Source organism: Corythoichthys intestinalis, chromosome 21 (assembly GCF_030265065.1).
Source record: "Corythoichthys intestinalis isolate RoL2023-P3 chromosome 21, ASM3026506v1, whole genome shotgun sequence".
Lineage (NCBI taxonomy): Eukaryota > Metazoa > Chordata > Actinopteri > Syngnathiformes > Syngnathidae > Corythoichthys > Corythoichthys intestinalis.
In genome coordinates, this window is record NC_080415.1 from 26153305 (window position 1) to 26397097 (window position 243793).

The 243793-nt window shown below is 41.9% G+C and overlaps 7 protein-coding genes and 1 long non-coding RNA gene across 11 annotated transcripts; 4 read left to right on the top strand and 4 right to left on the bottom strand.

Moving 5' to 3' along the window:
• Positions 1 to 128840: 128840 nt before the first annotated feature.
• LOC130909291 (DNA topoisomerase 2-alpha-like) lies at positions 128841 to 176275 on the top strand. Its single transcript, XM_057825555.1, has 34 exons — positions 128841 to 129056; positions 130933 to 131082; positions 131145 to 131235; positions 131328 to 131391; positions 131510 to 131655; positions 131732 to 131829; positions 147855 to 148067; positions 148204 to 148377; positions 148448 to 148549; positions 148625 to 148762; positions 148822 to 148960; positions 150168 to 150325; positions 150406 to 150531; positions 150611 to 150721; positions 157922 to 158027; positions 158164 to 158273; positions 158349 to 158441; positions 158533 to 158647; positions 158731 to 158852; positions 158926 to 159074; positions 159147 to 159378; positions 159448 to 159582; positions 168727 to 168927; positions 168993 to 169188; positions 169258 to 169349; positions 169419 to 169562; positions 169644 to 169727; positions 172089 to 172292; positions 172355 to 172466; positions 175011 to 175172; positions 175408 to 175534; positions 175604 to 175773; positions 175835 to 176064; positions 176128 to 176275. Exons 1-34 carry the CDS (start codon positions 129039 to 129041, stop codon positions 176263 to 176265), a joined length of 4650 nt encoding a protein of 1549 aa, XP_057681538.1. The 5' UTR covers positions 128841 to 129038; the 3' UTR covers positions 176266 to 176275.
• Positions 150048 to 156090, bottom strand: LOC130909297 (uncharacterized). Its single transcript, XR_009061726.1, has 4 exons — positions 155373 to 156090; positions 154892 to 155063; positions 152951 to 154731; positions 150048 to 152751 (listed from the first exon to the last, which is right to left on the bottom strand). It is a non-coding gene; the product is annotated as an uncharacterized LOC130909297 (long non-coding RNA).
• Positions 176276 to 177653: 1378 nt separating the features above from the next.
• Positions 177654 to 188778, top strand: LOC130909295 (gap junction delta-3 protein-like). Its single transcript, XM_057825559.1, is given in 6 exon segments — positions 177654 to 179534; positions 179620 to 180286; positions 187671 to 187776; positions 187849 to 188020; positions 188139 to 188250; positions 188338 to 188778. A coding segment is annotated over 1 exon segment (759 nt). The 5' UTR covers positions 177654 to 177662; the 3' UTR covers positions 178422 to 179534; positions 179620 to 180286; positions 187671 to 187776; positions 187849 to 188020; positions 188139 to 188250; positions 188338 to 188778.
• Positions 179041 to 192955, bottom strand: LOC130909296 (NIF3-like protein 1). The gene is made up of 7 exons (XM_057825560.1): positions 192812 to 192955; positions 181675 to 182141; positions 181452 to 181599; positions 180093 to 180216; positions 179640 to 179769; positions 179467 to 179550; positions 179041 to 179394 (listed from the first exon to the last, which is right to left on the bottom strand). Exons 1-7 carry the CDS (start codon positions 192841 to 192843, stop codon positions 179210 to 179212), a joined length of 1170 nt encoding a protein of 389 aa, XP_057681543.1. The 5' UTR covers positions 192844 to 192955; the 3' UTR covers positions 179041 to 179209.
• top2a (DNA topoisomerase II alpha) lies at positions 192033 to 217964 on the top strand. The gene is made up of 34 exons (XM_057825554.1): positions 192033 to 192216; positions 193128 to 193277; positions 193340 to 193430; positions 193511 to 193574; positions 193693 to 193838; positions 193915 to 194012; positions 201310 to 201522; positions 201662 to 201835; positions 201906 to 202007; positions 202083 to 202220; positions 202280 to 202418; positions 203615 to 203772; positions 203856 to 203981; positions 204061 to 204171; positions 205422 to 205527; positions 205664 to 205773; positions 205849 to 205941; positions 206033 to 206147; positions 206231 to 206352; positions 206426 to 206574; positions 206647 to 206878; positions 206948 to 207082; positions 209704 to 209904; positions 209970 to 210165; positions 210235 to 210326; positions 210396 to 210539; positions 210621 to 210704; positions 211960 to 212163; positions 212226 to 212337; positions 216568 to 216729; positions 216965 to 217112; positions 217182 to 217351; positions 217413 to 217642; positions 217706 to 217964. Exons 1-34 carry the CDS (start codon positions 192199 to 192201, stop codon positions 217841 to 217843), a joined length of 4671 nt encoding a protein of 1556 aa, XP_057681537.1. The 5' UTR covers positions 192033 to 192198; the 3' UTR covers positions 217844 to 217964.
• On the top strand, positions 217901 to 223497 carry LOC130909293 (gap junction delta-3 protein-like). Of its 3 annotated transcripts, XR_009061725.1 has the most exons (4): positions 217901 to 218683; positions 218773 to 218947; positions 219194 to 221119; positions 221205 to 223497. XR_009061725.1 is itself a non-coding variant. In XM_057825558.1 (2 exons), the coding sequence occupies exon 2, from the start codon at positions 219242 to 219244 to the stop codon at positions 220046 to 220048; it is 807 nt and encodes a 268-aa protein (XP_057681541.1). In that variant the 5' UTR covers positions 218021 to 218683; positions 218773 to 219241; the 3' UTR covers positions 220049 to 221132. The 3 variants fall into 3 exon arrangements, 1 of the variants encoding a protein (XP_057681541.1); XR_009061724.1 differs by having other exon boundaries at positions 218021 to 218683; positions 218773 to 221119; XM_057825558.1 differs by lacking the exon at positions 221205 to 223497 and having other exon boundaries at positions 218021 to 218683; positions 218773 to 221132.
• On the bottom strand, positions 220552 to 224732 carry nif3l1 (NIF3 NGG1 interacting factor 3-like 1 (S. cerevisiae)). Of its 2 annotated transcripts, none has more exons than XM_057825556.1 (7): positions 224580 to 224732; positions 223612 to 224078; positions 223389 to 223536; positions 221712 to 221838; positions 221225 to 221363; positions 221052 to 221135; positions 220552 to 220979 (listed from the first exon to the last, which is right to left on the bottom strand). In XM_057825556.1, coding segments are annotated over exons 1-7 (1152 nt in total). In that variant the 5' UTR covers positions 224582 to 224732; the 3' UTR covers positions 220552 to 220794. The 2 variants fall into 2 exon arrangements, with proteins under 2 accessions (XP_057681539.1, XP_057681540.1); XM_057825557.1 differs by having other exon boundaries at positions 224447 to 224580.
• Positions 224733 to 231355: 6623 nt separating this feature from the next.
• LOC130909102 (calcium-binding protein 5-like) lies at positions 231356 to 243309 on the bottom strand. Its single transcript, XM_057825181.1, has 7 exons — positions 243216 to 243309; positions 243097 to 243146; positions 238613 to 238643; positions 238391 to 238534; positions 236234 to 236343; positions 236010 to 236157; positions 231356 to 232804 (listed from the first exon to the last, which is right to left on the bottom strand). The coding sequence occupies exons 2-7, from the start codon at positions 243142 to 243144 to the stop codon at positions 232776 to 232778; spliced, it is 510 nt and encodes a 169-aa protein (XP_057681164.1). The 5' UTR covers positions 243145 to 243146; positions 243216 to 243309; the 3' UTR covers positions 231356 to 232775.
• Between the last annotated feature and the right edge of the window lie 484 nt (positions 243310 to 243793).

Consider the following 243793-nt stretch of genomic DNA (forward strand, 5'->3'; position numbering starts at 1 on the left):
AAGTCCACTTTTTTTGCATATTTGGGCAGTGCCGAGAGTCCTGACGGGTTTATGGAACGTTTCCCGGCGCTCCTTGGCCTAAAAGTGTTTTTTTACCGATTTTGAAATTTTGAAAAAATGCGTAACCACCCCCCCTTACGAAAAAGTCAAAAATTGACTTTCCACAAAAGTCCACTTTTTTTGCATATTTGGGCAGTGCCGAGAGTCCTGACGGGTTTTTGGAACGTTTCCCGGCGCTCCATGGTCCAAAAGTGTTCTTTGGCCGTTTTTGAAGTTTTGAAAAAACGCGTAACCACCCCCCCTTACGAAAAAGTCAAAAATTGACTTTCCCCAAAAGTCCACTTTTTTTGCATATTTGGGGAGTGCCGAGAGTCCTGATGGGTTTATGGAACGTTTCCCGGCGGTCCCTGGCCCAAAAGTGTTTTTTTACCGATTTTGAAATTTTGAAAAAATGCGTAACCACCCCCCCTTACGAAAAAGTCAAAAATTGACTTTCCCCAGAAGTCCACTTCTTTTGCATATTTGGGCAGTGCTGAGAGTCCTGACGGGTTTTTGGAACGTTTCCCGGCGCTCTCTGGCCCAAAAGTGTTCTTTGGCCGTTTTTGAAATTTTGAAAAATTGCGTAACCACCCCCCCTTACGAAAAAGTCAAAAATTGACTTTCCCCAAAAGTACACTTTTTTTGCATATTTGGGCAGTGCCGAGAGTCCTGACGGGTTTTTGGAACGTTTCCCGGCGCTCTCTGGCCCAAAAGTGTTCTTTGGCCGTTTTTGAAATTTTGAAAAATTGCGTAACCACCCCCCCTTACGAAAAAGTCAAAAATTGACTTTCCCCAAAAGTCCACTTTTTTTGCATATTTGGGCAGTGCCGAGAGTCCTGACGGGTTTTTGGAACGTTTCCCGGCGCTCCCTGGCCCAAAAGTGTTCTTTGGCCGTTTTTTAAATTTTGAAAAATTGCGTAACCACCCCCCCTTACGAAAAAGTCAAAAATTGACTTTCCCCAAAAGTCCACTTTTTTTGCATATTTGAGCTCTGCAGAGAGTCCTGACGGGTTTTTGGAACGTTTCCCGGCGCTCCCTGGCCCAAAAGTGTTCTTTGGCCGTTTTTGAAATTTTGAAAAATTGCGTAACCACCCCCCCTTACGAAAAAGTCAAAAATTGACTTTCCCCAAAAGTCCACTTTTTTTGCATATTTGAGCTCTGCCGAGAGTCCTGACGGGTTTATGGAACGTTTCCCGGCGCTCCCTGGCCCAAAAGTGTTCTTTGGCTGTTTTTGAAATTTTGAAAAAATGCGTAACCACCCCCCCTTACGAAAAAGTCAAAAATTGACTTTCCCCAAAAGTCCACTTTTTTTGCATATTTGGGCAGTGCCGAGAGTCCTGACGGGTTTTTTGAACGTTTCCCGGCGCTCCCTGGCCCAAAAGTGTTCTTTGGCTGTTTTTGAAATTTTGAAAAATTGCGTAACCACCCCCCCTTACGAAAAAGTCAAAAATTGACTTTCTCCAAAAGTCCACTTTTTTTGCATATTTGGGCAGTGCCGAGAGTCCTGACGGGTTTATGGAACGTTTCCCGGCGCTCCCTGGCCTAAAAGTGTTTTTTGACCGATTTTGAAATTTTGAAAAATTGCGTAACCACCCCCCCTTACGAAAAAGTCAAAAATTGACTTTCTCCAAAAGTCCACTTTTTTTGCATATTTGGGCAGTGCCGAGAGTCCTGACGGGTTTATGGAACGTTTCCCGGCGCTCCTTGGCCTAAAAGTGTTTTTTTACCGATTTTGAAATTTTGAAAAAATGCGTAACCACCCCCCCTTACGAAAAAGTCAAAAATTGACTTTCCACAAAAGTCCACTTTTTTTGCATATTTGGGCAGTGCCGAGAGTCCTGACGGGTTTTTGGAACGTTTCCCGGCGCTCCATGGTCCAAAAGTGTTCTTTGGCCGTTTTTGAAGTTTTGAAAAAACGCGTAACCACCCCCCCTTACGAAAAAGTCAAAAATTGACTTTCCCCAAAAGTCCACTTTTTTTGCATATTTGGGGAGTGCCGAGAGTCCTGATGGGTTTATGGAACGTTTCCCGGCGGTCCCTGTCCCAAAAGTGTTTTTTTACCGATTTTGAAATTTTGAAAAAATGCGTAACCACCCCCCCTTACGAAAAAGTCAAAAATTGACTTTCCCCAGAAGTCCACTTTTTTTTGCATATTTGGGCAGTGCCGAGAGTCCTGACGGGTTTTTGGAACGTTTCCCGGCGCTCCCTGGCCCAAAAGTGTTCTTTGGCCGTTTTTGAAGTTTTGAAAAAACGCATAACCACCCCCCCTTACGAAAAAGTCAAAAATTGACTTTCCCCAAAAGTCCACTTTTTTTGCATATTTGGGGAGTGCCGAGAGTCCTGAGGGGTTTATGGAACGTTTCCCGGCGCTCCCTGGCCCAAAAGTGTTTTTTTACCGATTTTGAAATTTTGAAAAAATGCGTAACCACCCCCCCTTACGAAAAAGTCAAAAATTGACTTTCCCCAGAAGTCCACTTCTTTTGCATATTTGGGCAGTGCTGAGAGTCCTGACGGGTTTTTGGAACGTTTCCCGGCGCTCTCTGGCCCAAAAGTGTTCTTTGGCCGTTTTTGAAATTTTGAAAAATTGCGTAACCACCCCCCCTTACGAAAAAGTCAAAAATTGACTTTCCCCAAAAGTACACTTTTTTTGCATATTTGGGCAGTGCCGAGAGTCCTGACGGGTTTTTGGAACGTTTCCCGGCGCTCTCTGGCCCAAAAGTGTTCTTTGGCCGTTTTTGAAATTTTGAAAAATTGCGTAACCACCCCCCCTTACGAAAAAGTCAAAAATTGACTTTCCCCAAAAGTCCACTTTTTTTGCATATTTGGGCAGTGCCGAGAGTCCTGACGGGTTTTTGGAACGTTTCCCGGCGCTCCCTGGCCCAAAAGTGTTCTTTGGCCGTTTTTTAAATTTTGAAAAATTGCGTAACCACCCCCCCTTACGAAAAAGTCAAAAATGGACTTTCCCCAAAAGTCCACTTTTTTTGCATATTTGAGCTCTGCAGAGAGTCCTGACGGGTTTTTGGAACGTTTCCCGGCGCTCCCTGGCCCAAAAGTGTTCTTTGGCCGTTTTTGAAATTTTGAAAAATTGCGTAACCACCCCCCCTTACGAAAAAGTCAAAAATTGACTTTCCCCAAAAGTCCACTTTTTTTGCATATTTGAGCTCTGCCGAGAGTCCTGACGGGTTTTTGGAACGTTTCCCGGCGCTCCCTGGCCCAAAAGTGTTCTTTGGCTGTTTTTGAAATTTTGAAAAAATGCGTAACCACCCCCCCTTACGAAAAAGTCAAAAATTGACTTTCCCCAAAAGTCCACTTTTTTTGCATATTTGGGCAGTGCCGAGAGTCCTGACGGGTTTTTGGAACGTTTCCCGGCGCTCCCTGGCCCAAAAGTGTTCTTTGGCTGTTTTTGAAATTTTGAAAAATTGCGTAACCACCCCCCCTTACGAAAAAGTCAAAAATTGACTTTTTCCAAAAGTCCACTTTTTTTGCATATTTGGGCAGTGCCGAGAGTCCTGACGGGTTTATGGAACGTTTCCCGGCGCTCCCTGGCCTAAAAGTGTTTTTTGACCGATTTTGAAATTTTGAAAAATTGCGTAACCACCCCCCCCTTACGAAAAAGTCAAAAATTGACTTTCTCCAAAAGTCCACTTTTTTTGCATATTTGGGCAGTGCCGAGAGTCCTGACGGGTTTATGGAACGTTTCCCGGCGCTCCTTGGCCTAAAAGTGTTTTTTTACCGATTTTGAAATTTTGAAAAAATGCGTAACCACCCCCCCTTACGAAAAAGTCAAAAATTGACTTTCCACAAAAGTCCACTTTTTTTGCATATTTGGGCAGTGCCGAGAGTCCTGACGGGTTTTTGGAACGTTTCCCGGCGCTCCATGGTCCAAAAGTGTTCTTTGGCCGTTTTTGAAGTTTTGAAAAAACGCGTAACCACCCCCCCTTACGAAAAAGTCAAAAATTGACTTTCCCCAAAAGTCCACTTTTTTTGCATATTTGGGGAGTGCCGAGAGTCCTGATGGGTTTATGGAACGTTTCCCGGCGGTCCCTGGCCCAAAAGTGTTTTTTTACCGATTTTGAAATTTTGAAAAAATGCGTAACCACCCCCCCTTACGAAAAAGTCAAAAATTGACTTTCCCCAGAAGTCCACTTCTTTTGCATATTTGGGCAGTGCTGAGAGTCCTGACGGGTTTTTGGAACGTTTCCCGGCGCTCTCTGGCCCAAAAGTGTTCTTTGGCCGTTTTTGAAATTTTGAAAAATTGCGTAACCACCCCCCCTTACGAAAAAGTCAAAAATTGACTTTCCCCAAAAGTACACTTTTTTTGCATATTTGGGCAGTGCCGAGAGTCCTGACGGGTTTTTGGAACGTTTCCCGGCGCTCTCTGGCCCAAAAGTGTTCTTTGGCCGTTTTTGAAATTTTGAAAAATTGCGTAACCACCCCCCCTTACGAAAAAGTCAAAAATTGACTTTCCCCAAAAGTCCACTTTTTTTGCATATTTGGGCAGTGCCGAGAGTCCTGACGGGTTTTTGGAACGTTTCCCGGCGCTCCCTGGCCCAAAAGTGTTCTTTGGCCGTTTTTTAAATTTTGAAAAATTGCGTAACCACCCCCCCTTACGAAAAAGTCAAAAATTGACTTTCCCCAAAAGTCCACTTTTTTTGCATATTTGAGCTCTGCAGAGAGTCCTGACGGGTTTTTGGAACGTTTCCCGGCGCTCCCTGGCCCAAAAGTGTTCTTTGGCCGTTTTTGAAATTTTGAAAAATTGCGTAACCACCCCCCCTTACGAAAAAGTCAAAAATTGACTTTCCCCAAAAGTCCACTTTTTTTGCATATTTGAGCTCTGCCGAGAGTCCTGACGGGTTTATGGAACGTTTCCCGGCGCTCCCTGGCCCAAAAGTGTTCTTTGGCTGTTTTTGAAATTTTGAAAAAATGCGTAACCACCCCCCCTTACGAAAAAGTCAAAAATTGACTTTCCCCAAAAGTCCACTTTTTTTGCATATTTGGGCAGTGCCGAGAGTCCTGACGGGTTTTTGGAACGTTTCCCGGCGCTCCCTGGCCCAAAAGTGTTCTTTGGCTGTTTTTGAAATTTTGAAAAATTGCGTAACCACCCCCCCTTACGAAAAAGTCAAAAATTGACTTTCTCCAAAAGTCCACTTTTTTTGCATATTTGGGCAGTGCCGAGAGTCCTGACGGGTTTATGGAACGTTTCCCGGCGCTCCCTGGCCTAAAAGTGTTTTTTGACCGATTTTGAAATTTTGAAAAATTGCGTAACCACCCCCCCTTACGAAAAAGTCAAAAATTGACTTTCTCCAAAAGTCCACTTTTTTTGCATATTTGGGCAGTGCCGAGAGTCCTGACGGGTTTATGGAACGTTTCCCGGCGCTCCTTGGCCTAAAAGTGTTTTTTTACCGATTTTGAAATTTTGAAAAAATGCGTAACCACCCCCCCTTACGAAAAAGTCAAAAATTGACTTTCCACAAAAGTCCACTTTTTTTGCATATTTGGGCAGTGCCGAGAGTCCTGACGGGTTTTTGGAACGTTTCCCGGCGCTCCATGGTCCAAAAGTGTTCTTTGGCCGTTTTTGAAGTTTTGAAAAAACGCGTAACCACCCCCCCTTACGAAAAAGTCAAAAATTGACTTTCCCCAAAAGTCCACTTTTTTTGCATATTTGGGGAGTGCCGAGAGTCCTGATGGGTTTATGGAACGTTTCCCGGCGGTCCCTGGCCCAAAAGTGTTTTTTTACCGATTTTGAAATTTTGAAAAAATGCGTAACCACCCCCCCTTACGAAAAAGTCAAAAATTGACTTTCCCCAGAAGTCCACTTTTTTTTGCATATTTGGGCAGTGCCGAGAGTCCTGACGGGTTTTTGGAACGTTTCCCGGCGCTCCCTGGCCCAAAAGTGTTCTTTGGCCGTTTTTGAAGTTTTGAAAAAACGCATAACCACCCCCCCTTACGAAAAAGTCAAAAATTGACTTTCCCCAAAAGTCCACTTTTTTTGCATATTTGGGGAGTGCCGAGAGTCCTGAGGGGTTTATGGAACGTTTCCCGGCGCTCCCTGGCCCAAAAGTGTTTTTTTACCGATTTTGAAATTTTGAAAAAATGCGTAACCACCCCCCCTTACGAAAAAGTCAAAAATTGACTTTCCCCAGAAGTCCACTTCTTTTGCATATTTGGGCAGTGCTGAGAGTCCTGACGGGTTTTTGGAACGTTTCCCGGCGCTCTCTGGCCCAAAAGTGTTCTTTGGCCGTTTTTGAAATTTTGAAAAATTGCGTAACCACCCCCCCTTACGAAAAAGTCAAAAATTGACTTTCCCCAAAAGTACACTTTTTTTGCATATTTGGGCAGTGCCGAGAGTCCTGACGGGTTTTTGGAACGTTTCCCGGCGCTCTCTGGCCCAAAAGTGTTCTTTGGCCGTTTTTGAAATTTTGAAAAATTGCGTAACCACCCCCCCTTACGAAAAAGTCAAAAATTGACTTTCCCCAAAAGTCCACTTTTTTTGCATATTTGGGCAGTGCCGAGAGTCCTGACGGGTTTTTGGAACGTTTCCCGGCGCTCCCTGGCCCAAAAGTGTTCTTTGGCCGTTTTTTAAATTTTGAAAAATTGCGTAACCACCCCCCCTTACGAAAAAGTCAAAAATGGACTTTCCCCAAAAGTCCACTTTTTTTGCATATTTGAGCTCTGCAGAGAGTCCTGACGGGTTTTTGGAACGTTTCCCGGCGCTCCCTGGCCCAAAAGTGTTCTTTGGCCGTTTTTGAAATTTTGAAAAATTGCGTAACCACCCCCCCTTACGAAAAAGTCAAAAATTGACTTTCCCCAAAAGTCCACTTTTTTTGCATATTTGAGCTCTGCCGAGAGTCCTGACGGGTTTTTGGAACGTTTCCCGGCGCTCCCTGGCCCAAAAGTGTTCTTTGGCTGTTTTTGAAATTTTGAAAAATGCGTAACCACCCCCCCTTACGAAAAAGTCAAAAATTGACTTTCCCCAAAAGTCCACTTTTTTTGCATATTTGGGCAGTGCCGAGAGTCCTGACGGGTTTTTGGAACGTTTCCCGGCGCTCCCTGGCCCAAAAGTGTTCTTTGGCTGTTTTTGAAATTTTGAAAAATTGCGTAACCACCCCCCCTTACGAAAAAGTCAAAAATTGACTTTCTCCAAAAGTCCACTTTTTTTGCATATTTGGGCAGTGCCGAGAGTCCTGACGGGTTTATGGAACGTTTCCCGGCGCTCCCTGGCCTAAAAGTGTTTTTTGACCGATTTTGAAATTTTGAAAAATTGCGTAACCACCCCCCCTTACGAAAAAGTCAAAAATTGACTTTCTCCAAAAGTCCACTTTTTTTGCATATTTGGGCAGTGCCGAGAGTCCTGACGGGTTTATGGAACGTTTCCCGGCGCTCCTTGGCCTAAAAGTGTTTTTTTACCGATTTTGAAATTTTGAAAAAATGCGTAACCACCCCCCCTTACGAAAAAGTCAAAAATTGACTTTCCACAAAAGTCCACTTTTTTTGCATATTTGGGCAGTGCCGAGAGTCCTGACGGGTTTTTGGAACGTTTCCCGGCGCTCCATGGTCCAAAAGTGTTCTTTGGCCGTTTTTGAAGTTTTGAAAAAACGCGTAACCACCCCCCCTTACGAAAAAGTCAAAAATTGACTTTCCCCAAAAGTCCACTTTTTTTGCATATTTGGGGAGTGCCGAGAGTCCTGATGGGTTTATGGAACGTTTCCCGGCGGTCCCTGGCCCAAAAGTGTTTTTTTACCGATTTTGAAATTTTGAAAAAATGCGTAACCACCCCCCCTTACGAAAAAGTCAAAAATTGACTTTCCCCAGAAGTCCACTTTTTTTTGCATATTTGGGCAGTGCCGAGAGTCCTGACGGGTTTTTGGAACGTTTCCCGGCGCTCCCTGGCCCAAAAGTGTTCTTTGGCCGTTTTTGAAATTTTGAAAAAATGCGTAACCACCCCTCCTTACGAATAAGTCAAAAATTGACTTTCTCCAAAAGTCCACTTTTTTTGCATATTTGGGCAGTGCCGAGAGTCCTGACGGGTTTATGGAACGTTTCCCGGCGCTCCCTGGCCTAAAAGTGTTTTTTGACCGATTTTGAAATTTTGAAAAAATGCGTAACCACCCCCCCTTACGAAAAAGTCAAAAATTGACTTTCCCCAAAAGTCCACTTTTTTTGCATATTTGGGGAGTGCTGAGAGTCCTGACGGGTTTATGGAACGTTTCCCGGCGCTCCCTGGCCCAAAAGTGTTCTTTGGCCGTTTTTGAAATTTTGAAAAATTGCGTAACCACCCCCCCTTACGAAAAAGTCAAAAATTGACTTTCCCCGAAAGTCCACTTTTTTTGCATATTTGAGCTCTGCCGAGAGTCCTGACGGGTTTTTGGAACGTTTCCCGGCGCTCCCTGGCCCAAAAGTGTTCTTTGGCCGATTTTGAAATTTTGAAAAATTGCGTAACCACCCCCCCTTACGAAAAAGTCAAAAATTGACTTTCCACAAAAGTCCACTTTTTTTGCATATTTGGGCAGTGCCGAGAGTCCTGACGGGTTTTTGGAACGTTTCCCGGCGCTCCCTGGCCCAAAAGTGTTCTTTGGCCGTTTTTGAAATTTTGAAAAAATGCGTAACCACCCCCCCTTACAAAAAAGTCAAAAATTGACTTTCCCCAAAAGTCCACTTTTTTTGCATATTTGGGCAGTGCTGAGAGTCCTGACGGGTTTATGGAACGTTTCCCGGCGCTCCCTGGCCCAAAAGTGTTCTTTGGCCGTTTTTGAAATTTTGAAAAATTGCGTAACCACCCCCCCTTACGAAAAAGTCAAAAATTGACTTTCCCCGAAAGTCCACTTTTTTTGCATATTTGAGCTCTGCCGAGAGTCCTGACGGGTTTTTGGAACGTTTCCCGGCGCTCCCTGGCCCAAAAGTGTTCTTTGGCCGATTTTGAAATTTTGAAAAATTGCGTAACCACCCCCCCTTACGAAAAAGTCAAAAATTGACTTTCCACAAAAGTCCACTTTTTTTGCATATTTGGGCAGTGCCGAGAGTCCTGACGGGTTTTTGGAACGTTTCCCGGCGCTCCCTGGCCCAAAAGTGTTCTTTGGCCGTTTTTGAAATTTTGAAAAAATGCGTAACCACCCCCCCTTACAAAAAAGTCAAAAATTGACTTTCCACAAAAGTCCATTTTTTTTCCATATTTGGGCAGTGCCGAGAGTCCTGACGGGTTTTTGGAACGTTTCCCGGCGCTCCCTGGCCCAAAAGTGTTTTTTGACCGATTTTGAAATTTTGAAAAAATGCGTAACCACCCCCCCTTACGAAAAAGTCAAAAATTGACTTTCCCCAAAAGTCCACTTTTTTTGCATATTTGGGCAGTGCCGAGAGTCCTGACGGGTTTTTGGAACGTTTCCCGGCGCTCCCTGGCCCAAAAGTGTTCTTTGGCCGTTTTTGAAGTTTTGAAAAAACGCGTAACCACCCCCCCTTACGAAAAAGTCAAAAACTGACTTTCCCCAAAAGTCCACTTTTTTTGCATATTTGGGCAGTGCCGAGAGTCCTGGCGGGTTTATGGAACGTTTCCCGGCGCTCCCTGGCCTAAAAGTGTTTTTTGACCGATTTTGAAATTTTGAAAAATTGCGTAACCACCCCCCCTTACGAAAAAGTCAAAAATTGACTTTCTCCAAAAGTCCATTTTTTTTGCTTATTTGGGCAGTGCCGAGAGTCCTGACGGTTTTATGGAACGTTTCCCGGCGCTCCTTGGCCTAAAAGTGTTTTTTTACCGATTTTGAAATTTTGAAAAAATGCGTAACCACCCCCCCTTACGAAAAAGTCAAAAATTGACTTTCCACAAAAGTCCACTTTTTTTGCATATTTGGGCAGTGCCGAGAGTCCTGACGGGTTTTTGGAACGTTTCCCGGCGCTCCCTGGCCCAAAAGTGTTCTTTGGCCGTTTTTGAAATTTTGAAAAAATGCGTAACCACCCCCCCTTACGAAAAAGTCAAAAATTGACTTTCCCCAAAATTCCACTTTTTATGCATATTTGGGCAGTGCCGAGAGTCCTGACGGGTTTTTGGAACGTTTCCCGGCGCTCCCTGGCCCAAAAGTGTTCTTTGGCCGTTTTTGAAGTTTTGAAAAAACGCATAACCACCCCCCCTTACGAAAAAGTCAAAAATTGACTTTCCCCAAAAGTCCACTTTTTTTGCATATTTGGGGAGTGCCGAGAGTCCTGAGGGGTTTATGGAACGTTTCCCGGCGCTCCCTGGCCCAAAAGTGTTTTTTTACCGATTTTGAAATTTTGAAAAAATGCGTAACCACCCCCCCTTACGAAAAAGTCAAAAATTGACTTTCCCCAAAAGTCCACTTTTTTTGCATATTTGGGCAGTGCCGAGAGTCCTGACGGGTTTTTGGCACGTTTCCCGGCGCTCCCTGGCCCAAAAGTGTTCTTTGGCCGTTTTTGAAATTTTGAAAAATTGCGTAACCACCCCCCCTTACGAAAAAGTCAAAAATTGACTTTCCCCAAAAGTCCACTTTTTTTGCATATTTGAGCTCTGCAGAGAGTCCTGACGGGTTTTTGGAACGTTTCCCGGCGCTCCCTGGCCCAAAAGTGTTCTTTGGCCGTTTTTGAAATTTTGAAAAAATGCGTAACCACCCCCCCTTACGAAAAAGTCAAAAATTGACTTTCCCCAAAAGTCCACTTTTTTTGCATATTTGGGCAGTGCCGAGAGTCCTGACGGGTTTTTGGAACGTTTCCCGGCGCTCCCTGGCCCAAAAGTGTTTTTTGACCGATTTTGAAATTTTGAAAAAATGCGTAACCACCCCCCCTTACGAAAAAGTCAAAAATTGACTTTCTCCAAAAGTCCACTTTTTTTGCATATTTGGGCAGTGCCGAGAGTCCTGATGGGTTTATGGAACGTTTCCCGGCGCTCCCTGGCCTAAAAGTGTTTTTTGACCGATTTTGAAATTTTGAAAAAATGCGTAACCACCCCCCCTTACGAAAAAGTCAAAAATTGACTTTCCACAAAAGTCCAATTTTTTTGCATATTTGGGCAGTGCCGAGAGTCCTGACGGGTTTTTGGAACGTTTCCCGGCGCTCCCTGGCCCAAAAGTGTTTTTTGACCGATTTTGAAATTTTGAAAAAATGCGTAACCACCCCCCCTTACGAAAAAGTCAAAAATTGACTTTCCCCAAAAGTCCACTTTTTTTGCATATTTGGGCAGTGCCGAGAGTCCTGACGGGTTTTTGGAACGTTTCCCGGCGCTCCCTGGCCCAAAATTGTTCTTTGGCCGATTTTGAAATTTTGAAAAATTGCGTAACCACCCCCCCTTACGAAAAAGTCAAAAATTGACTTTCTCCAAAAGTCCACTTTTTTTGCATATTTGGGCAGTGCCGAGAGTCCTGACGGGTTTATGGAACGTTTCCCGGCGCTCCCTGGCCTAAAAGTGTTTTTTGACCGATTTTGAAATTTTGAAAAATTGCGTAACCACCCCCCCTTACGAAAAAGTCAAAAATTGACTTTCTCGAAAAGTCCACTTTTTTTGCATATTTGGGCAGTGCCGAGAGTCCTGACGGGTTTATGGAACGTTTCCCGGCGCTCCTTGGCCTAAAAGTGTTTTTTTACCGATTTTGAAATTTTGAAAAAATGCGTAACCACCCCCCCTTACGAAAAAGTCAAAATTACTTTCCACAAAAGTCCACTTTTTTTGCATATTTGGGCAGTGCCGAGAGTCCTGACGGGTTTTTGGAACGTTTCCCGGCGCTCCCTGGCCCAAAAGTGTTCTTTGGCCGGTTTTGAAATTTTGAAAAAATGCGTAACCACCCCCCCTTACGAAAAAGTCAAAAATTGACTTTCCCCAAAATTCCACTTTTTTTGCATATTTGGGCAGTGCCGAGAGTCCTGACGGGTTTTTGGAACGTTTCCCGGCGCTCTCTGGCCCAAAAGTGTTCTTTGGCCGTTTTTGAAATTTTGAAAAATTGCGTAACCACCCCCCCTTACGAAAAAGTCAAAAATTGACTTTCCCCAAAAGTCCACTTTTTTTGCATATTTGGGCAGTGCCGAGAGTCCTGACGGGTTTTTGGAACGTTTCCCGGCGCTCCCTGGCCCAAAAGTGTTTTTTGACCGATTTTGAAATTTTGAAAAAATGCGTAACCACCCCCCCTTACGAAAAAGTCAAAAATTGACTTTCCCCAAAAGTCCACTTTTTTTGCATATTTGGGCAGTGCCGAGAGTCCTGACGGGTTTTTGGAACGTTTCCCGGCGCTCCCTGGCCCAAAAGTGTTTTTTTACCGATTTTGAAATTTTGAAAAAATGCGTAACCACCCCCCCTTACGAAAAAGTCAAAAATTGACTTTCCACAAAAGTCCACTTTTTTTGCATATTTGGGCAGTGCCGAGAGTCCTGACGGGTTTTTGGAACGTTTCCCGGCGCTCCCTGGCCCAAAAGTGTTCTTTGGCCGTTTTTGAAATTTTGAAAAAATGCGTAACCACCCCCCCTTACGAAAAAGTCAAAAATTGACTTTCCCCAGAAGTCCACTTCTTTTGCATATTTGGGCAGTGCTGAGAGTCCTGACGGGTTTTTGGAACGTTTCCCGGCGCTCTCTGGCCCAAAAGTGTTCTTTGGCCGTTTTTGAAATTTTGAAAAATTGCGTAACCACCCCCCCTTACGAAAAAGTCAAAAATTGACTTTCCCCAAAAGTCCACTTTTTTTGCATATTTGGGCAGTGCCGAGAGTCCTGACGGGTTTTTGGAACGTTTCCTGGCGCTCTCTGGCCCAAAAGTGTTCTTTGGCCGTTTTTGAAATTTTGAAAAATTGCGTAACCACCCCCCCTTACGAAAAAGTCAAAAATTGACTTTCCCCAAAAGTCCACTTTTTTTGCATATTTGAGCTCTGCCGAGAGTCCTGACGGGTTTTTGGAACGTTTCCCGGCGCTCCCTGGCCCAAAAGTGTTCTTTGGCCGTTTTTGAAATTTTGAAAAAATGCGTAACCACCCCCCCTTACGAAAAAGTCAAAAATTGACTTTCCCCAAAAGTCCACTTTTTTTGCATATTTGGGCAGTGCCGAGAGTCCTGACGGGTTTTTGGAACGTTTCCCGGCGCTCCCTGGCCCAAAAGTGTTTTTTGACCGATTTTGAAATTTTGAAAAAATGCGTAACCACCCCCCCTTACGAAAAAGTCAAAAATTGACTTTCTCCAAAAGTCCACTTTTTTTGCATATTTGGGCAGTGCCGAGAGTCCTGATGGGTTTATGGAACGTTTCCCGGCGCTCCCTGGCCTAAAAGTGTTTTTTGACCGATTTTGAAATTTTGAAAAAATGCGTAACCACCCCCCCTTACGAAAAAGTCAAAAATTGACTTTCCACAAAAGTCCAATTTTTTTGCATATTTGGGCAGTGCCGAGAGTCCTGACGGGTTTTTGGAACGTTTCCCGGCGCTCCCTGGCCCAAAAGTGTTTTTTGACCGATTTTGAAATTTTGAAAAAATGCGTAACCACCCCCCCTTACGAAAAAGTCAAAAATTGACTTTGTCCAAAAGTCCACTTTTTTTGCATATTTGGGCAGTGCAGAGAGTCCTGACGGGTTTATGGAACGTTTCCCGGCGCTCCTTGGCCTAAAAGTGTTTTTTTACCGATTTTGAAATTTTGAAAAAATGCGTAACCACCCCCCCTTACGAAAAAGTCAAAAATTGACTTTCCACAAAAGTCCACTTTTTTTGCATATTTGGGCAGTGCCGAGAGTCTCGACGGGTTTTTGGAACGTTTCCCGGCGCTCCCTGGCCCAAAAGTGTTCTTTGGCCTTTTTTGAAATTTTGAAAAAATGCGTAACCACCCCCCCTTACGAAAAAGTCAAAAATTGACTTTCCCCAAAATTCCACTTTTTTTGCATATTTGGGCAGTGCCGAGAGTCCTGACGGGTTTTTGGAACGTTTCCCGGCGCTCTCTGGCCCAAAAGTGTTCTTTGGCCGTTTTTGAAATTTTGAAAAATTGCGTAACCACCCCCCCTTACGAAAAAGTCAAAAATTGACTTTCCCCAAAAGTCCACTTTTTTTGCATATTTGGGCTCTGCCGAGAGTCCTGACGGGTTTTTGGAACGTTTCCCGGCGCTCCCTGGCCCAAAAGTGTTTTTTGACCGATTTTGAAATTTTGAAAAAATGCGTAACCACCCCCCCTTACGAAAAAGTCAAAAATTGACTTTCCCCAAAAGTCCACTTTTTTTGCATATTTGGGCAGTGCCGAGAGTCCTGACGGGTTTTTGGAACGTTTCCTGGCGCTCCCTGGCCCAAAAGTGTTTTTTTACCGATTTTGAAATTTTGAAAAAATGCGTAACCACCCCCCCTTACGAAAAAGTCAAAAATTGACTTTCCCCAGAAGACCACTTTTTTTTGCATATTTGGGCAGTGCCGAGAGTCCTGACGGGTTTTTGGAACGTTTCCCGGCGCTCCCTGGCCCAAAAGTGTTCTTTGGCCGTTTTTGAAATTTTGAAAAATTGCGTAACCACCCCCCCCCTTACGAAAAAGTCAAAAATTGACTTTCCCCAAAAGTCCACTTTTTTTGCATATTTGAGCTCTGCCGAGAGTCCTGACGGGTTTTTGGAACGTTTCCCGGCGCTCCCTGGCCCAAAAGTGTTCTTTGGCTGTTTTTGAAATTTTGAAAAAATGCGTAACCACCCCCCCTTACGAAAAAGTCAAAAATTGACTTTCCCCAAAAGTCCACTTTTTTTGCATATTTGGGCAGTGCCGAGAGTCCTGACGGGTTTTTTGAACGTTTCCCGGCGCTCCCTGGCCCAAAATTGTTCTTTGGCCGATTTTGAAATTTTGAAAAATTGCGTAACCACCCCCCCTTACGAAAAAGTCAAAAATTGACTTTCTCCAAAAGTCCACTTTTTTTGCATATTTGGGCAGTGCCGAGAGTCCTGACGGGTTTATGGAACGTTTCCCGGCGCTCCCTGGCCTAAAAGTGTTTTTTGACCGATTTTGAAATTTTGAAAAAATGCGTAACCACCCCCCCTTACGAAAAAGTCAAAAATCGACTTTCCACAAAAGTCCACTTTTTTTGCATATTTGGGCAGTGCCGAGAGTCCTGACGGGTTTTTGGAACGTTTCCCGGCGCTCCCTGGCCCAAAAGTGTTCTTTGGCCGATTTTGAAATTTTGAAAAATTGCGTAACCACCCCCCCTTACGAAAAAGTCAAAAATTGACTTTCCACAAAAGTCCACTTTTTTTGCATATTTGGGCAGTGCCGAGAGTCCTGACGGGTTTTTGGAACGTTTCCCGGCGCTCCCTGGCCCAAAAGTGTTCTTTGGCTGTTTTTGAAATTTTGAAAAATTGCGTAACCACCCCCCCTTACGAAAAAGTCAAAAATTGACTTTCCCCAAAAGTCCACTTTTTTTGCATATTTGAGCTCTGCCGAGAGTCCTGACGGGTTTTTGGAACGTTTCCCGGCGCTCCCTGGCCCAAAATTGTTCTTTGGCCGATTTTGAAATTTTGAAAAATTGCGTAACCACCCCCCCTTACGAAAAAGTCAAAAATTGACTTACTCCAAAAGTCCACTTTTTTTGCATATTTGGGCAGTGCCGAGAGTCCTGACGGGTTTATGGAACGTTTCCCGGCGCTCCCTGGCCTAAAAGTGTTTTTTGACCGATTTTGAAATTTTGAAAAATTGCGTAACCACCCCCCCTTACGAAAAAGTCAAAAATTGACTTTCTCGAAAAGTCCACTTTTTTTGCATATTTGGGCAGTGCCGAGAGTCCTGACGGGTTTATGGAACGTTTCCCGGCGCTCCTTGGCCTAAAAGTGTTTTTTTACCGATTTTGAAATTTTGAAAAAATGCGTAACCACCCCCCCTTACGAAAAAGTCAAAATTACTTTCCACAAAAGTCCACTTTTTTTGCATATTTGGGCAGTGCCGAGAGTCCTGACGGGTTTTTGGAACGTTTCCCGGCGCTCCCTGGCCCAAAAGTGTTCTTTGGCCGTTTTTGAAATTTTGAAAAAATGCGTAATCACCCCCCCTTACGAAAAAGTCAAAAATTGACTTTCCCCAAAATTCCACTTTTTTTGCATATTTGGGCAGTGCCGAGAGTCCTGACGGGTTTTTGGAACGTTTCCCGGCGCTCTCTGGCCCAAAAGTGTTCTTTGGCCGTTTTTGAAATTTTGAAAAATTGCGTAACCACCCCCCCTTACGAAAAAGTCAAAAATTGACTTTCCCCAAAAGTCCACTTTTTTTGCATATTTGGGCAGTGCCGAGAGTCCTGACGGGTTTTTGGAACGTTTCCCGGCGCTCCCTGGCCCAAAAGTGTTCTTTGGCCGATTTTGAAATTTTGAAAAATTGCGTAACCACCCCCCCTTACGAAAAAGTCAAAAATTGACTTTCTCCAAAAGTAAACTTTTTTTGCATATTTGGGCAGTACCGAGAGTCCTGACGGGTTTATGGAACGTTTCCCGGCGCTCCCTGGCCTAAAAGTGTTTTTTGACCGATTTTGAAATTTTGAAAAAATGCGTAACCACCCCCCCTTACGAAAAAGTCAAAAATTGACTTTCCCCAGAAGTCCACTTTTTTTTGCATATTTGGGCAGTGCCGAGAGTCCTGACGGGTTTTTGGAATGTTTCCCGGCGCTCCCTGGCCCAAAAGTGTTCTTTGGCCGTTTTTGAAATTTTGAAAAATTGCGTAACCACCCCCCCTTACGAAAAAGTCAAAAATTGACTTTCCCCAAAAGTCCACTTTTTTTGCATATTTGAGCTCTGCCGAGAGTCCTGACGGGTTTTTGGAACGTTTCCCGGCGCTCCCTGGCCCAAAAGTGTTCTTTGGCCGTTTTTGAAGTTTTGAAAAAACGCATAACCACCCCCCCTTACGAAAAAGTCAAAAATTAACTTTCCCCAAAAGTCCACTTTTTTTGCATATTTGGGGAGTGCCGAGAGTCCTGACGGGTTTATGGAACGTTTCCCGGCGCTCCCTGGCCCAAAAGTGTTTTTTTACCGATTTTGAAATTTTGAAAAAATGCGTAACCACCCCCCCTTACGAAAAAGTCAAAAATTGACTTTCCCCAGAAGTCCACTTCTTTTGCATATTTGGGCAGTGCTGAGAGTCCTGACGGGTTTTTGGAACGTTTCCCGGCGCTCTCTGGCCCAAAAGTGTTCTTTGGCCGTTTTTGAAATTTTGAAAAATTGCGTAACCACCCCCCCTTACGAAAAAGTCAAAAATTGACTTTCCCCAAAAGTCCACTTTTTTTGCATATTTGGGCAGTGCCGAGAGTCCTGACGGGTTTATGGAACGTTTCCCGGCGCTCCCTGGCCTAAAAGTGTTTTTTGACCGATTTTGAAATTTTGAAAATTGCGTAACCACCCCCCCTTACGAAAAAGTCAAAAATTGACTTTGTCCAAAAGTCCACTTTTTTTGCATATTTGGGCAGTGCCGAGAGTCCTGACGGGTTTTTGGAACGTTTCCTGGCGCTCCCTGGCCCAAAAGTGTTTTTTTACCGATTTTGAAATTTTGAAAAAATGCGTAACCACCCCCCCTTACGAAAAAGTCAAAAATTGACTTTCCCCAGAAGACCACTTTTTTTTGCATATTTGGGCAGTGCCGAGAGTCCTGACGGGTTTTTGGAACGTTTCCCGGCGCTCCCTGGCCCAAAAGTGTTCTTTGGCCGTTTTTGAAATTTTGAAAAATTGCGTAACCACCCCCCCTTACGAAAAAGTCAAAAATTGACTTTCCCCAAAAGTCCACTTTTTTTGCATATTTGAGCTCTGCCGAGAGTCCTGACGGGTTTTTGGAACGTTTCCCGGCGCTCCCTGGCCCAAAAGTGTTCTTTGGCTGTTTTTGAAATTTTGAAAAAATGCGTAACCACCCCCCCTTACGAAAAAGTCAAAAATTGACTTTCCCCAAAAGTCCACTTTTTTTGCATATTTGGGCAGTGCCGAGAGTCCTGACGGGTTTTTTGAACGTTTCCCGGCGCTCCCTGGCCCAAAATTGTTCTTTGGCCGATTTTGAAATTTTGAAAAATTGCGTAACCACCCCCCCTTACGAAAAAGTCAAAAATTGACTTTCCCCAAAAGTCCACTTTTTTTGCATATTTGAGCTCTGCCGAGAGTCCTGACGGGTTTTTGGAACGTTTCCCGGCGCTCCCTGGCCCAAAAGTGTTCTTTGGCCGTTTTTGAAGTTTTGAAAAAACGCATAACCACCCCCCCTTACGAAAAAGTCAAAAATTAACTTTCCCCAAAAGTCCACTTTTTTTGCATATTTGGGGAGTGCCGAGAGTCCTGACGGGTTTATGGAACGTTTCCCGGCGCTCCCTGGCCCAAAAGTGTTTTTTTACCGATTTTGAAATTTTGAAAAAATGCGTAACCACCCCCCCTTACGGAAAAGTCAAAAATTGACTTTCCCCAGAAGTCCACTTCTTTTGCATATTTGGGCAGTGCTGAGAGTCCTGACGGGTTTTTGGAACGTTTCCCGGCGCTCTCTGGCCCAAAAGTGTTCTTTGGCCGTTTTTGAAATTTTGAAAAATTGCGTAACCACCCCCCCTTACGAAAAAGTCAAAAATTGACTTTCCCCAAAAGTCCACTTTTTTTGCATATTTGGGCAGTGCCGAGAGTCCTGACGGGTTTATGGAACGTTTCCCGGCGCTCCCTGGCCTAAAAGTGTTTTTTGACCGATTTTGAAATTTTGAAAATTGCGTAACCACCCCCCCTTACGAAAAAGTCAAAAATTGACTTTGTCCAAAAGTCCACTTTTTTTGCATATTTGGGCAGTGCCGAGAGTCCTGACGGGTTTTTGGAACGTTTCCTGGCGCTCCCTGGCCCAAAAGTGTTTTTTTACCGATTTTGAAATTTTGAAAAAATGCGTAACCACCCCCCCTTACGAAAAAGTCAAAAATTGACTTTCCCCAGAAGACCACTTTTTTTTGCATATTTGGGCAGTGCCGAGAGTCCTGACGGGTTTTTGGAACGTTTCCCGGCGCTCCCTGGCCCAAAAGTGTTCTTTGGCCGTTTTTGAAATTTTGAAAAATTGCGTAACCACCCCCCCTTACGAAAAAGTCAAAAATTGACTTTCCCCAAAAGTCCACTTTTTTTGCATATTTGAGCTCTGCCGAGAGTCCTGACGGGTTTTTGGAACGTTTCCCGGCGCTCCCTGGCCCAAAAGTGTTCTTTGGCTGTTTTTGAAATTTTGAAAAAATGCGTAACCACCCCCCCTTACGAAAAAGTCAAAAATTGACTTTCCCCAAAAGTCCACTTTTTTTGCATATTTGGGCAGTGCCGAGAGTCCTGACGGGTTTTTTGAACGTTTCCCGGCGCTCCCTGGCCCAAAATTGTTCTTTGGCCGATTTTGAAATTTTGAAAAATTGCGTAACCACCCCCCCTTACGAAAAAGTCAAAAATTGACTTTCTCCAAAAGTCCACTTTTTTTGCATATTTGGGCAGTGCCGAGAGTCCTGACGGGTTTATGGAACGTTTCCCGGCGCTCCCTGGCCTAAAAGTGTTTTTTGACCGATTTTGAAATTTTGAAAAAATGCGTAACCACCCCCCCTTACGAAAAAGTCAAAAATTAACTTTCCCCAAAAGTCCACTTTTTTTGCATATTTGGGGAGTGCCGAGAGTCCTGACGGGTTTATGGAACGTTTCCCGGCGCTCCCTGGCCCAAAAGTGTTTTTTTACCGATTTTGAAATTTTGAAAAAATGCGTAACCACCCCCCCTTACGAAAAAGTCAAAAATTGACTTTCCCCAGAAGTCCACTTCTTTTGCATATTTGGGCAGTGCTGAGAGTCCTGACGGGTTTTTGGAACGTTTCCCGGCGCTCTCTGGCCCAAAAGTGTTCTTTGGCCGTTTTTGAAATTTTGAAAAATTGCGTAACCACCCCCCCTTACGAAAAAGTCAAAAATTGACTTTCCCCAAAAGTCCACTTTTTTTGCATATTTGGGCAGTGCCGAGAGTCCTGACGGGTTTATGGAACGTTTCCCGGCGCTCCCTGGCCTAAAAGTGTTTTTTGACCGATTTTGAAATTTTGAAAATTGCGTAACCACCCCCCCTTACGAAAAAGTCAAAAATTGACTTTGTCCAAAAGTCCACTTTTTTTGCATATTTGGGCAGTGCCGAGAGTCCTGACGGGTTTTTGGAACGTTTCCTGGCGCTCCCTGGCCCAAAAGTGTTTTTTTACCGATTTTGAAATTTTGAAAAAATGCGTAACCACCCCCCCTTACGAAAAAGTCAAAAATTGACTTTCCCCAGAAGACCACTTTTTTTTGCATATTTGGGCAGTGCCGAGAGTCCTGACGGGTTTTTGGAACGTTTCCCGGCGCTCCCTGGCCCAAAAGTGTTCTTTGGCCGTTTTTGAAATTTTGAAAAATTGCGTAACCACCCCCCCTTACGAAAAAGTCAAAAATTGACTTTCCCCAAAAGTCCACTTTTTTTGCATATTTGAGCTCTGCCGAGAGTCCTGACGGGTTTTTGGAACGTTTCCCGGCGCTCCCTGGCCCAAAAGTGTTCTTTGGCTGTTTTTGAAATTTTGAAAAAATGCGTAACCACCCCCCCTTACGAAAAAGTCAAAAATTGACTTTCCCCAAAAGTCCACTTTTTTTGCATATTTGGGCAGTGCCGAGAGTCCTGACGGGTTTTTTGAACGTTTCCCGGCGCTCCCTGGCCCAAAATTGTTCTTTGGCCGATTTTGAAATTTTGAAAAATTGCGTAACCACCCCCCCTTACGAAAAAGTCAAAAATTGACTTTCTCCAAAAGTCCACTTTTTTTGCATATTTGGGCAGTGCCGAGAGTCCTGACGGGTTTATGGAACGTTTCCCGGCGCTCCCTGGCCTAAAAGTGTTTTTTGACCGATTTTGAAATTTTGAAAAAATGCGTAACCACCCCCCCTTACGAAAAAGTCAAAAATCGACTTTCCACAAAAGTCCACTTTTTTTGCATATTTGGGCAGTGCCGAGAGTCCTGACGGGTTTTTGGAACGTTTCCCGGCGCTCCCTGGCCCAAAAGTGTTCTTTGGCCGATTTTGAAATTTTGAAAAATTGCGTAACCACCCCCCCTTACGAAAAAGTCAAAAATTGACTTTCCACAAAAGTCCACTTTTTTTGCATATTTGGGCAGTGCCGAGAGTCCTGACGGGTTTTTGGAACGTTTCCCGGCGCTCCCTGGCCCAAAAGTGTTCTTTGGCCGTTTTTGAAATTTTGAAAAATTGCGTAACCACCCCCCCTTACGAAAAAGTCAAAAATTGACTTTCCCCAAAAGTCCACTTTTTTTGCATATTTGAGCTCTGCCGAGAGTCCTGACGGGTTTTTGGAACGTTTCCCGGCGCTCCCTGGCCCAAAATTGTTCTTTGGCCGATTTTGAAATTTTGAAAAATTGCGTAACCACCCCCCCTTACGAAAAAGTCAAAAATTGACTTTCTCCAAAAGTCCACTTTTTTTGCATATTTGGGCAGTGCCGAGAGTCCTGACGGGTTTATGGAACGTTTCCCGGCGCTCCCTGGCCTAAAAGTGTTTTTTGACCGATTTTGAAATTTTGAAAAATTGCGTAACCACCCCCCCTTACGAAAAAGTCAAAAATTGTCTTTCTCGAAAAGTCCACTTTTTTTGCATATTTGGGCAGTGCCGAGAGTCCTGACGGGTTTATGGAACGTTTCCCGGCGCTCCTTGGCCTAAAACTGTTTTTTTACCGATTTTGAAATTTTGAAAAAATGCGTAACCACCCCCCCTTACGAAAAAGTCAAAATTACTTTCCACAAAAGTCCACTTTTTTTGCATATTTGGGCAGTGCCGAGAGTCCTGACGGGTTTTTGGAACGTTTCCCGGCGCTCCCTGGCCCAAAAGTGTTCTTTGGCCGTTTTTGAAATTTTGAAAAAATGCGTAACCACCCCCCCTTACGAAAAAGACAAAAATTGACTTTCCCCAAAATTCCACTTTTTTTGCAAATTTGGGCAGTGCCGAGAGTCCTGACGGGTTTTTGGAATGTTTCCCGGCGCTCTCTGGCCCAAAAGTGTTCTTTGGCCGTTTTTGAAATTTTGAAAAATTGCGTAACCACCCCCCCTTACGAAAAAGTCAAAAATTGACTTTCCCCAAAAGTCCACTTTTTTTGCATATTTGGGCAGTGCCGAGAGTCCTGACGGGTTTTTGGAACGTTTCCCGGCGCTCCCTGGCCCAAAAGTGTTTTTTGACCGATTTTGAAATTTTGAAAAAATGCGTAACCACCCCCCCTTACGAAAAAGTCAAAAATTGACTTTCCCCAAAAGTCCACTTTTTTTGAATATTTGGGCAGTGCCGAGAGTCCTGACGGGTTTTTGGAACGTTTCCCGGCGCTCCCTGGCCCAAAAGTGTTTTTTTACCGATTTTGAAATTTTGAAAAAATGCGTAACCACCCCCCCTTACGAAAAAGTCAAAAATTGACTTTCCACAAAAGTCCACTTTTTTTGCATATTTGGGCAGTGCCGAGAGTCCTGACGGGTTTTTGGAACGTTTCCCGGCGCTCCCTGGCCCAAAAGTGTTCTTTGGCCGTTTTTGAAATTTTGAAAAAATGCGTAACCACCCCCCCTTACGAAAAAGTCAAAAATTGACTTTCCCCAGAAGTCCACTTCTTTTGCATATTTGGGCAGTGCTGAGAGTCCTGACGGGTTTTTGGAACGTTTCCCGGCGCTCTCTGGCCCAAAAGTGTTCTTTGGCCGTTTTTGAAATTTTGAAAAATTGCGTAACCACCCCCCCTTACGAAAAAGTCAAAAATTGACTTTCCCCAAAAGTCCACTTTTTTTGCATATTTGGGCAGTGCCGAGAGTCCTGACGGGTTTTTGGAACGTTTCCCGGCGCTCTCTGGCCCAAAAGTGTTCTTTGGCCGTTTTTGAAATTTTGAAAAATTGCGTAACCACCCCCCCTTACGAAAAAGTCAAAAATTGACTTTCCCCAAAAGTCCACTTTTTTTTGCATATTTGGGCAGTGCCGAGAGTCCTGACGGGTTTTTGGAACGTTTCCCGGCGCTCCCTGGCCCAAAAGTGTTCTTTGGCCGTTTTTGAAATTTTGAAAAATTGCGTAACCACCCCCCCTTACGAAAAAGTCAAAAATTGACTTTCCCCAAAAGTCCACTTTTTTTGCATATTTGAGCTCTGCCGAGAGTCCTGACGGGTTTTTGGAACGTTTCCCGGCGCTCCCTGGCCCAAAAGTGTTCTTTGGCCGTTTTTGAAATTTTGAAAAAATGCGTAACCACCCCCCCTTACGAAAAAGTCAAAAATTGACTTTCCCCAAAAGTCCACTTTTTTTGCATATTTGGGCAGTGCCGAGAGTCCTGACGGGTTTTTGGAACGTTTCCCGGCGCTCCCTGGCCCAAAAGTGTTTTTTGACCGATTTTGAAATTTTGAAAAAATGCGTAACCACCCCCCCTTACGAAAAAGTCAAAAATTGACTTTCTCCAAAAGTCCACTTTTTTTGCATATTTGGGCAGTGCCGAGAGTCCTGACGGGTTTTTGGAACGTTTCCCGGCGCTCCCTGGCCCAAAAGTGTTTTTTGACCGATTTTGAAATTTTGAAAAAATGCGTAACCACCCCCCCTTACGAAAAAGTCAAAAATTGACTTTCCCCAAAAGTCCACTTTTTTTGCATATTTGGGCAGTGCCGAGAGTCCTGACGGGTTTTTGGAACGTTTCCCGGCGATCCCTGGCCCAAAATTGTTCTTTGGCCGATTTTGAAATTTTGAAAAATTGCGTAACCACCCCCCCTTACGAAAAAGTCAAAAATTGACTTTCTCCAAAAGTCCACTTTTTTTGCATATTTGGGCAGTGCCGAGAGTCCTGACGGGTTTATGGAACGTTTCCCGGCGCTCCCTGGCCTAAAAGTGTTTTTTGACCGATTTTGAAATTTTGAAAAATTGCGTAACCACCCCCCCTTACGAAAAAGTCAAAAATTGACTTTGTCCAAAAGTCCACTTTTTTTGCATATTTGGGCAGTGCAGAGAGTCCTGACGGGTTTATGGAACGTTTCCCGGCGCTCCTTGGCCTAAAAGTTTTTTTTTACCGATTTTGAAATTTTGAAAAAATGCGTAACCACCCCCCCTTACGAAAAAGTCAAAAATTGACTTTCCACAAAAGTACACTTTTTTTGCATATTTGGGCAGTGCCGAGAGTCCTGACGGGTTTTTGGAACGTTTCCCGGCGCTCCCTGGCCCAAAAGTGTTCTTTGGCCATTTTTGAAATTTTGAAAAAATGCGTAACCACCCCCCCTTACGAAAAAGTCAAAAATTGACTTTCCACAAAAGTACACTTTTTTTGCATATTTGGGCAGTGCCGAGAGTCCTGACGGGTTTTTGGAACGTTTCCCGGCGCTCCCTGGCCCAAAAGTGTTCTTTGGCCATTTTTGAAATTTTGAAAAATTGCGTAACCACCCCCCCTTACGAAAAAGTCAAAAATTGACTTTCCCCAAAAGTCCACTTTTTTTGCATATTTGGGCAGTGCCGAGAGTCCTGACGGGTTTTTGGAACGTTTCCCGGCGCTCCCTGGCCCAAAAGTGTTTTTTGACCGATTTTGAAATTTTGAAAAAATGCGTAACCACCCCCCCTTACGAAAAAGTCAAAAATTGACTTTCCCCAAAAGTCCACTTTTTTTGCATATTTGGGCAGTGCCGCGAGTCCTGACGGGTTTTTGGAACGTTTCCCGGCGCTCCCTGGCCCAAAAGTGTTCTTTGGCCGATTTTGAAATTTTGAAAAATTGCGTAACCACCCCCCCTTACGAAAAAGTCAAAAATTGACTTTCCACAAAAGTCCACTTTTTTTGCATATTTGGGCAGTGCCGAGAGTCCTGACGGGTTTTTGGAACGTTTCCCGGCGCTCCCTGGCCCAAAAGTGTTTTTTGACCGATTTTGAAATTTTGAAAATTTGCGTAACCACCCCCCCTTACGAAAAAGTCAAAAATTGACTTTCTCCAAAAGTCCACTTTTTTTGCATATTTGGGCAGTGCCGAGAGTCCTGACGGGTTTATGGAACGTTTCCCGGTGCTCCTTGGCCTAAAAGTGTTTTTTGACCGATTTTGAAATTTTGAAAAAATGCGTAACCACCCCCCCTTACGAAAAAGTCAAAAATTGACTTTCCACAAAAGTCCACTTTTTTTGCATATTTGGGCAGTGCCGTGAGTCCTGACGGGTTTTTGGAACGTTTCCCGGCGCTCCCTGGCCCAAAAGTGTTCTTTGGCTGTTTTTGAAATTTTGAAAAAATGCGTAACCACCCCCCCTTACGAAAAAGTCAAAAATTGACTTTCCCCAAAAGTCCACTTTTTTTGCATATTTGGGCAGTGCCGAGAGTCCTGACGGGTTTTTGGAACGTTTCCCGGCGCTCCCTGGCCCAAAAGTGTTTTTTGACCGATTTTGAAATTTTGAAAAAATGCGTAACCACCCCCCCTTACGAAAAAGTCAAAAATTGACTTTCTCCAAAAGTCCACTTTTTTTGCATATTTGGGCAGTGCCGAGAGTCCTGATGGGTTTATGGAACGTTTCCCGGCGCTCCCTGGCCTAAAAGTGTTTTTTGACCGATTTTGAAATTTTGAAAAAATGCGTAACCACCCCCCCTTACGAAAAAGTCAAAAATTGACTTTCCACAAAAGTCCAATTTTTTTGCATATTTGGGCAGTGCCGAGAGTCCTGACGGGTTTTTGGAACGTTTCCCGGCGCTCCCTGGCCCAAAAGTGTTTTTTGACCGATTTTGAAATTTTGAAAAAATGCGTAACCACCCCCCCTTACGAAAAAGTCAAAAATTGACTTTCCCCAAAAGTCCACTTTTTTTGCATTTTTGGGCAGTGCCGAGAGTCCTGACGGGTTTTTGGAACGTTTCCCGGCGCTCCCTGGCCCAAAATTGTTCTTTGGCCGATTTTGAAATTTTGAAAAATTGCGTAACCACCCCCCCTTAAGAAAAAGTCAAAAATTGACTTTCTCCAAAAGTCCACTTTTTTTGCATATTTGGGCAGTGCCGAGAGTCCTGACGGGTTTATGGAACGTTTCCCGGCGCTCCCTGGCCTAAAAGTGTTTTTTGACCGATTTTGAAATTTTGAAAATTGCGTAACCACCCCCCCTTACGAAAAAGTCAAAAATTGACTTTGTCCAAAAGTCCACTTTTTTTGCATATTTGGGCAGTGCCGAGAGTCCTGACGGGTTTATGGAACGTTTCCCGGCGCTCCTTGGCCTAAAAGTGTTTTTTTACCGATTTTGAAATTTTGAAAAAATGCGTAACCACCCCCCCTTACGAAAAAGTCAAAAATTGACTTTCCACAAAAGTCCACTTTTTTTGCATATTTGGGCAGTGCCGAGAGTCCTGACGGGTTTTTGGAACGTTTCCCGGCGCTCCCTGGCCCAAAAGTGTTCTTTGTCCGTTTTTGAAATTTTGAAAAAATGCGTAACCACCCCCCCTTACGAAAAAGTCAAAAATTGACTTTCCCCAAAATTCCACTTTTTTTGCATATTTGGGCAGTGCCTAGAGTCCTGACGGGTTTTTGGAACGTTTCCCGGCGCTCTCTGGCCCAAAAGTGTTCTTTGGCCGTTTTTGAAATTTTGAAAAATTGCGTAACCACCCCCCCTTACGAAAAAGTCAAAAATTGACTTTCCCCAAAAGTCCAATTTTTTTGCATATTTGGGCAGTGCCGAGAGTCCTGACGGGTTTTTGGAACGTTTCCCGGCGCTCCCTGGCCCAAAAGTGTTTTTTGACCGATTTTGAAATTTTGAAAAAATGCGTAACCACCCCCCCTTACGAAAAAGTCAAAAATTGACTTTCCCCAAAAGTCCACTTTTTTTGCATATTTGGGCAGTGCCGAGAGTCCTGACGGGTTTTTGGAACGTTTCCCGGCGCTCCCTGGCCCAAAAGTGTTCTTTGGCCGATTTTGAAATTTTGAAAAATTGCGTAACCACCCCCCCTTACGAAAAAGTCAAAAATTGACTTTCCACAGAAGTCCACTTTTTTTGCATATTTGGGCAGTGCCGAGAGTCCTGACGGGTTTTTGGAACGTTTCCCGGCGCTCCCTGGCCCAAAAGTGTTTTTTGACCGATTTTGAAATTTTGAAAAAATGCGTAACCACCCCCCCTTACGAAAAAGTCAAAAATTGACTTTCCCCAAAAGTCCACTTTTTTTGCATATTTGGGCAGTGCCGAGAGTCCTGACGGGTTTTTGGAACGTTTCCCGGCGCTCCCTGGCCCAAAAGTGTTCTTTGGCCGATTTTGAAATTTTGAAAAATTGCGTAACCACCCCCCCTTACGAAAAAGTCAAAAATTGACTTTCTCCAAAAGTCCACTTTTTTTGCATATTTGGGCAGTGCCGAGAGTCCTGACGGGTTTATGGAACGTTTCCCGGTGCTCCTTGGCCTAAAAGTGTTTTTTGACCGATTTTGAAATTTTGAAAAAATGCGTAACCACCCCCCCTTACGAAAAAGTCAAAAATTGACTTTCCACAAAAGTCCACTTTTTTTGCATATTTGGGCAGTGCCGTGAGTCCTGACGGGTTTTTGGAACGTTTCCCGGCGCTCCCTGGCCCAAAAGTGTTCTTTGGCCGTTTTTGAAATTTTGAAAAAATGCGTAACCACCCCCCCTTACGAAAAAGTCAAAAATTGACTTTCCCCAAAAGTCCACTTTTTTTGCATATTTGGGCAGTGCAGAGAGTCCTGACGGGTTTTTGGAACGTTTCCCGGCGCTCCCTGGCCCAAAAGTGTTCTTTGGCCGTTTTTGAAATTTTGAAAAATTGCGTAACCACCCCCCCCTTACGAAAAAGTCAAAAATTGACTTTCCCCAAAAGTCCACTTTTTTTGCATATTTGAGCTCTGCCGAGAGTCCTGACGGGTTTTTGGAACGTTTCCCGGCGCTCCCCGGCCTAAAAGTGTTTTTTGACCGATTTTGAAATTTTGAAAAAATGCGTAACCACCCCCCCTTACGAAAAAGTCAAAAATTGACTTTCCACAAAAGTCCACTTTTTTTGCATATTTGGGCAGTGCCGAGAGTCCTGACGGGTTTTTGGAACGTTTCCCGGCGTTCCCTGGCCCAAAAGTGTTTTTTGACCGATTTTGAAATTTTGAAAAAATGCGTAACCACCCCCCCTTACGAAAAAGTCAAAAATTGACTTTCTCCAAAAGTCCACTTTTTTTGCATATTTGGGCAGTGCCGAGAGTCCTGACGGGTTTTTGGAACGTTTCCCGGCGCTCCCTGGCCCAAAAGTGTTTTTTGACCGATTTTGAAATTTTGAAAAAATGCGTAACCACCCCCCCTTACGAAAAAGTCAAAAATTGACTTTCTCCAAAAGTCCACTTTTTTTGCATATTTGGGCAGTGCCGAGAGTCCTGACGGGTTTATGGAACGTTTCCCGGCGCTCCCTGGCCTAAAAGTGTTTTTTGACCGATTTTGAAATTTTGAAAAATTGCGTAACCACCCCCCCTTACGAAAAAGTCAAAAATTGACTTTGTCCAAAAGTCCACTTTTTTTGCATATTTGGGCAGTGCAGAGAGTCCTGACGGGTTTATGGAACGTTTCCCGGCGCTCCTTGGCCTAAAAGTTTTTTTTTACCGATTTTGAAATTTTGAAAAAATGCGTAACCACCCCCCCTTACGAAAAAGTCAAAAATTGACTTTCCACAAAAGTACACTTTTTTTGCATATTTGGGCAGTGCCGAGAGTCCTGACGGGTTTTTGGAACGTTTCCCGGCGCTCCCTGGCCCAAAAGTGTTCTTTGGCCATTTTTGAAATTTTGAAAAAATGCGTAACCACCCCCCCTTACGAAAAAGTCAAAAATTGACTTTCCACAAAAGTACACTTTTTTTGCATATTTGGGCAGTGCCGAGAGTCCTGACGGGTTTTTGGAACGTTTCCCGGCGCTCCCTGGCCCAAAAGTGTTCTTTGGCCATTTTTGAAATTTTGAAAAATTGCGTAACCACCCCCCCTTACGAAAAAGTCAAAAATTGACTTTCCCCAAAAGTCCACTTTTTTTGCATATTTGGGCAGTGCCGAGAGTCCTGACGGGTTTTTGGAACGTTTCCCGGCGCTCCCTGGCCCAAAAGTGTTTTTTGACCGATTTTGAAATTTTGAAAAAATGCGTAACCACCCCCCCTTACGAAAAAGTCAAAAATTGACTTTCCCCAAAAGTCCACTTTTTTTGCATATTTGGGCAGTGCCGCGAGTCCTGACGGGTTTTTGGAACGTTTCCCGGCGCTCCCTGGCCCAAAAGTGTTCTTTGGCCGATTTTGAAATTTTGAAAAATTGCGTAACCACCCCCCCTTACGAAAAAGTCAAAAATTGACTTTCCACAAAAGTCCACTTTTTTTGCATATTTGGGCAGTGCCGAGAGTCCTGACGGGTTTTTGGAACGTTTCCCGGCGCTCCCTGGCCCAAAAGTGTTTTTTGACCGATTTTGAAATTTTGAAAAAATGCGTAACCACCCCCCCTTACGAAAAAGTCAAAAATTGACTTTCCCCAAAAGTCCACTTTTTTTGCATATTTGGGCAGTGCCGAGAGTCCTGACGGGTTTTTGGAACGTTTCCCGGCGCTCCCTGGCCCAAAAGTGTTCTTTGGCCGATTTTGAAATTTTGAAAATTTGCGTAACCACCCCCCCTTACGAAAAAGTCAAAAATTGACTTTCTCCAAAAGTCCACTTTTTTTGCATATTTGGGCAGTGCCGAGAGTCCTGACGGGTTTATGGAACGTTTCCCGGTGCTCCTTGGCCTAAAAGTGTTTTTTGACCGATTTTGAAATTTTGAAAAAATGCGTAACCACCCCCCCTTACGAAAAAGTCAAAAATTGACTTTCCACAAAAGTCCACTTTTTTTGCATATTTGGGCAGTGCCGTGAGTCCTGACGGGTTTTTGGAACGTTTCCCGGCGCTCCCTGGCCCAAAAGTGTTCTTTGGCCGTTTTTGAAATTTTGAAAAAATGCGTAACCACCCCCCCTTACGAAAAAGTCAAAAATTGACTTTCCACAAAAGTCCACTTTTTTTGCATATTTGGGCAGTGCCGAGAGTCCTGACGGGTTTTTGGAACGTTTCCCGGCGCTCCCTGGCCCAAAAGTGTTTTTTGACCGATTTTGAAATTTTGAAAAAATGCGTAACCACCCCCCCTTACGAAAAAGTCAAAAATTGACTTTCTCCAAAAGTCCACTTTTTTTGCATATTTGGGCAGTGCCGAGAGTCCTGATGGGTTTATGGAACGTTTCCCGGCGCTCCCTGGCCTAAAAGTGTTTTTTGACCGATTTTGAAATTTTGAAAAAATGCGTAACCACCCCCCCTTACGAAAAAGTCAAAAATTGACTTTCCACAAAAGTCCAATTTTTTTGCATATTTGGGCAGTGCCGAGAGTCCTGACGGGTTTTTGGAACGTTTCCCGGCGCTCCCTGGCCCAAAAGTGTTTTTTGACCGATTATGAAATTTTGAAAAAATGCGTAACCACCCCCCCTTACGAAAAAGTCAAAAATTGACTTTCCCCAAAAGTCCACTTTTTTTGCATATTTGGGCAGTGCCGATAGTCCTGACGGGTTTTTGGAACGTTTCCCGGCGCTCCCTGGCCCAAAATTGTTCTTTGGCCGATTTTGAAATTTTGAAAAATTGCGTAACCACCCCCCCTTACGAAAAAGTCAAAAATTGACTTTCTCCAAAAGTCCACTTTTTTTGCATATTTGGGCAGTGCCGAGAGTCCTGACGGGTTTATGGAACGTTTCCCGGCGCTCCCTGGCCTAAAAGTGTTTTTTGACCGATTTTGAAATTTTGAAAATTGCGTAACCACCCCCCCTTACGAAAAAGTCAAAAATTGACTTTGTCCAAAAGTCCACTTTTTTTGCATATTTGGGCAGTGCCGAGAGTCCTGACGGGTTTATGGAACGTTTCCCGGCGCTCCTTGGCCTAAAAGTGTTTTTTTACCGATTTTGAAATTTTGAAAAAATGCGTAACCACCCCCCCTTACGAAAAAGTCAAAAATTGACTTTCCACAAAAGTCCACTTTTTTTGCATATTTGGGCAGTGCCGAGAGTCCTGACGGGTTTTTGGAACGTTTCCCGGCGCTCCCTGGCCCAAAAGTGTTCTTTGTCCGTTTTTGAAATTTTGAAAAAATGCGTAACCACCCCCCCTTACGAAAAAGTCAAAAATTGACTTTCCCCAAAATTCCACTTTTTTTGCATATTTGGGCAGTGCCTAGAGTCCTGACGGGTTTTTGGAACGTTTCCCGGCGCTCTCTGGCCCAAAAGTGTTCTTTGGCCGTTTTTGAAATTTTGAAAAATTGCGTAACCACCCCCCCTTACGAAAAAGTCAAAAATTGACTTTCCCCAAAAGTCCACTTTTTTTGCATATTTGGGCAGTGCCGAGAGTCCTGACGGGTTTTTGGAACGTTTCCCGGCGCTCCCTGGCCCAAAAGTGTTTTTTGACCGATTTTGAAATTTTGAAAAAATGCGTAACCACCCCCCCTTACGAAAAAGTCAAAAATTGACTTTCCCCAAAAGTCCACTTTTTTTGCATATTTGGGCAGTGCCGAGAGTCCTGACGGGTTTTTGGAACGTTTCCCGGCGCTCCCTGGCCCAAAAGTGTTCTTTGGCCGATTTTGAAATTTTGAAAAATTGCGTAACCACCCCCCCTTACGAAAAAGTCAAAAATTGACTTTCCACAGAAGTCCACTTTTTTTGCATATTTGGGCAGTGCCGAGAGTCCTGACGGGTTTTTGGAACGTTTCCCGGCGCTCCCTGGCCCAAAAGTGTTTTTTGACCGATTTTGAAATTTTGAAAAAATGCGTAACCACCCCCCCTTACGAAAAAGTCAAAAATTGACTTTCCCCAAAAGTCCACTTTTTTTGCATATTTGGGCAGTGCCGAGAGTCCTGACGGGTTTTTGGAACGTTTCCCGGCGCTCCCTGGCCCAAAAGTGTTCTTTGGCCGATTTTGAAATTTTGAAAAATTGCGTAACCACCCCCCCTTACGAAAAAGTCAAAAATTGACTTTCTCCAAAAGTCCACTTTTTTTGCATATTTGGGCAGTGCCGAGAGTCCTGACGGGTTTATGGAACGTTTCCCGGTGCTCCTTGGCCTAAAAGTGTTTTTTGACCGATTTTGAAATTTTGAAAAAATGCGTAACCACCCCCCCTTACGAAAAAGTCAAAAATTGACTTTCCCCAAAAGTCCACTTTTTTTGCATATTTGGGCAGTGCCGTGAGTCCTGACGGGTTTTTGGAACGTTTCCCGGCGCTCCCTGGCCCAAAAGTGTTCTTTGTCCGTTTTTGAAATTTTGAAAAAATGCGTAACCACCCCCCCTTACGAAAAAGTCAAAAATTGACTTTCCCCAAAATTCCACTTTTTTTGCATATTTGGGCAGTGCCTAGAGTCCTGACGGGTTTTTGGAACGTTTCCCGGCGCTCTCTGGCCCAAAAGTGTTCTTTGGCCGTTTTTGAAATTTTGAAAAATTGCGTAACCACCCCCCCTTACGAAAAAGTCAAAAATTGACTTTCCCCAAAAGTCCACTTTTTTTGCATATTTGGGCAGTGCCGAGAGTCCTGACGGGTTTTTGGAACGTTTCCCGGCGCTCCCTGGCCCAAAAGTGTTTTTTGACCGATTTTGAAATTTTGAAAAAATGCGTAACCACCCCCCCTTACGAAAAAGTCAAAAATTGACTTTCCCCAAAAGTCCACTTTTTTTGCATATTTGGGCAGTGCCGAGAGTCCTGACGGGTTTTTGGAACGTTTCCCGGCGCTCCCTGGCCCAAAAGTGTTCTTTGGCCGATTTTGAAATTTTGAAAAATTGCGTAACCACCCCCCCTTACGAAAAAGTCAAAAATTGACTTTCCACAGAAGTCCACTTTTTTTGCATATTTGGGCAGTGCCGAGAGTCCTGACGGGTTTTTGGAACGTTTCCCGGCGCTCCCTGGCCCAAAAGTGTTTTTTGACCGATTTTGAAATTTTGAAAAAATGCGTAACCACCCCCCCTTACGAAAAAGTCAAAAATTGACTTTCCCCAAAAGTCCACTTTTTTTGCATATTTGGGCAGTGCCGAGAGTCCTGACGGGTTTTTGGAACGTTTCCCGGCGCTCCCTGGCCCAAAAGTGTTCTTTGGCCGATTTTGAAATTTTGAAAAATTGCGTAACCACCCCCCCTTACGAAAAAGTCAAAAATTGACTTTCTCCAAAAGTCCACTTTTTTTGCATATTTGGGCAGTGCCGAGAGTCCTGACGGGTTTATGGAACGTTTCCCGGTGCTCCTTGGCCTAAAAGTGTTTTTTGACCGATTTTGAAATTTTGAAAAAATGCGTAACCACCCCCCCTTACGAAAAAGTCAAAAATTGACTTTCCACAAAAGTCCACTTTTTTTGCATATTTGGGCAGTGCCGTGAGTCCTGACGGGTTTTTGGAACGTTTCCCGGCGCTCCCTGGCCCAAAAGTGTTCTTTGGCCGTTTTTGAAATTTTGAAAAAATGCGTAACCACCCCCCCTTACGAAAAAGTCAAAAATTGACTTTCCCCAAAAGTCCACTTTTTTTGCATATTTGGGCAGTGCAGAGAGTCCTGACGGGTTTTTGGAACGTTTCCCGGCGCTCCCTGGCCCAAAAGTGTTCTTTGGCCGTTTTTGAAATTTTGAAAAATTGCGTAACCACCCCCCCCCTTACGAAAAAGTCAAAAATTGACTTTCCCCAAAAGTCCACTTTTTTTGCATATTTGAGCTCTGCCGAGAGTCCTGACGGGTTTTTGGAACGTTTCCCGGCGCTCCCCGGCCTAAAAGTGTTTTTTGACCGATTTTGAAATTTTGAAAAAATGCGTAACCACCCCCCCTTACGAAAAAGTCAAAAATTGACTTTCCACAAAAGTCCACTTTTTTTGCATATTTGGGCAGTGCCGAGAGTCCTGACGGGTTTTTGGAACGTTTCCCGGCGTTCCCTGGCCCAAAAGTGTTTTTTGACCGATTTTGAAATTTTGAAAAAATGCGTAACCACCCCCCCTTACGAAAAAGTCAAAAATTGACTTTCCCCAAAAGTCCACTTTTTTTGCATATTTGGGCAGTGCCGAGAGTCCTGACGGGTTTTTGGAACGTTTCCCGGCGCTCCCTGGCCCAAAAGTGTTCTTTGGCCGTTTTTGAAATTTTGAAAAATTGCGTAACCACCCCCCCTTACGAAAAAGTCAAAAATTGACTTTCCCCAAAAGTCCACTTTTTTTGCATATTTGAGCTCTGCCGAGAGTCCTGATGGGTTTATGGAACGTTTCCCGGCGCTCCCTGGCCTAAAAGGGTTTTTTGACCGATTTTGAAATTTTGAAAAAATGCGTAACCACCCCCCCTTACGAAAAAGTCAAAAATTGACTTTCCCCAAAAGTCCACTTTTTTTGCATATTTGGGCAGTGCCGAGAGTCCTGACGGGTTTTTGGAACGTTTCCCGGCGCTCCCTGGCCCAAAAGTGTTCTTTGGCCGATTTTGAAATTTTGAAAAATTGCGTAACCACCCCCCCTTACGAAAAAGTCAAAAATTGACTTTCCCCAAAAGTCCACTTTTTTTGCATATTTGAGCTCTGCCGAGAGTCCTGACGGGTTTTTGGAACGTTTCCCGGCGCTCCCTGGCCCAAAAGTGTTCTTTGGCCGATTTTGAAATTTTGAAAAATTGCGTAACCACCCCCCCTTACGAAAAAGTCAAAAATTGACTTTCCACAAAAGTCCACTTTTTTTGCATATTTGGGCAGTGCCGAGAGTCCTGACGGGTTTTTGGAACGTTTCCCGGCGCTCCCTGGCCCAAAAGTGTTCTTTGGCCGTTTTTGAAATTTTGAAAAAATGCGTAACCACCCCCCCTTACGAAAAAGTCAAAAATTGACTTTCCCCAAAAGTCCACTTTTTTTGCATATTTGGGGAGTGCCGAGAGTCCTGACGGGTTTATGGAACGTTTCCCGGCGCTCCCTGGCCCAAAAGTGTTTTTTTACCGATTTTGAAATTTTGAAAAAATGCGTAACCACCCCCCCTTACGAAAAAGTCAAAAATTGACTTTCCCCAGAAGTCCACTTCTTTTGCATATTTGGGCAGTGCTGAGAGTCCTGACGGGTTTTTGGAACGTTTCCCGGCGCTCTCTGGCCCAAAAGTGTTCTTTGGCCGTTTTTGAAATTTTGAAAAATTGCGTAACCACCCCCCCTTACGAAAAAGTCAAAAATTGACTTTCCCCAAAAGTCCACTTTTTTTGCATATTTGGGCAGTGCCGAGAGTCCTGACGGGTTTTTGGAACGTTTCCTGGCGCTCCCTGGCCCAAAAGTGTTTTTTTACCGATTTTGAAATTTTGAAAAAATGCGTAACCACCCCCCCTTACGAAAAAATCAAAAATTGACTTTCCCCAAAAGTCCACTTTTTTTGCATATTTGAGCTCTGCCGAGAGTCCTGACGGGTTTTTGGAACGTTTCCCGGCGCTCCCTGGCCCAAAAGTGTTCTTTGGCCGATTTTGAAATTTTGAAAAATTGCGTAACCACCCCCCCTTACGAAAAAGTCAAAAATTGACTTTCCACAAAAGTCCACTTTTTTTGCATATTTGGGCAGTGCCGAGAGTCCTGACGGGTTTTTGGAACGTTTCCCGGCGCTCCCTGGCCCAAAAGTGTTCTTTGGCCGATTTTGAAATTTTGAAAAATTGTGTAACCACCCCCCCTTACGAAAAAGTCAAAAATTGACTTTCTCCAAAAGTCCACTTTTTTTGCATATTTGGGCAGTGCCGAGAGTCCTGACGGGTTTTTGGAACGTTTCCCGGCGCTCCCTGGCCCAAAAGTGTTCTTTGGCCGATTTTGAAATTTTGAAAAATTGCGTAACCACCCCCCCTTACGAAAAAGTCAAAAATTGACTTTCCCCAAAAGTCCACTTTTTTTGCATATTTGAGCTCTGCCGAGAGTCCTGACGGGTTTTTGGAACGTTTCCCGGCGCTCCCTGGCCCAAAAGTGTTCTTTGGCCGATTTTGAAATTTTGAAAAATTGCGTAACCACCCCCCCTTACGAAAAAGTGAAAAATTGACTTTCCACAAAAGTCCACTTTTTTTGCATATTTGGGCAGTGCCGAGAGTCCTGACGGGTTTTTGGAACGTTTCCCGGCGCTCCCTGGCCCAAAAGTGTTCTTTGGCCGTTTTTGAAATTTTGAAAAAATGCGTAACCACCCCCCCTTACGAAAAAGTCAAAAATTGACTTTCCCCAAAAGTCCACTTTTTTTGCATATTTGGGCAGTGCCGAGAGTCCTGACGGGTTTTTGAAACGTTTCCCGGCGCTCCCTGGCCCAAAAGTGTTCTTTGGCCGATTTTGAAATTTTGAAAAATTGCGTAACCACCCCCCCTTACGAAAAAGTCAAAAATTGACTTTCTCCAAAAGTAAACTTTTTTTGCATATTTGGGCAGTACCGAGAGTCCTGACGGGTTTATGGAACGTTTCCCGGCGCTCCCTGGCCTAAAAGTGTTTTTTGACCGATTTTGAAATTTTGAAAAAATGCGTAACCACCCCCCCTTACGAAAAAGTCAAAAATTGACTTTCCCCAGAAGTCCACTTTTTTTTGCATATTTGGGCAGTGCCGAGAGTCCTGACGGGTTTTTGGAATGTTTCCCGGCGCTCCCTGGCCCAAAAGTGTTTTTTTACCGATTTTGAAATTTTGAAAAATTGCGTAACCACCCCCCCTTACGAAAAAGTCAAAAATTGACTTTCCCCAAAAGTCCACTTTTTTTGCATATTTGAGCTCTGCCGAGAGTCCTGACGGGTTTTTGGAACGTTTCCCGGCGCTCCCTGGCCCAAAAGTGTTCTTTGGCCGATTTTGAAATTTTGAAAAATTGCGTAACCACCCCCCCTTACGAAAAAGTCAAAAATTGACTTTCCACAAAAGTCCACTTTTTTTGCATATTTGGGCAGTGCCGAGAGTCCTGACGGGTTTTTGGAACGTTTCCCGGCGCTCCCTGGCCCAAAAGTGTTCTTTGGCCGATTTTGAAATTTTGAAAAATTGCGTAACCACCCCCCCTTACGAAAAAGTCAAAAATTGACTTTCTCCAAAAGTCCACTTTTTTTGCATATTTGGGCAGTGCCGAGAGTCCTGACGGGTTTTTGGAACGTTTCCCGGCGCTCCCTGGCCCAAAAGTGTTCTTTGGCCGATTTTGAAATTTTGAAAAATTGCGTAACCACCCCCCCTTACGAAAAAGTCAAAAATTGACTTTCCCCAAAAGTCCACTTTTTTTGCATATTTGAGCTCTGCCGAGAGTCCTGACGGGTTTTTGGAACGTTTCCCGGCGCTCCCTGGCCCAAAAGTGTTCTTTGGCCGATTTTGAAATTTTGAAAAATTGCGTAACCACCCCCCCTTACGAAAAAGTCAAAAATTGACTTTCCACAAAAGTCCACTTTTTTTGCATATTTGGGCAGTGCCGAGAGTCCTGACGGGTTTTTGGAACGTTTCCCGGCGCTCCCTGGCCCAAAAGTGTTCTTTGGCCGTTTTTGAAATTTTGAAAAAATGCGTAACCACCCCCCCTTACGAAAAAGTCAAAAATTGACTTTCCCCAAAAGTCCACTTTTTTTGCATATTTGGGCAGTGCCGAGAGTCCTGACGGGTTTTTGAAACGTTTCCCGGCGCTCCCTGGCCCAAAAGTGTTCTTTGGCCGATTTTGAAATTTTGAAAAATTGCGTAACCACCCCCCCTTACGAAAAAGTCAAAAATTGACTTTCTCCAAAAGTAAACTTTTTTTGCATATTTGAGCTCTGCCGAGAGTCCTGACGGGTTTTTGGAACGTTTCCCGGCGCTCCCTGGCCCAAAAGTGTTCTTTGGCCGATTTTGAAATTTTGAAAAATTGCGTAACCACCCCCCCTTACGAAAAAGTCAAAAATTGACTTTCCACAAAAGTCCACTTTTTTTGCATATTTGGGCAGTGCCGAGAGTCCTGACGGGTTTTTGGAACGTTTCCCGGCGCTCCCTGGCCCAAAAGTGTTCTTTGGCCGTTTTTGAAATTTTGAAAAAGTGCGTAACCACCCCCCCTTACGAAAAAGTCAAAAATTGACTTTCCCCAAAAGTCCACTTTTTTTGCATATTTGGGCAGTGCCGAGAGTCCTGACGGGTTTTTGAAACGTTTCCCGGCGCTCCCTGGCCCAAAAGTGTTCTTTGGCCGATTTTGAAATTTTGAAAAATTGCGTAACCACCCCCCCTTACGAAAAAGTCAAAAATTGACTTTCTCCAAAAGTAAACTTTTTTTGCATATTTGGGCAGTACCGAGAGTCCTGACGGGTTTATGGAACGTTTCCCGGCGCTCCCTGGCCTAAAAGTGTTTTTTGAGCGATTTTGAAATTTTGAAAAAATGCGTAACCACCCCCCCTTACGAAAAAGTCAAAAATTGACTTTCCCCAGAAGTCCACTTTTTTTTGCATATTTGGGCAGTGCCGAGAGTCCTGACGGGTTTTTGGAATGTTTCCCGGCGCTCCCTGGCCCAAAAGTGTTCTTTGGCCGTTTTTGAAATTTTGAAAAATTGCGTAACCACCCCCCCTTACGAAAAAGTCAAAAATTGACTTTCCCCAAAAGTCCACTTTTTTTGCATATTTGAGCTCTGCCGAGAGTCCTGACGGGTTTTTGGAACGTTTCCCGGCGCTCCCTGGCCCAAAAGTGTTCTTTGGCCGTTTTTGAAGTTTTGAAAAAACGCATAACCACCCCCCCTTACGAAAAAGTCAAAAATTAACTTTCCCCAAAAGTCCACTTTTTTTGCATATTTGGGGAGTGCCGAGAGTCCTGACGGGTTTATGGAACGTTTCCCGGCGCTCCCTGGCCCAAAAGTGTTTTTTTACCGATTTTGAAATTTTGAAAAAATGCGTAACCACCCCCCCTTACGAAAAAGTCAAAAATTGACTTTCCCCAGAAGTCCACTTCTTTTGCATATTTGGGCAGTGCTGAGAGTCCTGACGGGTTTTTGGAACGTTTCCCGGCGCTCTCTGGCCCAAAAGTGTTCTTTGGCCGTTTTTGAAATTTTGAAAAATTGCGTAACCACCCCCCCTTACGAAAAAGTCAAAAATTGACTTTCCCCAAAAGTCCACTTTTTTTGCATATTTGGGCAGTGCCGAGAGTCCTGACGGGTTTTTGGAACGTTTCCTGGCGCTCCCTGGCCCAAAAGTGTTTTTTTACCGATTTTGAAATTTTGAAAAAATGCGTAACCACCCCCCCTTACGAAAAAGTCAAAAATTGACTTTCCCCAGAAGACCACTTTTTTTTGCATATTTGGGCAGTGCCGAGAGTCCTGACGGGTTTTTGGAACGTTTCCCGGCGCTCCCTGGCCCAAAAGTGTTCTTTGGCCGTTTTTGAAATTTTGAAAAATTGCGTAACCACCCCCCCTTACGAAAAAGTCAAAAATTGACTTTCCCCAAAAGTCCACTTTTTTTGCATATTTGAGCTCTGCCGAGAGTCCTGACGGGTTTTTGGAACGTTTCCCGGCGCTCCCTGGCCCAAAAGTGTTCTTTGGCTGTTTTTGAAATTTTGAAAAAATGCGTAACCACCCCCCCTTACGAAAAAGTCAAAAATTGACTTTCCCCAAAAGTCCACTTTTTTTGCATATTTGGGCAGTGCCGAGAGTCCTGACGGGTTTTTTGAACGTTTCCCGGCGCTCCCTGGCCCAAAATTGTTCTTTGGCCGATTTTGAAATTTTGAAAAATTGCGTAACCACCCCCCCTTACGAAAAAGTCAAAAAATTGACTTTCTCCAAAAGTCCACTTTTTTTGCATATTTGGGCAGTGCCGAGAGTCCTGACGGGTTTATGGAACGTTTCCCGGCGCTCCCTGGCCTAAAAGTGTTTTTTGACCGATTTTGAAATTTTGAAAAAATGCGTAACCACCCCCCCTTACGAAAAAGTCAAAAATCGACTTTCCACAAAAGTCCACTTTTTTTGCATATTTGGGCAGTGCCGAGAGTCCTGACGGGTTTTTGGAACGTTTCCCGGCGCTCCCTGGCCCAAAAGTGTTCTTTGGCCGATTTTGAAATTTTGAAAAATTGCGTAACCACCCCCCCTTACGAAAAAGTCAAAAATTGACTTTCCACAAAAGTCCACTTTTTTTGCATATTTGGGCAGTGCCGAGAGTCCTGACGGGTTTTTGGAACGTTTCCCGGCGCTCCCTGGCCCAAAAGTGTTCTTTGGCCGTTTTTGAAATTTTGAAAAAATGCGTAACCACCCCCCCTTACGAAAAAGTCAAAAATTGACTTTCCCCAAAAGTCCACTTTTTTTGCATATTTGGGCAGTGCCGAGAGTCCTGACGGGTTTTTGGAACGTTTCCCGGCGCTCCCTGGCCCAAAAGTGTTCTTTGGCCGATTTTGAAATTTTGAAAAATTGCGTAACCACCCCCCCTTACGAAAAAGTCAAAAATGGACTTTCTCCAAAAGTCCACTTTTTTTGCATATTTGGGCAGTGCCGAGAGTCCTGACGGGTTTATGGAACGTTTCCCGGCGCTCCTTGGCCTAAAAGTGTTTTTTGACCGATTTTGAAATTTTGAAAAAATGCGTAACCACCCCCCCTTACGAAAAAGTCAAAAATTGACTTTCCACAAAAGTCCACTTTTTTTGCATATTTGGGCAGTGCCGAGAGTCCTGACGGGTTTTTGAAACGTTTCCCGGCGCTCCCTGGCCCAAAAGTGTTCTTTGGCCGTTTTTGAAATTTTGAAAAAATGCGTAACCACCCCCCCTTACGAAAAAGTCAAAAATTGACGTTCCCCAAAAGTCCACTTTTTTTGCATATTTGGGCAGTGCCGAGAGTCCTGACGGGTTTTTGGAACGTTTCCCGGCGCTCCCTGGCCCAAAAGTGTTCTTTGGCCGTTTTTGAAATTTTGAAAAATTGCGTAACCACCCCCCCCCTTACGAAAAAGTCAAAAATTGACTTTCCCCAAAAGTCCACTTTTTTTGCATATTTGAGCTCTGCCGAGAGTCCTGACGGGTTTTTGGAACGTTTCCCGGCGCTCCCCGGCCTAAAAGTGTTTTTTGACCGATTTTGAAATTTTGAAAAAATGCGTAACCACCCCCCCTTACGAAAAAGTCAAAAATTGACTTTCCACAAAAGTCCACTTTTTTTGCATATTTGGGCAGTGCCGAGAGTCCTGACGGGTTTTTGAAACGTTTCCCGGCGCTCCCTGGCCCAAAAGTGTTCTTTGGCCGATTTTGAAATTTTGAAAAATTGCGTAACCACCCCCCCTTACGAAAAAGTCAAAAATTGACTTTCTCCAAAAGTAAACTTTTTTTGCATATTTGGGCAGTACCGAGAGTCCTGACGGGTTTATGGAACGTTTCCCGGCGCTCCCTGGCCTAAAAGTGTTTTTTGACCGATTTTGAAATTTTGAAAAAATGCGTAACCACCCCCCCTTACGAAAAAGTCAAAAATTGACTTTCCCCAGAAGTCCACTTTTTTTTGCATATTTGGGCAGTGCCAAGAGTCCTGACGGGTTTTTGGAATGTTTCCCGGCGCTCCCTGGCCCAAAAGTGTTCTTTGGCCGTTTTTGAAATTTTGAAAAATTGCGTAACCACCCCCCCTTACGAAAAAGTCAAAAATTGACTTTCCCCAAAAGTCCACTTTTTTTGCATATTTGAGCTCTGCCGAGAGTCCTGACGGGTTTTTGGAACGTTTCCCGGCGCTCCCTGGCCCAAAAGTGTTCTTTGGCCGTTTTTGAAGTTTTGAAAAAACGCATAACCACCCCCCCTTACGAAAAAGTCAAAAATTAACTTTCCCCAAAAGTCCACTTTTTTTGCATATTTGGGGAGTGCCGAGAGTCCTGACGGGTTTATGGAACGTTTCCCGGCGCTCCCTGGCCCAAAAGTGTTTTTTTACCGATTTTGAAATTTTGAAAAAATGCGTAACCACCCCCCCTTACGAAAAAGTCAAAAATTGACTTTCCCCAGAAGTCCACTTCTTTTGCATATTTGGGCAGTGCTGAGAGTCCTGACGGGTTTTTGGAACGTTTCCCGGCGCTCTCTGGCCCAAAAGTGTTCTTTGGCCGTTTTTGAAATTTTGAAAAATTGCGTAACCACCCCCCCTTACGAAAAAGTCAAAAATTGACTTTCCCCAAAAGTCCACTTTTTTTGCATATTTGGGCAGTGCCGAGAGTCCTGACGGGTTTTTGGAACGTTTCCTGGCGCTCCCTGGCCCAAAAGTGTTTTTTTACCGATTTTGAAATTTTGAAAAAATGCGTAACCACCCCCCCTTACGAAAAAGTCAAAAATTGACTTTCCCCAGAAGACCACTTTTTTTTGCATATTTGGGCAGTGCCGAGAGTCCTGACGGGTTTTTGGAACGTTTCCCGGCGCTCCCTGGCCCAAAAGTGTTCTTTGGCCGTTTTTGAAATTTTGAAAAATTGCGTAACCACCCCCCCTTACGAAAAAGTCAAAAATTGACTTTCCCCAAAAGTCCACTTTTTTTGCATATTTGAGCTCTGCCGAGAGTCCTGACGGGTTTTTGGAACGTTTCCCGGCGCTCCCTGGCCCAAAAGTGTTCTTTGGCTGTTTTTGAAATTTTGAAAAAATGCGTAACCACCCCCCCTTACGAAAAAGTCAAAAATTGACTTTCCCCAAAAGTCCACTTTTTTTGCATATTTGGGCAGTGCCGAGAGTCCTGACGGGTTTTTTGAACGTTTCCCGGCGCTCCCTGGCCCAAAATTGTTCTTTGGCCGATTTTGAAATTTTGAAAAATTGCGTAACCACCCCCCCTTACGAAAAAGTCAAAAATTGACTTTCTCCAAAAGTCCACTTTTTTTGCATATTTGGGCAGTGCCGAGAGTCCTGACGGGTTTATGGAACGTTTCCCGGCGCTCCCTGGCCTAAAAGTGTTTTTTGACCGATTTTGAAATTTTGAAAAAATGCGTAACCACCCCCCCTTACGAAAAAGTCAAAAATCGACTTTCCACAAAAGTCCACTTTTTTTGCATATTTGGGCAGTGCCGAGAGTCCTGACGGGTTTTTGGAACGTTTCCCGGCGCTCCCTGGCCCAAAAGTGTTCTTTGGCCGATTTTGAAATTTTGAAAAATTGCGTAACCACCCCCCCTTACGAAAAAGTCAAAAATTGACTTTCCACAAAAGTCCACTTTTTTTGCATATTTGGGCAGTGCCGAGAGTCCTGACGGGTTTTTGGAACGTTTCCCGGCGCTCCCTGGCCCAAAAGTGTTCTTTGGCCGTTTTTGAAATTTTGAAAAATTGCGTAACCACCCCCCCTTACGAAAAAGTCAAAAATTGACTTTCCCCAAAAGTCCACTTTTTTTGCATATTTGAGCTCTGCCGAGAGTCCTGACGGGTTTTTGGAACGTTTCCCGGCGCTCCCTGGCCCAAAAGTGTTCTTTGGCCGTTTTTGAAATTTTGAAAAATTGCGTAACCACCCCCCCTTACGAAAAAGTCAAAAATTGACTTTCCCCAAAAGTCCACTTTTTTTGCATATTTGAGCTCTGCCGAGAGTCCTGACGGGTTTTTGGAACGTTTCCCGGCGCTCCTTGGCCTAAAAGTGTTTTTTTACCGATTTTGAAATTTTGAAAAAATGCGTAACCACCTCCCCTTACGAAAAAGTCAAAAATTGACTTTCCACAAAAGTCCACTTTTTTTGCATATTTGGGCAGTGCCGAGAGTCCTGACGGGTTTTTGGAACGTTTCCCGGCGCTCCCTGGCCCAAAAGTGTTCTTTGGCCGTTTTTGAAATTTTGAAAAATTGCGTAACCACCCCCCCTTACGAAAAAGTCAAAAATTGACTTTCCCCAAAAGTCCACTTTTTTTGCATATTTGAGCTCTGCCGAGAGTCCTGATGGGTTTTTGGAACGTTTCCCGGCGCTCCCTGGCCCAAAAGTGTTCTTTGGCCGATTTTGAAATTTTGAAAAATTGCGTAACCACCCCCCCTTACGAAAAAGTCAAAAATTGACTTTCCCCAAAAGTCCACTTTTTTTGCATATTTGAGCTCTGCCGAGAGTCCTGACGGGTTTTTGGAACGTTTCCCGGCGCTCCCTGGCCCAAAAGTGTTCTTTGGCCGTTTTTGAAATTTTGAAAAATTGCGTAACCACCCCCCCTTACGAAAAAGTCAAAAATTGACTTTCCCCAAAAGTCCACTTTTTTTGCATATTTGGGCAGTGCCGAGAGTCCTGACGGGTTTATGGAACGTTTCCCGGCGCTCCTTGGCCTAAAAGTGTTTTTTTACCGATTTTGAAATTTTGAAAAAATGCGTAACCACCTCCCCTTACGAAAAAGTCAAAAATTGACTTTCCACAAAAGTCCACTTTTTTTGCATATTTGGGCAGTGCCGAGAGTCCTGACGGGTTTTTGGAACGTTTCCTGGCGCTCCCTGGCCCAAAAGTGTTTTTTTACCGATTTTGAAATTTTGAAAAAATGCGTAACCACCCCCCCTTACGAAAAAGTCAAAAATTGACTTTCCCCAGAAGACCACTTTTTTTTGCATATTTGGGCAGTGCCGAGAGTCCTGACGAGTTTTTGGAACGTTTCCCGGCGCTCCCTGGCCCAAAAGTGTTCTTTGGCCGTTTTTGAAATTTTGAAAAATTGCGTAACCACCCCCCCTTACGAAAAAGTCAAAAATTGACTTTCCCCAAAAGTCCACTTTTTTTGCATATTTGAGCTCTGCCGAGAGTCCTGACGGGTTTTTGGAACGTTTCCCGGCGCTCCCTGGCCCAAAAGTGTTCTTTGGCTGTTTTTGAAATTTTGAAAAAATGCGTAACCACCCCCCCTTACGAAAAAGTCAAAAATTGACTTTCCCCAAAAGTCCACTTTTTTTGCATATTTGGGCAGTGCCGAGAGTCCTGACGGGTTTTTTGAACGTTTCCCGGCGCTCCCTGGCCCAAAATTGTTCTTTGGCCGATTTTGAAATTTTGAAAAATTGCGTAACCACCCCCCCTTACGAAAAAGTCAAAAATTGACTTTCTCCAAAAGTCCACTTTTTTTGCATATTTGGGCAGTGCCGAGAGTCCTGACGGGTTTATGGAACGTTTCCCGGCGCTCCCTGGCCTAAAAGTGTTTTTTGACCGATTTTGAAATTTTGAAAAAATGCGTAACCACCCCCCCTTACGAAAAAGTCAAAAATCGACTTTCCACAAAAGTCCACTTTTTTTGCATATTTGGGCAGTGCCGAGAGTCCTGACGGGTTTTTGGAACGTTTCCCGGCGCTCCCTGGCCCAAAAGTGTTCTTTGGCCGATTTTGAAAAATTGCGTAACCACCCCCCCTTACGAAAAAGTCAAAAATTGACTTTCCACAAAAGTCCACTTTTTTTGCATATTTGGGCAGTGCCGAGAGTCCTGACGGGTTTTTGGAACGTTTCCCGGCGCTCCCTGGCCCAAAAGTGTTCTTTGGCCGTTTTTGAAATTTTGAAAAATTGCGTAACCACCCCCCCTTACGAAAAAGTCAAAAATTGACTTTCCCCAAAAGTCCACTTTTTTTGCATATTTGAGCTCTGCCGAGAGTCCTGACGGGTTTTTGGAACGTTTCCCGGCGCTCCCTGGCCCAAAAGTGTTCTTTGGCCGATTTTGAAATTTTGAAAAATTGCGTAACCACCCCCCTTACGAAAAAGTCAAAAATTGACTTTCTCCAAAAGTCCACTTTTTTTGCATATTTGGGCAGTGCCGAGAGTCCTGACGGGTTTATGGAACGTTTCCCGGCGCTCCTTGGCCTAAAAGTGTTTTTTTACCGATTTTGAAATTTTGAAAAAATGCGTAACCACCTCCCCTTACGAAAAAGTCAAAAATTGACTTTCCACAAAAGTCCACTTTTTTTGCATATTTGGGCAGTGCCGAGAGTCCTGACGGGTTTTTGGAACGTTTCCCGGCGCTCCCTGGCCCAAAAGTGTTCTTTGGCCGTTTTTGAAATTTTGAAAAATTGCGTAACCACCCCCCCTTACGAAAAAGTCAAAAATTGACTTTCCCCAAAAGTCCACTTTTTTTGCATATTTGAGCTCTGCCGAGAGTCCTGATGGGTTTTTGGAACGTTTCCCGGCGCTCCCTGGCCCAAAAGTGTTCTTTGGCCGATTTTGAAATTTTGAAAAATTGCGTAACCACCCCCCCTTACGAAAAAGTCAAAAATTGACTTTCTCCAAAAGTCCACTTTTTTTGCATATTTGGGCAGTGCCGAGAGTCCTGACGGGTTTATGGAACGTTTCCCGGCGCTCCTTGGCCTAAAAGTGTTTTTTGACCGATTTTGAAATTTTGAAAAAATGCGTAACCACCCCCCCTTACAAAAAGTCAAAAATTGACTTTCCACAAAAGTCCACTTTTTTTGCATATTTGGGCAGTGCCGAGAGTCCTGACGGGTTTTTGGAACGTTTCCCGGCGCTCCCTGGCCCAAAAGTGTTCTTTGGCCGTTTTTGAAATTTTGAAAAAATGCGTAACCACCCCCCCTTACGAAAAAGTCAAAAATTGACTTTCCCCAAAAGTCCACTTTTTTTGCATATTTGGGCAGTGCCGAGAGTCCTGACGGGTTTTAGGAACGTTTCCCGGCGCTCCCTGGCCCAAAAGTGTTCTTTGGCCGATTTTGAAATTTTGAAAAATTGCGTAACCACCCCCCCTTACGAAAAAGTCAAAAATTGACTTTCCACAAAAGTCCACTTTTTTTGCATATTTGGGCAGTGCCGAGAGTCCTGACGGGTTTTTGGAACGTTTCCCGGCGCTCCCTGGCCCAAAAGTGTTCTTTGGCCGTTTTTGAAATTTTGAAAAAATGCGTAACCACCCCCCCTTACGAAAAAGTCAAAAATTGACTTTCCCCAAAAGTCCACTTTTTTTGCATATTTGGGCAGTGCCGAGAGTCCTGACGGGTTTTTGGAACGTTTCCCGGCGCTCCCTGGCCCAAAAGTGTTCTTTGGCCGATTTTGAAATTTTGAAAAATTGCGTAACCACCCCCCCTTACGAAAAAGTCAAAAATGGACTTTCTCCAAAAGTCCACTTTTTTTACATATTTGGGCAGTGCCGAGAGTCCTGACGGGTTTATGGAACGTTTCCCGGCGCTCCTTGGCCTAAAAGTGTTTTTTGACCGATTTTGAAATTTTGAAAAAATGCGTAACCACCCCCCCTTACGAAAAAGTCAAAAATTGACTTTCCACAAAAGTCCACTTTTTTTGCATATTTGGGCAGTGCCGAGAGTCCTGACGGGTTTTTGGAACGTTTCCCGGCGCTCCCTGGCCCAAAAGTGTTCTTTGGCCGTTTTTGAAATTTTGAAAAAATGCGTAACCACCCCCCCTTACGAAAAAGTCAAAAATTGACTTTCCCCAAAAGTCCACTTTTTTTGCATATTTGGGCAGTGCCGAGAGTCCTGACGGGTTTTTGGAACGTTTCCCGGCGCTCCCTGGCCCAAAAGTGTTCTTTGGCCGTTTTTGAAATTTTGAAAAATTGCGTAACCACCCCCCCCCTTACGAAAAAGTCAAAAATTGACTTTCCCCAAAAGTCCACTTTTTTTGCATATTTGAGCTCTGCCGAGAGTCCTGACGGGTTTTTGGAACGTTTCCCGGCGCTCCCCGGCCTAAAAGTGTTTTTTGACCGATTTTGAAATTTTGAAAAAATGCGTAACCACCCCCCCTTACGAAAAAGTCAAAAATTGACTTTCCACAAAAGTCCACTTTTTTTGCATATTTGGGCAGTGCCGAGAGTCCTGACGGGTTTTTGGAACGTTTCCCGGCGTTCCCTGGCCCAAAAGTGTTTTTTGACCGATTTTGAAATTTTGAAAAAATGCGTAACCACCCCCCCTTACGAAAAAGTCAAAAATTGACTTTCCCCAAAAGTCCACTTTTTTTGTATATTTGGGCAGTGCCGAGAGTCCTGACGGGATTTTGGAACGTTTCCCGGCGCTCCCTGGCCCAAAAGTGTTCTTTGGCCGTTTTTGAAATTTTGAAAAATTGCGTAACCACCCCCCCTTACGAAAAAGTCAAAAATTGACTTTCCCCAAAAGTCCACTTTTTTTGCATATTTGAGCTCTGCCGAGAGTCCTGACGGGTTTTTGGAACGTTTCCCGGCGCTCCCTGGCCCAAAAGTGTTCTTTGGCCGTTTTTGAAGTTTTGAAAAAACGCATAACCACCCCCCCATACGAAAAAGTCAAAAATTTACTTTCCCCAAAAGTCCACTTTTTTTGCATATTTGGGGAGTGCCGAGAGTCCTGACGGGTTTATGGAACGTTTCCCGGCGCTCCCTGGCCCAAAAGTGTTTTTTTACCGATTTTGAAATTTTGAAAAAATGCGTAACCACCCCCCCTTACGAAAAAGTCAAAAATTGACTTTCCCCAAAAGTCCACTTTTTTTTCATATTTGGGCAGTGCCGAGAGTCCTGACGGGTTTATGGAACGTTTCCCGGCGCTCCTTGGCCTAAAAGTGTTTTTTTACCGATTTTGAAATTTTGAAAAAATGCGTAACCACCTCCCCTTACGAAAAAGTCAAAAATTGACTTTCCACAAAAGTCCACTTTTTTTGCATATTTGGGCAGTGCCGAGAGTCCTGACGGGTTTTTGGAACGTTTCCCGGCGCTCCCTGGCCCAAAAGTGTTCTTTGGCCGTTTTTGAAATTTTGAAAAATTGCGTAACCACCCCCCCTTACGAAAAAGTCAAAAATTGACTTTCCCCAAAAGTCCACTTTTTTTGCATATTTGGGCAGTGCCGAGAGTCCTGACGGGTTTTTGGAACGTTTCCTGGCGCTCCCTGGACCAAAAGTGTTTTTTTACCGATTTTGAAATTTTGAAAAAATGCGTAACCACCCCCCCTTACGAAAAAGTCAAAAATTGACTTTCCCCAGAAGACCACTTTTTTTTGCATATTTGGGCAGTGCCGAGAGTCCTGACGGGTTTTTGGAACGTTTCCCGGCGCTCCCTGGCCCAAAAGTGTTCTTTGGCCGATTTTGAAATTTTGAAAAATTGCGTAACCACCCCCCCTTACGAAAAAGTCAAAAATTGACTTTCTCCAAAAGTCCACTTTTTTTGCATATTTGGGCAGTGCCGAGAGTCCTGACGGGTTTATGGAACGTTTCCCGGCGCTCCCTGGCCTAAAAGTGTTTTTTGACCGATTTTGAAATTTTGAAAAAATGCGTAACCACCCCCCCTTACGAAAAAGTCAAAAATCGACTTTCCACAAAAGTCCACTTTTTTTGCATATTTGGGCAGTGCCGAGAGTCCTGACGGGTTTTTGGAACGTTTCCCGGCGCTCCCTGGCCCAAAAGTGTTCTTTGGCCGTTTTTGAAATTTTGAAAAAATGCGTAACCACCCCCCCTTACGAAAAAGTCAAAAATTGACTTTCCACAAAAGTCCACTTTTTTTGCATATTTGGGCAGTGCCGAGAGTCCTGACGGGTTTTTGGAACGTTTCCCGGCGCTCCCTGGCCCAAAAGTGTTCTTTGGCCGTTTTTGAAATTTTGAAAAAATGCTTAACCACCCCCCCTTACGAAAAAGTCAAAAATTGACTTTCCCCAAAAGTCCACTTTTTTTGCATATTTGGGCAGTGCCGAGAGTCCTGACGGGTTTTTGGAACGTTTCCCGGCGCTCCCTGGCCCAAAAGTGTTCTTTGGCCGTTTTTGAAATTTTGAAAAATTGCGTAACCACCCCCCCCCTTACGAAAAAGTCAAAAATTGACTTTCCCCAAAAGTCCACTTTTTTTGCATATTTGAGCTCTGCCGAGAGTCCTGACGGGTTTTTGGAACGTTTCCCGGCGCTCCCCGGCCTAAAAGTGTTTTTTGACCGATTTTGAAATTTTGAAAAAATGCGTAACCACCCCCCCTTACGAAAAAGTCAAAAATTGACTTTCCACAAAAGTCCACTTTTTTTGCATATTTGGGCAGTGCCGAGAGTCCTGACGGGTTTTTGGAATGTTTCCCGGCGTTCCCTGGCCCAAAAGTGTTTTTTGACCGATTTTGAAATTTTGAAAAAATGCGTAACCACCCCCCCTTACGAAAAAGTCAAAAATTGACTTTCCCCAAAAGTCCACTTTTTTTGCATATTTGGGGAGTGCCGAGAGTCCTGACGGGTTTATGGAACGTTTCCCGGCGCTCCCTGGCCCAAAAGTGTTTTTTTACCGATTTTGAAATTTTGAAAAAATGCGTAACCACCCCCCCTTACGAAAAAGTCAAAAATTGACTTTCCCCAAAAGTCCACTTTTTTTTCATATTTGGGCAGTGCCGAGAGTCCTGACGGGTTTATGGAACGTTTCCCGGCGCTCCTTGGCCTAAAAGTGTTTTTTTACCGATTTTGAAATTTTGAAAAAATGCGTAACCACCTCCCCTTACGAAAAAGTCAAAAATTGACTTTCCACAAAAGTCCACTTTTTTTGCATATTTGGGCAGTGCCGAGAGTCCTGACGGGTTTTTGGAACGTTTCCCGGCGCTCCCTGGCCCAAAAGTGTTCTTTGGCCGATTTTGAAATTTTGAAAAATTGCGTAACCACCCCCCCTTACGAAAAAGTCAAAAATTGACTTTCTCCAAAAGTCCACTTTTTTTGCATATTTGGGCAGTGCCGAGAGTCCTGACGGGTTTATGGAACGTTTCCCGGCGCTCCCTGGCCTAAAAGTGTTTTTTGACCGATTTTGAAATTTTGAAAAAATGCGTAACCACCCCCCCTTACGAAAAAGTCAAAAATCGACTTTCCACAAAAGTCCACTTTTTTTGCATATTTGGGCAGTGCCGAGAGTCCTGACGGGTTTTTGGAACGTTTCCCGGCGCTCCCTGGCCCAAAAGTGTTCTTTGGCCGATTTTGAAATTTTGAAAAATTGCGTAACCACCCCCCCTTACGAAAAAGTCAAAAATTGACTTTCCACAAAAGTCCACTTTTTTTGCATATTTGGGCAGTGCCGAGAGTCCTGACGGGTTTTTGGAACGTTTCCCGGCGCTCCCTGGCCCAAAAGTGTTCTTTGGCCGTTTTTGAAATTTTGAAAAATTGCGTAACCACCCCCCCTTACGAAAAAGTCAAAAATTGACTTTCCCCAAAAGTCCACTTTTTTTGCATATTTGAGCTCTGCCGAGAGTCCTGACGGGTTTTTGGAACGTTTCCCGGCGCTCCCTGGCCCAAAAGTGTTCTTTGGCCAATTTTGAAATTTTGAAAAATTACGTAACCACCCCCCCTTACGAAAAAGTCAAAAATTGACTTTCTCCAAAAGTCCACTTTTTTTGCATATTTGGGCAGTGCCGAGAGTCCTGACGGGTTTATGGAACGTTTCCCGGCGCTCCTTGGCCTAAAAGTGTTTTTTGACCGATTTTGAAATTTTGAAAAAATGCGTAACCACCCCCCCTTACGAAAAAGTCAAAAATTGACTTTCCACAAAAGTCCACTTTTTTTGCATATTTGGGCAGTGCCGAGAGTCCTGACGGGTTTTTGGAACGTTTCCCGGCGCTCCCTGGCCCAAAAGTGTTCTTTGGCCGTTTTTGAAATTTTGAAAAAATGCGTAACCACCCCCCCTTACGAAAAAGTCAAAAATTGACTTTCCCCAAAAGTCCACTTTTTTTGCATATTTGGGCAGTGCCGAGAGTCCTGACGGGTTTTTGGAACGTTTCCCGGCGCTCCCTGGCCCAAAAGTGTTCTTTGGCCGATTTTGAAATTTTGAAAAATTGCGTAACCACCCCCCCTTACGAAAAAGTCAAAAATGGACTTTCTCCAAAAGTCCACTTTTTTTGCATATTTGGGCAGTGCCGAGAGTCCTGACGGGTTTTTGGAACGTTTCCCGGCGTTCCCTGGCCCAAAAGTGTTTTTTGACCGATTTTGAAATTTTGAAAAAATGCGTAACCACCCCCCCTTACGAAAAAGTCAAAAATTGACTTTCCCCAAAAGTCCACTTTTTTTGCATATTTGAGCTCTGCCGAGAGTCCTGACGGGTTTTTGGAACGTTTCCCGGCGCTCCCTGGCCCAAAAGTGTTCTTTGGCCGTTTTTGAAGTTTTGAAAAAACGCATAACCACCCCCCCTTACGAAAAAGTCAAAAATTAACTTTCCCCAAAAGTCCACTTTTTTTGCATATTTGGGGAGTGCCGAGAGTCCTGACGGGTTTATGGGACGTTTCCCGGCGCTCCCTGGCCCAAAAGTGTTTTTTTACCGATTTTGAAATTTTGAAAAAATGCGTAACTACCCCCCCTTACGAAAAAGTCAAAAATTGACTTTCCCCAGAAGTCCACTTCTTTTGCATATTTGGGCAGTGCTGAGAGTCCTGACGGGTTTTTGGAACGTTTCCCGGCGCTCTCTGGCCCAAAAGTGTTCTTTGGCCGTTTTTGAAATTTTGAAAAATTGCGTAACCACCCCCCCTTATGAAAAAGTCAAAAATTGACTTTCCCCAAAAGTCCACTTTTTTTGCATATTTGGGCAGTGCCGAGAGTCCTGACGGGTTTTTGGAACGTTTCCTGGCGCTCCCTGGCCCAAAAGTGTTTTTTTACCGATTTTGAAATTTAGAAAAAATGCGTAACCACCCCCCCTTACGAAAAAGTCAAAAATTGACTTTCCCCAGAAGACCACTTTTTTTTGCATATTTGGGCAGTGCCGAGAGTCCTGACGGGTTTTTGGAACGTTTCCCGGCGCTCCCTGGCCCAAAAGTGTTCTTTGGCTGTTTTTGAAATTTTGAAAAAATGCGTAACCACCCCCCCTTACGAAAAAGTCAAAAATTGACTTTCCCCAAAAGTCCACTTTTTTTGCATATTTGGGCAGTGCCGAGAGTCCTGACGGGTTTTTTGAACGTTTCCCGGCGCTCCCTGGCCCAAAAGTGTTCTTTGGCCGTTTTTGAAATTTTGAAAAATTGCGTAACCACCCCCCCTTACGAAAAAGTCAAAAATTGACTTTCTCCAAAAGTCCACTTTTTTTGCATATTTGGGCAGTGCCGAGAGTCCTGACGGGTTTATGGAACGTTTCCCGGCGCTCCCTGGCCTAAAAGTGTTTTTTGACCGATTTTGAAATTTTGAAAAAATGCGTAACCACCCCCCCTTACGAAAAAGTCAAAAATCGACTTTCCACAAAAGTCCACATTTTTTGCATATTTGGGCAGTGCCGAGAGTCCTGACGGGTTTTTGGAACGTTTCCCGGCGCTCCCTGGCCCAAAAGTGTTCTTTGGCCGATTTTGAAATTTTGAAAAATTGCGTAACCACCCCCCTTACGAAAAAGTCAAAAATTGACTTTCTCCAAAAGTCCACTTTTTTTGCATATTTGGGCAGTGCCGAGAGTCCTGACGGGTTTATGGAACGTTTCCCGGCGCTCCTTGGCCTAAAAGTGTTTTTTTACCGATTTTGAAATTTTGAAAAAATGCGTAACCACCTCCCCTTACGAAAAAGTCAAAAATTGACTTTCCACAAAAGTCCACTTTTTTTGCATATTTGGGCAGTGCCGAGAGTCCTGACGGGTTTTTGGAACGTTTCCCGGCGCTCCCTGGCCCAAAAGTGTTCTTTGGCCGTTTTTGAAATTTTGAAAAATTGCGTAACCACCCCCCCTTACGAAAAAGTCAAAAATTGACTTTCCCCAAAAGTCCACTTTTTTTGCATATTTGAGCTCTGCCGAGAGTCCTGACGGGTTTTTGGAACGTTTCCCGGCGCTCCTTGGCCTAAAAGAGTTTTTTGACCGATTTTGAAATTTTGAAAAAATGCGTAACCACCCCCCCTTACGAAAAAGTCAAAAATTGACTTTCCACAAAAGTCCACTTTTTTTGCATATTTGGGCAGTGCCGAGAGTCCTGACGGGTTTTTGGAACGTTTCCCGGCGCTCCCTGGCCCAAAAGTGTTCTTTGGCCGTTTTTGAAATTTTGAAAAAATGCGTAACCACCCCCCCTTACGAAAAAGTCAAAAATTGACTTTCCCCAAAAGTCCACTTTTTTTGCATATTTGGGCAGTGCCGAGAGTCCTGACGGGTTTTAGGAACGTTTCCCGGCGCTCCCTGGCCCAAAAGTGTTCTTTGGCCGATTTTGAAATTTTGAAAAATTGCGTAACCACCCCCCCCTTACGAAAAAGTCAAAAATTGACTTTCCACAAAAGTCCACTTTTTTTGCATATTTGGGCAGTGCCGAGAGTCCTGACGGGTTTTTGGAACGTTTCCCGGCGCTCCCTGGCCCAAAAGTGTTCTTTGGCCGTTTTTGAAATTTTGAAAAAATGCGTAACCACCCCCCCTTACGAAAAAGTCAAAAATTGACTTTCCCCAAAAGTCCACTTTTTTTGCATATTTGGGCAGTGCCGAGAGTCCTGACGGGTTTTTGGAACGTTTCCCGGCGCTCCCTGGCCCAAAAGTGTTCTTTGGCCGATTTTGAAATTTTGAAAAATTGCGTAACCACCCCCCCTTACAAAAAAGTCAAAAATGGACTTTCTCCAAAAGTCCACTTTTTTTACATATTTGGGCAGTGCCGAGAGTCCTGACGGGTTTATGGAACGTTTCCCGGCGCTCCTTGGCCTAAAAGTGTTTTTTGACCGATTTTGAAATTTTGAAAAAATGCGTAACCACCCCCCCTTACGAAAAAGTCAAAAATTGACTTTCCACAAAAGTCCACTTTTTTTGCATATTTGGGCAGTGCCGAGAGTCCTGACGGGTTTTTGGAACGTTTCCCGGCGCTCCCTGGCCCAAAAGTGTTCTTTGGCCGTTTTTGAAATTTTGAAAAAATGCGTAACCACCCCCCCTTACGAAAAAGTCAAAAATTGACTTTCCCCAAAAGTCCACTTTTTTTGCATATTTGGGCAGTGCCGAGAGTCCTGACGGGTTTTTGGAACGTTTCCCGGCGCTCCCTGGCCCAAAAGTGTTCTTTGGCCGTTTTTGAAATTTTGAAAAATTGCGTAACCACCCCCCCCCCCTTACGAAAAAGTCAAAAATTGACTTTCCCCAAAAGTCCACTTTTTTTGCATATTTGAGCTCTGCCGAGAGTCCTGACGGGTTTTTGGAACGTTTCCCGGCGCTCCCCGGCCTAAAAGTGTTTTTTGACCGATTTTGAAATTTTGAAAAAATGCGTAACCACCCCCCCTTACGAAAAAGTCAAAAATTGACTTTCCACAAAAGTCCACTTTTTTTGCATATTTGGGCAGTGCCGAGAGTCCTGACGGGTTTTTGGAACGTTTCCCGGCGTTCCCTGGCCCAAAAGTGTTTTTTGACCGATTTTGAAATTTTGAAAAAATGCGTAACCACCCCCCCTTACGAAAAAGTCAAAAATTGACTTTCCCCAAAAGTCCACTTTTTTTGCATATTTGGGCAGTGCCGAGAGTCCTGACGGGTTTATGGAACGTTTCCCGGCGCTCCCTGGCCCAAAAGTGTTCTTTGGCCGTTTTTGAAATTTTGAAAAAATGCGTAACCACCCCCCCTTACGAAAAAGTCAAAAATTGACTTTCCACAAAAGTCCAATTTTTTTGCATATTTGGGCAGTGCCGAGAGTCCTGACGGGTTTTTGGAACGTTTCCCGGCGCTCCCTGGCCCAAAAGTGTTTTTTGACCGATTTTGAAATTTTGAAAAAATGTGTAACCACCCCCCCTTACGAAAAAGTCAAAAATTGACTTTCCACAAAAGTCCACTTTTTTTGCATATTTGGGCAGTGCCGAGAGTCCTGACGGGTTTTTGGAACGTTTCCCGGCGCTCCCTGGCCCAAAAGTGTTCTTTGGCCGATTTTGAAATTTTGAAAAATTGCGTAACCACCCCCCCTTACGAAAAAGTCAAAAATTGACTTTCTCCAAAAGTCCACTTTTTTTGCATATTTGGGCAGTGCCGAGAGTCCTGACGGGTTTATGGAACGTTTCCCTGCGCTCCCTGGCCTAAAAGTGTTTTTTGACCGATTTTGAAATTTTGAAAAAATGCGTAACCACCCCCCCTTACGAAAAAGTCAAAAATTGACTTTCCACAAAAGTCCACTTTTTTTGCATATTTGGGCAGTGCCGAGAGTCCTGACGGGTTTTTGGAACGTTTCCCGGCGCTCCCTGGCCCAAAAGTGTTCTTTGGCCGTTTTTGAAATTTTGAAAAAATGCGTAACCACCCCCCCTTACGAAAAAGTCAAAAATTGACTTTCTCCAAAAGTCCACTTTTTTTGCATATTTGGGCAGTGCCGAGAGTCCTGACGGGTTTATGGAACGTTTCCCGGCGCTCCTTGGCCTAAAAGTGTTTTTTTACCGATTTTGAAATTTTGAAAAAATGCGTAACCACCTCCCCTTACGAAAAAGTCAAAAATTGACTTTCCACAAAAGTCCACTTTTTTTGCATATTTGGGCAGTGCCGAGAGTCCTGACGGGTTTTTGGAACGTTTCCCGGCGCTCCCTGGCCCAAAAGTGTTCTTTGGCCGTTTTTGAAATTTTGAAAAATTGCGTAACCACCCCCCCTTACGAAAAAGTCAAAAATTGACTTTCCCCAAAAATCCACTTTTTTTGCATATTTGAGCTCTGCCGAGAGTCCTGACGGGTTTTTGGAACGTTTCCCGGCGCTCCCTGGCCCAAAAGTGTTCTTTGGCCGTTTTTGAAATTTTGAAAAAATGCGTAACCACCCCCCCTTACGAAAAAGTCAAAAATTGACTTTCCCCGAAAGTCCACTTTTTTTGCATATTTGGGCAGTGCCGAGAGTCCTGATGGGTTTATGGAACGTTTCCCGGCGCTCCCTGGCCTAAAAGTGTTTTTTGACCGATTTTGAAATTTTGAAAAAATGCGTAACCACCCCCCCTTACGAAAAAGTCAAAAATTGACTTTCCACAAAAGTCCAATTTTTTTGCATATTTGGGCAGTGCCGAGAGTCCTGACGGGTTTTTGGAACGTTTCCCGGCGCTCCCTGGCCCAAAAGTGTTTTTTGACCGATTTTGAAATTTTGAAAAAATGCGTAACCACCCCCCCTTACGAAAAAGTCAAAAATTGACTTTCCCCAAAAGTCCACTTTTTTTGCATATTTGGGCAGTGCCGAGAGTCCTGACGGGTTTTTGGAACGTTTCCCGGCGCTCCCTGGCCCAAAAGTGTTCTTTGGCCGTTTTTGAAATTTTGAAAAATTGCGTAACCACCCCCCCTTACGAAAAAGTCAAAAATTGACTTTCCCCAAAAGTCCACTTTTTTTGCATATTTGGGCAGTGCCGAGAGTCCTGACGGGTTTTTGGAACGTTTCCCGGCGCTCCCTGGCCCAAAAGTGTTCTTTGGCCGATTTTGAAATTTTGAAAAATTGCGTAACCACCCCTCCTTACGAAAAAGTCAAAAATTGACTTTCTCCAAAAGTCCACTTTTTATGCATATTTGGGCAGTGCCGAGAGTCCTGACGGGTTTATGGAACGTTTCCCGGCGCTCCCTGGCCTAAAAGTGTTTTTTGACCGATTTTGAAATTTTGAAAAAATGCGTAACCACCCCCCCTTACGAAAAAGTCAAAAATTGACTTTCCACAAAAGTCCACTTTTTTTGCATATTTGGGCAGTGCCGAGAGTCCTGACGGGTTTTTGGAACGTTTCCCGGCGCTCCCTGGCCCAAAAGTGTTCTTTGGCCGTTTTTGAAATTTTGAAAAAATGCGTAACCACCCCCCCTTACGAAAAAGTCAAAAATTGACTTTCCCCAAAAGTCCACCTTTTTTGCATATTTGGGCAGTGCCGAGAGTCCTGACGGGTTTTTGGAACGTTTCCCGGCGCTCCCTGGCCCAAAAGTGTTCTTTGGCCGATTTTGAAATTTTGAAAAATTGCGTAACCACCCCCCCTTACGAAAAAGTCAAAAATTGACTTTCCACAAAAGTCCACTTTTTTTGCATATTTGGGCAGTGCCGAGAGTCCTGACGGGTTTTTGGAACGTTTCCCGGCGCTCCCTGGCCCAAAAGTGTTCTTTGGCCGTTTTTGAAATTTTGAAAAATTGCGTAACCACCCCCCCTTATGAAAAAGTCAAAAATTGACTTTCCCCATAAGTCCACTTTTTTTGCATATTTGAGCTCTGCCGAGAGTCCTGACGGGTTTTTGGAACGTTTCCCGGCGCTCCCTGGCCCAAAAGTGTTCTTTGGCCGTTTTTGAAATTTTGAAAAAATGCGTAACCACCCCCCCTTACGAAAAAGTCAAAAATTGACTTTCCCTAAAAGTCCACTTTTTTTGCATATTTGGGCAGTGCCGAGAGTCCTGATGGGTTTATGGAACGTTTCCCGGCGCTCCCTGGCCTAAAAGTGTTTTTTGACCGAGTTTGAAATTTTGAAAAAATGCGTAACCACCCCCCCTTACGAAAAAGTCAAAAATTGACTTTCCACAAAAGTCCAATTTTTTTGCATATTTGGGCAGTGCCGAGAGTCCTGACGGGTTTTTGGAACGTTTCCCGGCGCTCCCTGGCCCAAAAGTGTTTTTTGACCGATTTTGAAATTTTGAAAAAATGCGTAACCACCCCCCCTTACGAAAAAGTCAAAAATTGACTTTCCCCAAAAGTCCACTTTTTTTGCATATTTGGGCAGTGCCGAGAGTCCTGACGGGTTTTTGGAACGTTTCCCGGCGCTCCCTGGCCCAAAAGTGTTCTTTGGCCGATTTTGAAATTTTTGAAAAATTGCGTAACCACCCCCCCTTACGAAAAAGTCAAAAATTGACTTTCTCCAAAAGTCCACTTTTTTTGCATATTTGGGCAGTGCCGAGAGTCCTGACGGGTTTATGGAACGTTTCCCGGCGCTCCTTGGCCTAAAAGTGTTTTTTTACCGATTTTGAAATTTTGAAAAAATGCGTAACCACCTCCCCTTACGAAAAAGTCAAAAATTGACTTTCCACAAAAGTCCACTTTTTTTGCATATTTGGGCAGTGCCGAGAGTCCTGACGGGTTTTTGGAACGTTTCCCGGCGCTCCCTGGCCCAAAAGTGTTCTTTGGCCGTTTTTGAAATTTTGAAAAATTGCGTAACCACCCCCCCTTACGAAAAAGTCAAAAATTGACTTTCCCCAAAAATCCACTTTTTTTGCATATTTGAGCTCTGCCGAGAGTCCTGACGGGTTTTTGGAACGTTTCCCGGCGCTCCCTGGCCCAAAAGTGTTCTTTGGCCGTTTTTGAAATTTTGAAAAAATGCGTAACCACCCCCCCTTACGAAAAAGTCAAAAATTGACTTTCCCCGAAAGTCCACTTTTTTTGCATATTTGGGCAGTGCCGAGAGTCCTGATGGGTTTATGGAACGTTTCCCGGCGCTCCTTGGCCTAAAAGTGTTTTTTGACCGATTTTTAAAATTTTGAAAAAATGCGTAACCACCCCCCCTTACGAAAAAGTCAAAAATTGACTTTCCACAAAAGTCCAATTTTTTTGCATATTTGGGCAGTGCCGAGAGTCCTGACGGGTTTTTGGAACGTTTCCCGGCGCTCCCTGGCCCAAAAGTGTTTTTTGACCGATTTTGAAATTTTGAAAAAATGCGTAACCACCCCCCCTTACGAAAAAGTCAAAAATTGACTTTCCCCAAAAGTCCACTTTTTTTGCATATTTGGGCAGTGCCGAGAGTCCTGACGGGTTTTTGGAACGTTTCCCGGCGCTCCCTGGCCCAAAAGTGTTCTTTGGCCGATTTTGAAATTTTGAAAAATTGCGTAACCACCCCCCCCTTACGAAAAAGTCAAAAATTGACTTTCCACAAAAGTCCACTTTTTTTGCATATTTGGGCAGTGCCGAGAGTCCTGACGGGTTTTTGGAACGTTTCCCGGCGCTCCCTGGCCCAAAAGTGTTTTTTGACCGATTTTGAAATTTTGAAAAAATGCGTAACCACCCCCCCTTACGAAAAAGTCAAAAATTGACTTTCCCCAAAAGTCCACTTTTTTTGCATATTATGCAGTGCCGAGAGTCCTGACGGGTTTTTGGAACGTTTCCCGGCGCTCCCTGGCCCAAAAGTGTTCTTTGGCCGATTTTGAAATTTTGAAAAATTGCGTAACCACCCCCCCTTACGAAAAAGTCAAAAATTGACTTTCTCCAAAAGTCCACTTTTTTTGCATATTTGGGCAGTGCCGAGAGTCCTGACGGGTTTATGGAACGTTTCCCGGTGCTCCCTGTCCTAAAAGTGTTTTTTGACCGATTTTGAAATTTTGAAAAAATGCGTAACCACCCCCCCTTACGAAAAAGTCAAAAATTGACTTTCCCCAAAAGTCCACTTTTTTTGCATATTTGGGCAGTGCCGAGAGTCCTGACGGGTTTTTGGAACGTTTCCCGGCGCTCCCTGGCCCAAAAGTGTTCTTTGGCCGTTTTTGAAATTTTGAAAAAATGCGTAACCACCCCCCCTTACGAAAAAGTCAAAAATTGACTTTCCCCAAAAGTCCACTTTTTTTGCATATTTGGGCAGTGCCGAGAGTCCTGACGGGTTTTTGGAACGTTTCCCGGCGCTCCCTGGCCCAAAAGTGTTTTTTGACCGATTTTGAAATTTTGAAAAAATGCGTAACCACCCCCCCTTACGAAAAAGTCAAAAATTGACTTTCCCCAAAAGTCCACTTTTTTTGCATATTTGGGCAGTGCCGAGAGTCCTGACGGGTTTTTGGAACGTTTCCCGGCGCTCCTTGGCCCAAAAGTGTTCTTTGGCCGATTTTGAAATTTTGAAAAATTGCGTAACCACCCCCCCTTACGAAAAAGTCAAAAATTGACTTTCTCCAAAAGTCCACTTTTTTTGCATATTTGGGCAGTGCCGAGAGTCCTGACGGGTTTATGGAACGTTTCCCGGCGCTCCCTGGCCTAAAAGTGTTTTTTGACCGATTTTGAAATTTTGAAAAAATGCGTAACCACCCCCCCTTACGAAAAAGTCAAAAATTGACTTTCCACAAAAGTCCACTTTTTTTGCATATTTGGGCAGTGCCGAGAGTCCTGACGGGTTTTTGGAACGTTTCCCGGCGCTCCCTGGCCCAAAAGTGTTCTTTGGCCGTTTTTGAAATTTTGAAAAAATGCGTAACCACCCCCCCTTACGAAAAAGTCAAAAATTGACTTTCCCCAAAAGTCCACTTTTTTAACATATTTGGGCAGTGCCGAGAGTCCTGATGGGTTTTTGGAACGTTTCCCGGCGCTCCCTGGCCCAAAAGTGTTCTTTGGCCGTTTTTGAAATTTTGAAAAATTGCGTAACCACCCCCCCTTACGAAAAAGTCAAAAATTGACTTTCCACAAAAGTCCACTTTTTTTGCATATTTGGGCAGTGCCGAGAGTCCTGACGGGTTTTTGGAACGTTTCCCGGCGCTCCCTGGCCCAAAAGTGTTCTTTGGCCGTTTTTGAAATTTTGAAAAAATGCGTAACCACCCCCCCTTACGAAAAAGTCAAAAATTGACTTTCCCCAAAAGTCCACTTTTTTTGCATATTTGGGCAGTGCCGAGAGTCCTGACGGGTTTTTGGAACGTTTCCCGGCGCTCCCTGGCCCAAAAGTGTTCTTTGGCCGATTTTGAAATTTTGAAAAATTGCGTAACCACCCCCCCTTACGAAAAAGTCAAAAATTGACTTTCTCCAAAAGTCCACTTTTTTTGCATATTTGGGCAGTGCCGAGAGTCCTGACGGGTTTATGGAACGTTTCCCGGCGCTCCTTGGCCTAAAAGTGTTTTTTTACCGATTTTGAAATTTTGAAAAAATGCGTAACCACCTCCCCTTACGAAAAAGTCAAAAATTGACTTTCCACAAAAGTCCACTTTTTTTGCATATTTGGGCAGTGCCGAGAGTCCTGACGGGTTTTTGGAACGTTTCCCGGCGCTCCCTGGCCCAAAAGTGTTCTTTGGCCGTTTTTGAAATTTTGAAAAAATGCGTAACCACCCCCCCTTACGAAAAAGTCAAAAATTGACTTTCCCCAAAAGTCCACTTTTTTTGCATATTTGGGCAGTGCCGAGAGTCCTGACGGGTTTTTGGAACGTTTCCCGGCGCTCCCTGGCCCAAAAGTGTTCTTTGGCCGTTTTTGAAATTTTGAAAAATTGCGTAACCACCCCCCCTTACGAAAAAGTCAAAAATTGACTTTCCCCAAAAGTCCACTTTTTTTGCATATTTGAGCTCTGCCGAGAGTCCTGACGGGTTTTTGGAACGTTTCCCGGCGCTCCCTGGCCCAAAAGTGTTCTTTGGCTGTTTTTGAAATTTTGAAAAAATGCGTAACCACCCCCCCTTACGAAAAAGTCAAAAATTGACTTTCCCCAAAAGTCCACCTTTTTTGCATATTTGGGCAGTGCCCAGAGTCCTGACGGGTTTTTTGAACGTTTCCCGGCGCTCCCTGGCCCAAAAGTGTTCTTTGGCCGATTTTGAAATTTTGAAAAATTGCGTAACCACCCCCCCTTACGAAAAAGTCAAAAATTGACTTTCTCCAAAAGTCCACTTTTTTTGCATATTTGGGCAGTGCCGAGAGTCCTGACGGGTTTATGGAACGTTTCCCGGCGCTCCCTGGCCTAAAAGTGTTTTTTGACCGATTTTGAAATTTTGAAAAAATGCGTAACCACCCCCCCTTACGAAAAAGTCAAAAATCGATTTTCCACAAAAGTCCACTTTTTTTGCATATTTGGGCAGTGCCGAGAGTCCTGACGGGTTTTTTGAACGTTTCCCGGCGCTCCCTGGCCCAAAAATGTTCTTTGGCCGTTTTTGAAATTTTGAAAAAATGCGTAACCACCCCCCCTTACGAAAAAGTCAAAAATTGACTTTCCCCAAAAGTCCACTTTTTTTGCATATTTGGGCAGTGCCGAGAGTCCTGACGGGTTTTTGGAACGTTTCCCGGCGCTCCCTGGCCCAAAAGTGTTCTTTGGCCGATTTTGAAATTTTGAAAAATTGCGTAACCACCCCCCCTTACGAAAAAGTCAAAAATTGACTTTCTCCAAAAGTCCACTTTTTTTGCATATTTGGGCAGTGCCGAGAGTCCTGACGGGTTTATGGAACGTTTCCCGGCGCTCCTTGGCCTAAAAGTGTTTTTTTACCGATTTTGAAATTTTGAAAAAATGCGTAACCACCTCCCCTTACGAAAAAGTCAAAAATTGACTTTCCACAAAAGTCCACTTTTTTTGCATATTTGGGCAGTGCCGAGAGTCCTGACGGGTTTTTGGAACGTTTCCCGGCGCTCCCTGGCCCAAAAGTGTTCTTTGGCCGTTTTTGAAATTTTGAAAAATTGCGTAACCACCCCCCCTTACGAAAAAGTCAAAAATTGACTTTCCCCAAAAATCCACTTTTTTTGCATATTTGAGCTCTGCCGAGAGTCCTGACGGGTTTTTGGAACGTTTCCCGGCGCTCCCTGGCCCAAAATTGTTCTTTGGCCGATTTTGAAATTTTGAAAAATTGCGTAACCACCCCCCCTTACGAAAAAGTCAAAAATTGACTTTCTCCAAAAGTCCACTTTTTTTGCATATTTGGGCAGTGCCGAGAGTCCTGACGGGTTTATGGAACGTTTCCCGGCGCTCCCTGGCCTAAAAGTGTTTTTTGACCGATTTTGAAATTTTGAAAAAATGCGTAACCACCCCCCCTTACGAAAAAGTCAAAAATCGATTTTCCACAAAAGTCCACTTTTTTTGCATATTTGGGCAGTGCCGAGAGTCCTGACGGGTTTTTTGAACGTTTCCCGGCGCTCCCTGGCCCAAAAGTGTTCTTTGGCCGTTTTTGAAATTTTGAAAAAATGCGTAACCACCCCCCCTTACGAAAAAGTCAAAAATTGACTTTCCCCAAAAGTCCACTTTTTTTGCATATTTGGGCAGTGCCGAGAGTCCTGACGGGTTTTTGGAACGTTTCCCGGCGCTCCCTGGCCCAAAAGTGTTCTTTGGCCGATTTTGAAATTTTGAAAAATTGCGTAACCACCCCCCCTTACGAAAAAGTCAAAAATTGACTTTCTCCAAAAGTCCACTTTTTTTGCATATTTGGGCAGTGCCGAGAGTCCTGACGGGTTTATGGAACGTTTCCCGGCGCTCCTTGGCCTAAAAGTGTTTTTTTACCGATTTTGAAATTTTGAAAAAATGCGTAACCACCTCCCCTTACGAAAAAGTCAAAAATTGACTTTCCACAAAAGTCCACTTTTTTTGCATATTTGGGCAGTGCCGAGAGTCCTGACGGGTTTTTGGAACGTTTCCCGGCGCTCCCTGGCCCAAAAGTGTTCTTTGGCCGTTTTTGAAATTTTGAAAAATTGCGTAACCACCCCCCCTTACGAAAAAGTCAAAAATTGACTTTCCCCAAAAATCCACTTTTTTTGCATATTTGAGCTCTGCCGAGAGTCCTGACGGGTTTTTGGAACGTTTCCCGGCGCTCCCTGGCCCAAAAGTGTTCTTTGGCCGATTTTGAAATTTTGAAAAATTGCGTAACCACCCCCCCTTACGAAAAAGTCAAAAATTGACTTTCTCCAAAAGTCCACTTTTTTTGCATATTTGGGCAGTGCCGAGAGTCCTGACGGGTTTATGGAACGTTTCCCGGCGCTCCTTGGCCTAAAAGTGTTTTTTTACCGATTTTGAAATTTTGAAAAAATGCGTAACCACCTCCCCTTACGAAAAAGTCAAAAATTGACTTTCCACAAAAGTCCACTTTTTTTGCATATTTGGGCAGTGCCGAGAGTCCTGACGGGTTTTTGGAACGTTTCCCGGCGCTCCCTGGCCCAAAAGTGTTCTTTGGCCGTTTTTGAAATTTTGAAAAAATGCGTAACCACCCCCCCTTACGAAAAAGTCAAAAATTGACTTTCCCCAAAAGTCCACTTTTTTTGCATATTTGGGCAGTGCCGAGAGTCCTGACGGGTTTTTGGAACGTTTCCCGGCGCTCCCTGGCCCAAAAGTGTTCTTTGGCCGTTTTTGAAATTTTGAAAAATTGCGTAACCACCCCCCCTTACGAAAAAGTCAAAAATTGACTTTCCCCAAAAGTCCACTTTTTTTGCATATTTGAGCTCTGCCGAGAGTCCTGACGGGTTTTTGGAACGTTTCCCGGCGCTCCCTGGCCCAAAAGTGTTCTTTGGCTGTTTTTGAAATTTTGAAAAAATGCGTAACCACCCCCCCTTACGAAAAAGTCAAAAATTGACTTTCCCCAAAAGTCCACCTTTTTTGCATATTTGGGCAGTGCCCAGAGTCCTGACGGGTTTTTTGAACGTTTCCCGGCGCTCCCTGGCCCAAAAGTGTTCTTTGGCCGATTTTGAAATTTTGAAAAATTGCGTAACCACCCCCCCTTACGAAAAAGTCAAAAATTGACTTTCTCCAAAAGTCCACTTTTTTTGCATATTTGGGCAGTGCCGAGAGTCCTGACGGGTTTATGGAACGTTTCCCGGCGCTCCCTGGCCTAAAAGTGTTTTTTGACCGATTTTGAAATTTTGAAAAAATGCGTAACCACCCCCCCTTACGAAAAAGTCAAAAATCGATTTTCCACAAAAGTCCACTTTTTTTGCATATTTGGGCAGTGCCGAGAGTCCTGACGGGTTTTTTGAACGTTTCCCGGCGCTCCCTGGCCCAAAAATGTTCTTTGGCCGTTTTTGAAATTTTGAAAAAATGCGTAACCACCCCCCCTTACGAAAAAGTCAAAAATTGACTTTCCCCAAAAGTCCACTTTTTTTGCATATTTGGGCAGTGCCGAGAGTCCTGACGGGTTTTTGGAACGTTTCCCGGCGCTCCCTGGCCCAAAAGTGTTCTTTGGCCGATTTTGAAATTTTGAAAAATTGCGTAACCACCCCCCCTTACGAAAAAGTCAAAAATTGACTTTCTCCAAAAGTCCACTTTTTTTGCATATTTGGGCAGTGCCGAGAGTCCTGACGGGTTTATGGAACGTTTCCCGGCGCTCCTTGGCCTAAAAGTGTTTTTTTACCGATTTTGAAATTTTGAAAAAATGCGTAACCACCTCCCCTTACGAAAAAGTCAAAAATTGACTTTCCACAAAAGTCCACTTTTTTTGCATATTTGGGCAGTGCCGAGAGTCCTGACGGGTTTTTGGAACGTTTCCCGGCGCTCCCTGGCCCAAAAGTGTTCTTTGGCCGTTTTTGAAATTTTGAAAAATTGCGTAACCACCCCCCCTTACGAAAAAGTCAAAAATTGACTTTCCCCAAAAATCCACTTTTTTTGCATATTTGAGCTCTGCCGAGAGTCCTGACGGGTTTTTGGAACGTTTCCCGGCGCTCCCTGGCCCAAAAGTGTTCTTTGGCCGATTTTGAAATTTTGAAAAATTGCGTAACCACCCCCCCTTACGAAAAAGTCAAAAATTGACTTTCTCCAAAAGTCCACTTTTTTTGCATATTTGGGCAGTGCCGAGAGTCCTGACGGGTTTATGGAACGTTTCCCGGCGCTCCTTGGCCTAAAAGTGTTTTTTTACCGATTTTGAAATTTTGAAAAAATGCGTAACCACCTCCCCTTACGAAAAAGTCAAAAATTGACTTTCCACAAAAGTCCACTTTTTTTGCATATTTGGGCAGTGCCGAGAGTCCTGACGGGTTTTTGGAACGTTTCCCGGCGCTCCCTGGCCCAAAAGTGTTCTTTGGCCGTTTTTGAAATTTTGAAAAATTGCGTAACCACCCCCCCTTACGAAAAAGTCAAAAATTGACTTTCCCCAAAAATCCACTTTTTTTGCATATTTGAGCTCTGCCGAGAGTCCTGACGGGTTTTTGGAACGTTTCCCGGCGCTCCCTGGCCCAAAAGTGTTCTTTGGCCGTTTTTGAAATTTTGAAAAAATGCGTAACCACCCCCCCTTACGAAAAAGTCAAAAATTGACTTTCCCCGAAAGTCCACTTTTTTTGCATATTTGGGCAGTGCCGAGAGTCCTGATGGGTTTATGGAACGTTTCCCGGCGCTCCCTGGCCTAAAAGTGTTTTTTGACCGATTTTGAAATTTTGAAAAAATGCGTAACCACCCCCCCTTACGAAAAAGTCAAAAATTGACTTTCCACAAAAGTCCAATTTTTTTGCATATTTGGGCAGTGCCGAGAGTCCTGACGGGTTTTTGGAACGTTTCCCGGCGCTCCCTGGGCCAAAAGTGTTTTTTGACCGATTTTGAAATTTTGAAAAAATGCGTAACCACCCCCCCTTACGAAAAAGTCAAAAATTGACTTTCCCCAAAAGTCCACTTTTTTTGCATATTTGGGCAGTGCCGAGAGTCCTGACGGGTTTTTGGAACGTTTCCCGGCGCTCCCTGGCCCAAAAGTGTTCTTTGGCCGATTTTGAAATTTTGAAAAATTGCGTAACCACCCCCCCTTACGAAAAAGTCAAAAATTGACTTTCCACAAAAGTCCACTTTTTTTGCATATTTGGGCAGTGCCGAGAGTCCTGACGGGTTTTTGGAACGTTTCCCGGCGCTCCCTGGCCCAAAAGTGTTTTTTGACCGATTTTGAAATTTTGAAAAAATGCGTAACCACCCCCCCTTACGAAAAAGTCAAAAATTGACTTTCCACAAAAGTCCAATTTTTTTGCATATTTGGGCAGTGCCGAGAGTCCTGACGGGTTTTTGGAACGTTTCCCGGCGCTCCCTGGCCCAAAAGTGTTTTTTGACCGATTTTGAAATTTTGAAAAAATGCGTAACCACCCCCCCTTACGAAAAAGTCAAAAATTGACTTTCCCCAAAAGTCCACTTTTTTTGCATATTTGGGCAGTGCCGAGAGTCCTGACGGGTTTTTGGAACGTTTCCCGGCGCTCCCTGGCCCAAAAGTGTTCTTTGGCCGATTTTGAAATTTTGAAAAATTGCGTAACCACCCCCCCTTACGAAAAAGTCAAAAATTGACTTTCCCCAAAAATCCACTTTTTTTGCATATTTGAGCTCTGCCGAGAGTCGTGACGGGTTTTTGGAACGTTTCCCGGCGCTCCCTGGCCCAAAAGTGTTCTTTGGCCGTTTTTGAAATTTTGAAAAAATGCGTAACCACCCCCCCTTACGAAAAAGTCAAAAATTGACTTTCCCCGAAAGTCCACTTTTTTTGCATATTTGGGCAGTGCCGAGAGTCCTGATGGGTTTATGGAACGTTTCCCGGCGCTCCCTGGCCTAAAAGTGTTTTTTGACCGATTTTGAAATTTTGAAAAAATGCGTAACCACCCCCCCTTACGAAAAAGTCAAAAATTGACTTTCCACAAAAGTCCAATTTTTTTGCATATTTGGGCAGTGCCGAGAGTCCTGACGGGTTTTTGGAACGTTTCCCGGCGCTCCCTGGGCCAAAAGTGTTTTTTGACCGATTTTGAAATTTTGAAAAAATGCGTAACCACCCCCCCTTACGAAAAAGTCAAAAATTGACTTTCCCCAAAAGTCCACTTTTTTTGCATATTTGGGCAGTGCCGAGAGTCCTGACGGGTTTTTGGAACGTTTCCCGGCGCTCCCTGGCCCAAAAGTGTTCTTTGGCCGAATTTGAAATTTTGAAAAATTGCGTAACCACCCCCCCTTACGAAAAAGTCAAAAATTGACTTTCCACAAAAGTCCACTTTTTTTGCATATTTGGGCAGTGCCGAGAGTCCTGACGGGTTTTTGGAACGTTTCCCGGCGCTCCCTGGCCCAAAAGTGTTTTTTGACCGATTTTGATTTTTTGAAAAAATGCGTAACCACCCCCCCTTACGAAAAAGTCAAAAATTGACTTTCCCCAAAAGTCCACTTTTTTTGCATATTTGGGCAGTGCCGAGAGTCCTGACGGGTTTTTGGAACGTTTCCCGGCGCTCCCTGGCCCAAAAGTGTTCTTTGGCCGATTTTGAAATTTTGAAAAATTGCGTAACCACCCCCCCTTACGAAAAAGTCAAAAATTGACTTTCTCCAAAAGTCCACTTTTTTTGCATATTTGGGCAGTGCCGAGAGTCCTGACGGGTTTATGGAACATTTCCCGGCGCTCCCTGGCCTAAAAGTGTTTTTTGACCGATTTTGAAATTTTGAAAAAATGCGTAACCACCCCCCCTTACGAAAAAGTCAAAAATTGACTTTCCACAAAAGTCCACTTTTTTTGCATATTTGGGCAGTGCCGAGAGTCCTGACAGGTTTTTGGAACGTTTCCCGGCGCTCCCTGGCCCAAAAGTGTTCTTTGGCCGTTTTTGAAATTTTGAAAAATTGCGTAACCACCCCCCCCTTACGAAAAAGTCAAAAATTGACTTTCCCCATAAGTCCACTTTTTTTGCATATTTGAGCTCTGCCGAGAGTCCTGACGGGTTTTTGGAACGTTTCCCGGCGCTCCCTGGCCCAAAAGTGTTCTTTGGCCGTTTTTGAAATTTTGAAAAAATGCGTAACCACCCCCCCTTACGAAAAAGTCAAAAATTGACTTTCCCCAAAAGTCCACTTTTTTTGCATATTTGGGCAGTGCCGAGAGTCCTGATGGGTTTATGGAACGTTTCCCGGCGCTCCCTGGCCTAAAAGTGTTTTTTGACCGAGTTTGAAATTTTGAAAAAATGCGTAACCACCCCCCCTTACGAAAAAGTCAAAAATTGACTTTCCACAAAAGTCCAATTTTTTTGCATATTTGGGCAGTGCCGAGAGTCCTGACGGGTTTTTGGAACGTTTCCCGGCGCTCCCTGGCCCAAAAGTGTTTTTTGACCGATTTAGAAATTTTGAAAAAATGCGTAACCACCCCCCCTTACGAAAAAGTCAAAAATTGACTTTCCCCATAAGTCCACTTTTTTTGCATATTTGAGCTCTGCCGAGAGTCCTGACGGGTTTTTGGAACGTTTCCCGGCGCTCCCTGGCCCAAAAGTGTTCTTTGGCCGTTTTTGAAATTTTGAAAAAATGCGTAACCACCCCCCCTTACGAAAAAGTCAAAAATTGACTTTCCCCAAAAGTCCACTTTTTTTGCATATTTGGGCAGTGCCGAGAGTCCTGATGGGTTTATGGAACGTTTCCCGGCGCTCCCTGGCCTAAAAGTGTTTTTTTACCGATTTTGAAATTTTGAAAAAATGCGTAACCACCTCCCCTTACGAAAAAGTCAAAAATTGACTTTCCCCAAAAGTCCAATTTTTTTGCATATTTGGGCAGTGCCGAGAGTCCTGACGGGTTTTTGGAACGTTTCCCGGCGCTCCCTGGCCCAAAAGTGTTTTTTGACCGATTTTGAAATTTTGAAAAAATGCGTAACCACCCCCCCTTACGAAAAAGTCAAAAATTGACTTTCCCCAAAAGTCCACTTTTTTTGCATATTTGGGCAGTGCCGAGAGTCCTGACGGGTTTTTGGAACGTTTCCCGGCGCTCCCTGGCCCAAAAGTGTTCTTTGGCCGTTTTTGAAATTTTGAAAAATTGCGTAACCACCCCCCCTTACGAAAAAGTCAAAAATTGACTTTCCCCAAAAGTCCACTTTTTTTGCATATTTGGGCACTGCCGAGAGTCCTGACGGGTTTTTGGAACGTTTCCCGGCGCTCCCTGGCCCAAAAGTGTTCTTTGGCCGTTTTTGAAATTTTGAAAAATTGCGTAACCACCCCCCCTTACGAAAAAGTCAAAAATTGACTTTCTCCAAAAGTCCACTTTTTTTGCATATTTGGGCAGTGCCGAGAGTCCTGACGGGTTTATGGAACGTTTCCCGGCGCTCCTTGGCCTAAAAGTGTTTTTTTACCGATTTTGAAATTTTGAAAAAATGCGTAACCACCCCCCCTTACGAAAAAGTCAAAAATTGACTTTCCCCAAAAGTCCACTTTTTTTGCATATTTGGGCAGTGCCGAGAGTCCTGACGGGTTTTTGGAACGTTTCCCGGCGCTCCCTGGCCCAAAAGTGTTCTTTGGCCGATTTTGAAATTTTGAAAAATTGCGTAACCACCCCCCCTTACGAAAAAGTCAAAAATTGACTTTCCACAAAAGTCCACTTTTTTTGCATATTTGGGCAGTGCCGAGAGTCCTGACGGGTTTTTGGAACGTTTCCCGGCGCTCCCTGGCCCAAAAGTGTTTTTTGACCGATTTTGAAATTTTGAAAAAATGCGTAACCACCCCCCCTTACGAAAAAGTCAAAAATTGACTTTCCCCAAAAGTCCACTTTTTTTGCATATTTGGGCAGTGCCGAGAGTCCTGACGGGTTTTTGGAACGTTTCCCGGCGCTCCCTGGCCCAAAAGTGTTCTTTGGCCGTTTTTGAAATTTTGAAAAAATGCGTAACCACCCCCCCTTACGAAAAAGTCAAAAATTGACTTTCCCCAAAAGTCCACTTTTTTTGCATATTTGGGCAGTGCCGAGAGTCCTGACGGGTTTTTGGAACGTTTCCCGGCGCTCCCTGGCCCAAAAGTGTTCTTTGGCCGTTTTTGAAATTTTGAAAAATTGCGTAACCACCCCCCCTTACGAAAAAGTCAAAAATTGACTTTCTCCAAAAGTCCACTTTTTTTGCATATTTGGGCAGTGCCGAGAGTCCTGACGGGTTTATGGAACGTTTCCCGGCGCTCCTTGGCCTAAAAGTGTTTTTTTACCGATTTTGAAATTTTGAAAAAATGCGTAACCACCTCCCCTTACGAAAAAGTCAAAAATTGACTTTCCACAAAAGTCCACTTTTTTTGCATATTTGGGCAGTGCCGAGAGTCCTGACGGGTTTTTGGAACGTTTCCCGGCGCTCCCTGGCCCAAAAGTGTTCTTTGGCCGTTTTTGAAATTTTGAAAAATTGCGTAACCACCCCCCCTTACGAAAAAGTCAAAAATTGACTTTCCCCATAAGTCCACTTTTTTTGCATATTTCAGCTCTGCCGAGAGTCCTGACGGGTTTTTGGAACGTTTCCCGGCGCTCCCTGGCCCAAAAGTGTTCTTTGGCCGTTTTTGAAATTTTGAAAAAATGCGTAACCACCCCCCCTTACGAAAAGGTCAAAAATTGACTTTCCCCAAAAGTCCACTTTTTTTGCATATTTGGGCAGTGCCGAGAGTCCTGATGGGTTTATGGAACGTTTCCCGGCGCTCCCTGGCCTAAAAGTGTTTTTTGACCGAGTTTGAAATTTTGAAAAAATGCGTAACCACCCCCCCTTACGAAAAAGTCAAAAATTGACTTTCCACAAAAGTCCAATTTTTTTGCATATTTGGGCAGTGCCGAGAGTCCTGACGGGTTTTTGGAACGTTTCCCGGCGCTCCCTGGCCCAAAAGTGTTTTTTGACCGATTTTGAAATTTTGAAAAAATACGTAACCACCCCCCCTTACGAAAAAGTCAAAAATTGACTTTCCCCAAAAGTCCACTTTTTTTGCATATTTGGGCAGTGCCGAGAGTCCTGACGGGTTTTTGGAACGTTTCCCGGCGCTCCCTGGCCCAAAAGTGTTCTTTGGCCGATTTTGAAATTTTGAAAAATTGCGTAACCACCCCCCCTTACGAAAAAGTCAAAAATTGACTTTCCACAAAAGTCCACTTTTTTTGCATATTTGGGCAGTGCCGAGAGTCCTGACGGGTTTTTGGAACGTTTCCCGGCGCTCCCTGGCCCAAAAGTGTTTTTTGACCGATTTTGAAATTTTGAAAAAATGCGTAACCACCCCCCCTTACGAAAAAGTCAAAAATTGACTTTCCCCAAAAGTCCACTTTTTTTGCATATTTGGGCAGTGCCGAGAGTCCTGACGGGTTTTTGGAACGTTTCCCGGCGCTCCCTGGCCCAAAAGTGTTCTTTGGCCGTTTTTGAAATTTTGAAAAAATGCGTAACCACCCCCCCTTACGAAAAAGTCAAAAATTGACTTTCCCCAAAAGTCCACTTTTTTTGCATATTTGGGCAGTGCCGAGAGTCCTGACGGGTTTTTGGAACGTTTCCCGGCGCTCCCTGGCCCAAAAGTGTTCTTTGGCCGTTTTTGAAATTTTGAAAAATTGCGTAACCACCCCCCCTTACGAAAAAGTCAAAAATTGACTTTCCCCAAAAGTCCACTTTTTTTGCATATTTGAGCTCTGCCGAGAGTCCTGACGGGTTTTTGGAACGTTTCCCGGCGCTCCCTGGCCCAAAAGTGTTCTTTGGCTGTTTTTGAAATTTTGAAAAAATGCGTAACCACCCCCCCTTACGAAAAAGTCAAAAATTGACTTTCCCCAAAAGTCCACTTTTTTTGCATATTTGGGCAGTGCCGAGAGTCCTGACGGGTTTTTTGAACGTTTCCCGGCGCTCCCTGGCCCAAAATTGTTCTTTGGCCGATTTTGAAATTTTGAAAAATTGCGTAACCACCCCCCCTTACGAAAAAGTCAAAAATTGACTTTCTCCAAAAGTCCACTTTTTTTGCATATTTGGGCAGTGCCGAGAGTCCTGACGGGTTTATGGAACGTTTCCCGGCGCTCCCTGGCCTAAAAGTGTTTTTTGACCGATTTTGAAATTTTGAAAAAATGCGTAACCACCCCCCCTTACGAAAAAGTCAAAAATCGATTTTCCACAAAAGTCCACTTTTTTTGCATATTTGGGCAGTGAGAGAGTCCTGACGGGTTTTTTGAACGTTTCCCGGCGCTCCCTGGCCCAAAAGTGTTCTTTGGCCGTTTTTGAAATTTTGAAAAAATGCGTAACCACCCCCCCTTACGAAAAAGTCAAAAATTGACTTTCCCCAAAAGTCCACTTTTTTTGCATATTTGGGCAGTGCCGAGAGTCCTGACGGGTTTTTGGAACGTTTCCCGGCGCTCCCTGGCCCAAAAGTGTTCTTTGGCCGTTTTTGAAATTTTGAAAAAATGCGTAACCACCCCCCCTTACGAAAAAGTCAAAAATTGACTTTCCCCAAAAGTCCACTTTTTTTGCATATTTGGGCAGTGCCGAGAGTCCTGACGGGTTTTTGGAACGTTTCCCGGCGCTCCCTGGCCCAAAAGTGTTCTTTGGCCGTTTTTGAAATTTTGAAAAATTGCGTAACCACCCCCCCTTACGAAAAAGTCAAAAATTGACTTTCTCCAAAAGTCCACTTTTTTTGCATATTTGGGCAGTGCCGAGAGTCCTGACGGGTTTATGGAACGTTTCCCGGCGCTCCTTGGCCTAAAAGTGTTTTTTTACCGATTTTGAAATTTTGAAAAAATGCGTAACCACCTACCCTTACGAAAAAGTCAAAAATTGACTTTCCACAAAAGTCCACTTTTTTTGCATATTTGGGCAGTGCCGAGAGTCCTGACGGGTTTTTGGAACGTTTCCCGGCGCTCCCTGGCCCAAAATTGTTCTTTGGCCGTTTTTGAAATTTTGAAAAAATGCGTAACCACCCCCCCTTACGAAAAAGTCAAAAATTGACTTTCCCCAAAAGTCCACTTTTTTTGCATATTTGGGCAGTGCCGAGAGTCCTGACGGGTTTTTGGAACGTTTCCCGGCGCTCCCTGGCCCAAAAGTGTTCTTTGGCCGTTTTTGAAATTTTGAAAAATTGCGTAACCACCCCCCCTTACGAAAAAGTCAAAAATTGACTTTCTCCAAAAGTCCACTTTTTTTGCATATTTGGGCAGTGCCGAGAGTCCTGACGGGTTTATGGAACGTTTCCCGGCGCTCCTTGGCCTAAAAGTGTTTTTTTACCGATTTTGAAATTTTGAAAAAATGCGTAACCACCTCCCCTTACGAAAAAGTCAAAATTGACTTTCCACAAAAGTCCACTTTTTTTGCATATTTGGGCAGTGCCGAGAGTCCTGACGGGTTTTTGGAACGTTTCCCGGCGCTCCCTGGCCCAAAAGTGTTCTTTGGCCGTTTTTGAAATTTTGAAAAATTGCGTAACCACCCCCCCTTACGAAAAAGTCAAAAATTGACTTTCCCCATAAGTCCACTTTTTTTGCATATTTGAGCTCTGCCGAGAGTCCTGACGGGTTTTTGGAACGTTTCCCGGCGCTCCCTGGCCCAAAAGTGTTCTTTGGCCGTTTTTGAAATTTTGAAAAAATGCGTAACCACCCCCCCTTACGAAAAGGTCAAAAATTGACTTTCCCCAAAAGTCCACTTTTTTTGCATATTTGGGCAGTGCCGAGAGTCCTGATGGGTTTATGGAACGTTTCCCGGCGCTCCCTGGCCTAAAAGTGTTTTTTGACCGAGTTTGAAATTTTGAAAAAATGCGTAACCACCCCCCCTTACGAAAAAGTCAAAAATTGACTTTCCACAAAAGTCCAATTTTTTTGCATATTTGGGCAGTGCCGAGAGTCCTGACGGGTTTTTGGAACGTTTCCCGGCGCTCCCTGGCCCAAAAGTGTTTTTTGACCGATTTTGAAATTTTGAAAAAATACGTAACCACCCCCCCTTACGAAAAAGTCAAAAATTGACTTTCCCCAAAAGTCCACTTTTTTTGCATATTTGGGCAGTGCCGAGAGTCCTGACGGGTTTTTGGAACGTTTCCCGGCGCTCCCTGGCCCAAAAGTGTTCTTTGGCCGATTTTGAAATTTTGAAAAATTGCGTAACCACCCCCCCTTACGAAAAAGTCAAAAATTGACTTTCCACAAAAGTCCACTTTTTTTGCATATTTGGGCAGTGCCGAGAGTCCTGACGGGTTTTTGGAACGTTTCCCGGCGCTCCCTGGCCCAAAAGTGTTTTTTGACCGATTTTGAAATTTTGAAAAAATGCGTAACCACCCCCCCTTACGAAAAAGTCAAAAATTGACTTTCCCCAAAAGTCCACTTTTTTTGCATATTTGGGCAGTGCCGAGAGTCCTGACGGGTTTTTGGAACGTTTCCCGGCGCTCCCTGGCCCAAAAGTGTTCTTTGGCCGTTTTTGAAATTTTGAAAAAATGCGTAACCACCCCCCCTTACGAAAAAGTCAAAAATTGACTTTCCCCAAAAGTCCACTTTTTTTGCATATTTGGGCAGTGCCGAGAGTCCTGACGGGTTTTTGGAACGTTTCCCGGCGCTCCCTGGCCCAAAAGTGTTCTTTGGCCGTTTTTGAAATTTTGAAAAATTGCGTAACCACCCCCCCTTACGAAAAAGTCAAAAATTGACTTTCCCCAAAAGTCCACTTTTTTTGCATATTTGAGCTCTGCCGAGAGTCCTGACGGGTTTTTGGAACGTTTCCCGGCGCTCCCTGGCCCAAAAGTGTTCTTTGGCTGTTTTTGAAATTTTGAAAAAATGCGTAACCACCCCCCCTTACGAAAAAGTCAAAAATTGACTTTCCCCAAAAGTCCACTTTTTTTGCATATTTGGGCAGTGCCGAGAGTCCTGACGGGTTTTTTGAACGTTTCCCGGCGCTCCCTGGCCCAAAATTGTTCTTTGGCCGATTTTGAAATTTTGAAAAATTGCGTAACCACCCCCCCTTACGAAAAAGTCAAAAATTGACTTTCTCCAAAAGTCCACTTTTTTTGCATATTTGGGCAGTGCCGAGAGTCCTGACGGGTTTATGGAACGTTTCCCGGCGCTCCCTGGCCTAAAAGTGTTTTTTGACCGATTTTGAAATTTTGAAAAAATGCGTAACCACCCCCCCTTACGAAAAAGTCAAAAATCGATTTTCCACAAAAGTCCACTTTTTTTGCATATTTGGGCAGTGAGAGAGTCCTGACGGGTTTTTTGAACGTTTCCCGGCGCTCCCTGGCCCAAAAGTGTTCTTTGGCCGTTTTTGAAATTTTGAAAAAATGCGTAACCACCCCCCCTTACGAAAAAGTCAAAAATTGACTTTCCCCAAAAGTCCACTTTTTTTGCATATTTGGGCAGTGCCGAGAGTCCTGACGGGTTTTTGGAACGTTTCCCGGCGCTCCCTGGCCCAAAAGTGTTCTTTGGCCGTTTTTGAAATTTTGAAAAAATGCGTAACCACCCCCCCTTACGAAAAAGTCAAAAATTGACTTTCCCCAAAAGTCCACTTTTTTTGCATATTTGGGCAGTGCCGAGAGTCCTGACGGGTTTTTGGAACGTTTCCCGGCGCTCCCTGGCCCAAAAGTGTTCTTTGGCCGTTTTTGAAATTTTGAAAAATTGCGTAACCACCCCCCCTTACGAAAAAGTCAAAAATTGACTTTCTCCAAAAGTCCACTTTTTTTGCATATTTGGGCAGTGCCGAGAGTCCTGACGGGTTTATGGAACGTTTCCCGGCGCTCCTTGGCCTAAAAGTGTTTTTTTACCGATTTTGAAATTTTGAAAAAATGCGTAACCACCTACCCTTACGAAAAAGTCAAAAATTGACTTTCCACAAAAGTCCACTTTTTTTGCATATTTGGGCAGTGCCGAGAGTCCTGACGGGTTTTTGGAACGTTTCCCGGCGCTCCCTGGCCCAAAAGTGTTCTTTGGCCGTTTTTGAAATTTTGAAAAATTGCGTAACCACCCCCCCTTACGAAAAAGTCAAAAATTGACTTTCCCCAAAAGTCCACTTTTTTTGCATATTTGAGCTCTGCCGAGAGTCCTGACGGGTTTTTGGAACGTTTCCCGGCGCTCCCTGGCCCAAAAGTGTTTTTTGACCGATTTTGAAATTTTGAAAAAATGCGTAACCACCCCCCCTTACGAAAAAGTCAGAAATTGACTTTCCCCAAAATTCCACTTTTTTTGCATATGTGGGCAGTGCCGAGAGTCCTGACGGGTTTTTGGAACGTTTCCCGGCGCTCTCTGGCCCAAAAGTGTTCTTTGGCCGTTTTTGAAATTTTAAAAAATTGCGTAACCACCCCCCCTTACGAAAAAGTCAAAAATTGACTTTCCCCAAAAGTCCACTTTTTTTGCATATTTGGGCAGTGCCGAGAGTCCTGACGGGTTTTTGGAACGTTTCCCGGCGCTCCCTGGCCCAAAAGTGTTCTTTGGCCGTTTTTGAAATTTTGAAAAATTGCGTAACCACCCCCCCTTACGAAAAAGTCAAAAATTGACTTTCCCCAAAAGTCCACTTTTTTTGCATATTTGAGCTCTGCCGAGAGTCCTGATGGGTTTATGGAACGTTTCCCGGCGCTCCCTGGCCTAAAAGTGTTTTTTGACCGATTTTGAAATTTTGAAAAAATGCGTAACCACCCCCCCTTACGAAAAAGTCAAAAATTGAGTTTCCACAAAAGTCCAATTTTTTTGCATATTTGGGCAGTGCCGAGAGTCCTGGCGGGTTTTTGGAACGTTTCCCGGCGCTCCCTGGCCCAAAAGTGTTTTTTGACCGATTTTGAAATTTTGAAAAAATGCGTAACCACCCCCCCTTACGAAAAAGTCAAAAATTGACTTTCCCCAAAAGTCCATTTTTTTTTGCATATTTGGGCAGTGCCGAGAGTCCTGACGGGTTTTTGGAACGTTTCCCGGCGCTCCCTGGCCCAAAAGTGTTCTTTGGCCGATTTTGAAATTTTGAAAAATTGCGTAACCACCCCCCCTTACGAAAAAGTCAAAAATTGACTTTCTCCAAAAGTCCACTTTTTTTGCATATTTGGGCAGTGCCGAGAGTCCTGACGGGTTTATGGAACGTTTCCCGGCGCTCCTTGGCCTAAAAGTGTTTTTTGACCGATTTTGAAATTTTGAAAAAATGCGTAACCACCCCCCCTTACGAAAAAGTCAAAAATTGACTTTCCCCAAAAGTCCACTTTTTTTGCATATTTGGGCAGTGCCGAGAGTCCTGACGGGTTTTTGGAACGTTTCCCGGCGCTCCCTGGCCCAAAAGTGTTCTTTGGCCGATTTTGAAATTTTGAAAAATTGCGTAACCACCCCCCCTTACGAAAAAGTCAAAAATTGACTTTCCCCAAAAGTCCACTTTTTTTGCACATTTGAGCTCTGCCGAGAGTCCTGACGGGTTTTTGGAACGTTTCCCGGCGCTCCCTGGCCCAAAAGTGTTCTTTGGCCGTTTTTGAAATTTTGAAAAAATGCGTAACCACCCCCCCTTACGAAAAAGTCAAAAATTGACTTTCTCCAAAAGTCCACTTTTTTTGCACATTTGGGGAGTGCCGAGAGTCCTGACGGGTTTTTGGAACGTTTCCCGGCGCTCCCTGGCCCAAAAGTGTTTTTTGACCGATTTTGAAATTTTGAAAAAATGCGTAACCACCCCCCTTACGAAAAAGTCAAAAATTGACTTTCTCCAAAAGTCCACTTTTTTTGCATATTTGGGCAGTGCCGAGAGTCCTGATGGGTTTATGGAACGTTTCCCGGCGCTCCCTGGCCTAAAAGTGTTTTTTGACCGATTTTGAAATTTTGAAAAAATGCGTAACCACCCCCCCTTACGAAAAAGTCAAAAATTGAGTTTCCACAAAAGTCCACTTTTTTTGCATATTTGGGCAGTGCCGAGAGTCCTGACGGGTTTTTGGAACGTTTCCCGGCGCTCCCTGGCCCAAAAGTGTTATTTGGCCGTTTTTGAAATTTTGAAAAATTGCGTAACCACCCCCCCTTACGAAAAAGTCAAAAATGGACTTTCCACAAAAGTCCACTTTTTTTGCATATTTGGGCAGTGCCGAGAGTCCTGACGGGTTTTTGGAACGTTTCCCGGCGCTCCCTGGCCCAAAAGTGTTCTTTGGCCGATTTTGAAATTTTGAAAAATTGCGTAACCACCCCCCCTTACGAAAAAGTCAAAAATTGACTTTTTCCAAAAGTCCACTTTTTTTGCATATTTGGGCAGTGCCGAGAGTCCTGACGGGTTTATGGAACGTTTCCCGGCGCTCTCTGGCCCAAAAGTGTTCTTTGGCCGATTTTGAAATTTTGAAAAAATGCGTAACCACCCCCCCTTACGAAAAAGTCAAAAATTGACTTTCCCCAAAAGTCCACTTTTTTTGCATATTTGGGCAGTGCCGAGAGTCCTGACGGGTTTTTGGAACGTTTCCCGGCGCTCCCTGGCCCAAAAGTGTTCTTTGGCCGTTTTTGAAATTTTGAAAAATTGCGTAACCACCCCCCCCTTACGAAAAAGTCAAAAATTGACTTTCCCCAAAAGTCCACTTTTTTTGCATATTTGGGCAGTGCCGAGAGTCCTGACGGGTTTTTGGAACGTTTCCCGGCGCTCCCTGGCCCAAAAGTGTTCTTTGGCCGATTTTGAAATTTTGAAAAATTGCGTAACCACCCCCCCTTACGAAAAAGTCAAAAATTGACTTTTTCCAAAAGTCCACTTTTTTTGCATATTTGGGCAGTGCCGAGAGTCCTGACGGGTTTATGGAACGTTTCCCGGCGCTCTCTGGCCCAAAAGTGTTCTTTGGCCGATTTTGAAATTTTGAAAAAATGCGTAACCACCCCCCCTTACGAAAAAGTCAAAAATTGACTTTCCCCAAAAGTCCACTTTTTTTGCATATTTGGGCAGTGCCGAGAGTCCTGACGGGTTTTTGGAACGTTTCCCGGCGCTCCCTGGCCCAAAAGTGTTCTTTGGCCGTTTTTGAAATTTTGAAAAATTGCGTAACCACCCCCCCCTTACGAAAAAGTCAAAAATTGACTTTCCCCAAAAGTCCACTTTTTTTGCATATTTGAGCTCTGCCGAGAGTCCTGACGGGTTTTTGGAACGTTTCCCGGCGCTCCCTGGCCCAAAAGTGTTCTTTGGCCGTTTTTGAAATTTTGAAAAAATGCGTAACCACCCCCCCTTACGAAAAAGTCAAAAATTGACTTTCCCCTAAAGTCCACTTTTTTTGCATATTTGGGGAGTGCCGAGAGTCCTGACGGGTTTTTGGAACGTTTCCCGGCGCTCCCTGGCCCAAAAGTGTTTTTTGACCGATTTTGAAATTTTGAAAAAATGCGTAACCACCCCCCCTCACGAAAAAGTCAAAAATTGACTTTCTCCAAAAGTCCACTTTTTTTGCATATTTGGGCAGTGCCGAGAGTCCTGATGGGTTTATGGAACGTTTCCCGGCGCTCCCTGGCCTAAAAGTGTTTTTTGACCGATTTTGAAATTTTGAAAAAATGCGTAACCACCCCCCCTTACGAAAAAGTCAAAAATTGAGTTTCCACAAAAGTCCACTTTTTTTGCATATTTGGGCAGTGCCGAGAGTCCTGACGGGTTTTTGGAACGTTTCCCGGCGCTCCCTGGCCCAAAAGTGTTCTTTGGCCGTTTTTGAAATTTTGAAAAATTGCGTAACCACCCCCCCTTACGAAAAAGTCAAAAATGGACTTTCCACAAAAGTCCACTTTTTTTGCATATTTGGGCAGTGCCGAGAGTCCTGACGGGTTTTTGGAACGTTTCCCGGCGCTCCCTGGCCCAAAAGTGTTCTTTGGCCGATTTTGAAATTTTGAAAAATTGCGTAACCACCCCCCCTTACGAAAAAGTCAAAAATTGACTTTTTCCAAAAGTCCACTTTTTTTGCATATTTGGGCAGTGCCGAGAGTCCTGATGGGTTTATGGAACGTTTCCCGGCGCTCCCTGGCCTAAAAGTGTTTTTTGACCGATTTTGAAATTTTGAAAAAATGCGTAACCACCCCCCCTTACGAAAAAGTCAAAAATTGACTTTCCCCAAAAGTCCACTTTTTTTGCATATTTGGGGAGTGCCGAGAGTCCTGACGGGTTTTTGGAACGTTTCCCGGCGCTCCCTGGCCCAAAAGTGTTCTTTGGCCGTTTTTGAAATTTTGAAAAAATGCGTAACCACCCCCCCTTACGAAAAAGTCAAAAATGGACTTTCCACAAAAGTCCACTTTTTTTGCATATTTGGGCAGTGCCGAGAGTCCTGACGGGTTTTTGGAACGTTTCCCGGCGCTCCCTGGCCCAAAAGTGTTCTTTGGCCGATTTTGAAATTTTGAAAAATTGCGTAACCACCCCCCCTTACGAAAAAGTCAAAAATTGACTTTTTCCAAAAGTCCACTTTTTTTGCATATTTGGGCAGTGCCGAGAGTCCTGACGGGTTTATGGAACGTTTCCCGGCGCTCCTTGGCCTAAAAGTGTTTTTTGACCGATTTTGAAATTTTGAAAAAATGCGTAACCACCCCCCCTTACGAAAAAGTCAAAAATTGACTTTCCCCAGAAGTCCACTTTTTTTGCATATTTGAGCTCTGCCGAGAGTCCTGACGGGTTTTTGGAACGTTTCCCGGCGCTCCCTGGCCCAAAAGTGTTCTTTGGCCGTTTTTGAAATTTTGAAAAAATGCGTAACCACCCCCCCTTACGAAAAAGTCAAAAATTGACTTTCCCCGAAAGTCCACTTTTTTTGCATATTTGGGCAGTGCCGAGAGTCCTGACGGGTTTTTGGAACGTTTCCCGGCGCTCCCTGGCCCAAAAGTGTTCTTTGGCCGATTTTGAAATTTTGAAAAATTGCGTAACCACCCCCCCTTACGAAAAAGTCAAAAATTGACTTTCTCCAAAAGTCCACTTTTTTTGCATATTTGGGCAGTGCCGAGAGTCCTGACGGGTTTATGGAACGTTTCCCGGCGCTCCCTGGCCTAAAAGTGTTTTTTGACCGATTTTGAAATTTTGAACAAATGCGTAACCACCCCCCCTTACGAAAAAGTCAAAATTTGACTTTCCACAAAAGTCCACTTTTTTTGCATATTTGGGCAGTGCCGAGAGTCCTGACGGGTTTTTGGAACGTTTCCCGGCGCTCCCTGGCCTAAAAGTGTTTTTTGACCGATTTTGAAATTTTGAAAAAATGCGTAACCACCCCCCCTTACGAAAAAGTCAAAAATTGAGTTTCCACAAAAGTCCAATTTTTTTGCATATTTGGGCAGTGCCGAGAGTCCTGGCGGGTTTTTGGAACGTTTCCCGGCGCTCCCTGGCCCAAAAGTGTTTTTTGACCGATTTTGAAATTTTGAAAAAATGCGTAACCACCCCCCCTTACGAAAAAGTCAAAAATTGACTTTCCCCAAAAGTCCATTTTTTTTTGCATATTTGGGCAGTGCCGAGAGTCCTGACGGGTTTTTGGAACGTTTCCCGGCGCTCCCTGGCCCAAAAGTGTTCTTTGGCCGATTTTGAAATTTTGAAAAATTGCGTAACCACCCCCCCTTACGAAAAAGTCAAAAATTGACTTTCTCCAAAAGTCCACTTTTTTTGCATATTTGGGCAGTGCCGAGAGTCCTGACGGGTTTATGGAACGTTTCCCGGCGCTCCTTGGCCTAAAAGTGTTTTTTGACCGATTTTGAAATTTTGAAAAAATGCGTAACCACCCCCCCTTACGAAAAAGTCAAAAATTGACTTTCCCCAAAAGTCCACTTTTTTTGCATATTTGGGCAGTGCCGAGAGTCCTGACGGGTTTTTGGAACGTTTCCCGGCGCTCCCTGGCCCAAAAGTGTTCTTTGGCCGATTTTGAAATTTTGAAAAATTGCGTAACCACCCCCCCTTACGAAAAAGTCAAAAATTGACTTTCCCCAAAAGTCCACTTTTTTTGCACATTTGAGCTCTGCCGAGAGTCCTGACGGGTTTTTGGAACGTTTCCCGGCGCTCCCTGGCCCAAAAGTGTTCTTTGGCCGTTTTTGAAATTTTGAAAAAATGCGTAACCACCCCCCCTTACGAAAAAGTCAAAAATTGACTTTCTCCAAAAGTCCACTTTTTTTGCACATTTGGGGAGTGCCGAGAGTCCTGACGGGTTTTTGGAACGTTTCCCGGCGCTCCCTGGCCCAAAAGTGTTTTTTGACCGATTTTGAAATTTTGAAAAAATGCGTAACCACCCCCCTTACGAAAAAGTCAAAAATTGACTTTCTCCAAAAGTCCACTTTTTTTGCATATTTGGGCAGTGCCGAGAGTCCTGATGGGTTTATGGAACGTTTCCCGGCGCTCCCTGGCCTAAAAGTGTTTTTTGACCGATTTTGAAATTTTGAAAAAATGCGTAACCACCCCCCCTTACGAAAAAGTCAAAAATTGAGTTTCCACAAAAGTCCACTTTTTTTGCATATTTGGGCAGTGCCGAGAGTCCTGACGGGTTTTTGGAACGTTTCCCGGCGCTCCCTGGCCCAAAAGTGTTATTTGGCCGTTTTTGAAATTTTGAAAAATTGCGTAACCACCCCCCCTTACGAAAAAGTCAAAAATGGACTTTCCACAAAAGTCCACTTTTTTTGCATATTTGGGCAGTGCCGAGAGTCCTGACGGGTTTTTGGAACGTTTCCCGGCGCTCCCTGGCCCAAAAGTGTTCTTTGGCCGATTTTGAAATTTTGAAAAATTGCGTAACCACCCCCCCTTACGAAAAAGTCAAAAATTGACTTTTTCCAAAAGTCCACTTTTTTTGCATATTTGGGCAGTGCCGAGAGTCCTGACGGGTTTATGGAACGTTTCCCGGCGCTCTCTGGCCCAAAAGTGTTCTTTGGCCGATTTTGAAATTTTGAAAAAATGCGTAACCACCCCCCCTTACGAAAAAGTCAAAAATTGACTTTCCCCAAAAGTCCACTTTTTTTGCATATTTGGGCAGTGCCGAGAGTCCTGACGGGTTTTTGGAACGTTTCCCGGCGCTCCCTGGCCCAAAAGTGTTCTTTGGCCGTTTTTGAAATTTTGAAAAATTGCGTAACCACCCCCCCCTTACGAAAAAGTCAAAAATTGACTTTCCCCAAAAGTCCACTTTTTTTGCATATTTGGGCAGTGCCGAGAGTCCTGACGGGTTTTTGGAACGTTTCCCGGCGCTCCCTGGCCCAAAAGTGTTCTTTGGCCGATTTTGAAATTTTGAAAAATTGCGTAACCACCCCCCCTTACGAAAAAGTCAAAAATTGACTTTTTCCAAAAGTCCACTTTTTTTGCATATTTGGGCAGTGCCGAGAGTCCTGACGGGTTTATGGAACGTTTCCCGGCGCTCTCTGGCCCAAAAGTGTTCTTTGGCCGATTTTGAAATTTTGAAAAAATGCGTAACCACCCCCCCTTACGAAAAAGTCAAAAATTGACTTTCCCCAAAAGTCCACTTTTTTTGCATATTTGGGCAGTGCCGAGAGTCCTGACGGGTTTTTGGAACGTTTCCCGGCGCTCCCTGGCCCAAAAGTGTTCTTTGGCCGTTTTTGAAATTTTGAAAAATTGCGTAACCACCCCCCCCTTACGAAAAAGTCAAAAATTGACTTTCCCCAAAAGTCCACTTTTTTTGCATATTTGAGCTCTGCCGAGAGTCCTGACGGGTTTTTGGAACGTTTCCCGGCGCTCCCTGGCCCAAAAGTGTTCTTTGGCCGTTTTTGAAATTTTGAAAAAATGCGTAACCACCCCCCCTTACGAAAAAGTCAAAAATTGACTTTCCCCTAAAGTCCACTTTTTTTGCATATTTGGGGAGTGCCGAGAGTCCTGACGGGTTTTTGGAACGTTTCCCGGCGCTCCCTGGCCCAAAAGTGTTTTTTGACCGATTTTGAAATTTTGAAAAAATGCGTAACCACCCCCCCTCACGAAAAAGTCAAAAATTGACTTTCTCCAAAAGTCCACTTTTTTTGCATATTTGGGCAGTGCCGAGAGTCCTGATGGGTTTATGGAACGTTTCCCGGCGCTCCCTGGCCTAAAAGTGTTTTTTGACCGATTTTGAAATTTTGAAAAAATGCGTAACCACCCCCCCTTACGAAAAAGTCAAAAATTGAGTTTCCACAAAAGTCCACTTTTTTTGCATATTTGGGCAGTGCCGAGAGTCCTGACGGGTTTTTGGAACGTTTCCCGGCGCTCCCTGGCCCAAAAGTGTTCTTTGGCCGTTTTTGAAATTTTGAAAAATTGCGTAACCACCCCCCCTTACGAAAAAGTCAAAAATGGACTTTCCACAAAAGTCCACTTTTTTTGCATATTTGGGCAGTGCCGAGAGTCCTGACGGGTTTTTGGAACGTTTCCCGGCGCTCCCTGGCCCAAAAGTGTTCTTTGGCCGATTTTGAAATTTTGAAAAATTGCGTAACCACCCCCCCTTACGAAAAAGTCAAAAATTGACTTTTTCCAAAAGTCCACTTTTTTTGCATATTTGGGCAGTGCCGAGAGTCCTGATGGGTTTATGGAACGTTTCCCGGCGCTCCCTGGCCTAAAAGTGTTTTTTGACCGATTTTGAAATTTTGAAAAAATGCGTAACCACCCCCCCTTACGAAAAAGTCAAAAATTGACTTTCCCCAAAAGTCCACTTTTTTTGCATATTTGGGGAGTGCCGAGAGTCCTGACGGGTTTTTGGAACGTTTCCCGGCGCTCCCTGGCCCAAAAGTGTTCTTTGGCCGTTTTTGAAATTTTGAAAAAATGCGTAACCACCCCCCCTTACGAAAAAGTCAAAAATGGACTTTCCACAAAAGTCCACTTTTTTTGCATATTTGGGCAGTGCCGAGAGTCCTGACGGGTTTTTGGAACGTTTCCCGGCGCTCCCTGGCCCAAAAGTGTTCTTTGGCCGATTTTGAAATTTTGAAAAATTGCGTAACCACCCCCCCTTACGAAAAAGTCAAAAATTGACTTTTTCCAAAAGTCCACTTTTTTTGCATATTTGGGCAGTGCCGAGAGTCCTGACGGGTTTATGGAACGTTTCCCGGCGCTCCTTGGCCTAAAAGTGTTTTTTGACCGATTTTGAAATTTTGAAAAAATGCGTAACCACCCCCCCTTACGAAAAAGTCAAAAATTGACTTTCCCCAGAAGTCCACTTTTTTTGCATATTTGAGCTCTGCCGAGAGTCCTGACGGGTTTTTGGAACGTTTCCCGGCGCTCCCTGGCCCAAAAGTGTTCTTTGGCCGTTTTTGAAATTTTGAAAAAATGCGTAACCACCCCCCCTTACGAAAAAGTCAAAAATTGACTTTCCCCGAAAGTCCACTTTTTTTGCATATTTGGGCAGTGCCGAGAGTCCTGACGGGTTTTTGGAACGTTTCCCGGCGCTCCCTGGCCCAAAAGTGTTCTTTGGCCGATTTTGAAATTTTGAAAAATTGCGTAACCACCCCCCCTTACGAAAAAGTCAAAAATTGACTTTCTCCAAAAGTCCACTTTTTTTGCATATTTGGGCAGTGCCGAGAGTCCTGACGGGTTTATGGAACGTTTCCCGGCGCTCCCTGGCCTAAAAGTGTTTTTTGACCGATTTTGAAATTTTGAACAAATGCGTAACCACCCCCCCTTACGAAAAAGTCAAAATTTGACTTTCCACAAAAGTCCACTTTTTTTGCATATTTGGGCAGTGCCGAGAGTCCTGACGGGTTTTTGGAACGTTTCCCGGCGCTCCCTGGCCCAAAAGTGTTCTTTGGCCGTTTTTGAAATTTTGAAAAATTGCGTAACCACCCCCCCTTACGAAAAAGTCAAAAATTGACTTTCCCCAAAAGTCCACTTTTTTTGCATATTTGAGCTCTGCCGAGAGTCCTGACGGGTTTTTGGAACGTTTCCCGGCGCTCCCTGGCCCAAAAGTGTTTTTTGACCGATTTTGAAATTTTGAAAAAATGCGTAACCACCCCCCCTTACGAAAAAGTCAGAAATTGACTTTCCCCAAAATTCCACTTTTTTTGCATATGTGGGCAGTGCCGAGAGTCCTGACGGGTTTTTGGAACGTTTCCCGGCGCTCTCTGGCCCAAAAGTGTTCTTTGGCCGTTTTTGAAATTTTAAAAAATTGCGTAACCACCCCCCCTTACGAAAAAGTCAAAAATTGACTTTCCCCAAAAGTCCACTTTTTTTGCATATTTGGGCAGTGCCGAGAGTCCTGACGGGTTTTTGGAACGTTTCCCGGCGCTCCCTGGCCCAAAAGTGTTCTTTGGCCGTTTTTGAAATTTTGAAAAATTGCGTAACCACCCCCCCTTACGAAAAAGTCAAAAATTGACTTTCCCCAAAAGTCCACTTTTTTTGCATATTTGAGCTCTGCCGAGAGTCCTGATGGGTTTATGGAACGTTTCCCGGCGCTCCCTGGCCTAAAAGTGTTTTTTGACCGATTTTGAAATTTTGAAAAAATGCGTAACCACCCCCCCTTACGAAAAAGTCAAAAATTGAGTTTCCACAAAAGTCCAATTTTTTTGCATATTTGGGCAGTGCCGAGAGTCCTGACGGGTTTTTGGAACGTTTCCCGGCGCTCCCTGGCCCAAAAGTGTTTTTTGACCGATTTTGAAATTTTGAAAAAATGCGTAACCACCCCCCCTTACGAAAAAGTCAAAAATTGACTTTCCCCAAAAGTCCATTTTTTTTTGCATATTTGGGCAGTGCCGAGAGTCCTGACGGGTTTTTGGAACGTTTCCCGGCGCTCCCTGGCCCAAAAGTGTTCTTTGGCCGATTTTGAAATTTTGAAAAATTGCGTAACCACCCCCCCTTACGAAAAAGTCAAAAATTGACTTTCTCCAAAAGTCCACTTTTTTTGCATATTTGGGCAGTGCCGAGAGTCCTGACGGGTTTATGGAACGTTTCCCGGCGCTCCTTGGCCTAAAAGTGTTTTTTGACCGATTTTGAAATTTTGAAAAAATGCGTAACCACCCCCCCTTACGAAAAAGTCAAAAATTGACTTTCCCCAAAAGTCCACTTTTTTTGCATATTTGGGCAGTGCCGAGAGTCCTGACGGGTTTTTGGAACGTTTCCCGGCGCTCCCTGGCCCAAAAGTGTTCTTTGGCCGATTTTGAAATTTTGAAAAATTGCGTAACCACCCCCCCTTACGAAAAAGTCAAAAATTGACTTTCTCCAAAAGTCCACTTTTTTTGCATATTTGGGCAGTGCCGAGAGTCCTGACGGGTTTATGGAACGTTTCCCGGCGCTCCTTGGCCTAAAAGTGTTTTTTGACCGATTTTGAAATTTTGAAAAAATGCGTAACCACCCCCCCTTACGAAAAAGTCAAAAATTGACTTTCCCCAAAAGTCCACTTTTTTTGCATATTTGGGCAGTGCCGAGAGTCCTGACGGGTTTTTGGAACGTTTCCCGGCGCTCCCTGGCCCAAAAGTGTTTTTTGACCGATTTTGAAATTTTGAAAAAATGCGTAACCACCCCCCCTTACGAAAAAGTCAAAAATTGACTTTCTCCAAAAGTCCACTTTTTTTGCATATTTGGGCAGTGCCGAGAGTCCTGACGGGTTTATGGAACGTTTCCCGGCGCTCCTTGGCCTAAAAGTGTTTTTTGACCGATTTTGAAATTTTGAAAAAATGCGTAACCACCCCCCCTTACGAAAAAGTCAAAAATTGACTTTCCCCAAAAGTCCACTTTTTTTGCATATTTGGGCAGTGCCGAGAGTCCTGACGGGTTTTTGGAACGTTTCCCGGCGCTCCCTGGCCCAAAAGTGTTCTTTGGCCGATTTTGAAATTTTGAAAAATTGCGTAACCACCCCCCCTTACGAAAAAGTCAAATATTGACTTTCTCCAAAAGTCCACTTTTTTTGCATATTTGGGCAGTGCCGAGAGTCCTGACGGGTTTATGGAACGTTTCCCGGCGCTCCTTGGCCTAAAAGTGTTTTTTGACCGATTTTGAAATTTTGAAAAAATGCGTAACCACCCCCCCTTACGAAAAAGTCAAAAATTGACTTTCCCCAAAAGTCCACTTTTTTTGCATATTTGGGCAGTGCCGAGAGTCCTGACGGGTTTTTGGAACGTTTCCCGGCGCTCCCTGGCCCAAAAGTGTTCTTTGGCCGATTTTGAAATTTTGAAAAATTGCGTAACCACCCCCCCTTACGAAAAAGTCAAAAATTGACTTTCTCCAAAAGTCCACTTTTTTTGCATATTTGGGCAGTGCCGAGAGTCCTGACGGGTTTATGGAACGTTTCCCGGCGCTCCTAGGCCTAAAAGTGTTTTTTGACCGATTTTGATATTTTTAAAAAATGCGTAACCACCCCCCCTTACGAAAGAGTCAAAATTTGACTTTCCACAAAAGTCCACTTTTTTTGTATATTTGGGCAGTGCCGAGAGTCCTGACGGGTTTTTGGAACGTTTCCCGGCGCTCCCTGGCCCAAAAGTGTTCTTTGGCCGTTTTTGAAATTTTGAAAAATTGCGTAACCACCCCCCCTTACGAAAAAGTCAAAAATTGACTTTCCCCAAAAGTCCACTTTTTTTGCATATTTGAGCTCTGCCGAGAGTCCTGACGGGTTTTTGGAACGTTTCCCGGCGCTCCCTGGCCCAAAAGTGTTTTTTGACCGATTTTGAAATTTTGAAAAAATGCGTAACCACCCCCCCTTACGAAAAAGTCAGAAATTGACTAAGCCCCAAAATTCCACTTTTTTTGCATATTTGGGCAGTGCCGAGAGTCCTGACGGGTTTTTGGAACGTTTCCCGCGCTCTCTGGCCCAAAAGTGTTCTTTGGCCGTTTTTGAAATTTTGAAAAATTGCGTAACCACCCCCCCTTACGAAAAAGTCAAAAATTGACTTTCCCCAAAAGTCCACTTTTTTTGCATATTTGGGCAGTGCCGAGAGTCCTGACGGGTTTTTGGAACGTTTCCCGGCGCTCCCTGGCCCAAAAGTGTTCTTTGGCCGTTTTTGAAATTTTGAAAAATTGCGTAACCACCCCCCCTTACGAAAAAGTCAAAAATTGACTTTCCCCAAAAGTCCACTTTTTTTGCATATTTGAGCTCTGCCGAGAGTCCTGACGGATTTTTGGAACGTTTCCCGGCGCTCCCTGGCCCAAAAGTGTTTTTTGACCGATTTTGAAATTTTGAAAAAATGCGTAACCACCCCCCCTTACGAAAAAGTCAAAAATTGACTTTCTCCAAAAGTCCACTTTTTTTGCATATTTGGGCAGTGCCGAGAGTCCTGATGGGTTTATGGAACGTTTCCCGGCGCTCCCTGGCCTAAAAGTGTTTTTTGACCGATTTTGAAATTTTGAAAAAATGCGTAACCACCCCCCCTTACGAAAAAGTCAAAAATTGAGTTTCCACAAAAGTCCAATTTTTTTGCATATTTGGGCAGTGCCGAGAGTCCTGACGGGTTTTTGGAACGTTTCCCGGCGCTCCCTGGCCCAAAAGTGTTCTTTGGCCGTTTTTGAAATTTTGAAAAAATGCGTAACCACCCCCCCTTACGAAAAAGTCAAAAATTGAATTTCCCCAGAAGTCCACTTTTTTTGCATATTTGAGCTGTGCCGAGAGTCGTGACGGGGTTTTGGAACATTTCCTCGCGCTCTCTGGCCCAAAAGTGTTTTTTGACCGATTTTGAAATTTTGAAAAAATGCGTAACCACCCCCCCTTACGAAAAAGTCAAAAATTGACTTTCCCCAGAAGTCCACTTTTTTTGCATATTTGAGCTGTATCGAGAGTCGTGACGGGGTTTTGGAACGTTTCCCGGCGCTCCGTGGCCCAAAAGTGTTCTTTGGCCGTTTTTGAAATTTTGAAAAAATGCGTAACCACCCCCCCTTACGAAAAAGTCAAAAATTGACTTTCCCCAGAAGTCCACTTTTTTTGCATATTTGGGCAGTGCCGAGAGTCCTGACGGGTTTTTGGAACGTTTCCCGGCGCTCCCTGGCCCAAAAGTGTTCTTTGGCCGATTTTGAAATTTTGAAAAATTGCGTAACCACCCCCCCTTACGAAAAAGTCAAAAATTGACTTTCCACAAAAGTCCACTTTTTTTGCATATTTGGGCAGTGCCAAGAGTCCTGACAGGTTTTTGGAACGTTTCCCGGCGCTTCCTGGCCCAAAAGTGTTCTTTGGCCGTTTTTGAAATTTTGAAAAAATGCGTAACCACCCCCCCTGACGAAAAGGTCAAAAATGGACTTTCCCCAAAAGTCCATTTTTTTTCCATATTTGGGCAGTGCCGATAGTCCTGACGGGTTTTTGGAACGTTTGCCGGCGCTCCCTGGCCCAAACGTGTTTTGAAAAAATGCGTAACCACCCCCCCTTACGAAAAAGTCAAAAATTGACTTTCCCCAAAAGTCCACTTTTTTTGCATATTTGGGCTGCGCCGAGAGTCCTGACGGGTTTTTGGAACGTTTCCCGGTGCTCCCTAGCCCAAAAGTGTTTTTTGGCCGTTTTTGAAATTTTGAAAAAATGCGTAACCACCCCCCCTTACGAAAAAGTCAAAAACTGACTTTCCCCAAAAGTCCACTTTTTTTGCATTTTTGGGCAGTGCCGAGAGTCCTGACGGGTTATTGGAACGTTTCCCGGTGCTCCCTGGCCCAAAAGTGTTTTTTGGCCGTTTTTGAAATTTTTTTAACCGACATGAAAGAGCTCATACAGTCATGTCGGCACTGCAACATACACCGACCCAGTCAGAGCAAAGAACCCTTAATCACCACACCACTGCCGGAGCTACCTTGGCAGAAGATTGCGGCGGACCTTTGTGAGTACAGAGGCCGACACTACCTTGTAATCATCGACTACTTCTCCAGATGGCTGGAAATCCTCAGCTTGCCGAAGACAAACTGCAAAATAGTTATTGAAAAAATGAAGAGCACCTTCAGCCGCTGGGGAATAGCTTCTGAGGTCAGAACAGACAATGGTCCACAGTTCTCCTCAGAGCTGTTCAAGAAGTTTGCAGCAGAGTTCGACTTCCAACATGTAACATCCAGTCCTTATTCTCCTCCGTCAAACGGTATGGTGGAACGCGCAGTACAGACAGCCAAAGCCATCATCAAGCAGGATGACCCTCACTTGGCACTTTTGTGCTACCGCTCAACACCGACAGAGCCAACAGGAGAAAGCCCTGCTAAACTCACGATGGTCCAAAACCTGCGTACAACTCTGCCGACCCTCGTAGAGAACCTGAAACCTGCATGGCCTGATTTGTAAAAGGTCAGGAAAAATGACAATCGGCCAAAACAAGCCTACGAGAAGTTCTACAACCGCAGGTATTCAGCGAAGCCACTACCGCCACTCAACTGTGGTCAACAAGTACGTCTCAAGATCGACGGAGAAAAGACGTGGGCGACAACAGCGGTGGTGCAACGCAAGGAGACAACACCACGATCGTTCACAATGCAGACAGGCCGAGGTGACACACCTAGGAGGAACCGAAGACACATCCAGCTGGTCAACAGAGAGACTCCAGCAGAGCCACCAGCTGAACCAGAACTACTAAAACACCCTGATCCAGTACCGCCAGTATTGAACACCACTCAACCTGTGAGCACCGACTCAGCAGCAGGTCCTGGAGGTCCTGTGGTCACCAGGAGTGGAAGAGTGGTGAAACCGAACAATCGTTATGTTAGTTAGTTACAGTGAGCAGAGATGGATGGCGATAGGGCAGAATAATCCCTGCCTCATCTCTAGGGGTTGTGGTAGTCTACCCACTCCCCTAAGGTTAGTAATGCCTTGAAATGTTGTTTACAGCTAATGTGCCTTTCTGATGTTATTTGCACACTATTTTCTATTTGAAAAAGAAGTTGTGCACGTGTTTTCAATATTGTTATATTATACCTGACAAAAAAAAAAAAAAACTTTGGGATTTAAAAGGGGAGGTGTCACGTAAAGTGAAATGTTACGTACATGACTATTCACATACGTACTTACGTGTATACACCTGAGCTACAGCGCGCACGCGCACGAGCATGCAGTTATTGTTGTGTTGGAATGAATGGCGCACGCATAATAAAGACGTGTGAAGTTATACCCCTCATAAGAGCCTCACAGCATCCTTTGTTGTAATCGGAAATAAGATTACGAGCGTACAAAAACGCCACACAGTTATATTAGTCTCGTCAGTGGTTTACCTTTGTCAAAAGTAGTCTCACTGGTCTTCAACCCAACCTTTCGGACTTTGCCGTCTGGACTTTCAAGTGTCTCTGTCACTCGAGCTAGTTTCCATGTACATCTTGGAGCGTTATCATCCTGTAGTATCACAATATCGTTTACTTGCAGGTTTTGTGAAACTTTCTGCCATTTCTGTCGTTGTTGGAGATTCAACAAATATTCTCGCCTCCATCTTTGCCTTCATTTGCCAGAAACTGGACCCTTTTCCATCCTTTGTTCAAGTACAAGTCTTCTTTGCAAAACTGTCCTGGAGGTGGTAGAATAACTGAAGACTTCATGGTCAATATGTTATTAGGAGTTAGTGGTTCCAGACTTGTGGGATCGTTAAGATGTTCAACAGTTAATGGGCGACTGTTGATGATTGCCATTGTTTCATAAAAAAGTGTTCTTAGGCTACTTGTGTCAAGCCTGGTTACGGACTTGTCTAACATTGTCGCTAGGATACTTCGCACTGTTCGAATTTGGCGTTCCCAGATGCCTCCCATGTGGCAAGCTGTCGGAACATTCAGCACAAATTTGCAACCAATGGCTCTTTGTGGTTCTTGATCCATGTTCTTCATTAACTCCATAAATTCTCTTCTAGCGCCCATAAAGTTTGTCCCTTGGTCGCATCTCAGTTGTTGGACAGGACCTCTTATGGCGATCAGAGTTCGAAGGGCATTCATGAAAGCGTCTGTTGATAAGTCATCGAGTGTTTCAATGTGCACAGCTCGTGAACACAAACGTGAACAATAGTCAATATCTTTTTTTTCTTTTCTTCCTTCGTTCACTATGAATGGGCTGAAACAATCAACACCACTATAGGTGAAAGGAGGTGCCGTTTCTGTTCTCGCTTCTGGCAAATCCGCCATCTATTGGACGTTTGTAGCCTTTCTGTGTTAGGTTTTGTGTTGGTTTCTCCTAGTGTGACTTGTCCCTGTGATTGCCCATTGCTCTCACCTGTGTGTGTTCTCCAAGTGTATCCTGCAATCTGCATCCACCTGTGTTACCCAGCTGTTCCTCGTCTCGTTACCCCTTGTCTGCGTGTGTATATAATGACCCAGTTTCTTGTCACTCCTTGTTGCGTCATTGTCTATGTCAATGTCAGCGTCTACGTCCGTGTCAAAGCCAAGATCTTCCAAGCCCTCGTGTTCCGTGTAAGTTTTTGAAAAGCAGTCTTTTGTTAGTGATACTTTTGTTTGCCTCAGTGCTATCTTTTGATTACCACAGCCTTTGTTTTGTACTTTGTTTTTAGGTGGCTTTAATTAAATCCTTTTTGCACCGTTATCTGCTTCGCCTTTGTTTTCCCTGCAATTGGGTCCCCACAACCTGCCTGCCCCACACTACCTGACACAATGACGCAACCACTCCTGGACCCAGCGGGAAAGATTCATTTTCGGCCAGCGCGCCGACACCCTCAACCCACCCACAGACCACAACACATTTTTTTGGATTCTGATTTTTCAGACTTTGAGGAGGATCACAATTTATATGACCCTCCTCTATTCTGATTCTGACTCCGACCCAGATTTTTTTTCCATGCCCTTTTCTTCACCCTCTCGGTTTTTTTCAGGCCTCCCTCATTCCATGCCACCCAGTCTGTCCATGAACCCTGTCCAAAAGCCTCGGCGATCTCGTCCATGCCGACGTCCTGGGCCCGTTTTGACGGCTCGGCTTCCCGAGGCTCCCGCGCCAGCTCCCCGCAGTCAAGTTCCTCCCGCGCCGGCTCCCCGCAGTCAAGTGCCCGCAGACTCCTGCGACTCCGCTGCGGTCCCGCCAGCAGACTCCTGCGACTCCGCTGCTGTCCCGCCAGCAGACTCCTGCGCTGCTGTCCCGCCAGCAGACTCTGAAGTTCCTGGCCCTCGCCCCGACGATGCTGCTCCCCGCTTCTTGCCACGGCTTGGCGGCATGAAAGACCGAGCACTGCCTCGTCTGGGACGCCCGCCTGATCGGCCCGTGCGGTCGCCCAACGTCTGGCGCCCTGGACGCCCTCCAGATCGACCCTTGCGGTCAGCCCATGTCTGGCGTCCTGGACGCCCGCATGACTGGCCCTGACGGGCTGGTGTTGCTCCCTCCTCCGAGCAACCTTATGACTTTTCGTTTCTTCGGGACGTCTGGGATCCGTCCCTTGACGGGGGGGTACTGTTAGGTTTTGTGTTGGTTTCTCCTAGTGTGACTTGTCCCTGTGATTGCCCATTGCTCTCACCTGTGTGTGTTCTCTCAATGTATCCTGCAATCTGCATCCACCTGTGTTACCCAGCTGTTCCTCGTCTCGTTACCCCTTGTCTGCGTGTGTATATAATGACCCAGTTTCTTGTCACTCCTTGTTGCGTCATTGTCTATGTCAATGTCAGCGTCTACGTCCGTGTCAAAGCCAAGATCTTCCAAGCCCTCGTGTTCCGTGTAAGTTTTTGAAAAGCAGTCTTTTGTTAGTGATACTTTTGTTTGCCTCAGTGCTATCTTTTGATTACCACAGCCTTTGTTTTGTACTTTGTTTTTAGTTGGCTTTAATTAAATCCTTTTTGCACCGTTATCTGCTTCGCCTTTGTTTTCCCAGCAATTGGGTCCACACAACCTGCCTGCCCCGCACTACCTGACATTCTGTATCTTCTACACTTAACACAGCAGTAGATGTGCGAAGAAACAACAATTCCACATCCTAGAATCCATATTCCATTTGCTTCCTTGGTGATGTACACGCTCATGATGGTGTTTGACGAGTAGGGCTGACATGTGTGACTCTTTGGGGAAAAATTGCAGGATGCTTGACATTGTAGTGTAAGGCTGATTGAGATAATCTTCCTCCAACCCTGAGAACTTCTGACTTGTCCAAGAAAGCGTTCAACTGCTTTTGTCTGTTGTGCTTGGGCAGAGAATTTTCTTTATGAGATCTGATGTTCTTTATTTCTTCAGCGAAAGCTTCTCTTTGCACCAATTTGATGATGAAAACTTCAGTGTCTTTTCTCTCTTCAAGAGCTGTGACTTTGTTCTTTGTTGAATGCCTTTGTACTCTTTGATGAATCTGTTCAGTCTGGTCAAGAGCAGTGAAGGCCATTACTAATCGGAAAATTTCTTTAAACATTCTAGCAGTGGGTTAGCTTCTGTTGACTCTATCATGAATGTATGACATTTACGAACTTCTGGATCAGTCTCATCAACTTCTCCCACCATTTCCTGCTGGACTGGAAGATCTTGTTTCCAAAGGAAATCAGGTCTTTTCAGCCAGTTTGAATCTTTCAGCTGGATTGCGCTTAAACCTCTTGAGGCGTGATTAGCTGGGTTGTTCTCTGAGCTGACATGTTACCAGAGTTCAGGACTTGTGCTTTGTTTTATCCTTTGAATCCGGTTTGCCACGAATGTGTGGAATCTTTTTGCATCGTTGTTTATGTATGCCAATACCGCTTGTGAGTCTGTCCAATAGAATTCTTTCAGATTTTCAATTTCCAGTTCTCCTTTGATTAAATCTGCATTTCGAACTGAAATCACGTCTGATGACAATTCGAGCCTTGGGATAGTTGTCTGTTTAGTGGGCGTAACTCTCGCTTTACCCATTACGAGTGAACAACTGATTTTTCCTTCTTTGCTTATTGCTCTGAGGTACTAACATGAACCATAACCTTCGAGACTCGCGTCTGAGAAGTTATGCAACTCGTACTGCGCTTTGTGAGTGGCTTTGTGATATCTTTAGAGCCGCTAGTTTGGGCAGATCTCTTAACCATGCTTCCCATTGTGGTCGAATGTAGTCCGGGAGATCATCGTCCCAATTAGCCTTGTCTTTGCACAATTTTTGGAGTATTTTCTTTCCTATCAGTATGAACGGCGCAACAAACCCCAGGGGGTCATAGACTGAAGCGACTGTCGAGAGCACCCCTCTCATTGTCAATGGGTTGTCTTTGACGTGGACTTTGAATTGGAATTCATCTACTTCGACGCATCATTGTACATTGTGCATGTTCGATGTGTGGTTCTCCAAGAGCAATGTCTTGATCCTTTGCTTGAGCTTGTTCTACTTAGGGAATTGCCGCAAGTGCTTCTTTGTTGTTAGACACAAACTTATGCAAATGGAGATTGCCTGTTTTACAGAGAGCTCTTGACTCTTCAACTAGTTGGATGGCCTCGGCTGTTGACTTGACACTAGCAGGTCCGTCGTCAACATAAAGCCTCTTTGAATGAACTTGATTGTCTCTTTGCAGAACTTGCCTCTGCCTTGTGCTGCGAGATGTTTGAGTCCGAAGTTACAGCATCCTGGAGATGAGGCTGCCCCAAAAAGGTGCACAGTCATCCTGTATGCTGAAGGCTTGAAGTTTAAATCGCCTTTGTTCCACCAGAGAAACGTAAGGTAGTCTTGGTGTTCTTTGACAACGTGAAATTGGTGAAACATTCTCTCCACGTCACACATGATGGCGAAGGGACCCTTTCTGAATCGGCACAACACTCCGACCACTGTGTTGGTGAGGTCTGGTCCTGTGAGAAGGTGATCGTTGAGGGAAGTTTCCTGAAAGCGTGCTGAACAATCAAAAACCACGCGGATCCTTTCGGGCTTGTGGTGGTGGTAAACCCCGTGGTGTGGGATGTACCACGCTGCCTTGTTGGTCAGTTCTTGTTCTGGGACTCTTTCTGCATCTCCGCGAGTTATGATGTCCTCCATAAACTTGACGTAGTCTTTATAGTATTTCTCATCTTTTCTGAGTCGACGTTCCAATGAAGACAATCTGTGTTCTGCATATTGTTTGTTGTTAGGAAGGTTCGGATTGTCCGTCTTGAATGGTAGTGGTAGTTCATAATGACCATTTTCCTTTTGTCTTATGCCTTTAGTCACTTTTGACATGAACAAAATGTCTTTTTGTGAGACTAGATTGTCATCTGTTGCATGTTCAGAAAAATCTGATTAAAGAGCCTTTATGACATCGACTGCACTGACTTCTTTAACCTGAGTTCTACATACAAAATGTACTTCTTGAGTTCAATTGCTGATTGTGACACAGGAATTACTTCACGAACAATGACTCTATGACTTATACCTATGGCACGATTTGATTTTGGACTTGGAATGAGCAACCAACTATGCTCCAACCTAGATCAGTTAGCTGTTCACAAGGTTGGTTATCCTTGCCTGCAAGAACCTCTCTTGGTAGAAGTGCTTGTTGACAGTTGTAGCCGATAAGCAGACCAACTTCACATTCGAGAATTGGAGGTAACCTATCTGCCAAACCTTTGAGATGGGGCCACTTTAAGGCAGTTTCGGATGTCGGGATATGTGTTCTATTAACAGGAATGAACTCTTTTGTAAAGACTGGTGGTAATGGGATTTTCTTGTCATGCTTGTACCCTCTAACTTGAAGATTTACCAGCTTCTCACATGGTATAAGAGTTGACTGGTTTTACAAAACGAGACAGGTACCTCCTACAGATACTGTATTGCAAGCTGCAAGCAAGAAAACGATAACTCGAAAGTGGTTAAAAGAAACACCACCTACTGTCACGGAATGGATGGGCATAATAAACGACATTTACATTATGGAGCGAATGACTTTTTCCTTAAGAAACTCAGCTGAAAAATGTGAAAGATACTGGGAGAAATGGAAACTTTTTCTAACTTAAGGATGTGATTCCTGTTTCGTATACTCCTACAGCCAGGCCCTGGATAGCTCTTTCTCTTTTTTTTTTTCCTCCGTTTTTATTTAGTTTGTGTCGGTCACTTTGTTATGTTTGATACTCTACACTGGTACAGCTGAAAACAAAAAACGCAATAAAAACAAAGTTTAAAAAAAAAAAAAAAAAAAAAAGACTATATGAAACAAATGAACGCCATCGGATAACAGTTCCAACCTGGATGGATGCAGCGCGTCAGACGGAATTTCCCTCTATGTGAGTCATTGGGCACTCACAACAATGACACTTTTTCAGACAAATCATTTTATTATCAAACTCATCAGGCACTAAAATGTTCACATTCACAAAATGGAGTGGCTTAGGGGTTAAGGTTGCCTTCCAGAATGTTTTTTCTTGTATCAACACATGTCAGTACAGCGCTTTGGCTCATTTTGTTTAACATCTAGGTTAAAGCACGTAACTCTGCTTTATGTGTGGAATAATAAACAAGAATCAACGGGCACGCCCCCAAAAAATGAAAGCCAGAATGAACATATTTGGAAAAGCAAATTCACCGCAAAAGTGCTCAATTCACAATTATTAACGGTTTGCCCCACGAGTCGATTAGTACAATTTGCATTTAAAGAAACGACAGCCTCCAAATAAAAAATAATACTTGTCATAGCAATAGAGTACACTGGAGAGACTGGAAGATGTTATCCAAAAAGACACCAGTAATTGTTACAGGTTCTGAAATATATGACATAATTGGATTGACAACAGGAAGAGAAACAAAAATCAACGGGCACGCCCCCAAAAAATGAAAGCCACAATGAACATATTTGGAAAAGAAAATTCACCGCAAAAGTGCTCAATTCACAATTATTACCGGTTTGCCTGTGTCGATTAGTACAATTTGCATTTAAAGAAACGACAGCCTCCAAATAAAAAATAAGACTTGTCTTAGCAATAGAGTACACTGGAGAGACTGGATGACGTTATCCAAAAAGACACCAGTAATGGTTACAAAGTTAAAAGAGAAAAGTCGTGCCGAAGTCAAAATGGTGTAAAGTGGTACTAAATCATTGTAATGTTACATGAAAAACGTTGAACAGTGGAACTAAACATTTGTTAAATGTGGAAAAAGTTGAAACATAAGATATGTATCCTTGTATTGACTTGTAACAGGTCCCAGGTGTGGAAACCCGTTACGGTTTAAATTGTGTCTCTGAAATATATGACACAAATGGATTGACAACAGGACGCGTCTTGCCGCTGCAGGAAACATCCGAAAATTGAGTTTTTTCGGACGTAACGGCTTCCTCATATGGTGGCCGAGAGGTGTCAGGCGAAGTGCAAAGTCCAAACACTTGACCCGGAAGTTAAAAAAAAAAAAAAAAAAAAGGACGACACTTTATATATGCTTTGTGACCATCTATACGGACCTCCATGAAGTTGCCCCCCCCCCCCCCATCAGACGCAAATTTATACAAAAATGATGTCAATCGTTTGTGCTGCAACGGTTATGTTGATACAGTATTATGCTTTTAGAGAGATATTAATTTCGAGTGGTGACGTCACTCGTAGCTTTTCCTCAGTTTAGCTCCCGCGGCTAATGGAGCGTACCAACTCACAATAACGGGGGTGTCATAAAAACTAACTAGCACGAACGTAGCACAAACGAATGGCACCACTTCGGAACCATTTTGCTGTAAATGAGGGATTTAGAGGGATGTCAGCACTCGAAATTAGTATCTCAAGCCCCCAATTTACTGCAAAATGGACCCGAATTTGTGTTATGATCGTTCTAGTTATTATGACACCCCTCTGTTTTTGAGAGAGTTGGTACGCTCCATTAGCCGCGGGAGCTAAACTGAGGAAAAGCTACGAGTGACGTCACCACTCGAAATTAATATCTTAATAAAAGCATAATACTGTAGCTACAAAACCGTTGCAGCACAAACGATTAACATCATTTTTATATAAATTTGCGGGGTGGGGGAACTTCATGGCGGTCCATATAGATGGTCACAAAACACATTTTAAGTGTATAAAGTGTCGTCCATTTTTTTTTTTTTTTTTAAACTTCCGGGTCATCCTCTTGCCGTTGTGTTGCGTGATTTTGCTGCTGTACTGTGAGCCGTTTGCTGTTGTGCTACGAGCTATTTGCTGTCGTGTTGTGGCAGTTGGAATTTGTGCTTTTGCCAATTTGTAATCGCGCTTTAGGAATTTGGGATCGTGTTGTGGCAGTTTGCATTCGTGCGTTTTCTTTTGCAAAGCGTTTGCAATTTGGGTTCGTGCTTTTTTCTATTTGCAAAGTGTTTGGACTTTGCATTTCGCCTGACACCTCTCGGCCACCGTATCCTCAGGCCCTAGTGCTCGTTACAATGAAAGCAACAGGCTTAATACTGCCCTCCACTGTCATGACTAAGCATTGCAGCCAGCATTCATGTCACATTATTGTCCCATTTAAAGTGCCTGTGACACGAAAAAGCATGTTTATTTCATAATACACGCGGTATTTTATGTCCCTGAATGATATGGACCGCTTGGATGTGTGTGGAAGCTCACGGCGTCCCAGTTCGTCCCCTCACTTTCGTTGAGTGCGGACGTGGTTTGTGTTTGATAGAGATTTTGGACCATATTGAGTGTACTTTTGCTATTATGGGACCGAAAAAGAGTTACCTACAGTCCTTATGGAAGGTGACTCGTGTTACCAAGTCGCCCTCGACTGGTAATTGGCGGTGCTTTCAGCTTCCCACCGTAGTGAGAAGTGGAACGGCGAGTCACGTTGGCTCGTTGTCTTCGGTTCGCCCGATTTCCTCTCCAGAAAGGTTGCGGCGTGCATACAAACACCCAGAGGCGTCGGATGGCTTTTATTAACAACCAAAAGCATGTGGGGGGCACAGCAGTGGAGTCTACGCTAACTGCGCACTTTGCCGGTAACACTCTCCTTCCAAACAGTAACTCCCTCCCTCCCTCCTCCTCCCACTCCATTCCATCCACTACCATCACAAAGGTAAATAAAACGACTTTATTATACAGTACAGTTTATTTCTTTAATTATAATACAATAGCACATTTATTATACATAAAATAAGGTATATTTTTGTGTAGTTTTAAGGCTTATTTAGTAGAAAATTATGTTTTATGGGGACCTGGGAACGGATTATTCTCATTTTAATGGTTTCTTATGGGAAATAAATGTTCGGAAGACGAACTTTTCGCCTTACACACACTTTCTGGGAACCAATTATGTTCGTGAGCTGAGGTATCACTGTACTGGGGAAAAATACTTGGATAAAAAGAATATCCTGTAAAAATATTGGGAGTAGAGAGAATGAAACAATGACATTTTGCGGCTCTCTTCGTCGCGTTTTCCTCGTTCTGAACAATTCCCCCTCAATGGGCTGAATAGTAAAACCGATGAGCCCAGTCTACCGCTGACGTCATCCACCTGTTGGGGACGCTAAAGCCCTATAATGGTAGGCGTGGCTAACCGGCAGATTAAAAGACTAATTTCTCGTCATCTGCGCTTTGCTAAATTGTTGTATATAGTCGAATCGTCTCAAAATATGATTCTAATTCACATAATAATGCCATTTAAGACTTTTTTTCTGGTGTCATATGCTCTTTAAGTACATTTCTGTCTTCATATATAAAACACTGGAATTAACACATTTATCGCGTTTTCTTTTGTGGGTGTCACAGACTCACCGATTTGCAGATTTCTTTTCAAGCGTTCACACACACAAAAACTGCTGCTTGTGTCAGTTTCTTGCTTTAGTTTTTTTTTGTACCCAAAAATTATTGTAGATGCCGATTCAAAAAAGAAACAGATTGACATTAAGGGTGTTATTTTCCCAATTAAATCTTGGGAGCCGCACAGTGTCAGAAAGTGTATTTACCGCCAAATAAACAGGCACCTTTAATTATGATGCAGCAATCTGTGCACGGCCAATGTAACAACAGTAAACATCAATTAAGCTGGTGGTAAATCAAGTTAACACATTGTTTGAATGCTTATCGTAAGTGCTGTAATCATGACATAATATCTGTCATGAGTATGAGTAAATGCATTTGACAGATGTCATCAAGTAACGTAAATGTCCAGTTACAAAAAAGGAATTTCATTCATATTCACGAAAGATCACGTCACGTCACAGAAGCATTCAAGTGAAGTGTTGCCAAAATCAAGACACGCCGACCTCAATGTGCCGGTGGAACGTGTAAACAGGACAAAAGGCACTGTGTGAAAGTCAAGCAAGGAAAACATCTCTACATAAAAGCAGTAATGAATAATGTGTAAAAAGGTCAAAATTCTTCATTGACTTTCAATCTCAACAATGTTATCTATACGGCCGGACAATCCCCGAGATGAAGCTTGAGCACCCCCTGGTTGTGCAAATAAAGCAGTAGTTAAAACTCCACGGACATCTTGTGAACCTTGCCGTTTCGGCTGTTGTGTCTGCTTGTTGTTAGCTTTAATTTGCTGTTGTTCAACCCAATTTGCAATTTCAGTGAGGACCTTGTCATGCCTCCACCTGTAGCGCCCCACGGACATCATGTGAACCTTGGCGTTGACCTTCACGTCACCGTAGTAGTGATTGGTCAGCCTGTGGCGTCTGTACGGGTGAGTGCTGACCGTCTGACCTCCATTTCTGGGGGTAGGTGCTCATCGTGTACTGTTGCTTCTGTGAATCTTTGGTTTTCTCTTGCAGGTGATGGAACTCGATCGGATAAGCATTTCCCCGATTAAATCTTGGTAGCTGCACATTGTCAGAAAGTGTATTTACCGCCAAATAAACAGGCACCTTTAATTATGATACAGCAATCTGTGCATGGCCAGTGTAACAACAATAAACAACATCGGTGAAATAAACTTCGAAGATGCTTTGCCACAAGCTTCAACTGCTGGAACTACACTGAAACTGGACACACGGATTGCTGTCTGTGGTGGTAATTGTTATGAGCTTCCATTCCCTTCCGCATCATTGGCAGGCGTCTCAGGGTCTTAGGTGTTTCGCCCCTTAAACTGAACACCTCGCCTGAGTGGGGCAGCAAAGACTATTTGGGCTTCACCTGCGGAAGGGTTCCAGGTGTGGGCTTTCCTAAGCCACAGCCATCTTGAACTGGACTCAGCTGCTGCTGCAATGTCTCCACTTGCTTTCTTCAGTTGCTTGGCAAATAAAGCAGTAGTTCAAACTCCACGGACATCTTGTGAACCTTGGCGTTGACCTTCACGTCATCGTAGTAGTGATTGGTCAGCCTGTGGCGTCCGTACGGGTGAGTGCTGAACGGCCAAAAGCCGAGGAGGTGCACTTCAGAGCACACCTCTAGAGCCAGGCTGACTATCATGAGGCCCGGGATGGGACGAAAGGACTCGAGTCCCTTGCCTCTCAACAATTTGAACAGGTCGCGCTGGTACTCCGGATTGAGGAAGACGGCGCGAGTGGGGCTGCGTAATTCATCCATCGTCTCGGCGGCCAGCATGGAAAGTTGCGTGGCGGACAGGAGGACCAGCGCCTTCCCGTAACTCAGGAGTTTTATCGCCAAGGGGTCCCGTGGACTCTTCAAAGAGTTGTACCTGCAGGGGATTTGATAAATTGGCTCAACTGATACAATGAACTGACTGAAGCGTCGATGTTCTGACGAATCGGTATCCCTTGTTGAAGCTGGTGATAGCAGCTTATTGTTGAACAAATCTACTTTACGTTTTGACACGTCTATTTGAGATATACAACCCCTAGTAAAAAGTATGGAATCAGCAGTCTCGGACGAGCACTCACTCAGACATGTTATCATGTAGAGCAAACTCAGATAAAAAGCTTGAAAAAAATAATGCATTAGTTCAAAAGTGCAACTCTATCATTCAGAAACACTAAATTAATTAAAAACATTGTGGTGGTCAGTGAATGATACTTTTATAGAGCAAGTGCAGGGAAATATATATGGAATTGTAGCGTGGTGCAGACAAAGACGAAATGCTTAGATCTGTCGCTACACATTTATTTTATTTTCCTTTTTCTTGCACACTGTAACACAAGAAAATACTTTTTAACACAACGTTCGTCTGGCGTGGCTGTACAAGTGCTCAGACGGCTATTTCTTATTCTTCACACTGAAATAAGAACTCTTGTATAATTATATTAATAAACAAACACAAATATTTGTGACAGAACATATTTAACTTTTTCATTGTAAACACTACTCGCATTCACTCGTCTTCCGCTCGTCCCCGCGAGCACCTCTGCATTCATTCACTAACACGCTAAACAATCGGTCTTTGTCAGTCACATGCCCAAACTAGCAGACACGCCCCCATGCGCCATTTTGAGTGTATCACAGATGGAAACAAACCAGAACAGGAGTAGCTCCAACGCCACATTACTGCCTCTAACTTCATCGCTGGATATAAAAAAAAAAGTCCCTCGTTTACGGTATCAGCGCTTACATTTTAAAAACTATAAATCTCTCGAAGCTCACGGACATTTAACGAATGGCTCGGTGCAGGATCTTCGCATTTCGACCGCAGGACTGCGACAACACAGTCGTCACTCGTTGCTACTCTCAGAAACATGATACAGCTCTTACTTGAACATCCTTGAACCTGAATTGTACCTTGAATATCATCTTAAACATCACATGACTAAAACAGGTGAAGGAACTGTCATAATGACATGCAAATTCATGTATATTGCACAATATATTGTTTCAGTGTTGACATTGCCATGCAAAGATGTGCAATTCTCTCAATGCAAGACTTATCATGTGAAGTGGGACAAATTTACTTGAACACGTTATTCTACAACTAGTGTTATTTTACTTCATATGCACATGTTTTATATTTCCTTGTATTGCTATTTTCTGTTTAGCATTGTGCTGCTGCTGTGTTTTGATTGAGAATTTTAGTAAAAATTATAAAACCAAAAAAAGTAAACCTGTCAAACATCTCGTTTTGTTAGCAAACATTGTATTTCCTATTCAGTGTTTATCTCCACAAAATTGTTTGAATGTAATTATTTACAAAAAAAAAAAAAAAAAAAAGTACTTTTCATTATCAAAACCAACACTAGTGTTTTACGTACCTAAGAGAGGCAAGGAGTCAAGACTTCAAAATTGTCACTGACATACTTTATTAAACAGGTTTAAGTCATCTACAAACGTATTAAAAAAACTGCTTGTACAAACACTTCGAAAAGAAAATTGTACTATACTACTGTTGGGAAATGGCTTATCAGGGCACAGCAGAAAGTGACCTTATCCAACATTGTGGCTTCTTCACCTTCACATGGAAGAATCATGTTTATGGGTATGGTTCCTGTTAAGATCTTATACTTCTGACAAACGTTTCCGATGACCCTTTCAACATGGATTCTCAAATGTGCTGACAGCGGCCTTTTGTAAATGCTGGGAGTTTGACATCTGAACACTACATGCCCACACATTCTTGTATGTCAAAACCTCTGTCAGCCAAGACAATGTCCCCAGGTAACAAATTATCCACCAAAAAAAAATCACTGTTCAGGGTTATATGTTTGTCACTTGTACGCCCTTCCCAGCCTTTTGATAAGAAACAAATGGCTCCCTTGGGTGTAATACATATTAAATACTTCATAGTCTGGTGGTGCTTGTAGCTGGAAAACATTTGGGCACGTGCTTTCAGATTTGATGGGTTTTCTGTGAAAATTTCAAAACGGTCAATAATCACCTGATTGGTGTTGTGCGTGTCATCCTCTGTGATTAGCTGATCACCTTCTTCTCCAGCTTCATGTGTCCCCTCTTCAGTCTGTAGCTGACCACTTTCTTCTCCAGCGTCAGGTGTCCCTTCCTCATTCTGTTGGTGACTGTTTATTTCACCAGGCTCAGATGGTCCCTCCTTGGTCTGCAGCTCTTCAATGTTTGCATCCTGCTGGACCCCCATCTCTGGTGCTTGCAGTGTCTCTTTCCGTAGCTGCTCACGTTCGTCTTGCAGAGCGTGCAGTGTTTGTCGTTGTAACAGATGTGTGTCCCAGATGTAGGGATGGTGCCCAGTCTGGGTCAGTCTCCATCATTTCATAAGCTGGTTCACTTGCAATCACAGGTTTTATTTAGAAAGCTAGGTAAGATTGGATATTTCCATGGCATTTCACTTTCGTAAACACTGAATCAGACATGCTACCATCCCATCAGATCTCTCAGATCACAAAAGGAAATCTCGCGCATTGATAAATATTTCTGTGCATTTTTGCTGTTTACCTTTGTCTTTTAAATCATTCACTCTATAATGTTTTTATAAACGATGACTGAATAAATTAAACACTGATTTATCACGTACAGATTAACCCATTTCAACTGCCCTCCCTCTTTGCCTGTAGTTTACAAGTGAGGCTAGCTAGCTAAGGTTAGCCAATGAGAAAATAGCGACTTTAGACAGCAAAAAAACAGCATATTCAGTATCAATACTTTGAAAAAAACTGACTTGCCTTTATGAAAATGCCGAGAGCAAACACGCCGGAAGGGAGATATGGTGTAGAAAGTCGTTTCACCGCTGCGACCCAGGCCATCCGACGCCGTTTCGTTAGTTCCTCAACCTGCTGTCTATAACCTCTTTTCCAAGAGGGAAAACGAAAAAATCTTACGTCGCGTTCAACTTTGCTGCCATTTTTGTCGTGTGATTTAGTATGGCAGCCTTTCAAACAACACGAGTGTCCCATTTATCAAAGACAATGATGAAAGCAAAGACGATTCTTCTTCTTCTTCTTTTTGTTTATTGGCAGTTTACCCCTCGGTGCCGTGGGGCATTACCGCCACCTACTGGACCGACGGTTTAGCACGAGATCAGGCAGTTACAGACTAAAAGTAATCCCTCCTGACAACCAGTGAAACACACCCAGAGTGTAGATAAAACCCGAGCCAAAAAATTGGACAAATGAAATACTAACAACCGAATTTAAATACTAATGAATTACCCTCTTCCTATATCCTGTCCAACAGCCCTGTGTCCCTGAGAAACTTCATTAGCCCTTTTTGAATATTGGCCCTTTTCATCTGCAGAACATTTCCCATCCCAAATGTCTCTTCTGCCTGGTGCAGCACCATTCTGAACCGATCCCTCTGTTCTCCATACTTCCCGCATACCATTAGAATGTGTTCAACCGTTTCACGCTCCCCACAGTGTTTACATTTCCCATCTTTGTGTTTTCCTATCCTATGCAACGAATCATTTAGCCCCGTGTGCCCTATCCTCATTCGACTCAACACCACCTCCTCCCTTCTGCTTCTCCCCAATCTCCTTCCCACACCCACTTGTGACTGTATTGAGAATAAATGTCTCCCCGTTTCTTGTGCTTCCCAATACTCTTGCCACCTCTTTTGTATGTAGCCCCCAATAATGGATTTCCCTTCCGCTCTACTCAGGACGCCCCGCCTTTCTATCCCCGGTGCTCTCAGCGATTGCTTGGCCAGGATGTCCACTACCTCATTTCCCTCAATCCCCACGTGCGCCGGGACCCACACAAACTCCACCCTGAGCCCACCTTTCTGTGCTTCATACAGTAGCCTGTGCAATTCAAATACTAAGTCAAGTCTACTGGACTTCATGGTTAAAATACTCGTGAGCGCCGACCAACTGTCCGAAGCAATCACTGCCAATTTTATCCTATTTGTTTGAACCCAACCAAGTGCCATTATAATTGCTGTTACTTCTACTGCATATACAGACAAGTGATCCGTACACCTCGTTTTAATGTCCACATTGTAACTCGGCACATGTACCGCCGCCCCAGTACGTCCAGTTTCCGGATCCTTCGACCCGTCCGTAAATACCAGAATGCTTTGCCCATACCTCTGTCCCAGATACTCCTCAGCCACCATACCCTGGTTTCCCCTCTCCCGGATCACTTCCTTAATCCCAGAATTTACCACTGGCATTGTGAATAGCCAGGGCGCAACACTGGACACTGGTACTGTTTTGCCGAACTCCAACTGGCTAAGCCCTGCCAGTTCTGCCACTGCATTCCCCACCCCGCTGAAGGTCATCTTCTGTTGATTTATGTCCTCCCACCTGTCCATCAGCACTTTCTTTACTGGATGTGTGTCTCCATGGCCCCTTACACTCACCCAATACGCAAGCATAATTTTCAGTCTTCTAAGTCTTAAAGGGAGCTCCCCCAATTCCACCTGTACTGCTGCGACTGGTGATGTTCTGAAAGCTCCACTGCATATTCTCAGACCGTGCGCTTGTTGCACCTCCAGCTTTCTGAGGTGGGAGTTCGCTGCCGAGGCATAAGCCATACACCCATAATCAATTGAAGACCTCATGATCGCCCGATATATATTGAGTAAGGCAGCTCTCGCTGCTCCCCAATCCCTCCCTGACAGGCACCTCAATATGTTATTGACCTTTTTACATTTTTCCACCAATCTATCTATATGCTGTGCCCATGTAAGCTTTTCATCAAACCACATCCCTAAAAACCTCACGCTTTTTACCTGTTCAATTACTCGTCCATACAATTTTAACTCCACCTCCCTATGTCTCCCATAGAAGCATATTGCCTGCGTCTTCACAATCGAGAACCTAAAACCCCACCTGTCCGCCCACTCCTCAACCTTATTAATAGCCATTTGCATCTTCTTTTGAAGAAAGTCGCCATTTCGCCCTCTCACCCACAACACCCCATCATCGGCATACAATGCCCTCCCTACTCCTGGTCCAACATCATCAAATATATCATTAATCATAATATTAAATAAGGTTGGACTACAGACACTCCCTTGGGGAGTCCCATAGTCCACCTGGTACATCCCAGACAAGTCTACACCCACCCGCACTTCTATTTTTCTATTCAACATAAAACTCAATATCCAATTATACAATCTCCCCTTCACCCCCAATCTAGTCAATTTAATAAGAAGCCCCTCTATCCACAACATATCATATGCTTTTTCAATATCGAATAATACAGCTATCACCATTTCCTTATTTACTCGGGCCCTACTAATCTCGGATTCTAGACATATTACATTATCCATCGTTCCTCTCCCTTTTCGGAACCCACTTTGACACTGAGTTAAACAGTTGTCCCACTCCAGAGCGTGATTCAACCTATGCACCACCATTCTCTCCATAGTTTTCCCCAGATGGGAGGTCAGCGCTATAGGCCTGTAATTTTCCGGCCTCGTTGAATCCTTCCCTGGTTTTAGAATTGGAATCACCACTGCCTCCTTCCACTGCACTGGCACCTCACCCGTTTCCCAGATTCAGTTAAAAAGTTTTAGGACCACTCCCAACCCTTTGTCACTCATATGTGCCAACATACTATAACACACCGCATCCTTCCCCGGTGCTGTGTATTTGCGCTTCACGTTCGCTAATGTTTTCTTCAATTCATATAAGCCGAATGGCACATCGAAGTCCCCGTCTGTCACCGGCCTCCTGTTTTTAGTTCCCGGATACCGACTGAGAGTCTCCTCCCTACTCGCTTTGGCTCCATGTGTCAAATTCCCCATGCTGTGAATCCCAACACACGTCTTAGCCAGCAATTCTGCCCTTTCAGCTCCCACCACCGCTTTGTCTCCCTCATGTAGTACTGTTGAAACGGTGCCCCCTTTAAGTCCATTCATACGCCGTATCATGCCCCACACATCCGACAACTGAGTTTCCCTACCAATTTTATCACAATAACCTCCCCAAAATGCACATTTTGCCGACCTTATGCGCCTTCGTACCACTGCTTGTTTCTGCTTATACTGACATAATGTCCCCATTGTGTGGTGCCGTTTGAGGAGCCTGAACGCTCTGTTCCTTTCCCTAATTGCTTGCCTACACTCATTATTCCACCACGGAACCCTCTTATTGTAAGTACTTCCTCGTGACCTAGGGATGGTATCCTGCGCCGCCTGCACTATGGCCCCCACCACTGCTTCATTAAATACCTCCGTGTTTTCCATCCTCTCTTCTGAAATTTCTCTACACCTGACACCACTCTTAAGCCTGAACCCATCCCAGTCCGCCTTGGCGAAGTTCCATTTCATTGGTCGTACCTCACCAATCCCACACGGGTCAGTTCCTATCTTGCACATAACTGGGTAGTGATCACTCCCCACAGTTGTCCCTTTGAGTACTTCCCATTCACAAAATCCAGCCAATTCGGCTGATAAAAGTGTCAAATCCAGTGTACGTTCAGTGTTCGATGCACTATTATATCTAGTCCCAACACCATCATTTACGCACACCAGATTATTTTCCTCCAAATAGTCTTCTAACGCTGCCCCATTCGTGTCCGTATGTTTGCTCCCCCATAACGTGCTATGTGCATTAAAGTCACCACACCATACCACTCTTCCCTAGCCTGGTACACCAGACTCAACGCTGTTCCAGCTATTGAGTCTGGCCACCATTCCCACGGAAACAATTTCCAGGGCGGAGCAAGCCACAGCAAACAGACAGCGGAGTGGACCAATCAGCGACGGGCAGACGTGACGTTAGTAAAATGGCGACCGCAGGACGATGGACTTGCGCGCGGAAGTAAACATACGAAGAGAGCGGAGTTTATTCGACATGGCTAGCGCGAGACAGACTGTTGTCAATGACTCGTGTCGATGTGTTTTTGGTCATTTAAAACTGATTTTACCGTGGATTGGAACATATTCTCGGCTCTGCCGTTCACCATCTGTGCTGCTGAAGAGACGACTTTCGACGCGCAAGAGTGACGTTGCTCGTGAAGAACACGTCACGCAAATAAACGAATCTGATTTGTCGATTGATTTTGTACCTGCTCGAAAAGGCCGTTAATGGGATGGTTTCCAGACTATACTATCAGTGTTTGAAAAATACAGGGAGAATAGTCTGGCAGAGCCAGGCTAACTCTTCCCCCCTTCTGTCCCCTCACTATATCAAGATCCCCCTTATCTATTCTATTGCCCGGATTGTAATAATTTATTATATCCACGACACCCAGCCCACTCCACAGCTTTATTCTTATCGACTCAAACCCCGCACCCTTTTCCTCCACCTTATAGTTTAAACCCCTTTTAATAAAGGTCGCCACCCCGCCCCCTCTCCTATCCCCCCTATCGTTCCTCACTGCTTCATATCCACCTATTCTGAAATCCCATTGCGGCTTTAACCACGTTTCCTGGATGCAAATAATATGTGGTTCCACCCTCAATTCCATCACAAACCTCTTCATCTCCTGGCCATTGGCTATAAGGCTTCGAGCATTCCATTGCATCAAAACTAAGCACATGACGGCCCACCATTCCACACTTGTGAGCTCAGAGTCTCCCCCGCCAGTTTTTCTGTTACAACTTCCCAACGTAGATCCTTAATATTCAGATATTTCTCAGCCGCTTTAACAATAATCTTGATTTTCTCAGTTTTGCTACTTGTCTGCGCAGTACAATTTATCGCCTGAACCATAAACAAAACAAAGTCCCTCTTACTCACTATCAGAGAATCTTCATTCATTTTGACACAGCCCACGCACGCTCCATTATCCCTTAACGCCGCTATGTCAGTACCGTCCAGTCGCCTCGTCCCCACTTCCTTTGCCGCATCAGCGTACGAGATCCCCTGCGTAACCCGTATCCTTTGTATTTCCGCTGCTCTCTGACTAACCTCACAACCCCGATACGCTGAGGCATGCTCCCCACCACAATTACAGCACTTCAGTCGAGCCTTATCCCCACACTTCCCATACTCATGCTCACCCGCACACCTTCCGCACCTGAGCTTCCCCTTACACACTGCCGCAATATGACCAAACCTTTGACACTTATAGCACCGCAGTGGAGGGGGAACAAATGGTCGCACTTCATAACTAAAATACCCCAAGAACACTTTAGTAGGCAACGATCCCCCCTCAAACTTAAGCATAACCGATAAACTATCAACTTTATTCCCATTCCTATTAGCTTTCAATCGGACGACCTCGGCCCCCACAGCCCCCTTCACATTTTCTTTAATCTGGTCCACAGTCACACTCGTAGGGATTCCAGTAATCACTCCCCTGTTCAGGCGTCTCTCATCCGGCAATGAACAAATCACCTCTTTCCCGTCAATTCTATTCAGCCGCAGTGTCTTCCCCTGTTGCACTCCGTTCTGGCACAATATTAACAGTGATCCATTCCGCAGTATTTTTACCGACTTCGATTCCCCTATAGCCCTATGGATTGCTTTAGACAGTTTAATCGGGTTCCACTCACCAAACGACGCCCCTTCCTGCGCCAGCTTCACAAATACCTTGTATTTGTCGTTTTGTCTTTCTCGATCACCGCGTTCACTGTCACTACTCGACTCCAGACACTCCGATCCCCTTCTCCTCGTCTCCTTTTCCGATTTCTTGCGCTTTTTCCGGTTTAACTGCCGTTCACCCACCTTACTCCACCCGGCATTTTCCCGGTTCGCCGTTTGACATCCCATTCCCTCCATCTCACTTCCGACTTCGTCACTTCCCTCTGCCATCATTCCCGCCAAACCGTGAGCCAATCAGAGAGAGCGACCTCTCCAACACGGATAATTGTCGCTAGAGCCGCATTGTGTTCCAAAGACGATTCTCACTGCTCAGTTGTTTACAATAAGTGTACACTCAAAATGGCGATTCAACCCACAATGCACTGCGGCTTTTGACAGCGTTACGTCACCTGACAAAGCCCGATTAAGACATTTCTAAACTATATCAAGACACAATCTACATTATAATCAGTCCAAAACAAAGTAATTTGCTAATATACACAGTCAAATTCTAGCATTTTTCTCACCTGTAACACAAGAAAATACTTTTTAGCACAACGTTCGTCTGGCGTGGCTGTACAAGTGCTCAGACGGCCATTTCTTATTCGCTCCCAAAATGCGACTTCCCATAGCCCATTCACGCCAAACGGCGAACGCTGACACCTGCTGGCTAAAACCCGTCAGTACAATTTTCTTTTCAGGCAGAAACGTCTGTGTATATTTTCCAAAACCCAATAAAATAATATGAAACGTTTTAAACATATGGTGAATCATGTTGTGGACACAACAAAATATTTTTAAAACTATTTTGATTTTAACTGTGTGCCACAGAATCACTCCATTCTGAGGGGAAAAAAATGGAATCAAAACACATCTCTCGTATATAGTAGCACCACCTCTGGGTTTTATGACAGCCTGCAGTCTCTGAGGCATGGACTGGATGAGTATTTTTCATCAATTTGCTGCCAACTCTCTTTGATCGCAATTGCCAGATCATCCTTGCAGGTCAGAGCCTTGCTGTGGACCTTTTTTTTTTTTTTTTTCCCAATTTCCACCACAGGTTTTGAATAGGGTTGAGATCCGGGCTTTTTGCAGGCCATGACCTTGACTGGATGAGTCTTCCTACAAGGTATGCTTTAACTGTTTTAGCTCTGTGGCATTATGCATTGTCATCTTGGAAAATGACAAACATATTTTCAATTGAAGGGATGAGAATGCTGTCTAAAATTTCAATGTAAACTTAAGAATTTATTGAAGATTTAACCACAGCCATCTCCCCAGTGCCTTTGCCTGACATGCAGCCCCAGATCATTAAAGACTGAGAGAATATTGATGTTTTCTTCAGGCAGTCATCTTTGTAAATCTCACTGGAACAGCACCAAACAAAAGTTCCAGCATCATCACTTTGTCAAGAGTCAAGAATCTGCATTGGACAAGATTTCAAGAGTCAGGAATCTGCATTGGACAAGGTGATGATGCGATTTCAACTTTACGACGCCGGCGTCTCCATGACTTGTTCTGTCCTCACTAGACGTGAAGTTGTTTAGCTTGACAGACAGCAAACAAAGAACTAGTGCTTTTTGAAGCTTTTGACTTTTTGCACTTTTGCCCATTTGTAAAGCCGTAAAACACTTGACACAAAACCATTGATGTTCAAACTTCCATCTAGTCTGACCAATGTCAATTTACTAGATTAAATTAGCCCAAACGTCCGCTAGCTTAAATGCTACGAATGCAAAAAGTATTTACAATCCTCATAGCAAATTGCTCACACGTAACGCCACAAACTGTAGCTCTAAACTTAATTACAAATGCTTCCACAAACATATATTAGCTGAAGCAACTTACAGCCTTATGTGGGCCAAACCAGAGTGCAGCTGTCCTTTATCCATGTCAGATGTCTGAAGGCTCCTGTATGGAAGCATTATTGAACCACAGTCCAGCCAGACCCAACGCTGCCACCAGAGGGCAGTATATCCTCCACCATTAAACAAAATTGCAATGCCTTCGAACTTTTTGGATAGTTATTTAGAAATTTTTAAGGGTTAATAGCGTACCGCACGAATGCTATTGTTAGACCGCAAGGCTGCGTGACGTCACCATCTTAAACCGGAGGGGGGTCGACATAGAAGCGCGCCAGCATACAACCCATGCTAGTACTGCTTGTTTTCTGACGGTAATCTTTCAAAAAAAAATAAAATAAAAAAAGAACATGCCAGAGTAAACACTGCTGCTATAGAACATGTAGAAACGACTCTAGACATGACGACATATGAAGGATGATTTCTTCATACATTTCCCGAAGCCAAAAACTCTGAGGAAATAATGTGAGACAATGGATCAACTTGTGCGGACGCCCAAAAGACCAGTTTAACGCCAGCAAGGTGAAGCCATTCACCTTCATATGCAGTAAATATTTATTTGGGGCTGATCCATTGCCTGCCACAGCCTGCTCCTCTATCACTAGTGATGGTGATAGGGTTAGAAGGGTTAAAATGGTATCTGCGACCACTGTTACACTGAGTAGCATTTGTGAACGCTACGCTACACAAAAATAGATGTAAGACAACCAGAGGATATATAAGAAAGAAGGGGCATATGGTGATAAAGGATAGATTGTTGAAATAGGAGAATGTCATTGTCAGTGGCGTAAGGCAATGCACACAAGAAAAAGGTGTCGATAAAAAAAGCTAACTCTGGATCAGGTCGGCTCGTCTTTTTCAGCCCTCGACACTCAAGTCATCTCTTTAACTGAACATTTGTATGTTGTTCCACATCTTTACCAGTGATTTTGGCATCATTTTCGGACAGAATTGGTAGGTTTAGCTCAGTAAACATCTCGTTCGTACACTATTTACATGAATCTAGTGTTAGGGACAAACGTGAGTTTGATTCCCCCCAGCAACAGTTGCTAACGTCATGAATATTAATGAGAAAAGGTGACGTGTTACGTGCGGTACACTATTCCGACTCAAGCGGAAATTCGGCTTCATTGCCAGCGTAGGAACAGAACTCGTTCGTAACCCGGGGACTACCTGTATCGATAATCGTTATTGTGAGCTTTGTATCGTATCGTGAGGTACCAAGAGGTTCTATTCCCAACCCTGGTCATGACCAACATGAAACACGGAGGTATCTAAGTGTTCATCAAAAACAAAACAGCAGTTTAAGTCCTAAACAGTACATTTACATTATTCATTCATTAATAATATTATTCGTACCGTATTTTTGGGCTATAAGTCGCACCTGACTATAAGTCGCACCAGCCAAAAAATGCACAATTAAAAGGGAAAAAAACATATCAGTTGCACTGGAGTAAAAGTTGCATTTTTGGGGGGAAATTTATTTGATTGACTCCAGCACCAAGAACAGACATGTCATCTTGAAAGGCAATTTAAAATAATACAATACAGAACAACAGGCTGAACAAGTGTAGGGTATGCTGACATTACATGACGCGTAAACAACGAATTGAGAACGTGCTTGGTGTGTTAATGTAACATAGCTATTAAGAGTTATTCCGGTAACTATAGCATGAAAAACATGCTAACAAGCAACAATGACATGATACTGTGTAAATAATTTTAACACATAAGTCGCTTCAGATTATAAAACGCACCCTCTGCCAAACTTTGGGGGGGGGGGGGAACAAAACTGGTCCAAAAAGTACGGTACTTATCTTATAGTTTTTTATATTTTCCACTTGTGACTGGATGCTGTCTTGATGCTGCTGCAACAATACCTGAATATCCCCTATTGAGGGGGGATGTAGGAATGTTTGAGAAGGTTCTTACTTTTCTATGAAGATGCTGGGATTGGCCGTGACGAGGTCAGTCTTGACGCCCACGTGCTGGTAGTACTCTTCCTTCAGAGGCGGCAGATTGCACCTCATCACGAAGTTCGCTGAGTCGATGGTTTGCCCGCAGTTGCTTTGCAGCAGGATGCCGCCGTTGCCGACCACGGCGCAGTTAGCGAACTTATTTCTGGAGAACGGATACTCCTGAAAATACACGCGAATCGGGGTCAGTGTTTTCGCTACTGTGTGGATAGCGCTTGTTTGCGCACTCGGCCCCTGCGCCGCCGTATACCCTAATCTGAGCTATTATCCCTCCTATTGTCCTATCGGTCGATTATAAGGTGTATCTCCTCCTCATGTGGAAGGGAATGTGCTTGCATCGCTACTTAAAGCGACACTAAAAAGAAAAAGAAAAAATTCCAATAACCTATTCTAATTGAACATTTGAAGTAACCACAACTCAACATTTCAACTTATCTTCAGTATCTTCTTATTTAGAGCAGTGTTTTTCAACCGGTGTGCTGCGAGAAATTATGCAATATCGCATTTTTTTCTTTTTTTAATGTCGTCGGGCAAAGTTGCAGTAGGAAGGAAGGAGTAGGTAGAAAGTTCTTGGTCGTGTGCAGATGAGCGAGGTATTGCTCGTGGCGCGTTCAAAAACTGCTCGGATTTCTAGCCATCAGCCACCTTGCTGTCAATGAGGTCCCCAGCTAGGCTTGCCACCCGTCCCTTGAAATACGGAATCGTTCCGTAATTGGAAATTAAAAATTACGTTCCGTATTGGTTCAATACGGAACGCTGTTTATTCCGTATTTCACAATTGTCCCATGGGGGGACCTCACGCTATCCACGCGAATTTTCATACCACATATTGAATGCTAATTTACACCGGCAGAACTTGCTCAATTGACTGCTGCTTTGGACCCAGTAACATCAACTAATGTTGGTGCAGACATTTTTTTATGACTCTGGAACACATCTACATTGAATATGCATAATTTCATTAAACGCCCTTTAAATTGGGGGAAACACGATGTGCCTTTTGAACATTTTATTTCACAAACATTTTCTACTAGGAATTACTGGAACATTTGTACTATGGAGGACCAAAGCTGCAAAAGTTGAAAATGAAGGAAAAATAAAAGTGAAAATTAAAACGACAACGATTGAAACATAGGATTTAATGTAATATATGGAAATACATCAGGTTAAAAAAATAACATCTTTAAATTTGGTGGCTTTGGACCTCCATATTGAACCGTCAGGGTACATGTAATGAATTGACTGTTTTACAATTGTCAAATATTTGAAGAAGAGCGGAAAAAGCAGTCTAGTGCAGGGGTGGCCAAGTCCGGTAGACCATTCCTTACTACGCGGCGAAACGTCTTACACAATGCTCAGCGCGCTTGCGCAAGCATCCGTACGCATGCGCAAACCGGTTAGAAGCGGCGAGTACTCACTATTTTTGTTTTTATTTAGTTTTTTAGAATCTTTTCATTGCCTCAAAGATACTTTTTGCATGTATTACCCTCTAATACTTTTAACCATTGTTTTTTTGTGTTAGCTTTGAAGCAGTTGACCACATTAGTCACGTAGCGTATTTAAACCATCCTTATTTGATATAACTACATTTAAGTATTTTCTTACGGCATTTTTTTTAGCACCTTCTGCCTGTATGCATCTAAACAGAACCAGTTGAGAGCGCACGGTAGTACTTTAGGTGTCAAATTCGACAAATGTAGGACGTTTCGCCGATGGAGGACATTTTGGCAGAACACCGGTCCTCGAGAGCCCCTATCCAGCTTGTTTTCCATGTCTCCTTCCAACACGCCTGAATCAAAGGGGCCATTTACATGGTGACTCTCCGAGAATAAGAAAAAATTCAAATTTGCAAATATATGGGCCCGTCTCCATTCGAACAATGTCGAAATTCCGAATGAAAACGATGTAGTATTCATGCCAGGTTCTAAGGGGCAGTGCAGATTTACAAGGCGACAGCGAAGGATACACTTTGACCCCAAGAAGTTCCTCAGCCCGGAAAAAAATATGCACGCCTGTCATTACTTGATCGTGACGGGCTACTCGATTGTGACGGTTTGCTACTGCGCACGCGCAGATCGACGCCATTTTCTTCCGAGGGATGACGGGAGATATAGATGTATGCATTAAGGCCGAGTTATACTTCCGCGTCAGGCCTGCGCCGTCAAGGAAGACCCGATTTACGGCCCTACGCCATCATAGCCTGACGCGGTCTTATTTAAGTATGCGGTCCAGCTTCGTACTTTTTAAATCTAAATCCGGCTTTGTGCTCAAAAGCATGTGTGAAAGTTTCACTCCCACCGACTTCTAATAAAGGAAGCTGAGTCACACAGCCCCCTATGGGCAGGCGGGGCGCAGTGAATGAAGGAGCTTTCAGGTCAAGTATTTTGATGTCTATGCTTGTACAGTGCTTGAGCACATTTTTTGATGACTACTTTTACTTTTGTGATATTATTTTGAAGTTATGCTACTTTTACATTAGTACAATTTTTGTCTACTCTGACCAAAGCACAGACCAAGATTGAGCGTGTGCTAAAAAGCACCTCATACCCACTGTGAAGTATGGGGGTGGGTCAGTGATGCTGTGGGGCTGTTTCGCTTCCAAAGGCCCTGGGAACCTTGTTAGGGTGCATGGCATCATGAATGCTTTGCAATACCAGGACATTTTAAATCAAAATCCGTTGCCCTCTGCCCAAAAGCTGAAGATGCGTCGTCACTGGGTCTGGGATTTAGAGATACTCTGCAAAGAGGAATGGCTGAAGATCCCTCTTTCTGTCTTTTCCCATCTTGTGAAACATTATAGGAGAAGATTAGGTGCTGTTTTGTTGGCAAAGTATTAACACCAGGGGTGCTAATAATTGTGACACACATTATTTGATGCCAAATAATTATTTCTTTATGTGGGAATTTTTCCCCACTGAATAAAAGCACTTGTATTGAAGATTGGATTTTTCTTTTTTCCATTAAGGTCCCATATTATTTGAATTTTTTTTTTTTTAATTATTAGAAGCTAAAAAACACATCATAACCAGGGGTGCCATAATTATGGAGGGCACTGTATATATATGTTAATTTCTCAACAATTTTGAGTGGTCTTAAGACAAATGTTTATTGTTTGCATTGCTGGACAGTTAAGAGATTAACAAGTTTGAATTTATTGTGTATTTTAATATTATTTGAGTTATGTCCAGACATTTATTTTGGAAGTTTTCAAACAGTTTCTTTGGTAGTTTTTGAAAACAAAGGTTTGAATGGAACAGTGAATAACCTGAACCAATACATAAGAAAGTTAGTATACTGTAAATTAATACAGATTTATTTTTTGCATTGTTTATTTAGCTTATTAATTGATTAGGTTTATATTCGTGAGAAATGTAGCCCTAAAAGAACTTTCTTCTAACAAGCACATAAAAGCAAATACAGTTCATGCATCACAAAGGGGTTTTGACATAAGAATTTAAAAGGATTAGCGACTTTATCAATTCATCCCTGGAGATATCGTCCCAGTTATCAGTCAGATAAAAAAATTAGAAAATATCTCGTCAACTAAGATTAAAAAACAAATCTATATGTATAATTACGCCATGCGCATACAAATAAAGCTTAACACATACATCATAAAGAGCCTCTGATACACTATAGACAGCTGAAAATTCAAAAGGGGTAGCTATTTAATCACTTTATCTCCGAATTTACTAGTCAGCCAGCCAGCCATTCAAATGAATGGCGCTCGTCCTCTTCGAAATGATATTTGTGACAGTCCCAGACTCCCTATGGGAGTGTCGCAACGCTCTTTCTTAATGGCTCTGGAACATCGCTCACGCCGATTGGCTGTTTGACAAGTACCTTGTTTCCGTGCTTTGCATTAGTGACGGGATCTGTCGTTCACTTGAGTAAACGAATCCATCCCGGTTCGTTCAGTAAAAAGATTCGTTCAAACAAATCGTTCAACGAATCGTTCGCCCCCCTCATCTCCCACCCCGCCCAAACGAATCGTTCGGTTAGTGAACGGGAAGTGACGTTGCCGAACGAATCACCAAAGACCGCTTCGCAGTATAACTGAACGGGAAGTGACATTGCTTGGTCCCTCCCTCTCTTGCACACAGGCACCACTCGTCGTAGTTTCAGAAATGAGTGACAGGCGGTATCATTCTGCTTTCACAGACAGCCTCGTCTCCCTCCTGCTGCTGCAAAAGCGAGGGAGAACTTTCGCGTCGTCTGTCCTAGTTCTATGGGCTCAAAGTCATGGCTCGTGCTTGCATTTCGATTTAGGACCCGGTTAAACATTTTCCTTTTGTGGGGGGAGTGAGGGTTTGGGGTCGGGGGCACATGGACTTTCTTTAGCATGATCTTGATCACATATGCTGTTACAGTCTCTCATATTCTCATTTATTTTACTTGCACTTGCACCTTTCCGCCATCTGGTGGTGATTTGTGAATAGGAACTTAATTAGAGAATAACTGTTCTACTCGATGCTTTTTGGATGACGCAATCATTAAGCGAGGGAGAAGAAAAGGCGAGCGAGCGGTCGGATGGTAGCTAACTCCGTGCTGCTCTTTTTTGTTGTTCAAACTCCTAAAAAGACTGCATTAAGAAGTTTGGAGAAGAACTTTTTAGCTCCTTGTGGATGTGAGCCCACGAGGTTTGTGCACTTTCTTTATTTAATTTGCAATTATCTCTGTATATTTTCTTAAGTGTATTTTTCATTGTGTATGTGTTTGACCAGTTCTCACGGGTTGCCAAGGCTTTTCAAGAGTTGTCAAGAGCGAATTAAACCCTGTTTTTTAATCAAACTTCGTGTCGTGCTCGTTGCAACATCCGGAGGGAGCTTCAGTGAGAACTCTCCAACTCCGACGCATGGTTTGATGAGGAAGACTGTGCCAGGGCGAGTGAGAGCTGTTCAACTCGGCGCATGGTTTGACGAGGAAGGCGGTGCCAGAGCGAGAGCGAACGACCATCGTGCCGCCATCTTAAATGACGACGTGAACTCCACCTTCACGAGTGTGACAAGATAAGCCACTTTTGAAAACAATCTTGAGTCATTTCATGGTGTAAAAAAAAAAAAAAAAAAAAAAAAAAATTGTTGTCAAAGGACTGTAATATAACGTATTCACTATTTCATACACTGTTTTATTCACTGTTATATGTGAGTTTAATTGTTTTTCCATTCATTTTTGGGGTGATTTAAATAGCAAATGTTTAATTGCTTTAGAAATAAGAAGTTATAGTGTGTAAGGTGTAATTGTTGACTAATGTATGTGTAACTATATTTCTTGAAATTGAATCTTTAATTTCCATTTGAAAATAAGGCAGTTTACTGTGTATGTAAATTCTAGCAGTAATTGTAAATGACAAAACATTTTCAAAATATAGCCAATTCAAATATTGCGTTTTTTCACAATAAGTTTCAAGCAAATCAAACATAAGTCAAACTAATAATGGCAACGTTTGAGTCTCGGTCAAAAAGCAGAGATAGTGATATTGAGCAACCACTTTCAAGAGAAGGTGCCAAAATTGACGTACTTACAACTCAACAAGAGCAACAAAGGAGCCAGAGAACCCGCAAGCTGACGGAAAAGGGCCAAGAGCTGCACGATGAGCTTGTAAGTAAAGCTACACGTCGATTTAGTGTTTTCTATGCAAAGTGGAAAGATGCTGCTAAGGATGCTAAGAAAGCCTTGAATGAAGGATGCTCAGAAGATCTCTTGCGTGAAATTGTAAACAATGTTACAGAAGTCTCAAAAATTGTGAACACAACTTATGATGAGCTAAGACGCATTGATTTTCCTGATAATGACACGAGACGAAGAATGGACACATGTGAAGCAGTGACGAAGACAATTATTCAATCTGCTGAAGAGTGTTTAGAAATGAAAAAAAGGGGAAATTATGAAGAAAAAGTAAAAACTGAATTTCCGTTCAGTTCTGCAAATTCTGAAATGATGAGCATCAAATCATACATCACAAAGTCTTCTAGTCACTCGAAGGTTTCAAAACGTTCTAGTCTGAGTTCTGCTAAAAGACAAGATGCAGCTGCTGAAGTTGCAGCCAATGAAGCAGTCTTGGAAGTTCTGCTTGAACAAGAAAGCCATATTAAAGAAATGGAAAGACAAGAAGCAGAAATAGCAGAAAGACAAAGAATTTTGGAAGCAAAGCGAAGAGAACCAGAGCGGCTAGAGACTATCAAGAAGCTGAAAGCAGCTAAGGCAAGACAACAAGTATATGAGCAAAGCGCATGTTCAGATGAAGAAATACATGAGCTGCTTCATTCAAATTTCAATCAACAAAATGAAGTAAAATCGAATATAAGTGATTCACATTGTAAATCCTGCTCATCAACTCAAAATGTGTCTCATCCAAAACAAGAAATAAGTATTAAAGAGCTTGTCAAAGTCATTGCTGAGTCAATAAGTTGTAGTCGACTTCCTGTACCGGAACCAGCAATGTTCAATGGGGATCCACTCAGATACAAAGATTGGAAAAATTGCTTTAAGACTCTCATTGACAGGAAAAATATTCCAGCTGAAGAGAAGACATATTACCTGCGGAAATATGTGAGCGGACCTGCCAGAAAAGCCATAGAAAGCTACTTTCTGTTGGGCACAGAATCAGCCTACAATGCTGCATGGGCAGTCCTTGACGAAAGGTATGGCAATCCATTCCTTATATCCAAAGCATTCAGAGACAAACTTGATGCATGGCCAAAAATAAGCACAAAGGGCAGTATAGAGTTACAAGAGTTTGCTGATTTTCTTCGAAGTTGCAAGGCAGCCATGTCAGAGATTAAAGGACTTGAAATACTCAATGACTGCAATGAAAATCAAAAGATGCTGTCAAAGCTGCCAGACTGGCTTACATCAAGATGGAATCGGAAGGTGACTGAAGCACAAGAGCAAAGTCAAACATTTCCAAGCTTCAGCCAGTTTGTTGAGTTCCTCAACATTGAAGCAAAAATTGCATGTAACCCCATAACATCTCTCCATGCTCTGAAACCAAGTGAAGCTGAGAAGATAAAAGTTGTTAAAAGCAGAAACTACGAAACAAAGGTTTTGGCAACTAACACAAATGAAAAGACTTTCAATGTAAGTTGCATCTTCTGCGAGAAAGCTGGCCACAGCCTACAGAAGTGTTGGAAGTTCATGAACTAACCAATCAGTCAAAGACTTGCATTAGTCCAAGAAAAGAAGTTATGCTTTGGATGCCTAAAGTCTGGCCATCGCTCAAAGGATTGTGAAGGAAGAGAAACATGCGACACTTGCAGTAAAAAACACCCAACCTGTCTTCATTACGACCAAGCGAAAGAAGTGAGAGTGCAAGCAAGGACCAAAAAGACAAACAGTAGTAACACTTCAAATTCAAGACAAACAGAATGTGCACCAAACGACAATAATATCCCACAAACAAGTGCAGCAACATCTAACAGAATTTTGCAAAATGATGAAGACACTCATACATCTTCCATCATCCCAGTATGGCTGTCAAATGAAAATGAGCCAGAGAATGAAGTTCTGGTGTATGCTCTTCTTGATACACAAAGTGACACAACTTTCATACTTGAGGAAACTGCAAGATCTCTGAACACAACGCTTCAACCAGTCCAACTAAAGCTCACCACAATGTCTACAAGAAATGCCGTGATAGCTTGTCACAAGATCTCTGGTTTGCAAGTGAGAGGATTTTATTCAAATAAATTAATTCCTCTACCTGATTCTTATGCAAGGGATTTCATTCCAGCCAACCTTGATCATATTCCAACTCCAAAAACAGCTAAGGTTTGGCCTCATCTTGAGCATATCGCAAATGAAATCGCTCCTTTACAAAGTTGTGATGTTGGCCTTCTGATTGGCTACAATTGCCCTCAAGCACTTGTTCCCAGAGAAATAGTTTCAGGGAAAGAAAATCAACCATTTGGGCAAAGAACAGATTTGGGATGGAGTATAGTTGGCTTCGGCAATCCAACTCTTGATTATGGAGATGCTTTCGGTGTAAGCCACCAAATCATCGTGAAGCAAGTAATGCCAAGCACTCAACCATCTTCAAGTCTCACCAGTCAAGTCCACTATGTCTGCAGAACTCAGATAAAAGAAATGGTCACGCCTGCAGATGTCATAAAGATGTTGGAGTCAGACTTTGTTGAAAAAACTACACAGGACATACAACTCTCACAAGAAGACATCAGATTTATGGCAAAGTTGAAAGAAGGTATCAAACACAAAGAAAATGGACATTATGAGATGCCACTTCCATTCAAAAATGAAAAACCTGATTTACCCAACAACAAAGAATGTGCCATCCATCGTCTCAGATGCTTGGAAAGAAAGCTGAAAAGAAACATGCAGTTTTACAAGGACTACAAAAAGTTCATGGATGAAATCATAGCCCATGGCGATGCTGAAAGAGTTCCTGAAAAAGACCGTGATAAGACACCAGCTTGGTATATCCCACATCACGGGGTGTATCATCCACAAAAGCCTGGTAAAATTCGTGTCGTGTTTGATGCTTCCGCCAAATTCAAAGGTACCTGTCTAAATGACCATTTGTTGACAGGCCCAGATTTAACCAACACCTTGCTTGGAGTCTTATGTCGTTTCCGTAAAGGTCATGTGGCGTTTATGTGTGACATTGAACGCATGTTCCATCAGTTTCATGTGTGTGCCAATGACCAGGACTATCGAAGATTCTTGTGGTGGAAGAATGGCGATGTGGAAAAACCGGTTGTCATTTACCGGATGAAAGTACATCTTTTTGGTGCAGCTTCCTCCCCCGGTTGCGCCAATTATGGACTCAAGCACCTAGCCTCTGAAGGTGAAGGACATTTCAGTGACAACACCATCAAGTTCATTAAAACCAACTTCTATGTCGATGATGGGTTGGCAAGTGTTGACACTGAACCTCAGGCTATTGAGCTAGTAAAAGAGGCACGTGAGCTATGCAGCAAAGGCAAACTTCGTTTGCACAAATTCATCTCCAACAGCACCAAAGTCCTAGCTACACTCCCAAGTGAAGAATGTGCTGTAGCAGCCAAAGATTTGGATATGGCACTAGGTGAAATGCACATAGAAAGAGCGCTTGGCGTGCAGTGGTGTGTTGAGTCGGATGAGTTTCAATTCAGGATTGTCGTCAAGAAAAATCCACTCACACGAAGAGGAGTTTTGTCCACAGTTGCGTCAGTATTTGACCCACTGGGATTTGTGTCGCCCTTTATCCTGCTGGGAAAACAGATCCTGCAACAAATGTGTCGGGATAAACTCAGTTGGGATGACCCCTTACCAGACAGTTTGAGACCTCATTGGGAATCATGGCTTCTTGACCTACAAAATCTGGTGAAAGTTAAAGTCCAAAGATGCTACATACCATCAAGCTTCAAGGTTCAGCACTATGAACTCCATCATTTCTCCGATGCAAGTGTATCTGGATATGGAATGTGTTCCTACCTTAGAGCAGTAAGCACAGCTGGAGAAGTTCATTGTTCCTTAGCAATGGGGAAATCAAGAGTGCCACCTTCTAAGGTCACAACTATACCACGACTTGAGTTGTCAGCAGCTGTAGTGGCTGTCCGCACTGGTGACATGTTGAAAAGAGAGCTGGAAATTACACTGTCAAAAGAAGTGTACTGGACAGACTCCAAAGTTGTACTTGGGTACATCAACAATGAAGCCAGAAGATTCCACGTTTTTGTTGCAAACCGTATAGAACGTATCAAACAAAGTACAGAGTCAACGCAATGGAGCTATGTGGTCTCTGAAGAAAATCCAGCAGATCATGCGTCAAGAGGGTTGACAGCAGAACAGCTCCAAAGGTCAAATTGGTTCACAGGCCCTGCTCTTCTCTGGCAGAAAGTTGTGCCCAGTGTTGAAATCAAGGTTGGAGAGCTATCTGTTTGTGACCCAGAAGTTAAAAATGTTCAAGTTCTGAGCACTCAAGCAAATGAGCAAAGGTCACTTCTTGATCGCCTTTGCAAATTTTCCAACTGGTCAAGAATGATTAAAGCTATTGCCAGACTTACACGATTCCTGAAGGACAAAAAGAATCCCAGTAAAGGATCCAGTCAAGCAAGTACTCTTCAAGACAGAAAGGAAGCAGAGGTACTGATCTTAAAACTGGTCTAAGACACAGCATTTTCTCATGTTATGCAGTCGCTTAAACATTCAAAGACAATGCAGACTGAAGACAAAGTCAACAAGCTGCACAAGTTATGCCCATTCAAAGATGACCAAGGTATTCTTCGAGTTGGAGGACGTCTTACACATGCCACTTTAGATTCTCACGTTAAGCATCCAGTGATTCTTCCAAGAAAAAGTTATGTGTCATCGCTGCTTGCTAAACATTATCATGAAAGAGCATACCATCAAGGAAGAGGTATCACAGTAAATGAACTTCGTTCCAATGGCTATTGGATTCTCGGTTGCAGTAAGCTTGTATCATCACTCATCTTCAAATGTGTGAAGTGCAGAAAATTCAGGAGACGCACAGAACAACAGATAATGGCAGATCTCCCTGAAGAACGAATGGAGACCAGTCCACCGTTCACATATTGCGGGATGGACTCCTTTGGTCCTTTCTACATCAAAGACTGTAGAAAGGAGTTGAAGCGCTATGGTTTGGTAATCACCTGCATGTGTTCCCGAGCCATACATATTGAAATGCTGGAAGATTTGAGTACAGATGCCTTTATCAACGCCCTACGTGCATTCATTGCCATTCGAGGTCCAGTTCGGCAGATAAGGTGTGATCAAGGCACAAATTTCATTAGTGCCAGAAATGAGTTTGTGGACGCATTCAAAGAAATGGATCAAGGCCAATTGGAAAGACTTGAATGCGAATTTGTCATGAATACCCCAGCATCAAGCCATATGGGAGGTGTATGGGAACGGCAAATTCGAACGATAAGAAGCTCTGCTCTTTTTTGTTGTTCAAACTCCTAAAAAGACTGCATTAAGAAGTTTGGAGAAGAACTTTTTAGCTCCTTGTGGATGTGAGCCCACGAGGTTTGTGCACTTTCTTTATTTAATTTGCAATTATCTCTGTATATTTTCTTAAGTGTATTTTTCATTGTGTATGTGTTTGACCAGTTCTCACGGGTTGCCAAGGCTTTTCAAGAGTTGTCAAGAGCGAATTAAACCCTGTTTTTTAATCAAACTTCGTGTCGTGCTCGTTGCAACATCCGGAGGGAGCTTCATATGCTACCAGCCAACGCAGCATGCTTGCTGTCATGAAAATAAAAATAAATCGAAAGTTTAATTTCTAAATATGGAACGACCAACACATCATATTTACCTCTCGCTCTGTTGTATTTTTGTTTTTATGCTCATCACTATTATTTTAGGTCACTATTGTTAAAACTGAAGTGTAAATAGCTAGTTGTCAAATGTGCTGCTCTGAAATAAAAACAATACTACATTTTGATATTCGACAGTTTAATTGCAAATCAGTATTAAGATGATCGTATTGAATTTTTGCACTGGTATTAACAAATAAAATAATCCGGTCAGCTCCCCTGTCGCCCCCCCCATCTCAGATTGTCAAATGCTGACGAGAAATAATTGTTTGCTCTTTACGATGTTGCCTTTCTACTCTCATTAGTCTGTTAAGAAAAATGTAGACATATTGCGACATCTCCCGTGTCCGCGTGCGTTGTTTTTGAGTAGCACATGATGGACGGATGGACATAATTTGTCAAATCAACACCCGACACGCTGACACGAAAAAAATAAATAAATAAAAGTCGGAAAAAATTGACATGTATATACAGTTTCATTGCAAATCAGTATTATGGTGATAATACTAAATATTTTTTCTGTGCGCATATGAGGTAAATAACGCTGCCATGAAGCCTCCATATAGTGACAGTTCTATGCCCCCTTCACTGCCGTGAGTGCCGTCACGCGACCGCAGCTCACTTTTGCTTGCCTCGTAGCTACCCGTGTTTTTTTATTTATTTATTTTTAGCTACCCGTGTTTTAACTACTGCAAATTTGATAGTATGTTGTCAGTCATAGATAGTCCCGAGTCTGTTGAGAAAAGTAGTACACTAAACCATGCTCGCTAGATTTGTGTGGTGTTTTGTCTGTTTGAGCAGCATTTGATAGGCTCCACGTTAACAAATATGTGACAAAGTCATTTCCTTTCATTTTATGACTGGTTCACCGCATAGTCATTACTGGAAAGTCAAGTTAGCAGCAAGCTAGGTCAGGCACCGGAGGACCGAATCACTGAACGGGAAGTGACAAAACTCAGTCTTTCCCCCCTGCCTGCACGCTGGCTGCTTATTGGCCACACGTGGAAATGAGTGACAGACGCCTTGATTCTGTTTCCGCTCCCTCCCCTGCCCGCGATGAGGCTGGCGTCTGATTGGTCGTGTGCGATGTCAGTCGACGCTGCCGCTTGCTCAACGCCCTCCCACGCAGCGAACAAGCGCCACCAACTTCATAGAACGAATCAGTGCAGATGGTGATTAGTTCGGTCTCGTTCACCCAAACAATTCGTTCAAAAAGACCGAATCGTTCGCGACCGATACAACACTACTTTGCATTGGAGGATTTAATCACATGTCCAACCGTCTCATTGGTTGTTGTGAACTGGCGCCAGTGTTCATTTTTTTTCAAACTGAGCTCGTGGCAACTAGTTGCACATCGTCTCTTTAGTCCTTTTTTCGGTAGCATTCTATTTGTTTATTGTTTTTGGTAGTGTTGTAGTGGTTTAATTGTATACAACGTCGACACTGAGCTGATTTTAAATAAGGAAGAGAAAATGGCGGAACCGCTGAAGGTAACCAACACTTAATGTTCGGAAGTTAACGGTTAAATTTGTATAACGCTAAAGATGGCGAATACTTTTAAAGTATTCGCCATCTTTAGCGGCCGAGGTTCCGAAGCTTGTGTCGAGTAATGGGAGGGGGGTTTCCACGAAGCTTGTAGCGAGGCGCGCTTCATTTCGGCAAAACCCGGAAATGATGACGTGGGAAGCTTCGCCGGCGGCCGGCGGCCGGCGGCCGGCCAAGAATCTCGTGAGTGCTTCGGAAGTGATCCAACGTTTGGCGCACATTGCAAAAACAGGACAGACTACGGTATAAATTGGTTGCAAAACGCAATGGCGATCGCCTGTTATCTCACATTTTGTGGATTTCGGGCTCCTGTACTTGTTACATCTGTGCGCAACAGTGCAACCAGTGCAATCTTTTTTCGAGCCTTGTCCTTTGCTTGCGATGGAACCTGCGCGAAAAGAGCGATCCTCCCCTGTATGGGAACATTTTGATTTGATTGCTTTCAATAAGGTAAGGGAGAAAAACTACTTTAATATAAATGTGAGTGTGTGTGTGTGTGTGTGTGTACCTATCTGAACCAAACATCAACAGAATGAACAATCCATTAGTGTACTGGGAGGCACAAAAGAATACCTACCCAAATTTATATGAACTGGCACTCACATTTCTCTGCACCCCAGCTTCATCTGTGCCTTGTGAAAGAATATTTTCTAAAGCTGGTGAAATATTTTCCAAAAAAAAAGAAACTGTTTAAAGCCAGCCACTGTGGGAAAGCTATTATTTCTAAATAAAAATGAATAACAAATTACCCTTAGCACTTGTTGTATTTTGTTCACATACTAAATTACTAACACAAGCACATTCATATCTTTGTCTTAAGCAAATAGCCATTGAATTCTTAACAATGTTGACCTCTTGGGCTTCTAGACCACTTGATGGCGCCATAGGGTAAATGAAGCACCATGAAGCTTTGCTACATGTGCAAACCAATTGGCTGAAAAGCTTCATTGCTTCATGAGGCTTCATTTGGCCATCACTACTTTGTGATACGAAAAAAAAGTTCATATTTGTGTTCAGGACATAAATGAGAAAAAAAACTGTTACGAAAATAAGGTTCATATTTGTGTTTAGGGCATAAATGGAAAAAAAACAAAAACAATGCTGGACAAGTCTAATACCCTCTCACAGTGAATTCACGTGATACTTAGTAGTACTTAATACTTGAAATGAGTTGGTTGTGTTCTGCTGTAGTTTAGCTGTGAGTACAAAATGGCCTCTCGTCTGAATTAAAATGAGTATTTACTGCAATTGAGTGTAATGTCACGGATTATACCACAATGGCGATTCATTTCCTCCCAAGCACCACCATCACGACATTAACCCTTTCAAACCCGCATTTTTTCTGCTGGGCAAAGAAAAAAAATATTTTTTTACTCAAACATGCTTTTATCGGTTATTTTTAAAGTTAATGTGTTTTTAATTAGAAATTAGCACTTTGTGTTATCCTTTTTGAGGTTGGGTTTGGTCAGCCATTTTGAAAGAGCCAAAAATAGCAAAAACCGAACCTCTTGATATGATTCCGATGGTAAATTTTCATCCAATCTTCTCCCAGAAGTGGCAATAGCAACAGAATTCAGTGTATTTGTTGATTTAGAGATTTTGACGGACTTGACGCGTCATGTTCTTCTGCTGCTTGCTTAGGTCTGAAGGGGTTAAAATGCATCTGAATGTTGTGGAGGGGAAAAAACCTCTCATTAGAATGTGCAACTTAACCTTTTGTTTCCACAGTCGTCATACATTTCACTACAATTATGCTCAAAAAGAACATACGTATTAATGTGAGAACTCTCAAAAAATAAGTTAAATCTGTGTACTCCACAGTCCAATTTCTATGAAAACAAAGCTCTGGGGAAGACCAAGAAGGACCCCAAGCGTTTGTCCGTGGAGAGAATCTATCAAAAGAAGACTCAGTTGGAGCACATTTTGCTCCGACCCGATTCTTATATCGGCTCGGTCGAGACGGTCACCCAGGTAAAACGTAAGATAAATCGTAGGCCAGAGAATGGCTGAAGTGAACCTGACTGTTTTCTCAGCAAATGTGGGTGTACGACGAAGACGTCGGACTCAATTGCAGGGATGTGACATTTGTGCCGGGGCTGTACAAGATTTTTGATGAGATTCTTGGTAAGCAAACGCCCAAATGGGTTTAAGGTCAGATTGAAATTTGAAAGAAAAAAAAAATTTTTTTTTTTTTTAAACCCTGCCTCTCTTTCCAGTAAATGCCGCGGACAATAAGCAAAGAGATAAGAACATGTCCTGCATTAAAGTCAACATTGATGTGTGAGTACATTGTGCTCATGATGACATATGTGGAATTACAATGAATGTTCATCTTTGGATGTACAGTAGATAACATGATATTTAACATTTATTTGCATTTTTTTCCTGCCCCTTTTAGTGAAAACAACACCATAAGTGTGTGGAATAATGGTAAGGGTATTCCGGTGGTGGAGCACCAAGTGGAGAAAGTGTTTGTGCCCGCTCTCATTTTCGGACAGCTTCTCACCTCCAGTAACTACGATGACGACAAGAAGAAAGTCACCGGTGAGCGACGGGATGGCAAGTAATTCGTCTGAGACAAGCACCTTGAAGTTTAATGGGTTTCTGCCTTGATCTACAGGTGGACGTAACGGATATGGTGCCAAGCTCTGCAACATCTTCAGCACAAAGTTCACCGCGGAAACCGCCTGCAGAGAATCAAAGAAGACTTTTCGACAGGTAGGGGGGAAAGAGTCCTGTCATATCAAAATCTGTCCTGTCTTCCCTCTTTTTGTCTTATTTGTTATTAGGTTTGTCCCTTCGGTAAAGAGCTTGTGATACAAATTATAGTAGCTAGTATGCATATACAGTAGAGCAGGGCGGTAAACCGAAAATTTACCGTTACCGAAATTCTTCACGATGACCGACGTAATTTTGACCATGTCGGTAAACTCGGTAATTTAATAAAAGAAGAAAATATAGTTTTTTCATCCCGCTTTGACTCTGTGTTGTTCGGCTATGTTCATTCCCCTTTAAGAAAGCAGACAGTGTGCTTACTAGTGATGGGTCCAGTGATACTAACGCGCCGGCGCGCGCGCCGAGCTCATGGAGCAACCCCTGCGTCGGTGCGCGTATCGCTACAAGAAAATCACGTGACCGATGCATGAACTCATCGAACTGTGTCGACACAGTCATGACGCGGCAAACTAGTTCAAAAGGAAGCGCGTCTGTCAACGCGATGGAGTTGCTGAAACAATCCACATCTCACAGTTACTTCCTCGTTGTCTACCTGCTGTGGAAATGGACGTAAGACAGGGAAAACGCACTTGTCATCATTCATTCAAAATACAATTAATTTTAAGGTAAAGCTTAGTTTATTAGTGTGACGGGTGCACGCGTGTCCGTCGGTTGCCGCCCCTTGTCTTTAAATTACGTACTAGTGTTTGATCCGCTAGCATAGTGGTCAGAGCAAACGCCTATCGTTCCTGACACGCCGTGCGCGCGGGTTCGAATCCTGGTCAGAGCGCGATTATCGGGTCCTTCCGCGATCCCAAAAGTTTTGATTTTACTATCAAAAGTTATTTTTTTACAGGTGAAATGTTGTATTTGTACTTTGTATATGACTAACCTGTCATATAAAAACAGTTGCCACCGCCTCAATGCTGAAGCATTACTGGCCAAGCATGAGAATGAAGTTTCTGATAATCCCCAAATAAACACAGGTATAGAACCATTCCTTTACTTTCACACAGTCACTTTTTTGGTAATTTATTAGAAATCTGTAATTAAGCTATAATTTATTTTTTGGTCCACTTCAATTTCTTTCTGATGGGCTATGGTAGCACTTAGATGACAAAGTGGGGAGTCAAGGAGGCAATGCAACTGTAGATGAAATTGCAAAATTGCAACGATGCATGGCTGAGCCGAACATGGCACGCAATGCCGATTTTCTTCGATACTGGAGGAGCCAATGGATATCTTATCCAAACCTCTTTCAACTGGAAATTCTTGTGCATGCTGGCATTGTTGGTTCCATGCGAGTGTGTTGTCCACGGCAGGCTTGTTAAAACAACAACAACTAAATTTTAAAAATAAAATTAAAAAAAAAAACTTTTTGAATAAAATTTTATCAGAACAAAAAGTCCACAGGCATTCCTTATTCACCCATTCATTATTACTTACATTTTCACATTATAATATATGTTCACATAATGTAAAGATATGGACTAATGCAATATGAATGCAAAGACTTAAATGATTTGATTTTACATGCTATGTCATCAATTCAGTGTCAGTCTGTCAAGTGGGTTGCCTGTAGGGATTTTTTATGTCCAGCAGGTGTCAGTATTCAATGACACAGTATCCACACTGTGTCAACACAATGTGTCACTGTGTCGACACGCTTCATGAGGTTTCACGGACCCATCACTAGTGCTTACGTTTGGAGTCACATGGTTTTCAGGAAGCCAATCAAACAGAAGCCCGGTAGGCTAACGCTAGCGGCTAACGCTACAAGTAAACGGGATGAAGTCGGGCTTAAGTTTGCTTCGCCAAACTTTCACCCGACATTAAGTAAACTCTTGACGGGTTCCAAATAGGGATGGAAAAAACGAGGCTTTCTGAAACAATGAACCACTTTTAAGACAATTGCCCTAAATTGAATCACTGTTTGACACACTGCAAGAGCCCCATCTACTGGATGAACAGTGCACGTTTTTTTAAAAAGTAAAGTTGACAAGTTGCCTCAGCATTACATATCTTCAATAGAATCAAGTGGATGTCGTCTAACCAGGAGATCGTGTCGTCATTAAGTGTGATTTACACAATTAAAGTTGACCTCTTTAAGCCTGTGTCATTGCTTTTGTCTGTGAAGATGTGTTCAAAGCAGTATTTGTAATACACGACAGTGCTAGTCTTGTAAGTGGCTCGTCCTAGATGACGGGGAGTAACTACTTGTTGGGTCTAATCTTACTACTGTACTAAGAAAATAATAAAAGACCTGAGGGAGGACGGAGAGAGGATCAGAATGGAGACAGGGATAAGGTTTTACGCTGTCAGGAGAAAAAGGTTGATGGGAGCTCGTGGCTCGCAGCAAGCTTCTCTGATTTTCATCCTGAGGAGCTCAGCTTTTATTGACAAGTGAGAAAGTTTCAACATACATGTGTGAGTTTCACATCTTGAGAAATAGCTGTTATCTTGAGAAAAGAATGCGGGCAGTTATTTGTCTTGTCTCATTGTGTTGAAACTTTATGGTCAGCAATAGAAACCTAAAACAGGAAATCTACCTCTCTGGGTCAAGCTGGGCATCTGTCCTTCAGTTGAATGTGACCTTCCGTGACACATTCTTTCTTTTGTAAGGCCTTAAGACTTTTAAATAAGACTGTAGCTATAACTATTAGTTTTAAACACACATTATTAACCTTAGCATGCAAAAGCATTAGAGCACATCTTACATTTCCCTCCTGTTGTGGGTTTAAAACTTTTCAGCTTTCATCAAAGTTAGACATTCCCGAGAGTGGGATTGGTGTCTGACTCGTCAATTATCCATTAGCAGGAGTTATAAAATGCCACGATAGGGGCGAAAAAAAACCTTAAAATTAAGGACAAAATTCCCCTATTCCCTCCCCATTTACGCTAGGGACGAGAGCAGCTTCATGCCATGGCTCCATGAAAAACACACAATTCAACACAACATTTGGTAAATGTAGGTACTATCTGGGACTCTTTTGAACGCCATATTTCAGCGATTTATGATCGCCGCGTCGGTGTTTATCGAGAGTCCATAGGGTTGCAGAGTCGGGATAGCCGGTGTGGGGAATCTGTTTTAGACGATAGTGTCCGTATCATCACTGTCCAAATCCGTATCTGGTTCTTCTAGGGGGACCTGTGACACAAGGTCGTATTTGGCTGAACAGGCGACAAACATGGTGTTGACCTTTTGGTCCACAGTAGAGAGCAGGGATTGACGATGACGGGCTGCCAGCAGGGTGGAAAACCCTCCACCGCTCTTTATGACTTTAGGTGAGGTCGGGACTTTAGGAATCAGGGTCTGGTGGACTGGCGTCGCTAGGTCCTTCTGGCAACCGGAAGAGCTTGCACTGGGACTGACGAATTCACCCAGTGCCTCCGTAAACTTTCACTGCAGTCGGGCTGAAGCCCACCATCTCATAAGGACCATCCCAGCGTTCACTCAGCGTTTACTGTCCCACCAGGCACGCTGCAACACTTTCAGGATCACCAAGTCTCCGACCCGCACCTTGAGAGTCTGTGGATCAGAACATTCTGGCAGATCATTGTTGTCGCGACCTTGTCTTGGATCAAACTGTTTGTTTATATGAGCTGGAATGCTGCCAGAACCCTTAACAGGTCCTGGGTTTCAATCTGGAAGTCCAAAAAGTGGCAAGTTCTTTCCTTCTGCATCAATCTGTTATTAATTTGTCTTTTTTCCACTAGTCCAGCCGACTGGGGTCTGTACATACAATGGGTTTTCTCTTCTTTTTTTCCATTTCAATTTTTAACAGTCTGCCCACTTCCATTAGGCCCTCAACTCTGAAGTGGGGTCCATTGTTAAACCTCCCTCTTTTCAGTCTCTCTTAACATTGTTTATGCAAAGTAAACACTGAAAAAAAATTTTTTGTTTTCCAAGCATGAATTGAAGACATTTTTCCAAGCATGAATTGAAGACATTGGGCCACAATTGTCATAGTGTCTATTAACCAATTATTAACCAACTCAATCCTCCCCCCCTGTAGACACTTGACAATCATGTGGCTCAATTCAGCTGCCCATATGATCAATAATTTTGGTAGAAACCTTTCATCGCCCATTTTTGCTTTTCTGTTTGCGATGCAATGTTTTGATAGCCTTTAAGGTTTTTTATCTATTAGTTGTTGCAGTTTAGTTTCAGCTAATAGGTGTATTTTAGCTTTATTGCGTTGATTTACAACCGCTATCTTGGCTGCTTCATCCGCTAGCCTGTTCTTGATTGACACGTTATCAAGCCCATTATTTTTGGCTTCACATTTACAAATAACTAACGCATTTGGTAGTTTGGATGTGCTAAGACTGAGGAGCCTGCCAAGTCTGTTTACAGTTTCCTGAAAGGTACTTCGGCTTCAGGTGTCCAATTCAATTGATCATTCATTGACATTGGCTTGAGGTCAAAATTTAACAGCCAGGCTCGGCAGTGATTGCACAATCCTAAAAATAACATCATTTGTTTTTTTGGTTTTGCTGCATTCAAGATTGTTTGTTTTCGCGCTACTGCAGAATTCTCAGTTAACCTAATTTGTCAGCACGGTCTAAACAATTGACTCATTATTCAAAACAGGAAACCAAATTAAATTAGCTTTTATAAACTCTACATTAAAACATATCCTCACAACAAACCAAATGCTATGTCAATAAAAATGTGAAATAAAGATACTGAGGATAAACGTGATATATTCAAAGTCTAAAATCAAAGATTAAGCTTATCTTGGGAGAATGGTAATCATGTATCGTAAATTCAAGAATAACGAATAACCCATTTCTAAAACTCCATGCTATTACTGTTACCGTTACTATTACAGTATCAAAAACGGTTTACGTTCCGCAATCAACCCAAAGTTACAGTTACAATTCTCCCAGTATAATAATTTCCACTTGGCAAATGCCAATATTTACTTATGATCAATTTTTTGTCAGCTCCCATTTTAATCAGTAAATTGAATTTTGCAGTGGCTTTAATATATCGCGCAATATTCCACTCAAGATTACAAAAATGGAATGAATTTGTCTTTGTTTTGGAATTTCTTTAGAGCTGACAAAAATGTCTTTTCACCTTCTTTGGGTCACTGTTGAAGATTCATCAACATGTAATCCAAAATTTACGATTCCACGACGCAATTATAATCTATTCAATTAATTGTTTTTAGTCAAATACAGTATCTCAATAGGCCTAGGGTATCTTTTGGGTAAATTTTGTAATCAATTTAAATTTCTATTTCAAATTTGAATTTTCCATATCACAGTGTGTTGTCCACATAAGTCAAAATCAGACTTTTTTACCCAGGCAAAGTTTTTCATTTGAATGGGAGGGTATTGTGGGACTGCAATACTCTTTTAAGCAATCTTTTTTATTCCACTATGACTTCTCTGCTATTCTTCAACACCTAAAACACTACCTCTTATAGCATTCAATTCAATTTTTAATTCCAATCATTTTCAACTGACATCCATATAATTTATAATAGAGGATAATTCAGCAGTCCAGAGGAGAACAAAGAATGTTTTTTCGTGCACTAAAAAACATCCATTTGTATGTCACTCCAGGTTGGTAGAATTATCTGCTTTCCGTGTGAATTTTTAGAACGGTTTTTAATCCTAACTTTTGATTTGTTATCATTATTTATACACTCCCTGTAACAACTTATTTCCCTAGTTTAAACTATTTCTACCATTCTTAAAAAGCAGCAGTTTAGAATTGCTCTAACATCTGCTAAAACTGATTTTTCATCAGCTGTTAATATTTATTCATTTTGTGACATATACCAAACCGCTGCTCCTCCCTCAACAGGAGTTTGCTAACCAACATTTGGACCGCTCTTTATCTATAAGACTAGCATTGATATCTATTATCATTCCCAAGAATTAATGGGAAGTCTTTTTGACAGTTCTTACTGTATTTTGCCACGTTCTTCAAAATCTAATTAGTCAATCTATTTACTATGTCATTATGTGTGATTCTTTTTCTCTTTAGCCATTCTCTTATTTTCTTTTAAGAGCGTTCTTATTTTGAATTTAGCTCAATAGTCTATTTTTATCTCTATTGAGATTCCATTTCAAACTTCTATCCTAAATAGTACAAGGGAAAGGCTGGAATATTCCCAGCTGCAATTACAACCTTCCCTTTAAATTGGGCAAAAACCCAGCGGATGCCGTCGAGGACCCCATGTTGCAAATAGGGGCCTCCGAAGGGCCGCACTCCTCATGTTGAAAAACTTCTCTTTTTTCCCGATTTTGCGCAATAAACGGTCAACTAATTACGCAACGAACGGTCAGCTATTTACAAACAATTCCCTCACTTATCGACGTTCATCTCACACGCCCAAAACTTTCTCAACCCTACTTTCTCAGCTCCTTCTTGTCACTCTGGACATCCACCAAACAACCAAACACATTCGCCACCCATCTTTACTTAGACTTACGGTTACCTCTGTCCTCAATACAACTTACTCAAACCTTCAACATCACAATTCACCAATTATCACTATGGACATGACTAGTGCACTTCCTCTTTGCTCCGCACACACTCCCTGCTCTGTGCGTGGGGCAGGATGTGTTGTTTCCTCATCTGGCTGTATTTTAATTGTAGCCAGAGTTGACTTTTCTTCATTCTTTCGCACTTCTTTTTTCTTTCTCTTCTCTTCAACTTGCTGTAGCCTTTTCTTGCTTTGTTTTTCCCATTTTTACTTTAGGTTTTTATCAGTTTTCACACGTAACACGTTTACGTTTTATTTACGTTGCCTATTTAATCTCTTAGTTGTTTTGTGTTAAGGTTTGGTCGCCTGTATTTTATTGCCGTGCACGGACTTTTCACTTTTGCTTTTTATCACGCTATTACGTTTGCTTTACCTTGTCCCTGACTCCGGGTTCGGACGTTTTATTAACTTTTTATGGCTCGGTACTTCGGCCCGCTTTCCGCAATATTTTGTCTTTACTTCGCAAAATATCGCCTGTGTGTTAGTCCTCAGTACTTCGAGGATTACTGTTTACGTAACGTTTATAGACCCTTTAAACGCACGCAATTCGTCACACAATAGTTCAGTACTTCGAACTAGGATGGTTTAAATTTCAACGGTTTACTTAACGGATGTTCCGTACTTCGAACAATTATGAGTCAGTACTTCGACTTCACAATTCAATCCGCCCCGTATTTAAACCCGAAAGCGTCAACAACTTAATTAGACTTTATCCTACCTCACTCAGTCCTGCCCTGGTTCGTCTGGGACCTGTCACCGGCAATCCGGGTCGTCGCAGGAACAAAGGCGCAGCCGACCGGTCATGAGAAAAAGGTCGTAAATATCCCGGCGGCGTCCGTTGGCCCCGCGGCGGTCCGGAAGAATGCGGATTTTTAGGTCCCGGGTTTCGGCACCAAGAAATGTTGGGTCTAATCTTACTACTGTACTAAGAAAATAATAAAAGACCTGAGGGAGGACGGAGAGAGGATCAGAATGGAGACAGGGATAAGGTTTTACGCTGTCAGGAGAAAAAGGTTGATGGGAGCTCGTGGCTCGCAGCAAGCTTCTCTGATTTTCATCCTGAGGAGCTCAGCTTTTATTGACAAGTGAGAAAGTTTCAACATACATGTGTGAGTTTCACATCTTGAGAAATAGCTGTTATCTTGAGAAAAGAATGCGGGCAGTTATTTGTCTTGTCTCATTGTGTTGAAACTTTATGGTCAGCAATAGAAACCTAAAACAGGAAATCTACCTCTCTGGGTCAAGCTGGGCATCTGTCCTTCAGTTGAATGTGACCTTCCGTGACACATTCTTTCTTTTGTAAGGCCTTAAGACTTTTAAATAAGACTGTAGCTATAACTATTAGTTTTAAACACACATTATTAACCTTAGCATGCAAAAGCATTAGAGCACATCTTACACTACTATTGTTTATTTTTTGTAAAAATTACAGTACAGTAAGCACAGTGCTTGGGAACAGTAATATTATTTATTGCATACTGTAAGGATTTCCAAAATCATAAGATGTAAATAATTGAGCCGAATAAAAGAAAGGTTTGTGAAACATTTTATTTTTTAATTAAGTATAATTTCTGGGGGGCGGGTGGATGTGTCGTATTTGTATCTATTCTAAATATCTAAACGTATGCCACTATCTAGTGTATAACAATGCGGAATGAATTTAATGAAATTCAAGTGATGATATTTTTCAAGTCATACAAGCTGTTATAAATGTTCACACAAGAATTCTTATTGTTTACAAGATTTTTTTTTAATACTTAATGTTTAGACTGCATGTGCAATTGTTAAATTGAAAGCTGGTAAATAATTTTAACGAGAAACTGTTAATTTGTATTCCATGCATTGATTCAAATTTTCAAATTATATAACAGTTTGCTTGGGCGAATTTATCGTCATTTATCGTTATCGAGGTAAATCTGCTCAATTTATCGTGATACGTACTTAAGGCCATATCGGCCAGCCCTAATATACAGTGGTATGAAAAAGTATCTGAACCTTTTGAAATTTCTCACATTTCTACTTAAAATCATCGTCAAATGTGATCTGATCTTTGTCAAAATCACAGATGAAAAAAACAGTATCTGCTTTAACTAAAACCACCCAAACATTCATAGGTTTTTATTAGAGATGTCCCGATCGATCGGGTCCGATCACGTCATTTTCAAAGTATCGGAATCGGCAAAAAAATATCGGACATGCCTTTTTTAAATATATATATATATATATATATATATATATATATATTTTTTTTTTTTTTTTTTTTTTTAAATTAAATCGTTTTCTAATTGTATTTAACATTGCAGACATAATATGTTACACTCATCCAGAGTAGAGCCTAGTTCGGGCCTAAAAAATCCAGCCCGACCCGACACAGCCCGCTGGTATTGAGGCCCGACCCGGCCCGATCAATTAACTAGATTTGCAGGCCCGAGCCTGAAAAACCCGATTTTTAAATTTTTTTTTTTATTTGTCGGAGTGACGCAGCAGCAATTTATTTTCATTTCTTCGAGTTGACAGAGTTTTCTTAATGTTTAAATAGTCTACATATTTTTAATGATCATTATAAAAACATTTACACAACGAAATAACGCTGGGAAAGTTTAATATTTAAAAAAATGCGGTTTTGCAGACACAGAGGAGAAGATTCAAAAGGATCACATTTGTGTTGCCTTTGTGTGCATAAATAAAAGTGTCTTTCGTAACGAATTCACAGTTGTCAGAAAAAAAAAGCAAGCTTACTCAATATTTAAATAGTATAGAAATTTTTATGAGAATTATAAAAGCATTTACACAACGAAATAAGGCTGGGAAAGTTTGTTAAATATATTTCTGAGTGTGTGGGATATTGTCCTCACATGGACGCGCCTCTCTGACAAGGAGAGGGAAAAGCAGAAAAAAAAACTACAAATGCTTTGAAATAACATTCTTTATTGTAATGATTAAAGATACACGATAATATTGGTCGACGATAATTATCGGCCGATAATGGCAATTATGATGTCACACAGATAATCCAGATAATAAAAAAATTAAACCGATAATGCAATCCGATAATTATATACTTGATTTAGCCTCCAAATGTGCACAACTGAAGAATTCAGCACGCCGCCTCCTCAACCCCTCCCCTCTCTGAAGCCCCTGAGGGAGGAGGGGGTTGAGGAGGCGGAGTTACACGACAAGAAGTAGTTGAATATTATGGCGACTGTTACTAAAAAAAACGACGCTCTCGCCATCTGCGAAACATGTAGCGCAGAAGTTCCACGACGCCGAAAGAAAGCGTCCTCATTCAAAACCACTAACCCAGCATCAATTTAAAACTGCATCACAAAGATTTTTGGAACGAATACGAGGCTGCTGCTAGCGGGAATGCTAAAGCTATTGTAAACACTAAGTTAAACTATGGGGGCTTGTGACGATACACAGGCATGAAAATCTCTCACCTTTCGGCGAAATTCGCCGTTTTGAAGTAAAAAAGGGCGACCTACGTGAATTGCGTAGATCCGAGGAGAAATTCTTTTTGGGAGGAGGGGGGGTCGGGAGGTTTTATTTAATTATTATTATTATTATTATCATCATGTGATTAACTTAGTACGTAAACTGAGCACTTAAGAGCACAGTCAGCAAATCCTTCTAGATGCTTCGCTGACGAGAACCAATCATCGGCCCAAGCTGCGTTCCATTATTCCAAACGCGCGCACTCCTTACTGTACATGGAGTGCACGGAGAGCCTTTCGTTGCATTGCAAAGCTGCGAAAACAAAAAGCAGGCCTTATCCACACCGGGGCAGACCAGAGCGCAGCGTACACACTTGCCTGTATTTGCCAGCAGATTGAAGTTGGTGAGTTATGGTTTCAATCGTTTTCACATTTTGCGATATAAAAAAGTTACTGCCATTCGTTGCAGCTTGCGTTGAACACTGCCAGAGCTAGCCAAATCTCCCATGAAAAAAAATGGCTCCCGTTAAATTGGCGTCAAGCTTGTGTATTTAGTGGTAATACAAACGAAGAAACACACTGTTAAGTCAAATTAAGCGGCATGCTCTCGGATGGAGGGGGCGCCTCACATCGCTCCTGTCGTCCGCCGGAGACGCGTTATTTTCGGCTTGGATTTGAGCTGACGGCCGGTGTCGGCACAACACCGGCCCGACGAGTGGTGGGAATGAGTCCTGCTTCTTAAAGCTTTTCAGAAATACAGGGATCCCTCGTTTTTCGCGGTTAATGGGGACCAGAACCCGCCGCAATAAGTGAAAACCGCGAAGTAGCCACAATTATTATTCAAAATCTTCTTCCAAGTTTTTTTTTGGATGAAGTATAATAATGTATTGCTTAAAATAAGGCTGTTAAGATTATTTTCAACTAGCTATTTTTCTTCCAAGAAATCTGAGAGAAATACACTTGAAGCGCTGGCAGATAATTTCACTTATTTCCAAAAGATTTACACTTAAAACTGACTAGTTTTAAGCTGGTGTGTTTTGCAGTGTATTAATGTTATATATGTTAGGAATGGCTTACTTTTAAAGGCATTTTTGTGCAACTTAGGTATTTACTCTGCAAGTAATTGTTGCCAAAAGTTTACCATTACACAATGTCAGACAATCTGTCATTATTTACCGTAAATTCCGGACCATTGAGCGCCCCGGATTACAAGCCTCACCCAGTACATTTTTAAAGGAAAAAGCATTTTGTACATACATAAGCCTCTCCTGCCTATAAGCCGCGTGTGCCCACATATTAAACTGAAATATTTATAAAGAAATACACAGTTTTCCAAGTTTAAATACCATATTTTAACAAATCGGGTTATGATACAGCGCGTGACTTACAGGTAAGGGAGGTGCGGAAGAGCAAGAGACGTGCTGTCGTAGTTGTTGCGGGTGTGTCTGTGTGTGTGTGCGCGTCGGCTGCTAGAGGCAGCAGTCGTGTGTTGTTCGACGAGTTTCCAAAATAAAGAATTGCAACCTAACTTAACGGGTTACTATTTGTCATCGTTACAATACCTTAACTTTTCTTTCCAAACAGCGCCAGCAACACGGCACTTAGCTGACTCCTCAAGCTCACTCCTTCTTCATCACGCAGCAGACCGGCTTTTCGAAACCCGTTGGTGATGGTGGATTTTTTTCACGCTGCTCCACGCTGTCAGACTTTTGCAAAAGTTGCACTTCGCATACGACCACTTTTGTAAACGATCTGACGCCGCTGGCCATCCAAGCCTTCAATTCAACTCAGCACATCATATCCATTTCTTCTAGCATGATGCGGGTATGCCAATCCACGGTAAAATCAGTTTTAAATTACCAAAAACACATCGACACAAGTCGGTGACAACAGTCTGTCTCGCGCTAGCCATGTTGAATAAACTCCGCTCTCCTCGTATGTTTACTTCCGCGCGCAAGTCCCTCGTCCCGCCCGTCGCTGATTGGTCCACTCCGCTGTCTGTTTGCTGTGGCTTGCTCCGCTCTGAAAATTTTATCCGCTTAATGGTGGCCAGACTCAATAGCTGGAACAGCGGTGAGTCTGGAGTACCAGGCTATGCTAATTCTACTAATGCACAAAGATGAGGCTCTGCTACTTTTATTCGTGCACAAAGCACAAACTTAAAATACGGGTAAGAGTGCCAACTAGCGTCTTCCTTGACACACATATTCCACGTGTCTTATGCTTGCATTTTATGCTCAAGCGCTCCTGGCGGTCGTTAGAAAAATGGATAAATTGGCCGCATCATTGCATTCGCCGCAGGATTCAAAATGAGGGAAAAAAGTAGCGGCTTGTAATCCGGAATTTACGGTAGATGTTGGAATTGACGACTTGTTCATATTTTATGTTGAAAAAAAAAAAGCAATAAATTATATTTTTGCACAGTAATATTTTCTTTTGTGTATACTTTAAAATTTTACATAAATCTTTTAATAGAATTATCGGCTTGACATTATCGGTTATCGGTTGGAATGAGGAGGAAATTATCGGTTATCGGTATCGGTTGAAAAATGTATTAGCGTGCATCACTAGTAATGACAACAATACCAAAAATAAATTATTAAAAAAAATAAAAATGAAATAAAAGCTTTTAAACTGCGGGCTGGCCTTGACTGCAGTCTGCAACATGCGGCCTCATGTCCTGCTCTTTATTCCAGTGAAATAAGGGAAATAATTAGACCGGCTCGGACTAAAAATGGCTATTTGAACAGCAGGATATTATGGCTTACTTACAGTGTTTATATTTTTTGGACGTCGTCGTGCAGGAATAAGATTGCGCCCACTGGCAGGTTTCAGTGACGTTCTCCGCTGATCTTGTGCGGCCTACAGCGCTGAAAACTCTCTCACTGCTGCTGCTGCTTGTTTTGGGTATATATTTGTTGCATTCGACGAAGCCGACACAGTTTTTTGTTGCATCTTCCATGATCAATTGAAATTCTTTACACACCTCACTCCTACCGGAGCATTCTTGCCTCTTCCATTCCCCCGTCTTCAGTTTGTTTTTAACTTCTCGCTGCTCCATATTGAAACAGAAGTACCACGAGGATGAGGAGTTGTGTACACGCGAAAGGCGACAGAGCAGGAGAAGGTGAAAAAGACGGCGGTGCCATGCACAAGCGCTACAGCGGGAGGACAAGATGCATGCACAAGCGAAAGCGCAATACAGAGAGCCTGCTCTCCTTTAAAAAAATTTATATATATATATATATATATATATATATATATATATATATATATAATTTATTAGTCCAGCACGGCAGCCCGACCCGAACGTGAATGCTTAACATTCGGGTTGGGTTCGGGCACAAGATCTAACCTCTAATCCAGAGTCTTTAGTATGGGCTTAAGGTAGGGTTGTCAAATTTATCCCGAACGCAATTAATGCTTGTGCTGCACGACCCACTCACGCATTGTCACGCTCAATCTGTAATGGCGCCGTTTTACTTATATAGAGAGCTAAAAGGCAGCGTAAAATGAGTAGAATGAATTTTGGCAGCCTTTGGAGCCTTTTTTTAATTGGGTAAAGCCTTACAAGCCCTCTCCCTAAGATTAGAAATATCGTGGGAAGCAATGTGGGGAAACAAGGTAGTAATTGATCTTTTTCTTAACACCCGAGGTTATTTCCGAACACAGAGAAGATATATCAATTGGTAGCACTACGCACAGTCATGGTTGCACTTCCCATCATGTATTTGTGCATGGCTACAGTATCATTTACTGAAAGCTCAACAAATACACTAGATGGCAATATTTAGTCACACTATACAAAGTCACATTCATCCTTTAAGAATTACAAGTCTTTCTATCCGTGGATCCCTCTCACAGACAGAATGTTAATAATGTAAATGCCATCTTTAGGATTTATTGTCATAATAAACAAATACAGTACTTATGTACTGTATGTTGAATGTATATATTCGTCCGAGTTTTATTCATTTTTTTCTTAATGCATTGCCAAAATGTATATGATCGGGAAAAATTATCGGGAATGATTGGAATTGAATCGGGAGCAAAAAAAAAAGCAATCGGATCGGGAAATATCGGGATCGGCAGATACTAAAACGATCGGGAGCAAAAAAACATGATCGGAACAACCCTAGTTTTTATATTTTAATGAGGATAGCATGCAAACAATAGCAGATGGGGGGAAAAATAAGTAAGTGAGCCCTCTGCCGAAGGAAGAGCAATTGAAACCAATTTTTACCAAACAATTTAAGTCAGGTTTGTCTGTGTCCAATCACTGATGAGTGGTTTAAAGCTGCCCTTTCCACTATAAAACACCTGGTAAGAATTGTCTTGATGAGAAGCATTGTCTGATGTGCATCATGGCTCGGTCAAAATAGCTGTCTGAAAACCTGAGATCAAGGATTGTTGATTTGTATAAAGCTGGGAAAGGATACAAAACCATCTCGAGAAGTTGTCTTCAAATGGAGAGAGTTTGGCACTATTGCTTCTCTCCCAAGGAGTGGCCGTTCACCAAAGATGATGCAAAGAGTTCAGCGCAGAATATTCAGAGAGGTAAAAAAAAAAAAAATCTAGTCTCTGTTAAAGACTTACCGAAATCACTGGCACAGTCCAATATCTATGTGCACACATCAACTATATGTAAAACTATGGCCAAGAATGGTGTTCATGGGGGGACTCCACGGAGGAAGCCACTACTGTCTAAAAAAAAAAACATTGTTGCTCATTTAATGTTCGCAAAATTACATTTGGACACTCTGGAAGTTTTGGCAAAATATTTTGTGGACTGATGAAACTAAAGTTGAATTGTTTGGGAGTAATACACAACGTCATATGTGGAGGAAAAATGGAACAGCTCACCAACATCAACACTTCATCCCCACCGTGAAGCATGGTGGAGGGAGCATCATGATTTGGGGCTGTTTTGCTGCTTTAGGGCCTGGACAACTTGCAGTCGTTATCGAAAGAATGAATTCAAAAGTTTACCAGGATGTTTTGCAGGAAAAGCTGAGGCTGTCTGTCAGACAGTTGAAGATAAAAAGAGGATGGATGCTGCAACAAGACAATGATCCAAAACACAGAAGTAAATCCACTTCAGAATGGTTTCAGAAGAACAAAATACACGTTCTGGAGTGGCCAAGTCCAGACTTTAACCCCATTGAGATGCTGTGGCATGACCTAAAGACAGCGATTTATGCCAGACATCCCACGAATCTGACTGAACTACAGCAGTTTTATAGAGAAGAATCGGCCAAGATTAGTCCTGATCAATGTGCCAGACTGATCTGCAGCTGCACGAAGCGTCTGGTTGAAGTTATTGCTGCCAAAGAGGGAGCCACAAAATATTAAATGTGATCCTTCACTTACTTATTTATCCCCCTTCTGTCATTGTTTGCATACTATCCTAAATAAAATGTGAAAACCTATAAATGTTTGGGTGGTTTTAGTTAAAGCTGATACTGTTTTTTTTTCATCTGAGTGATTTTAACAAAGATCAGATCACATTTGATGGTGTTTTTATGCAGAAATGTGAGAAATTCCAAAAGGTTCAGATACTTTTTCATACCACTCTAGATTCAATCATGTTTTTGTATTGCTCCTTGTAATTAGGTAGCATATACAGCCAGTCATGCCCCCCCCCAACTTAATTGGGCTTTGCTAAGAATAATATGGGCTGACTCAGCGATTGCTAATTCACGTTGCATAGGTAGTTGGTTTAAAAAACACTAATGTATACATAAAATGTAAAACTTTATTCTTTTTCATTCAATCTTTTTTTTTTTTTTTTTTTTTTTTTTTTGTCATTTACCTCTTTCAGTGCCATTGACGTGCTATTGCTAGACGTCCAGTCATGTGGTGTCTAATCATTCAAAACGAGTTTGTCACTAGTAGATGTCAAAGATCGAACGTCTAGCACCATCAATGGCAGCAAATGAGTTGTTGTTTTTTTTTTAATTGCCCATGACAAAATATGCAAAGGCCACGCTAATAATACAACTTGATGTCAAATCAGGAGCCAAAACGTCTGTACAGCAAAAAGAAGAAAAAGAAAATTGATGAAATCTTTCCTCTTGTCTCGCTACAGACCTGGTATGACAACATGGGCCGAACAGGGGAGCCCAGCATCAAATCCTTCGACGGAGACGATTACACCTGCATCACCTTTCGGCCAGACCTGCCCAAATTTAAAATGAGCGTCCTGGATAAAGACATAGTGGCCTTGATGGCCAGGAGGGCCTACGACATCGCCGGATGTACACAAGGTGTCCGGGTCTTCCTCAACAGCAAAAGGCTGCCTGTAAGTTCAGCTATAAAAGTGCTAGGGAAAACCCTCAATTAAATATTAATAATTAAAAATGAGCAAAAAGATAAAGTCTGCGTTGTCAACAGCCCTTTAAAGGTTTAAATGTTTCTTCACTCACCACGCAACCCAGGTGACAGATTTCCAAAGCTACGTGAACTTGTACCTGAAAGACAAAGTCAGTGAAACGGGCAACAAGCTGAATGTGCTTCACGAAGTCGTCAATGGACGCTGGGAGGTCTGCCTCACCATCAGCGAGAAGGGCTTCCAGCAAGTCAGCTTCGTCAACAGCATCGCCACAACTAAGGTTCACTCTTACCCCTGATTAAGTGACGGGCAAGCACATGAGATCCTAATACTAGTCCTCTGAATTTAAGGGCGGAAGGCATGTCGATTACGTGGCCGATCAGGTGATCAACAAGCTGATTGACGTCGTGAAGAAGAAGAACAAAGCTGGGGTGGTGGTCAAGCCTTTCCAGGTAAAACTCTTAAGTGTTCACTTCGGAGGTATAAGTTCTTGCTTCAATGGTAAATCTTTCTCTTCTCGCAATCAGGTGAAAAATCACATGTGGCTGTTTGTCAACTGCCTGATTGAGAACCCCACGTTTGACTCGCAAACCAAAGAGAACATGACTCTGCAGCAGAAGAACTTTGGCTCCACTTGCCCGCTCAGCGAGAAGTTCATCAAGCAGGTAACGCTTAGCCGACGTGTTTGTCAAACTCCCCTTTTGCTCACTCGCCTTTGTAACAGGCCACCACCTGCGGAATTGTGGAAAACATCATGAACTGGGTGAAGTTCAAAGCTCAGCTGCAGCTCAACAAAAAGTGCTCGGCCGTCAAGCACAGCAAAGTCAAAGGGGTGCCCAAGCTGGACGACGCCAACGACGCTGGTACTGTTTTTACTCGGGATGTCGCGATCCGATCACGTGATTGGAAAATCGCCACTATTTTTCAGGGGATCGGAATCAGGTGAAAAGGATTGGATTTTTAATTTATAAAATAAATGTTTTTCTACTACCTCTGTGAAATTGCCACCCCCCATCAGACGCAAATTTATAGAAAAATTATGTCAGTTTTTTTGCTGAAACAAATTTGTGCTGCTGTTGTATTTGAGATATTAACAATTCTTTTATAGGTCAATTTGAGGTCAAACCTGCCCAATTTTAATTAAAAATGGCTAAAAAAAATGTCAATCATTTGTGCTATGTTTATGCTATAAAATTTTTCGTTTGTGCTGCTATCGTTTTTGAGATGGAGATATTAATGTCGAGCGATGACATCACACAGCCCCCATTTATTGCAAAACTGACCCAAAATGGTGCCAATTACAACGAGTGACGTCAGCGCCGAACAAATGCTTTGCTCGGCCGCGACGATTCAGGTCAAAGACACTCCATAAAGAACTTAAACGTGACGTCAACGTCAATATTCAGGTCGTTTTAAACCAGAAGTTCATTCATTAACTTCAAATGACTTTCTGTGGATTTTTCTCGTGATTTCCATCTCGGTGGCAAGTTTTCAATAGGAGAAGTGATGCACTTTACAAAATAAAGTATGTTAAGGAACAACAAAAAGGTGGAAAACCACGATACAAGTGTAACACCATTTACCAATTTGTATTTGACGTGCTATTTTAGACAACTTATGGCAAATAGTGCGTAAAAAATGAGCTTCATATTGTATTCATTTAGACGTCATGTTGAAATATACAAAAATAAATTAGAATGGATCGTTTAATCTTTTTAAAAAAAAAAAAAAAAGACATCTTTTTTTTTTATTATTATTATTTTGGTGTGACGGTGCGCCACGATCTTTTATGTGTAGGGAAAACCCTGGAAGAGTTAGTTGTTCAGACACCTAGCGCAAATGTAGCACAAATGAATAGCCCCCCTTCGGGTCCATCTTGCAGTAAATGGGGGGATCTGTAATACCTGGGGAACAACAATTTTTTTTCGATATCGCACTGGGGACTCCGTATCGGCAGATTCTAAAAATCAGGTGACTAGGACTCTGGTGTAAAAATACACGATCGGGACATCCAAGTTTTTACGCCTAGTTTGTCGGCTAGCAGCGGCTAACAACCTTGACGTCTGGCAGGCGGCAAGAACTCCATCGGCTGTACCCTCATTCTCACCGAGGGAGATTCGGCCAAGACGCTAGCTGTGTCCGGGTTGGGCGTGGTCGGCAGGGACCGCTACGGTGTCTTCCCCTTGAGGGGAAAAATGCTCAACGTGCGAGAGGCGTCTCACAAACAGGTCGGACTCAAAACGCAAGCGAGATTTTTTTCCATGCTATTTTGCTTGATGTGTAAATTTCCATACATGTTCTCTGGCAGATTATGGAGAATGCCGAGATCAATAACGTCATCAAGATCCTGGGTTTGCAGTACAAAAAGAACTACACCGATCCAGAGTCCCTTAAGACCCTGCGCTATGGCAAACTCATGATCATGACAGATCAGGTATCTTCTTAGCATTCTTCTCACCCCAAAAAAGCCACCAAATTGGACTCATTGCGAATCTGGAATTGTACTGTGAAAGGATCAAGATGGCTCCCACATTAAAGGTTTGCTGATCAACTTCATCCACTACAACTGGCCTTCACTGCTTCGCCACAACTTCCTGGAAGAGTTCATCACTCCCATTATTAAAGTATGCAATTTGAATTTGAGACAATGCTGACACCTAGTGTCCAAATTGTAGAAACTAGGTGTTTTCACCTGCCTGTCTGTTTTTGAAAGTTTTGACCAATTTAAATTCCTGAAAAAAGGCATACACTTCACTATCGGTTAACAGGGCGCGGGGCTGCTCCGTAGGGGGCCTATTTTCAAAAATTGGAAATTCAAATATTTTCAAACTAAAGCCGCTACTGACCTAAAACCAAAACGGGTACCTTTCAGGTAGGCCTTGGGGTGGACCCTGAAAAAGTGCCTAGAAAATGAGTTTCGTTCCACTTTCTGGGCACTACTTGTTCAATGCATTTTTTGATAGATAATACCCTTCTGAACTTTGGGTTAAAAGTTCACCCAACGTTTCCCTGCACCAATTTTGTCAAAAGCCAGGAATATATACATAGGGAAATAACAAAAAACGAAAATCTGGTGCTGCCATTTCTGGGTGTAAAAAGTCTTACATTAAATTTGGCAACACAAAATCTTTCTCAAATGTCATACAAACATGTACTTAATATCAGAAACAAGTATTGGTGGTTTAGTATAATCATATGTGAATTTAGATCATTAAATGTAGCAAATCTGTGCAAAAAAATCACTTCAACTAGAGGTGACACCAGCACATGAAGCATATATGTTACATTTATCTAAAAGCTTATGTTTTATATATGAAAACAATTCACAACCTACTATGTAATGAAAGGTACACAAGAAGCAGCACACATTGGCCAAAAATGGCTGAAAATCCTACTATGCACCTCAAAACTGGAACAAGGCAAAATGGACTGGATGAAAATAAATGCATTAAGAGCCCAGATAATTGTAACAAAGAGTATTTATTAAAGTGTCAGATTATGTCACAGCATGTCATTTACACCCCCACCCCTGCCTCACACAAAAAAATAATATATATTTACATATATCAAATGTGCATTCACAATAAAACCATGGCACTTCATTGGAACAGCCATCTTTTTTGGCAGTCAAATTGAACAAAGGTCTATGTTTTGGGAAAAGGCAATACAGACATTTTTTTTTTTGTTTTAAAAGGGTTAAAATGGAGAGTACCATCTTGATAATGAATCAAAACTTAGGACAGATTTTACATGGTGGGTGATTACTCATCAATATCACTATCATCAGTGTCATTATCCCATGTGCCTCTTTCTGTTTCCTTTGAAATACTTTCACAGTTCTGGCAGTGGCATAAATCTGTACAAGACATTTTTGCAGACAAGCATGAACATCTTTCAGTCTCACACTTGTTTATCTTGCAACCACAGCAACCTGTAGCACACTATCTGGGGCAGGATTTCTAGTCATCCATTTTACTGTTAATTCACCATCCTCAATGTCCCATCCATTGCCAATTGGTGAAGGGGCACACATCATACCAGTCAGAGAATGTTGCATTACTGCTGTTTGGTAGTTTTCCCTTTTGCTGTATTGGAAGAGAGCATCACTTGTTGGAGGAATGGACAGTTCTGGCAAAGCTGACGATGCCATACAGAATGCCTTGTATCTTGCATAGTTGACATTTTTGGCAGTTGACTGGCCATATAGATGGCACATATATTTGCTCAATGCCTCAAATGTAGACTGGTCAAGGTTAAAACTACTACCCAGATATGTAAACGCAGTCAGGTATTCTACTTGCTGACAAGCAAGAGAAAATGTCTTTGTTTTGCCCTTGCCATGAAAGGCACTGGTTGAGTCACAACCTGTGAATGTATGGATGCCAAAGAGGGCTGAACAAACACTTGGGCCCAGAGCTGGTTTTCCAACCTGATGTTGTGCTACCCATTTTTTCAGTGTCACTTTCTTGGCTTACCTCAGTAGATTCGGTAGCTGATGTACCCGATGACTGAGGTATCCTGTCTAAAAGTTTGTCTGTTGTTGATAATGTCTCCAAAAAAAAAAAAAAACATTTCAGACATGTTGCGCTGGACAGGGGTGTGAAAAACCAACTGGAGGAAATCGTGCTTCAATCTTCTTTTCAGCAAAACCTACCTGAAACAAAGTTAAAGGGAAAGATGAGCACAAGACACACATATTCACATCACACACACCCACATTCACTCTTGCACTTATATTTCTCATTCACACAAATACACCAAAGAGAACAAAATTAAACATTCTCTCAAAGCCTTTTTTTATTAGAGACTAAATTTATATAAAACATTTTTTAGTATGAAGATTTATATATTACCAGTAGTCTGAAGCATCAAGATCCTCATGGTTCTTCACGGCAGGGGCGGACTGGGACTAAAAAGCAGCCCTGGACTTTGACTCAGCCCAGCCCACAAGAATCGCTATACGAAGGGAAACACAGACCCCCTAGGGGTCCGGGGGTGTGGGGGGCATTCCCCCCCCACACACCCACCCCACCCCCGGGAAGACTTTTTTTTTTTTTTTTTTTTTTTTTACATTTTACTGTAAAATGTATCAATTTCGTGCACTTTGAGAGAAAATGAAGAAAATGTGTCTAGACTGTGACTGTCTGACTTGGGGCACTCAAAGTACTGCAAGGCTGAACTGGAGTTGGGTTCATTTTCTGTACTAGCTCTATGATCAACCTGAAAAAACAAATGAAAGAATTTATTTTTCAAAGCAAGTTTTATGTATCTAATTTATTATAATATATCTCTATATATCTATGTCTATAAAATGATTTCATTGTTAATGCCTTAATTCAGTGGTCTCTAAACTATTCCACATAGGGCCGCAGGATTTCATTCCAACAAAACAAGACAACACCTATGCACCAATCTGGTGTTTTACAAGTGCAGTCAGGTGCTTCTTGTTTTAGCAGAAACTTCATTGGTTAAACTATCGGTACTCGATCGGTTGAAACAAAAACCAGGCCCCACAGCGGCCCTTGAGGACCGGTTTGGAGACCCCTGCCATAATTAATCTTGCCATACAAATAATAAATTTCAATGAAAATACCAATAAACATTTCAAGACAAATCCTGGATACATAACCTTCATTGGAAAGTATTAACCAGAAAACAAAACGATATATACATGATTAAAAAAATATATCAATTTATCTTACTAAACTTTAAAAGTAAAACCATTCATTTTATTAATATTTTGTTATATTTCTTATGAATTAATATTGCTGCTGCGTGTGCATACATTGTTTTACAGCTAAAATATTTTTCTTTAGGAGAGTGATAGGAGGACTAGCATACTGTAACTTGACACGATTGCAAAAGGACTAGCTGGCACTAACCCTTTGATTGTCATTTAAAATGTAGCTACCTGGTGGATAACAATTGCCAGTATACCGAGCAAGTGACCCTCTTCATCCCTTTTTACTTGCCCTGCGCTTGTCTGGGGAACTTCCACCAGCTTATCATTACACCCTTCCTCTTGTTTTCTCTCTCCCTGCACCGGCTGCACGTCAGAGCGGCTCCCGCTACCCCTCTCACCATTGCCGGGGGCTAGGCTGCTGTTACCCGACGTGGCCGTTGCAGCCAGACTGCTGCTTGCGAAAATATTTCTCAACTTAAGACATTTTAATGCTTTGCTCTCCTGTTTCTTTAATTTTTTTTCTCCCTAACCTTCTCCGCGCCACCCTTTTTTTTGCCACCACCATCCATATTGTGCATTAATGCTCGTCGCTAGTTTGCTTCCACAAAGAACCAATGAAGGGTACTTTGTGTTTTCTTCGTTCTTCTATCAGACTGGCGATGAACAGCCTAGCGCATTGCTGCCACCTGTCGGATTGGATGCGAACTGTAGATAATGAGAGGCTAGAGGGGATAAAAACAGTGATGTATAATGAATGGCGGCCGCCGGCCGTCCAGGGCACCGGCCGTTCTGTGATCCTCCAGAACCCACAGATTACCAGTCCGCCCCTGCTTCACGGTGTTCACGAACAACCTTTTTAGCTTGTCCATTCTGAGCACATCTTTGTCAACGATAATCCTTTGACGGACCACTTGTTCACAAAAGAGTTTGTAGCTCTCAGCATAGGGTTGTCTGAAACACACACATACTTAGGATGTGCAAAGAGTAACGCTTTCAATGCTTTGGCTAAAGGCAAGCAGAATACAAGTGGCATGTTGTTGACCAATGCTTTACCTTTGAAATGTGTAATTTTAGTAAAGTGTCAATGGAATAGTGCAATGTAATAACTCACAGTTCTTCGTCCCTCGTTGCAGTTTCTGCTGCTGTTGACTTGGTTAGGAACCTGGTGTAATCTCGGTAACAGGATTTATGGTATCGCACCTCCATTGCAACACAGTCTTTGTCTTTGATATGTTGAAGGATTGAAGAGTATTTCTTCATCTCTGCTGCCTGCAGCAACCGGCCTTTACATAAAAAAGAATTATAATAAGTCACATCATCGCTTTTCACAGTATATGCACATCACAGATTTAAAAGTAAAGGGTTTGTTGAGGTTGGTGGGGAGTGGGGGGTGTAGCTGTGATCTATTATTGTGAGGGGCACAGCTAACTCGAGTTTGGTAACCACTGCTGGATTCACTCGATAAATCATTCAGCAGCTCGCGTGTTTACTAAACTATAGCCTTAAAAATTAACAACAAATTATTTTCAGTCCATTAATAAATATTGGTCATATTGTAAATAAAAATGGGCGCGTGTGTGTGAGGCACATACCTGCCGACAATGTCTCTGCTTTGGCGAGATGATCCCGCTGCCGTTTGCCTTCCGATCCCAAACGAGCATACTTTGACACTTTTTTTTTTTTTTTTTTTTTTTTTTTTATACAAATGATGCAGATGGCTGGAAGGACAGGGCCAGCAGAAGCGATGGGCAAACCTGAACGGGAAAGAATTTTTTTCTGGGCGTTTCAGACGCTTCTGCAACTTCGCTAGTACTCGCAGGGGGGTCAGAATGGCTCGCGGCTGCAGATGGCTCTCCCCCAGCACGTGCGAATTTTTTCTCAGCCTATAACAATTTCTGTTTATCAGTAAAACGCCGGTAGCATGTAGTGTGGAATCCAGCGTCGCCAGGAATATTTTCAAAATCCATATCCACGTAATGTTTGTATATTCCTGCAAGATCCTTGTTAGCGCCGTGAAGACAAAGCCACTTTTTAAAGCAGGTTCTGTACGTGTTCCACCGTTGAAAAGTGAAGTCCAAGACGTCCTCATTCTTCACGGAAAAAAGATGCATGTAGCATCGTTTATTTCCCACTTTCTGCGCTCTTTTTAACTTTTTTCACCATTCGCTCGTCTTCGCTCTCCGATGTTGTAGTCGCCATTTTTGATATCTGGTTGTTATGGTGAGGAGAAAGCGGCTACCTGATTGGCTCATGTGACCAAAATCACACCACTCCCGACCTAATGGCACTACGCGCACACCAGAGATCAATGCGCCTCAACGCAAAATACTCCCGGGGTTTCAACACCGTGAACAAAAAATTGACACGTTTTCAGAGGGTGAACTCCACGGATTCTTACTTAGAACTAATAAATCTATTTTATGAAGAAGAAATTATTTAGTGCCCCTGGTAGCGGAGCAAAACTGAACGAAAAGGTAGGTGACCTGACGGCCTAAGCCAGGGTTATGTGAGTCTCCATGAGAAGCGGCTTCAAAAAATTGGAAGTCGTTCCCTAATAAAATCCTGATGTTATTTTTTTATAGAAGTACAAAAAAAACTTAAATTTAATATTTGTTTACTGTTATATGCTAACTTGATACTGAAATAGTAGTTTGGTGTGGCCTGAGAGGATTTTTGAACAATTTTGGAACTAATGTACAAAACATTTATTTAAAAAGAAAAAAGAAAAAGAATGGGGGTGCATCAATAATCGTTTTATAATAGAATCGGGGCCTCTGAATCGTAATCTAATCGTTAGGTGCCCAAACATTCCCAGCTCTAGTTAGAACGCAGCGTGTGTTTGAGTTTATCCCATTGAAAGCTGCCATAACGCTTTGCCTACCCCGGCCTTCCTACAGACCCTACCCACGTGACGTCACAACTCCTTCCTCCTGACTGGTGCCGCCCAATTGTCCGTCAACACATCATGTTTACCTGTTACGGCTACGTACGTTCCTCCTATTTACGACGTGTTTTTCTGCTCGTTAACATTAATAATCAAAATGGTGAAGGCGTGTGTGGCGGTCGGTTGCAATAACAGAGAAGATAGACGGAGAAGACGGAGAGACTTGAAGTTCTACCGGATTCCGAGAGACCCGGAGAGAAGAGAGTGAGATGGGCTGCTGCAATTCGACGAGAAAACTGGGCTCCAAACGATTACCACAGATTATGTAGTAGTCATTTTATATCTTGTAAGATGCATTTAATATATATTTAGAGGGTTTTGGGGTGACAACCACAATTAAGATCATTGCTAGGCTAATCGCCGACAACATACACGTATGTATGTAGTGAGAGTGCTATCGCTAAACCATATAAACATTAAAAGCCCTAACTCCATTGACAAACGACATGAAATACATTGACTTGACAGTGGATGTTAGCAATAACAAAAGATTTTGAATTGAAAATTTCGTAACTCACCTTTCCAAGCACAAGATAGATTCCTGCCGAATTTTCGTGGATGAGGACCTGTTTCATCCAACCAGCAACGAAGTATTTATAAGCCTCCAAGCTCTTAGTTTTTCAAACTTTCGTGAGAATAGGCTGATTTTGTGTGGACAAGATAGTTGTACATAGCAGGGTAGCTAGCAGATGTCAGGCAAATACGGCGGAGACAGCGGGTCGAAAAACATCGATTTAGGCATCAAATATGGATCTGGCGAATGGATAAACTGAAGCTTTTCCACATAACGCCTTTTATGCAACGCATCAAGTGAGTTTACGGCATCCGAAAGCACCAGGTCTTCCATGAAATGCATTATAAATTGCTCGATCAATTGAGACCATTGATAATACAGACACAAAATGACCGACAAGGGGGCGGAACCATACAGCGAGCACGTGATTTTGTGACGTCGGTGGGTATGGTCTACAGGAAGCAGTGATGCAATGTCTGTAGGATCTTGTCTCGTCAACTGATAGTGAAGTCTATGAAAAAGATTAGAGATAATTTACTACCATCCTAAGACTGTTCAGTCATTTGCCGAGTTAACCCCGAAATCCTAAACCTGTCAACTAACACCTAACACTATAATGTCTCGAACTCTTAACCTTATTAAACAAAAAACTTAAATTTAAACCTAAAAACGCTCATCTTCAGGCATCCCACAAGAAATCCCAGCTGTCATTCTACAGTATCCCCGAATTCGACGCATGGAAGGAGAGCCAGTCCAACCTTAAATCTTGGAAAATCAAATACTACAAAGGTTTGTCACAAACCCCTGCGTGGTAGTAAGCAAGCCAAGTAAGCTTTCTTCTCTAGCGGACTGACGTCTCGGTTTTTGTTTTGTTATTCTGTCGCGTTTACCTAATTGGCCGTTTTCTGCGTTTCTGTCCAATCAGGTTTGGGAACTAGCACATCGCAGGAGGCCAAGGAGTATTTTGCTGACATGGCGAGGCACCGTATTCCATTTAAGTACTCAGGGCCCCAAGACGATGAAGCCATCACCCTCGTGAGTCCTGTCGGTTTGTGTCAAGGCTCAGTTTAACCAGAGTTGTTTTTGAAAAGAAAGTGTGCTGTGTGCTAGGCCTTTAGCAAGAAAAAAGTGGAAGAACGCAAAGAGTGGCTCACCAATTTCATGGTCAACAGACGCCAGCGAAGGGAGCTCAACCTCCCTGAGGTTGACAGACTTCGCTATTCTTTCAGTTCTTCTGTTTCTGCATCATCAGTTCACTTGAGGTTACCGCCTCGGCTTTGCTACTTGTCCGCAGGAATATCTGTACGGTCAAGCCACCAAGCATCTGTCCTACAATGACTTTGTCAACAAGGAGCTGGTTCTTTTCTCCAACTCTGACAATGAGCGGTCCATTCCCTGCCTGTTGGACGGTGCGTTATAAAGAAGCGGCCACAGGAAGTGAAAACAGTTTGAGAACGTCTCTCACGTGTGTCATTGTACTGGTTTCTCATAGGTCTGAAGCCAGGCCAGAGGAAGGTATTGTTCTGCTGTTTTAAAAGAAATGACAAGCGGGAGGTGAAGGTGGCCCAGTTGGCCGGTTCCGTAGCTGAGATGTCAGCGTATCATCACGGAGAGGTGACTGTCGCTTTACAGTTAAGGTGTTGTGTAGGTTCATGCGATTGATCAGACCATACCGCTCAATTTCCAGATGTCTCTGATGCTGACCATCATCGGGTTAGCCCAGAACTTTGTGGGAAGCAACAACTTGAACTTGCTGCAGCCCCTCGGTCAGTTTGGAACCAGGCAACACGGTGGCAAAGATTCTGCCAGCCCCCGTTACATTTTCACAATGCTTAGGTAAGCATTCAACGCAAAACAAATCGGCAGTCACCAGATGTGATGACGTTACCAAATATCCATACTTTCCAGCCCTCTGGCTCGCCTTCTCTTCCCGGCAACCGACGACAATCTACTGAAGACCAACTTCGACGACAACCAGCGGGTGGAGCCTGAGTGGTACATTCCCATCATCCCCATGGTTCTGGTCAACGGCTCTGATGGCATTGGCACCGGCTGGGCCAGCAAGATCCCCAACTTTAGCATCCGAGAGATTGTCACCAACATCACACGCATGCTCAACGGAGAGGAGCCGCTACCCATGGTGAGCGAGTGGTTTGGGATCTTACTAGGAGACGAAACGTGAAAATTATTGTCATTTGTCTTCTCTAAGCTCCCAAGTTATAAAGGCTTCAAAGGAACAATTGATCAGCTGGTGGAAAACCAGTACATCATCTGTGGAGAGTTGGCCATTATTGACTCCACCACAATTGAGATCTCAGAGTTGCCTGTAAAAACCTGGACACAGGCTAGTCACTTCTTCTGTTTCATATTAACAAACATCCTGCAAGTTTGATAATAACTCAAGTAGGGCTGCAACTAGAGGTGTGCAAAATTTCCGATTCTTAGATTATTCGCGATTCGGCCATGGAAGATTCGAGAACGATTCACAAACATCCAAATTCCGATTATTGAAATATGCCAAGTAAAGCGGAAGTACAACACACTCAGCGCGCCGCGCGGTCAATGAGGAGCGGAGCGAGAGTAGCTAAACATCATGCTTCTCATTACCTGGCCCCTCGGGTAATGCCAATGCTCAACTCACGGCTCTAGCTCAACTCATGCCACGAGATAAAAAAAAAAACAACATACCTGACTGCTGCCGAAAAGCTGCTACAAAGTACATCCACATAATGTTATGGTAGATATCATTTATATAGGACTAGATGCATTATAGATTTGGTAGCGTTAGCAGCACATCTACAAAAAGCTAGATGCAGGCGTTAGTAAACGGCCGCCATCTTAGAGCAGTACACTTCCCTGGAAGGCTGTTGTAGCGAACCTTCCAAGCGAACCTAATTAACTTTTTATCTAAAATACTCCCAAATCGGTAAAATATTGATTTGAATCTATCTTTAAAATAATTTTAAACTTTCACATGTCGAAAGTTGACAAAAGGGAAATTATGGAATAACGGGAGCAATTTTAACAACTTTAATGGTTGATTCACAACATTAAATTAATTGAATGTAGTTTAAAGCTGCTGATACAGAATGGGGACTGGAGTTCTTTTATTTACTGTTATTTTTGTATATTTGTTTACTGCTATATGTTAACTTGATACTGAAAGAGTAGTTTGGTTTAGCCTGGGAGTATTTTTGAACAATTTTGGAACTAATGTACAAAACATTTAAAAAAATAATAATAATTAAAAAAAAGGAGGGGGGTGCATCAATAATCGTTTAATAATCGAATCGGAGCCTCTGAATCGTAATCGAATCGTTAGGTGCCCAAAGATTCCCAGCTCTAGCTGCAACTATTCATTATTTTTGTAGTCGGTTAATCGATAAACTACTTAGTTCGAATAATCGAGTAATCAGTTAAGGAACATAAAAAATTAAAATAAATTAGCTGAGCCTCAAACGGTATAAATAAATGAGGATCTTAGTACAACAAAAGAACACTTGGCTAACCATAGACTTCATAACGATATTGACGGGACGCGGGGCCGAATAATAGAGGGCCTGCCTTTTTGGCGTGGCCGGCAATACTGACCAAATGGAATCACAGATAAAGAGATTTTTGGTCAAAAAAATTTGTAACTAAATGCTTAAATCCCTGAATTTTTTATAGATATATGTGTAAAACAGTCTCGATTTTTGGTTAAAAGCAAAAAAACGTGCAGTTAACATTTATTTTACAAAAATATGCCGAGGTACGATGCTAGTCTGTTAGTCAATGTGGTGGCCGCCATATGTAAACAGAGCTTTTCCCGTTAAAATTATTTGAATAAATGCTTAAATCCTTGAATTCTGTATAGACATGGATGTAAAACAGTCTCGATTCTTGGTTAAAAGCAAAAAAAAAAAAAACGTGCAGTTAACATTTATTTTACAAAAATATGCCGAAGTACGATGCTAGTCTGTTAGTCAATGTGGTGGCCGCCACATGTAAACAGAGCTTTTCCCGTTGAAATTATTGTGAATAAATGCTTAAAGCCTTGAATTCTGTATAGACATGGATGTAAAACAGTCTCGATTCTTGGTTAAAAGCACAAAAAAAAGTGCAGTAAGCATTTATTTAAGTAAATATGTCGACGAATGAAGCTAGTCTATTAGACAATGTGGTGGCAGCCTTAAAACAAAGAGCTTTTTACGTTAAAAATTCTGGGGAAAAAACGAAAAATATATAATAATTACCTCGAATCCTCGAACAAATCACTCCTGAGACAATCCTTCCTGTTGGTATGCAAAACAGCTTTCATACTTTTTCAACCTTAATCCGGCTTTGGATTGCTGCATGTGTCCAGGCATGAAAATCTCTCACCTTTCGGCGAAATTCGCCGTTTTGAAGTCAAAAAGGGCGACCTACGTGAATTGCGTAGTTCCGAGGAGAAATTCTTTTTGGGAGGAGGGGGGGGGGGTGTTCGGGAGGTTTTATTTAATTATTATTATTATTATCATCATGTGATTAACTTAGTACGTAAACTGAGCACTTAAGAACACAGTCAGCAAATCCTTCTAGATGCTTCGCTGACGAGAACCAATCATCGGCCCAAGCTGCGTTCCATTATTCCAAACGCGCGCACTCCTTACTGTACATGGAGTTCTCGGAGAGCCTTTGGTGGCATTGCAAAGCTGCGAAAACAAAGAGCAGGCCTTATCCACACCGGGGCAGACCAGAGCGCAGCATACACACTTGCCTGTATTTGCCAGCAGATTGAATTTGGTGAGTAATGGTTTCAATCGTTTTCACATTTTGCGATATAAAAAAGTTACTGCCATTCGTTGCAGCTTGCGTTGAACACTGCCCGAGCTAGCCAAATCTCCCATGAAAAAAAATAGCTCCCGTTAAATTGGCGTCAAGCTTGTGTATTTAGCGGTAATATAAACGAAGAAACACACTGTTGACTCAAATTAAGCGGCATGCTCTCGGATGGAGGGGGCGCCTCACATCGCTCCCGTCGTCCGCCGGAGACGCGTTATTTTCGGCTTGGATTTGAGCTGACGGCCGGTGTCGGCACAACACCGGCCCGACGAGTGGTGGGAATGAGTCCTGCTTCTTAAAGCTTTTCAGAAATACAGGGATCCCTCGTTTTTCGCGGTTAATGGGGACCGGAACCCACCGCAATAAGTGACAACCGCGAAGTAGCGCCCCCCCCCCCCCCTTCTTTTTTGTGCGTGTTCAATGCATTTATTCAGATTTTACATTGGAAAAAAGATACATATATATGACATGTCTTTTCACTTTTTTCACCAAAGTATCATTTATAAATGGTTTTCAAGCACTTCAAAATGTAAGAATTATGATAAGTTTTAAACATGTTACTGCCCCACCGAATTATTTTTAAACAAGAATAAAGTAGTAAGAAAATGCTTGGCTTTATTAAATGCTTCATAGTGAGTCTACTCAAACCCTCTCAGGCTTTGGTAAACGGTGATTGACACATGTGCAAAGTTTTTCTTTTTATATATATTTTTTTGTTTGAAGCAACTTATTTGATTGAATAATAAAGACACAAATGTCCTAGCCAAAATGTGGCCCAAACGCAAAACAACATTACTTCAATGGAAAAATTTGTTTCAATAAAAAAAAATAGTTTTCAAATGCTTTTTTTGTCTCAAATGTATTTTTGCAATCAAAAACGATTTTTTTTATTGAAGTGACTTTTTGGGGATTAAAAGTATATACTGTATTTTGATTGAAGCAACTTTCTTTTTGATAGAGGTAACTTTGTTTTTGATTGAATAATAAAAACACAAATCTACCTCCATCGTTATTGAGAGAGAAAGAAATTAAGAAAGCTTTAAAACTAAAAGCCACCGGGGAGTCTGTTTTATTTAAATATTTATATTTCATTACATAGACATGCGTCGTAGGGAAGGGAGATTGAGGGATAAAAAAAGGAGTTAGATGAGGCTGCTAAAGGCAGTGGATACCTCATCAGCTGGGTGAATAGCAGACCTGGTAAGAACAAGTTTGCAAGGATAGTCGGGTATTAAATACAATTATAAACACAATTACAATGTTATTTTTCTATTAGATTTTTATGTCATTGCTTTATTAATCATTAGGTGCTAGAGTTGTTAAGTATGGATAATAATGAAATAATAGTTTTAAGAAAACTGTGCTGTTGGTGGCTCAGTGACCATCTGATGTGGTTTGTTCTCAGATGAACAAGTTGATGAAGGAAGTTTTGATGCAGAGGTTGAAGGAAGAAAAGAGGCAGACTGACTGAGTCACAGCCAGAAAGTGTTGATGACAGTTTTGATTTCCATTCACTGTTGCCCCCTCCCAATTAAAGTATGTCACAGTCGCAGCCAATTATTATCTAAAGCTGGTTAAAACTGAAGTCATGTTGTTTTAAGGTGTATTAAATACTTGTTCATGTGCCCCTTTTGATCTACGAGCACCCGCCCCTCCACCGGTCTCTGCATGGCCCTGCTGAAACACAGTGTGGGTCGACAGAGCTCAATATTTTGTTGGGGTGTACAGTGTACTGGAACATATTTCCTCCACACCCTTCTCACCTTTTTAACCCCTGACCCATTTTCATGCCTGATGTGTCGCTGCGACCGATTGCGAATAACTGAGGCGGATTGTGGGGTGGCCCCCTACTTGAAGGCGTGCCGCAGTGAAAGTTGAATTTGGCCCGTCAATATCATTTGGAAGTCTATGGGCTAACTTGCATAGCAAAAGCCCGCTAGATTTAATGCTATAAAATGCTTTTATTTATTTATTTTTTTACAATGCTCTTAACAAATGGTTCAAACACATATTCCCTCAAAAACGGCTAAATATACTTATAAACTACATTAGGAATGCATTTTAAAAAACTCAAACATAAACTTACCTCATGTTGGTCTTAACATAGGCTGTATTGGCTGAGCGAAAATTGTGTTGGTTCGTTCCACTAAAGTGGATCTACATAACCTCTGCATTGTAATTTACATACGTTGCTAATTAGTGCCAAAAAAAAAGTTCTACTCACGGTTTCCAGTCATTTTTTAGTAATTAGCGTTTTTGTGTCGGTCTTTTTTTTCCCCCGTGGCGCAGTGATATTGATACGGCGGAGTCGTATCGTCAGTGTGTGAAGCCATTTTAGGTCACGTGCACCAATAGGAGACGAGGATTGTTGCTATGGGTTTGGAAAACAAACAACATGGCGGCGACCGTGTCAAACTACGACACGAGCGAAGATGAACAAAAGATAAGAAAACCGCATTCGAAATTTAGTCAAAAGGCATCGAAACGATGCTATATGCATCTCTCAACTGTCCAAGGGCGAAAAAGGGCAGGAATTTGGAAAAAAACGTGCAGAGCCGCGTGGTTGCGTCAGACAATGGCTTTCTCCCCAGGCTCCGTCGAAGGATATTGCTGAAAATGCGTCGACTGGGAATTTTAACGACATTCACTACAGGTAAGCCACACGCACGCCTTTGCTACAAGGTTAATTGTTATTAACCTATGCTCACAAAAATCTTATTTAAACTAGTGTTGTAACGATGCCATTTTTTAGCCCAGATATCAATACAACTTTGTTATAAAATGTATGTACAGCGTATAGAAAGTGAATCCAGTAGAACTTTTTATTGCATACCTGTTACGGGTGACAATGGTTAAAAAAACCTTTTGGCTCAAGAACATCAAGCTGTAGTCAATAAAAGCCCTGATACTGACGTGGCAGTGATTGCTGTAAGTCTGCAGATAGATTTACAGTTTAAATTGCATTTTTTCACAGGAGGAGGCAACAGAACGAGGACTGACGTCTCTGAGGTCTCTGCAGCTCCTGGCACTAGTGTGTGTTTAGCACTCATTGGCATCCATACATTCACAGGTTGTGACTCTGCTTGTGCCTTTAATGGCAAAGGGGGAAAAAAAATTCTTTTGCACGTCATAAAAAAAGAGTACCTGACTGGGTTTGCAAAGCTGGGCAGCAGTTTAAAACTTGACCTACAAACATTTAACACGTTGTGGAAATACGTGTGCCACCTGTTTGGCCAGTTATATGCCAAAAATGATGCCAAATGCAGATCTTTCTGTATGGCCTCGTCAATCTTGCCAGAACATTCTATTCCCCCAAAAACTGATGCTCTGTACCAACATTGCAGGACAGCAAACTATCAAGCAGCAACTATGAAACATTGTCTGACAGGTAAAATGTGTGCCCCTTCACCCATTGGGAATGGGTGGGACATTGAGGATGGGCAGTTGGCAGTGACATGGATGACTAAAAATCCTGCCCCTGATACTGTTTTGCAAGTAGTCAACTGTAGTGGAAAGGCAACCAATTGTGACACGGGAAGATGTTCCTATATGTCTACAAAACTTTCTTGTACTTTATTATTTATATCGGTGCCAAGCATGCGAGAATGTTTCCAAAGAAACAGAAGACACTTGGATGGGCTGATGACTTTGATGAAAGCGATTTTGAGGAGTAATGTTGTCATGTACAGTTTTACTATTTTTTATTTCTATATATATATATATATATATATATTAAATTTGTTTTTCAATATTTGTATGTGTATTTTTATAGTATGAGACACTTCCATGTTTAAATAAATGTTGTGTACCAACAGTACCATACTTGAATGATTCCAACCTTTTGTGTATATACAGTGTGATTAAAAAAGGCTGTGCCAAAATCATAATGCCATGTCAAAAACAAAAAACATAAAAAAAAAAAAAAAAAAAAAACTACCTTGGACAGATGTGGGAAGTAACTATGTTCAATTTCATGTTTTCATAGTATTCAAATATGGCCATCACCAGCAGAATGGACAACATCCAAGTTGACATGAGAATTCCTCCCTCTCGCATTGGTATAGTCTGTTATTCGATCTTTCATGTCATCAATATTTGCTGGAAGTGGTGGAACATACACTTAGTGTATAACATACGTTATGTGCCATAAAGATGGATAATGAACTTTGTCTTTAACATACCAACACGTCCAGCAAGTACTGATGATGTGAAATATCGAACAACAGTTGCAATCAAGACAATAACTGCGACATGCACAAGTTTGAGAGGAATTCTCATCGTGGCTTGATTTTGTCCGTGCTGCTGGGTGTGCTCACATTTGAGCACTTGTGAAACATGAAATAAAACTTGGAAGTTATCTTCAACACGTGTCCATCACTTCTTTTGTGATGTCTTTTATTTTTTAAGTATCACCTTATGATTTTGGCACATTATTTTTTGATCACCCTATAATTTTTTGTCTTATTCCGTTTTTGCCATGATTCACACTTAGGAGGGTGTGGTAGCAATTCGGTTGATTTTCAGCCATTTATGATCATGGTGTGCATTTTTTATTTTATATATTTCATTGCATAGTAGGTTGTGATATTTTTAATATATGATACATAAGCCTTTAGCTTAATTCAATATATATTTCATTGTGCTGGGTGCAAATCATTATTGTTGAAGTGTTTCCTTCAAGAAATTAGCTACATTTGCATTTGATTTGATTTGATTTCATTTCATTTACATGAATTCACCTATGTGTATACTAAGGCACCAATACTTGTTTCAAATGTTTGGTAGATGTGTTTATGACATTTGATAAAGATTTTGTGTTGCCAGAATTAATATAACACTTGAAACAAGCAAAAAACAGCAACACTAGATCTGTATTTTTGTGTATTCACATCAAGATACATTTCTGGCTGGTGACTAAGTTAGAAGGGTATTGGCTTAGAAAAAATGCATTGAACGCATAGATCCAGCGTAGTGGAATGAAATCCATTTTCTAAGCACTTTTTCCATGGTCCCAATAAAGCCATATTTCCACAAGCTTGTCCATTCGCAGCAGATCCTGGTCAACTCTAATCTTTTAATGGACGATGGTCCCACAGAAGAAGTTGTAGCTGTCAGTGAAGGGTGTTTCAGTTCTGAAAAACACGCACACACACATAAACCATGTGTGAACTGTTTCATCCATATCATATTTACATAATCTTCCAATCCAAATTATCTAGGCTTGTCTATTCTGCCATTTTTTCCTGAATAATATTATCAAATAGGTTTTTGGAACTACAGTTAAACTAAATACTATGAAAAACCTATGTTATCTGTCAATCTAAACTTTTTGCTCAAAGTAAACAATCTAACATCATAATAATGACCGCTACAGCCCAGAACTCACATTGCAAGTCTTAACTTCATATGTGATCTGACCAGAAGCCCCCCAACTCCCATAGTTATTCACAACAAAAGGCGTGTGTGTGGCTTACCTGGAGTCAATGTCGATAAAAATCCCAGTCGACGCATTTTCAGCAGGGTCCTTCGACGGAGCCTGGAGAGAAAGCCATTGTCTGACGTAGCCACGAAGGCTTAGCAAGTTGCATGCCGTTTCGGCCAAATTCCTGCCCTTTTTCGCCCATGGACAGATGAGGGATGCATATAGCATCGTTTCCATGCCTTTTGACTACATTTCGAATGCGGTTTTCTTATCTTTTGTTCATCTTCGCTCGTGTCGTAGCTTGACACGGTCGCCGCCATGTTGTTTGTTTTCCAAACCCATAGCAACAATCCTCGTCTCCTATTGGTGCACGTGACCTAAAATGGCTTCACACACTGACGATACGACTCCGCCGTATCAATATCACTACGCCACGGGGGAAAAAAAGACCGACACAAAAACGCTAATTACTAAAAAATGACTGGAAACCGTGAGTAGAACTTTTTTTTTGGTACTAGTTAGCATTGTATGTATATTATAATGCAGCGGTCATGTAGATCCATTTCAGTGGAACGAAATCTATTTTCTAAGCACTTTTTCCATGGTGCCAATACAGCCTAACAAGGGAGAAGCTGATTCAGCCATGTGAAATGAGTTGTCATATTCACTGTTGCCACTAGAGGGCAGTGTATCCACCCAAATCAATAAAACCAAATGCAAACACTTTGGGGAAAAAAACTTTAGATGAACAGCAAGGTCTTTCTGTGGATCTCAATCACAGACTCTGAGACCAGTAATTTTGTATTTAAGAAAAAGTACAACAAAGGAAGCATACCACACAAATTTAACAAAACCCAACAGAAAATAGAGCACAAAAAAAACCAAAATGATCAAAGTGGGATATAACCGTAGGAAACGTTGGACGGCATGAAAATGACCGCACACACAGCAGTAAGCAAGACACAGCTGATAGACCCAGGCGTCCTTACAGTGCGCTCCTAATGCGTCACAAAGAAACACTGAGAACACAAACGTCACAAAGAACAACTGAGAACACAAACATTACAAAACCATTACAACACCACTTTAATTAAACGAATACTCGAAGCAGCAAAATGTAATTTGGATCTTTTTTTTTTCAAATCGAATTAGTCAAGTTAATCGTTGCAGCACTAAACTCAAGAATGAATAAAGGGATTATTTTAAATTCAGAAGTGTGATTTATAGTCTGGAAAATACAGTAATTTCTTGTCTTTGACCCAGTCTTACAAGGAGAACATTCTGGAGCCAATGCTAAACGGCAGCGAGAAGGTCCCCCCTCTGATCACAGACTACAAGGAGTACCACACTGACACCACGGTGCGATTTGTCATCAAGATGACTGAGGAGAAACTTCGCGAGGTGGAGGCGGCGGGACTCCATAAAGTCTTCAAGCTGCAGAATCCCCTCACCTGCAATTCAATGGTACGTCCGGCAAATTGTCGTCATAAACCGAACCGGGTAAGATTATGCTTTTGTGTTCATTCCAGGTTCTGTTTGACCACGTGGGCGCCTTGAAGAAGTACGAGTCAGTGCAGGATATTCTAAAGGACTTCTATGAGATGCGTTTGAAGTATTACGGCATAAGGAAGGACTGGCTGTTGGGAATGTTGGGGGCGGAGAGCGCCAAGCTCACCAACCAGGCCCGCTTCATCCTGGAGAAAATCCAGGGCACCTTGATTATTGGTTAGTGGCTATTACTTGTTGCTATGCGTCAGTGTGAGTGTTCTGCTAATCAGATGTGTGTATATATAGAGAACAAACCAAAGAAGCAGCTGATTCGCATGCTGCAGCAGATGGGTTATGACTCTGACCCAGTCAAAGCCTGGAAACAAGCTCAAGATAAGGTGAAGCCCTGGGAAGAAGTTTTTGTTAATCAGCCTCTACTTGTACTAAATATCACATGTTCTCATCAGAACGAAGAGCAAGTAGATGATGATCAGGAGGAAGCACCTGAGGAGGACGCCAGTGGTCCAGACTACAACTACCTGCTTAGCATGCCCATGTGGTTCCTGACTAAGGAGAAGAAGGAGGAGCTTTGCAAACAGAGAGATGCTAAGGTGACTTGCTCAACTCTTTTCTGGTGATGCTTTTATTCCGTACATTTGTTGAGCTCTCATTCCCAATTCGCCGATGTGCAGATGACGGAGCTAAACACACTTAAGAGGAAGAGTCCAAGTGACCTGTGGAAGGAAGATCTTGCTGCCTTTTTGGAAGAACTTGAGGTAATTGGTAATTCTGTTGTAAACTGAAACTAGGCTGTTGAGCTTCATCTCACTATATTTTGAATAACCATACAGTAAGAAAGCATGAAAAAAAATTATTTTCCAAAAAACTGAACATTGATCTTGGAAATGTATGGATGAATTCACTTTAGAGTTACAACCCACTCAAGAAAACAATGACAGTGACTGACTGTGCAGGAAACTATGCCTTGACTTTAGCCTTTTTACTGTTGGCTCATGATTGTAGAGTTGGCGGCAGGTGTCAGTTTCTTGTCTCAGCTTTTCCTTCTGCGAAGCAACTGTCCTCCGGATGCTTGGTGGAACAATCCCACTAGGTCATCAACCTTTGTTGGCTTCATGCAGCCAGTGACAGCACGGCAAGCCAAGTTTAGCGTGCATCAACCCTGGTGGCATGACAATACATCCTAATAAATCACCCATTCAAATGCAATAAATTGTCATTCGTAAATAAAACAAACTACATTAAAAATAATTAGGGCCGCAGCTATCGAATATTTTAGTAATCGACTGAAAATTCTATCGATTAATCGAGTAATCAGATAAAACAAATATATTTTTAGGTGAAGAGCAATCATAAATATACATGAGAAAACAAGACATTTCATCTAATCTTGAACCATTTTCAGTCAATCAATGTCTTTATTTTCGATGTATATTGTTGAAAACGGCCAACAATTGCATCTCAGATGTAACTAGAATTAAAAAAAAGACTAATTCACTGCTTTCACTCAAAAAACCTTTAGATCTTATTAAATATATATACAGCTAAAAATGCCGTTACGCCTGATAACACACATCACTTAAAAGTTAGGATTTTTTCCCACGTGTTTCAATTGAATTTCTATTTGTGTCAAGCCATTTTTAAGTTCTAGTTAAGTTTTAAGTTAGTCTAAACTGTAAGTCCTGATAGGATTTTGAGTTTTTGCAGTGTTCAAAATAAATGTATGATACAGGCTGTATTGGAGCACATTAGGGACCAGTGCTACTTGGTGTTTTATCCAGCAATGACTACTGAGCTAAAATTGATAGTTAGCATTATTGAGTTTTTATTTTACACCCTAATCACTCCACAACGCTATGTTATGTTAAAGCCTGTATGTAAGACACATTAGCCACGCATCGACAGTGGTCATAATTAATAGAAACCTAGCCCTCCGCAGGGCTAACGTTACGTGAGCTAGTGACAATAACGTTAATCTTATTTATTAGCGCTTAGTGCTCTTTATTAGCGCTTAACGCTCTACTGCTTTAAGATGGCGTCTGTTTACTAACGCTGCCCAGACGCGGCCGAGTCTATCATTTCGCATCTAGCTCAACATACATGTGATCTCTATGAGACTCATCAGACGCTACCTGCTACCAACGTAGCATCGTGCGGGCTAGTATTTAGCAACGTCGGCATCGTTTGTAGCGGCTGTCGGCTGCAGTATTTTTTTTTTTTTTTGGGCTTCTTCCTCTACGCACGTGACATCAGCGCGTTGTCCCGCGTTATAAGTGATGCTTAGAGCTGTCAAAATAAACAATTACTCGAGGTGAATAAAATTACTCGGATCAGTTTTTAAACTCGAGTTGCTCGAGTATTCGTTTCAGCTCTAAAAAAAAATATAAAAACAAACGAGGCATAATGAGTTATTTGAAAGCTATCCAAGTGCAGAATATGAAAGTTATTCCCCGGGTTACGACTTACCCTACTTATGCGATTTCGACTTTACGAAATACCGAAGCGTCATTGAATATGACGGCATTTAACACAACGTACCTCACAGTATCTTATTTTTTACTCATTAATATGATTTATAATACATGTTTTTGGACAGTTATTTTGAGGTTCAGGAGGTACTTAAAGGGTTCATTGCGACGTATGCGGAAAGTCGGGTTACATCGCCAACCTAGGAACGGAATTCGTTCGTAACCTGTGGACTACCTGTAGGCGAGAAACCCAATGCCATTTTTGTTCTGTCAATTACAGCGCATAAAAATTGTTTATTTGATCCAAAATGACTGTCATCTTCTCCTGCAAAATTCCCATGTCACCAGATTTGAAGCCACATTATTCGTTGCCAATCATATTTTTCATAATGCATGTCATTTTAAAGCTATTCTTAGTGTAGAATCTGACGCATATGAGACTAACTCCAGAAATCTTTATTTACATGTTGAACATGACGTACTTTTATTTTGAAATGTTCACGAGAAGTACGTTCGCTAAGCCTCTAACCGTAAGCTTTATACTTCCTAATAAGGTGCATAAGGGAAAAAAATATCTGGAATTAGGAAAAAGCACCTCATTTGACAGTTTGATGAATTGTAAAGCTCCATTTGTTTCCTCTTCCACACTAGCGAGTTGAAGCCAAAGAGAAGGAGGATGCCGCAATGCCTGCTCCCAAGACTTCCAAAGGTAAAGCAGCCAAGGTGAAAATGGAGACTATGCCCACGCCGCAGGGCCGCCGGGTCATCCCGCGCATCACCAACGCCATGATAGCCGAGGCCAACAGGAAGGCCGATGTCCTCAAAGGAGAACGCAAGCGAGGCCTAAAAGTAAAGGTCAGCTCTTGGCCTGGGTCACCTTTGTGGACACTTCACTGAATATTGATTTTTTTTCGCAGAGTGAAGACCACGTAACCGTAAAGATGGATTTCGGGGATGACGAGGAGAACCTGGCGCTGGTCAAGGAGGTCGGTCCGACGAAGAAAACCAAAAAAACCTCACAGGATAAAGGTGAGAAATGACAGGGTACCCGCAGGTTATTAAAAGTATTAAAAAGGCATTGAATTTAGTTTTCCATTTTTAAAGGTATTAAAAGTATTAAATTAGCTGTCGTAAGTCTGGAAATTTTTCACCGTGGTTTTAATTTTCAAGAACATCTCAGTGCAACCTAAATTATATCCGTGACGAAGTTTTTTTTTTTTTTTTTTTTTATCCATAACGAAGATGACGCGTAGAATTTTTACGATGCACTGCACCTTGTGCGTGCGCGCCGTTAGCATCAACATCACAACAGCAGGCAATCGCACAGTACCAGGCCCGGAGTGGCTAATCGGGAGAACCGGGACAGTTCCCGCTGGGCCGGCCTGACGTTTGGGCCAGTCGTAATACACAACCCCGCTTTGCGCGATAAATTATGGCCCTTCTAGCATTCCGTAGTTTGAAATTCGATACGGAGCAACAGGCTCCCTCTCATTCTCCAGTGCCGCCAGCTCTGCCTCTGGGAAAGAGTATCATGATATCATCCTGTTGACTTGATTCTGGAAAAACTTAATTTTGGGTTTTAATGGCCGAAATGGGGCACGTTGAGGCAGCATGACGAGCGTGAACCCATCTGGCTGTTGGCGCGACCCATTATCGTTGTTTTTGAAACAGTAAATGAACATGCAGAGTGAAATATTTTTCATGAGAGCACCACTAAAACTTCCACCATGCCTTCCACGCACTATTTTTGGGCACAAAGACTGAGGATTGGGGTGAAATCCACGTTCTCAGGCAAAACGTAAGTTGGGCATTTTAACCCAAAACATTGCACTCTGAGGTGGACTGATGAGCGTGAACTACCCTGAAATACACAGGTGTCTGAACTGTATAAGTGCATTGGGAGAAAGCTTTTTTGGTGAGTTCAATTATTCTTTCAATCATTCATTCAATCTTTCACATTTAATTGCAGTAATTTTATGTCATGAATAATATGAAAACACTCATAAGTAATGATATATTACATTATTTTTTTATTTATTTAAACTATATACAGTACACCCCCAATTTTTTTAATATCAAGTAAAAGTTTTATTTTGGTAGATTAAACCAACAAAATTGAGTATGTCAATTTGCATGTACCACAAACCAAAAAAAAATGAATATGATGGAAAGCTTCAGTTTTGTACACACTTTCCACATGTGTAATTCAAAACACCTGCGAAAGGTTCCTCATTCTTTAAAAAGTCGGTCTAATACAAGATAAAATTATAGCTTGTACCCCAAAAATAAAATGTCAACTTCACACAGAACCTGAGCTTGAGCCCTTGATCTCAGAACTGTCAGGAGACATGCTCTTCCTCTGTGCCTCCCTTTTTACAAGTTATTTGTGGAAAATTCATATTTGATTCATCTTTACAGGTGTAAAGGAAAACTCTTTTCTTGTTTCTAATGAGGCTTAAATTTGATGAACTCCTGTGCTAATAGGTGTATTTAGAAATTGAAATATATAATTTATGCATTTTTTAAAAATCGCAAGTTTACTATTGACAGCATGCGATTAGTTGCGATTTTAAAAAATTAATCGCATGACAGCACGATTATTATTACAATTTTTAATAAGGTAGGTCATGACATAAAGAGGGCCGGTCTGTGGCACAAAACTTTTTGTTTTATTTGTATCTTCAATAAATGTGCATTCTTTTGTCAAACACACTTAGTAATTGAGGTTAAATTTGATGTTCAGTGCTTTATTTTTTTAATATGATTAAATACTATCTAAATAATGGGTGCGAGAAAAGTGTTAATTTTCAGTTGAAATGGCATTAAAAAAGGTCTTAAAAGTCTTGAATTTAGATTTATCAATCCTGGGGGGACCCTGAATGACCACTGTTGAAATCACCCAAGGTGGTCAACAGTGACTAGACATGTGCCGATTACCGGTTTCAAGGTATACCGTGGAATGAAAACGTCAAGGTTTCAAAACCACAAAAGTTTTCCGTCCTACCGTCCCTAAGGTATTAGCTATTTTATATTTCCCCAAAAAATGCATGGTGAAATCCCTCGCTTGCAGCTGTAAGGCTCAACCCTCCCCTACCAGTTGTTGCTCAGTGTCAGTGAGTCAGCTGTGCTACACGATGGCTGGAGGAGGTGAAACTCCTCCAGCCATCGTGTAGCTATCGTCGTGTATGGTAAAACGTGTTTTTTTTTTCCTCTCTCTGGCAACTGTCTGTGTTGAGAAAAAGAGTGTGTGTATCATGTAAACATGATACGAGTCATACACTCGTGCTTTTTATGGAAAAATATTGAATTATATTTTTTCTGATGGTAATAATGTCGAGCTGTGGGTTTAGGCTCACCTAAAGGACTGCATTCATTATTTATTTATTTATTAATTTTTTTATTTACAATATTTCTGTTATTATTTTTTTCCCCCAGATATCTCAAAGTAACACATTTTAGAGCTCTAATTGCAATACCGTGATAATGTGAAAGTCATATTTTGGCTTAAGGTTATCATATCGTTAGAATTTCATACCGGCACATGCCTAACGGTGACATTTCGTTTGGTTGCAGGGTCAAAGACTGGGAAGCAGACCACGCTTCAATTTAAGCCTGTTGCCAAAATGACCAAAAAGAGTCCCATCTCCGAGGAGGAAGGCAACGGTCTTTCAGACAGCGAAATGGAGGCGGAGGAGGTCATTGCTCCCAGAGAGAAGATCCAACGTAAAACTAAAGGTAGCTTCTGGTACTTTGAAACATTCCAAAAACTCATATGATGCAGGCTCTTTTTTAATCAATTAACAAACCGTGAGGACGGGCTGTGAATGCACATTCGTTGTACAGTCAAAATGGATTCGACGTCTAGCGCCATCAATGGCAGCCAATGAGTTAATAAGGAAGTTGACCGAAAACTTGGTCATTTATTGTAGGCAACAACTGTGTCCTGACGATGTTTTCCATGTCATTTCAGCTGCCATCAAGTACTCCCTGTCGGACAGCGAAGAACACAAAGATTTCAACACCACCACCGACGATGACGAAAACTTCGCTCCAGCCGCCCTGATTGACAGCGACGTAGATTCTCCCGTGGCACCAAAGTGAGTAGAACATAAAGGAAGCAGTTTGATATTTTCCCGACCTAAAATACAACATAAAACGTCATGTAGGAAAATAGCGACGAAGGCTAAACCGACAGCCAAGAAACAAATTGAAAGCAAAGCCAAGTTGGACAAGAAGGAAGCGGTGCCCAAGGCTCCAGTTCAACGTAAGACCAAAGCGGCCGCCCCGAAGAAAGCTGCCGCGCCAAAGAAAACAGCCGCATCTAAGAAAAGCGCAGGTACGACGTAAATCTAAGCGGAAATCATTTCAGATGATAAAACAGCATTTAATTGTCTTAGATGTGAAGCAGCCATCCATCGTGGACGCTCTGTCAAAACCCAAACCTTCATCCAGCACCGCCTCCAAGGCGTTCTCCTCACTTGGCTTCAGTGACACGGAGGACGAAGCCCAAGTACAGAAACCCAAGGCCGCCGCCAAACGGAAACAAGTCGTAAGCGACGATTCTGACAGTGACTCGGGCGACCTCATGTCTCGCCTGATGTCCAAAAAAACAACAGCGGGAGCGAAGGTTTGTGTTGAATCATAGCGTATAAATGTCAATGTAATGTTGACGCGATCTTTCCCGTTGCAGAAAAAAGGAAGGAAGTGGAGCGATGATGAAAGTTTCCAAATTTCGGAGCCAAAGTTCGCAGTGCCAAAAGCTGCGCCACTTAAGTCCAGCAGAGCCAGGAAGCCCGTTTCCTACAATATTGATTCAGATTCTGACTAAATCTGTGTTTATTTTGGTTTTTGCATGTTGTTCTTAGCTGTTTAAGCTGTTCTTAAAATTTTTGATACGTTCTGTGTTTATATATTTAGCAGTTTTTCCTCAAATAAAGTTTGCAATTGTTTATTGGTTTCTTAGTACATGCTTATGTCGATACAATTCAAGATGGGTTGGGTTTTTTTTTGTGATTTTTACGCTGGATCACGACAAAGAATACCAAGGTTATTCATTCATATTATTATATTTGAAGACAAATTGTTTCTAAGCAAATGCTTGAAAATGCTTGAGATTAAATTGTATCGCTTTTACTTTAAAAGTTAAATACACCTGAACTGTAATTGAGCAATGATTCATTTTCATACCACACTTTGTGAATTGCTGACCTCCATGTTCTTTCCCCATCAGCAATGCCTCCCCCAATCATGTAAACTGGACTTTCAATTGTCCATCACGATGACCTGGCTCCAAATCCAGTCATTTGACTCGCTCATCCGATTATGGCCTAATTGCTATCCCGAATGTTCCATACAGCTATATATATTCCAACAAAAGCTTTGCCTTGCCTTCAAACAGGCTTTTCCTGCCCTGAGGAATGCATCATTACGAGGTAGTCATGTCTTGTCAACATCTGCACTACCTGACTGACTGACTATTGTGATTAGTGCAGATTAGACCCTAAACAGGAATTGAGCAAAAGTCACCGCCCGCTCAATTACACGCACAGCAACCACTTTTCAGTGGAGTGAAAAATGGACAGCTTGTTTAAGGATTTTTAGTAAAGGTAGACAATACCAGCCAAAGGGTGGAGTTCTAAAGTTGAATCTGATGACGATATGTCAAAGGTAGGCAGAAATGCAGTTTGTTCTTGACTAATGCTAACACTATGTTAGAAAAGTCTTACCGGCATGTTTTTTTGTTTTGTTTTGTTTTTAGATGAGGATTTTGGAATGCCAGAAGCAATGTGTTTCATCATTCCTGGACAAGTTTGTCCATGTCGCCACTAATTTCAATCAAGAGCTCAACCAGGACTGACTGGAGCTCATACCTTGGACTTGTAGCTGTCTTTTTTTTTTAATTTTGTTGTCATCCATGGACATTGAAAAAGGTAACCAGAAAAGTAGTCGGGAGTAGGAGTAAAAAAATGTTGACTGATACTTGACCATTTTGGCATACAGTACTTTTGTACTTGTGAGCAGCATGAGTCTGCTGTGTAATACTCTCGATGACTCAATTTTATGTTTTTGATTTGTCCTAATCAGACTAGATCTTTGGAATATAACCAGTCATAAACTAGATAAGGAAAGTGCTAAAGGAGACAAACTGAAAGCTTTTTTCCTTGCAATTGCTGGCAGACTTCAGGGTGAGACACCTTAACTTTTAGGTGCAAAACTGCCGCAGTGATGGGGGAATGGGATTTTCTCAGCGGACTCTTCGATCACCTTCAGGCCCACTCGCCCATGCTGGGCCGCTTCTGGCTCTTGCTGATGCTGGTCTTCCGGATCCTGATCCTGGGAAAGGTGGCAAGTGACATGTTTGAGGACGAACAGGAAGAGTTTGCGTGCAACACGCTCCAGCCGGGCTGCAAGCAAGTTTGCTACGACCAGGCTTTCCCAATCTCTCAGTACCGCTTCTGGGTCTTCCATATCGTCCTCATCGCCACACCGTCGCTACTCTTTCTCATGTACGCCATGCATCATCACAACAAGAGAAATGGCTCCAAATCACTTAAAGACTATAGGGAAAGCCGGCAGATGAGGATGTTCTACATTGTTCACGTGGCTTTCCGGTTAGTCGCCGAAGTGGGATTTCTAGTCGGATAGTGGTGGCTTTGCGGCTTCAAGGTGGAAGCCCAGTATCCTTGCGACCGTTTCCCTTGTCCCTACACGGTAGACTGCTTTACTTCGCGCCCAGCCGAGAAAACTGTCTTTCTCTGCTTCTACTTCGCCGTCGGGGTCCTGTCTGCCTTCTCCAGCTGCGTGGAGCTCCTCTACAGCTCTGTCAAGTGGTTCTGTTCCAGGCAGAAGCGCTTACCTACACCGATTGATGACAGCTACAAGTTCGAAAAGCCTCAAGAGAAGTCTTCGGAAAATACAGTGTTGGACGGAGTTCCCAGGAAGACCAGGAAGGGGAGTAGCAAGAAGGGTAAAGGGATGCCTTAAAAGTACAAGAATGGGAAGTATGTGAAGGGCAATGCTTTTATGGTCTAAGAAATTTTCTGATAACTTGGATCAATATTGAGAAACTGACAAAAACTAAGAACTGTACTATTAAGATGCTGTTAATCACGATTACGTTCAATATTAGAAGTGTCAAGAGTACTCAAGTACCAATATTTATGTAGAAGTGCTGCTCTTAAGGTTACTGCTGGCAAATGAGACAATTTATCAAATCTAAGGCTTGACTTTTACATTTCCTTCCTTGTCCTGTTGATGTCATTTCCAACCAAAATATAATTTTGTACCACTGCGGTTTTAATTGAACCAGAAACATTGACGCTAATGACCACCATCCTGCAAAATCTTCTGTCTCTGACTTTGTTAGCCAAACTCCATGCTTAGTTGCACCCATTCTGAACTGCGGCAATTCCTGTGATGTACCACATGGTAATTATCCCCATCATTAAAGTTTTGTGAAGCCGTGGCGTCTATCTCACATTACGTCTTGACTTTAAGGATAACTGCAGTGGTAAGAAAAAAAAAACATCAGCGCATCCTGACTTTTATTTCTGCTTTCATTTTCACTTCCTTAGTGTGTTTTTACAAAGCAGTGACTGTTGATTGGAACCAAAATAATTTTGTGTAAAGACTTGCTTGGGTGGTAGCATTGCAACGGAGACAAAGTGGCAACTAACTAGATAGCAATAAACATGCAATTCAGTTGCCCATCCCAATCCAAATGGATTACACATCAACTGTAGCGATTCAGCAATATTTTGAAATTGCATTCTTCAGACCACCTCCAGAGGGTCCCTATCAGCGTCAGACAACGTCACGACGACATCAGCAGGCATCTTTTCAGTTAGTTTCTCTCGGAAAACCGCCAGATAGCCACGTTCGCTGTTGCTGTGGTCACTGAGGATGACGTTGGTTCCTTTGGCAACCACATCCAACACCTCATGGTGGGACATTTCACCTTAAACCAAAGAAACTTGCATAAAAATTGCAAAGTAACTAGCCAGGAAACTGTTGATGAAGCTCCACCCACCGGTGACGTAGAGGTCTGCTTTAACGCCATTCAGCACCGAGGCTCCCGATCCGGCACAGACGGCCACGGTACGTATAATGGATTCTGGGATTTATGCAAAGAGAGTGAGCATTTTGTTTTCACCATTACTGTATGTGTGCTTTGCTTCCACAGGACCTGGACAGCCTTCTTACCTTGCGTGCGTCCCTGTCCAAGGGCCAAACGGAGGTGCCGCAAACCCAAGTGGGATTTCATTTTGTTCACTGCTATTGCCACGGTGACCGGTTGGTCCAAAACACTGAGGCGACCCTGACCGTGTCCCGACTAGGGGACTAGACACAGTCAAAAGTGGGAAAACAAAATCAGGTATTCGTTGAAATGTATTTGACAGATCACATCACGGAGGAATGAGACTCTAGCGCTGTACTCCGATTACTGACTGTACTTTGCAATTTTATACTTTTGCTAATTTTCGGGGGGATAAAACATGACTGATACCAAGCATTTTCAACTCTCATGGAACAATTTCCATCGCATTGCATATAAGAAACGAAATAAATGATTGTCTGTGTTGCTTGGCCCTGCGCACAGACATGGGTAAGAAGCCCCGGACTGCGGAGACCTAACTAATACGACTTGTATCTCACCTTTTCTGCCTTTACGATGCGGAGAGACCTGTCACAAGCGATGTCTTTTGCGACTTTCTCAACAACCGCACCTAGGACTGAAGCTCTGCAGTATAGGTTGACTTGAGTCTGGTTGGAACTACAACTGAAGACAAATTGGGAAATGTATCACATTCAGGGATATAAAATGCTGCCTAAAGAGTTCAGCTGTTCAGGTACGATTTTTTAAATACTGTAAATTTTTGTTTTCTGGCAAAACAGCCCTGATTATAAGATGACCCCCTATATTTCAAGACTTAAGTTTGAAAAAAAGACTTTTTGAACACCAAATTAATTTTTATACAGACAGTATTTTGCTTCATTCAAATCTTAATCTCTTAACATTTAAATATGTAAACTAAAGTGCAATCACATTCATAAATGAATGGCTTCTGGTTTTTGAAATGTAAATAAACCAATCTATTGTGATGAAACAACAAAATTGGAATAACTGCATTAACCATCAAAGTGAAGTCTAACTGTAACTGTAGTCTTGAAACAAATCTGAATAAGGAAAAGCATTGCAATAAAATAATGCAAACTGGTTAAACTTGAGAGTAGTTGAGATCTGTCATGACAGAACATTGCTTCAATGATATCTGGCGACATCTAGCGTCGTGAATGGGTATAATGTCTAAACCGCGAATATAAGACGACCTCCACTTTTGTAGTCTTATGTCAATGCAAAAAACACCTGCTTATATTCGGGCCAATACGGTTTTACAAATGTCCTAAATGCGTTACGGCATACGTCACTTCCCCCTCTCCCCATTCGTTATAAAGATAGAATTCGATGCGAACGCTTACAGAATAAACATTGGCTCGGCTTTCACTCGCTGGCTTGACGCCCCCTCCAACCGAACTCCTCAGCGCTGCCGAGTAAGGGTGGGCTGGTTTAGCCACACCATCGCTAACCGTCATATGCTATTGTTTAGCCACAACTGGATTCATTACCTTATTACTATTCATCCTTCACACAGCCGCTGGAAACAGAAATGTTTAATCCATCTGCAGGTGACCGGGAGATTAATATTTGATTGATTGATGATTTTACGACACTGTGCGGGTGTGCGCTGGTCCACTTTGGAAACGCAGTCTTCCTTCAGGCACAACACTACCGCTTTTGTCCACCGGCGTCGCTAAAATCTACCAAATGTTACCAAGTGTTACTTTAATTTTAGCCAAAAATAAGCAGTGAGCCTTATAATTCAGTATAGTGTATGAAAATAGACCTGTTTTATATCTTTTAAATCACATAGCTACAAAAATGGCATATGTACTGTATTTCCATGTATCTATTTCCACCAATAAAACTCTAACATGAACTGTGGGATCTCCAACCTGAATGGATCTTGTACTAAAACTCCATCCAAAGCCTGGAATTGCTTCAGGAGAACATCTAATACATTATCTTTGCATTGGAATTCCACTATGTGACTGTAAGGGAAGTCCACATTGGCCTGATTCAGCACTGACACCTGACCGCCACCTAGAATCACATCGAGAAGACTTTTTAGAATTAGTGGTACTTGTTAATTCATCGCACAAAAATACGATCATTCACCAAGTCCTCCAACCAACCAGTCGTTAACTCCTCCATTAACACTGTCCCAAGATGTGTGAGGAGAGAAGACGGCGATACCGGCCTCAACGGCTTGGATAGCCAAACGCTGCTTCCAGTCCTTCTGGACCAGACTTTTAATCGGTCGGAAGATCGGCGGATGGTAGGACACGATCAGATCGCAGCTTCGGGTCCGCGCTTCCTCCATGACTGGCTTGGTGAGGTCGTTGGTCAGAAGCACATTCTTGACAGGCCGTGGCTTGCTCGGCTCCACCAGCAGGCCCACGTTGTCCCACGGCTCAGCCAGCGAGAGGGGTGCCAATTCCTCTAGAACTTTTAAAATATCCTTCAGCTCCATCGGACCAGTGTGGAGGGCAGAGTGACGTCGGAGGAGGGAGGAGGATTGAGCAAGGGACGTGATCCGAAATATCTTTGAGGAGTTCTGACATCCAAACAGTAACAAGCGAGACCTGCCAGGATGAAATCAATAGATTTAGGCTTTTTCCAGTCATTTCAATGAGGACCACTAACTTGAAATGAGAGTATTTTGAGGACCAAGTTTAGCTATGAGATTAAACTCACACTTCAAGGTACAAGGTGCTGGTGTATTGCAGCTGTCAATGTTTTCTTACAAATTCCTTGAGTTTATACATAATTCGCCCAAAAGTCCTATTAAAATAAGTGAAGAAAATCTTATTTGACAGCAAAAGAGCAGAAATTTCATGTTGAATTCAAAAAGTCAACACTGTATTAAATATTTTGTAAAAGTAGTAATTGTAGTAACAATGTTTACCATCTAACAATAAATCACTTAGCACACAAATCGTTGCTAGTAAATCAAATTACTTGTTAGAATCGTGCTATCTCGTTGCTGTTTAAATAATGTCGACAGCTTCACGTTTATTTTAAAAATAATTTTAATTTCGATAACGTTAGTGAGCGCATAACATTGCCGTGAGGGCTAGCTTTCACAAACTTACATGTGAAGCTGGCAGGCAGCGCTATCTTCCTGTTTCCGGTTACGTCATCACAAGCTTGCTTTTAATTGGCCACTCAAATATTACGTCAGAACTCGATTGCAAGCAAAGCGGGTGTTTTGATTCGAAATTTCCAGGTTAATATATACACCGGTGGCGCTTGATGTTTCAAGAGATATTTGTATCAAAATAGAATTTAATTTCATCTGGAAAAACCGAATACATTACATTAAAAAGAATGTTAAGATAAATAATGTAGCTTCAGGAAGCTTTAACGCCTTGGACTTTGAATGCTTCGTCTAAAATTAAATGGATTAATGTATTATTTAAAAAACCCAACTCAATATGGAATTTCATCACTACGCATATTTTTCAATCTGTAGGTCTGGAATTTCTGTTAAGGTGTAATTAAAACATTTCTAAGTTACCAGGTAAATTAGCCAAATTCCACACTCCCCTTCTTATTTCATGGTCAATGATATATAAACACCATTTTTTTTACCACATACAGTGGGGAGAACAAGTATTTGATACACTGCCAATCATTGGCAGTGTATCAAATACTTGTTCTCCCCACTGTAGATATTACATTTTGAACAATCAAGATATACAAGATAATATAAGATATACAATATCGGAATAAATCTTTATATTTTGAAAGATGAGTCAATCAAAACATTTTCTTTGTCAATTATTGAATGATAGTCATTTTTTTACATATATAGAATTTTGTTCTGCTTATAGTATTGTTGTTACACCTCGTAAATATTCTACTGTGTTTGATGCAATAACAGAGGGCTCTGGAAGATTACTACAATGTTCCCCAAAGGTGGAAATTGTATCATTCCGATCTTTGGCTCAAAGTTTCGGTTCATTGGTTATAAATGTGCATAAATGTTGTGAAGCTTCAAACCATTGTATGTTAGCACTTCTTCAAAGGGAGATAATTTCCAAACCTGCAGCAAATTATTATTGGAATAGTTTATACAAAAATATTGAATGGAAACATACATGGCTTATGCCTAGAAAATCTATTAAGAAATAAAGTTTAAAAAACCACACTCAAAATACTTCACAGGTAATGGTAAAATTTAAAATTAATATTGATACGTTATGTTCTTTTTGTACAAATGCAGACAAATCCAATTGTTTTGGTAATGTACTTACTCTCACAACTTTTGGGTTGAACTGAACAATTTTATCAACTCAAGTTGAGCCTTCATTGAAAATAGTTTTTAGACATATTTTGTTTGGCCTTTCCAACATTGGATAGGCCAAGAAATAGATCAAATATATGTTACAAATCTTGTTTCAATTTTTGCAAAATTCCACATTCACAGTGTAAAATATGTAAATCAAAGACCAAATTTTCACATTTTTGGAAAAATGTTTTCTTGATATTTGGATGCAAGGGCATAGGTTTGCATAGGGACTGTAGGGACAAAACACTACCAACTTTTCGGGATGCTCAAATTATCTCCACCAACTTTAAAGAACCTTATTTGCATTATATAATGACTTCTGTTGTACAGGTCATTTAGATTGTCTTCCTATATGTTTTAGTTGTTGTAATTTACCCCATAATTATTAAGTGAATTATTTTCATAATTGTTCAGATTTTCATGTACCTCTTTTCACTGGCTGAATGTGCCGTTTTTTAATTTTTTTATTTTTTTTTATTACTCCTAAACGCACATTTGATTGGCTTTGGCAGATGACTTAACCCCCACCCCACTCTTGCCCAACACACACGCATTAGATTTTAGAGGTATTGGGGATTTAAGATGTTATTTTTTCATCCAGCAGAAGCCACTGTAAGAAATGTAAAAAGACGTCAATGTTGTGGAAGTGGGGAACAGACCACTAATTTTGCTACTGAAAGGCTCACCTGCATTAGAGTTAGCATAACATTAAACTGTGTGAACTTGCTAACCTGCAAAACTCGAGTAGGAAGCTGCTTAGAGAGAAGTGTCCTCCTGTATGTTTTTCTATTGTTAACGTTAAATTAACTGTGAGAAAAGTAGGGAACCAAGGTTTAACCCCATCTCTCCAATTTTACTTTTTATTTTATTTATGCGGTCTTAATGCAGCCCACTGGAGCTTTTTTTTGTTGTTGTTGTTGAGTTTGGCTGTGCTTGTTGACAAAAACTGTAGTGTTTTACCTGAAGGATGTCTTCATTTTTTAAAGTTTTTGTTATTCCCTGACAAAAAAGTTTTTCAGTTATATGTATTTCTTTATTTAGACAATGTTGAGTGGTCTCAAGACAAATGTTTATTTATTAATTTTTTTCCTGGATAGTTAAGAGATGAATAATAAGCTTGTATTTATTCTGTATGTTAATATAATTTACGTGATGTTCAAATAATGCAATTTAAATTTGCTCATAAAATCCAGGCATTTTATCTGGAAGTTTTCAAAATGTTTCTTTAGTAGTTTTTGAAAACAAAGGTTTGAATTGAACAATGTAGGTTGAACCAATACACATAAAATATAGTATAAGTCAATACAGATTTATTTTGCATTGATGATTATGAATGTCCCGTCCCCAGCAAAAAGTGTACATGCAGGTTATGCCATATCGTCCCTTTCAATGTTGAGACCAAACCTACGCCCTTGCTTGGATGATTTAAGTTTTTCTTTGAACCCCAAGGCTATAAGGACCAAGACACTCTGCAAACAATACAGCTTAAGTCGAAAAATAACCCTGACCCTTTTATTTATCAATATTTTTCTATTTTTTTGCTGTAAATTTGCCAACTTTATGTGAATTGTCCATCCCATGTTTGTATATTTGTATTTGTTGTGGATAAAGTTTAAAAAAAAAAAAAAAAAAAAAAAAACAATTTAGAAAAAAATTGATTGGAATTCTGCTTACACATTGGACAAAAAACTTGTCTTTTAGTGGTGAGATTGTGAGGAAAATGTCATTTTGTTTATAATTGTGACGATATCTATTTTATACACATAACCAGCCTTCTATCATCGAAGTATTTATACATTTCTAGGCCGAACCCTCCTCTGCCAAACGATTTCAGTGCCATTGACAATGATAGGCGTCCAAATATGTGCATCGGCGGAGTTGGGGGGGGGGGCGAGGGCAAAAAATGTTGATGACCCCGTAACGCAGTATCAGCAGTAAAATTACCTTACAAGATATATGCTCGGATAGTACTTTAGTTTAACCCATGCTCGTACATACAGGCATCCCAGCTGTTTGTGTGCGTGTGTGAGCGCGCGTTTTTCTGTTTTACCTAGTGGAAAGTAGACGCCGCATCCGTTTTGACTGAATACTCCTGCTAGGAACATTTATAACAATATGTTGAAATTAGCGTGTATTTTTTAAATTTTTTAATTTTATTCTTTTAGGGTTAACATCTTTAGTGGCGCAAACTGAAACTCCGGTGATTTGTCGTCCACATCTTCCATCCTTGATTCTCGCTCAGTAGTTGTTGTCGCTTTTGAAGGCTTAGATTTGAAAAAACTACGTATATCCATCTTGCCTCTTCTGTCCTCAGTTGTTGTTTTTTTTGGGGGGGGGGGGCTAAGCAAAGCAAATGACCGTCTATAAGGTGCTAGTCATGTGATCTGTTTGAAAAATATTTTTGACCCATTATGAAAAAAATTTTTTTTGTTCATTTCATTCATTTTTGTTGTTTGTTTTATTGCCTTGCAACTTTTATAGACAAAATTTTATCGACAAACTTTAATTTTAACTTCATATATTTGAAAGTCAATTATATGCAATGACGTATTAGGTCACCCTAATCTCCACATATGATTATGGTGCTCTTTTTATCGGTTTTCTGTGAATTTACATTAGTTTGTCACTTGTAGACGTCCAATAATTTTGAACTGGGAAGGCTGGCCTCCTCGTTCTAATGGATTTCATCTATGGCCGTCAATACAGGCAATGAAGTAACCACTCAAAAAAAAAAAAAACAGATGCTTAACCCAATTGTTTGTCTTTAACAATTAAAACATTTTTTTTTTAATAAGACGCAGCCTTTACATAACATCATTTTGTGAAATTAGTATTAAATGATCCCAAGTGAGCAGGGAAAGGTCATAGCGCCAGATTAGATTAGATTATCACATTTGACTCGTTCACAGAAAGAAAACTGAGCGTGAGGTGCTCAATGTTTTGAGGTGAGCGAAGGTCCCACTCAGAGTGGCAGCATCAGCGTTGAAACTCAATCTGAGAGATTATCGGGGATTAAGGCGATAAAGGTCGATGTTGGATGAGGGAAAACGTCCGCTGTTACGTCACATCATTCCATCAACAATCATGCCAATGAAAGTAGAAATGGCTGAGGTGGCAAGTGAAGACACCTCTAAGTGGGAAAACCTGCAAATCCCTGTAATCAAGTATTTGTACTTGATTACTTCTCACGGCAGCCTCCCGTGATAAATCAGTGTTAGCCCGAGGGGATTTGTGACATCGCATAATCGGTTATATCCAATCGGCGGAGTGATGGTGACAGATGTGCTTAAAGTGAATGGCTTCATTTGGATTCATTGTCGTTCGAAGGTCAGCGTCCATCTGGTCCCATTCGACACGCCATCGCTGACGACGACGGTCTGATGCATGTCGGGCACAGTCACTGTCAAGTTAGAAAAGAGGAATTTCACAAATCCAGTTTAAATGTTCAGTTTAATTTGAGTTATCATGTGTATTATATTGAAATGAGGAAATTATCTTCATAAAATGTTTACCTTGTGAAAACGTGAAACTTTTCGTGATAATCCCTCGCATGAAGCCAACAGATCACGTTAAAACGTAAAAATGATCAAGTTAAAACGTGACACTTAAATTGAACATTTTACAATTTGCATTTTATCTTGATTAACTGGAACTCATCAAGTTAAAAAGTAATCGCGAGTATGAAAATTTTCATGATAAAATGTGACGTTCGTGACGTTAAAACACACATCTTAAATGTTCAATATTGTTAGGTCCTCTTCCCCTTCCTTCTGAGACATGCCCACCTCCAGCTAGTGTGCATGTTTTTACTTGATTACAGGTCAGACGAGTGGAGCGGCCACACCTGAGGGCAATGAACATCAGCCAGCTTTAAAAGCCAAGCAGACGCTCCACCTCGTCACCCGATCAACTCGTCTGGTTTCGCCGTCAGTTGCTTCTCGCATTCTTTATATGATATCACTGATTCCCGGCTCACGACTACTTTGCTCTCGCCCCAGGTCCTGTCCTCTGCGCGCTCCTTGTCGGATTCCACGCCTGCCTCCTTCCGAGCTTCCACGCCTGCCTCCTTCCGAGCTTCCACGCCTGCCTCCTTCCGAGCTCCCACGTCTCACGCCGGCTCAATTACCCCACACGAAGCAACCTCCATCAGCCACGCTATCTCTGGTGTCTGTAAATAAATATTACTCACCGCAACCACCGTGTGTCTGCACTTAGATCCCTCCTCGTCGCACACCCTAACAGTTGTTAGCTTTAATTTGCTGTTGTTCAACCCAATTTGCGATTTCAGTGAGGACCTTGTCATGCCTCTACCTGTAGCACCCCACGGACATCATGTGAACCTTGGCGTTGACCTTCACATCATCGTAGTAGTGATTGGGCAGCCTGTGGCGTCTGTACTGGTGAGTGCTGATCGTCTGACCTCCATTTCTGGGGGTAGGTGCTCATCGTGTACTGTTGCTTCTGTGAATTTTGGTTTTCTCTTGCAGGTGATGGAACTCGATCGGATAAGCATTTTCCCGATTAAATCTTGGTAGCCGCACATTGTCAGAAAGTGTATTTACCACCAAATAAACAGGCACCTTTAATTATGATACAGCAATCTGTGCATGGCCAGTGTAACAACAATAAACAACATCGGTGAAATAAACATCAAAGATGCTTTGCCACAAGCTTCAACTGCTGGAACTACACTGAAACTGGAAACACGGATTGCTGTCTGTGGTGGTAATTGTTATGAGCTTCCATTCCTCTGGATCCCTTCCGCATCAATGCCAGGCGTCTCAGGGTCTTAGGTGTTTCGCCCCTTAACCTGAACACCCCGCCTGAGTGGAGCAGCAAAGACTATTTAGGCTTCACCTGCGGAAGGGTTCCAGGTGTGGGCTTTCCTATGCCGCAGCCATCTTGAACTGGACTCAGCTGCTGCTGCAATGTCTCCACTTGCTTTCTTCACTTGCTTGGCAAATAAAGAAGTACTTCAAACTCCACAGACATCTTGTGAACCTTGGCGTTGACCTTCACGTCATCATAGTAGTGATTGGTCAGCCTGTGGCGTCTGTACGGGTGAGTGCTGAACGGCCAAAAGCCGAAAAGGTGCACTTCAGAGCACACCTCTACAGCCAGGCTGACCATCATGAGGCCCGGGGTGGGACGAAAGGACTCGAGTCCCTTGCCTCTCAACAATTTGAACAGGTCGCGCTGGTACTCCGGATTGAGGAAGACTGCGCGAATGGGGCTGCGTAATTCATCCATCGTCTCGGCGGCCAGCATGGAAAGTTGCGTGGCGGACAGGAGGACCAGCGCCTTCCCGTAACTCAGGAGTTTTATCGCCAAGGGGTCCCGTGGACTCTTCAAAGAGTTGTACCTGCAGGGGATTTGATAAATTGGCTCAACTGATACAATGAACTGACTGAAGCGTCGATGTTCTGACAAATCGGTATCCCTTGTTGAAGCTAGTTATAGCAGCTTATTGTTGAACAAATCTACTTTACGTTTTGACACATCTATTTGAGATATACAACCCCTAGCAAAAAGTATGGAATCAGCAGTCTCGGACGAGCACTCACTCAGACATGTTATCATGTAGAGCAGGGGTCCCCAAACTTTTTCCTGTGAGGGCCACATAACCCTTCTCTTCTCTGATGAGGGGCCGGGGTCAGTTTGTAACAGAAAAAGTGTGACGATTGCAGGAGTGCCTAAATGTAAAAATGTATTGTTTTTCAGAAAGCCACAATCAAATAACCCTTTCTGGATTCTTCACGGAACCAAAGTAAATAAAATAAAAATGATATAATATAATATAGTATAATATAATATAATTAGGGCTGTCAAACGATTAAAATTTTTAAGCGAGTTAATCACAGCTTAAAAATTAATCGTAATTAATCGCAATTCAAACATCTCTAAAATATGCCTTATTTTTCTGTAAATTATTGTTGGAATGGAAAGATAAGACACAAGACGGATATATACATTCAACATACTGTACATAAGTACTGTATTTGTTTATTATAACAAATCAACAAGATGGCATTAACATTAATATTCTGTCAAAGCAATCCCTGGATAGAACGACTTGTAGTTCTTAAAAGATAGATTTTAGTACAAATTATAGAAATTTTATGTTAAAACCCCTCAATGTTTTCGTTTTAATAAAATTGGTAAAATTTTCAATGAAAAAAATTAACTAGTAGCTCACCATTGTTGATGTCAAGAATTACACAATGCTCATGGTGCATAAAATCAGTCGCACCCAAGCGCCAGCAGAGGGAGACAAAAAACACAAGTAACAAGTGGACATGACACTGCTGTCATTTTAATCTGTTTGAGCGGGGCATATGCGTTAATTGCGTCAAATATTTTAACGTGATTAATGAAAAAAATTAATTACCGCCCGTTAACGCGATAACTTTGACAGCCCTTAATATAATATAATATAATCAGGGGTGCACATAATTTTTTTGCCCAGGTTCTCAGAGGAGGACCTGGAGATGTGACTTGGTCCTCATTGAGCTTGAGAGCCGACCCACCTGATGCGATAAATTTATGACAAGCTTTACTTAGAGCCAATTAACTTTGATTAATTATGTTAACAGTTAATGCTTGATTAACATCAACTGGCACAACAAAATTGCCATTACTTTGAAGTGAAATGTAAAGAAATAAACATAAAAGCACCAATTCAAAATAAAGGGCATTATGCGGCTCCCACATTAACTCCAAGCCTTTTTAAAAGTGGGATGTCCTCCTCATAAGACCTCATTGAACGTGTATGTTTAGCTTTGTAAAATGCGAGCAAAAACACGTTTGTCAGTGCATGTCGCTGTTCATTACCTTTATTCCGCCCTATTCCGCCACATGTCCATAGGGCGAGTGGGGTCGTGTTTGACATCGATAGTTTGCTTAATTGCCACATGCTCTCTGTTTTTTTCGTGCTTTTCAAAGTTTGGATGGCTGAAATTCTTTGACCCTACATAAAATGCGTTGCTCTAATCGGCGACATTGGGATTCTCACGGCACATTTTGTACCGCATTTCCGTGCGAGCATCATTCGCTTCTAGCCATGGTACCTCCTGTAGCCACTTTTCAGCAAAAGTCCTTTTTTTCGGTAGCTCCGGTGACGTCTCTGTCGTCTGTCTGTCTTTTGACGGGGGTGGGGGAACACGGAAGTAATTACTCAGTGTGGCCTGCCTCATCGACATTTTGAGAAGTTATTTTCTCGTGTCCGCCGCAAATAGTGGTCAGCCATCGGTACGCAAAAGCGTATGGAAGCCGTTGAGGGCCAGCGCGTTTGTCTACGTCCAGTACGCATGTGCGGACCACTTATGTGCACCCCTGAATATAATATAATATAATATAATATAATATCATGTATTATAATATAATATAATAATACTGTATTAATTAAATAGATAATAACCAAATAACCATTGCTCAGTTCTTCACAGAAAAAAGCCAGGACATAAATAACTCTATTGAAAAAAAAAAAAAATTTTTTTTTTTTTTTTTTTTTACAATTTTTTTTGTTTTTTTTGTTCAGGGGGCCGGACCAAATGTGGCTGCGGGCCGTATCCGGCCCGCGGGCCGTAGTTTGGGGACCCCTGATTTAGCTTATTAATTGATTAGGTTTATATTCGTGAGAAATGTAGCCCTAAAAGAATTTTCTTCTAACAAGCACATAAAAGCAAATACAGTTCATGCATCACAAAGGGGTTTTGACATAAGAATTTAAAAGGATTGGCGACTTTATCAATTCATCCCTGGAGATATCGTCCCAGTTATCAGTCAGATAAAAAAATTAGAAAATATCTCGTCAACTAAGATTAAAAAACAAATCTATATGTATAATTACGCCATGCGCATACAAATAAAGCTTAACACATACATCATAAAGAGCCTCTGATACACTATAGACAGCTGAAAATTCAAAAGGGGTAGCTATTTAATCACTTTATCTCCGAATTTACTAGTCAGCCAGCCATTCAAATGAATGGCGCTCGTCCTCTTCGAAACGATATTTGTGACAGTCCCAGACTCCCTATGGGAGTGTCGCAACGCTCTTTCTTAATGGCTCTGGAACATCGCTCACGCCGATTGGCTGTTTAACAAGTACCTTGTTTCCGTGCTTTGCATTGGAGGATTTAATCACATGTCCAACCGTCTCATTGGTTGTTGTGAACTGGCGCCAGTGTTCATTTTTTTTCAAACTGAGCTCGTAGCAACCAGTTGCACATCGTCTCTTTAGTCCTTTTTTCGGTAGCATTCTATTTGTTTATTGTTGTTGGTAGTGTTGTAGTGGTTTAATTGTATACAACGTCGACACTGAGCTGATTTTAAATAAGGAAGAGAAAATGACGGAACCACTGAAGGTAACCAACACTTAATGTTCGGAAGTTAACGGTTAAATTGGTGTAACGCTAAAGATGGCGAAAACTTTGTGGTACGAAAAAAAAGTTCTTATTTGTGTTCAGGACATAAATGAGAAAAAAAACTGCTACGAAAATAAGGTTCGTATTTGTGTTTAGGGCATAAATGAAAAAAAAAAAAAAAAAACTGCTGGACAAGTCTAATACCCTCTCACAGTGAATTCACGTGATACTAAGTAGTACTTAATACTTGAAATGAGTTGGTTGTGTACTGCTGTAGTTTAGCTATGAGTACAAAATGGCCTCTCGTCCGAATTAAAATGAGTATTTACTGCAATTGAGTGTAAAGTCACGGATTATACCACAATGGCGATTCATTTCCTCCCAAGCATCACCATCACGACATTAACCCTTTCAAACCCGCATTTTTTTCTGCTGGGCAAAGAAAAAACTTTTTTTTTTTTTACTCAAACATGCTTTTATCGGTTATTTTTTAAGTTAATGTGTTTTTAATTAGAAATTAGCACTTTGTGTTATCCTTTTTGAGGTTGTGTTTGGTCAGCCATTTTGAAAGAGCCAAAAATAGCAAAAACCGAACCTCTTGATATGATTCCGATGGTAAATTTTCATCCAATCTTCTCCCAGAAGTGGCAATAGCAACAGAATTCAGTGTATTTATTGGTTTAGAGATGTTGACGGACTTGACGCATCATGTTCTTCTGCTGCTTGCTTAGGTCTGAAGGGGTTAAAATGCATCTGAATGTTGTGGAGGGGAAAAAACCTCTCATTAGAATGTGCAACTTAACCTTTTGTTTCCACAGTTGTCATACATTTCACTACAATTATGCTCAAAAAGAACATACGTATTAATGTGAGAACTTTCAAAAAATAAATTAAATCTGTGTACTCCACAGTCCAATTTCTATGAAAACAAAGCTCTGGGGAAGACCAAGAAGGACCCCAAGCGTTTGTCCGTGGAGAGAATCTATCAAAAGAAGACTCAGTTGGAGCACATTTTGCTCCGACCCGATTCTTATATCGGCTCGGTCGAGACGGTCACCCAGGTAAAACGTAAGATAAATCATAGGCCAGAGAATGGCTGAAGTGAACCTGACTGTTTTCTCAGCAAATGTGGGTGTACGACGAAGACGTCGGACTCAATTGCAGGGATGTGACATTTGTGCCGGGGCTGTACAAGATTTTTGATGAGATTCTTGGTAAGCAAACGCCCAAATGGGTTTAAGGTCAGATTGAAAAAAAAATAAAATAAAAATTTAAACCCTGCCTCTCTTTCCAGTAAATGCCGCGGACAATAAGCAAAGAGATAAGAACATGTCCTGCATTAAAGTCAACATTGATGTGTGAGTACATTGTGCTCATGATGACATATGTGGAATTACAATGAATGTTCATCTTTGGATGTACAGTAGATAACATGACATTTAACATTTATTTGCATTTTTTCCCTGCCCCTTTTAGTGAAAACAACACCATAAGTGTGTGGAATAATGGTAAGGGTATTCCGGTGGTGGAGCACCAAGTGGAGAAAGTGTTTGTGCCCGCTCTCATTTTCGGACAGCTTCTCACCTCCAGTAACTACGATGACGACGAGAAGAAAGTCACCGGTGAGCGACGGGATGGCAAGTAATGCGTCTGGGACAAGCACCTTGAAGTTTAATTGGTCTCTGCTTTGATCTACAGGTGGACGTAACGGATATGGTGCCAAGCTCTGCAATATCTTCAGCACAAAGTTCACCGTGGAGACCGCCTGCAGAGAATCAAAGAAGACTTTTCGACAGGTAGGGGAGAAAGAGTCCTGTCATATCAAAATCTGTCCTGTCTTCCCTCTTTTTGTCTTATTTGTTATTAGGTTTGTCCCTTCAGTTAAGAGCTTGTGATACAAATTATAGTAGCTAGTACGTATATACAGTGGTATGAAAAAGTATCTGAACCTTTTGAAATTTCTCACATTTCTACATAAAATCACTGTCAAATGTGATCTGATTTTTGTCAAAATCACAGATGAAAAAAACAGTATCTGCTTGAACTAAAACCATCCAAACATTTATAGGTTTTTATTAGAGATGTCCCGATCTGTCGGGTCCGATCATGTCATTTTCCAAGTATCGGGATCGGCAAAAAAATATCGGACATGACTTTTTTAATACATATATATTTTTTTTTATTCTTTCGTTTTCTAATTGAATTTAACGTTACAGACATAATATGTTACACTCATCCAGAGTAGAGCCTAGTTCGGGCCTAAAAAATCCAGCCCGACCCGACACAGCCCGCTGGTATTGAGGCCCGACCCGGCCCGATCAATGAACTAGATTTGCAGGCCCGAGCCCGAAAAACCCGATTTTTTAAATTTTTTATTTGATGGAGTGACGCGGGGGGGGGGACCAGCAGCTATTTCTTTTCTTTTCTTTGAGTTGACAGAAAAAAACGCAAGTTTTCTTAATGTTTAAATAGTCTACATATTTTTATGATAATAATAAAAACATTTACACAACAAAATAACGCTGGGAAAGTTTAGCATTAAAAAAAATGCGGTTTTGCAGACACACAGAGAAGATTCAAAAGGATCACATTTGTGTTGCCTTTGTGTGCATAAATAAAAGTCTTTCGTAACGAATTCACAGTTGTCAGGAAAAAAATGCAAGTTTACTCAATATTAAAATAGTCTAGATATTTTTATGAGAATTATAAAAGAATTTACACAACGAAATAAGGCTGGGAAAGTTTGTTAAATATATTTCTGAGTGTGTGGGATATCGTTCTCACATGGACGTGCCTCTCTGACAAGGAAAGGGAACAGCAGAAAAAAAAACTACAAATGCTTTGAAATAACATTCTTTATTGTAATGACAACAATACCAAAAATAAATTCTAAAAAAAAATTAAAATGAAATAAAAGCTTTTAAACTGCGGGCTGGCCTTGAATGCAGTCTGCAACATGCGGCTTCATGTCCTGCTCTTTATTCCTGTGAAATAAGGGAAATAATTAGACCGTCTCGGACTAAAAATGGCGATTTGAACAGCAGGATATTAGGGCTTACTTACAGTGTTTTTATTTTTTGGTCGTCGTCGTGCAGGAATAAGATTGTGTCCACTGGCAGGTTTCAGTGACGTTCTCCGCTGATCTTGTGCGGCCTACAGCGCTGAAAACTCTCTCACTGCTGCTGCTGCTGCTTGCAGGGATGCACAACACTTTTTCTTGCCAACTTGGAAAGCTTTGGGTATATATTTGTTGCATTCGACGAAGCCGACAAAATTTTTTGTTGCATCTTCCACGATCAATTGAAATTCTTTACACACCTCACTCCTACCGGAGCATTCTTGCCTCTTCCATTCCCCCGTCTTCAGTTTGTTTTTAACTTCTCGCTGCTCCGTATTGAAACAGAAGTAACACGAGGATGAGGAATTGTGTACACGCGGAAGGCGGCCGAGCAGGAGAAAGTGAAAAAGAGGGCGGTGCCGTGCGCAAGCGCTACAGCGGGAGGACAAGAAGAAAAAGCGGGCGGCGCCACGGCGTTCATGTGCGTGCATGCACAAGCAAAAGCGCAATACAGAGCCTGCTCTCCTTTTTTTAAATTTTTTTAAAAAATAATTTATTAGTCCAGCATGGCGGCCCGACCCGAACGTGAATGCTTAACATTCGGGTCGGGTTCGGGCACAAGACAGTGTTTCCCACAGGATTTTAGGAGACTGTGGTGGGAGGGTCTCTGACCATAGGATTTTTTGAAACTGTGGTGGTGGGCTGCATCGGAGTCGGACAGCCACACCATTTCGTGCCACGGCGAATTTTTTTTTTTTTTTTTTTTTTTTTTTCTCATTATTTTTTTCCCCCCAAGAAGAACCATAACAAAGATATATTTGAAATATTTCATTAGCTAGGCTAATGTTATAGCTCTCAGCTACGGTACATGTATGTAAAATGCGTTGCTGATTACAGCTACGTTACCCTATGTAATAATGCGACTTTTTTTCTCGTAGCAATAGTACGACTTACATCTCGTAGTGACTCAGGGTTGGCAACCCAAACTGTTGAAAGAGCCTTATTTGACCCCCCCCCAAAAAAAAAAAAAAAAAACTGATACTGTATGTCTGGAGCAGCAAAAAATTAAATGCCTTGTACAAGCCTTATAATTATCAACACTAGCTATATTAGCCTACTATAAAAATGACTAAGTTGGCTAGAAATACACAATTAGCCCTCATGATTAAATGTTTATTTTCCCTGCAGTGGATCCTATAGCGCACCACGTGACTACTCTGTTGTACGATGCCACCACAAGTTTAACTTCATTACAATATTAATGAATTGAAAGAATGTTTGTGTCATGTTTGTCCTCCTAGAAATCCTATCAATACAAAAAATATATTTCCCTCCCCCATCTTTTTCCATTAAAAAAAAAAAAAAGCTCCGAAGCAGCGCTAAAGAGCCGCATGCGGCCCGAGAGCCGCGGGTTTCAGACCGCCGTCGTAGTCCTCCTTTTTCCTTTTTATTTGACCCTCATAAGTACTACATTACCACAACAATAACAGTCCTTCTGTCAACTGACCCATTTACAGGACTGGGGGAATTCTAATAGCCGTGTAAAGAGTTTTACTTGATTCGGTGAGAAGGTGAATAGTTTTTTTCCCCGTTGTTCGTGAACTAAATTTCCACACAAACGCACATTGAGGTACCATTAACTTGGCAAGGAGAGGTATGAGAGTCATTTTTCGAGTGTCCCAGAGCTCGCGAAATTGGGGTGGGGGGGGCGCATTTATCCAAGTTTCGTCAGCCGTAATTGTCTGAAGTTGGCGCGCCGGTGTTGTGCCGAAAAATAGCCACTCCACACGAAATGTCCCCCCTGACGGGAGCGCCCACACGTCACTCGTACAAACAGCCTTTTCTTACCAATCGATGGACACGGAAACGACGTTCTTGTACCGTGAATATGTATCATTTTACTCTGCTTGAACTAATAAATATTTTTACTGTGACCAACGCTCTGAAAATAGAGCAAGGCTTTATTTTGGGCCCCGCCTCTCCGCGCAAGTTCAGTCAAAGTTTGCTTTCCGTCCAAGACGACCGTCCACCGCTCACTTTCGCCGAAAAGTCCGATCCAAACTATTGTAATGCCCCGGATATGGGGAAGAAGGAGAGAAGTCTGTATTTGCTTACCCACTTGATTGTGGTAACAATAATAAAGAAAAACAATAACAAAATAACAGCGGGCTGCTAAGACATGCGACCGCTATCTCTCGCTATCTCGCTCGTTCTCCCATTCTTCCTACTCGTTCCCCTTGCGTCTCTTAAATAAATAAATAAATAAAATACTACTCTAAAATGCTACTCCACTACGCTCGCGCGGGTAGTAGAGTGGAGTGGGCTACAGCTGTGTAATCGGCTGACTGACGCATCTGATTATTATCTTTTTTTTTTTTTTTTTTCGGCGGAGGGGGCCGTTCATTGGTGGGAAACACTGCAAGATCTAACCTCTAATCCAGAGTCTTTAGTTAAGGCTTAAGGTAGGGTTGTCAAATTTATCCCGAACGCAATTAATGCTTGTGCTGCACGACCCACTCACGCATTGTCGCGTTCAATCTGTAATGGCGCCGTTTTACCTATATAGAGAGCTAAAAGGCAGTGTAAAATGAGTAGAGTGAATTTTGGCAGCCTTTGGAGCCTTTTTTTAATTGGTTAAAGCCTTACAACCCTCTCCCTACGATTAGAAATATCGTGGGAAGCAATGTGGGGAAGCAAGGTAGTAATTGATCGTTTTTAACACCTTAGGTTATTTCCGACGAGCAGAGAATACAGTGGTACCTCTACATACGAATTTAATTCGTTCCAGGACCTTGTTTGTAAGTCGAAATGGTCGTATGTCGAGCAGGATTTTCCCATAGGAATACATTATAATTCCATTAATTCGTTCCAAAGCCTAAAAACATACACTAAATTCTTAATAAATACTGCTGGCACTGTTACAAATGGCAATTAAACATAGAAAAAAAAATAAGTTATAAATAAATAAGTCAGAATAATATAATAATAAGAAGAAGAATTAATAATTATTCCTGTAAATAATGTAACGAATTGGATTCTAATATGGCGGACACTTTTTAGTGTCCCTGAACGCACCGCGAAGCTGACGTCACGGTGCGATAGGTCGGTGCGGTAGAGATAATACTTTCGTTTTCTTGAGAGCAGTCAACTGCTTAAGACAATGGGCGTTTTGTGTTGGATAAGTTCTTAAATAAATGATAAAAACGTGACGAAGCTGGCGATTTCCTTGGCAATGTTACCACAATAATAATTGTCACCTTAACTTATAAATAGTGGCGAACGGTGGTCGGAAGAGGACCATGGAGCTGTATTGTTGAGCCAGTTCAGGGACGCGCACACCAAGCTCATATTTTTCTATAACTTGCATCTTCATTTCAAAGGTAAGCATCACTTTTTTCCTTGTTTCTCCAACTGTATCAACTTTTTTTGAAAACTGTGTTGATTTCTCACACAAGAAAATCCACCGTGCGTTCGTTTGCAGTGCTGTCATGTCGTCGTATTTCGAGCAACTCGTCGGATGTAGAAACAAATGGCGGCTCAAATTTTACGTCGGATGTCGAAAAGATCGTGTGTCGAAGTGATCGTATGTAGAGGTACCACTGTATATATCAATTGGTAGCACTACGCACAGTCATGGTTGCACTTCCCATCATGCATTTGTGCATGGCTGAAGTATCATTTACTGAAAGCTCAACAAATACACTAGATGGCAATATTTAGTCACACTATACAACGTCACATTTATCCTTTAAGAATTACAAGTCTTTCTATCCGTGGATCCCTCTCACAGACAGAATGTTAATAATGTAAATGCCATCTTGAGGATTTATTGTCATAATAAACAAATACAGTACTTATGTACTGTATGTTGAATGAATATATTCGTCCAAGTTTTATTCATTTTTTTCTTAATGCATTGCCAAAATGTATATGATTGGGGAAAATTATCGGGAATGATTGGAATTGAATCGGGAGCCAAAAAAAAGCAATCGGATCGGGAAATATCGGGATCGGCAGATACTAAAACGATCGGGATCGGATCGGGAGCAAAAAAACATGATCGGATCAACCCTAGTTTTTATATTTTAATGAGGATAGCATGCAAACAATAGCAGATGGGGGGGAAAATAAGTAAGTGAACCCTCTGCCGAAGGAAGAGCAATTGATACCAATTTTTACCAAACAATTTCAGTCAGGTGTGTCTGTGTCCAATCACTGATAAGTGGTTTAAAGCTGCCCTGTCCACTTTAAAACACCTGGTAAGAATTGTCTTGATGAGAAGCATTGTCTGATGTGCATCATGGCTCAGTCAAAATAGCTGTCTGAAAACCTGAGATCAAGTATTGTTGATTTGTATAAAGCTGGGAAAGGATAGAAAACCATCTCGAGAAGTTGTCTTCAAATGGAGAGAGTTTGGCACTATTGCTTCTCTCCCAAGGAGTAGCCGTTCACCAAAGATGATGCAAAGAGTTCAGCGCAGAATATTCAGAGAGAGAGAAAAAATCTAGAGTCTCTGTTAAAGACTTACAGAAATCACTGGCACAGTCCAATATCTATGTGCACACATCAACTATATGTAAAACTATGGCCAAGAATGGTGTTCATGGGAGGACTCCACGGAGAAAGCCACTGCTGTCTAAAAAAAACATTGTTGCTCGTTTAATGTTCGCAAAATTACACTTGGACACTCTGGAAGTTTTGGCAAAATATTTTGTGGACTGATAAAACTAAAGTTGAATTGTTTGGGAGTAATACACAACGTCATATGTGGAGGAAAAATGGAACAGCTCACCAACATCAACACCTCATCCCCACCGTGAAGCATGGTGGAGGGAGCCTCATGATTTGGGGCTGTTTTGCTGCTTTAGGGCCTGGACAACTTGCAATTGTTATCGAAAGAATGAATTCAAAAGTTTACCAGGATGTTTTGCAGGAAAAGCTGAGGCCGTCTGTCAGACAGTTGAAGATAAAAAGAGGATGGATGCTGCAACAAGACAATGATCCAAAACACAGAAGTAAATCCACTTCAGAATGGTTTCAGAAGAACAAAATACACGTTCTGGAGTGGCCAAGTCCAGACTTTAACCCCATTGAGATGCTGTGGCATGACCTAAAGACAGCGATTTGTGCCAGACATCCCACGAATCTGACTGAACTACAGCAGTTTTCTAGAGAATAATCGGCCAAGATTAGTCCTGATCAATGTGCCAGAATGATCTGCAGCTGCAGGAAGAGTCTGGTTGAAGTTATTGCTGCCAAAGAGGGAGCCACAAAATATTAAATGTGATGGTTCACTTACTTATTTATCCCCCTTCTGTCATTGTTTGCATACTATCCTGAATAAAATGTGAAAACCTATGAATGTTTGGGTGGTTTTAGTTAAAGCTGATACTGTTTTTTCATCTTTGTGATTTTAACAAAGATAAGATCACATTTGATGGTGTTTTTATGCAGAAATGTGAGAAATTCCAAATAGTTCAGATACTTTTTCATACCACTCTAGATTAAATCATGTTTTTGTATTGCTCCTTGTCATTAGGTAGCATATAGAGCCAGTCATGCCCCCCCCCCCCCACCCCCCAACTTAATTAATTGGGCTTTGCTAAGAATAATATGGGCTGACTCAGCGATTGCTAATTCACGTTGCATCGGTAGTTGGTTTAAAAAACACTAATGTATACATAAAATGTAAAAGTTTATTCTTTTTCATTCAATCTTTTTTTTTTTGTCATTTAACTATTTCAGTGCCATTGACGTGTAACTATTTCAGTGCCATTGACGTGCTATTGCTAGACGTCCAGTCATGTGGTGTCTAATCATTCAGAACGAGTTTGTCACTAGTAGATGTCAAAGATCGAACGTCTAGCACCATCAATGGCAGCAAATTAGTTGTTTTTTTTTTTAATTGCCCATGACAAAATATGCAAAGGCCACACTAATAATACAATTTGATGTCCAATCAGGAGCCAAAACGTCTGTACAGCAAAAAGAAGAAAAAGAAAATTGATGAAATCTTTCCTCTTGTCTCGCTACAGACCTGGTATGACAACATGGGCCGAACAGGGGAGCCCAGCATCAAATCCTTCGACGGAGACGATTACACCTGCATCACCTTTCAGCCAGACCTGCCCAAATTTAAAATGAGCGTCCTGGATAAAGACATAGTGGCCTTGATGGCCAGGAGGGCCTACGACATCGCCGGATGTACACAAGGCGTCCGGGTCTTCCTCAACAGCAAAAGGCTGCCTGTAAGTTCAGCTATAAAAGCGCTAGGGAAAACCCTCAATTAAATATTAATAAATAAAAATGAGCAAAAAGATAAAGTCTGCGTTGTCAATAACAGCCCTTTAAAGGTTTAAATGTTTCTTCACTCACCACGCAACCCAGGTGACAGATTTCCAAAGCTACGTGAACTTGTACCTGAAAGACAAAGTCAGTGAAACGGGCAACGAGCTGAACGTGCTTCACGAAGTCGTCAATGGACGCTGGGAGGTCTGCCTCACCATCAGCGAGAAGGGCTTCCAGCAAGTCAGCTTCGTCAACAGCATCGCCACAACTAAGGTTCACTCTTACCCCCGATTAAGTGACGGGCAAGCACATGAGATCCTAATACTAGTCCTCTGAATTTAAGGGCGGAAGGCATGTCGATTACGTGGCCGATCAGGTGATCAACAAGCTGATTGACGTCGTGAAGAAGAAGAACAAAGCTGGGGTGGTGGTCAAGCCTTTCCAGGTAAAACTCTTAAGTGTTCACTTCGGAGGTATAAGTTCTTGCTTCAATGGTGAATCTTTCTCTTCTCGCAATCAGGTGAAAAATCACATGTGGCTGTTTGTCAACTGCCTGATTGAGAACCCCACGTTTGACTCGCAAACCAAAGAGAACATGACTCTGCAGCAGAAGAACTTTGGCTCCACTTGCCCGCTCAGCGAGAAGTTCATCAAGCAGGTAACGGTTAGCCGACGTGTTTGTCAAACTCCCCTTTTGCTCACTCGCCTTTGTAACAGGCCACCACCTGCGGAATTGTGGAAAACATCATGAACTGGGTGAAGTTCAAAGCTCAGCTGCAGCTCAACAAAAAGTGCTCGGCGGTCAAGCACAGCAAAGTCAAAGGAGTGCCCAAGCTGGATGACGCCAACGACGCTGGTACTGTTTTTACTCGGAATGTCGCGATCCGATCACGTGATTGGAAAATCGCCACTATTTTTCAGGGGATCGGAATCAGGTGAAAAGGATTGGATTTTTAATTTATAAAATAAATTTGTTTTTCTACTACCTCTGTGAAATTGCCACCCCCCATCAGACGCAAATTTATAGAAAAATTATGTCATAGTTTTTTTTGCTGAAAAAATTTGTGCTGCTGTTGAATTTGAGATATTAACAATTCTTTTATAGGTCAATTTGAGGTCAAACCTGCCCAATTTTGATTAAAAATGGCTAAAAAATGTCAATCATTTGTGCTATGTTTATGCTATAAAATTTTTCGTTTGTGCTGCTATCGTTTTTGAGATGGAGATATTAATTTCGAGCGATGACATCACACAGCCCCCATTTATTGCAAAACTGACCCAAAATGGTGCCAATTACAACGAGTGACGTCAGCGCCGAACAAATGCTTTGCTCGGCCGCGACGATTCAGGTCAAAGACACTCCATAAAGAACTTAAACGTGACGTCAACGTCAATATTCAGGTCGTTTTAAACCAGAAGTACATTCATTAACTTCAAATGACTTTGTGGATTTTTCTCGTGATTTCCATCTCGGTGGCAAGTTTTCAATAGGAGAAGTGATGCACTTTAAGAAATAAAGCATGTAAAGGAACAACAAAAAAGTGGAAAGGCGCTATACAAGTGTAACACCATTTACCAATTTGTATTTGACATGCTATTTTAGACAACTTATGGCAAATAGTGCGTAAAAAATGAGCTTCATATATATAGTATTCATTTAGACGTCATGTTGAAATATACAAATAATAAATTAGAATGGATCTTTAAATCTTAATAAAAATAAAAATAATTTTTTAAAAATTATTTTGGTGTGACTGTGCGCCACGATCTTTTATATGTAGGGAAAACCCTGGAGGGGTTAGTTGTTCAGACACCTAGCGCAAATGTAGCACAAATGAATAGCCCCCCTTCGAGTCCATCTTGCAGTAAATGGGGGGATCTGTAATACCTTGGGAACAACACATTTTTTTCGATATCGCATTGGGGACTGTGTCGGCAGATTCTCAAAATCAGGTGACTCGGACTCTGGTGTGAAAATACGCGATCGGGACATCCAAGTTTTTACGCTTAATTTGTCGGCTAGCAGCGGCTAACAACCTTGACGTCCGGCAGGCGGCAAGAACTCCATCGGCTGTACGCTCATTCTCACCGAGGGAGACTCGGCCAAGACGCTGGCTGTGTCCGGGCTGGGCGTGGTCGGCAGGGACCGCTACGGTGTCTTCCCCTTGAGGGGAAAAATGCTCAACGTGCGAGAGGCGTCTCACAAACAGGTCGGACTCAAACGCAAGCGCGATTTTTTTTTTTCCATGCTATTTTGCTTGATGAGTAAATATCCAAACATGTTCTCTGGCAGATTATGGAGAATGCCGAGATCAATAACGTCATCAAGATCTTGGGTCTGCAATACAAAAAGAACTACACCGATCCAGAGTCTCTTAAGACCCTGCGCTATGGCAAACTCATGATCATGACAGATCAGGTATCATTTTAGCATTCTTCTCACACCAAAAAAGCCACCAAACTGGACTCATTGCGAATCTGGAATTGTACTGTGATAGGATCAAGATGGCTCCCACATTAAAGGTTTGTTCATCAACTTCATCCACTACAACTGGCCTTCACTGCTTCGCCACAACTTCCTGGAAGAGTTCATCACTCCCATCATCAAAGTATGCAGTTTGACTTTGAGACAATGCTGACACCTAGTGTCCAAATTGTAGAAACTAAGTGTTTTCACCTGCCTGTCTGTTTTTGAAAGTTTTGACCAATTTAAAGTCCTGAAAAAAGGCATACACTTCACTATCCGTTAACAGGGCGCAGGGCTGCTCCGTAGGGGGCCTATTTTCAAAAACTTGAAATTCAAATATTTTCAAACCAAAGCCGCTAGCGCCCTAAAACCATAACAGGCACCATTTAGGCATATAAGAGTCTCCATGAGTAGCTGCTTCAAAAAAATTGAAATCGTTCCCTAATAAAATCCTGATTAGTTATTTTTTTTTATTTAAGTATAACAAAACCTAAAATGGCTATAAATGTTTCATATTTTACGCTAGCTGCACAAAAATCACCAAATGCAGAGATAATAACTATATTTTCAAGATAGAAAGCAAAATTTAACATGTCACAATTTTTTCCCTGAAATGGCAACTTAATTTTTTGTATTTATTGCAAGTTTTCAACAGCTAATAAATCACTCACTCTTCACCTCAGAAACTTAATACTTCAGTCTGAATATTACCAGATTTTTTTAATGTAAAGTTATGCTGTTGTATATGGAGACAAAATCCAACACGGCGGCCATCACAAAACAAACAACTTTTTAAGTTGAAAACTCTTGTAAATAAATGCGTAAATCTCTGAATTTCTATAGATATGAACGTAAAACAGTCTAGATTTTTGGTTAAAACAAAAAAAACGAGCAGTTATCATTCATTTTACGTAAATATTTCAAGCTAAAGTTACGCATTTAATTCCTTTCATTTTGTTTTCAGAACGTTTCAAAGTCCATGCACGGTGCTATTTTATATAATAGTTACCTTGAATCCTCGACCAAATCACTCTTGAGACTCTCCTGCCTGCTTAAATGCACAAAAACTTTCGTCCTGTTTCCACCAAAATCTGGCGTTAGAACGCAGCGTGTGTTTGAGTTTATCCCATTGAAAGCTGCCGTAACGCTTTGCCTACCCCGGCCTTCTTACAGGAAGCAGTGACGCAATGTCTGTAGGAGCTTGTCTCGTCAACTGATAGTGAAGTCTATGAAAAAGGTTTGAGATAATTTACTACCATCCTAAGCCTCTTCAGTCATTTGCTGAGTTAACCCTGAAATCCTAAACCTGTCAACTAATACTGTGTCTCGAACTCTTAACCTTAAAAAAAAAAAAAAAAACTCAAATTTAAACCTAAAAACTCTCATCTTAAGGCATCCCACAAGAAATCCCAGCTGTCATTCTACAGTATCCCCGAATTCGAAGCATGGAAGGAGAGCCAGTCCAACCTTAAATCTTGGAAAATCAAGTACTACAAAGGTTTGTCACAAACCCCTGTGTGGTAGTAAGCAAGCCAAGTAAGCTTTCTTCTCTACCGGCCTTACGTCACGGTTTTTGTTTTGTTATTCTGTCGCATTTACCTAATTGGCCGTTTTCTGGGTTTCTGTCCAATCAGGTTTGGGAACTAGCACATCGCAGGAGGCCAAGGAGTATTTTGCTGACATGCCGAGACACCGTATTCCATTTAAGTACTCGGGGCCCCAAGACGATGAAGCCATCACCCTCGTGAGTCCTGTCGGTTTGTGTCAAGGCTCAGTTTAACTAGAGTTGTTTTTGAAAAGAAAGTGTGCTGTGTGCTAGGCCTTTAGCAAGAAAAAAGTGGACGAACGCAAAGAGTGGCTCACCAATTTCATGGTCAACAGACGCCAGCGAAGGGAGCTCAACCTCCCTGAGGTTGACAGACTTCGCTATTCTTTCAGTTCTTCTGTTTCTGCATCATCAGTTCACTTGAGGTTACCGCCTCGGCTTTGCTACTTGTCCGCAGGAATATCTGTACGGTCAGGCGACCAAGCATCTGTCCTACAATGACTTTATCAACAAGGAGCTGGTCCTTTTCTCCAACTCTGACAATGAGCGGTCCATTCCCTGCCTGTTGGACGGTGCGTTATAAAGAAGCGGCCACAGGAAGCGAAAACTGTTTGAGAACGTCTCTCACGTGTGTCATTGTACTGGTTTCTCATAGGTCTGAAGCCAGGCCAGAGGAAGGTATTGTTCTGCTGTTTCAAAAGAAATGATAAGCGGGAGGTGAAGGTGGCCCAGTTGGCCGGTTCCGTAGCTGAGATGTCAGCGTATCATCACGGAGAGGTGACTGTCGCTTTACAGTTAAGGTCTTGTGTAGGTTCATGCGATTGATCAGACCATACCGCTCAATTTCCAGATGTCTCTGATGATGACCATCATCGGGTTAGCCCAGAACTTTGTGGGAAGCAACAACTTGAACTTGCTGCAGCCCCTCGGTCAGTTTGGAACTAGGCTCCACGGTGGCAAGGATTCTGCCAGCCCCCGTTACATTTTCACAATGCTTAGGTAAGCATTCAACGCAAAAAAAATCGGCAGTCGCCAGATGTAATGACGTTCCCAAATATCCATACTTTCCAGCCCTCTGGCTCGCCTTCTCTTCCCGGCAACTGACGACAATCTACTGAAGAACAACTTCGACGACAACCAGCGGGTGGAGCCCGAGTGGTACATTCCCATCATCCCCATGGTTCTGGTCAACGGCTCTGACGGCATTGGCACCGGCTGGGCCAGCAAGATCCCCAACTTTAGCGTCCGAGAGATTGTCACCAACATCACACGCATGCTCAACGGAGAGGAGCCGCTACCCATGGTGAGCGAGTGGTTTGGGATCTTACCAGTAGACCAAACGTGAAAATTATTGTCATTTGTCTTCTCTAAGCTCCCAAGTTATAAAGGCTTCAAAGGAACAATTGATCAGCTGGTGGAAAACCAGTACATCATCTGTGGAGAGTTGGCCATTATTGACTCCACCACAATTGAGATCTCAGAGTTGCCTGCAAAAACCTGGACACAGGTTAGTCACTTCTTCTGTTTAATATTAATATACATCCTGCAAGTTTGATAATAACTCAAGTAGGACTGTAACTATTGATTATTTTTGTAGTCTGTTAATGGATTAACTACTTAGGCTACGTTCATACGTCAGGTCTTAATGCACAAATCCGATTTTTTCGTGTTTTTCCATCTCAAGTGAGGCATTAACTTGACGGTCTGAACGTGACAAGTCGCATAGAACTGGACCATTTCAAATCCGATCTGGGTCATTCGTATGTGGTTCAAATTCGATCTGGGCCACATTTTTCCAGACTGTCGCGGCGGTCTGTACTGTCCTATCTCTCAAATCGGAATTCATGCAGCAATTACGTCATCAAAAAGCGAGAGTGACGCCACGGTAGCGGTGCAGCTGTGCATTATTAGCGTCTAGCTTGCCTTGAACACGGCTTTTTAGGAAGGGTCGGATTTGACAACAGTCATAAAAAAAATAAAAATGGGTTGAGGATAAGCCTAAGAATGATCGGTTTTCTCTCTGCTTCATATAAGCAATATTTCAACATTGCTTACACGGCCGAGAGTCAGGGCAAACTGCGCGTATGTGTGTGTGACATGCACGGACAGTGCGTGCATGCTATCAGTCCATATACTTTGAATATAAGCCTAACTGGGATTATTTATGTCTGTTATTTGTGTCCTCTTTTTAAAAAGCAAAATATGATATCCCTGGAATGACGGATGACAGCCAGCATGTGTAGTCATTTGTTTTGATGCTTCTGTGCATGCGCGTCGTCTTGCTCGGCGATTGTCGGACTGCGAATTAGTGCGCATGCGTAATACTTGAATGGTCTCAATGGACAAAGGCAGTCTGAACGGGCACGCCAAAAAAACAGATATGACAAAAAATCGGATTCGTGCATTAAGACCTGTAGTATGAACGTAGCCTTAGTTCGAACAATCGAGTAATCAATTAAGGAACATAAAAAAGTAAAATACATGACCTGAGCCTCAAACGGTATAAATAAATGAGGATCTAAGTACAACAAACGAACAATTGCCTAACCATAGACTTCATAACGATATTGGCGGGGCCGAATAATAGGGGGCCTGCCTTGGCGTGGCCATCAATGCTGACAGAGTGGAATCACAGATAAGAGATTTTTGGTCAAAAAAATTTGTGAATAAATGCTTAAATCCCTGAATTTTTTTTTTGAGATACGGACGTAAAACAGTCTCGATTCTTGGTTAAAAGCAACAACAAAAAAATGTGCAGTTAACATTTATTTTACGTAAATGTGCCGAAGTACGATGCTAGTCTGTTAGTCAATGTAGCGGCCGCCATATGTAAACAGAGCTTTTCCCGTTAAAATTCTTGTGAATAAATGCTTAAATCCTTGAATTCTGTATAGACATGGATTGTATAGACATTCTCAATTCTTGGTTAAGTTAGCATTTATTTTACGTACATATGTCGAAGAATGATGCTAGTCTATTAGACAATATGGCGGCAGCCTTAAAACAGAGCTTTTTACGTTAAAAATTCTGGGGGGAAAACGAAAAATATATAATAATTACCTTGAATCCTCGAACAAATCACTCCTGAGACAACCCTTCCTGTTTGTATGCAGAACAGCTTTCATACTTTTTCAACCTTGATCCAGCGTTGGATTGCTGCATGTGTCGCTGCGACCGACTGCGAATACCTGAAGCGGATTGTGGGGTGGCCCACGACTTGAAGGCGTGCCGCAGTGAAAGTTGAATCTGGCCCGTCAATATCATTATGAAGTCTATGGGCTAGCTTGCATAGCAAAAGCCCGCTAGTTTAAATGCAATAAATTGCTTTTATTTTATTTTTTACAATGCTCTTAACAAATGGTTCAAACACATATTCCCACAAAAACGGCTAAATATACTTATAAACTAAATTACGAATGCATTAAAAAAAACATTAGCTCAAACAAAAACTTATCTCATGTTGGTCTTAACAAGGAGAAGCTGGATTCAGCCATGTGAAATGAGTTATATCATATTCACTGTTGCCACTAGAGGGCAGTGTATCCACCCAAATCAATCAAACCAAATGCACACACTTTCAAAACAAACCTTTGATGAACAGCAAGGTCTTTCTGTGGATCTCAATCACAGACTCAGAGACCAGAAATGGAGAGTAATTTTGTATTTAAGAAAAAGTACAACAAAGGAAACATACCAAACACCACACAAATTTAACAAAGCCCAATAGAAAATAGAGCACAAAAAAACAAAACGATCAAAGTGGGATACAACCGAAGGAAACGTTGGCGAGCATGAAAATGACAGCACACGCAGCAGTAAGCAAGACACAGCTGATAGACCCAGGCGTCCTTACAGTGCGCTCCTAATGCGTCACAAAGAAACACTGAGAACACAAACATGTCACAAAGAACAACTTGAGAACACAAACATTACAAAACCATTACAACACCACTTTAATTAAACGAATACTCGAAGCAGCAAAATTTAATTTGGATCTTTTTTTCAAATCGAATTACTCAAGTTAATCGTTGCAAGCACTAAACTCAAGAATGAATAAAGGGATTATTTTAAATTCAAAAGTGTGATTTATAGTCTGGAAAATACAGTAATTTCTTGTCTTTGACCCAGTCTTACAAGGAGAACATTCTGGAGCCAATGCTAAACGGCACCGAGAAGGTCCCCCCTCTGATCACAGACTACAAGGAGTACCACACTGACACCACGGTGCGATTTGTCATCAAGATGACTGAGGAGAAACTTCGCGAGGTGGAGGCGGCTGGACTCCATAAAGTCTTCAAGCTGCAGAATCCCCTCACCTGCAATTCAATGGTACGTCCGGCAAATTGTCGTCATAAACCGAACCGGGTAAGATTATGTTTTTGTGTTCATTCCAGGTTCTGTTTGACCACGTGGGCGCCTTGAAGAAGTACGAGTCAGTGCAGGATATTCTAAAGGACTTCTATGAGATGCGTTTGAAGTATTACGGCATAAGGAAGGACTGGCTGTTGGGAATGTTGGGGGCGGAGAGCGCAAAGCTCACCAACCAGGCCCGCTTCATCCTGGAGAAAATCCAGGGCACCTTGGTCATTGGTTAGTGGCTATTACTTGTCGCCATGTGTCAGTGTGAGTGTTCTGCTAATCAGATGTGTGTATATATAGAGAACAAACCAAAGAAGGAGCTGATTCGCATGCTGCAGCAGATGGGTTATGACTCTGACCCAGTCAAAGCCTGGAAACAAGCTCAAGACAAGGTGACGCCCTGGGAAGAAGTTTTTGTTAATCAGCCTCTACTTGCACTAAATATCACATGTTCTCATCAGAACGAAGAGCAAGTAGATGATGATCAGGAGGAAGCACCTGAGGAGGACACCAGTGGTCCAGACTACAACTACCTGCTTAGCATGCCAATGTGGTTCCTGACTAAGGAGAAGAAGGAGGAGCTTTGCAAACAGAGAGATGCTAAGGTCACTTGCTCAACTTTTTTCTGGTGATGCTTTTATTCCGTACATTTGTTGAGCTTTCATTCCCAATTTGCCGATGTGCAGATGACGGAGCTAAACAGACTTAAGATGAAGAGTCCAAGTGACCTGTGGAAGGAAGATCTTGCTGCCTTTTTGGAAGAACTTGAGGTAATTGGTCATTCTGTTGTAAACTGAAACTTGGCTGTTGAGCTTCATCTCACTATATTTTGAATTACCATACAGTAAGAAAGCATGAAAAAAATATATATTTTCCAAAAAACTGAACATTGATCTTGGAAATGTATGGATGAATTCACTTTAGTTACAACCCACAACACACTCAAGAAAACAATGACAGTGACTGACTGCAGGAAGCTATGCCTTGACTTTAGCCTTTTTACTTGCTCATGATTGTAGAGTTGGCGGCAGGTGTTAGCTTCTTGTCTCAGCTTTTCCTTCTGGGATGCAACTGTCCTCCGGATGCTTGGTGGAACAATCCCACTAAGTAGGTAGAGGTCATCAACGTTTGTAGGGTTGATACAGCCAGTGACAGCACGGCAAGCCAAGTTTAGCGTGCATCAACCCTGGTGGCATGACAATACATCCTAGTAAATCACCCATTCAAATGCAATAAATTGTTATTCGTAGATAAAACAATCTACATTAAAAATAATAAATATAAAAAACAAACAAACGAGGCATAATGAGTTATTTGAAAGCTATCCAAGTGCAGAATATGAAAGTTATTCCCCGGGGTACGACGTACCCTACTTATGCGATTTCGGCTTTACGAAATACCGAACCGTCATTAAATATGACGGCATTTAACACAACGTACCTCACAGTATCTTATTTTTTACTCATTAATATGATTTATAATACATGTTTTTGGACAGTAATTTTGAGGTTCAGGAGGTACTTAAAGGGTTAATTGCGACTTACGCGGAAAATCGGGTTACATCACCAACCTAGGAACGGAATTCGTTCGTAACCTGTGGACTACCTGTTGGCGAGAAACCCAATGGCATTTTTGTTCTCTGTCAATTACAGCGCATAAAAAGTGTTTATTTGATCCAAAATGACTGTCATCTTGTCCTGCAAAATTCCCATGTCAGCAAATTTGAAGCCACATTATTCGTTGCCAATCATATTTTTCATAATGCATGTCATTTTAAAGCTATTCTTAGTGTAGAATCTGACGTATATGAGATTAACTCCAGAAATCTTTATTTACATGTTGACGTGCTTTTATTTTGAAATGTTCACTGGAAGTACGTTCGCTAAGCCGCTAACCGTAAGCTTTATACTCCCTAAAAAGGGTGCATAAGGGAAAAAAATTAAAAATATCTGGAATTAGGAAGAAGCACCTCATTTGACCATTTGATGAATTGTAAAGCTCCATTTGTTTCCTCTTCCACACTAGCGAGTTGAAGCCAAAGAGAAGGAGGATGCCGCAATGCCTGCTCCCAAGACTTCCAAAGGTAAAGCAGCCAAGGTGAAAATGGAGACTATGCCCACGCCGCAGGGCCGCCGGGTCATCCCGCGCATCACCAACGCCATGATAGCCGAGGCCAACAGGAAGGCCGATGTCCTCAAAGGAGAACGCAAGCGAGGCCTAAAAGTGAAGGTCAGCTCTTGGCCTGGGTCACCTTTGTGGACACTTCACTGAATATAGATTTTTTTTCGCAGAGTGAAGACGACGTAACCGTGAAGATGGATTTCGGGGACGACGAGGAGAACCTGGCGCTGGTCAAGGAGGTCGGTCTGACGAAGAAAACCAAAAAAACCTCACAGGATAAAGGTGAGAAATGACAGGGTTCCCACAGGTTATTAAAAGTATTAAAAAGGCATTGAATTTAGTTTTCCATAATTAAAGGTATTAAAAGTATTAAATTAGCTGTCGTAAGTCTGGAATTTTTTCACTGTGGTTTTAATTTTCAAGAACATCTCAGTTCAACCTAAATTATATCCGTGACAGTTTTTTTTGTTTTTTTTTAAAATCCATAACGAAGATGACGCATAGAATTTTTACGATGCACTGCACCTCGTACGTGCGCGCCGTTATCATCAACATCACAACAGCAGGCAATCGCACAGTACCAGGCCCGGAGTGGCTAATCGGGAGAACCGGGACAGTTCCCGGTGGGCCAGCCTGACGTTTGGGCCGGTCGTAATACACATTTTTAACAAAGCTTTCAGTTAAACAATTTACTAACGGCATCACACAACACCGTTTTGCGCGATAAATTGTGGCCCTTCCAGCATTCCGTAGTTTGAAATTCGATACGCCGCAACAGGCTCCCTCTCATTCTCCAGTGCCGCCAGCTCTGCCTCTGGGAAAGAGTATCATGATATCATCCTGTTGACTTGATTCTGGAAAAACTTAATTTTGGGTTTTAATGGCCGAAATGGGGCACGTTGAGGCAGCATGACGAGCGTGAACCCATCTGGCTGTTGGCGTGACCCATTATCATTGTTTTTGAGCATGTTTGGATAAAAGTACAGCGATAAACCGTAAATGAACATGCAGAGTGAAATATTTTTCATGAGAGCACCACTATAACTTCCACCATGCCTTCCACGCACTATTTTTGGGCACAAAGACGGAGGATTGGGGTGAAATCCACGTTCTCAGGCAAAACATAAGTTGGGCATTTTAACCCAAAACATTGCACTCTGAGATGGACTGATGAGCGTGAACTACCCTGAAATACACAGATGTCTGAACTGTATAAGTGCATTGGGAGAAAGCTGTTTTGGTGAGTTCAATTATTCTTTCAATCTTTCACATTTAATTGCGGTGATTTTATGTGTTGAATAATATGAAAACACTCATAAGTAATGATATATTACATTAATTTTTTATTTATTTAAACTATATACAGTACGCCCCCAATTTTTTTAATATCAAGTAAAAGTTGTTTTATTTTGGTAGATTAAACCAACAAAATTGAGTATGTAAATTTGCATGTACCACAAACCAAAAAAAAAAAATGAATATGATGAAAAGCTTCAGTTTTGTACACACTTGCCACATGTGTAATTCAAAACACCTGCAAAAGGTTCCTCATTCTTTAAAAAGTCGGTCTAATACAAGATAAAATTATAGCTAGTACCCCAAAAATAAAATGGCAACTTCACACAGAACCTGCGCTTGAGCCCTTGATCTCAGAACTGTCAGGAGACATGCTCTTCCTCTGTGCCTCCCTTTTTACAAGTTATTTGGGGAAAATTCATATTTGATTCATCTTTACAAGTGTAAAGGAAAACTCTTTTCTTGTTTTTAATGAGGCTTAAATTTGATGAACTCCTGTGCTAATACAGTGCCATGCAAAAGTATTCGGCCCCCTTGAACCTTGCAACCTTTCGCCACATTTCAGGCTTCAAACATAAAGATATAAAATTTTAATTTTTTGTCAAGAATCAACAACAAGTGGGACACAATCGTGAAGTGGAACAAAATTTATTGGATAATTTAAACTTTTTTAACAAGTAAAAAACTGAAAAGTGGGGCGTGCAATATTATTCGGCCCCCTTGCGTTAATACTTTGTAGCGCCACCTTTTGCTCCAATTACAACTGCAAGTCGCTTGGGGTATGTTTCTATCAGTTTTGCACATCGAGAGACTGACATTCTTGCCCATTCTTCCTTGCAAAACAGCTCGAGCTCAGTGAGGTTGGATTGAGAGTGTTTGTGAACAGCAGTCTTCAGCTCTTTCCACAGATTCTCGATTGGATTCAGGTCTGGACTTTGACTTGGCCATTTTAACACCTGGATACGTTTATTTTTGAACCATTCCATTGTAGATTTGGCTTTATGTTTTGGATCATTGTCCTGTCGGAAGATAAATCTCCGTCTCAGTCTCAGGTCTTGTGCAGATACCAACAGGTTTTCTTCCAGAATGTTCCTGTATTTGGCTGCATCCATCTTCCCATCAATTTTAACCATCTTCCCTGTCCCTGCTGAAGAAAAGCAGGCCCAAACCATGATGCTGCCACCACCATGTTTGACAGTGGGGATGGTGTGTTCAGGGTGATGAGCTGTGTTGCTTTTACGCCAAACATATCGTTTTGCATTGTGGCCAAAAAGTTCAATTTTGGTTTCATCTGACCAGAGCACCTTCTTCCACATGTTTAGTGTGTCTCCCAGGTGGCTTGTGGCAAACTTTAAACGACTTTTTATGGATATCTTTGAGAAATGGCTTTCTTCTTGCCACTCTTCCATAAAGGCCAGATTTGTGCAGTGTACGACTGATTGTTGTCCTATGGACAGACTCTCCCACCTCAGCTGTAGATCTCTGCAGTTCATCCAGAGTGATCATGGGCCTCTTGGCTGCATCTCTGATCAGTTTTCTCCTTGTTTGAGAAGAAAGTTTGGAAGGACGGCCGGGTCTTGGTAGATTTGCAGTGGTCTGATGCTCCTTCCATTTCAATATGATGGCTTGCACAGTGCTCCTTGAGATGTTTAAAGCTTGGGAAATCTTTTTGTATCCAAATCCGGCTTTAAACTTCTCCACAACAGTATCTCGGACCTGCCTGGTGTGTTCCTTGATTTTCATAATGCTCTCTGCACTTTAAACAGAACCCTGAGACTATCACAGAGCAGGTGCATTTATACGGAGACTTGATTACACACAGGTGGATTCTATTTATCATCATCGGTCATTTAGGACAACATTGGATCATTCAGAGATCCTCACTGAACTTCTGGAGTGAGTTTGCAGCACCAAAAGTAAAGGGGCCGAATAATATTGCACGCCCCACTTTTCAGTTTTTTATTTGTTAAAAAAGTTTAAATTATCCAATAAATGTTGTTCCACTTCACGATTGTGTCCCACTTGTTGATTCTTGACAAAAAAATTACATTTTATATCTTTATGTTTGAAGCCTGAAATGTGGCGAAAGGTTGCAAGATTCAAGGGGGCCGAATACTTTTGCAAGGCACTCTAGGTGTATTTAGAAATTGAAATATAAAATTTATGCATTTTAAAAAATCGCAAGTTTACTATTGACAGCATGCGATTAGTCGCGATTTTTAAAAATTAATCGCTTGACAGCACGATTATTATTACAATATTTTAATAAGGTAGGTCATGACATAAAGAGGGCCGGTCTGGCACAAAACTTTTTGTTTTTATTGTATCTTCAATAAATGTGCATTCTTTTGTCAAACACACTTAGTAATTGAGGTTAAATTTGATGTTCAGTGCTTTATTTTTTTAATATGATTAAATATTATCTAAATAATGGGTGCGAGAAAAGTATTAATTTTCAGTTGAAATGGCATTAAAAAAGGTCTTAAAAGTCTTGATATCAGATTTATCAATCCTGGGGGGACCCTGAATGACCACTGTTGAAATCACCCAAGGTGGTCAACAGTGACAAGACATGTGCCGATTACCGGTTTCAAGGTATACCGTGGAATGAAAACGTCAAGGCTTCAAAACCACAAAAGTTTTCTGTCCTACCGTCCCTAAGGTATTAGCTATTTTATATGTCCCCAAAAATGCATGGTGAAATCCCTCGCTTGCAGCTGTAAGGCTCAACCCTCCCCTACCAGTTTTTGCTCAGTGTCAGTGAGTCAGATGTGCTACAAGATGGTTGGAGGAGGTGAAACTCCTCCAGCCATCGTGTAGCTATCGTCGTGTATGGTAAAACGTGTTTTTTTTTCTCTCTCTGGCAACTGTCTGTGTTGAGAAAAAGAGTGTGTGTATCATGTAAACATGATACGAGTCATACACGTGCTTTTTATGGAAAAATATTGAATTATATTTTTTCTGATGGTAATAATCTCAAGCTGTGGGTTTAGGCTCACCTAAAGGACTGCATTCATTTTTTATTTATGTATTTATTTTTTTATTTACAATATTTCAGTTATTATTTTTTCCCCCCAGATATCTCAAAGTAACACATTTTAGAGCTCTAATTGCAATACCGTGATAACGTGAAAGTCATATTTTGGCTTAAGGTTATCATATCATCAGAATTTCATACCGGCACATGCCTAACGGTGACATTTCGTTTGGTTGCAGGGTCAAAGACTGGGAAGCAGACCACTCTTCAATTTAAGCCTGTTGCCAAAATGACCAAAAAGAGTCCCATCTCCGAGGAGGAAGGCAACGGTCTTTCAGACAGCGAAATGGAGACGGAGGAGGTCATTGCTCCCAGAGAGAAGATCCAACGTAAAACTAAAGGTAGCTTCTGGTACTTTGAAACATTCCAAAAACTCATATGATGCAGGCTCTTTTTTAATCAATTAACAAACCGTGAGGACGGGCTGTGAATGCACATTCGTTGTACAGTCAAAATGGATTGGACGTCTAGCCCCATCAATGGCAGCCAATGAGTTAATAAGGAAGTTGACCGAAAACTTGGTCATTTATTGTAGGCAACAACTGTGTCCTGACGATGTTTTCCGTGTCATTTCAGCTGCCGTCAAGTACTCCCTGTCGGACAGCGAAGATGAGTTTAACAACGCTCCAGAACAGAAAGATTTCAACACCACCACCGACGATGACGAAAGCTTCGCTCCAGCCGCCCTGATTGATAGCGACGTAGATTCTCCCGTGGCACCAAAGTGAGTAGAACATAAAGGAAGCAGTTTGATATTTTCCCGACCTAAAATACAACGTAAAACGTCATGTAGGAAAATAGCGACGAAGGCTAAACCGACAGCCAAGAAACAAATTGAAAGCAAAGCCAAGTTGGACAAGAAGGAAGCGGGGCCCAAGGCTCCAGTTCAACGTAAGACCAAAGCGGCCGCCCCGAAGAAAGCTGCCGCGCCAAAGAAAACAGCCGCATCCAAGAAAAGCGCAGGTACGACGTAAATCTAAGCGGAAATCATTTCAGATGATAAAACGGCATTTAATTGTCTTAGATGTGAAGCAGCCATCCATCGTGGACGCTCTGTCAAAACCCAAACCTTCATCCAGCACCGCCTCCAAGGCGTTCTCCTCACTTGGCTTCAGTGACACGGAGGACGAAGCCCAAGTACAGAAACCCAAGGCCGCCGCCAAACGGAAACAAGTCATAAGCGACGATTCTGACAGTGACTCGGGCGACCTCATGTCTCGCCTGATGTCCAAAAAAACAACAGCGGGAGCGAAGGTTTGTGTTGAATCATAGCGTATAAATGTCAATGTAATGTTGACGCTATCTCTCCCGTTGCAGAAAAAAGGAAGGAAGTGGAGCGATGATGAAAGCTTCCAAATTTCGGAGCCAGAGTTCGCTGTGCCAAAAGCTGCGCCACTTAAGTCCAGCAGAGCCAGGAAGCCCGTTTCCTACAATATTGATTCAGATTCTGACTAAATCTGTGTTTATTTTGGTTTTTGCATGTTGTTCTTAGCTGTTTAAGCTGTTCTTAAAATTTTTGATACGTTCTGTGTTTATATATTTAGCAGTTTTTCCTCAAATAAAGTTTGCAATTGTTTATTGGTTTCTTAGTACATGCTTATGTCGATACAATTCAAGATGGGTTTTTTTTTTTTTTGTGATTTTTACGCTGGATCACGACAAAGAATACCAAGGTTATTCATTCATATTATTATATTTGAAGACAAATTGTTTCTAAGCAAATGCTTGAAAATGCTTGAGATTAAATTGTATCGCTTTTACTTTAAAAGTTAAATACACCTGAACTGTAATTGAGCAATGATTCATTTTCATACCACACTTTGTGAATCGCTGACCTCCATGTTCTTTCCCCATCAGCAATACCTCCCCCAATCATGTAAACTGGACTTTCAATTGTCCATCACGATGACCTGGCTCCAAATCCAGTCATTTGACTCGCTCATCCGATTATGGCCTAATTGCTATCCCGAATCTTCCATACAGCTATATATATTCCAACAAAAGCTTTGCCTTGCCTTCAAACAGGCTTTTCCTGCCCTGAGGAATGCATCATTACGAGGTAGTCATGTCTTGTCAACATCTGCACTGCCTGACTAACTGACTATTGTGATTAGTGCAGATTAGACCCTAAACAGGAATTGAGCAAAAGTCACCGCCCGCTCAGTTACACGCACGGCAACCAGTTTTCAGTGGAGTGAAAATGGACAGAGCTTGTTTAAGGATTTTTAGTAAAGGTAGACAATACCAGCCAAAGGGTGGAGTTCTAAGGTTGAATCTGATGACGATATGTCAAAGGTAGGCAGAAATGCAGTTTGTTCTTGACTAATGCTAACACTATGTTAGAAAAGTCTTACCGGCATGTTTTTTTATTTTTTTTTTTTTAGATGAGGATTTTGGAATGCCAGAAGCAATGTGTTTCATCATTCCTGGACAAGTTTGTCCATGTCGCCACTAATTTCAATCAAGAGCTCAACCAGGACTGACTGGAGCTCATACCTTGGACTTGTCTTGTCGCTGTCTTTTTTAAAATTTTGTTGTCATCCATGGACATTGAAAAAGGTAACCAGAAAAGTAGTTGGAAGTAGGAGTAAAAATTGTTGACCGATACTTGACCATTTTGGTATACAGTACTTTTGTACTTGTGAGCAGCATGAGTCTGCTGTGTAATACTCTCGATGACTCAATTTTTTGTTTTTGATTTGTCCTAATCAGACTAGATCTTTGGAATATAACCAGTCATAAACTAGATAAGGAAAGTGCTAAAGGAGACAAACTGAAAGCTTTTTTCCTTGCAATTGCTGGCAGACTTCAGGGTGAGACACCTTAACTTTTAGGTGCAAGACTGCCGCAGTGATGGGGGAATGGGATTTTCTCAGCGGACTCTTCGATCACCTTCAGGCCCACTCGCCCATGCTGGGCCGCTTCTGGCTCTTGCTGATGCTGGTCTTCCGGATCCTGATCCTGGGAACGGTGGCAAGTGACATGTTTGAGGACGAACAGGAAGAGTTTGCGTGCAACACGCTCCAGCCGGGCTGCAAGCAAGTTTGCTACGACCAGGCTTTCCCAATCTCTCAGTACCGCTTCTGGGTCTTCCATATCGTCCTCATCGCCACACCGTCGCTACTCTTTCTCATGTACGCCATGCATCATCACAGCAAGAGAAATGGCTCCAAATCACCTAAAGACTATAGGGAAAGCCGGCAGATAAGGATGTTCTACATTGTTCACGTGGCTTTCCGGTTAGTCGCCGAAGTGGGATTTCTAGTCGGACAGTGGTGGCTTTACGGCTTCAAGGTGGAAGCCCAGTATCCTTGCGACCGTTTCCCTTGTCCCTACACGGTGGACTGCTTTACTTCGCGCCCAGCCGAGAAAACTGTCTTTCTCTGCTTCTACTTCGCCGTCGGGGTCCTGTCTGCCTTCTCCAGCTGCGTGGAGCTCCTCTACAGCTCTGTCAAGTGGTTCTGTTCCAGGCAGAAGCGCTTACCTACACTGATTGACGATAGCTACAAGTTGGAAAAGCCTCAAGAGAAGTCTTCGGAAAATACAGTGTTGGACGGAGTGCCCAAGAAGACCAGGAAGGGGAGTAGCAAGAAGGGTAAAGGGATGCCTTACAAGTACAAGAATGGGAAGTATGTGAAGGGCAATGCTTTTGTGGTCTAAGAAATTTTCTGATAACTTGGATCAAAATTGAGAAACTGACAAAAACTAAGAACTGTACTATTAAGATGCTGTTAATCACGATTACGTTCAATATCAGAAGTGTCAAGAGTACTCAAGTACCAATATTTATGTAGAACTAGAAGTGCTGCTCTTAAGGTTACTGCTGGCAAATGAGACAATTTATCAAATCTAAGGCTTGACTTTTACATTTCCTTCCTTGTCCTGTTGATGTCATTTCCAACCAAAATATAATTTTGTACCACTGCGGTTTTAATTGAACCAGAAACATTGACGCTAATGACCACCAATCTTCTGTCTCTGACTTTGTTAGCCAAACTCCATGCTTAGTTGCACCCATCCTGAACCGCGGCAATTCCTGTGATGTACCACATGGTAATTATCCCCATCATTAAAGTTTTGTGAAGCCGTGGTGTCTCATCTCACATTACGTCTTGACTTTAAGGATAACTGCTGCGATAAGAAAAAAAACACCCATCAGCGCATCCTGACTTTTATTGCTTTCATTTTCACTTCCTTAGTGTGTTTTTATAAAGCAACGGTCAACGGTCACGTTGATTGGAACCAAAATAATTTTGTGTAAAGACTTGCTTGGGTGGTAGCATTGCAACGGATACAAAGTGGCAACTAACTAGATAGCAATAAACATGCAATCCAGTTGCCCATCCCAATCCAAATGGATTGCACATCAACTGTAGCGATTCAGCAATATTTTGAAATTGCATTCTTCAGACCACCTCCAGAGGGTCCCTATCAGCGTCAGACAACGTCACGACGACATCAGCAGGCATCTTTTCAGTTAGTTTCTCTCGGAAAACCGCCAGATAGCCACGTTCGCTGTTGCTGTGGTCACTGAGGATGACGCTGGTTCCTTTGGCAACCACATCCAACACCTCATGGTGGGACATTTCACCTTAAACCAAAGAAACTTGCATAAAAATTGCAAAGTAACTAGCCAGGAAACTGTTGATGAAGCTCCACCCACCGGTGACGTAGAGGTCTGCTTTAACGCCATTCAGCACCGAGGCTCCCGATCCGGCACAGACGGCCACGGTACGTATAATGGATTCTGGGATTTATGCAAAGAGAGTGAGCATTTTGTTTTCACCATTACTGTATGTGTGCTTTGCTTCCACAGGACCTGGACAGCCTTCTTACCTTGCGTGCGTCCCTGTCCAAGGGCCAAACGGAGGTGCCGCAAACCCAAGTGGGATTTCATTTTGTTCACTGCTATTGCCACGGCGACCGGTTGGTCCAAAACACTGAGGCGACCCTGACCGTGTCCTGACCAGGGGGGCTAGACACAGTCAAAAGTGGGAAAACAAAATCAGGTATTCGTTGAAATGTATTTGACAGATCACATCACGGAGGAATGAGACTCTTGCGCTGTACTCCGATTACCAACTGTACTTTGCAATTTTATACTTTTGCTCATTTTTGTACTTTGCAATTTTATAGTTTTGCTAATTTTTGGGGGGATAAAACAGGACTGATACCAAGCATTTTCAACTCTCATGGAACAATTTCCATCGCATTGCATAAAAGAAACGAAGTAAATGGTTGTCTGTGTTGCTTGGCCCTGCGCACGGACATGGGTAAGAAGCCCCGGACTGCGGAGACCTAACTAATACGACTTGTATCTCACCTTTTCTGCCTTTACGATGCGGAGAGACCTGTCACAAGCGATGATGTGTTTTGCGACTTTCTCAACAACCGCACCTAGGACTGAAGCTCTGCAGTATAGGTTGACTTGAGTCTGGTCGGAACTACAACTGAAGACAAATTGGGAAATGTATCACATTCAGGGATATAAAATGCTGCCTAAAGAGTTCAGCTGTTCAGGTACGATTTTTTTAAATACTGTAAATTTTTGTTTTCTGGCAAAAATTTTTTAGACATTTACCAAATTTTTGAAACTATAAGGCACACTTAAAATCATTTAAAGCAACACTAGGTAACTTTTCAACCTTTATAAAATATTTTCATAACATTTGTGAGATGTCGACTGACAACTAGTTGAATGACATTTTTATATCTTGAGAGGGTCTAACGCTTTCACCGGTACTAATTACGTAACTTTGAGGAGGGTGGCAGGAACCCTGCCACAAAAAAAAAAGTACCGTATTGGCCCGAATATAAGACAGCCCTGATTATAAGACGACCCCCTATATTTCAAGACTTAAGTTTGGAAAAAAAAAAAAAGACTTTTTGAACACAAAATTAATTTTTATACAGACAGTAATTACAGTACATCTGAAATAAATTAGAATAATATATTTAGAGAAAAAGTTATTTTGCCTCATTCAAATCTTAATCTCTTAACATTTAAATATGTAAACTAAAGTGCAATCACATTCGTAAATGAATGGCTTCTGGTTTTTGAAATGTAAATAAACCAATCTATTGTGATGAAACAACAAAATTGGAATAACTGCATTAACCATCAAAGTGAAGTCTAACTGTAACTGTAGTCTTGAAACAAATCTGAATAAGGAAAAGCGTTGCAATAAAATAATGCAAACTGGTTAAACTTGAGAGTAGTTGAGATCTGTCATGACAGAACATCGCTTCAATGATATCTGGCGACATCTAGCGTTGTGAATGGGTATAATGTCTAAACCGCGAATATAAGACGACCTCCACTTTTGTAGTCTTATGTCAATGCAAAAAACACCTGCTTATATTCGGGCCAATACGGTATTACAAATGTCCTAAATGCGTTACGGCATACGTCACTTCCCCCTCTCCCCATTCATTATAAAAGATAGAATTCGATGCGAACGCTTACAGAATAAACATTGGCTCGGCTTTCACTCGCTGGCTTGACGCCCCCTCCAACCGAACTCCTCGGCGCTGCCGAGTAAGGGTGGGGTGGTTTAGCCACACCATTGCTAACCGTCATATGCTATTGTTTAGCCACAACTGGATTCATTACCTTATTATTATTCCTCCTTCACATAGCCGCTGGAAACAGAAATGTTTAATCCATCTGCAGGTGACCGGGAGATTGATATTTGATTGATTGATGATTTTACGACACTGTGCGGGTGTGCGCTGGTCCACTTTGGAAACGCAGTCTTCCTTCAGGCACAACACTACCGCTTTTGTCCACCGGCGTCGCTAAAATCGACCAAATGTTACCAAGTGTTGCTTTAATTTCAGCCAAAAATAAGCGGTGAGCCTTATAATTCAGTATAGTGTATGAAAATAGACCTGTTTTAAATCTTTTAAATCACATAGCTACAAAAATGGCATATGTACTGTATTTCCATGTATCTATTTCCACCAATAAAACTCTAACATGAACTGTGGCATCTCCAACCTGAGTGGATCTTGTACTAAAACTCCATCCAAAGCCTGGAATTGCTTCAGGAGAACATCTAATACATTATCTTTGCATTGGAATTCCACTATGTGACTGTAAGGGAAGTCCACATTGGCCTGATTCAGCACTGACACCTGACCGCCACCTGGAATCACATAGAGAAGACTTTTTAGAATTAGTGGTACTTGTTAATTCATCGCACAAAAATACGATCATTCACCAAGTCCTCCAACCAGCCAGTCGTTAACTCCTCCATTAACACTGTCCCACGATGTGTGAGGAGAGAATACGGCGATACCAGCCTCAACGGCTTGGATAGCCAAACGCTGCTTCCAGTCCTTCTGGACCAGACTTTTAATCGGTCGGAAGATCGGCGGATGGTAGGACACGATGAGATCGCAGCTTCGGGTCCGCGCTTCCTCCATGACTGGCTCGGTGAGGTCGTTGGTCAGAAGGACATTCTTGACAGGCCGTGGCTTGCTCGGCTCCACCAGCAGGCCCACGTTGTCCCACGGCTCAGCCAGCGAGAGGGGTGCCAATTCCTCCAGAACTTTTAAAATATCCTTCAGCTCCATTGGGCCAGTGTGGAGGGCAGAGTGACGTCGGAGGAGGGAGGAGGATCGAGCAAAGGACGTGATCCGAAATATCTTTGAGGAGTTCTGACATCCAAACAGTATCAAGCGAGACCTGCCAGGATGCAATCAATAGATTTATGCTATTTCCAGTCATTTCAATGAGGACACCTAACTTGAAAAGAGAGCATTTTGAGGACCAAGTTTAGCTATGATATTAAACTACTGGCACTACTGGTTTTATTGCAGCTGTCAATGTTTTCTTACAAATTCCTTGTGTTTATACATAATTCGCCCAAAAGTCCTATCAAAATAAGTGAAGAAAATCTTATTTGACAGCAAAAGAGAGCAGAAATTTCATGTTGAATTCAAAAAGTCAACACAGGTAGTATTAAATATTTTGTAATAGTAGTAATTGTAGTAACAATGTTTACCATCTAACAATAAATCAGCACACAAATCGTTGCTAGCAAATCAAATTACTTGTTAGAATCGTGCTATCTCGTTGCTGTTTAAATAATGTCGACAGCTTCACATTTATTTTAAAATAATTTTAATTTCGATAACGTTAGTGAGCGCATTACATTGCCGTGAGGGCTAGCTTTCACAAACTTACATGTGAAGCAGGCAGGCAGCGCTGTCTTCCTGGTTCCGGTGACGTCATCACAAGCTTGCTTTTAATTGGCCACTCAAATATTACGTCAGAACTCGATTGCAAGCAAAGCGGCTGTTTTGATTCGAAATTTCCAGGTTAATATATACACCGGTGGCGCTTGATGTTTCAAGAGATATTTGTATCAAAATAGAATTTATTTTCATCTGGAAAAACCGAATACATTACATTAAAAAGAATGTTAAGATAAATAATGTAGCTTCAGGAAGCTTTAACGCCTTGGACTTTGAATGCATCGTCTAAAATTAAATGGATTAAAGTATTATTTAAAAAAAAACAACTCAATATGGAATTTCATCACTACGCATATTTTTCAATCTGTAGGTCTGGAATTTCTGTTAAGGTGTAATTACAACATTTCTAAGTTACCAGGTAAATTAGCCAAATTCCACGCTCAACTTCTTATTTCATGGTCAATGATATATAAACACCATTTTTTTACCACATACAGTGGGGAGAACAAGTATTTGATACACTGCCAATGGGTTTTCCCATTTTTTGGGTAGATATTACATTTGGAACAATCAGGATATACAATATCGGAATAAATCTTTATCTTTTGAAAGATGAGTCAATCAAAACATTTTCTTTGTCAATTATTGAATGATGGTCAATTTTTTACATATACAGAATTTTGTTCTGCTTACAGTATTGTTGTTACACCTCGTAAATATTCTATTGTGTTTGATGCAATAACAGAGGGCTCTCGAAGATTACTACAATATTCTCCAGAGGTGGAAATTGTATCATTCCGATCTTTGACTCAAAGTTTCGGTTAAAAATATTGAATGGAAACATACATGGCTTATGCCTAGAAAATCTATTAAGAAATAAAGTTAAAGAAACCACACTCAAAATACTTCGCAGGTGTTATCCTGGAAAGACAACAATGGTAAAATTTAAAATTAATATTGATACGTTATATTCTTTTTGTACAAATGCAGACAAATCCAATTGTTTTGGTAATGTACTTACTCTCACAACTTTTGGTTTGACGTGAACAATTTCATCATCTCAAAAGTTGAGCCTTCATTGAAAATATTTTTTAGACATTTTGTTTGGCCTATCCAACATTGGATAGGCCAAGAAATAGATACTATATGTTACAAATCTTATTTTAATTTTTGCAAAATTCCACATTCACAGTGTAAAATATGTAAATCAAAGACCAAATTTTCACATTTTTGGGAAAATGTTTTCTTGATACGTGGATGCAAGGGCATAGGTTTGCATAGGGTCGGTAGGGACAAAACTCTACCAACTTTTCGGGATGCTCAAATTATCTCCACCAACTTTAATTATTTGCGTTATATAATGACTTCTGTTATACAGGTCATTTAGATTGTCTTCCTATGTGTTTTAGTTGTTGTAATTGATCCCATTATTATTAAGTGAATTATTTTCCATAATTGTTCAGATTTTCATGTACTTCTTTTCACTAGCTGAATGTGCCGGTCCATTTTTTTTAATTTTTTTTTTTTTTTTTTCTTTTTACTCCGAAAAGCACATTTGATTGGCTGATGACTTGACCACCCCTCCACTCTCGCCCAACATACACGCATTAGATTTTAGCGATATTGGGGATTTAAGATGTTATTTTTTCATCCAGCAGAAGCCACTGTAAGAAATGTAAAAAGACGTCAATGTTGTGGAAGTGGGGAACACACCACTAATTTTGCTACTGAAAGTCTGACCTGCTTTAGAGTTAGCATAACATTAAACTGTGTGAACTTGCTAACCTGCAAAACTCGAGTAGGAAGCTACTTAGAGAGAAGTGTCCTCCTGTATGTTTTTCTACTGTTAACGTTAAATTAACTGTGAGAAATGTAGCGAACCGAGGTTTAACCCCATCTCCCCAATTTTACTTTTTATTTTATTTATGTGGTCTTATTGCAGCCTACTGGAGCTTTTATTTTTTTGTTGAGTTTGGCTGTGCTTGTTGACAAAAGCTGTAGTGTTTTACCTGAAGGACGGCTTCATTTTTTAAAGTTTTTGTTATTCCCTGACAAAAAAGTTTTCAGTTACAGTATTTGTATTTGTATTTAGACAATGTTGAGTGTTCTTAAGACAAATGTTTTTTTTTTGTGTTTTCTTTTTTTAATTCCTGGATATTTAAGAGATTAATAATAAGTTTGTATTTATTGTGTATGTTAATATAATATAATTGATGTTCAAATAATGCAATTTAAATTTGTTCATAAAATCCGGCATTTTTTTCTGAAGGTTTTCAAAACGTTTCTTTTGTAGTTTTTGAAAACAAAGGTTTGAATTGAACGGTGTAGGTTGAACCAATGCACATAAAATATAGTATAAGTCAATACAGATTTATTTTGCATTGATGATTATGAATGTCCCGTCTCCAGCAAAAAGTGTACATGCAGGTTATGCCATATCGTCCCTACCAATGCTGAGACCAAACATACGCCCTTGCTTGGATGATTTAAGGTTTTCTTTGAACCCCAAGGCTATATGGACCAAGAGACTTTGCAAACAATACAGCTTAAGTTGAAAAATAACCCTGACCCTTTTATTTATCAATATTTTTCTATTTTTTGCTGTAAATTTGCCGACTTTATGTGAATTGTCCATCCCATGTTTGTATATTTGTATTTGTTGTGGATAAAAAAAAATTTTTTAAATTTTAAAAATTGATTGGAATTTTGCTTACACATTGGACAAAAAAACTTGTCTTTTAGTGGTGAGATTGTGAGGAAAATGTCATTTTGTCTATAATTGTGACGATATCTATTTTATACACATAACCAGCCTTCTATCATCGAAGTATTTATACATTTCTAGGCCGAACCCTCCTCTGCCTAACGATTTCAGTGCCATTGACAATGATAGACGTCCAAATATTTGCATCGGCGGAGTTTGGGGGGGGGGGGGCGAGGGCAAAAAATGTTGATGACCCCGTAACGCAGTATCAGCAGTAAAATTACCTTACAAGATATATGCTCAGATAGTACCTTAGTTTAACCCATGCTCGTACATACAGGCATCCCAGCTGTGTGTGTGCGCGTGTGAGCGCGCGTGTTTTTCTGTTTTACCTAGTGGAAAGTAGATGCCGCATCCGTTTTGACTGAATACTCCAGCTAGGAACATTTATAACAATATGTTGAAAATTAGCGTGTATTTTTTATTTTTATTTCTATTTTTTTTTGTGCTTCCCATTATTTTTTTCAGGGTTAACGTCTTTAGTGGTGCAAACTGAAACTCCGGTGATTTGTCGTCCACATCTTCCATCCTTGGTTCTCGCTCAGTAGTCGTTGTCGCTTTTGAAAGCTTAGGTTTGAAAAAACTACGTATATCCATCTTGCCTCTTCTGTACTCAGTTGTTTTTTTTGGGGGGGGGGGGGGGGGCTAAGCAAAGCAAATGACCGTCTCTAAGATGCTAGTCATGTGATCTGTTAAAAAAAATATTTTTGACCCATTATAAAAAAAAATGTTTTTGTTCATTTCATTCATTTTTGTTGTTTGTTTTATTGCCTTGCAACTTTTATAGACAAAATTTTATTGACAAACTTTAATTTTAACTTCATATATTTGAAAGTCATTTATATGCAATGACGTATTAGGTCACCCTAATCTCCACGTATGATTATGTGGCTCTTTTTATCCGTTTTCTGTGAATTTACATTAGTTTGTCACTTGTAGACGTCCAATAATTTTGAACTGGGAGGGCTGGCCTCCTCGTTCTAATGGATTTCATTGGACATCTATGGCCGTCAATGCAGGCAATGAAGTAACCACTCAAAAAAAAAAAAAAACAGATGCTTAACCCAATTGTTTGTCTTTAACAATTAAAACATTTTTTTTTTTAAAAGGTCGCAGCCTTTACATAACATCATTTTGTGAAATTAGTATTAAATGATCCCAAGTGAGCAGGGAAAGGTCATAGCGCCAGATTAGATTAGATTATCACTTTTGACTCGTTCACAGAAAGAAAACTGAGCGTGAGGTGCTCAATGTTTTGAGGTGAGCGAAGGTCCCGCTCAGAGTGGCAGCATCAGCGTTGAAACTCAATCTGAGAGATTATCGGGGATTAAGGCGATAAAGGTCGATGCTGGATGTTGGATGAGGGAAAACGTCCGCTGTTACGTCACATCATTCCATCAACAATCATGCCAATGAAAATAGAAATGGATGAGGTGGCAAATGAACAGACACCTCTAAATTGGGAAACATGAAAATCCCTGTAATCAAGTATTTGTACTTGATTACTTCTCACGGCAGCCTCCCGTGATAAATCAGTGTTAGCCCGAGGGGATTTGTGACATCGCATAATCGGTTATATCCAATCGGCGGAGTGATGGTGACAGATGTGCTTAAAGTGAATGGCTTCATTTGGATTCATTGTCGTTCGAAGGTCAGCGTCCATCTGGTCCCATTCGACACGCCATCGCTGACGACGACGGTCTGATGCATGTCGGGCACAGTCACTGTCAAGTTAGAAAAGAGGAATTTCACAAATCCAGTTTAAATGTTCAGTTTAATTTGAGTTATCATGTGTATTATATTGAAATGAGGAAATTATCTTGATAAAATGTTTACCTTGTGAAAACGTGAAACTTTTCGTGATAATCCCTCGCATGAAGCCAACAGATCACGTTAAAACGTAAAAATGATCAAGTTAAAACGTGACACTTAAATTGAACATTTTACAATTTGCATTTTATCTTAACTGTGGAACTCATCAAGTTAAAAAGTAATCACGAGTATGAAAATTTTCATGATAAAATGTGACGTTCATGACGTTAAAACACACATCTTAAATGTTCAATATTGGTTAGGATGAAACATGAAAATCATCCCGGTCAAATTCCTCACCATAAAACGTGAAACTCGCGATAAAATATAACATGATTATAACGTAAGAATGTTCACGTTAAAATGATCGCATTAAAACATGAACCTTTTTGAATTTTTGAAATTTATCACGATAAAATATGTAAACTGTGATAACAAAAATGGCTTCAAATTAAAAAGTGAAAATGTGACGTATATGACGTTAAAACACGAATCTTACATTTCTAAAATTAGGATGAATCGTGAATCTCATCCCGTCAAAATGTCAGAATTATCACAATAAAACATGAAACTCGCGTAAAAAATAACTTGCCACATACGTATATATTGCAAACATTTTTCATGTTAAATTGTGAAAACTTGGAAAAATTTATCACAATAACATACGCAATTTACGAGTAAAATATTTAAACTGTGACAACAAAAATGTCTTCATGTTAAAATGTGAAATTTTTCGCGTTAAAATGCGACGTTCATGATGTTAAAACACAAATGTTACATTTTCAAAATTGGTCAGGATGAAACGTAAAAATCATCCCATCAAAATGTCAGAGTCATCATGATAAAACAGGAAAATTGTGTTAAAAAATAACATGACATGTATAATGTATTTTCATGTTAAAATGTAAAAACTTAAAAGATTTATCACAATAAAACATGCAAATTACCAGTAAAATATGTAGAATGTGCCATTCATGATGTTAAAACATGAATCTCAAATTTTCAAACTTAGTCAGGATGAAACGTCAAAATCATCCTGTGAAAATGTCAAATTTACCACTATAAAATGTAAAACTTGCATTAAAAAATCACATGATGACAACGTAAAAATGCAAAAAATAATGCGTTAAAACAAACTTTTTTAAAATTTTAATTATCACGATAAAACGTAACTCATCACGTTAAAAAGTATTCATATTAAAATGTGACGTTTATTACGTTAAAACACGAATCTTAAATGTCTAAAATTAGGATATTTTTTGAAAGTTATCACGGTAAAACATGCAATTTAAGAGTAAAACATGTAAACCATTGCAACAAAAAAGGCTTCATATTAAAATGTGAAACATTTATGCGATTATTTTCACATTTTAACACGAAATATCACATTTTACCGTGAAACCTTTCCCTTTTTAACTTCAAAACCAAAAATGATCATCTTCATTCCCACATTTCCGAGAAAAGTGCATTGTTTCTGAAAAAATCTTAATCCCCTCATGAAATCCTATTAGTCGTTGAAACACGACATCCTTTGACTTTTGCAAGGACTCAAAATCACTCTTGTGGACTTCACCATTTTGGGCGGCGCAATCTCTTTATCCTGACGCTCCTCCAAATCCAAGGCAGATGCGCTTCCTTAATCCCAAAACATTTCAGCACGATGTTGGACTGCATTATTTTTTATTTTCCAAATCCCAACTCCAGAACATCCATAGATCAGCATTTATTATACAACCAGTCGGCTATGTGTTATGCAACTAGCTTGGTTTTGGTGGGGGGTTGGGGGCAGGATTTGCGTTTGGATAAATGTTACAACTTTTTTTTTTTCTAACAGATATTCTGTATACTAAATAATGGAAGTCTTCAAGCTAGTGTATTTATATTACCTGCACCTAATGATTCAGCAGGGCCGAGAACAAAAAGTGGTATTTGAAATGTGGCAAAATTGATTTTGCCACAGACGAAAAAAATGCCACATGCCAAAGACATTTTGCCACATGGCAAAAAAATGGCACATGCCAAAATCATTTTTACTATATACCAAAAAAAATTGCCACATGCCAAAATCCATTTTGCTGCATACCAAAAAAATGCCACATGGCAAAATACATTTTGCCACATGGCAAGAAAATGCCACATGTCAAAATCCATTTTGCCACATACAAAAAAAATGCCACATGGCAAAAAAAAATGCCACATGCCAAAATTCATTTTCCCACATACCCCCCAAAAATGCCACATGCCAAAATACATTTTGCCACATAGCAAAAAATGGCACATGCCAAAATCCAGTTTGCTACATAAAAAAAAGCCATAGGCCAAATCCATTTTGCCACCTACAATAAAAAAATCCCACATGACGAAAAAATGCCACATGCCAAAATTCATTTTCCCACATACCCCCCCAAAAAATGCCACGTGGCAAAAAAATGCCGCATGCCAAAAATATTTTTTTTCACGTGGCAAAAAAAATGCCGCATGCCAAAATCCATTTTGCTACATAACAAAAAAAAAAAATGCCACATGCCAAAATCCATTATGCCACATACATAAAAAATGCCACATGCCTAAATTCATTTTCCCACATACCCCCCCAAAAAATGCCACGTGGCAAAAAAAAATGGCACATGCCAAAATCCATTTTGCCACATACAAAAAAATGCGACATGCCAAAATGCATTTTGCTACATAGTACAAAAAAAGCCATGGGCCAAAATCCATTTTGCCACCCACACAAAACTGCCACATGGCAAAAAAAATGCCACATGCCAAAATTCATTTTCCCACATACCCCCCAAAAAATGCCAAGTGGCAAAAAAATGCCGCATGCCAAAATTAATTTTTCCACGTTGCAAAAAAATGCCGCATGCCAAAATCCATTTTGCTACATAACAAAAATAAATGCCACGTGCCAAAATCCATTATGCCACATACAAAAAAATGCCACACACCTGAATTCATTTTCCCACATACCCCCCCCAAAAAAAATGCTACATGGCAAAAAAAAAGTGCCACATGGCAAAATCCATTTTGCCACATACCAAATACCACTTTTCGTTCTCACTTCTCTCTAATGATAAGCTAATAATAAGCAGACATCCAATACATTTGAACTGGAAGGGTGGGCAGCGAATAAACGAATGTTCATTCTCTGCTAACCCTCTCGGTTCAAATGGATTGGATGTTCAGCGCTGCCATTGGTGGCTAAAGTATTACTGTGTCTGTCGCTGACATATAGTACACTGTGCAAGACCACTGTGCACTGTCCATGACAGACTTCTAGGGCGCTTTCACACTAGACCAAGAGGACCAGGGTCCAGTTGGAGAGCTACCTCACAGCAACACTTGATGCAAATGAGTTGTTAAAATAGTTCAGCATTCACACTGCGCCAACTGAACTTTCAGAGTAACATCACGTGGACGAACGTTTTTACAAAACGAAGTAGACTATGAGTTCGGACCAAACATTTCTAGTGTGAAAGCGCCCTTATTTGGACTGGCTGTCTATTGCCGTCAATGGTGAAAAAGTTAAATAATGACAAAATAGAAAGTTGAATGGAGTGGGCGAATGTGAAGGTGCGAAGGCGCGTCCTCCATCGGCCAGCGTGGTCATTGGTGCGACATCATCCTGACAAACTCTGTTGGAGAGAGAAAGGATTGTTACTCTTGTAAAAAGTGAAATACTGTATTGGCGCTCAAACAGCGCTACCTTGACTTAAGCGCGCTTGAACTTTTTTTTGTCACGTGCCAAAACCTAAAAAAAATGCTAATTACATAAATGCAATTCATTGGAAAATAAATGCATGTCATGATTATCATTATTTTTATCTATAGAAAATAAAAACAATAAATAAAAAATCAATTCCAGTTTTGGAAGGAATATTTAAAAAATTTACGGATTCAGTGTTGCCAACTTGGCGGCTTTCTCGCTAAATCTGTCGACTTTCCGATGCCTCTTGGCGACTTTTTTTTGTCAAAAGTGAATGGAGACAAATCCAGCAACTTTTTCTGGTGGTTTATTTACTCACTTTTTCTTCTATCATGACGTTATTCCTCTCTCTTACAGCGACCATTACTATTACATGCAAATGAGGATGAATTAAGGCTACATGTAGTCCACGGTTTATGACGTACTCTATTTATGCGATTTCAACTTTATGGTGCCGGAGTCTCATCCGCCATTTGGTCTTGAGTCGTTTTTTTTTTTTTTTTTTTTGTCGCATAAACAGCACTTATTGTACCTCACAGTATCTTTTTTTTTTTTTTTTTAACTTTACTTTTTTAATATGACGTGTTCTGTCCTCACTGAACGTGAAGTTGTCCAGCTTTACAGACAGCAAACAAGGCAATTGGGCATTTTGAAGATTTCACTTCCTTCACTTTTGACCATTTGTAAAGCTGTAACATACACTGCTGGCCAAAAGTATTGGCAACCCTGTCATTCTGTCAGATAATGCTCAATTTCCCACAGAAAATGATTGCAATTACAAATGCTTTGATAGAAATATCTTCATTTATTTAGCTTGCAATGAAAAAACACAAATGAGAATGGGGAAAAAAATAAATCTTTGTCATTTTACACAAAACTCCAAAAATCAGCCCGACAAAAGTATTGGCACCATTTGAAAAATCATGTGATGCTTCTCCAATTTGTGAAATTAACAGCACCTGTTACTTACCTGTGGCACGTAACAGGTGGTGGCAATAACTAAATCACAATTGCAGCCAGTTAAAATGGATTAAAGTTGACTCAACCTCAGTCCTGTGTCCTTGTGTGTACCACATTGAGCATGGAGAAAAGAAAGACCAAAGAACTGTCGGAGAACTTGAGAAGCAAAATTGTGAGGCGGCATGGGCAATCTCAAGGCTACAAGTCCATCTCCAAAAGCCTGAATGTTCCTGTGTCTACCGTGTGCAGTGTCATCAATAAGTGTAAAGCCCATGGCACTGTGGTTAACCTAGATATGGACGGAAAAGAAATATTGACGAGAGATTTCAACGAATGATTGTGCGGATGGTGTTTAAAGAAGACTAACATTCAAACACGTTCAAGCTGTCCTGAAGTCCGAGGGGACAACAGTGTCAACCCGTACTATCTGTTGGTGTCTGAATGAAAAGGGACTCTATGGTAGGATACCCCGGAAGACCCCACTTCTGACCCAGAGACATAAAAAAAAGCCTGGCTGTAGTTTGCCAAAACGTACCTGAGAAAGCCAAAAACGTTTTGGAAGAATATTCTCCTGTCAGATGAGACAAAAGTAGAGCTTTTTGGGAAAAGGCATTAACATTTTTTATAGGAAAAAAACGAGGCTTACAAAGAAAAGAACACAGTCAAACATGGTGGAGGTTCCCTGATGTTTTGGGGTTGCTTTGCTACCTCTGGCACTGGACTGCTTGACTGTGTGCATGGCATTATGAAGTCTGAAGACTACCAACAATTTTTGCTGCATAATGTAGGGCCCAATGTGAGAAAGCTGGGTCACTTTCAGAGGTCATAGGTCCTCCAGCAGGACAATGACCCTTAACACACTTCAAAAAGCACTAGAAAATGTTTTGAGAGAAAGCACTGGAGACTTCTAAAGTGGCCAACAATGCGTCCAGACCTGAGTCCCATAAAAACACCTATGGAGAGATCTGAAAGTGGCAGTTCGGAGAAGGCACCCTTCAAATCTCAGAGACCTGAAGCAGTTGGCCAAAGAAGAATGGTCTAAAATTCCAGCAGGACATTGTAAGAAACTCATTGATGGATACCGGAAGCGGTTATTCGCAGTTATTTTGTCTAAAGTATTAGAATGAGGGTGCCAATACTTATGTCCGGCCCATTTTTGGAGTTTTGTAGAAAATGATAATGATTCAATTTTTTTCATTCCCTTTTGTGTTTTTTCATTGCAAGCAAAATAAATGAAGATATTACTACCAAATCATTTAATTGCAATTATTTTCTGGGAGAAATTGAGCGTTATCTGACAGAATTGCAGGGGTGCCAATACTTTTGGCCAGCAGTGTATGTACGCTTATTTTCAAAACGACAAGCATTTTAACAATATAACACTTGACACAAAACAATTGGTGTTCAAATGTTCGTCTGGTCCGATCAATATGTAAATTTAGTAGATTTAAAAGCCTAATTTGCCAAACAAAAGCCCGCCATCTTAAATGCTACGAATGCTAACGTATTGATAAATCTCATAGCAAATCGCTCACAAACTGTAGCTCTGAACTTAGTTACAAATGCACACACAAACATATATTAGCTGAAACAACTTACAGCCTAATTTGGGCTAAACCAGGGCACAGCTATCCTTTTTCCATGTCATGCGTCGAAGTCTGCTCCTCAGTCATACAAGGCAACAGTCCAGCCAGACCCAACGCTGCCACCAGAGGGCAGTGTACCGTCCATTATTAAACAAAATGCTACACTTTTGGACTTTTTGGACAGTTATTTTCAGATTTATGGGTTCTTTAAGGGTTAATACTGACTTACGCATAAATTCGGGTTGCGTCACCAGCGTAGGAAGTCGTTCATAACCCGTATTCTTAAGTTCTTATGTAATTTTATGCACATGCATTTGTATTTATACATGTTTAATGTAATTGGCGGACATTGATGGCCATAGACGTCCAATACATTCGAAGTTGGAGGGCGTGTAGCGAATAAAGGCACTTTAATTCGCTGCCACCCTCCCTAGTTCAAATGGATGGGACGTCTACTCGTGATAAACTCAATTTAATTTACAGTGAAAGTTTCTGAGGTGCGAGTTTATTCATACAATTTCATTTCAAAAGTAGAAAACTGAACTCACTCATAAGTCAAGGTTCGTAAACAATTTTCACTTTTTGTACCTTCAAAATCTACCGTTCCGTCCCCGTTGTCGTCGGCCTCTTTGACGATGGCGTCGATCTCCCGCCTGCTCATGTGCTCCCCCATCAGCTTGATCATGGCCGACCGCAGCTCTTCTGTGGTGATCTCGCCATCGCCGTCCGCATCAAACTACCGTGAGAAAAACGTTGGGTCAGCTGATCAAAGGGTTAAAACGGTCGCCAGCTTTCGGCAGTAGAAGTCGAACCTCTTTAAAGGCGTTTTTCAGCTCTTTGACGCCAATCATGCCCGCTGTTTCCGCCAAAAGTTTGGGGGCCATCAAATCCACAAAGTCCTCAAAGTCCACGCGGCCACCAACTGAAGGACAAAATAACACTTTTACATACGTCTACGAAAGTTAAAAGGCAAATTAGCGTGTTTTTCTTTTTTATTCAAAGGATTTGTTTAAAGAGTAATGACACACATTTTAGAATACTGTATCTGTTTTTACTTACAGAAAATAATAAATGGAAAAATATTTCTTTTATGTTATATATATTTTTTATTTTTATATATAGTATTTTGTCTACCTTTCAAAAAGTTTAACACACATTTCAAGAATAATCAAGCTGAGGATTTTTTTTTTTATCTTAATAAAATTACAAATATTTCTAACAATAAGAATCCTGAATCGGAAATATTTTTTATATTTTTTCATTTTTATATACAGTATTTTTTTCTACTTTTATACATTTTAATACACACTTTATCGAATTGATGAAAAAGACTATTTTACCTAAAAAACTAAACATTTTTGAGAATCCTGAACAAGAGAATATTTCTGTTATATACAGTGGGGAGAACAAGTATTTGATACACTGCTAATGGGTTTTCCCATTGACTGTGTATCAAATACTTGTTCTCCCCACTGTATACATTTAAAAAAAAAATTTTACGAACAGTATATATATATATATATATATATATATATATATATATATATATATATATATATATATATATATATATATTTACTTTTTAAAAATTTAAAACACATTTTAAAAATGATCAAATAGATAAAAAAATATTAAAATTTTGAATATTAGAAAATAAAAAAATATTTATTTTTGGTTTATACAGTATATATATATATATATACTGTATGTATATATGGGTGTGTGTATATATGTATACATATGAATATATTAAATTTTAAAATATGGCGTTTTTTCTACATTTTTCAAATTTAATACACATTTTCAAAATTATCAAATTAATGAAAATACTTTTTGTTTGACTTGAACAAAAATTGAACATTTAAAAATTAGTAAGAGAATATTTCTTTTATATTTATTTTATATAGAGTAAATTTTTCCTACTTTTTACAAATTTGAACTTTTTAAAAATTATAAAATGAATGGAAGAAAAAAAAATTTGCATTGTTTTATAATATTTAATTTAAATTCTAATTAAAACAGTTAATGTTATACATATTTTGAAGATTAAATAAGAGAATATATAATATTTGTGTACAGTATGTATAGGTATGTATGTATGTATGTACATATGCTGTATATACTGTATACAGTCTATATATACTGTACATATACTGTATATATATATATATATATATATATATATATATATATATATATATATATATATATATATATATATATATATATAATATCCTGTATACAGTATATATTAGGGCTGCAGCTATCATTTATTTTAGTCGTCAATTCATCGATGAGTTTGTTCAAATAATCAAGTATTTGGATAAGGAACATAACAAATTAAAATACCTGAGCTGAGTCTCAAACGGTATGATAAAAAATAAATGAATGAGGATCTAAGTACAACAAAAGAACAATTGGCTAACTTACATAGCAAAAGTCTGCTAGCTTAAATGCTATAAAATGGTTAACTTTTTTTTTTTTTTTTTAACAATGCTCTTAACAAATGGTTCACACACACATACACAACATATATTCATAACACATATTCCCACAAAAAACGGCTAAATTTACCAATAAACTAAATTAGAAATCCATTAGAAAACATTAGCGTAAACAAAAACTTAGCTTATGTTGGTCTTAACAAGGAGCAGCTGGATTCACCCATGTGAAATGAGTTATATTCACCGTACCACTAGAGGGCAGTGTATCCGCCCAAATCAATAAAACTAAATGCAAACACTTTCAAAACAAACCATTACAACATCACTTCAATTAAAAGAATACTCGAAGCAGCAAAATGTAATTTGAATCTTTTCAAAAAATTTTAAGTGGATGAACTTGCAAAATCACAACGTCTCCAAACAAATATATAGCTGTCGACTAATTTGATCATCGTTTACTTGTAAATTACTCGACTGCTCGTGGCGGCCCTACTTTTAAGTTTTTTACAAAATATCCCGACTCACGGTTCATGTTGATGTTTTGTCCCAACTCGATGAGTTCCATCTCAGTGGGCATGTAGCCCATGGTCCTCATCAGGTTACCCAAGTCCTTGCAGCTGATCAGGCCGTCCTTGTCCTTGTCAAACTCATTAAAGGCATCGCGCAGTTCTGCACAAACGCCAAGCAAATCCCTCAGTCGGGCGTAAAGCCACGGAAGCCAAAACACGCTACAGAAACGTAGCTTACCGTCTATCTCGTCGTCTGCCAGATCCCTTGACTGTGTGGGAGCAAGAGCATTAAAATTAGGAGAAATTTTGACAAATCTCGTAACTCATTTGCTGCCATTGACGGCGCTAGACGTCCAATCCGTTTGAAGTGGGAGGGTGGCAGCGAATGAACGAACGTTCATTCGCTGCCACCCTCCCACTTCAAATGGATTGGACATCTACTAGTGATAAACAACAATAATCTGTGTAACAATCGGTCATGGAACATGGTCTTTTAAAATGCAGTACATGTTCGCAATTGGACGTCCTTCTGCTGTGAATTTATAGGAGTTTGAGATAAGATCATGAACTTATCAACAGATATGTCCTTTGTAAATCTTTATTTTTTTTAATTAATCATAACATTTAAACTTAAAAAATAAATATATACAGTCATGTGAAAACAGATGATCTCATATGTTCCTCAAGCCCCCTCTGATACACGATAGAATTCTAAGCTGGTGAGCTGGCCAGGTCCTGCTGCAGCAAAGCATCCCCAAACCATGACACTTCCTCCTCCATGCTTCACAGTTGGTATGAGGTTCTTTTCCTGGAATGCTGTGCTGGGTTTGCGCCAAACATGTCCTCTGTTCTGGTGTCCAAATAATTCAGTTTTAGATTCATCTGTCCAAAAAACATTGTAACAGAAGTCCTGGTCTTTGTCTACATTCACTCTGGCAAACTTCAGTCTGGCCTTCATGTTTTTCTTGGAGAGCAAAGGTTTCCTCTTTGCAGACCTCGCATGAAGGTTAAACTTGTGAAGTCTCTTTCTGATTGTAGCGGCATGCACTTTCAGATCAACAGTCGCATAAGCCTGCTGTAGGTTCCGTGATGACATTTTAGGGGTTTTGGAGACTTCTTTCTCGGGGTGGACTTGCTTGGACTGCCAGACCTTGGATGTTGGCAGTTGTTTTGAATGTCCTCTACTTGAAGACTATTTTCCAGACAGTGGAATGGCTGGTTTTATATTCTTTTAAGATCTTTTGAAATCCCTTACCAAACTTGTAAGCGTCTACAATCTTCTTTCTGAAAGCCTCAGACAGCTCCTTTGATCTCACCATGGTGTTTTCTCTCACTTCAACAGTCATGGGCACACCAAACTAAATGTGAGGTTTAAGTAAGGCAAGCCTACTTCAAAACACTGGGTAATGATGTTCAAATCATGTGCACCTAATGTGATACCCCTGTGTGTGACTTTAGCCATTTTAAGTGGGATTGAATGTGGGTGTGTCCTAATTTATTCCTTAACGAAAATTGCATTTATTTAAAATTACATTTTACAGAAAGTTATTTAAAAAACCTTTTTTTTGTTTTGTTTTAATTGTTTAGTTCGATTGCGTGAATCTCTCCAAATTGTTAAAATTGATATTAAATATCAGTGACCAAATATCCTAGAAAACACACAGGCTTCCATAGGGTGTCTTAATTTTTTCACATGACTGTATACCCCCGATTTCTGCAGATTTTTCGTTCTACTTCTAATTACTTATCTTTCTTCAGTTTTACTTTCCAAATACCTCAACATACAAGTACCCTCAATTTGCAAGTTTATTACATTTTTAGCTGTTTTTTTTCCTTATAGCCAATTAATTACATTAAATATTGCAGACTTATTGTTGCCTATGGGTTCAAGTTAGCCAGTAAAGGAAGCCGGGTGGTCGTAGTTCATTTGGAACTTTTTAAGCAGTAAAAATCCCATAATTTTGCCTTTTTCAAAAATATTTCTAATTACCTATAGTTCTTCAGTTTTACTTTCCTAATACCTCAACATGCACGTGCCCTGATTTACAAGTTTATTACATTTTTAGCTGTTTTTTTTCCTCAGAGTCAATTAATTACATTAATTCATTGCAGACTTATTTTTGCCTATAGGTTCCAGTTAGCCAGTGGAGGGAGCCGGGTGTTCGTGGTTCATTTGAATCTTTCTAAGCAGTAAAAATTGCTTTTTTTTTTTTTTTTTTTTACTTCTAATTCCCTACTTTTCTTCAGTTTTACTTTCCAAATACCTCAACATAAATGTACCCTGATTTTCAAGTTTATTATTATTATTATTATTTTTTTCTCAGAGCCAATTAATTAATTGCAGACTTATTGTTGCCTGTAGGTTCGAGTTAGCCAGTAGAGGGAGCCGGTTGGTCGTAGTTTATTTGGATCTTTTTAAGCAGTAAAAATCCCATAATTTTGTCTTTTTCAAACTTCTAATTACCTATATTTCTTCAGTTTTACTTTCCGAATACCTCAACATACATGTACCCTGATTTACAAGTTTATTACAGTTTTCGATGATTTTTTTTTTTTTTCTCAGAGTCAATTAATTACATTAATTAATTGTGGACTTATTGTTGTCTGTAGGTTCGAGTTAGCTAGTAGAGGGAGCCGGGTGGTTGTAGTTCATTTGGATCTTTTTAATCAGTACAAATCGCATGATTTTTTTTTCTTCTAATTTTTCAGTTTTACTTTCCAAATACCTCAACATACGTGTAGCCTGATTTACAAGTTTATTACATTTTTAGCTGATTTTTTTTCTCAGAGCCAATTAATTACATTAATTACTTGCAGACTTATTGTTACCTGTAGGTTCGAGTTGGCCAGTAGAGGGAGCCGGGTAATCGTAGTTCATTTGGATCTTTTTAAGCAGTAAAAATCGCATTAGTTTTTTTGTTTGTTTTTCATACTTCTAAATACCGTACCTATATTTCTGTAGTTTTACTTTCCCAATACCTCAACATACATGTACCCTGATTTACAAGATTATTACAGTTTTTGCCGATTTTTTTTTCTCAGAGTCAATTAATTACATTAATTAAATGTGGACTTATTGTTGGCTATAGACCCTACCCACGTGACGTCACAACTCCGCCCTCCTGACTGGTGCCGCCCAATTGTCCGTCAACACATCGTGTTTACCTGTTACAGCTATGTACATTCCTCCTATTTACGGCGTGTTTTTCTGCTCGTTAACATTAATAATCAAAATGGTGAAGGCGTGTGTGGCGGTCGGTTGCAATAACAGAGAAGATAGACGGAGAAGACGGAGAGACTTGAAGTTCTACCGGATTCCGAGAGACCCGGAGATGAGAGAGCGAGATGGGCTGCTGCAATTCGACGAGAAAACTGGGCTCCAAACGATTACCACAGATTATGTAGTAGTCATTTTATATCTGGTAAGATGCATTTAATATATATTTAGAGGGTTTGGGGCTGACAACCACAATTAAGATCATTGCTAGGCTAATCGCCGACAACATACACGTATGTATGTAGTGAGAGTGCTATCGCTAAACCATATAAACATTAAAAGCCCTAGCTCCATTGACAAATGACATGAAATACATTAGACTTGACAGTGGATGTTAGCAAGAACAAAAGATTTTGAATTGAAAATTTCGTAACTCACCTTTCCAAGCACAAGATAGATTCCTGCCGAATTTTCGAATTTTCGTGGACGAGGACCTGTTTCACCCAACCAGCAACGAAGTATTTATAAGCCTCCAAGCTCTTAAAGTTTTTCAAACTTTCGTGAGAATAGGCTGATTTTGTGTGGACAAGATAGTTTTAAATATCAGGGTAGCTAGCAGATGTCTGGCAAATACGGCGCAGACAGCGGGTCGAAAAACATCGATTTAGGCATCAAATATGGATCTGGCGAATGGATAAACTGAAGCTTTTCCACATAACACCTTTTTTGCAACGCATCAAGTGAGTTTACGGTATCCAAAAGCACCAGGTCTTCCATGAAATGCATTATAAATTGCTCGATCAATTGAGACCATTGATAATACAGACACAAAATGACGGACAAGGGGGCGGAACAATACAGCGATCACGTGATTTTGTGACGTCGGTGGGTAGGGTCTATAGGTTCGAGTTAGCAAGTAGAGGGAGCCGGGTAGACGTAGTTCTATTGGATCTTTTTAATCAGTAAAAATCACATGAGTTTTTTTTTAATACTATTAATTCTTCAGTTTTACTTTCCAAATACCTCAACATACATATGTACGTGTACCCTGATTTACAAGTTTATTACATTTTTAGCTGATTTTTTTTTTTTTTTCTCAGCGCCATTTAATTACGCTAATTAATTGCAGACTTATTGTTGCCTGTAGGTTCGAGTTAGCCTACGGTGGTTTTAGTTCATTTGGATCTTTTGAAACAGTAAAAATCGCATGATTTTACCAATTTTTGCTGCAAATTTAAATAGTTGAGGAGAATGTAGTTTGAAGTTGTCATTTTTTTATGCAGTATTTAACATTTTTATTTTTGGACTCCTTAAATGAGCAAAAAAGATTTTATTTCAACAATCAAGTACCACCACCATTTACAACATTTAAGTAGTTTAAAATATGACAAAAATATACTTTAAATAAGTACTTTCAGAAATTTCAATACAGCAAGTTAGTAAGCTGACTTCTCACAAAGCTATATGCTGCCGAAGTAAAAAACCAATTGGTAATGGATACTTACAATATTTTTCCCGCCTCGCAAGAAAATGCACGCTTCCCCCAAACTCATGTCTGTGAAAGGACAAAAAAAAAAAATCACTTCTGTCGCCAAAGTTTCCGCTCCAGCTTTTTTTGTCTCACCTTCTTCGCGGTATCAACCAATCACATGTTACGGGAGCAGGGCGGGATAAAACCGAATGCCAGCGCACCGCTGACCTGTCTGAATGCCGCGATGATGATGCTGATGGTGAAGCGGCATCCAGTGTTGTTTATGGGAGGAGTCTATTTAGTCAGGCTTAAGCCATGCCCTGCTCTCTGCTTAAAGGTCTGTTGACCAAAATGAAAATGACAGCACTAATGACATTTTACTTGTAGAAAATGAATATGGCACTCCAATGTGGCTGTTTTTTTGTAACCATTATATAGTTACTCCATCCAAAACAATGCATCAAGGGGCACCCATTTTCTTTTTTTGCAATTCTGGGTGTGACATCTCTACCATAAATAGAACACTCAATTTCTGGAGAAATTGCGATGGTAGCTTTGCTGTGATGTTTGGTATATCGGGTCACATGCTGTTTATTTTGAGGTATCTTGGACCTCCTATTGATATCGGGTCAATTCCTGTTCATATTATGGGATTTTGGGGTTAATTCTTGTTTCCTTGGGGGCATTTCGGGTTCACTTCCTGTACATATTGGGTCACTTGCTGTTTATTT

Coding starts and splice junctions, on each gene's coding strand:
- top2a (XM_057825554.1), top strand. Junction 210,540..210,620: donor GCAAACAGAGAGATGCTAAG/GTCACTTGCTCA, acceptor GCCGATGTGCAG/ATGACGGAGCTAAACAGACT. Junction 216,730..216,964: donor GATCCAACGTAAAACTAAAG/GTAGCTTCTGGT, acceptor GTGTCATTTCAG/CTGCCGTCAAGTACTCCCTG.
- nif3l1 (XM_057825556.1), bottom strand. Junction 221,136..221,224: donor TGGACAGGGACGCACGCAAG/GTAAGAAGGCTG, acceptor CATAAATCCCAG/AATCCATTATACGTACCGTG. Junction 220,980..221,051: donor AGCAGACCTCTACGTCACCG/GTGGGTGGAGCT, acceptor CTTTGGTTTAAG/GTGAAATGTCCCACCATGAG.
- LOC130909102 (XM_057825181.1), bottom strand. CDS start 243,144: ATGAGTTTGGGGGAAGCGTGCATTTTCTTGCGAGGCGGGAAAAATATT. Junction 238,535..238,612: donor GGCAGACGACGAGATAGACG/GTAAGCTACGTT, acceptor GCGTTTGTGCAG/AACTGCGCGATGCCTTTAAT. Junction 236,158..236,233: donor TGAAAAACGCCTTTAAAGAG/GTTCGACTTCTA, acceptor TTCTCACGGTAG/TTTGATGCGGACGGCGATGG.
- LOC130909291 (XM_057825555.1), top strand. Junction 169,350..169,418: donor GGAAACAAGCTCAAGATAAG/GTGAAGCCCTGG, acceptor TGTTCTCATCAG/AACGAAGAGCAAGTAGATGA. Junction 175,774..175,834: donor CGCATCTAAGAAAAGCGCAG/GTACGACGTAAA, acceptor TAATTGTCTTAG/ATGTGAAGCAGCCATCCATC.
- LOC130909293 (XM_057825558.1), top strand. CDS start 219,242: ATGGGGGAATGGGATTTTCTCAGCGGACTCTTCGATCACCTTCAGGCC.
- LOC130909296 (XM_057825560.1), bottom strand. CDS start 192,843: ATGAAAATTTACCATCGGAATCATATCAAGAG. Junction 181,600..181,674: donor CTGGTTGGTTGGAGGACTTG/GTGAATGATCGT, acceptor ATGTGATTCTAG/GTGGCGGTCAGGTGTCAGTG. Junction 179,395..179,466: donor AGCAGACCTCTACGTCACCG/GTGGGTGGAGCT, acceptor CTTTGGTTTAAG/GTGAAATGTCCCACCATGAG.